The following is a 283,363-nucleotide window of genomic DNA, read 5'->3' on the forward strand; positions in this document are numbered from 1 at the left end:
GTTCATTAAAGAATTGGTATTTGGTGAAAAAGGAATTAATCTTTAAATATAAAGCTTGGAGACCTGCTTCCCATATTATATATATAGTATTTGAGGGAATAGACAGATGTGATTCTAGCCTAATATATATACCCTCTCTGAGGAAAGCAGAGTGGCCAACTTTTGGCTCCAACTTCCTGCTTCCCCTGGCAAGAAATATTCTCTCTTGGAAATGAGAGCTGAGGAAGAGATGAGAAGAATAAAGATGTTTTATTTTACCTCCTTTCAAACCACACAAGACCAGCTAGTTGGCACTCTCACTTCCTATAACTACCATTTCTCCCTAGCTCTTCTAAGTTCCACACCAACAGGATTATCGCTGCGAGAAGACTGAAAAGTTTCTTCCTTATCCAGTAATAGCACCTCACCCTTTTAGGTGTTTTACAGAGATAACATATAAAAACCCCATTTTGTAAGAAAAAATTACGAAGGAGAGAGAGGAAGTATATGATAAGAGATGAAAAAAAAAATTGTTTTTAATTGTGTAAAGGAGATGTTTGGGAATTTTCCTGGATGACGGGTTTCCTAAATAACAGGACCACAAAGTGTGAACGATTGTATTGTATTAGCTATTGGTTGAAGTTGACTGGCTGGGTTTCCATTTCACCCCTATAGCCTTTAAAGTGAAAGCAGACTAGCTCAGGAGATAGTCAAGAAGAAAGCTAATTATAAAAGTGGATTCTCCCTTTTTCTCTTATTATAAATCTTAAGATGCTTGTGATAATATAACACTTAACATTTTCTTCATCACTTTTATCTTTTCACTATAGTCTCCAACTGACACATTAGCTGGGACCATTCCCTTACACTAGGAGGTTTGCAGTGACCATAGTTGTAATTTAATAATCCTAGCTGACATTGATGTTGACTTTATAGAAACTGGAGTCCTTATCCCAGCTCCAACTCTAGGAAACAAGTTGGGTCTCTAAGCAAGACTATATCTCTTCCTTGGGGTTCTATTCTCCTGAAAGTTCATATTTTCCCTTCTTTGTCTATATAAGTAGATGATTCTCATAATAAAAAATTTTATTCAAATGAAAAAATAGGCATATAGGTCATTATCAATTGATATTCTCTTGGTTGCCTTATTTAGTAATTTTAGATCTTAAGCTCCTTGAGAGTAAGAACTGCCACTGGCATTTTTTTATATCCCCAGTGTTTAATACAATACCTGGCCTATAGTAAATGCTTAATATTTATTGGCTGACTAACAATTGACTCTAGCACAAATACCCAGTGTTTATTTCTCAATAATGACTGCCTATTATTAGTACCCCAGTTTCATTAACTTCAATTAGCTTTTACAAAGGGGTTATTTACTGAAAAAAAAAAAAAAAAATACAGCAAAGACTTACATATAAACATTATCTATTCCCAAGACCCAGAGAACACCCTCTCCCCGGGGAAAATGAGTTCAAACTTAAAAGTACTTTCTACAAAGCATTTTTCCACCATGCTTCTTTCCAAGTGTAGTGTAGAACTGATGGACAGTTCCCTCCCTCTTGTATTGAATATCTCATATTTTTAGAACAAAATCTATCCACCACTGGACTGGATCCCTGTCACTCCTCAGAATGTAGTGGCAGACTGCAAACTCTGAACTCCTGGATTTCAGGTGGCCCATTCTCCCAGCCTTTCAAGCTCACAGTATCATACCAGAACCTGACACTACTTTACCCAAGAGATGGAAAAAATAGAACAGAGTAGAAGCTGGCTTGTGTGTTCATAATGGCAATGGAAGAGAGGGCTCAAAGTCTCTCTTCCATACCTACTCAATTGTACCCCCAGAAAAAAGGAAAAAAGGCCAAATCATTCAGTTGGTGCTTTATTCAGGAAGCAGGACCCCAAGATTTATATCCAAAGATTGACTCCCTTCCCACCAAATACAAATTCCATAATTAAGATGCATATTAGATGGCAAATAGTAAAACAAAATCATTTATCCAAGGCATAGCAAAACAGAAGTCATAGCAAGTACACATAGGAAGAATATGCATATACTAAGCATATAGTATGTACCAATGTTGAATATAAACTTCCTACAACTTGCAGTCTTGAACAAAAGTCTAGAACACTGAGAAATTAAATGATTTTCCCTGAGTCACTCAACCAGTATATGTCACAGAAGAGGAGTCTTGAATCCATATTTTTCTGACTCAGATCATTTCTCTGTGAGACCATATGACCTATTGATAAAAGTATTTTACTACATACTTTACCTGAACTCTATAAGCAAGGAGCTTAATTTTGATTCCTGGAAAAATTCTAGAATATCTATTATTAAAAGGTTACTTTATAAATATGTAAAAAAAGGAAACATTGCTAAATCTGCATGGCATCATTATAAACAAGTCATGCCAAACTAACTTCATTTCCATTTCTAACAGTTATTTACACTGTTTATATTTTCTATGTATATAGCTATTTGCATGAATCTGTCCTTGAGGGCAGAGAATTTTTTTTTTTTTTTTTGTCTTTTTTGTGGTTCTAGTACTTGCTTTCAAAAAGTTTACATACTACTGGTAGGAGGAAGGCCTAGACTTGCTTAATGGATTTTAGAAATATAAGCTGCCATTCTTTGTTATTTTAAAGGAACAAGCAAATTAACTTCCTCCTGAATTCTACCGAGGAAAATCACATAGCCAAAAGTACCATATGTAAGATATAAAACCCCTTAAATTGTCAGGGAATAAAGGACTGAAAACTACAGCTATATGAAGAAAAAGAGCCACTCCACTCAAAAAAGGAACAGAATTAAAAACAAAAAATCAGTGATCTTGATAGAGACACTGAACCTTTCCCCATAAGATAAATTTAACTAAAATCAACCAGCAGTTATTAAGTGCCTACTATTTGAAAGTCATTGTACTTGGGGATGGGATCTAGGGAATAGGAATAGAGGAAGAGGATTGGATGAATAATAGTTAATGGGTCTCACTATCTATTGGGGAAATAAGACTTGTATGTAAATATCTAATACCATTATAAATATAGGCTTGAGGGAGAGAACCTCCCAAAATTCTCTCCTTATTTCCCCCTAAGAAAAGGTAACCCTTTAAAACAGGATTAAGGCACACACTGATCACTCTAGAAATCTTTAGCTCAAGCCAAATATGTCTATCATTTTTTTGTGGGGGGGAAGGAGTGGAAGAGTATCTTCAATACAAAAAAAAAAAAAAATGCTAACCAGAATGTACATAGAAAACACTAATCTAGAAAGAAAATGGAAGTAAATAAACTTTTCTAGAGCTCTACTAACACTTAAAAGTCCTCCATTCCAATAACCTTACCCAGGCAAAAGGATATAGTGGTGGTCTTTAAATAAGCCCTTAAATAGAAGTCCCAGACAGAGGGTTTAGGAGTAAGTAAAAGAGTCTAGATCTTTTGCCTATTTTTCAGCAAAGCTTTAATAAAAATTCTCATCTACACCTGATCATGGTCATGTCCAATTCTTTGTGGCCTCATTTGGGACTTTCTTGGCAGATTCTTGAGTGATTTGTCATTTTTTTCTCCAGTTCATTTTATAGATAAGGAAACTGGGACAAACAGGATTAAGTGATGTGCCCAGGGTCACATAGCTAATAAATGTCCGAGTCTAAATTTGAACTCAAGTCCTCCTGACTCCAGATCTTGCACTCTACCCACTTGGACCATCTAACTGACTTATAACATAGGTAGGTAATTTAAAAGTGCTTGAATGAGACCAGACCCAAAGAGACAATTCATCAATGTCAACTTGGAAGAAGGTTTCTAATGATATATATCTGGGGATCCATTCTTGGTCCTGACAAACAACAAACTTATTAAAAGTATCAGTAGTACATAGAAGGAATGACTAACTGTGAATGACAGACTCAGGCTCCCAAAGAACTCATCCTCCTCAAACACGAGTCCCAATCCAATAAAATTAAATGAAAGCAAGCTGGAGTGTAAAAATCCTATAATTGTATGTCAGAAAACACATTAGCTACTACAAGATAGGGGAGACACTCAGAGTTCTTCTGGAAAGGAACTGGGGTTTCAGTGGACTGCAGGCTTTATGTGGGTCAACTGTGTGGCATATTACCCAAATGAGTTGATGCTATCTTAGGGCACATTGAGGCAGTGTCCAGAACACAAGAGGTAAAAGTCCTTCTTTGTATGACCCTAGTCAGATTACGTATGAAGTATTATATTTTGTTTGGGTCATCACATTTGCAGAAGGACACTTAGAGAATAGGTTGAAGATAGTTCATAGGAACAGATTTATAGCTAGAAAGTACCTTGGAAGGTCATCAAATTCAACCCCCTCATTTTACAGATGGGGTGCTGCAGCTCAGGATTTGTTCAGGATCACACCACATGTGCCCATAACCACAATGGGGTGGGACCTCAAGACCAGCTGCACAAAAATGTTTAAAGGAACTTGGAAATTTAGCTTGAAGAAGAGAAGATTTAAGAGAGACATGAGAGTGTTCAAGCATTGGAAATGTCAAGCAGAGGAGGAAAGGGAGTACCAAATGAGTACCTATGCAATCTTTGAACACATTCAGATATCCTCTGCCTACTTCCAATCTACCTACAAGAAAATTTGGTAGACGGTACTGTGTGAAGACTGAAAGTATCTCATTGGCTGCTGTGTTTACAAAACTTGTGACCTACGCATCTCTTTCCTTAGTAGTATCCAAATGCTACTCTGAGGTGTTAAGTAAAAGAGAGGCAGCTGGCTGAATTTCCCCACTCTGCCAGTATATGGCAACCTCTTTCATTTATGTTTATTCTTTCTTGATCTTCAGTGAAGTACTCAAAGATCCAAGCAGTGATGTAGCAAGTTTTGCATAAATACATAGATCTCATCGGAGATGCTGTTAGTAGTGATGAGAGTTCATAGCAAAACCTACCACATGTAATAGTAATACAGGAGTTGGGAGATGGCTAAGCTGCAATCTTGAGATAAATGGACCTGTACTTTTTAACCCAGCAATATCACTACAAGACATATACTACAAAGAGAAAAGGACTGAAATGTATTCATTTGTATATAGCATTTCTTTTTTGAGATGGCAAAGTATTAGGAACTGAGGGAATATTCATCAGTTGGAGAATGACTGAACAAGTTGTGATATATGAATGTGACAATACTATTATTTCATAAGAAATAATGAAGGGATGGTTCTGGAAAAACCTGGGAAGGTTTATGTGAACTGATGCAAAGTGAGCAGAAGATAATTTAGATAATACAATATTATAAAGAAAACCAATTTTGAAAGACTCAGGAAATTATATCAATATAATAACCAATCACAGTTCCAAAGGACTCATGAAATATGCTATACACATCTAGAGAGAAAGCCAATGGACTCAAGAGTAGAGATTAAAGCATTTTTTCTTCTCTTTCTCTATTTTTCCTTTTAATTTTTTGGATATGGCTAATGTGATCATATTGCAAAATACTAGATGAGTTCAGGCAGCAACTTTGTGGGCATCTCAAGGATAGGAGAGGATTGCAGGAGGGCAGCTGATCAGCCTAGCCCGAAGCAATTAAACCCAGTGACAGCTGGTGTTTCTTCCCAACCTATGAGCAGTGGAGCAGCAAGGCCCAGAAGCAAATGATGTGACTATCAGAGAACACCTAAGGAAAACTTCATGGGAAATCTATCAAAGAATAAAAGGATTTCTAGTGTCCCCACATAGGAATGCACTACTTTGCTCCATGTACATACCTTATATATGGCACCCCTTTGGATTCTTTATTGGAATTTATATGTGGTCATTTCCAAATACATCCATATGTCATATGTTGAATGTGGAATAAATCACTTTTATTTGTAGTAACCTTTACCTGTGGCAGTCATTCAGGGTTACCTTGAGGGATATCCTCATAGAATGTTAGCTTTTTAGTAAGAGTATCTAATTGGATAAATAGTTCCAGAGAATGTTCTACAAATGAAAAAAAAAAAAAAAAAAGCTTCCTTAAAAATTGTATGCATCTATAAGGTATTGATTAATTAACTGACTTCAAATCACTCTACCATTATATAGAAGTACCCTAGTATATGCCTTAGTCAGAGAACCCCAAATACAGAGTTTAAAGCCAAATGTGAATATATTGATTCCCAGGCTGAATATTAATATAACTCTATCTGAGCTAACTAATCATACAGAGTATCAACTAGGGCTTTTTCTTTTCTAAACATTCCTTTCTGATCATATAGATACTGACTAAATAGTAATAAGATTTTTCATTTTTGATCTTTTAAGCAACTCATAAACAACCAAACCAACTCAAAATTTTTCTGAGGCAATTGAGGTTAATAATATCACTATTAACTTTATAAGGTGTTGATTTAATAATGACTCTGTCCTCTTGAATTACTTACTCACCCTCTCTCCCCTGACCCCATATACATACATCTACACACACATCCTGCCCTATTTAATTTTCTTTTGCATTTATTAAATCTATCAATATCATCAAGATTTACTAAACTACAATTACAAAGATTTTATTGGAAATTTTCTAAAAAGAAAAAAACCCAGTACCTGACCTTAAGGAGTTTTTATTCTATTTAAAGAAGAGTATTGAAATATAGAAAATATAAAAATAAGCATACCCCATATTAGAGTATGATGATGGACTAAGGAGAGATCCAGACAAAGTGTTCTAAGAACATTTTAGAAAAGGTTTTTTGGGGGGGAAGAGGAGGAAAAGGTGCATGAAAGTCTTTACAAAAGAAATGGTAATTGAGCTGAGCCTTAAAGGAAAATTTTGAAAAGTGGAAATGAGGAAGTGTACTCTGAACATAGGGGGAGGAGCCTGAATGTCTAGAGATAACAGGCTACATTCTCAGTTTGTCAGGAACCAACTAATAGTACAATGTGAATGTACTTCATTGTGTGTGTGAAATCATACTAAGAAGATATATTATGTAGGACCTTAATTGTCAAGGTAAGAAATTTGTATCCTAGAGTCAATAGGATGTCACTAGATTTTTTTTGAGAAGGGGAGTAACAAGGCTACACAAGGCTACTGTGACCAATATATACCCTAATACCTAATACTAAAACCAAGGTACCAAGATCCTCCAGAGAGCTAGTCCAGACACAACAATCCTAAATTTCCAATTTTTTGCCACCACAAAAAGAACTATTGTAAATATTTTTGTGCACGTAGATTCTTTTCCTTTATGATCTCTTTGGGATACAAACCTAGTAGTAGCCCACACAGGTCAATTTAAATCACTTTACAAATCTAATTTTCTAATATTACATTCAAAATACCTTTACTATACTTGTCAAAGATGCTTTTTTTTGGTAGGCTAAGAAAAAAAAAATCACATTCCAGAATGGCAAAAATTAGAAGAAGAGCTTAAAGCAAAAGTCTCCCAGTTTCTCTGACTTTTCCTATGGACTATGATGACTTTTAAATTACAAAACTATGGCATCTCAAAATGACATTATGACATATTATAAAGCAATTGACTTGTTAATTGTTTAAGGTAAAAATTGTAAAACTTTTAAGTTAAAAACAAATCCTTCTGTTAACTTCTTTTGATTTGGTACAAAAAGTGCTCTTAATGTAATAGCAAACATACACTCTTAGGTATCTGACCTTAGCACCCATGCATCATGAACCAAAACAATAATTTCCTCCTATGAGGAAACATTGCTTCATACTCTGTAGGTCGTTAATACTTCATACATCTTATTCTTTTGATGAGGAAAAAAAGAATTATTTCCTAGTTTAAAAGAAAAACAGTTGCTTCAGATGGACTTGGCTCTTTTCAACAATGAACTGATTCAAGTCAATTCCAGTATATGTGATAGAAAGAGCCATTCACATCCAGAGAGAAGACTATAAAGACTGAATGTGAATCACAGCCTAATATTCTCACCTTTTGTTGTTGTTATTATTTGTTTTCTTGGGTATTTTCCTCTCATTTTTTCCTCTTTTGATCTGTTGCACAGCTTGATAAGTGTAGAAATATGTGGAATGGGGGGGGGTGGCTTCAGAAAGCTTCCTTTCTAAAAGAATAGAAATTAACCATTTATCTCCTACTTATTTTTAGCACCTTAACCACTCTAATTTTTTTCTTCTGTGATTGGTTGGTTGGTTTGTTACCAATTTTCATGGTAAAATTGCCATGCTAATTTCATAGAGACTGCAGATGAAATATTAAGATTCTAAAGGTAAGTAGAAGAAACTTCGTAATATTAAAAGCAGGACTAGAAAAATAGAATTGTATTTTATTTGTCAGATATCTAGTAAGAGTATTATCCCCAACTACATTTCTATTTACTACATCTTGAAATAATATTCTCTAAACTTTCTGAAGCTTGGTAACTTACCCCTGTGCTGCTTCTCTTCCAGGCCAGGAATGTTCTTCTTCTCCTTTGCCTCCTATTTTCCATGGTTTTCTTTTAGTCTCTGCTCAAAGCCCAACCTCTCTGGGAGAACTTTTCCCTTCTTATCCAGGATTCATAAACAGGAGTCCATGATTTTATTTTTTTTCCCCCAAGGCAATTGAGGTTAAGTAAACTTGTCCAGTGTCACACAGTTAGGAAGTGTTAAGTGTCTGAGGTCAGACTTGAACTCAGGTCCTCCTGACTTCAAGACTGGTGTTCTATCCATGAACTTTTAAACAACATATTTATTTATATTCATATAAAAATCATTTTGAGAAGTGGAATCTAGGCTCCACCAAACTACCAAGAGAGTCCATGACCCACAAAGAAGAACCCTTACAAGATGCTAGTGTAAAGGACCTTTCCTTTGAGATGACTGCTTATGTATTTGTCTATAAGTTATTTATATTTCCTTTTTTTCATGCAGTCTCTCTAAGCTGGGGAGATTTTAGGTTCTCCTTTTAGAAGTCCTATTTCAATCTTAACTCTCTTAAGTTCTCCCTTTCTCCCCCTCCTTCCCTCCGTCTGTCTGTCTCTGTCTCTGTCTCTGTCTCTCAGTCTGTCTCTCTCTCTGTGTGTCTCTTTCTGAATCTCTCTATGTCTCTGTCTCAGTCTCTCTTCCCCAACTCTCACACCCATACATACATTAATTAGAGAAACAATATGCAAATGAACTTTGACTCAGGAAAAGGGAGGAATTGATGATCTGGAAACACCTTCCAAAAGTGAGATTTGAGCTGAATCCTGAAAGGAGACAGAAAAAGTAGAGAAGATGGAAAGAAAGAAGAAAAGTATTCCAGATATAAGTAACCCAGTCCAAAGACACAAAGTTGGGAGATTGAAATATTGTGTGAAAGGAACGCAAGTGGGCTGGATTGTAGTTATATTGTAAAGTCACAGGAAATAAAAAATATATATTTTTTAAAATCCTGGCATTGAAAAAAACAATTGAGTAATGGAACAAAACAGAAAACCAATATATTGAAAGCAATGCTTATTTTAAAAGATTAGTGTTTCATGTTGTGCCACAGTTCTCTTTTAATGTCCGGATCCACTTTCCCTAATTGTGCTATTCAGTTACTTTGCCTCAGGTTATAACCATTCCCTCTTAAAGTTTGTTAGGATAAAGGTCTTATATCTTAGACCTTAGGCTATACTTATTCCCTCTTAATGTTTGATGGGATTAAAGGTCTTTATCCATTTTAGACATCATTAGATTATCTGGAGCCTCTCCAGTACCTCTCATTATGTCATCCTAGGTGCCTCCCCCCATTAGGTCAGCCCCATCCAGGTACCTCCCCATTACTCTATAAAAGAATCTTGTGAATCTGATATGGGTGCTTGATTCTTTGAGACAATAGTTCAGCCCTCAGTTTCTCTGGCATTACTTTTGATAAGCCTACACTTTAAAAAGAGGGGATTAGAATCACTTGCTTATTTTTTTTTTTAAATAGTTAAAACAATTAGACAACTATGGCCTCACTCCCTACACCACAATAAATTATAATTGGATCAGTAATAGAATTTTTTTTAAATAACAAGAGAAAATGGAGATATAATGTATTTGGCTTAATGATTTGTTTACTTTTATTTATCCAACAAATAGAAGTAATCATTAGAACAGTTTGTGAATTAGATTATACAAAAATAAAAATATTTTGCAGAACAATAAATCAATGCTTCTAAAATTAAAAAAAAAAAAAAAAAAGAAGCAATACCAATAGCAAAAGGAAATATTCTATACGTCTAATAACTTTGGATAGATTGTGGCAAATTGGTGTAGTTTGTGATAATTTTAAAAAATCAAAATATACTCTGACCCAATCGTTTCTAATTTTTTATAATTCATTGCATATTTTCAACCTTTAGAAACACATTTATTCAAACTAAAATGGGAAACTTGATATGAGGATTTTAATGACTATATTAAACATGCATTTTTAATGGAGACCTCAATGTGGGGTAAAATCATTGGTGATTAGCATAACCTACCAAGGTATTTCATAAATCATCTAAAAAATATCGCAAACACTTTGCAAAGACTATATGAGTGAGGGTAATGGTTTTGCCTAGAATAATAATGTTTTACTAATTAATTCACAGAGTAAACAAGTTACTTAATTATTGTTTGTATCATTTGATTTTTGTATGCCTTTATAATATTGGTGAATATTATTAGGTCTAAGATCTGTTTCTAAATATGAAAAAAGTGCTTGAGGAACTTATAGTCAAAAGATTCATTAGCCCTGTTTTTTTTTTTTTGGTTTTTTTTTTTTTTTTTGTAAGTGCCCAAACTAGCCATTAATCTATTTTCAATTCTAGATTCTCAAAAAACATTGATTAGCTTCTGAACAAAGAGATATTTTGAAGTTTCTTTAGACTAGGAATGAGTTCTTTATTTAGGAGAATAATCTTTATTATGTGAATTCTCACATAATAGAGTTTGTAGCAATAATTTGATCAAAATCTAACATACATTGAATATGTATTTATTAATGGTTCTCATAGATCATTAGGTTCATCAGAATTCTAATTACATAGTGCCTACCTTGGGTGGTTCCAGATGGAAGGAACCTTTAAGGTCATTTTGTAAATGAGGTACTTGAGCCCCAGAGAAGTAAAAGGATTTGTCCAACATTGTATTGCTGACACTGAGTCAACAATCAGGCAAAGCCTGAATCCCTGAAATCCCCTAAATTATTTTAGCCCTTACTGGGATCATTTTCCTATTTCTTGCTCTCATTAAGGGTTGGCTGACATTTCTGTTCTAAAGATTAGGGTTCTATCAGATAACCATGAAAGGTTGTTTCATTAGGTCTTATATAAAAGTCTCCATATGTAAGTCTATTTGGTATATAGGATTGGATTCACACGAAGGATGTACTAGTAATGAATGTATTATGTGTAACCTGTCTCAGCTCAGCTCATAAAGCCTGGGCAGGTTAAGATTCTCACTTGTGAAGGTAACTTAGTAAAGATCATCCACTCAGGCAAAGTAAAATACAACTCTCAGATAAAAGCTGATTGGATTTGGGTGAAGTAATGAAGAAATGCAAATAAGATTAAAGACTTCAAAGGGAGAGTGAAGCTGGGGATAGAGCACCAGCCCTGAAGTCTGAAGGACCTGAATTCATATCCGATCTCGCTTAACACTTCTAACTGTGTGACCTTGGGCAAGTCACTTAACCCCAATTGCTCAGGGTGGGAAAAATATTTTGTTTTTTTTTTTTTAAGTTATTATTTTTTTTTAAATTCAAAGGGAACTCATAAGTATGGTATCTACATGGAACCAGATGGTAAATTCACACATAGAACACTTCCCTTTGTGATGGCCTTGTGAAAGTTTAGCTCTCTGCTGTACCCTGGGAGTGTCTGTTAAATTCAATCTAGACTTTTCTCTTCCCCAAGTACTGCTCCCTGCAGCTACCAGTCTTTCCATGGCCATCTTCAGGTACTTCTTCTGTCAGTCGTCACTTCTACTACGTGTCTTCATTGTGAGAAGTTTGGATATCTCAAACTCCCCAAGTCACCTGAATGCTTTGTCCTTGAAATACTCATTCATCTAAGATAGAAAAAGAATAAACGCAAAAGAAACAAAGGGACCATATGCGCATAAAAAACATGAAGGAATATGGCTGGTTTCTTCTCTCTCACTAGACAGCTCACTACAACTCTTCTCACTAGGACAAAGGCTAAAGAAGACAGATGGAGAGATGAGTGAGTCACACCTTTTGTATATATACATTCAATCCCAGCTTAGCCACTCCTGAATCATCAGTTCTTCTGTCTTCACAATCAATTGGAAGTCTTTTTTGTCTACAGTAAAAATCCTTGAATCATTATGTCCAGAGTCTGGCTCCCCAAAGTTTCCTTGTGATCTCTTGAGAAATACATGTTTGAACTGAAAATAGGTAGATTAATATACATAAATGATGCAACAACTGGGACCTTCATTTGGCCAGATCAATGCTATTACACCACAACACCAAGAGCTACTAAAATCAAAAGCTATCCCAGTGCTATTTCTTCCACTCCTGCTCCTTTGCAGCTCTCATAAGTTAAGAAAATATTAAGTATTTGCCAAGACTTTATACAGTTTCTTTACAAAGAGAGAGTTATGGAAATCAAAGAAAGAAAGAAAGAAAGAAAGAAAGAAAGAAGAAAGAAAGAAAGAAAGAAAGAAAGAAAGAAAGAAAGAAAGAAAGAAAGAAAGGAAGGAAGGAAGAAGGAAGAAGGAAGGAAGGAAGGAAGGAAGGAAGGAAGGAAAGAAAGAAAGAAAGAAAGAAAGAAAGAAAGATAGAAAGAAAGAAAGAAGAAAGAAAGAAAGAAAGAAAGGAAGGAAGGAAGAAGGAAGGAAGGAAGGAAGGAAGGAAGGAAGGAAGGAAGAGAAGAAAGAAAAAGAAGAAAGAAGAAAGAAAGAAAGAAGAAAGAAAGAAAGAAAGAAAGAAAGAAAGGAAATGAAGGAAGGAAGGAAGGAGAAGAAAGAAAGAAAGAAAGAAAGAAAAGAAAGAAAGAAAGAAAGAAGAAGAAGAAAGAAGAAAGAAAGAAAGAAAGAAAGAAAGAAAGAAAGAAAGAAAGAAAGAAAGAAAAGAAAGAAAGAAGAAAGAAAGAAAAAGAAAGAAAGAAAGAAAGAAAGAAAGAAAGAAAGAAGAAAGAAAAGAAAGAAAGAAAGAAAGAAGAAAGAAAGGAAGGAAGGAAGGAAGGAAGGAAGGAAGGAAGGAAGAAAGAAAGAAAGAAAGAAAAAGAAATTGAAGAAAGAAAGAAAGAAAGAAAGAAAGAAAGAAAGAAAGAAAGAAAGAAAGAAAAGAAAGAAAGAAAGAAAGAAAGAAAGGAAGGAAGGAAGGAAGGAAGGAAGGAAGGAAGGAAGGAAGGAAGGAAGGAAGGAAGGAAGGAAGGAAGGAAGGAAGGAAGAAAGAAAGAAAGAAAGGAAGGAAGAAGGAAGGAAGAAGGAAGGAAGGAAGGAAGGAAGGAAGAAAGAAAGAAAGAAAGAAAGAAAAAAAGAAATTGAAAGAAAGAAAGAAATTGAAAGATAAGACTGAGAATATTAATTTTCTCATTTGGCTCATTACTAGATTTCTTTTAGTCCTCAAGCAATAGGGCTAGTGCTTATTTTCATGCCTTTCTAATACTTGGGAAAGTACACCATAAATCAAAAATACATTAATATTAACTAAACAGTAATATTAAATTCATGACTAGATTTAGTCTTTTTCACAAAATGCTTCTTGAATTGAAAATAATAATTTTGCTTTAAAAGATTTTTCATTTTAATGTGGAATTTCTATGTGACATCCCTAATTCATATATAAAAACCAAAAACAAAAATCCTGCTTATCTAAATTCAGGGCTGAAGTATATAGCACTATTGTTTTAACATTTTCTACAAATTTGATTTTGACTACAGTGATTAATGATCCTGAAGAGTGACCCTGCACTAAATTTCTATCTTTATTAAATTTGTAAAGTTCCTTTACAAATCATTTATGCATTTGAAGACAAAGCACCATATCTATTCTCGAATCTGTTTTATAGAGGATACATTGGCTCAGACGACTAGGACAGAGGACCAATCTTTAGAACAAGTGTCTCCTAGAATTGAATTGTTCCCAAGCATCCAGCTGGACTTTTTGGCATAGTTTCATGAATAAATATTGTTGTTTCCTGAGGAAGTGTCCTCTACATCTGACTAAGTCAGTTTTTATTGCTGTCCCCACAAGACTGGGCTTTTGTTATGTCAGTATGTTAGATAGGACTGTCTTAATTTTTTTAGGAAACAGGAATATGAAAGTATAGTTTTGCATGAAGTAGCTTTTTATTGTAAGCATAGTGGATATTGTTATAGGGTTTAAGCCAATACCACAACTGGGAAGGGAAAAAGTAGCCCTTTAGAAATGTAATTCAGACAGTGGTATAGCTGAGTAAAATGGGTGGTGTGGCATATAGCCTCACTTTATATTGTGTTTTCAAAATCTCTTACGGTTGCCTTCGCTCTATAATCTTTCTGCTTGTTATCTTTTTAGTCTGGCCTTCCACTCTCAATATTACATTCATTATCAGAGTTCTTCCTCTTAAATCCATGAAGAGGAACATCTGAAATTTAATCCCTTGTTTTCCTGAGTCAAAAAGATGTGATGTAACACATAAGCTTCTTGAGAGCAGGAAGTATCTGGCACAGAGTAGACACTTAATGTATGTTTATTGATTGATGAATTAAAAAAAAAAAAGAAAAAATTGGTAAGCATCAACTTGTACTTTCAAGCCATGAGTTTGTACACTCACCAAATGAGTTTTTCCTTTTTTTTTTTTTAAATAATATTTTCCTAGAATCAGTCAATTTAGAATATAATTTTATGAATTAAATATTTACTCACAAAATTAAACTTTTCTGGAATGATTAACCAATAATGAAAGGTATGGACAAAATTGTGGGTGAGGTCTTGAAGGAAATATAAAGAAAAAACACCATTGTTGTGAATTATTATAATTATTGGTATTAATAGTAGTAATGACAGTATGTTTCATCATAATCTCAAAGGTGATAATAAAAGAATTAATGTATTATCTTGTTTTGTCTTCTCACTGTCCTTACCAAAAAAATGTCTGTTTTACCAGTGGAAAAACAAAGGTAGCTAATTAATTAAGGTTGTGCTACTTTTCCTTAAATTTTAGTATGAATTTCATACTCTATTTCATTGGATTCACCACAACTCTGGGAAGTAGATACTACAATAGGTGGTGTTGGTAGTAATAGCAGTAATAGTTATAGTAGATACTGCATTAGATACTATAGTAAATGATACCATTATCTCCATTTTATGTGTTAAAAAAAACTGAGTCCCAGAAATGTTAACTGGATTGCCCAAAGTCTCATAGTTAACAAGTACTGAAGCTGAGATTTGAACCCAGTTTTTCTGATTATGATATCACTTTTTATATCTAGATAATTTAGAGATTATCTTTATGTATGAGAACTGTTGTAGGTCTAGCTTCTGTCAAATTGTTGTCTCATTTTCTCCACAATTTTTGTCAAAAAGTGAGCCCTTCCCCCCAGTAAGTAAAATTTTTCAATTTATCAAATACTACAATACTATGAGCAGTGACTGTTGTTTTTGTTTATTTTCTGTTTTTTGCTTCTGTTTCTGGTGTAACTAATGTGTTCCACTCTTCCACCTCTCTTTTTTCAGCCAGCACTAAATCATTTTTATGATTATTGCTTTGTTGTAGTGTGAAATTTGAAACTGATAGACCTCTTTCCTTCACACTTTTCCTTTATTATCACTTTTGAGATTATTGACCTTTTGTTTCTTTATATGAATTTTATTTTTTCTAGGCCTAGAAAATATTATTTTGAGAGTTTGCTACAGCACTGAACAAATACATTATTTTAAGTAGTATATTTTGTCACCTTTTTATTATATTGGTTAAACTTACCCATAAGCAAAATTTTTCCAATTACTGCAAAGAATATTTTATGACTAGATCCATGTAGTTCCCAAGTAAAGCTTTTGTAATTATTTTTAAAGAATTTTCTCTTTCTAGTTCTTGCTGGATTTTATTGTTTACATATAAGAATGCTGATGATATATGTGGATTTATCTTATATCCTGCAACTTTGCTGAAATTATTAGTTATTTCAATTAATGTTAGCCAATTTTTAAGTTTTTCCAAGTAAACCATATTCTCTGCAAAAAAAAACAAAAAACAAAAAACAAAAACAAAAAAACCCCACAATCTTTTTGATTTCTCTTTGCTTATACTTATTCCTTCAATTTCTTTTTTCTTATCTCATTACTATATTTAACATTTCTGGCACTATGTTAAACGATAGAAGGTATGATAGACATCCTTACTTTACCTTTGATCTTATTGGGAGAGCTAACTTTTTTCCATTTGTTATAATGACTTCTCATTAATTTAGATAGATACTATTTCTTATATTAAGGAAAAATCCATTTCTAGAACTTTTAGTAGAAATCAGCTAAATTTTGTTAAAAACCTTTTTTCAGCATCTATTTATGTTTTACATATATTTATTATTTGCATAATTAACATGGCTTACTATATTTATAATTTTCTTATTGTTAAACCAACTGTATATTCTTGAATCTGAGTCTTCTGACATCAATACTTTTTTCTAGTACATCAGAATCACTGCTGCTGTGATTTAAAGACTATTGCCACTGAATATTATGTTCTAAAATAATACAAAAATACAAATTTAATAAACAATAAATAGATAATGTACATATTTGTGAATTTTATTCAGAATAATGAAATAGCTTAGCACATAATGAGCACTTAATAAAAGCTTTTCATTCATTCCTTCATTCATACTAAAATTTGTAAGGGAAAGTAGCACAACCTTAATTATTTAATTAGCTACCTTTGTTTTTCCATCTGTAAAAAAGACAATTTTTTTGTGAGGACAGTGAGAAGACAAAACAATATAATACATTAAGCATTTATTCTTGCTAGAAAAATGGAATATGTAAGTTTATAATATATCTGTAAAATCTCTTGGATGAGGAAGCAGGAAATTATGATGTTTTTAAAAAGAATAATATATAATATTTTTTGGGAAAAAACAATTTATTTCCTAACAATTTTATTTACTAATTAATACTACAAATAATTAATGTTTTTAGAAGTCTGCCAATCTACTGAAATCAATTCAGTACATTATCTCCAATGAATAAGTACTTGTGAAATTTAGTGCATGTGAGGAACACCCTGGTATTGCTAATGACCCTATAATTTCGTAGATATTTTATCCATATATTTAAGTGTTATTATGCTTTTTTATTTTTTTACTTCTGTTTTGTCTAATCCATATGGAAAAAAGAGGTAAAGAATATTAAATGACCTATCATGACAAAGATACTAGATAGCCTGAAATAGAGTATGATTCCCACGATTCCTAGGATATAAAACATTCCTGAAGTTCCCTCTTCCTTTATAATAATGAATCAAGATATCTCATTCACTTGTAATTTTAAAAAATATCTTCTCAAGTAAATAAAGCTATTTCATAATAAATTATTTATATCAGCTAGTCATCTTAATATCTAATAAGGTGTTTTATTATAAACTTAATTGTAAAAAACAAACTTTTCAAGATAAAATGAGTGTATGAAAACTAGTTCTAACAACACTGCTTTGTGTCCTCTCTTGAACCTTTTTCTTCTGTGTATTTTTAATGTTTTATTTATCATTTTTCCATATTTATTATTACCCACCAGCTTCCTTGCCTCCCTCCCTAGTAGAACTCTTCCTTTATAACAAATATGAGGAGCAAACAAATGAACACACTTGCTATGTTTAAGAACACATTTTTAATTTAATAACTTTGGTCCCTCTTCTCTATGCTTAGAAGTTGGAGATAGGCTTCATCATTTATTTTTCTCATGATTTATCTCTGTTTTGCTCAAACTTATAAGGTCTTTCAGTTATTTTTCCCTCATGTATTATTGGCATTATTACGGAAATTATTTTTCTGGTACTTCTCACTTCTTTCTGCATCAGTTCGCGAAAGTATTTCCTCATTCCTCTAAAGCTACCATATTTATAATTTCTCATGGCATAATAAAATTCAAAATCATTCATATATCAAATTTGTTAATATTTTGTTTCCAATTCTTTGTTACAACAAAAAGTGCTACTCTAACAAGAGTTACTCTGGGGTCTGTGAACTATTGGGGGAAGAGGAAGGAATCATATTTCTATTTCAACATAATTGATTTCCTTTATAATCCTTTGTATTTAATTTTATATATTTAAAAATATTAGTCTGAAAAGGGGTCAGTGAACCTTACTAGAGTGCCAAAGAATTCCATGACACATACACAAAAATTTAAGGACTCTTGAACTATAAATATTCTTGTACATATAGTCCCTTTCTCAGTCTTTGAACTCCTTAGTGCCTAAGCGTGTGTAATAGGTCAAAAGATATGTACAGTTTAGTGTCTTTGGGTCATAGTTCCAAACTGTTTTCCAAAATGGTTAAACCAATTCACAGCTCCATCAAAAATATACTACTGTGTCTGTCCTGATATGGTCCTTTCAACAATTGTTAGCTTCCCCTTCTGTCATCTTTACTGGTCTTCTGGATGTAGAGCAGAACCTCAAAGATGTTTAAATGCATATTTCTCTTATTAATATCAGAGAATTTTTTCATTAGATTCCTAATAGCTCACAGGTTTTTTTTTTTTTTATTTGAGAACTTCCTGTTCATATCTTTTGACTTATCTAATACATTTTAATTGAAGTATAACATCCTACTTTGGAATTTTCATCCTTTCTTAGTATGTTAAATATTTAACATAATGAAAATAATTTAGTTAGCAATTCTCTGCAATATGTAATGATTTTTCTTTATTATTGTCTTCAACAAGTCTATATTTCATGCCTAATATGTGTTAGTTTTTCTTTTTTTATTAAAGCTTTTTTTTCCCAAAACATAATATGGATAATTTTTCAACATTGACCTTTGCAAAACCTTGTGTTCCAAATTTTCTCCCCTTTCCTCCCCCCCATGACAAGTAATCCAGTATATGTTTAATGTGTTTAAAATTTATATGTTAAATCCAAATATCATGTTGCATGAAAAAAATCAGATCAAAAAGGAAAAAAAATGAGAGAAAAAAAAACAAAATACAAGTAACCAACAACAAAAAAGTGAAAATACTACATTCAGTTCCCAAAGTCCTCTCTCTGTAGGTGTAAATGGTGTAGATGGTGTAGATGTAAGTGTAGATGGATGTAGATGACTCTCTTCATCACAAAATCATTGGAACTGACCTGAATTATCTCATTGTTGAAGAGAGCCTCGTCCATCAGAATTGATCACTGTATAATCTTGTTGTTGCCGTTTGTAATGATCTCCTGGTTCTGCTCATTTCACCTAGCATCAATTCATATAAGTCTCTCCAGGTCTCTCTGAAATAGTTTCTCTTTTTAAAAGCAGATTTCTCTTTTTCTCAAAAAATCTTAGTGAATTTGATCTAAATCAAAGACCAAAAACAATTCTGGCTGATACATGTTGACAGAACTTAGAGCCTGATCTGTTAAATAAGACATGCTAGTAACAGGTGTCTCAGTGAGCAGGGAGCTAGGCCTGGAACTAAGTTCAATTACTGATTCTGGCACTTATTAGCTGGGTAACCCTTGGCAAGTTCTTAATTCTATTTGCCTCAGTTTCCTCATCTGTAAAATGAGCTGGAAAAGGAAAAGGCCAACCACTCCAGTATCTTTGCCAAGAAAATCCCAAATGAGGTCACAGAGAGTTCACAATTGAACACAGATGACAAAATTTTAAACAGCAATAACTGCAGGATTTCACAAAGTAAATAGCTCAAGTTTCACAGGCTTGGAACTAATCCTCCTCTGAGCTCCCTTAGCTGCTGCATCCCATTTCTGGATCTGACTCTAGCTCCTTCATCTGTTTCTACCATATGTTTGCTAATCAATGTTTATTCATAAAAAGTGTTGCCAACAATTTGGATTATTATACCAATTCAATGAAAATAAATCGCACATCATTCTTCCTTCTTCTACATGCTTCATGTCTGATTTAAATATTTTGAAACCTGTGAAGTTATGACCATGTTTTGCTCCTCTTTTTCCCCATATTGAATGAATAGTCTACATTGATACTTGATGAGACAGGGAGAAGAGAAAAGCAAAACAAAGAAAGATCTGGAGCATTTAAATTGTCTTAACTATCAAGACCCACTGACTTCTGATCAAAGTTTCTTCTGCATTCCCCACGTCTGCAGGTAGGCCTCAGGTTTTGATCACTCACTGAATATCTGATTTTTCTACTCTCTGGATAGTTTCCTGCCCATTTCCTTCTTTCATTTTTCCTACCTGGTTGCTACTCACTGCTATTCCTGCCTGTATTTATGTATGCCCCATGACATGATAGTCTGACCACACCACTTAAGCTAATTACTACTCCATTACTAGCCAGAGCCATAACTAGGGCAGGACAACCAAGACTTTGTTCCAGGGTGTGGAAATTTAGAGGGCACTGAGCATTTGTAGTCCTTCAGCAGCTTAAAAATGACTGGACTTAGCACCTAGATTTCTAGAATAATTATTTAAAATAGGAAGCTGTCAGATGGCTATCCCAATGTCATCGCCTTGGGTAAGATCTTCCTAGACCTTGGCCTTCTCATCTCTGTCTAGCCCCTCCCACCCTACATCATTCCTGAAACTGTGTCCCCAGCAACAGCCTCATTTTATTGTTGATTTATTGCTTCTCTGCTATATCCATGACAGAAATGAGGGCATATTTCATGTGACTTGCCTTAGGCATAAAAATTCCTAGTTATATCTCTGTTAATATCTTATAGCCCTTCTCAGAATACTAGTATACCTCTTCCTCTGATCTCTTCTGCATTTCTTCCAACTCTAACCACCTTCCTGGTATCTATAGTTGTTCAGCCTCTATGATCATGTAAAAATTATGCTTCTGTTATATAGCACATTATTGGGTTCCAATGATTTTTTTTTTCAATGGATGACAGTGTTTTCATCAATTTTGAAATAGCCTAATAGTATAATGGATGGTGCATTGGAATTAGGAAAATGACTTCAAATCCTGTCTCACCTAACTATTTGTATGAACCTAAGCAAGTCATTAAACTCTGTCAGCCTCAGTTTCCTCATTTGTAAGATAGAGAAAATAGTAATACCTAAATCTCAAGGACATTGTGATAATAAGATGAGATATGTATAAATTACTTTGCAATTCCCAAAGTACTATGTGAATGTTAGCTATTATTATTTTCTTCTCATTTTTTTAACTTATATTTCATTTTGTCCTAATAAGGTTATTATTATTATGCAAAGTATAAAGTACTTTGCAATTTTCAAAGTGTTAGCTGTTAGTATTTTCTTCTCATTTTTTAACTGATATATCATTTTGTCCTTCTAAGGTTATTATTATGAGTCTTTACACTTAAAATACAATCATGTCACTGAAGTCAGTGAATATCCTTTTATAATTAAAGCTTTTTATTTTCAAAACATATGCATGGATAATTTTTCATCATTGACCCTTGCAAAACCTTGTGTTCCAAATTTCTTCCCTTATGCCCACTTCCTCCCCTAGATGGCAAATGATCCAATATATGTTAAAAATGGTAAAAAAAAAAAAAAAGAAAAAGAAAAAAAATATATGTATATATATATATATATATGTTAAATCAAATATGTACAAACATATTTATACAATTCTCTTGTTGTATAAGAAAAATCAGATCAAAAAGGTGTTTTTTTTTTTTTTTTAAATGACGAAAACAAAATGCAAGCAAACAACAACAGAAAGAGTGAAAATGCTATCCATATTTCCCACAGTCCTCTCTCTGGGTGCAGATGACTCTCTTTATCATACAATCATTGGAACTGACCTGAAATTATCTCATTGTTGAAAAGAGCCATGTCCATCAGAACTGAGCATTGTATAATCTTCTTATTGCTATGTTCAATGATTTCCTAGTTCTGCTCACTTCACTTAGCATCTGTTCATGTAAGTCTCTCCAGGCCTTTCTGAAATCATCTTGTTGGTTGTTTCTTACAGAACAATAATATTCCATAACATTCATATACCATAACTTATTCAGCTATTCTCCAATTAGTAGATATCCACTCAGTAATGAATATCCTTTTATCAACATCTTACTGAATTATAGTATTAAAATATTTTCATAATGATTTTAGCCTTACAACTTTATGAAGCAGCAAGGCTAGCATTATCACCTCCATTTCATAGGTGGAAAAACTGAGGTATAATGAACTTAAACAAATTTCCTAAAGACAAAAGGAGCAGAACACTACCTACTTATCCTATTGGTCTTCATATTAGACTAATATGAAGTATAATTATATATAATTAGTCTAATATTTTTTCTCATCCTTATTCATCTCATAAGAACTCTTAATAAATGTTGGAAATGAATATAAAGAGATTTACTTAGTTTTAGTTCATTGAGCATTTCAGTGTGATGTCCTTATTTTTTCTATCAGATTTGATTATTGTATCACAGAATTCCCAATTTTCCTTTCATGGTTAAAGTCTCATTTAGTTTCATAGGGCTAAAAGATTTGTTCCAAGTTCACAAAAACTATGACAAACAATTTAATCATTAACAGATTAGCTTTTTACAAAAGAATATTTACTTTAAAAGTTATAATCACACATATACTACTTAACTCCCCCAAGGGGAGAGGTGTAATCCCCCTTCATCATCTTACCTCCCTAGGAACCATTTCAGTGTGTGAAAAGAGGACTGGGTCCATCGTTTATCTTGGTTCCAGTTCCAAATCCAGAATCCCTGGTGCTCAAGTCCCAGATACCCTGACTTCCCTGAGCCAGGTTGGCAGTATACATCATTCTGCTTTCAGTTCTGGCTCCAGCTTCTGGATCTGGCGGGATAACCTTCAGCGCCCCAAACTGAAAAGGATATTCAGCATAGAATAAACACAAACATTCCAGCTGAGGGAAAAGAGGGAGATGAGGGAAAAGAAATCCTTCCCCTCTTACTGGTTCAGTTCATGGTGTCTGACAGGTAGATGAAGGGGAATCTTCACCTTTTGCACCAGTTCAAGAAAGAGCCAGCAAACTCAATAGAAAGAGACAAACCATCTCAGTCTCTCCAGTTTTAAAGACACAGCTGGTTCTAGTTATACAATCAGTCAGGGAAGGTTATACCCACAGAAGAAGAGTACTTCCATCTTAAGAGATCTGGACACAGCTAGGTGGTCCTTCAGGACATCTCCAGGTTAGGTAACATGGATATACCCCAGAGGTTCTATTTTACTTTGACCTCTATGCAGTCTAGTTCTATCACCAGATCCAAAATTCAATGGCAGTTATCTACCAGTTACCATATTATTCTATCCTTTTTTTTTTTTTCCTGAAGCAGTTGGGGTTAAATGACTTGCCCAGGGTCATACAACTAGGAAGTGTTAAGTGTCTGAGGTCACATTTGAACTCAGGTCCTCCTGATTTCAGGGTTGGTACTCTATCTACTGTGCCACTTAGCTGCCCCTTATTCGCAAAAAAAGTTTAATATTTGTCTGACAGACTTTCTCAGTTCCTGACTACCCAATTCCCTGATCATCCCAATTCCCATAACCTACTTCTTCACTCCCACAGTAGATATGACCTTGATTACAATTCACCAACTGCTGATCTACTTCCTTGATCAGTTTTTTAAAATTGCCTTCTCTGACCATATTTTCCTATCACTCCGTGTTTCATCATATCAGTTTCTTCCTACATTTATTCTCTACCCTCTCTTTGACTTGCTTCACTCAGTATTTTATTAGGCCATGACCCAGCCTCTTGCTTCACCCTCCCCACTTCCTTATTTTGACCCAGTCATTAACCAGTTTCAACACTAATTTGTCCTCTATACCCAGATCTATTGTCTTGAATCACTCATACCTTTCCAAACTCCAATTTTGGATTATTTCCACCATCTGTCTTTTCTGTTCCTACTCATGTGCTATAGAACAATGCTAGAAAAAGTAAGGCAAAACAACTAACTAGGTCAAATGCAAATGATATAAGGATTACTATTCCCATTTTGCCAAGGAAAAAATTAAGTCTTAGAGCCTTAGAGAACTTAAACAACAAGTCCAGTCACTTCTCAGTCATCTTCAACTGTTTGTATCCCCCCATTGGGCTTTTCTTGACAGAGAAACTGGAATAGTTTTCCATTTCCTTCTCCAGCTCATTGAGAAAAAGAAACTGAGACAGAGTTGAGTGACTTTTTTAGGGTCACAGTTTATAAATGTCTGAGGCTAGATTTGAACTTAGGAAGATAGATCTTCCTGATTCCAGGTCTGGAACTCTATCCACTGTATGTAATAGTCAGCTATTAAATATCAGAGCCTGGACTAGAACCCATGAATTCCTCCCCTAATTGCAATATTCTCTAATACTGATGAAAATAATTCTAATTTTTAATAGCATTTGAAAGTTTGTAAAGCATTATACATACATTATTTTATTTAATTCACTGCCTGCTTCTGCCACTTACCAAAACTCATATTATTCAATTTTAATTTTTTTTTAAAAAAGGTTTTTCAACTTTGTATGCCCCTCTGAGGAGGTCTAGTGGAACATAGTTCATAGAGTATGAATGATCACTATTATTAGATACTCTAGACAGGGTTCATTGCTATAACTTTGAAATAAGCTACCTACCTAAACACCCACCTTTCTGGTTTTCTATGGCTTCCAATTTGATAATAATCATCATAGGCAACATTGCAATCACCGAATTGTGCTTCTTTTTTTTCCAAGTAGGACATGTGGAAAAATGTTCTGTTATAGGTAGACTCTAAAAAGGATAAATGATAGCAGCTGGTACTCAATTTATATAACTATATATCATGAAATGACAGTTCAAATGAGTCTGCACTGAATTTGATTATCATAAAGATTCATGACATATCTACCGATGCAAAATCAAATAGGAATCACTTGAAAGTAAGCATTTATATCCTTTGAGTTCATTTTAAGTCTATGAGAAAAGATTAAATTATTTAAAGAACTGAGCACAGGAAGGGGAATCATCTAAATTCTTTTACGCTAAATTGCACTAATATCTAGAGAGACTTTTCCTATTATAATTATTTAACTTTCTCACAGCATGACAACATACTTTCACCAATTGATGAGAAAAAGAATAATTTTTCAAAAACTTTCTTTTAGTCATTCTTCAAAGCCCAGAAGGCAGATAGCAAGACTAAGCTGCGTTTCTAAGCCAAGATTCATTAGCTAACTGGTTATTTCCTCCTGCATATCCCTAACATCTGTGAAGGTTATAGATCTGGCTGCAGGCCACTGACTTTGCAAATGATTCTCTCCTTCAAGCTGAGACCAGTACTAACTATGTACTCTTCCACACATGAGATGGAATAGAGCTTCTCTCTTTACTCTTCCAAATTTGCTGTTTTCCAAATAGCATGGCTCTGAATTCAGTGGAAGCTGCTTTCAAACTAGTGGAATCTCTGTGAACAGTCTCGTTCTGACATGTGGTGCTTCTGCAGGGCTTCTTGCTCTCTCATAACTGAGAGGAATTCAAAAGACAAAGATTAGAATGGATATACATTTTTGTTTAAAGAAGATAATCAAAGCACAGATCCTGGAAAGAGAACAGGACTCAGGAGAGGGCCTTAGGAGATAGATACCCATGGTTATAAAGATGAATAATGATCCAGCAAATGAGCTTAAGAAATGGTCTTACACTTGGAAGGCAGGAGACAGGAGAGAGAAGTGGGATGAAAGCTAAGGAAGGAGAAAATATTCACAAAGAAATAGTGGTTGGTCAATGAGCTCAATTGCTGGACCAATTTATTTATTTATTTGTTTGTTTTTACTGAGGCAATTGGGGTGAAGTGACTTGCCCAGGGTCAACAAATATTTCTTAAATATATATATGCCAGTCATAAAAATAGTCCCTGCCATCAAGAAGTTTACATTTTATTGGAGGAAATAACACATGCATACAAAATATGTATATAATAAATACAGAAATAAAAAAAAAAATTAGAGTGGAGGATGCTAGAAACTGGGGGGACCAGGAAAAGCTACATGTAAAAGGTGATGCTTAAGTTGAACTTAGTATGAAGCTAGGGATTCTAAGAGGCAAAGGTAGGAAGAGAAAACATTTCAATCAAGGAGTAAAGATAGAGATGGGAGATGAGATATGTTTTATAAGCACCAGTAAGAAAGCCAGCTGGCTAGACCACATAGTACACAAAGAGGAATAATGTATAATAAAGCTCAGAAAAGTTTTTGGAGCCAAGTTGTGAGGAGGTTTAGAAATTTTTGCATTTGAACTTAGAGGTAACAGATACCAACAGAGTTTATTGAAAAGTAGGATGACATGATCACACAAGTATTTAAGGAAAATCACTTCAATAGTTGTTCAAACAGTCAAAAATTGCAGAGAGATCAAAGGACTAAGAAAAGGCTATTGGGATTAATACTAGGAAATCATGGGCTTGAAATATCATGGATTATTAAACATCATGGAGATATATATCATGAAAATGACAGTTCAAATGAATCTACATTGGATTTGATTACCATAAAGATTCATGACATATCTTATATCCAACACTGCCTTCAGGTGAATCAATGTTGAGGTGGGATGGGGCAAAATAGGGAATTACAAGGATGCTAAAAGACAAAATAAAAACAAATTCACAACATAAAGGGGTTAAGGTGGGTGTAAAGATAGATAAGACAGACAGCTGGAGGAGGTGGTTTCCACTGGGACAAGCAGTAAACCACATTTATGGCAAGTACAAAACAAAGAAACTTCTAAACTCTGGCTGCCTATATGAAAGGCAGTACATCAGCATCCCCCGGCCTACCTTGTGTTGTAATCCTATCTGCTCTACAGTCTGAAGACTTCACCTTCGAAATTTTATCTACAGCCTAGGAACTTCCTTTGTGAAATTCTAGCTGCCAACTCGAACCTACTTCCTCCATCATACTATCTGCCATAGCCTACCATAATGACTTAAGATATTAATTGGATAAATCAATATGCAACCCACTTCTAGATTAATGAGTTAAGACACAAATGTTACTAGAGTCTCCAACTCTCTGAATAACTTGGAGAGACTGGAGTTTTCTCCAATTACCTTAAATTGCTGGAGTGGGCACAGAATACCAAGCCCGAAGCTTACTGTTAAACAGAATCAGGCTACTGGTCAATAGCACCCTCTTGTGAGTTAAATGTGAATTCCAAGTATATTCGCATTAATTTGTTTTATAGTCTTACTATCGTACCACTGAATTTAATATATGTTTGTGGAAAGAAGGGAGAATGAGAAGAAATAAAATTTAAGGATAATTCAGTACTATAAGCAGCCCTTTCTAGGGTGGGAAAAACACTGGATTGGACACAATTCTTTCACTAACTTGTGTGATGTATAGTAATCAACCATTTCTTGTCTCTAGACTTCAGTTTCCCCATTTACAAAATGAAAGGACTGAATGATCTTTAAAATTTAAAATCTGATGCTCTACAAGTACAAATTGGACTAAGGCTAACCCTAAGCTGTTAAAAACCTCATTTTTTCCTATTCTATTTATAACTCTCATACAGCAATAATAAAGTTGTAATTTTCAGACCAAAACTCATTGTTTAAGAAAATGAGAAGATTGGGGTGAGGGTTTGGGGCCCTTGTTATTGCATAATGACCTTAATCACATTACTCAAAAAATTTCTCCTCACTTTGCTTCCTTGGAAACAAAATTTAAAAGCTAATAGGCTTAATTAGTAAAGCTCTTTTTTAGTTTTCATTTCAATCCAACCCTGTTTCCCTGGATATTGAACACAAACTTCACTAACTTCCTTTAAAGCTCCAATTCTCACATCTTTAAAAAGAAAGACAATTATCTTCTGTTAAAACTTTTGCAAGTGATTTTTTTTTCACTCAATGTACTCTTCTTAAACCTTGAGAGGAAGATGATCATATTAATATATATACATGTATACATGTACATATGTGTATATAAACAAATTTATATATATACATAATAAAGTTTCAATTGTAACTTTTTCATCCAATATGTGTGTTTTAGTAGCCTAAATCTGAGCCCATTCTTGCCATGAATGTGGTATGGTCTTGGATGAGGCCTTCCCAAATTTGTGGGAAACCATCAAGTTAATGGGGGAAATGTTTTTATGCTTGCTATTTTTACTATTCCATCTTAGTAAATGTTTTTGATAACAGATAATAGTGTCTATTCCCTAATTGTCAAAGTTAAAATATACTGATGAGACTCACAACTAGTAGGAGTAGCCACCTCTAGGATTGATTACTTTCTATAACTTTAGGTATCAACCAAAACTCAGTCCTTTGACAAGATTGAGAGTTATTATGGATATGTTAATAATTTTATCTCAACCACTGGCATACTGAAGAGAGAAAGCAAAATATCCCATTGGGTCCAGGTCCCAGTGATCTCTGCTGGAGTTTCACTAGTCCTTCTGAGTGCCGGTCCTCTGGCTGGAAGCCAGATTTACCAAACTTCCAAGGGTCGAATCAATATTAGTAAGAACAAGTGGAATTCAAAGATGCATCCCTGCATTTATTTTTAGCACATCCTTCAAACCCAAAACACACAGTCAGTTACAGTAGTTAAAAATAATCAGAGCCGCAGCTCCAATTACCCAGCTATTAGCAGATTCCTTGTAGCCTAGCAGCTCAGAACAGTAACAGGCTCACTGGAAAGACTTTATGCATACACATTAAAAGGCTGAGAAAAACTAGTTATGACTGAGGAGGATGGCAGGAGTAAAGCACAGAGTAATTATTTAATAATGTTGTCAAATGAATGTATGAATGACAGTTAAGTCAGATAAAATTCATCTAAAGGACTCATTTCAGTGATTAATTTTCTAACATGGAAATTTTTGTTTTAAAAAAAATTCTTTTGTATTTTTGCAGTCCCCAAATATAGAAGGCATTCAATAAATCTCTATTAAATTGAGTTAAATACTTACATTTGTAAAATCAATTCCAAGAGAAATAAAAAGGAGCCACTCTTTCAAATGCCTCTTGTTAACCATCAGAACAACAAATAAATAAACAAACAAACAAACAAATAAATAACTAGATTATAAATAAATTTTTAAAAATAAATTTAAATCCTGCAACATAAAACTTACATGGCCTACTATACCTAATAACAATAATAGCAGCTAATATTTCTATAATGCCTACTCTGTGCCAGGCAGCATGCTAAGTGCTTTACAATTTTTATCTCCTATGATCTTAACAACAAACTTGGAAGGTTGGTACTATTATCATCCCCATTTTACAGATGAGGAAACTGAGACAAAACAAAGGTTAAATGACTTGCTAGTAAGTGTTTAAGGCCATATTTAAACTCAGGTCTTCTTGACTCCAGACTTGGAAATCTCTCTTTCTAGCACTATCTGCATGTTACATCTGAAGATTTGATTATATTTAGTTTGTTTTATGTTTTACAATTGCTTCCTATGTGTAATACAGTCATTCTTATTGCCCCAACAAAACAATAACCTTTCTCTAGCGCAAGGGCCAAGTCTGTCCCTTCTTTATATTCCTTTCAGGGCCTAGTCCAGTCTTGAATAATCCTGGAAGTCAGGAAGACAGGAATATTTCCTGAATTACAAGAACCTAACTCGTTTATGATTTCCTTTATTTAAAACAATTATTTATTTAACATTTTCCCCCAGTTACATTTAAAACAATTTTTTTACATTTGTTCTTAAAATGTTTGAGGTCCAATTTCTCTCCCTTATCCCCACCCCCTATTAAGATACTAGATGTGAAGGTTTCCTTTAGTTTTAAAATAATTTTTATTCATAGCTTTTGCTATTACATCAACGTTATTTCCCACTTCCCTACACAGAGATATATCCCATAAAACAAAGAATCTTTAAGCTAAAGAACAGGGGGGGGGGGAATTGAGTAAAACTGTTCTGCATTTGGGAAAAATATATATATCTTAAGTTATACATGATGTTCCACCACTGTGGGCCCCCAATCTTTGTATAGTCTTCTGCTTGTCTTGTTACTATTTGATTGGAAGTTCCTCAGTGAACATATCTTTATAGCTCAATTTTGCATAAAATTGTGGTTATACTTACCCAATTCTTCAAGTAGCAATAATTTTGAATCTATAGATGCAAGGACAGTTTTGAAAATACAGGTGCTCCTTGTACCATTAGGATTATGATGTTGTTTTGAATCACTGGACAGTTTTCAAATTATGTAATTTCTGAAAATTCATTTAATTGCAGATAATCTGAATTTAACTAAGATGGGCCGCAGGAAGAAGTCTTTAAAAGTCCAAGATTACTTTCACAATACTATGAAACGATAGAATAGTATTTTATAAATATTTGTCACTTAGTAAATATTTATTGAGCATTATAATGATGATGCAAATGGATATTTATTTGATTAAGGATAATGTAATGTCTAGACAATCCAGTGACTTAGCTTTCATTGTATTTGTTTATGGAATAAAATAAAGTTCATCTATTGGAAAACAATGGCAGAGAATTTAAGGGTTAGAAAATGAAGAGACAAGTTGTTCTTTTCTTTTTTAATTCTGAATCAAAACATTTAAAAATACATTTTCATATTCACAGTAGAACAGAAAAACAAGATTATGTACAAAACTGAATCTTTATCTCATTCCATTTGCTTTTTTAAAAGTATGCAATAAATTCCATACTTTACTTTCAAAACTGACCTGCTTATTTGTGTTTCCTTTTATTGTCTTCTTGGCAGAGAAATTTTTCTTCATTGTTGCTTTTTAGTAATAGCTTTTTATTTTCAAAATACATGCAAAGATAGTTTTCAACATTCATCATTGCAAAACCTTACATTCCATATTTTTCTTCCTTCCCTCTTCCTAACCCCCTTCTGTAGATAACAAATAATCTGATATAGGTTAAACATGTGTGTGGTTTTTAAAAACATTTCCACATTTATCATGCTTATGCATTTTTAAAAGTTTTAATGACCCATTTTTTTAGTTCCATTATTGCTAATGTCATCTTCCTCTCTTCTTCCCCACCCCATCAAATTCCTTTCCCTTATAAAAAACAGAGTGAGAAGGGAAGGAAGAAGAAAATTTGGAACTCAAATTTTTAAAAAAAGAAGTTAAAAATTGTTTTTACATGTAATAATAAAATTTAATTTTCAAAAAATATAGAGTGGAAGAAAACTTTTATAACAAATAAATATTGTTAAGCACAACAAATCCACATGATGACCACATCCAAAAATGTATCTCTTTTTCTGCACTTCTTTGTCACAAGTTACATACCATGCTTCATCAATGGTCTATTGGAGATGTAATTGGTCATTACTTTGATCAGAATTTGTATATCTTTTAAAATTATTTTCTTTATAATGTTCTTATCATAGGAATTGTTCTGCTAGTTATATGGCTTCATTGAGCATCAGTTCATACTTCCCAGGCTTCTCTGAAATTATCTCATTATTTCTTATAGCATAATAACATTCTATTATTTTCATAAATTGAAATTTATTTCTATTTTCTCTAAATGATAGTTATCTCCTTAGATGCTATTTCTTTGCCTTTTTATTTTCTTTTTCCTTTTGATCCTCACTTTAGCATCAAGACATTTGTTTTATTCCCAGCTATTTTCTCCCCAGTAGTATCCTTCTTTCTTTTTTTCCCTCTAAACACAGATTCTATATTTGTTTATTTATTTTTATTTTTTCCCCAATAGCATTTTTTCCAAATACATGCAAAGACAGTTTTCAACATTTACCTTTACAAAACCTTGTGTTTCAAATTTTTCTCCCTCCATTCTTCACCTCCTCCCTCCCCAAGACATCAAGCAATTTAATATAGATTAAATATGTACAATTCTTCTAAACAAGTTTCCATATTTGTCATGTTATACAAGATGAATCAAATCAAAAGGGAACCTTTTTTAAATTATAGCTTTTTATTGACAGAACATATGCATGGGTAATTTTTACAATATTGTCCCTTGCACTCACTTCTGTTCCGACTTTTTCCTTCCCTTCCTCCACCCCCTCCCAGAGATGGCAAGCAGTCTCATACATGTTAAACATGTTATAGTATATCCTAGATGCAATATATGTGTGCAGATCCATACAGTTCGCTTGTTGCACAAGAAAAATTGGATTCAGAAGGTAAAAATAACCTGGGAAGAAAAACAAAAATGCAAACAGTTTACACTCATTTGTTCCTTCTCTGCATGTAGCTGATTCTGTTCATCATTGATCAATTGGAACTGAACTGGATCTTCTCTTTGTCGAAGATATCCCACTTCCATCAGAATACATCCTCATACAGTATTTTTGTTGAAATGCATAATGATCTCCTGGTTCTGCTCATTTCACTCGGCATCAGTTCATGTAAGTCTTTCCAAGCCTCTCTGTATTCATCCTGCTGGTCATTTCTTACAGAACAATAATATTACATAACATTCGTATACCACAATTTACCCAACCATTCTCCACTTGATGGGCATCCATTCAATTTCCAGTTTCTTGCTCCTACAAAAAGGGCTGCCACAAACATTTTGGCACATACAGGTCCAAAATGGAACCTTTTTAAAAAATATTTTATTTTTTCCCAATTACATGTTAAAACAACTTTTATTGTTTTTTTTTTTTTTTTTAAATTTTAAGTTCCAAATTTCCTTCCTCCTCTTGCCCCTTCCCTGAAATGGTAAGAAATTTGGTATCGATTATACATGTACAATAATTAAAAATATACTTTCAGATTAGTCATGTTACAAAAGAAAACACAAAAAAATACAGTAAAAAATACTATGCTTTGATCTGCAGTCAGATTCCCATCAGTTCCTTCTCTGGAGACAGAAAGTACTTTTCATCATGAGTTTTTTGCAACTGTCTTGAGTATTATCCTTCTTAAATCTCCTTTCCCCATCCCACTTATTTGCCTGTAGTATTTGATATATTTCTATACTAACTAGTGAGTGAGTAAGTGAGAATATTCAAAATTCTTTTTTTAGTTCAGATAAAAGTGAGGTTCAACTGATCTTTCCTCATACCTTTTCTTCTATGCTTGTATACTTTCCTCACATTCCCTAATTATGAGAAATAGCAAATTCTATCTCCTTTCTTCCTTTCTACACTAGAATTATTTATCTTCCTTTTCTTTCCTTTCTTGAAGCCCACAGAATAAAATTATATTTCCTAGTTGACTCCTTCAATATTTTTTGAAGAATATTAAAGTTCTGAAAGGACATTTGCTTTTGCTCCTTTATGAGTATTTTAACACTATATCATCATACAACTCCTTTCAGTTACTAAACTAAATCGACTTTCTTACCTCTTCTCTTGACTTGTGCTTATATTATAAAGTTCCTGTTCCATTGTGTGACTCTTACTCTCATCAGAGTTGGCTCAAAGAGAAAATAATTGACATATTTGTTTTACAGAGAATTTTCTCTCACCTCATTAAAAAGGGGAAGAGAAAAAGGGAAAAGGAAAATACTAATAATGGAAGGGTAGAAGAAAAGGGAAGAGATTCAAAAGGGGAGGGAGGGATCCTAAAGAGGGTGAACAGCGTGACATAAGTGGAGCCCATAAGTTCAAAACTGGAAAAGAGGATTTGGGAGGCAAGAAAAAGAAAAGCATAATCTGGGGATAATATGATGGCAGGAAATACAGAATTAGTAATTTTAACCATAAATATGAATGGGATGAACTCTCCCATTAAGCAGAGGCAGATAGCAGACTGAATCAAAAGTCAGAACCCTACAATATGTTGTCTACAGTAAACACATTTAAAGCAGGGAGATACATAGTAGAGGTAAAAGGCTGGAGCAGAATCTATTATGCTTCTTCAGGTGAAGTAAAAAAAAAGCAGGGGTAGCCATCCTTAGATCAAGCAAAAGCAAAAATTGATCTAATTAAAAGAGATAAGGAAGGAAACTATATCTTGCTAAAGGGTAGCATAGACAATGAAGTAATATCAATACTAAACATATATGCACCAAGTGGTATAGCATCTAAATTCCTAAAGGAGAAGTTAAGAGAGTTGCAAGAAGAAATAGACAGCAAAACTATAATAGTGGGAGATCTCAACCTTGCACTCTCAGAATTAGACAAATCAAATCACAAAACAAATAAGAATGAAATTAAGGAGGTAAATAGAATATTAGAAAAAGTAGGTATGATAGATCTTTGGAGAAAACTGAATGGTGACAAAAAGGAGTATACTTTCTTCTCAGCAATTCATGGAACCTATAGAAAAATTGACCATATATTAGGACATAAAGACCTCAAAATTAAATGCAGAAAGGCAGAAATAGTAAATGCTTTCTTTTCAGATCACAATGCAATAAAAACTACATTCAACAAAAAGTAAGGGGTAAATAGATAGACCAAAAAGTAATTGGAAACTAAATAATCTCATCTTAAAGAATGATTGGATGAAACAGCAAGTTATAGACACAACTAATAATTTCACTCAAGATAATGACAATGATGAGACACCATACCAAAATTTGTGGGATACACTAAAGCGGTAATAAGGGTAAATTTTATATCTTTAGAGGCTTATTTGAAGAAAATAGAGAAAGAGAAGATCAACAAATTGAGCTTTCAACTTAAAAAGCTAGAAAAAGACCAAATTTAAAAACCCCAATTAAATACTAAACTTGAAATTCTAAAATTAAAAAGAGAAATTAATAATATTGAAAGTAAAAAAAAAAGTATTGAACTAATAAATAAAACTAGGAGTTGGTTTTATGAAAAAAAAAAACAATAAAATAGATAAACTTTTGGTAAATCTGATTATAAAAAAGAGAGAAGAAAATCAAATTATTAGTCTTAAAAATGAAAAGGGAGAACTTTCCACCAATGAAGAGGAAATTAGAGAAATACTAAGGAGTTACTTTGCCCAATTTTATGCCAATAAATTTGATAACCTAAGTAAAATAAGTCATCAGCATTCTTATATGTCACTAACAAAATCCAACAGTTAGAATTACAAAGAGAAATTCCAATTAAAGTAAGTACCTATAATATAAAATATTTAGGAATCTATCTGCCAAGGGAAAATCAGAAACTATATGAGCAAAACTACAAAACACTTTCCACACAAATTAAGTCTGTTCTAACCAATTGGAAAGACATTCAGTGCTCTTGGATAGAGTGAGCAAATATAATAAAGATGACAATACTACCTAAACTAATCTATTTATTTAGTGCTATACCAATCAGACTCCCAAAAAACTATTTTAATGAGCTAGAAAAAATAACAACAAAGTTCAAATGGAAAAATAAAAGGTCAAGAATTTCAAGGGAATTAATGAAAAAAAAAAAATCAAGTGAAGGTGGCCTAGTTGTACCAGATCTAAGATTATATTATAAAGCAGCAGTTACCAAACCATTTGGTATTGGCTAAGAAATAGACTAGTTGATCAGTGAAATAGGTTAGGTTCAAAGGACACAACAGTCAATAACTTTAATAATCTAGTGTTTGACAACCCCAAAGACCTCAGCTTTTGGGATAAGAACTCAATGTTTGACAAAAATTGCTGGGAAAATTGGAAATTAGTATGGCAGAAACCAGGCATTGACCCACACTTAACACCATACACCAAGATAAGGTCAAAATGGGGGTTCATGATCTAGGCATAAAGAATGATACTATAAATAAATTAGAGGAACATAGGATAGTTTACCTCTTAGACCTGTGAAGGAGGAATGAATTTATGACCAAAGAAGAACTAGAGATCATTATTGATCATAAAATAGAAATTTTTGATTATATCAAATTGAAAAGTTTTTTGTGCAAACAAAACTAATGCAGATAAGATTAGAAGGGAAGCAATAAATTGGGAAAACACTTTTACAATCAAAGGTTCTGATAAAGGCCTCATTTAAAAATATATAGGGAATTGACTCTAATTTATAAGAAATCAAGCCATTCTCCAATTGATAAATGGTCAAAGGATATGAACAGACAATTCTCAGACGAAGAAATTGAAACTATTTCTAGCCATAATGAAAAGATGCTCCAAGTCATTATTAATCAGAGAAATGCAAATTAAGACAACTCTGAGATACCACTACATACCTGTCAGATTGGCTAGAATGACAAGGAAAGATAATGTGCAATGTTGGAGGAGGATGTGGGAAAACAGGACACTGATACATTGTTGGAATTGTGAATACATACAGCCATTCTGGAGAATGATTTGCAACTATGCTCAAAAAGTTATCAAACTGTGCATACCCTTTGATCCAGCAGTGTTACTACTGGAGTTGTATCCCAAAGAGATTTTAAAGAAGGGAAAGAGACCTGTATGTGCATGAATATTTGTGGCAGCCCTCTTTGTAGTGGCCAGAAACCGGAAACTACGTGGATGCCCATCAATTAGAGAATGGCTGAATAAATTGTGGTATATGAATGTTATGGACTATTATTGCTCTGTAAGAAATGACCAACAAGATGAATACAGAGAGGCTTGGAGAGACTTACATGAACTGATGCTGAGTGAAATGAGCAAGACCAGGAGATCATTATATACTTCAATAGCAATACTATGTGATTATCAATTCTGATGGACATGTTCATCTTCAACGAGATGAACCAAATCAGTTCCAATAGAGCAGTAATGAACTGAAGCAGCTACACTCAGCGAAAGAACTTTGGCAGATGACTATGAACCACTACAGAGAACTCCCAATCTCTCTATTTTTGTCTGCCTGCATTTGTTATTTCCTTCACAGGCAAATTGTACACTATTTCAAAGTCCGATTCTTTTTGTACAGCAAAATAGCTGTTTGGACATGTATACATATATTGTATTTAATTTGTACTTTAACATATTTAACATGTATTGGTCAACTTCCCATCTAGGGGAGGGGGTGGGAGGAAAGAGGGGAAAAATTGGAACAAAAAGTTTGGCAATTGTCAATGCTGTAAAATTACCCATGCATATATCTGGTAAATAAAAAGCTATAATAAAAATAAAAAATAAAAATAAAAAAATAATAAAGTTCCTGTTCCATTCTGGTCTTTTCATCAGAAATGCTTGAGTCCTCTGTTCCATTAAAGATCAATTTTTTTCTCTTTAGGATTATGCTTTCAAGGGCAAATTATTCTTGGTTGCAAACTTCCAAATCTGCCTTTTGGAGTATTGTATCCCAAGATCTCTTATTTATAGTAAATATATATATATATATATATATATATATATATATATATATAATATTGATTATGACTCCTTGATACTTGAACTCCTTTCCAGATGCTCAAATATTTTCCCTCATATGGAAACTCTGGGTTTTGGCTATGATATTACTGGGACTTTTCCTTTTTTGAGTTTTGTTTTTCCAGAAAATGCTCAATGGATTCTGTGTATTTTTGCTCTATCTTCTGGTTCTAATATATCTGGTAGTTTTCATTTATGATTTCTTTAAAAATACTGTGGTTTTTTGAAGTATAGTTTTCAGGGAGTCTATTGGTAAATTATCTCTTCATGACTTGTTTTTCAAGTCAGTTCTTTTTTATATCAAATTTCTTATGTAAAATTCTATTTGCAATCTTTTTGTTGGTGGAAGATTTTTGCTTTGATGTTGATGGCTACTGACTGATTAAGGTGGTTGTTGCTGAAAGTTCATGTAGTTGTGGCAATTTCTTAAAATAAGGTAACAATGAAGTTTGCCCCATAGACTGACTGTTCCTTTCATGAAAGACTGTTGGAGTTAATCCTTTTAGTCCCTTCCATTGGAGGAACACCTATACAGACAAAGAAAGTGTAGAACAAAGTAAAATAAATTCAAACTGCAAATATTTTTATTGCTCATAAAAGAAAGAATATTTATCAGTGTTTAGTAAACAATTCTTTTTCCCCCCTTTTAGGAAACTGAGTTCTACAACGATCAGAAATATATTAGGTAAGGAAATAGATTTTCCTCATCTACAATGCTACCCTAAGTTGCATCTTCTAGGTAGAGAAGAGAATAATCATTTTGGGTGGAGGGAGGAAAAAAAATTATTTTCAACTATTTTTATTAACTTTGTAGATCAAAGTTTGGTAGCAGCTAAATTATATATGCTTAAATACTAGTTAATTAAGCCTCAAAGACTGAGTAAATTAACAATTAATCAATCTATCTATCATAAAATAACTCATGCAGACACTGATACCAGCTGATCTAGGGAGACATTTTAGGACACAGATAAGAAAATCCAGCATCAGGCAGGTGCTTCAGATTTGTCAAGGTCCTCTTTTAGTCAGGGGAGGAAGGAAAAAAGAAAACCTGAATATATTCTTTGGTGCATTCTCCTGTATCATTTTTTTCTCTTTTGTACATATATTTACTTTGTATTAACATCATCTATGTATTGCATGTTAATTGCAACAGTTTGTTCATTATATTTAAATGATTGTTAGCAAATTAATCTAGCTATTTTGCATAGACTACCGATAGTATTATTGCATGAATGTAGCAGTTATTTTGGCAAGGATTAGACTGGATGTTCTGCAAGGGATGAGGGGGTAGAGATGGACCTAAGTTACAAAAGACCCTGGGAGTTATGTTTTTTCCCAGGCCCTGAAGAAGAAGGTTATGTTGCAATTAGAGCAGAAGGGAAGAGAGCTTGGGTTGTTTTGTTTTATTGTTGTTGCTGGGAGTTATATGAAAGAATGGTAGCTACCAAGTTTTATTACAAACCATGCTACAGAGATCGTGTGATATAATGCACTGCAGAATAAATTTAATAAAGAATAGCACAGAATCTCCCCATATCACTGAAGAGCTCGATTTATACCATGAATCTAAGGGCAAAGTGCATAGGTCAAGCAAACTGAGATTTTTGGACTATGGACTTTGACAAACACATGCCAATGTATTTGTTGAGAATGATAAATATTAAAAGTGAGGGAAAGATTCTGAGAGTCTAGATATAAGAAGTTAGAACAAGAATGGCATTTCTACTCACCTTTGGGGAACAAAGGGGTTTAAGCTGTAACAGAGATGGGAGAGATACAGGAAAGTCATTAATTTCTAGGATCATCTCTGAGCAGACCACCCAGGCAGAGGGAAGACCTAAGCAAAGGTCAGTTCTTTCCCCAACTTCCCTTCCTGATATGTCTATCCATAGACACTAAATCTGCAATTTTGTTAACCAAATCTTTCCAATAAACTGAATTTTGTCTTAATTACAAAGATTCCAGGAGTCAACATGTATTAGAGAAATATATATTCTGCCTAAATTTGGGGAATTTTCCTAATTAGGGGCTCCAAACAGTTGTGACTAAACTCTAACTCTCTATCTAAAATAAGCCTCCTAAAATACTGTAGTCAAGTAACATTTTGCAATGTTCAATTGTGATAGATTTAGCTCTTCTCAGCAATGTAATGATCCAAGACAATTCCAAAAGACTCATGATGGAAAATGCTATTTACATCCAGAGAAAGAACTATGAAATCCAAATGCAGATTTAAGTATACTATTTTCACTTTTTTTTTTCATGGTTTTTCCCTTTTGTTCTGATTCTTCATCATCTACAACATGAGTAAAATGAAAAATATGCTTAATATAATTGTACATATATAGCCTAAAAAAGGATGCTAATTAAATACAAAATTCATTTGTGTTGGAAAGGAAAATAAAATAAAATAAACATCCTAAAGCTAAAAAAGGAGGACATCAAATGAATCTTAGGGTCCATTTTATTACCCCTTAAGCTTAAACTGTACTAAGTATTATAACAGAATTAACAAATAGTAAATCTGAACAATTTGGATATCACTTTCAAATGTTCATCACATTGAAAATAAAGTTTTGGGTGGGCATCATGGTACAGAGAGAATGAAACAGGAGTCAAAACATCTTTGTCTCTGCCACTTCCCAGATCTGCTATTAACCATTTCTATTACCTTGAGCTAACATCTTAGTTTTTTGAGACTTCCATGTTCTTATTTGTAAAGTGAGATTTGTAAGGTAGTTTCCTAGGTAGGTCAGAATCTTACTTATAGTGAGAAATAATCTTCATTTTCAGTTTGCAATATTAAACTTCTGCTAGGTATCTTAGGGCTAAAGAAAAAAGGCTACTCTTAAGGGCTTGTTCCAAATGGCATCTGGCCATTATTAGGAAGCAGCAGCAAACCCATAAAATTCTCAGCAGCCCAATCAAGGCTTTAAGCATATTCAAATTCAGAATAACTAGATTTAGACCATGAACCTCAGGGCTAAAGTGCATGAGTCCAATCTGGATAGCTGACTCAACATGAAAGACCTGGACATGTCCACTGTTAAATGAGCACAAAGATATTGATCAAAGGAGAGTTTTTGGTTGAAATAATTGTTATAGTTAAACAAAAGAGCTTTCTCTGTTAGAACTAAGTAGAGTGAGTCAGCATTTCCAACCTTGTTCTTATATTTGATCTTCATTTCCTAGTCAGAATTTCCTCAACAGAGAAATTATAAGAAATCAAATCTTCATTTGAAACAGTAGGTTACATTGGGACAAAAAAAAAAAAAAAAAAAAAAAAAGGAAGAGAATGGGAGAGAGGAGGAACCTTTTTTCTTTTTACTCTCAAACCTTCATTTTACACTTCCTTTTTTCCTTCTTCTCAATTAATGCCTCAGGCATAAGTTTCAACATCCTAGGATAAAAATGGTACAAATCCCTTACCCAGTCAAAAAATAGTTAAAGAAAATAGAAGAGACAATATAAATACAGTAGAGTAGTTACAGAGACACAGTGAGATTTTTTATAGTTCGAAAAACACTACCAAAACAGACATTAACAGTTATATGTGATAAAGTGAGGAATGCAAACCAGACGAGTAGAGGATAATGACATTGCTTTCTTTGTTTAGCTTCTGTTTCAGATCGAATGCATTGATGCCAAACTGAGAGCATCTTGGAAGTGGAAGTCTTACCCAAAGTCAAATAATTGCCCAGGACAAGGACTATAATTTATCATTAGATTGAATTTTAGGGCCTGCTACTGACTATTATATTGTTTTTAATATAAATATTTTACATATATATATATATGTATATGTGTGTATACATATATATATAAAAACAAGCTCTATAGGTCCTCCATTCAACTGAAAAGCATATCCTAGACCAGTGGTCTCCAAAATGAGGGTTGTGATATGATCTAAAGTGATGTATAATATATAATGAATCAGAGGGAAGATGAGTCATATCCTACTCTCTCCATGATTGCTAATTATGAGATTTGTCTCCAAAACAATTACTATTCCTATTCTCCAACACTTTCCTCTCCCTTCTCATGCAAGCTCCTTTCCTTACGAGCCTTACTGGATCCTCAAATCTAACCACTATTCACAGCAGTTGCCCAAGTGTCACTGAAATAATTCTCTTCCATCCATAGTGTGCCCATCCCAGGCCCCAAGTTCACTTAGTTCCTTGCCCTTTTCCTTTCGGTGTGGAACAAAATGAGTCATATGGGATGAGTAAGCACGTATAAACTGTGGTCTCTATTGTGGACTTTGTCATATTTTTCCCCCCATGCCTCTTAATATTGAGGCAACCACTATCCCTCTGTGTGGAATGGATCTTGACCCCCTTCCCCAAATTAACTAATCAGAAACATCTTCAGATACAAAGAGAAAGCATTTATCTAGTCCCTGCAGGGAGAGGCTCAGACACACCTGTGAAGCATCTCAGGTCCCAACATGTGCTGGACCTAACAAGCTGGAAATAAGAAAACTGGTTAAATAGCAAAAGACCTTTCATTAGATAGACTAAAAGGAAGTAACCATCACTGACAATGGTCACCAATGTTGTCTGCTTCCTATGGGTCACATCACTTCCTGTCACTGACCTAAGGTCTTGGCCTTTAGAGACTTCTAGCCCTTGAGATTATGTGACTTCCTGGCTACTTGGGCCCAAGACCTGATCTTCCAGCTCTGCAGACCTCTGGGAATAGGGATCACATGATTTAGGCCCAGCCTGATCTGATCCACTCCATCTCATAGACTTTTTTTTTTTTTTTGAGAAAGCTTCATCTAGTCCTGTTCATCTTCAATTACCCAGTTTATAATCTCAGGGAATAATTTCTTATTCTCCCAGATCCCTGAAACCCATCAAGGGACTCTCTTCAATCTTCCACTGCAAAGACTGTTGGCACACTTCTTACTCATCCCACAACAAATGGCATCCACGGACTCTTCCAAGAAGATAAAAGAGGAAAGGCTAGGAAGTTGAAAACATGCTGCCAACGGATTGTTGTTTTGTCCAGAATCCCTGTCAGTCTTCCCCCAGATTGGTTCTTTTATTTGTTTGTTTGGTCTAGGTAAAAAAGGGCATTCTTTGCCCCATTTCTTTCTCACCTAAATATGGCTTCAGTCAAACTGAGACTGTTAGCTGAAAAAGACCAAGATCTCCCCCTGCTTTCAGAGCCATCTCATGTGATACTGATGGTCACTAGATCCAGATGGCTCTGAGGGGGAAAATGAGGTTGGTGACCTTGCCGTTCCCTCCCTCTCACACCACACCTTCCTGATGGCACAACATCACCTCCCTGATGTCATGGCTCTCTTCAAGTATGAAGGACAAATGTCAACTCACTGGGACAAATTCTAGGTGACAGACCTTAAAGTTTCAAAGACTCTTCCCAAAACACCTTCACACTTTAATCCTGTACTATAAAAAATTGATAGACTGACTCAGCCCAGCTTTGAGAAGGAAAGGAAAATCAAGAGAAAAATTGGCAATGGTACCCAGCCAAGGTAACCTGAATACTTCAAAGAGAGATAGGTACTCTCTTAATGTCTTCTTATCTCCAGAATTAACTCCTAATTAATCATTTTTGTTCTGACTCTTCTAATTCAGAGATTATTCTTCTTTTAAGAATAAAATTATTTGAACCCCTGTGCCTTCTTTCCATCTTCCTTCCATCTTTTTTTTCAACATGTCATTCACCCCAATATTGTTTTTTGATACTACTCTTTTCCATATTATAGATTTTTAAAAATCCTTAGATTTCCTCAAAAGCCTTAATTCATTTTGAACTTGAGCAACTTTCATACAATATTCATATAATTCATACTGCATGACCTGCACCACCATCATTTATATGTGTCTTTTTCATATATGTTTGCTGGTGAATTTCCTGAATTTAGGCAACTTCCCTTTTTGTCCTCATTGGAACATTTTCTATTTGTTGTCTTCACAATTCATTATTGAAATAATTATTTTTGGCTAATTTTTGTATAGAAGCCTCCTTACCATTTTTCCTCATCTTTTGAAATCTGATCTGCCAAAAAACCGGGGTGCATGTCTAATCATGCCCAACTTTTCTGTTCTTTTCCTTCATAAATCCTAAAATGGATTAGCAATTTCATTGTTTGTATCCCAAAAAGAGTTTCTCCTTCTTGGTAAGGATACATAATAGAAATTACCAGGCTAGAAGTATGTAGCATATGTCCACGATGATGTTATTCATATTTCTAACTCCACTCTTACCCAAACGTTTTTTTACTATTTTTCCCAGTCCTACCATAAAAATTATTTCTGGATTTTTTTCTACATGGCTATATCTTCTTAATATACAATGTTACTCCCTTCCTTCCCTCCTAATATTTCCTGTTTTCTTCAAAACAAAACAATATCCTTCTAGGGTTATATTATAGTTATGGGTCAAATCCTGCAAAATCTTAATGATTTCTCTGAGCATATGCCAAATTTGCCTCTTTACTTTGGGGTCTATAGTTCATTTTTCTTATTACCTGTACTCTGAATATTTTATATAGATATCTGAAGCTATAGATGTTATTGCTAGCTTCTTCTACTTTGTTTCCTGTGAATTTAGGGTCATTCTGATTAGTATTCTTATGTTAAATTGCTCTCTGTGTTATTTAATCTGGAAGATATACTTGAGTAGTTTTTTCTTTCTTCTCTTCTCTTTTTTTTTTTCCAGATTAAAGTTCTTTTGTTTAGATTTGCAAAATACCAAGCAAACATATAATTTACTAGCCCTTCCTAGATTCATTCCATCTTTGTCCAGGAGTATGCTTTAAGAATTGGCCCAGAAATACCAGAAATTACCTTTCTAACCACCTCTTCACTTTTAAAATTTGTTATTTTGATCACAAGGCTCAATCGCTGCCTAGTAACAATGATGAAAATGCCATTTGTGTCTCTAAGGTAGTCAGATTATTGCTCAAGTTTTCATAAACCTTATCAATGATTTATAGATTCCATGTATTCTTGTCTACAAATGTGTCCATGCCATTTGTGTGCACAAAAATCCTCAGGAATGGGTAATGATTGTCAAGTCTGACAAGCCTTGGAAGGCTCTCCTCCCTGTCCTGGATACATGCTTCTTGAAGATAGCAGACTGCTCTTTTAGTATTGTCAGGTTGACAAAGAACTCTCAGAGCAGGGGATCGATCATTAACCATCACTATTGCTCTTTCTCTGATTCAGTTATGGTACTATATTACTATTCCTTAGATGACAAATAGCTGATTTCTTCTCACAGAGCTCTCTCTCTTCCTGTTTGGAAAGAATTGCATATGCTTTACTTAAATATAAGCCTTCTTCTCTTTCTCCTCCACATTCTTCTACTATCCAACCTCATGACTTAGGTCAGGACTTAGCTCTTCCTCTTCATTTCCTTTTTCTTTATTATTTTTAAAGTCCCTTTCTAAATTGTAGATATACTTCATTACACCCTGGAGAATGATAAACCTTCACATAGTTTATTTTTTTCAAGTTTGATCAACCTGCACTTTGAGCATTAATAACAATACATTAATAACAATACTTGAATAAGGCAGAAAGATTAACATTACACATTCTATGCAAGGTTAGCAAAATTTTCCCTCCTCTCCATATTTCCAGAAGCAAAATCCACAGAAATTTTGTGATTGTAACTTGAGCTTAGTACATGCAAGAAATGACTTTCAATTGTCAAATGTGGAGGTACAAGAATCTTTCTATAAACCTGTATATTTTAATTTTCTCTGGGAGTTAATCATGTTGAGAAGGCACTGTTATTTCACACATATTTTCCAAGGAAATGTCAGGTTACAGGAAAAATGATTAGTCATGATAGAAATCCCTTACTTCATTTAACAGAAAAGGATTTGTTCATCCATCATTGGTGACATCAGTTTAAGAATATTGCTGCTGCTATGTGTGATATTGCCAAGATAATATCATTTTTAAATGCTGCTACTTGTGTGTGAGTGTGTGTGTATGTGTGTGTGTGTGTGTGAGAGAGAGAGAGAGAGAGAGAGAGAGAGAGAGAGAGAGAGAGAGAGAGAGAGAGAGAGAGAGAGAGAGAGAGAGAGAGAGAGAGAGAGAGAGAGAGAGAGAGAGAGAGAGAGAGAGAGAGAGAGAGAGAGAGAGAGAGAGAGAGAGAGAGAGAGATTCAATGTAGTAAATGCCAAAGGAGAAGGAGAGTAAATATGAAGGTTAATGAGAACTAGCAACTAAAATGATAGAGAAATTTTAACAGTGAAATAAAAATTGATATCACATTAACTGGCCAATATAAAGAGACAATTAAGATCTGCCTACATCTAATAAAGCGAGAGAAATATAAAGAGGTTTGGGGTTTTGTTTTGGGGTTTTCTATCTTTTTTTAATGATTATCAGTTTTAGGGTGAAAGATCTGTGAAAGTTAACAAGGAATATGGTGAGAATATAATGGGCAGACCTGAAGGTTGTTTGTTGAGGCTTCATATGACAGATAAGAAAGGTGAAGTGAGACATCTCTGGGGCTGGGACAATAAGCGAAAGTTAAGTGTACCAGGGCAAGATGACATAACAACAAAGAATTTTCATGTGTAGAGATTACAATCTGCTTTTGCCTTTCTTTTCTAGTTCCCCACCATACCCTTATTCCTCTAACTTAAATTAAATAACTGAAACTCTGACTCTGACTGAAACTGAGGTGATTATTGAGTTCCCACAGTTCCTTTTCTCCACTTCTCAAAATTTCTCAGCATCTTCACCTATTTTTTTCCTTCTTTTGTCTTACCTCAGATTAAGAGATACAGGTATTCTTATTTTTTCTTAAAGTTAATTCTTCCACCTGAGGCCTTAATCTCATTCCTGTGCTCCACTGGCCTCATTCTGACCTTGATTCAACAGCCCGTTTTGTGCATCTTTCAATCTTTCATTCATTCTGTCATACCACTGCCTGACTATAAACTACCAATCTTCACCTTTTATGAGGTCTGTTTGTAAATCTGACTAAGATGAATTTCAAAAAAATCATCTCTCTACTCAAAATCCTTCAGTTAGTTGATGTTTTCAACTGTGTAAAGTTTAAACTCGGAGTAATATTCAAAACTGCCCATAATATGATTGCACCATTCTTTTCTATCTTTTTTTTTTTTTTTTTTAACACTATTCCTTTCTACATACAATATATTTCAGTTAAAAACCTATTCTCTCAACTTTCTGTACAGGGATATGCTGGTAAATGTCTAAAAACTGTCTCTCCAGGGAAACAAATGTAGACAAAGAACACTTTTATATTTAAGCAACATTTTTTCTTTAAAAATATTTTATTTTTCCCCAACTACATGTAAATTTTTAAAAATTCTTTTTTGTTGTTGTTGAAGCAATTGGTATTAAGCCTAAGAAATATTAAGTATTAACATTCTTTTCTTTTCTTTTCTTTTCTTTTTTTTTAATACAACCCATCTATATTTTTACCAATCACTTCTAGAATTGCACATGTTTAACTTAGATTGGGTTATTTGCTGTCTGGGTGAGGGGTGAAGTGGAAAGGGAATGAGAAAAATTTGAAAACCAGTTTTGCAAGAGTGAATGTTGAAAACTATCTGCATGTATTGTGAAAAATATTTTTTAAAAACTTTATTATCATATGAAGCGTCAATTTTATAATCTATCAAATTGTATTTAACTTTCTCTTTTTTATTAAAGCTTTTTATTTTCAAAATATATGTATGGATAATTCTTCAACATTTACACTTGCAAAACTTTGTGTTCCAAATTTTCCTCCCTTCCCCCACCCCTCTTCTAGAAGACAAGTAGTCCAATATATGTTAAACATGGCGGAAATATATGGTTAACACATTCTTTTAAAATTTTTTGAGTTTCCAGTTTTCCTCTATTATCCCCATCCTCTTCATCAAAAAGTCAGGCAATTTGATATGTTATGCACATATACAGTAATGTAAAGTCTACTTCCATATTAGTCATGGAGTAAAAGAAAGCATAAACCCAAAAAAAAAAAAAAAAACCCATAAAAAATAAAGTTTACAAAGGCATATTTTGATCTGCTTTCAGACTATCAGTTTTCTCTGAAGAATGGTTAAGTTTTTCATCATAAGTCCCTCAGAAATGCCTTGGACTCTTGTACTGCTGAGCATAAATAAGTCATTCACAATTGATCATCATATAATATTGTTCTTACTATGTACAATGTTCTGCTTCTGCATAAGTTTATGTAAGTCTTTCCAGGTTTTTCTGAGAGTAACCTACTTGTCATTTCTTATGGGGGCATAGTATTATATCACAATTATAGGCCACAACTTGTTTAGCTATTGTCCAATTGTTCGGCATTCCCCTCGATTTCCAATTCTTTACCATTACAAAAATGACCTTTTCTTTTCTTTTCTTTTCTTTTCTTTCTTTAAATATAGATCTAGTACTGGCATTGCTAGGTTAAAGGATATATATGGTTTTATAGTTCCTTCAGCACAGTTCCAGATTGCTCTTCAGAATGTTTGAATTAGTTCACAATTTTCCCAATTCTTTCCAACATTTGTAATTTCCGCTTTTCTGTCATATTAGTCAATCTGATAGTTGTGAGGTGATACTTCAGAGTTGTTTTAATTTACATTTCTCTAATCAATAGTGATTTAAGACATTTTCCATATGAGTATAGTTTTGTTTACTTCATCTGAAAATCATGTTCTTATCCTTTGACCATTTCTCAAATGAGGAATATTTCTTATTTATAAATTTCACTCAGTTCTCTATATACTTAAGAAATGAAGCCTTTGTTAGAGAAAATTGTCATAAATTTTTTTCCACTTATTATTACTGTGTATTTCCCTTCAGATTGTTTTATAGCCTATTTAACCTATTATCTCTTCTTTTATTTTGTCCATCTTCAAAAGTGTTTTGCTTCTGACTCCCACAATTTGCCCTCCCTTCTATCAGTCCTCCTCTTCTCTTTCCTGGAAGGTAAAATAGACTTCTATAACCAACTGTATGTATGTGTTATTCCCTCTTTGAGCCAGTACTGATGAGAGTAAGTTCAAATATTCCTATTCCATTATCCTCTCCACTTTAAAACCTTTTTTGTGCCTCTTTTATGTGAGATAATTTACCTTATTCCATCTCTCCCTTCTCCCTTCTCCTAGTTCATTCCTCTTTCTCACTCTTCAATTTTAATTTTTAGATATTGTGCCATTATAATCAACTCACATCTGTGCCCTCTATGGATAAATTACCCTAATAACAAGAAAGTAGGATTTAATTATTCTCTTCCCATGTAGGAATGTAAACAGTTTAAACTTATTAAGTCCCTTATGAGTTCCATTTTATACTCTTTTCCCTCTTTTATACTTCCCTTGAATCTTGTATTTGAAAGTCATATTTTCTATTCAGCTCTGTTTTTTTTTATGAAGAATGTTTGAAAATCCTTTATTTCATTAAATATCCATTTTTCCCCTTGAAGGATTATATTCAGTTTTGCTGAATAGGTGGTTCTTGGTTGTTTCCCAACTCCCTTACCTTCTGGAGCAGTGGTCCTCAAACTTTTAAAATAGGGGGCCAGTTCACTGTCCCTCAGACTGTTGGAGGGCCGAACTATAGTAAAAACAAAAGCTCACACTCTATCTCCGCCCCTCAGCCCATTTGCCATAACCCGGTGGGCCGCATAAATGTCCTCAGCGGGCCTGCAGGCAGTAGTTTGAGAACCCCTGCTCTGGAGTATAAATATTTCACAGCCTCCAATCCTTTAAGGTAGAAGTTGCTAAATCTCCTATTATCTTGCCTGTGGCTCCATGATAGTTGAATTGTTTCTTTCTGGATGCTTGTAATTGTTCTTCCTTGATCTGAGAGTTCTGAAATTTGGCTATAATATTGCTAGTAGCGTTCATTTATGGATGTCTTTCGGAAAGTGATTGTTGAATCCTTCAATTTCTATTTTACCCTTTGTTTCTAGAATATCAAAGACGGTTTCCTCAATAATTTCTTGAAAGATGATGATGTCTAGAGTCTTTCTTTGATTATAGCTTTCTGGCAATCTAATAATTCTTAAATAATCTCTCTTTGATTTATTTCCAATGTCAGTTTTTCTAATGAGATAGTTAACATTTCTATTTTTTCATTCTTTTGATTTTGTTTACTGTTTCTTGATGTCTTACAAAGTTATTAGTTCCTACTTGCCTAATTCTAGTTTTCTTCAGTAAGCTTTTGTACCTTCTTTCCCATTTGGACAATTCTACCTTTTCAGTAGTTATTCTCTTCAGTGGATTTTTGTGCCTTTTTTTCTTCTTTTTTATTATTTGGTCTATTCTGTATTTTTTAACAGTGTTTCTTTTTTTTACCTTCTTTACCAAATTGTTGAATCTTTTCTTCATAATTTTCTTGCTTCACTCATTTCTTTCCCCATTTTTTCCTCTTCCTCTTATTTGATTTTTAAAATCTTTTTTTTTAGCTTTTCTAGGATTTCTTTTTTGGGTATGTGTCCAATTCACATTTTTCTGTAAGGCCTTTGCATATAATTATTTTGATTCTGTGGTGTTTTTTTGAGTTTGTATTTTTATCTTTCCTGCCACCATTGCAACTTTCTGTGATGAGGCTATTGTTGTTTGTTCATTTTCCTAGCCTATTACTTGACTTTTAACTTTATCTTAGAGGTGTGTTTATTGCTCCCCTGACCTGTGCTCTGGTCTGTGAATGACCATAAATACTCTTTTTCCACCCGTAATTGTGACCAAGGTCCCCATTCCCCTGTGATTGCGAGCTCCAATGTGTTAGTTCTCCTCTTTACCCAGGACTTAGCCCCAGATCCAAGTATGGGGAATGTAACAGTGTGCCAGAAAAGGTGATCTCATTCTAAACTAGTTGTGTGATCTCCTTACCAGCTGTGAGCCCTGGAAGCCACTGCTGCCATTTCAGTTGTCTTCACTGCTGGCTTGCATTGGGCCTGGTTGGTGCCCACTACTAGCTTGCTCAGGCACAGCCTGCTTTGGGCTGCACTCTGCTCTCAACCCAGTACAAAAGATATTTCCTTCTAAGTTGTCTTGGGCTGGGAAATTTTTCATACTATCCTTTTATTGAGAATTCATTTTGAGATGTTATCTTAAAGTTGTTTAAAGGAGAATTTGGGAGAGCTCCAAGTCCTTGCCTTTCTCTGTCATCTTGTTGACTTTAATTTGCATTATTAACATTTTCTCTATCACTTCTTTAAGTCCAGATCATCAACAAAACAATAAACCAACCTCTGATTATAGTTTGCTTATTTCTAAGGGCTAAATGCTCACAATAAAAATCTGACAATTGCTTCTCTTGAGCAGGTTTAAACTGACCTCCAGCATACATATCCAATTATATATACCCTAAAGTTTCCCATCCTCTTATCTTTATTCATGATCTTCTTTATGTCTGAAATGTTCTTCCCAGGACCTTCCCTGTCTATTTAATTCCCACCTTTAAAGCTTAATACAAATATTATATTCTTTAGGAATCTTTCTCTGATTACCCCATTTGTTAATAACTTTTCTCTCTGTAGATCTTTAATAGAACTTTGTACTCCTCTTGTGCACTCATCATGAATTATACTTTGATACTTCATAGCACAAATTATGTCTGTTGGACTTTAATCCTGACATCAGGAGTTATGTCCCATCTAGATTTCATAAATCCTCTACAACTTAGCACTGCTATGCTTTGTATAAATTGTACTGACAACACTAATAACAGACTAAAAAAGATGTGAATAGTAATAATGAGTATATAAGTTATCTGAGTAAGTTAGCACTAATGAAATATCCTACTTATTTGATCTGTGCTCACTAATGAAGCTTTGAAAATAGAAATTCTATACCTACTGGTTACATGTTCTGATTTTCTCCTTTTCCTGCTCTTACATATCTACCTGCAGCCCATGCACATAGTCATAAATAATAAGTTAGTAAACTTAATAGATACTTTTTGAATTGAATGGATTAAATTGATTTTGGAAGCTCACTCTGACAAGTATAGCCAAGTGCTTCAAACTAACCAGAGTACTAAAAGATTACAACATTTGGTAATATTTAAAATATTTATTAGCATGAATCAGTGTATGTTAAAACAAAATACCAGGTACAGTTTTGTTGTTGGTTGTTGGGATTGGGGGATTTTGTGAGGAGAGGCTGGGAATGCTCTACTATTTAATGAAAGGAAGAAAAGTTGATATTGTAAAAGCATACCCCCTATGCAGGAACTGGGTCCAGCCCAGTCAAAGCTCTTTGCAAAAACACAAGAGAGAAAGCACACACTGCAAAACATAATGCTGATGTTAGAACACTGAGTTTGGTTTAAAAGATGGCTAAAATAGTAAACATATATCACTGATATACTTCATATGTCTGCATACATGTCAAAATTTTCCAGTCTATTTCTCAACTTGCTCCACTCCTAAGGGAGCAATGTAAAGTGAGAAATCTACCAATAAGTGCTTGTTTTCAGATATCACATGTTTTAGTGCTAAGTCCAGCACTTAGCACAGTCCAGGCACATAATAGGCACCTAATAAATGTTAGCTGACTAACACTTGAGCATATCCCCTGAAAGAAATGAAATTAATCTTCCTTGGAGTATAATTTCATTACTTCTAACTGTGGGAGAATGGCTAATTTGGGGCCCTCAAAATCTTGCAGCCTGAATGGAAAAATGCATGCTTAGTATCATTAATGTACTATTTTAAAGTATAAAAAAAATGGCAAGTCATCAAGGTATCTATATCAACCTTTTGCATGTCACTATTTTCTATCTTTGGCCTTTCTGTTCTTAAATGTGAAATGGGCACTATAAAAATTCATATTTACAATATACAATAGATATCTGTAAGTCAGACTCAGGCAAGGAAAGGCATAATATGTTAGCTTAAGAAATGTAAAATCATATTTATATATGTATATATGTACACTAAAAAAGATAGGGAATGGAGCAGGAAGAGAAAAATGGAAAAAAGAAAAGAGGGAAGGAAGGTAGGAGGGAAAGAAGGAAACAAAAAAGGAAGGAAATTGGGAGAGTGAAAGGAAGGGAGGGAGGAAGAGAGGGAAAGAAGAAGGAAAGGAGGAAAAGAGAAAGGAAAGATGAAGTAAGAAAGAGAGGGGAAAAAAGTGGGAATGATTGAAATAGTATTATGTAACCTCTAATGCTCTGTCCAGAGTTTGGAGGCACATTGTTTTATAAGGTCATCTTGTAATATACTCTGGTTACAATTCATGTGTTAACTCAGGTTACAAAGATTTTTTTTTAATGGCTCTCATGAAAAATCCTGACTCTTCAAAAGGGTCTAAGTACTTTCCTGAGAAGCTCAGTAGACATATAAATGTATTTACTCAACCAATGCTCTATCAGCCCTATCCTGATTTTTTAAATGATGATGAAAGCCCCCCCCCCAAAAAAAAACCCCAAACAAACAACGGGCTTCTTATAGAAAGAAACAGCATTAGAGAGATAAAGATAATTACCTTGAAATCTATTCCCTTCTGAAAAGATCCTTGGGTCCATTAATTTGGTGGTGATGATGGGGAGGGGGGGGGGAGAATATTCATGTTCTGTCATCAAAATTAGCCTCCTTTATGTTAGAATTTGTCCAGTGTAATTTCCTAGCTATGTAACACATGAATATGGTTCCTTACTTTCTCTACTCTATTCCCTGCTCAGTTCAGACTAACTCAGTTTCTGTGTATAAAGGGGAAAAGCTCAACATAAATCTGCACATTACCCAAAAAGAATTGACTTCAGTTTCTAATATCTAACTACTATTATTATTAACTATTTCTTTCCAGAAGGATGAACAGATTTGTAACAGACCTATAAGCAAATTCAGTGCAACTGTAGCCTGTGGACAATGGAGGAAATTTTATAAAATCTTTTCACAGATAGCTAGAATTTCTCTTTTTTAATTACTTGTGATGGATCTGCTTTTGTTTGAAATAACTTAGACTCAATACTTAACCAAGACATGTAGAATGGATGAAGGTCCTGAAAATTCAAGAACACACCAATTCTACCAATTTCAGAAATACAATTGGAGAATCAAACTGTTTATGTTCATGGTAAAGAAAAACAAAAACAAAAAAACTTTTTTATTTGTAAGCTGTCATTTGTAATCTTTTGATTATTTATAAATCTTTGTATTTTATTACTTTTAGATGTAATTTTTTTTTTTATTTCAAAAGATCTTTATTGTGAGCCTGGCTATATAAATCCCTTGATTGTTGTTCCACATACAACCTTTTTTAGCACAAAATAAGGAGGGCTGTGACCTCTATAATGGACCTTCAATAAATGCTTCTTTGGGCCATTGACACAACTCATTTCTTCAGTCCAGGAAAAAAAGGATCAGAGAGCAACAGGAACTAAACAATCATATGGTTTTTTTCCCTAAGACTTGAAAACTCCAGATGTTTAGCCAAGATTTAATTTCTCTCCCAGCTCTGATATGAACTAATTGCATAACCTAGGACAAACTGCTTACCCTTTCTGAGCCTTTGCTTCCTCCTTTCAATTCGTTCCTTCCATTCTCTAGTTCTATGAGTAATATTTCCTAGACCACAATTAAGGGGCACAGAAAAGATAAAAAATTGAGCCAAATTTCCCTTGATTCAATGGTTCCTGACTAAATATTTTGGAGAGAGTGGGACTTCTTCTCACAGGATGGTAAAAAGATAGCTAGATGTAGTATAAAAGGCTTAGGTTCAAAGTCCATCTCTCCTACTTACTCCATATGTGACTTACTTAATTTGATCTCATTTTCCTCATCAAAAAAAAAAAAAAAAAAAAAAAAAAAAAAAAAATCTTAATGATCTCTAAGGTCCCATCCATCTTAATCCCTTATTCCCTACCTGAATCTGAGAGGTACTAAAATTCCTGTCCCAATTTGAAGCTTGGTAAGAAGTATTCAATCCGAGATTGCTAAAAAAACGTTGGAATGTAAAAAGTATTTGGACTTAGGGAAAACTAGCTGTTTTCCTTATCCATCTCAGCCTTCAATTTTTCTCTTTCACTACATCCAAGTACTCTTTTCAAAATTGAACAGACAAAAAGGATATTCAAATCCCTTCTATGTCACAGAAGAAGGAAAAGAATCAGGGTCAGGAAGGCCATACCAAGGTCCTTCTTCTTTGTGCAGACATGATGGAGTGCTGCATTGATGAGAATGTGGAGGAGTCTGCAGGATATCTTTTTATTTTTTTAATGCTTTTTTTGGTCTAATAGTCTTAAAGTGTCTAAAAGCCTAAAACATCTGCCACTCACTCTGGCTAATTGCTTCAACAATCTAACTAACTACTCTTCCCTCATCAGAAATTTACCCAATGGTTTGGCCTGCAACTTTAATTCTCAACCTTGATTAAGAAACAGATTCTATTAGCAAGGAAATACTCTGTTTTGAGTTCCCTGTCCATCAAAACAACATGCAGTTGGTAGTACCTCTTTTTAAAATGTCTTTGTTCTTTTCTTACTCTCTGCTCATATGTATTCTTATATAGAAATACCTTGTTTAATTTGTTATTGTTGTTTTCAGAAAATAGGCCTGCTGAACCTCTAAGTCATTTGTAGCAGTTTTTTCAGTTTTGTCACTCTATATGTACCTGAAACTCAAAAATGTGTACAATGCTAAACACTGAGGGGGAAAAAAAGCAGGGATCTAAAAAACGATTTCTCTTCTTTCTTTCGTTTCTTCCATCTCCTTTACTTCTCTTTCTTTCTTTCAAATAAATCTTTCCTCTTCCTCTTTTTCAGTGAATTGTGCAAATCGTAGTTTGAGGGCTAGTTGGACAATACTCCTCTTGTTCTCTATAGAAAATGTGGGAAGTATGGACTAAATTCTATTTTTTCTTTAAAAGAAATTTTTTAGTACAAATCTAAAATTTAAATTAAAAGAAAAAACAGGCTCACTTCTAAAACCATTTACAAAGTTATATCCTCACTAGCTAACTTTTACAAGTGCCTGATTAGGTCATCCACAAAGGCAGTGATACTGAAAAAAACTCTAGCAGTGAGACCAGGCCAACTGGGAAGTCAGAGAAGAATGATCTACCCCAGAATCCCCCACACAAACTGAGCCAACAAAAATACATCCTCTTTCTTATAAAACTTGAGTATTGGGAGGGTTTAACAGAGAACTCATTATATAACTTGTCATCCACCCACTCCCTTCCTTCACCCACTCAGTGAAAACCACTGTTTTAAGAAGAATGAGAGAAAAAGGGAGGAGAAGAGGACAAGATGAATTTGGTATAATCCAATCCATCAATATAAATTTCTGCTAAATCCTTTCTGGCTGGGATGCCTGCATATTTCTCATAATGCAGAACTGGGATTTTTTTTTTAAGCAAGGCACCAAGTCACCAAAAGTGGGAAGTCCTTCAGTCAGTGCACAAGAAAATGGGATTTGAGTTCTTCAAGTACATCAGATGATATCCCATGGGGTCAGCAACATCGCCTGCTTGTTTGTGGTGTTTGCTTGCCAAGCTTGATTGCTCCATTGTTCCCATTTTCATGGGGATCCAAGGGTGGGATCTGACGACCTAGAACATAAAAGAAAGTCAAGGCTAAGTTTTTGAGTTTTTCACCTGCCAGCATGCCTTCACACAAATTTTTATTTAAAAAAAAAAAAAAAAAAAAGATTCTCTAGTAACCCAAGTAGAGTGTTTATAAACACATTCAAAAGGAAGAGGGGCTAACAGAAGTCCCTTCTTTTTTCTCTCTTCTTTATCTCTGCTGGATATAGAAATCTCAGAGCTATAGAGAGACAGAGAAAAAAGTACTTCGTTGTTAATGCTGAAAGTGCATTTTTATTATTTTATTCTGTTCATTTTTATTCTTTCCCTAGTTCTTTCCACCCCCAGACTCAGCCCAAAAAATAGTCGAAAGATTCAAATATGCTATGATCATTATTAGAAACTTTCAGAAATGTTCCTAATTGTTTTTTTCTTTCAAAAAAACCCAATCAATTGGAAATCTATAGCATAGCAATAACATTTATTAACATTTAGTCCACCATTCCTTGAATGGCTATCAAAACATAGAAATAATTTATTGCAAACCATATAAGAAGACTCTTCAAATTCAATTATATTGGCATTCCAAATGAAAGTAAAATTCTTTGTTTGCTTCATGATTTGTTTTTAAAAATAATAGCTATTCCAGGGGATACTTTTTTGTGGGAATATAAATATTAACAAGAATGAAGTAAAATTCTAGAAAAAGCCAAATGTGTGCCTAGCACAGTAATCACTATATAAATGTTATCTGGAGTTTCAGTTCAATCATCCATTAAGATTTTACTATACTGCTATGCTAAGTGCTGAGAATACAAAGAAAGGAAAAAAAATTCTACCCTCGAGAAGTATATATTCTAGTGGGAAAGATAACATGTAGATAACTAAGCAAGTATATAATATATAGAGAGGAGGGGTACTTGAACCAAGTCTTAAAAGAAAGTAGGAAAACCAAAAGGAGGAAGTAATGGACAAAATAGTTTCAGAATGGGATGGCTAGTGTGAAGATATGGAGATGGGAGATTGTATATTATATTTGAAAATTTTCAAGTAGGCTTCTAGAGCTAAATCAGAGAGTAAGTGAATAGGAATAAAGTATTAGAAAACTGGAAAGGGATTAAGGGACCAAGCTATGAAGAACTTTAAATGCCAAACATCGTCGTGGCAGCCCTCTTTGTAGTGTCAGGAAACTGGGAACTAAGTAGATGCTCATCAATTGGAGAATGGGCAAATAAATTATGATATATGAATGCTATGGAATATTATTGTTCTGTAATAAATGACCAGCAGGATGATTTCAGAGAGGCCTGAAGAGACTTACATGAGCTGATGCTGAGTGACATGAGAAGGATCAGGAGGTCATTAAATACTTCAACAACAATACTATATTATGATCAATTCTGATGGACGTGGCTCTCTTCAACACTGAGATGATTCAAACCAGTTCCACTTGTGTAGTGATGAAGAGAGCCATCTACACCCAGAGAGAGAACCATAGGAACAGAGTGTGGACCACAACATAGTATTCTCACTCTCTCTGTGGTTATTTGCTTGTATTTTGGTTTTTTTCTCAATTTTTCTTTTTCTTCCTTCTTGACCCGATTTTTCTTGCACAACAAGATAACTGTATAAATATGTATACATACATTGAATCTAGCATGTATTTCAACATATTTAACATGTATTGGACTATCTGCCAGCTAGGGGAGGAATTGGAGGAAGGAAGGAAAAATTTGCAACAAAAGATTATGCAGGGATCAATGTTGGAAAAATTACTCATGCATATGCTTTGTAAATAAAAAGCTTTAATTAATAAAAAATTTTAAAATGCCAAACATTGGATTTTATAGTTGATCCCAGAGGTAATAGGGAGTTGCTAGAGCTCACTGGGAAGGTGGTCAAATCTCTGCTTCAGAGAAAGCAACTTGCATAAAACCTGGGAAGACTTCTCTGAATTGATGCAAAGTGAAAGGAACAGAAACATTATTGTGCACGATAATAGGAACATTGTAATTATGATAAACTTTTAAACAGTTTTGTATTTTTGAGAGATTGCTTTGTTAGCATGTTACAACTTAATGTAAACAAACATGATTTAAATTTTTTTTTTTTTAAATAAGTGAGATATTATAGAACAAAAAGAGAAGACCCAAAACACAGACTTAGGGAATGTTCTTGGTTTGTAGGTACAATACAAATAACTAAAGAAAATATAACTAAATAAAAAACTAGAAAATGAGATTTAAAAGGAACAATTAAAGAGGAGAGAGCAATGCCACAAAAACCAAGAGAAGAGAAGAGAAAATGCTCTGGAGGAGAAGGTGATCATTTGTGTCAAATACTGTGAAGAGAGGCTCATAACTTGGAAGTCAGTTTCCTCACTATCTCTCATATCTAATCAAAATCTGCAATTTCACCTTTGCAATATGTCTTTAATAGTCTTTCTTCTCTCCTTTGACATTGCCACCTGTCTAATGCAAACCCTGCTGGTAAATCTGCTTCCCTCAAGTCTCTCCTCACTCCAATCCATCCTCCATTCAGCCAACAACATGATTTTCCTAAAAGGAAGAACTAATCATGTAACATACCTCATCCACCCACCTAACTGCCAATAAACTTCAGTCACTCCCTATTGCTACAGGATGAAATACAAAATGTTCTGTTTGTCATTCAAAGACCTTTAAAACCTATCCTTCTCCTACCTTCTCAGATTTCTTACACTTTACTCCCTGATACATATTTTTTGATTAAGTGATACTGGTCTGGTTTCTTCCCAGCAAAATACATTCCATATTAAGGCTTAGGCATTTTCTCCTGCTGTCCCTGATGCTCGGAATATTTCTCCTCCTCTAAGTCCAAACTGAAATCCCATCTTTTACTGAAAGCCTTCCCCAACCCCTTTTAATTCTGGTGCCTTTCCTCTATTATTTTCTTTCTTTTTTCCCCCATAGCTTTTTATTTTTCCCAATACATGCAAAGATAGTTTTCAACACTCTTTTCTGCAAAACCTTGTGTTTCAAATTTTTCTCCCTCCCTCCCTTCATCTCCTTCCCCTAGACAGCAAGCAATCCAATAGAGGCTAAACATGTGCAGTTCTTCTAAAAATATTTCCATATTTGTCATGCTGTACAAGAAAAAAATCAGATCAAAAGAAGGGAAAACATGAGAAAGAAAAAAAAAATCAAGCAAACATTCAACAACAATTAAAAAAAAAAAAAAAAAAAGGTGAAAATATGATGCTTTGATCCACATTCAGTTTTCATAGTTCTGGATGCAGAAGGCTCTTTCCATCACAAGTCTATTGGAATTGTCTTGAATCTCCTCATTGTTGAAAAGAACCAAGTCCATCACAGTTGATCATCACATAATCATCTTGTTCCTGTGTCCAATATTCTCTTAGTTCTGCTCACTTCAATCAGCATCAGTTCCTGTAAGTCTTTCCAGGCTTTTCTAAAATCATCCTGCTGATCATTTCTTATAGAACAATGATATTCACTAAATTCATATATTATAACTTATTCAACCATTCCCCAACTGATGGGCATCCACTAAATCTCCAATTACTTGCCACTATGAAAAGGACTGCTACAGATATTTTTGTTCATGTGGGTCCTTTCCCCATTTTTGGAATCTCTGAGATACACTCAGATCCTTTATTATTTTTCGTGTGCCCTGTATGAATTTGTAAGCATGTTGTCTCCTCCACTAGACTTTAAGTTCCTTGAGGGTAAGGATTATTTTTTGTCTCTTTTTGTATCTACAATACTTAGCACAGTCAATGGCATAAAGTAGGTATTTAATAAATGTTGACTGACTGACTAATAGTGCTCTAGCCTTAACTTGAAGAACTTCAGTAACTATTTCCAGAGGCAGCACAGTTAACTTTTGGGCAGTATAAATTGTTAGAGAGGGTATTCTTTTAAGAAACCTAAATCTGCCTTATTTCAGCATCTAGTTCCTATTTCTACCAAATAGAAAATTCAAACAGAAGTCCATTGCCTATAACTTGAGAGTCTTCAGATACTTAAAAATAACTCTAACCAACTTTATTTTACAATGTTGCTGCAAAATATTCATCATATAGTTATACACACATATAGTTCATTCATAGTTGTCTGGTTCAGTCTTTCTCTCCACCACAGCTCTTGCCTTCATACTTGGAGACTTCAATACCCATACCGATGTCCCAGCAAATAACCTAAGTTCTCACGTACTCCTCTACTCCACCTAGGCTCCACACAGAGATGGGTCATACCCCAGATTTTGCCATTACCTATGTTTTATGCTCTCATGTTCATGAAATTTGTAATGGTCAAAATTCTTAATTTTGGTCAAAAATGGTCAAAATATCTTAATATTCCAGCTTTTCCTATGTATTACAACCTCTCATCTTATTAATAATTCATGATCTCCAATTCTTCCACCTTTTAGTACTTTTACAAGCCATCATCCCTGTATGCTATACATTTCTCTTTTCCCTCTTTTCCCCGTTTTGACTCCTTTGTGAATTAGTTCAACACTACAGTATTTTCTACATTGGACCTTGTCCTATTGTGGATCATGTTTTGCCAAGCCCCATCTTGAATTATTCCCACCATCCACCTCCTTCATTTCTATTCATGAGTTGCTGAATGAAGTTGAAGGAAATCATGCTGAATCCACTACAAATTTATGTTACATAATTTCAAGTGGGTCCTCAGCAAAGGCAGTCCTTTTACATCTCTTTAATCAATTCACTATGTTACTCACCATAGCAACTGTTCTAAATATTCATGTCTCTTTTCAAGTCTCTCATAGCACCTCATTCACCAACCCTTTCAACTGAGTACTTCACCTCACACTCCACCAAAAATGTTCAAGAATCTGCTGAGAGTTCTCTCTTGTTCTTTCCTCAATTCATATCACTCAAACATCTTCCTCCCACTCTCTTCCTCTTGCCCTGTTTCACATAAGAGATAGTCTTTCTCTTTGCTAACACATTAGTATGGACCATTGATTCTGTCTTGTCCAGCAAATTAACTCCTCTTTTATTCTTATCCTTTCTCTAATCTTCAATATCACCCTATCTACTTCCTCCTTTCCTATTGCATACAAACACAACCATGTTCTCCCATTCTTAAAAAAAAAAAAAATCCTCACTTGATTTTGTCATCTTTGCTAAATTCTCCATATTTTCCTCTCCTCAGCTAAATTTTTTGAGAAATTCAACTTTCTCATGTACATGCACCCTCTGCAATCTGTCTTCTGACTTTACCATTCAACTAAAATTTCCTTTTCCAAAGTTAGCAATGACCTCTTAAAGGCCAAATCAAATAACTTTTTCTCAGCTCTCATCCTTACTGACTCATTTGCAACATATAACACTGTGGACCATAATTCCCATTTGGATATTCAGGTTGCCATGATACTCTGTTCCCCTCATTCTCCTTCTATCAGATTGACCACACTCTTTCACAGATTTCTTTGATGGATTTTCATCAAAAGCATACCCATTAATTATAGATATTCCCAGGTAGTCCCTGTGTATTTTTCTCTATATATACTATCTTTCTTGTAAGCATATCAGTTCCCATGGTTGTGACTGTCATCACTATGCAGATGATTTCCAGATCCATCTATCTATCTATCCATCTATTTATATTCCTAGTCTTTCTCCCAGTCTGCACTCCAACTGCCTTTGGGATATCTCTAATGTATGTTCTATAAACACCTCAAACTCAACAAGTCCAAAATAGAAATTATTATCTCTCTCCCACCACCAATTCTGTGTTATTTGTGTTTTCTTAAATTCAAATAAAGGTTAAATCACAGATCTTTGTTTAATTAATGTTAGCTGAGCTATGCAAATGTTTGGTGAACCAATAAATCTAACAAAGAGAATATAAAATGAGTCGCTTGAGAATGCCTCTAATAACTATAAATGTATTTCAATGCAGTGATTCAAAATAATTCCAACAGACGTAGGACAGAAAATGTCAAATGCATTCAGAGAGAGAACTATGGAGACCGAATATGGATCAAAGCATAGTATTTTCACCTTTTTTTTTTTTTTCTTTCTCATGGGTTTTTTTTTTTTCCTTTCCCTTTTTGTCTGATTTTTCTTACATATCATGACAAATATGGAAATATCTTTAAAAGGATGGCACACATTTAATCTACATCAAATTGCTTGCAATTTGGGGGACAGAGGAAGTAAGAAAGGGAGAGAGAAAAATTTAGAATGCAAAGTTTTACAAAAATGAATACTGAAAAGTATCTTTACATGTATTTAGAAGAATGAAATACTATTTAAAAAAGAATTTTTCTATTTAAAATGGAGAAGCCTATTTAAGAGGGAGAAGAATTTTGTTATTTAAGATGAGAACTCTCATCAGAGAGTAGGTAGATGATAGGTACAGAATAAGATAAAAATTTTCAAATGTAGCCAATGTGTTGGTTTGTTTAGTTTAGTTATACTTATTTATTAAAAAGGAAACTGCTAAGAGTAAAAGATGGATGGAGAAAACAAGGAAGAGAGAGAAAGATCAGCAAGTGAAAGTTAGACCTCCAAAAGGAAATTATGTGATGATTTTGATCCCAAAGACCAAAAGTATACCTCAGAATGGATGTATCTATTGAACTAATCCCCCAGCACATGTCAGAGAACTATGTAAATGTAATAGAATTTTTTTTTCAGATGCCCAGAACAGATTTTACTATATTACTTTCAGCTGTAATGGGTAAAGTATTTAGGTTATTAGAACTCCTAATGTTTATCAGACACAAGTAAGATTTTTCAGATTTTATTTTCTTCAGCAAAGAGGAAAAAACAAATTCCCTTCTAGAAATAAATCTCATCTTTGCTTTTGTCCCAGTTTGACCTCACCAAACACAGTAGAACATAGATAAAAGCACCACAAATATGCTATTTCTATGAATTCCAATTGTGCCCGGAAAGCCAGCAGTGCAAAGGCCTTTCATGTCAACTGTTGCCATGAAATCCCCATGAGTCAGAAAACTGTTTTTCTCCTCAAAATGTGTTATCGTAAATGCTAAGAATCCTATCTTGTAGTTACAACTCCTAAATTATACTAGGCCTTCAGAGAGCAAGCTGTTTGATGGCAGTTTGCCAAAGAGAAAATTATGTGGAGAAAAAAATTATATTTCCTTTTCAAAAGGAGAAGGAAGAGAAAGGAGAGGAAGTAGAAGGGAATGTGAGCAAAGGAAGAAAAATGCCATAAGTACGGCATTATACTTTAACTTTCCATCAGGGATCTCTTATTAGTCCTGATAGACAAAGATCTATCAAAAGAATCCTTTTTATTTTCATGATGGGCTGTACACCACATTATTGTGTCAAAAATATTTTTGTCATTGGTCTGGTTACAATTACTTTAGATAAGTAATGAATATTCACGAATTTGCTAATCATAGGTGATTCTTGTTGTTTTTTAATAATAATAATGAACAAAAATTCCCTTTCTCTTAAACTATTACCATATAGTTGAAAGTAACAGAATCATCAATCCAGAGTTTGAAGAGCCTTCAGGGATAATGTAGTCCAATGCTTTCACCTTACTGAAAGACATGAAGTACCACGAGGAGGTTCTAACAAAGCGGGGATTCCAATCCAAGTCCTCTGATTCCAAATCAGAGGCAGCCAGAGGGCCCAAGGGATAGTGTTCTGGACTTGAAGTCACAGAGACCTGAATTCAAATTCATTCAACCAGCTGTCTACCTCAATTTCCTCAACTACAAAATGAGAATAATACCACCTTATTTCCCTGGATAGTTATGAAGACAAAAGAAGATAATATTTGTAAAGTGTTTAGTACAGTACAGTACTCAGTAAAGACAAATCTCCTTCCAAAATGAGTGTTCTTTCTACTGCAACATATTGCTTCACAATGGTAATTCTTTCAAAATGTCCTGCTATTCATGTCCAAAGATATCTGCAGTGAGGTCTAGGATCTGAGGCAATGTTTCTCCCCATCCTCTCCTTTCAATTCTTCTAAAACCAGTTTTATGTTAGCAAAATCTTGTGATGAACCTCAAAGATAACCCTGGTCAACAAAACTGAGAGGATAGGCATTAGGTATAGCAAGAATACTACAAGTATTTCAATGGAAATTTAAAAAAAAAAAAAAAAAGGAACTAATGGAAAATACTGCAAAAGGAAACATATAGCCTGGGGTGGGAGAATTATTGCTAGGCAAGCAGAATCAGTTGATGACTCAGTAATGACGAAAGCAGATTGTATGTTGGGAAGGGTGGAGAAGGAGAAAGTAGCTATTAGTAGATCGAATATGTATCTTGAACTTTTTAAAGCACAATTTGAAGGTGTCATTTCCTTCACCTCCCTTAGTCACTATCGAATTCCAGCTGCTAGGTCTCATAACAGGGTGTGTTCTTCCTCAAAATATGTGGATTGGGGTTATATAGATATGATTCATTATTATGTCCCATAGAAGAATCCAGGTTTTCCTGAGTCTGGGCCAGGATTCCATGAACTATACAATCTTGTTTTTGAACATGCTTGAGCTTCAAGCAAACAGCCTTTGCTTGAAGATATCTCCTAAGGGATAACTAATTCCATCCTGAGGCAGCCTGTCCCAACTTCCTATTTTTTTTTTTTTCTTTTAACAGCACCGATTGTTAGGAAATTTTCCTTTTCATTAATACATCTGCCTTTTTTCAGCTTTTTCCCACTGCTCCTAAGTTTGCTTTCTGGGGCCAAACAGAATAAATCTAATTCCTCCTAAGAAATATCTCTGTTAGTAGTTAAAAAAAAAAAAAAATTAGCAAGAACATAAACTGGCAAACTGAAATCTGTGCAATTAAAATAACCAGGTTTGTCCCCTTGAAAAAGAAGAAGAAAGTGTACCTCTTTCCTCTTCTTCTTTAAACAGATAGGAGACTATGGGTATGGCACATTACATACATTAATATATTTATATTTAAATATATAAATATATTTTGTTAATTTCACTGAACTGTTCTCTTGTTTATTTTTTGTTTCAATAGATGACTTTGTGGACTATGGGTGTGTGGGTATGTTTGTGTGTGTGATATGTTTAAAAATGAAGATCATGTGAATACAAAGGGTATCAATATATTTAAAGACTAATATTCCTTGATAGCAGTAACAGGAGGCACAGAAAATCAAAAGACCACCAAGCAAAAGTGTGGAACTAGGAGACAACTTAAAAGGAGATAAGAGAAAGGAAGCAATCCCCAGAAAAGAAAGAAAAATGGAAAAGACATAAAGGGAATTAAAAAAAAAAAAAAAACCAGAGAGGAGAATAAGAAACTAAATTGTCTTTTTAAAAAGTTTTGGAATGAAATATGTGTTAAATTGGACTATTCTGATTTTTTTTTTTTTAAGGTGATGAAATCATTATTTTACCTGTTTGTATTTTTTAGTTTTTTTCCTCAGTAACACAGAGGGCACATATTCGCTAAGTGGCCCTGGAAACTTTCTAAGACTCTAAATTGAAGAGTTCATCTGAACTCATTTGAAATGGTAGGAGAAATTATTTACAGGAATCACCAACCTGTTGAAACAAAGTCCCATTAAAAAAAGAAGAAGAAGAAGAAAAAGAAGAAGCTGAGGTGGAAATTAACAAAGGAAGAATACAAATGTGAACATTGGAACCTCAAAGCCTACCATCCTTCCAGCTTCAAATTTACAATTTCTTGACCAAGCAATCAGGAGACTTATAAGGATGAATGAGTGAACATAATCTAGAGCTGCTCTGTAAATGTAAATGCTGTTGTTCAGCATGAGGTATCCTAGGATGAAAAAGTGTTCTTTTGGTGGGGGAACCGGGAAAAAGTCAGAGTGGAGAGATCATGGGGATATACTAAGTCCAAGTACTTGAGGAGAGTATAATCACCAAAATTTAAGTATAACCCAATCTGGGACTTGGTAGTTTTCACTGTTAATTACATTATCTTAATATTGAGCATTGGCAAAGAACACTGGATTGGACATCAGGAGAATTAGCTTAAGTCTTGGCTCAGTCATTTAAAAGTTCTGTAACCCTGGATAAGTTACTTAATTTTTAAAGTTCAGTTTTTATCTCTAAAATGCAAATTCCAATAGCTATACTACCTGTCTCACAGGAAAGCACATTGTAAGTGGTAAAATACTTCATAAATGTGAACTGTTACTATTTCTAATTTTTGAAAATTCTCTTTTTCCCTGCTGAATAAATACAAATACATACATGCATTTTTGTGGTCTAGCACATAACAAAGTCTCATATATATATATATATATATATACACATTGTTATGCATTTGTACATATATACACATTTTCACATATATATTTAATTTGCTTGTTATTTTCCTCAAGTTGTAAGCTTCTTGAGGGCAGAGACTATTTTTTGCTTCCTTTAGTTTCTCTAATATTTAGCACAATGCTGACACATAATAGGAGCTTAAATGTTTATTGATTGCCTGAGACTATATTTTTAACATTACCTTGACCTTAAAATAAATATGGGGAAGAAGCAAGAGATAAAATGAAGAAAAAGAAAGAAGGAAAGTTGGCAAGGATATAGGATAGAGACTTGTATCATGACTATTTAATCATTTTTAATTGTGGTCCTAAATAATCATCCCCAAAATTACTGAGAGTTAATTGCACTATCCTATATGATAAACAATCATATAATAAAATACTATTAAACCTCTAATTTCTTATCATATTTGGAAGGTTATGACTTTGCTTTAGTCCTGTCATTAACCTATCCCTTTGTACTCTAGGTTTGCTATTCTGCACAATGGCTGCAGCTATCTGCAAGTGAATAATGGTGCCTAATTTGACTTCATGGACCCACCAGGCATGGAAAACAACAAAGAATACAGGCAACAACAAATGACCCAGTCTTAAAATCACAGAACCATGGAGAAGAAAAGGGATCTTCGTAATTTGTCAGCTCAACATGCCCAAAGTCATAGTATGAACTAATGATAATAAATCACACATTTCTTATTAAAAACAATATCTTTGGTGAAATAAATGACACAAATATGAACTAATTACTCAAGGTTAATCACATTACCCACAACTTAGTGCAATAGTTAAAAGAAAGATACAAACTTATAATTTGGTAACTTCCTTCCAAAAGCTGAACTTTAAACAATAATCATGTTATCTAATCCCAGGTAATTACTCAGACTTCAGCAGAAAAATCTATTTGAATCTTCTTTTAGAATTGTCTTCCCAGGGCACAAGCATGCATTTAACTCTAGTAAAAACACCTTTTGAGGACTAAGCCCAGGTTTTATTTACCTTTCTGTCCTACACAGGGTTTGCACATAGTGGGCACTCAATATTTATCAAATAAATTAATGCTTTAATTTGCTTCTTTAGTATGTCATTTATCATTCTGAGCACTCCTTTTATTTGTCAGAGTTCTTCTCTCCACCTTTTCACAAAGAAAGAAAATTGACTTTCTGTTCCATGTGTTCTGATTAAAATGCCCCTTCAGCTTTTCCTACATATTAAATAGAAGACGCAAGATTGCAAGATTGATTAAATATATTCACTAACCCTTTCTGTGTAATCGCTGTAGATTTCTAACTTTTTTTAGAATTTGGCTGCTTAAAAAGTATTAAGATTATTAAGCATTTATCAGATATTAGAATTTAAAGACATAAATTTTAAAAAAGTGAGATGGTAACTGCTATTATCTTACATTCTAATAGGGAAATACATCACATATAAAAAAATAATGCCCAAATAATCAACACTTGGTCCAGACCAATGGTTCTTAACCTGATGTCTGTGAACTTTTAAAAATATATATTTAATAACTATTTCAACATAATTGTTTTTCTTTGTAATTCTTTATATTACATTTTATGCATTTAAAATATTATTCTGAGAATTATTCTAAAAATCTTAAAAGCACAGAAATAGAAAGAAAAGGAGGTTTGAGATGATTAACCAGTTTCACTTGTTCAGTGATGAAAAGAGCCATCTACATCCAGAGAGAGAACCATAGGAACAGAGTGTGGCCCACAACATAGCATTCTCACTCTCTCTGTTATTATTTGCTTGCATTTTGTTTTCTTTCTCAGTTTTTCTTTTTCTTCCTTCTTGATCTGATTTTTCTTATATAGCAAGATAACTGTATAAATATGTCTACATATAATTGATTTAACATATATTTTAACATATTTAACATGTATTGGATACCTGCCAGGCAGGGGAGGGGGTGGGGGGGAAGGAGGGGAAAATTTGGAACAGAAGGTTTTGCAAGGGTCAATGCTGAAAAATTACTCATGCCTATGTTTTGTAAATAAAAAGTTTTAATTAAAAAAAAAAAAAAGTTCAGTTTGCCAATTTTGCTTTTAAAATGTGTTGTCCAGAATTCAACATACCACCCCATAATCTGACTTTCACAGAGTATAACAGGATTATCACCTTCACTTCCCAGATACCATAATTCTATTAACACAGCTTAAGAAGCATTAGTTTTTGGTCAGACATGTGATACTGCTGACTCATACTAAGCCAGCTGCTTGAAGTTAATTCAAACCTTTGTGGGTTGTTGTTTTCCACAGCAACTGCTATTAAGCTGATATTTCCTCTATCCTGTGCTTGTGTGGATTTTTTCAGCACAAGACTTTACATTTATTCTTGTTAGAATTATCTAGTCCTTTTTTGAATCTTGATTCTTAACTATCCCTCCCAGCTTTGTGCCATCCAATATTTAATAACCATGACTTCTTTGTTCTCCCTTCACAACTGATAAAATGTTGGATTAAACAAAAATAAGAAGAGAGATTACCATCAAGAAAACAAACTCAGTCCAAGCTGAAAATCCTCCATTAAGCATTACTTTTCTTGGTTTCTCACATATGTTAAGTGTTTAATTAATGCTTATTGTTTGACTGATTTGAATATGCTCATTCAACTAATCATCTCAATATATTTCTATGAACCTCATCAATGTATTCCTTCCAAAGATGCTGATTATAATCCCACTATATGCTTGCCCTGTCTAGTGTGACTTCTTGTCCATCTCTTCCCATAAATCTTCCATAGATGGTCCATCCAATTAATTAACAATCCTAGTTGTACTATCTTCCAGGTCACAGTTTTTCAATTTGTCCATAAGGATATTCTGTTAAAAGTTCAATTGAAATTCATGAAAACAGGGTCTCCAATATTGCCTTGCTCTACTGGACCAGTGATTCTGATTTTGTTGTTTTGTTGGTTTTTTTTTTTAATCAACATATGACTTGAAAACATACAAACATCAAATACCATAAAAAAGGGGGAAAAGGTTTTCCCTTCAGAGTACAAAAGGAGGAAAATGAACAAATAAAAGTAGAGTTGCACTTTTAAAAAGAGAATATAAATAGCTGGGGAGGAGGGGGGAGGAGCTAGGACTTCTATCCCATGGTCAAAGACATTGCAAATCATTCCAAGGTCAAGTATCCCAGTCACCAAAGAACGGAATCTGGCAAATGGCCATACATAGTGTTCTGCACCAAGGTGATCACCATGGAAGTGTTAAATCAATATTGTTTACATGTGGGAAGGGCAGGCCAAGAGTCTAAAAAGGTTCAGAACATAATTTGTATGTTTCTATTCTTAAAAAATGCCTTGTAAAGAACTTAATAATGAGTCGTATTTGTGAAAAAGTCCTATTGTATTTTTAAAAATGAGATTCGGATTGGGTAAAATTCTGTCTATCTGGGAAAAATTAAATGCTTTTAAAAGTTCAAGTTTCTTGGAAGTTAATAGGCTCAAAAACACTCAAGCCTTTAATGGTTTCTTTAGAAATTTAATGCATCTATTGTATTTCTACACAGGTTACTTATACCTTCGGAATTCAATTCTTACTGGGCAATAAGAAATTTGGTTTTACACACATATATTGTATTAAGGTTATACTGTAACATATTTAATATGTATGGGATTGCCTGTCATCTAGGGGAAGGAGTAGAGGGAGGGAGGGGAAAATTTGGAAAAGTGAATACAAGGGATAATCTTTAAAAAAAAAAAATTACTCATGCATATGTACTGTCAAAAAAAATTATAATTATAAAATTAATTTAAAAAAAAAAAAAAGAAATTTAATGCATGAAAATAAGATCTAAGCCGTGGAATCTCAGTACAACCATGACCTGGGTGGCTCCAACATGATTAGACTGAATAAAAATTAAGCAGCATTTTTATTTGCAACTAGATTTTTGTCATGTATGGTGGAATAGAAGCCATTTCCTTTTCCTTTTCATGTTTTGCCTTGTTCCAATTTTTCCATTTGTACTCTTCACTTCCATGGTCTTTGGGGGGCAGCTCTCTCATTTGCATAGTTGACACATCTCCTTTGTCATATTAACCATTCTTTCTTCCTTTTCTTTATTTCATTCACTCATGGGGTCATGAATCTCTAATTGTCCTAATCTGTCTTGCCATGGGACCCAGATAGCTCAGGAGGAGAGAATAAGGTTAATGACTTTACATAGCCCTCCCTCAGTTAAATCTAATTCATTTGCAAGTCAAGATATCTCCTTCATGAAGTCATGTTCCTCTTTGAGGACAAAGGACAAACAATAATCTGTGATTAGTAATAATTGCCCCACTGGGGACCCAACTGACTAGTTCCATTTGGGCAATGAAGCTTTCCCCTCTCTCCCTCCCTCCCTCCCTCCCTCCCTCCCTCCCTCCCTCCCTCCCTCCCTCCCTCCCTCCCTCCCTCCCTCCCTCCCTCCCTCCCTCCCTCCCTCCCTCCCTCCCTCCCTCCCTCCCTCCCTTCCTTCCTTCCTTCCTTCCTTCCTTCCTTCCTTCCTTCCTTCCTTCCTTCCTTCCTTCCTTCCTTCCTTCCTTCCTTCCTTCCTTCCTTCCTTCCTTCCTTCCTTCCTTCCTTCCTTCCTTCCTTCCTTCCTTCCTTCCTTCCTTCCTTCCTTCCTTCCTTCCTTCCTTCCTTCCCGTTTCTCATTTCCTTCTTCTCCTTTTTCCTTTGTTAACATAAGGAATCATACCCTTAGCTATGAATGTCCTAACTAAAGGAATATAAATTTTGATTGCTGAAATCTAGAAAGATATTTTGGGGTTTACAGGCTAGATTTTTTTCTTTTGTGGAGCATGCCTTAAACGTGGCTGTCACTGATTACCCAACAACAGGTTCTATTCCACACCTTCCTTGGTCATTGTTTGATGCTGATGGCTCAGAATGAATGTAAATAGCAATAGTTTCTGTTTTTGCCAGAAACTCTGAGGATTTTCTCCTTCCCAAACTGATTTTATTGTTGTAATTAATTAAAAGAGAATATTCTTTGCCTCATTTTTACTTAGTTTTTTTTTAAAGCTTTTTATTTTCAAAACATAAGCATGGAATAATTTTTCAACATTGACCTTTACAATATTTTGTGTTCCGAATATTCCCCTCCTTCCCTCCACCCACCCTAAATGGCAAGTAATACAATATATTTTACCTAGCCTTAAACACTGGATGGGCTAACTGAAACGGGGAAAGAACTTAGCTTTAAAAGATCAAAGCCTCTCATTGCACCCAAGGCCACCTCTAGCTATCCTATTCTATATCTTATTACTGGACCCAGATGACTCCAGGGGAGAAAGTGAGGTTGGTGATTTTGCACAGCAATCCAATTCACTTGCTTGTCATGGCGTCACTTCCCTGATGTCATAGTCTTCTAGAGAGAGAGAGAGAGAGAGAGAGAGAGAGAGAGAGAGAGAGAGAGAGAGAGAGAGAGAGAGAGAGAGAGAGGGAGAGGGAGAGAAGGACAAACAAGAACAATTTCACTCATGATTTGAGAAAGCTTTTGTAGTACCTATACTTTTCCATAGTTAATTCTATCTACCTGTTTATTTTAAAGACCAAGGTTGGTTTTTCTGGTTCCCATTTTCTCCTCTGATTTGAGTCTCTTATGCTTATTAAATCAACTTTTATGACTGAGCAATATTTTATTCTTCAAAAATAGGGGCTGACTACATAAGCTTATAGTCTATGTAGAATAAAGGGATAACTTCTTCAGAAATAAAGAAAATAAGAACTCAGTACGACATTGGAAATAAATATAAGGCTTCATCTGTACTTCTCTAACACAGGCCATTGTTGCTACCTTGGTGAATGCAAGCAGAGAGCAGTGGAGAAACTGGAGTAATTATTCTCAAGGGATTAAATTAACCAATCACGCTAAAAGGGCAGGCCCCAGGCCTTCAAAATAATCTAATGGTGAATCAGCTTTGACATTTTTCTACATGGCAATTAAGAAATTATTCTTGCTCCTGCTATTTTTGTGTATGGGTTAATTTCCTCCAAAGAGAATGGACATTATAGGAGTAAGGATTCCTGGGTGAAGTCTGATATGGCCAGCAAAGAAGACACAAGAACAAATCTAAAATTAAACCAAAAAAGAATAGGAACTCCATACTTGCATGTGTGAGGCTAGCATTTAGGACAGATACAGTCTAACAGGGATATCTACAGAAGTGCACATTTAGAAGAATTTTTATTTCATTGTAAAATCAAACAAACTGTGTTATGTGGTCCTGTCTCCAGCTGAGGGAGGTTTTGTCATTTAACAATCAGGATTATTATTTGGTCTCATATTAACACTGAAGAACAGGACTTGATTGAAAAAGAATTTCAAGGTTGTTCAAGTCTTATAAAGTGGACTTATGACTATACAAACCATTAAGATTTTCCTTTTTCTCTTTAAAGAGAAATATGAGTGGATCTCTCCTTTATGTGTTGCTTACTTTCTTTCACTGCCATCAAGTACCTATTTCAAGCACCATCTCTCTTACTCCTCTCTCTCTTATCTCCATCTCAGTTTCTCTGCCCTCTCTTCTCCTTTACAGAGTCTATCCACATACCCAAAAGCAGTGACTATGTACTACCGGGGGAAAAAAAAAAAAAAAAAGAAAAAAAAAGAAAGGTCATTTTTTAAGCTAATGGTTATTAGCTTAAATTAGCTTGACTTCACTATGTCTTAAATTAGCTTGTCTTCATTATGGACAAACCTACAACAATGCATACTGATGTACAATTTATAATGATTCATCTTTGCCAAGTTGCTATTCATTACCTGGATACACAGAAAGTCATTGAAAACTCTTACAAAATGGTACTAGATGATTGTTTGTAACCCATTTTAACTCTGGTGATCATTAGTCAGTCATAAAACATTTATTAAGGGCCTACTATGTTCCAGGCAACATACTAAGTACCGGGGACACAAAAAGAGAAGTAGTCTGACTCTGTTTTTGCACATAATGGTGCTTAATAAATGCCTCTTGAACTTAATTGAATTAAATTAAACATTTATAAGAATAGTAGTACTGGCTAGATAACATCTGTCAAAGTAATGTCTACCCAGACTCAACAAGTCTTGAGAAGAAAGGAAAGAAGAGAAGGAGAAGGAAGGAATTGGGGAGAGGATTACAGGGGAAGAAAACAGGGGAGAGGAAGAGAAAGAAAGTGAGGAAGGTAGAGAGGAAAAGAGAGGAGAGGAAGGAAGGGAAAGGTTAAGGCATGGACAGAAGAGAAAGCTCCCTAAATTCACCTCCATCTACCAAGTAATCCAAATTCTGAGTACTTACAAGATGAGGACATTCAGATTTTTCTATCATTAGGTTTCTTCTATTCAATTTGCACATATTCCCCCTATATATTAATATATTATTCATAGGACATCTTTTATATCTATATTTGCTTTCTAAAGTTAAATTTCTGATTGTTACTGGAGAAATGGAAATGGGCGGATTTTAGCTATCCAGCCTGCACTTTGTTGCCTGCACAAGTTTTAGAGGTATTGCTTGAGCAAAAGTATTCCTACTGAATGTGAAAAATTGGAACACTAATGCATTGCTGGTTGAGTTGCAGGTCGATCCATCCATTCTGGAGAGCAATTTGGAAATATAACCAAAGGCTATAAAACTGTGCATATGTGTTGACCCAGCAATACATCTGCTATTCATGCTATGCAATACATCTGTATTCCAAAGAGATCATAAAAAATGGAAAAGGTCTCACGTGTACAAAAATGTATTTAGCAGCTATTCGTGGTGACAAAGAATTGGAAATTGAGGAGAGATGCCCATCAATTGGGAAATAGCTAAACAAACTGTGGTGTACGAATGTGGAATACTATTGTCCCTATTTTTTAAAATAAGAAGGTTCATTTTAGAAAAACCTGAAAAGATTCACATGAATTTTGATGCTGAACAAAGTGAGCAGAAATAGGGGAACACTGTAGCATTGTACAGATGATACTTTCATAGATTCGTTCTTCTCAGCAATACAATGATCTAAGACAATTCCAAGAAACATGTGATGGAAAATGCTAAACACATCCAGAGAAAGAAATATGGAGTCTGAATACAGAGGCATACTATTTTCACTTTCTTTGTCATTTTTCTTTCTTGTGTTATTTTTCCTTTTATTGATTCTTCTTTCACAACATGACTAATGTATAAATGTTTAATATGATTGTACATTCATAATCTACATCAAATTGCTTGTCATCTTGGGGAGAGAGAGGTAAGTGGAGAGAAGGAGAATGAAAATCAAAGTCTGATAAAGTAAATGTCAAAAATTAATAAATAAAAATTTTAAAAGGCATTTATTTTACCCCTCAATAATATCTTATTTTCCCAAATACATGTAAAGATAGTTTTCAATATTCATTTTTGTAAGACTTTGTGTTCCAAATTTTTCCCCTCCTTCCTTTACTTCCACCCTCCCTAAGACAACAAATAATCTGATATAGGTTAAATATGTGCAATTCTTTAAAACATATTTCCATATTTGTCATGTTGTACAAGAAATATCAGACCAAAAGGGGAAAACACAAGAAAGAAAAAACAAACAAACAATAAGGTGAAAATTCTATATTTTGATCCATATTCAGTCTCCAAAGTTCTCTCTCTGGATGCAAGTGGTAATATCCATCCCAACTCTATTGGAATTGTCTTGGATCATTGTATTGCTGAGAAGAAGCAAGTCTACAATAGTTGAGCATCACATTATCTTGTTATTACAGTGTACAGTGTTCTGGTTCTGCTCACTTCATTTAGCATCAGTTCACATGAATCTTCCAAAGCTTTTCTGAAATCAGTAATATTACATTACTTTCATATATCATAACTTATTCAGCCATTCCCCAACTGACGAGCAACTCAATTTCCATTTCCTTGCCAATTCAAAAAGAGCTACTACAAACATTTTTGCACATGGAGGTGCTTTTCCCTCTTTTATGATTTCTTTGGGATACAGACCCAATAGTGACACTGTTGGATCAAAGGGTATGCACAGTTTTACAGCCCTTTGGGCATAGTTGCTTTCTGGAATGATTGGATCATTTCACAGCTCTACTAATGCATTAGTGTCCCAGTTTTCTCACAGAACTTTTAACATTTATCTTTATCTTTTCCTGGCATCTTTGCCAATTTAAGAGATATGAAGTAGTACCTCAGAATTGTCTTAATTGCAGTTCTTTAATCAATAGTGATTTAAAACATTTTAAAAAATACTTCTAATGTTAGAAGGCAGGGATCTCTGATCCAAGAACAGCTGAGAGAATATGGAAGGGCTTAGATGGTATCCTCAAGGACATAGCTATAGCTATCACTGATCTTGTGACAAAGAGTCAACATTAACAGCCCTAAATGATTTCTGTGCCCAAGACTTAGTTTACAATCAACAAAAATTTCAGCTAAGTTATTAAAGTCAACAAAATTTCAGCAGACACAAGGACAGCACAAGATAATACATATACAAATACATTGAGAAAACCACCCAGAAAACCTAAGTTCCAGAATATATGATTTGGAAAAGCCACCAATAATCCCAATAAGTGTTCATTCAGCCTCTGCCTGAAATCTTCAAATGCTTTAGGTGTGGATGGTACTGATTGTTAAAAACCGTTCTGTAACTCCAAGAAGATATCAGTCTTCTTATAATTTAAACTTATTTCTCCTGATTTTGCCCTCTGGAACCCTGTAGTTTAAATCTAACCCCTTTTCAGTATGTTAACATTTCAAATAATTGATGATAGCTAAAATAACCACAGCTTACCCCTAGCTTCTCTTGCTTAAATACTCCCCTTTCTTTCCAATGATCCTTAAATAGCATGATTTGGAATCTCATCAACATTCCTTCTGCCTTCCTCTAGACTCCCCAGTTTAGCAATGTTCTTCTTAACCAAACCCCTACACCAACCTACCACATAGAAGTCTTAGCTGCTTTCCTTGCTCTCCTTCTTTTCAGTCCATACTATCCAGTCACTGCAAAAAAACAAACCAGTCCTCCAAACCAGACAAGATGTTCAAGCTTTCTCTGAATTTGCATAATGCTTGCAATCACCTCGCAGACTGGAATAAAAGTTGGTGGCCTGATTCTGGCTATTAGTAACAGCTGCCTTCTCTTCACACAGATCATCTCCCCCTATCTCCACAATTGTGACAGCATAAATAATACAAAATTCTAGGCATGCAAATTAGGCCCTTAATATTAATAGTTACAGTGTCCTGAATAATATTATGAGAAATTCCCATTTGCAAATAATTCCTGTCTTCATTTTATAAAAACCTCTGTCTCAACCTCCCTCTAGGCAGATTCCCTCGGATGACAAGGGCTCCAGAAAAATATGAACTCTGTTTGATTAATTAAAGGTATAATTAGGGTCTAGTGCATGCACAGACTCCATCAACTTGCTTGGCTGATGCAATTTCTCTGTGTAGAGGGCACTGGGGAAATGGCTTCTGGTAAAATCAAGATAACATATAAAGGAAGTAACCTGGAAAAAATGTGGAATATGTAGGGACATGTTTTAACTAATTTCAATTGATAACCACATGGTTGGAAGGGTTGGTTGGTTTTGTTTTATTGACTGCATAGTCAATACTATTGGTGTCTTTCAAAAGACTTTAATCAGCTTTAGCTATTTCTTTGCTGAATTCCCATCTGAAAGAGTTTAATGGCATCCAGTAAGACTTATGTAGTGACATTAGGAGCTCCTGTTAAAATCTCATTCCATATAGTCCCTGAGAAATGTACCTTTATCCTTGATCTTTTTGTTTATTTTTCCATTCTAGATGCAGAGAGTAGATTCTTTAACCATAAGAGAGTGAATCTCAGAAATCCAGGAGTCTGAATCTAGGTTGGGTGTTTTAACCAGCCCATTACTTATGTCTAGAAGAATAGGGAGCAAGTTTCAGTAGAGAACTTCTAGAAGTAAGATAGTAAAACCTGAAATGAGGACTTATTCAGCACTGATGCAACTTTTAGACATGAATTTGGTGGGACTAATGTGAAGTGAGTCAAGTACTATATCTGCTCCCCCTGAAATCAAGGGGGAATAAAGGAGAGTATGTCCCAGAGGTATTAAGGAAAATGCATATGTTTGCTCTTGCTACATCTGTAGTGTCAATCAACAAGCCTTTATTAAGCATTTACTATGAGCCCAGGTACTATGCAAGATCCAAAAGATTTGTAGAAAAGCAAAAAAAAGTGATTCCTGCTCTCAAGGAGTTTATAGTTTAATGCAGAAGATAATATGCAGGGGGGGAAGTACATATAAGATATATGCAGAAAAGATGGAAAGTAATCTCAGAGGGTAGACTCTAATAATAGTGGGAGTGATCAGGAAAGACTTCATGTAGAATGTGAGACTTGACTAAGTCTTGAAGGAAGTCAGTGCAGTCACAAGGTAGAGAGAGAAGGAAGAATATTCTGGGCAAAGTTAAGTCAAGAGATGGAGTATCTTGTACAAGGAACAATAAGGCTAGTATCTACTGGGATGCGAGGGGAATTATAAAGACTAGAAAGATGGCAAGAATCCAAGTTGTAAAGGACTTTATAAACCATATTCTTTGTTATATCTGAGAGAGCTCCCTGGGAGTGGAGAATAGAGAAGGAGGAAGACCACAGAGGGAAAATTTAGATGATGTAATAAACAAAATATATCCATAAAAAAATTATTTTCTTAAAAAAGGGCCAAACAGGACTTTACAGGGAGTCATAGGAGCTTACTGGCAGGGTGGTGATACCCTCAATAGACATAGGAAAGTTTGAAAGAAGGATCAATTTTAGGAGAAATGAGTTTCATTTTGAGTATGTAAGTTTGAGATTGGGACCTGTGGGACATTCAGAGATAGACATCTAAGAAACAATTGATAATCCAACTGCTTAGGAAAAGGATTAGGGCTGCCTCTCTAGATTTAGAAGTCATCAGCATCAAGAAGACAATAGATTTCATATAGAAATAATGAGATTACCAAGAATACCAAAGGAGAGATCAGAGGGACCAGCATAAGGCTTGGGGGAAGAGGGAGGAGCATTTGAAGAAACAGCTGGAGGGTAACCAAAAAAGAGAAAGGTCATAGAAAAAAAAAGAAAGAAAAAGTGATCAAGAAGACAAGATGGTGTTCTTTGTCTTTCTGGATGAAAATGACATTTACTCAAGAAAAAGAAAGATGGAGTTGAGATCCCTATCCTGGGCTAGCAGCTGTTGGGTAGTTTGAGGGAAATTACTCAGATGATGAGCAATTCACTGAGTTGACATTCCTGAAAATGATCTAATAAGAAAACACTATAGTTTTAAAAATTATGGATTAGGTTGGTTGTTGCTGTCAGTCAGTCATTAAACATCCAAGGTTCATAACTACCCAGTCAGAGACCTGGAGAATTAAAGTGAAACCCAGCCTTTCCACCTTCATTCCTGAAATTTCTGGAGCCCAAATCTACAAGCAGACAGTGGTCTGGCTCCTCTCTCTTTAGGATAAGGGATAAGAATCTGCTAAAGATGTTTATATTTCCTGTGGCCTGGGATGGTTTAGCTTTTTTTTTTGGCAGGAAAAATCAAGAGCACCAGATGCCTATGTCCCATCCAGTATTTGCTAGGAGGTAAGATAAAGAGTGAACCAATTAGGAAAATTTCCATATTTAAAATCAATTGCTCACTGAAATGCTTTTTTTTTTAAAATTCTTTTACTTGAGTATAAAATAATATAAAATGACTAATATGGAAATGTTTTACATGATTGCACATGTATAACCTGTATCTGATTGCTTACCCATCTCAGAGAAGGGGAAAGGGAGGGAGGGAGAGATAGAATTTGGAAATCAAAAATTTTTAAAAAATGCTAAAAATTGTTTTAACATGTAATTGGGGGGCAGATAGATAGCACAGTAGAAGAAGTATTGGTCCTGAAGTCAGGAGGATCTGAGTTCAAATCCGACCTTAGACACTTAACACTTAATAACTGTGCTAGCCTGGTTAAATCACTTAATCTCAATTGCCTTGGGAAAAAAATAAAACAAAACATGTAATTGGGAAGAAAATTATATATATACATACATACATATAAAATCAGAACCAAACATACATGTATGTGTGTGTGTGTGTGTGTGTGTGTGTGTGTGTGTGTGTGTGTATGTGTATATATATATATATATATAAAGTCAGAACTTAGGTCTTCTTACTGTTGACTCAGTGCTCTACCCACTGGTGAGCAAAAAGTTCAGACTCTGCTTCAAGGAACTTACATTCTAATGGGGAAAGACCTACAAAAGGAAAGTTAAAAAGAAGGAAGGAAGGGCAAAGCACGTGGGGAAGCAAGAGGGGAAAGAACATTCAAGTTCAGAGAGTCAGAAGCAAAATAAGAAGAGGAATTAAAAATTGTTGTTTGTTGTTGTTCAGTCATTTAAACTGTCTTGACTCTTTATGACCCCAAAGCAAAGATACTAAAGTGGTTTGCCATTTCTTTCTCCAACTCATTTTACAGATAAGGAAACTGAGACAAGGACTTGCCCAGGATCACACAACTAGTAAGTGTCTGAGGCCAGATTTTAACTTGGGTCTTCCTGACTCCAAGGCCAGTGCTCCATCCACTGTGCCACCTAGATGAATGAAGAATGATCTTTTCCAAAAGGGAAGCCCCACAAGAAAACCTGGGAAAAGGAGGCTAATCAGCTACAGGGGTATTCCAAAGTAAGAATGCAGATGAGGCATTTAGAAATACTCTAGATGTAGCTATAATATAAATTTGAATCATGACCATAGCTTACACATTTGCAAGCTAGTCCCACCTTTGAAATTTATTGTGTGTTGCCATGAGATTTGTATGTTAATAGGGACTGAGCTATGAATGCTTCATTTGGAGTGTACTGCTAGTAGTAAAAGCTAAGCTGAATAGAGAGGAGTGGAGACTTTAGTTGCCTGGATATCAAGCCCAACTCGCATTGGAAAAGAAATCTGGAAATAAAAAAAATATAATGTCTTTGGAGGGTTGACAGTTTGGCATCTGCTGCCCTAGTCTCTTCAATTATATCACATGAGAACCAAGTACACAACAAAGTATGAAAGAACCATATGGGTCTTGAATCACTCTATCAATGTCAGACACAGTAACTGTTTTGTAATTTCCTTCCTTAAATAAAACACATTTTGTACCTTAAGAGGTGCATAAGGATATTTTTTCAAGTGAGAAACATTTATCCAACTTCCTTTTTTTTTTTTTTTTCTTTTTCTGAGGCTGGGGTTAAGTGACTTGCCCAAGGTCACACGTCTAGGAAGTGTTAAGTGTCTGAGACCAGATTTGAACTCAGGTCCTCCTGAATTCAAGGCTGATACTCTATCCACTGTGCCACCTAGCTGTCCCTTTATCCAACTTCCTAATAGCTAAGAAGACAAGTTTGTCTTTTCATTTTTGTTGCTGGACCATCTTCTTCCCCAGTTACTTCGATGCAAAATCCTGATTTTGTTTTTTTTCTCAATCCTCATAGTCAATTTCCACAATACATTTCTCTTTTTTGTAGCCTCCGCATTTAGCACAATGTTTGACACATAACAGACATTCAAAAATTCCGTGTTCATTGATTGACATCTTGCTTTTATACTGATCACATTCAGCCTTCTAACAAACTTGATTATATATTTTATTTCCCCTTATTAGATTCTAAGAATGCCCAACATAGGGCCTGTGTGCTATGTCATCGTTTTTTGTTTTCAAATCTCCAGCAACTAGCATAATTCCTTCCTTTCACATAGTAGATAGATACTTAATGTTTACTTAATGGATGTAAATAACAATATACTTCTATAATGCTAAATATAAAACCTGTATGGTAATTTTATTTTTGGAAACCATTTGGAAACCATACCTAGTCTCAGCATCTCTGTGAGGTATCTGGTAGTTATGAGGGATTTTTTGAGGGTTATTTTTTTTTCAAGGCAATTGGGATTAAGTGACTTGTCCAGGATCACACAACTAGGAAATATGGATTTGAGACTGGATTTGAACTCTGGTCCTCCTGACTCTGGTGTTAGTGCTCTATCCACTGAGCTGTCGAGCTATCCAGGTATCTACTATTTACAATAGATAAGGAGAATGAGGATTTCAGAAGTTGAGCATCTTGCCTGAAGTCACAAAGCTTAAAAATAGAAAGACAAAACCCAAATCCAAATGTTGTGAGAACTTATTTCACTACCATGTTGCTAGTCTTCATGCCATCAATGACCACAGAAACTCAATAGAATATTTAATGCAAGATTTATTTATATCTCCTATAAATTCCCATTTTAGTCTATCCTTTCTAAGCTAATATTTCCCAACCCTAGAAATTCTCTAGGAGTCTTACAATCTCCCATGACGCAGGGAGAGATTTCTTTTCTGCCAGTTGGTTATTGGGAACAAGCTCAGTGAAAAGCGGAGAAATAGGGCATTAGCAGCTCATTGTTATATTGGCCACACTGTGCCCTAATTGTGTGCATCTCTGAGCCTAATAATGGCTACTTTTTTCACTCTGTATTTTCCACTTATTAGGTCCTTTGGAATATTTTTGTAAAGGCCACAAGTGTTTGTTGAGCATCTACTATGTCAAGCACCCAGAGGCTCAGAGTTATGGGAATTACAAGAGAAGTATATGACCTTTTGAATGAAGGTACCCGAAATTTCTCTGAGAAACAAGACAGACACAGGAAACAACTGCAATGAGTTGAATTCCCATTGCTTAGAAAATTACTAAAACAAATTTCAGGATTATACAACTCAAGAGAATCTTAATTAGTTCTTCAAACCTAAGATATCAAATCCATAGGAAACAATTAGACAGCAACATAAAACAATATAATTAAGTATCCCAATGATGGATACTGATAATGGGAAGGATATGGCTATGCAGGGGGAGATTACTGTGGTCCAGAGTAGCAAAGGAAGGCAGACATACAGTCAGAATTGAGGCCTGATTTGGGCATAGGTAGTAGTTTTATATGCACAAAGGAAGAAGTAAGGCATTCCTGACTGGAGGAAAAGCAGGAACAAAAACAGAAAAGTGGGAATAAGAATGGCATCTCCTATTATATAAACATTGAAACCATGTATTTAAATCCTTTTATGCAAGCAGGTGATATGTTGGAAAAGAGAAGCAATTTTAATCACATCTAGGAAGATTTTCAAGGAATTTAAAAGGCTTTATGTAACAAGCTAGCAAAAAATGAAATAGGAGGTTCTTTGTCCTCCCATATGATTCAACATGCTGCTGGATCTGTGATTCTATCCGTGTGTTTGTTCACTAAACTAGGTAGAGGACAACCACAATTTCTCACTCTCTGTAAGTTGTGCCTTTCCATAATCCTTACAGTAGGTCTATTCAAAGAGCTGGAGGCCATTCCCCAAGTCTCTTGACCTTATGTGAAAACCAAAGGAGCATGAAGGCTGTTCATTTATCCCTCTCTCTTATATGACTAATCTACCTCCTTTTCTGGACCTAGAGCTCCTTGGTGAAATCTTTTAATTTATTTCTCCAATGCAATTCTTTATATTAGTGGAATGTTGCAATGTCCTCCCACTGATCACGCATCCCTCCACTGTCCTTCAGGCAACCCTCAACTCTCATTCATCAGAAGCCGTGGTATTCCATGACTCACAGACACATGTCATCTGCAGCCCACATTCTCAGTTACCAGACCAAAAAGGAAAAATGTTCAGCTAGGGTTGATTTCTAAACCAAAAATTTGTTTCTTTTTTAATCTAAAGGGATAACACACATACATTCCTTAACACCCAAATCAAGGGCATAAAAAATTCCTAGGGCTTGCCAAGGTTAATGTCAAGAAGAAAAACAAACTAACCCAGATTTAAGAATACATTGAAGAAAACAAATTATATGCACTGGGAGAGAAGGACAAGAAAAAAGAAATGATTTTGAAATCTGTCTTGGAGAAAAGCCTCTATTCCAGGATGCCTGGCAACCTTACCAGTAAGGGCCCAAGCAGGCCCACAGATTCCAAGGACAATAATAGATTATGTAAGTCAAATACATAGAGTATTAAATACCTTTACTGGAATCTGACACTAGAATAATCAAGCAGTTTTTCAAGTCGTTGTTATGTACTTGTAGCCTGAGACTTTTTAAAAATATATCCTGCTGAGCTGTTTTCAGTTAGCAAATAGATTATCTCATCTTTAGAACAGACAGTGGCCTCATTTCTGGTTTACAAATACTTTTGAAATGTAATAGAGAGACATTTGTTTCTTCACCTCAATCAATAAGAATTTATTTTTAACACATCACACTTTCAGAAAATGTAGTGGATTTTTTTCTTTCTAGTCATTCTTAATTGCTTTTTTTAACCTTTTCTTTCAAGCATTTTTCTCTTTGGGACATTGCTTCGGGGAACATAGGTGTCAGCTGTGTCTAGTTCTATTTTAAGACCAAAGGTGGAACATATGTAATGAAAGCAAGAGAATGCCAGTTACCTTAAACTTAAACATACCTGTGTCTGTTGTTCAAAGTATCTATAAAATTAGGATTCATTCTGTGGAAATTCAGATTGGGGAAGGAACAAAAAAAAAAGAGAGAGTGAGAGGGTGTGTGTGTGTGTGTGTGTGTGTGTGTGTGTGTGTGTGTGTGTGTGTGTGTGTGTATACACAAATTACATTAAAGGATATATATCTCAAAATTATATTTTAATATTTATGCAATAAATGCAAGGCAAAGGAATAAATTTTTTTAAATGTTGCTTAATTGAGACAAAAGAGAAGGAAATCATTTATCTACTGTGAAAAAGCATAATTAATTACTCAAGCAGAATACACAAAAGTCTATTTTCCTTTAGTACATAGCTATTTAAAGGAAAAAACAAGGTTGAGAGATTTTGTTTTTCATTTATTCAAAGGTTGTTTTTTTTTTTTTTTTTTTTTTTTTTTTACAGCTTATCCTTCACTTTGTCCTGTGGAGGCCCAACCCCAGTGGACTTAATGCTTTATTACCTAACGACATGCCTATCAGATTCCTAAAGTCCAACTCAAATATTGCCTCCTTTGTGAAGCTTTTCTTGATTGCCAACAATGTTACCACAACATAACACTTTGTTCTGTGCCTTTTTAATGCATGTGACATGTAATATCTCCAATTATAGTTATTTACTTATTATAAGTGGCACATCCACCTACTACTGGAATGTAAGCACTACCAGCCAGGAACTTTGTCTTACTAACACTCCCCAACACCTATCACAGAGCTAGGTACATAGTGGGGACTTATATTTTTTGGATGAATAAATGAATATAATAATAAACTTTTAAAGTTGGTTATCTAGATTATGCTAAAGTAAGCAAATGAAAAATAATTTTATCTTTGTAATATAGTAAATAAAGCACTATATTTGGAGGCCAGAAGAACTGGGCTAGAATTCCACACCAGACATTAAACAAGTTACTTAACCTGCCATTCTTCAATTTACTCTTATTAAGTACCTACTGGGTGCCAGACACTGTGTTAAGTGCAAGAGATACAAAAAGAAGCAAAAACATGTTTAATCTATATTGTATATATAACTTGCTTCTAGGGGTGGAGGGAGGTGAGGAAGAAGGGAGAAAAATTTGGAACAAAAGGTTTTGCAAGGGTGAATGTTGAACACTATCTTTGCATGTATTTTGAAAAATAAAAGGCTACTACTAAAAATATATGTAAGTATGTATGTATGTGTGTATGTATATATATGAATCACAGTTTCGCAGAAAAAAAAAGAGGCAAAAAAATTGTCCCTATACTTAGGGTAAAGATAGCTAACTGGCACAGCAGACTAGGTGTGGAATCAGGAAGACCTGAGTTCAAATGTGGCCTCAGACACTCAGTAGCTTTGTGACTGAGCAATTCGCTTAATTTCTGTTTGACAGTAGAGAAGGAAATGACAAACTACTCTAGTTTCTTTGCCAAGAAAACCCCAAATGAGATCATGGAGAATTGGACAGGACAGAAATGGTTAAGCAACCACAAAAGCTCTCTGGTGCTTATAATCTAATGGGAGAGTCAGCATGCAAACGAATATATATACAGGACAAATAAGGGAAAAGAAGTGGAATTGAGAGGTAGAAGACAAGATTTTAGTTGAGACTTAAAAGAAGCTGGGAAGGTTACTAGTTAGAAGAGAAGAGGGACAATGTTCTAAGTGTAGGGAACAAATGGAGAAAATGCCTAGAGCCAAGAAATAGAGTACCTTACTTGTGAAACAACAAAGTAGTCAATGTCCCTGGACTGAAGAGTGTGTGTTGGGAAGAACGAATACCAGGAAATATGAATGGCTCTGAGTGCCAAATAGAGCCTTCTACAGTGATATGGAAAGCAAGGGTGGCAGGGAGAGTTTTAAGGGGAAAGATAATAGGCTCTTTTTTAGGACATATGATTTTAGAATGCCTACTAGAAACCCAGTATGAGATGTCTGAAAGGCATCTGGAGCTGCAAAATTAGAGTCAAGCAAAGAGAATGGGGCAAGAAAGGGAGATTTCAGAATCAGCAGCATAGACGTAAATAGTAACCATTTCTGCTTTGGCCAGAAACACTGAGAATCTTCCCCTCTCAGGTTTATTTATTTAGATTTTTTTTTTTTTTCACTAGGTGAAAATTGCCTCAATTGCTACCCAATCTTAATCACTGAATGGAAGCAGCTTTATTCAAACTGAGACCTATTGAAGACCTTAGTTTAAAAAGGCCAAGGCCTCCCACTGAATCCAGGACCATATCCAGTCATCCTGATCTACATCTGGTTACTGGACCCAAATGGCTCTGGAGGTGACTTTGCACAGTCTTCTGACATTCAAATCCAATTCACTTGCCTGTCATAGCATTGTCCCTCTGACTTCATGGTGCTCTTCAAGAAAAAAGGACAGACAACAGCTTAGAGATGGTAACTGAATCTGTGGGAGCTATTATCAGGTCACTAAGGTAAGTAGTTGGAGGTCAGCAAACAGATCAAGCTAAGAAAGGCAGATTTGAGGATCAGCATTTTGTGGTTATTTTTCAAACATGTCTGACTCTTTGTGACCTCATTTGGGGTTTTCTTGGTTTATTGTGCATGTTTGCTATTTCCTTCTGCAATGGCAAAGAGAGCTAAATGACTTGCCAGAATCACAAAGTTAGTTAGTGTATGAGGCCACTTGTGAACAATGGTCTTCCTAACTCTAGTGCTAGCACTCCAATGTGCCACCTAGTTGCCTAATCAGCAAAGAGATAATAATTAAATTCATGGAAACTGATGAAATCAATAAATTACAGGCTTACAGAGGGAGAAGAGATGGGATAAACCCTGAGGGACATGTCGGGTCAGAAGATATGATCTGAAGGAGGATTCAACAAAGCAGACAGAGGAGGAGAAGTCAGATAGGTAAGAGGAAAGTCAGGCAGAATAATGTCCTGAAAATCCAGAAAGAAGGAAGTATCAAGGAGAAAAGAGTAAGCAGTAATCAAAGGCTGCAGAGAGGACAAGATGAGGATTGAGAAAAGGCTACTGGATTAGGCAATTAAAGGATTAGTAATTTTGGAAAGGGCATTTGGAAAGAGGAATGATAAAGCTGGAAGTCAGATTGTAAAATGATTAAGAAGGGAGAGAGGGGGAAAAATGGAGACACCTACAACAGACCACCTTTTTGAATTTAGCTCCAAAGGGCAAAAGAGATATAAAATGGAGAGTTAGCAGGGATCAAAGGATCATGTGAGTTTTTTCAAGGACAGAGGAATGTTTGTAGGGAATAGAAAATGAGCCAGTAGAGAGGGAGAAATCCAAAATAAGGGAAAGGATGGAGATGACAGATGGGGCACTATGTTGATGGGATAGAATGGGATCATTTGAAAAAGTAGAGGGATTAGCCTTGGTAAGGAGTAGGATGACTTTATTATATGAAACAGGGTGAGGGAGAAAATATTAGAAGGCACTCAAGTGAGAAGAAATGAATAAGAGAGAAGAGGTCATTAGTAACGAATGGCCTTATAAAGAATGAAATTATAAATAAATTAGAGGAACATAGGATAGTTTACCTCTCAGACTTGTGGAGGAGGAAGGAATTGTGACCAAAGGAGAACTAGAGATCATTATTGATCACAAAATAGAAAATTTTGATTACACCAAATTAAAAAGTTTCTGCACAAACAAAACTAATGCAAACAAGATTAGAAGGGAAGTAACAAATTAGGAAAACTTTTTTACAGTTAAAGGTTCTGATAAAGGCCTCATCTCCAAAATGTATAGAGAATTGACTCTATAAGAAATCAAGCCATTCTCCAATTGATAAATGGTCAAAGGATATGAACAGACAATTTTCAGATGATGAAATTAAAACTATTTCTACTCATATGAAAGAGTGTTCCAAATCTCTATTGATCAGAGAAATGCAAATTAAGACAACTCTGAGATACCACTACAGACCTGTCAGATTGGCTAAGATGACAGGAACAAATAATGATAAATGTTGGAGGGGATGTGGGAAAACTGGGACACTAATACATTGTTGGTGGAGTTGTGAAAGAATCCAGCCATTCTGGAGAGCAATCTGGAATTATGCCCAAAAAGTTATCAAACTGTGCATACCCTTTGATCCAGTAGTGCTACTACTGGGCTTATATCCCAAGGAAATACTAAAGAAGGGAAAGGGACCTGTATGTGCCAAAATGTTTGTGGCAACTCTTTTTGTTGTAGCTAGAAACTGAAAAATGAATGGATGTCCATCAATTGGAGAATGGTTGGGTAAATTATGGTATATGAAGGTTATGGAATATTATTGCTCTGTAAGAAATGACCAGCAGGAGGAATACAGAGAGGCTTGGAGAGACTTACATGAACTGTTGCTGAGTGAAATGAGCAGAACCAGGAGATCATTATACACTTCAACAATGATACTGTATGAGGATGTATTCTGATGGAAGTGGAAATCTTCAACATAGAGAAGAGCTAATCCAATTCAAATTGATTAATGATGGACAGAATCAGCTACACCCAGAGAAAGAACACTGGGAAATGAGTGTAAACTTTAGCATTTTTTGTTTGTTTGTTTGTTTTTTTGTTTTTCTTCCCAGATTATTTTTACCTTCCGAATACAATTCTTCCTTTTCAACAACAACAACAACAACAAAATTCGGTTCTGCACATATATATTGTACCTAGGATATACTATAAGATATTTAATATGTATGGGAATGCCTGCCATCTAGGGGAGGGGGTGGAGGGAAAGAGGGGAAAAAATTGGAACAGAAGGGAGTACAAGGGATAATGTTGTAAAAAAAAAAAATTACCTATGCATATGTTATAATTATAAAAATTAATAAAAAAAAAAAAAAGAAAAAAAAGTAACGAATGGCCTTAATTTTTTTCTATAAAATATAAAGTGAGATTCTCAGCTGAGAGAGTGGGTGAGGAAAGCCTTAGGAAGTGTGAGGAGGGGTGAAGAGATCTGGAAGAGCTGTTGGGGAGAATGGCATAGTGAGCTGAAAAGAGATGTGTAGTAGAATTGCCTAGCAGCAGTGACAGCCCAGCTGTGTTGTAATTTTGTGGTGGATGCAGTCAGAATGGTCAGGTGATTTTCTTCACCTTTGTTCAGCAGCAGGTGTATAGGCAGAAAGGTGACAAATGATGGAAGTGATCTGAAGCTGAAACTTGGTTGAGTGTAGTCAGAGATATAATAAGAGCTCTAGAGAGTCAAGAAAGGAGAACAGTATATAGTTGACTGTTTCACCTCGCAGTTAAGCTGGGGAGAAGATGAGAGAGTTACTAGTGCAGGGAAGATGGCCTGGGAAAGAATTGAAGGGTCAAGGGATTGGAAGTAATAGTGAGGATGAAAAGTAGGGCTATGCAAGAGAAAGCAGAGGGAGTGGTGAAAAGCTAATTATGGTAGGATGAGGAGATTTTGGAATTCTTGAACACGAAGGTAGTACATATGTGGGTGATGAAAAGATCGATGGTATTTCTTTATTATGGCTGAGATGGAAGAACTGAGTGACGAGGGTATTTGAGAAAGAATCAATATGTATATGGAAATCTCACTATAAAAGCAGGATTGGGAAGGAGAGAAAAATTTTAAGCCAGGTATAAAATTCATTGAGGAAGAAAGGGGAGTGATATCAGGGTTTGTAGACAATAGCTACCAGGATTTTTATTGGATGGAATTTATGAATAACATGAAACTCAAAGGAAGAGAGACTGCAGAGTGAAAGAGCAAGAGGGAGAGCCTGGAAGTGGCAGTATGGAAAATATTGCAATTCCTTTGCTTGACCAAGAAGCAGACCAGAATGTGTGAAGGTGCAGCCTATACTATCTAGGGTGGCCAGGGAGACTGTGCCATCAAAGGAAAGGCGGGTTTCAGCAGGTGGAAAGAGTGGGAGAGGAAGAGATTTAAGATGAAGGGAAGTTTGTTGCCTATCAGACATTCCAGAGGATACAACGGAAGGTCTGGGTGGAATTTAGGATGAAATCTCTCTGATTCTAAGTTTCATCATCTATAAAATGGATGGATAATAATAGTACCTACCACAAAAAAAAATGTTGTGAGAATTAATAAGATAATATATGCAAAGTATTTTGCAAGCCATAAAATGGTACATAAATATAAATTAACACTCCATTAGAATGTAAGTTCATTCTAACCAAGGATGGTGTCCCTTTTAAATCTGTATGGCCTGGCCTAATGTAATCACCTAATGAACCACCTAATGTTTTCCAAGAAATTCAGAGGACCTGGGCCTGGGAGGAACATCATTCATCTCTGTTGAGGTCCTTATTGCATTACTTATTTTAATGATAGGTATTTCCCAACTTAGTCTCTCAGATCTGATGGAGGAATCTCACAAAAAATATTTAGATATACTTAGAGCACTTAATATATACAAATCCATTACAATAATTTGGAGGTAATAATAATAATAATAACAATAATAACTACAACAAACATTTATCTAGTAAAACTTAAGCTTTTAGTACTTTACATGAAAGATATAAAGTGATCCTTGCATCTCTTTTATGGCTATTAGTCACCTGCATAAAACTACCCACAATGAATGAAATCATTAAGTATCTGCACAAGTGGCCTAAGGCCCCACTCACCAAGAATATAAATTAGTACTTAGGGACCAGGAGGTTTACTGTTACAAGTTCAACTGGCAGTTGTTTAAATGATAACAAAAACAGGCTACAATTATACAACTGAAGAGGATCTTAATTAATTCTTGAAACCTAGACATCAAATCCATAGTCTTTTACTGGAAAAGGAACAGTGCTGTGAGAATTGGGGGCTTTTCCAATAACTCATCATTCTGGAATTCATCAGCCAAAGTCAACAAGTCCTGAAAAATTCCTTTACGATGGAGAGTATAAAGTGAGAAGAGGAGAGAAATTCTTTCATAGAATTATTTATACTATTTTGGTTTTGAGCAACTAATGTTGAAGGAAAAAGTAGAACAGACTACAAGGAAATAAAGAACACAAGGGGATAGAGAGGTCTTAGCAACATTCCTCTTTAACTCTCATTATAGCATATTTTAGGTCATAGTTTAGGTCTCCAGCAAGTTCTTGTTAAGACCAAAACAAACAAACAAAAGACTCCCTTTTGTGGGTCCTGTTCTTGGAGTTTAAAGAAATGAAGAAAAAACTCATTCAATGGAAACTCAATCTGTTCTGGGAAATAACTGCCTCCTGTGCTTTTCTGGGGAAGGCCAACAATGATCTCAGGCGCAAACATCAAATCAAAAAACCTCCCGCCTGGGGTTGTCAGGTTCCAGTCAATTTAAAAACAACTGCTCACTAAGTTTTGAACCTTCCCCTGAGAAAGTTACCCAATTATCTTCAGGACCAAGACTCACCCAGCCATTCTACTTTCAGAAATATCCTTGGGTAAGTCAGTTTTTTAGAACTCCTTTGAATAAGGACCCATGATAAAAAGTGTTCTCCACTTCCAGAGAGAGAACTGATAAACTCTGAGTAGAGATTGAAGCATATTTTCATTAATTTTTTTTATACTTTCCTTATTTTTCTCATTTGTGTATATGTATGTTTTCTTTTGCAACATGGCTAATATTGAAATGTTTTATATGACTTTACATATATAGTTGATATTTGGGAAGACTGGAGGAAGGAAGGGAATTTGAAACTCAAAATTTTAAAAATTTTAATTGAGAAATATTTAAAATATATGTGTATGTGCATATATACACATATTTTAGATATATACATGTATATGTGTTAAATACAAATAAATATATTTAAAATATACACATATATACATATATGTATGTATACATATTTATAAATCTGAGTGTGTGTGTGTGTGTGTGTGTGTGTGTGTGTGTGTGTGTGTGTGTGTTTTCAGAACTCTTTGGAGAGGTTCCAAGAGCTGTTGCTCAAAAACAACTTTCCATCATAAAGGTCAGAAAGGAAAACCTTTATGGGTGGAGTTAGTCAAGGTAATAACTAAGTATTTCAGGAGAGCTGGCTTGCTACAAAATGCAGGTATAAGGTTATCCACCCCAGAGCTTTACCCTTTGACATATACCATTAATGGTGAAACAAAAACATTAAAAGACACACACACACACACACACACACACACACACACACACACACACACACAACTAAAAGGAAAAGAAGAAGCTATTTAGTAAAGATAGGTCTTTTATGAATGGCTGTTCCAATTAGTTTCCAAGTTGTTTTGTGGAGAAAACAAGATTTTCTGTCATTGTTCAGCCAGGTAATAGTAGTTACTAGAGGTTTGGGGTATTATTGCTTTGTTTATTTACCTCATCATGGCTGATTCTTGGCATCTGCCTCTTAACCTTCCCATCAAGAGCTAATAACAAATGGCCCTTGAGTTCCCCAAATATAGCAAGTTCTGTATGGTATATACTTTAGAAATTTAGAGTAATTTTTAAAAGTATTTTAAGCAAATAAAAATTATTTTATTTGGGGATTTTTTTTTAATTTTATGATATCTTGAGATAATGAGATTTACTTATTCCTTTAAAGTTCACAACTTTGCTCACAACTCTTAGGGAACATTTTAATTGAGCCCACTCTTCTCTCTCTAGTCTCTTTACTACTTATCTTCTCCTCCCCACATACTCTTTAACCTAATGATACTGCCTCCTCACTATTCCATGAACAAGACACTCCATCCTTCTGCTCTAGGCCCTTTCTCTGGCTATATCTCATGTCTAGAATGTTCTTCCTCCTTCTCTCTATCTTGGTTTCCCTAGCAATCTATCTTACCCATCTATAGAAAGCTTTCCCTGATCTCTTCTGATTCTAGTTATTTCCCTCTATTATCTATTTCCTACTTATTATGTATATAGCTTATTAATAGATATGGGTTTGCTTTTATATATAATATTAGATTGTAAGCTCCGTGAGGGCAGGAATATCTTTTGCCTTTCTTTGTATCCTCAGTGCTTCGCACAGTGCCTATGACATAGTTAGTATTTAATAAGTGACTATTAACACACTGAGTTTAAAGATAAATAACATTTTCAAAGTGGCTATTATTACCATCATTTTGCAGATAAAGAAGTAGATAGAGGCTGAATGAGATTAAGTGACTTGCCCTACATCATAACTAGACGTCCAAATACAAGTTTCTCCGAACTCCAAATTCAGTTTTCTTTTTACTTGGTTCCCTTCCTATGATGAAGTAAAAGGATCACAGAATCTCTGAGTTGGGAGAAACCTCATTGGTCATTTCCTTTAACCTGAACTGGAATTCTCTCTACAATATTCCTTATACATGTTCATTTAAGTTGAATGAAATCCCATTCTACTCTTAGCTCCAGTTATTTACCTTTAATCTAAAGATTGCTGTTCCATCATTTCAGTCATGTCTGACTCTGTGATCTCATTTGGGGTTTTCTTGGCAAAGATACTGGAGTGGATTGTCATTTCCTTCTCCAGATCATTTTTCAGATGAGGAAACTAAGGCAAACAGAGTTACATTACTAGCTTAGGGGTCAGCTAGTGCCAGAGACTGGATTTGAACTCATGTAGATGAGTCTTCCTTACTCCAAGCTCAGCATCCTGCCTACTCTACTAAATCTGCCACTCCCCTTTCATTCATTCTTACTGAGAACTATGAAATCCTTACTAAGTTTTCCTTCTCAAGTTAAATATCCTTAGTTCCTTTGATTAATTTTCATATTGCCATGTCTCCAGTCCCCTCACTGTGCTGTAGTTGAGTAAAGCCCTGCCTACAGTTTAGCAGCCAGAGACCAAGGCAATACTCCAGAGTCATACAGAGGGATAACTACTACTTTCATCTTGGAAAGATGGCTATTAAGGCAGCCTAAGCTCACACTAACTTTTCTTCTTTTTCCTTTCCTTTTCTTTCTTTTTTTTTCTTGCTACTATCTTACATTGTCTAGATATATAGATCAATGGGTGAGAATGTAGAAACACAGTTGCTGGAGTCATCTTAAAAATCATAAAGCTGCAGATTTGAGCTCTTTAACAGCCAGAGCACAGGTTCCATTTGATAGCTACATATCTGATCTAAGACAGCTTTGAAAATATACACACAGGAGAAAACAAGTTCAAGTACTTACTGATTCCTTGAAAGAGTTCCTCAATATTAATAGCACATTTTGCACTGGTTTCGACTACAACTGCACCTATGGATTCAGCATATTCTTTAGCATCCTTCATAGGAACCTCCCTGGAAAAGAGGTAAAACACAGACAGAAATAATTTGTAAAAAGCTTAAGACTTAGGAAAACAACTCTCATCCCATCCAATCTCAATGTGATAGAAGGAGCCAGCAATTGCTGAGATGGATAAAAAGGAGATCAAAGACCTGGTCCCTGACCTGCACAAGATTTTAATTGAATCTAGTTCCTACCACTTTGTCTAGTACATAGGAGGCACATAAAATGCTTATTGATTGATTGAAAGAAAAAGATAAATATATGAAATTATGCTATTTCTTTACTTCCTCTGGAAGATGGCATTCCAAAGCAAACTAGAGCATATCTTATGCAAACAGTGTGTTTGTTGTTGTTATTCAGTCATGTTCAGTTGTTTCCAATTCTTTGTGATCTTATTTTGGGTTTTCTTAGCAAAGATACTACAGTAGTTTGCAGGGTTACAAAGAATAAGATATGATTAAAAAGCAACACAAATTGTGGGAAATTAAAGGGAGGAAATATGTGAAAAGAATTATCTGGTCACAGTCCTCTGAGTGAGGTTTTGACAATTCCCTTCCTAAAATGTTACACTCAGAAAAGAATACAATGAATGACCAACCATTTATTAAGCACTTTCTACTTTCCACACACTGTGCTAGGCACTGATGATAAGAAAAAAAAATGGGAAACAGTCTCTACCCTCAAAGAAAATATCTTCCATTTGGGGAATATTGGGAAACACTTATATATATAAAAAATTATAAATCAAACAAATAGAAAACAACTTGGGGAACTAGTGCTGCAGAAACATCAGAAAAGTTTTCTTGCAGAAAGCAGTTGTCAGCTGAATTTTAAGTGAAATAGGAGATTCTAAGAGATGTGGGCAAAGAAGGAGAGCATTCCAGAGCAGGGAAACTACTAATGAAAGGCACAGAAACAGGAGCGCAAGCATTATGTGAGAGAAGCAATAAGGAGGCAGCATGGTTGTATTGCAAGAATTCAGAAAGGGAAGTAATGTATAAAAGAGATTAGGTTGGAATATGTTGGAAAGGCCAAAGAGAGGAGTATGGCTTCACAAAATCTCACATAATTATTAAGGAAACTGGGAACTTTTGAATAATTTGTATTAGCTAAAAATGGAATAAAGGGTCTTCTGAGGTGTTGAGTGCTGAGGTTGCCAAGATGAATGTGAGACATTTTGACCTCAAAATGTTTATGTTCTAATAGGGGAAAAGCCATGAATGCAAAAAAATTTTGCAATGTGAAAGAAAATATGGCAACTGTGAAGAAAAAAGTTCTAGGCACAGTACTAAGGAATTCAAGACAGAGTGATAAATTTCCACTGGTAATGGGGAAGGACTCATGGAGGAGGTAGGACCAGACTTGGATCTTGAAGATATGAAGAGGTTCCGGATGGAGTTATAGAAGAGAATGTGGTAAAGAAATGAAGAAGAGAAGAAAAAAATAAATGGGAGAATCATAAGCAAAGGAGTAGATTTAGAAAAGAAAAAGAATGAGAGAACCAAGTGAGGATGAAACAAAGCACATGAAGGAAATTAATAAGATATGACTAAAAAAATAAATTAGAATCAGATTATAAAAAAATCTTAAATGTCAAGATTAGGAATTTATATTTAATAATAATAGCCAATATTTATATAGCACCCACTCTGTTGCCAGGCTACTATGTTCTAAGTGTTTTATATATATTATTTCATTTGTTCCTCACAACAACCATGGGAGGGAGGTGCTATTATAGTCCCCATTTTATAGTTAAGAAAACTGAGTATCTAGCAGGCAGCTGGAAGTTTAAAAAAAAAAAAAACCAGCTAACTCTAGAGAGGGAATTCTTCATCTACTGCATGTATCATAGACCCCATATAAGAATAATATATTTAAAAGCTTAAATTAAGGCACAGAAGACAAAAGGAAACCAATTCCATAGAAATAAAGTTATCAATAAATCTATAAACTCAAGTTCACAGACATCAAGTCAAGAATTTCTGCTCTAACAGAAGGCATTTTTCTACCTCCTGTTTAACAGCATTTGTAGTAGGGTAAAAAGAAAATAAAATTTAGTCAGGAAATCTGGGTTTGAATAATAGCTCTATTATTCTGTTAAGAGAACTCAACATGCTTTTAGTTAAATCAAATAAACTCTTCAGGTTTCAATTTCCTTCTCTAAAATGAGAGTTGGATGGGCGTTAGAGCCTTCTAAAACTGGCTGCTATTCAGGTGCTGCCATTCTGATAAATAACTGACTCATTCAGTCCTGATGTTTACACACTCCAATGAATCTGCAATCTCTTCAAGTGAATCTTCCAACAATGTGGACCCCAATCTATCTATTCTTGCCTATTTTCAACAATTCAAGACTCAATTCAAATCTCATCCTGTGGAGGAGGGCTTTTCTGCTCCTACCAACTGGGAGTGACTCCCTCCAAGATTACCTTCTATCTTCTCCGTAACTGCATATAGTTGTTTGCATGTTATGTTCCCTTATTAGAATGTGAGCTTCTTGAGGGTAGGGACCATGTTTTTGCATTTCTTTGTATTCCGAGCACTTGGCACTGGGCCTGGTCCATCATTGGAGCTTTAAAACAAAACGACTCCAGAGATCCTCTGAGTTTTCCCTAATTAATAACACGGGCCATATTGTTCTTAAAATTCAGGTTAAAAAGTGGGGAGCTAAATATCATTATATTTACAATCACAGAATGATTCCAAAAATGAAACCTAGAAAATACTTGATTATTATCCACATCTAGGCCCCTTATGGGAAGTCCACCAAACTTCCTGCAGGCCTTCTTCACTTTCTCTTGTCATTGTGAGGGGACAACTTTGGTTGTCATTGCTTATCCTTGCCATGTGATGAACTCATCCTTACAAATTTAAAACTATAATTGATCCTCTATTCAACTCCTGGGTTTGTTTGTTACTTACTCTCCCTGTGATCTTAGATATCTTATTTTCCTTTAGAACCCAGTTTCCTCACCTGTAAAATGCAAGAGAAATATTAGAAAGTTAACATAACATAGTGGTGAGTACTGAGCTTCCATCCTGCCTCTGACACTTATTAATTATGTGACCACAGGCAAATCACTTAACCTCTCTCACTTCACCTCCTCATCTGTAAAATAAGAAAAAGAATGGCACTTAACTCAAAGATTTATAAGGATTAAATATGATGTATTTAGTGTTTTGCAAGCTTTAAAGTGCTATATAAATATCAGCTGTTATCTTTATTAGATTATCTCTAAACTCCTTCAAGTGTTAAAATGAGCCAAAAATACCTGCAGTACTTTCCTAACAAAGCTGTTTTCAGGAACTAATGAGATAATGTATGTAAAGTACTTTGCATGCTTTAAAACACCATGTAAATGTAGGTTAATATTAAATCCTATAGTCTTGTGAGAATGGGAATTTTGACGACTAAGGTACCCTTTTCAAAGGGAGATTACATCCCCAGCTTAACCATTAAAACAGAACTAATCCAGACATCCTCTGAGACTCTCTTAATTAGTAACACAGGTCATATATCTCTTCAAATTCAGGTTAAAAAGTGGGGAGTTAAATATTATTACAATAGAATCACAGAATGATCCTGATAATGAAACTGGGATATCAGAGGTCACCTAGGCCCTCTTTATGCCCTCTTTATAATTTTACTCTTATGAAGTAATATCATAGAATGGTCTGCTACATCTACTTCAAGATGAAATAAATATACCTCAGGGGGAATTTTTGCAGTAACAAAGTCCATATGATCTTCTGATTTCCTCCCCCACAAAACACAAGAAGATACATTTTTTTTGCACATACATTACATTAAACATATTTTGTTTCTAAAATCCCTTAGTATATAAAATAATTCAGAAATTTCAAAATTGGCCAAACTTGGGAAGCTAATATTTACCATTAAAAAAAAAACAAAAAAACACTTTTCTACCTATTTACCCTCTTCCTACCATCATGGCCCCTATCCAAGGTCAAGTTTAAAATGGCAACTAAGCTGGCAGTATTGTAACATGGCAACAGTGAATAGTAGATGATAGTTAAATGTCTGGTAGAATAGTTTTTGTCACCACCATCCCACGTGTTTAAAGTATCTGGGCCAAAAATGATGGGAAATATTCACAACACTCCATCAAAATCCTGCAGAGGCAAGCTGTGGGAAGTATACGAAGGCTGTTGTGTGTGATGAAGCAGATTCTTATAGCTTTTCCTGATACCAAGGACAGTCAGTGAAGTGAATAATTAGAGCTTGTTATGCTCCCATTATCTCTCATATTTTCTCTAAATATCCAAGATATTTGTGTAACACAGATGAAGCAACTCTTAATGATAGTTCTGAAGCAGTACTGTGTACATTTAAAAATAAATTTTTACTGATGCTAGATACAATTTACCTGTGAAGAACAAAGACCAGAAAGACCGTTTTCAGCTAGTAAATAATTACTTCATTTATACCAAAAGATCCAATCATACTTAGCCTATATATAGAAAGGTATAGGTAATCCACTCAACATCCCTATCATGGGAGTGAGAAACTGTTCCCATGGGACCCTGCCTGCTTAATCATGTGTATCCAGAGCTACTATTTACCTGCAGCCAAAGCCCCAGTGTCAGGTTTAAGCAAGCAGTGTCAAGTTCACACTATAGACTTAGATTCAGTGTTTTCTCATGGAAAAACACTCCAGGTCTGAAAACAGAGCCTTGTTACCCCCCCCCCAAAAATTTTTTTTTCTTCAATTCAACAAATAGTTATTATCTACAAAGAATAAAGCTTTACTCTAGGCTTGGGAATACAAAGAGCAAAACAATACCTTCCCCCAAGGAGTTGACATAAAGAAAAGTTCTTAAGAAACAAAGTCTTTGAACATTGCTTTTGATAATAGGATTCATACCCTATCCCTAGGAGAAAATTAAGGTAACCAAAGAAGATCCTGTGAAGAAAAGATAGCAAAATATGCCTAATCCCACAGAACGGTGAGGGATTACTAAGGCAAAAGATTTTATGCGTTGTCCAATTAGGGTTTTTTACCAGATATTTTTTGCTTAATTTTTCTTTAGCAAGGATTTGATCTTAGAGGGGGAAGGGTAGATGGCTGTGATATAAAAACAAAAGGCATCAATAAAAGTGGGGTTTTAAAAAATTCTTTTTATTGGAAAATGTGAAGGTAACAGCTAGGAATGTGGGAGGGACAGTGGTTTAGGAGGAATTACTCAGGAATTGACAGTTGTACCTTTTCTCCCTCACTATTTGGGGCTCATCCCTTGTAGACCTTTTTTAGAGCTTGTCCCCCTATTTCAGCCCAGTCTCTGAAGGCTAAACTGTGAACTAAGAGTCCAAACATCAGGAAAAATGCGTTGCTTGAAGATGATCCCTGGGATATCTGGAATTTGTCACAGAAACTCCAGGGAAATTTAGGAGTTTCTGGGCAGCATGCAGATAAAAAGGAAAAATGAATACTTGTTCTTCTGGCAAAAATTCCTCTTTTCTAAAGTTGACCTTTGTAATAACATATTAACTGACACTTTGAAAACCACATTCTGGCTGCTGTAGGATTGAATATAGTGTTGGCTTTACCTGAATTAAAATACTGCCTTGCCAGCTCTTTTTGTAGTGGCTAGAAACTGGAAAACGAATGGATGTCCATCAATTGGAGAATGGTTGGGTAAATTATGGTATATGAAGGTTATGGAATATTATTGCTCTGTAAGAAATGACCAGCAGGAGGAATACAGAGAGGCCTGGAGAGACTTATATCAATTGATGCTGAGTGAAATGAGCAGAACTAGGAGATCATTATACATTTCAACAATGATACTGTATGAGGACGTATTCTGATGGAAGTGGATATCTTCAACATAGAGAAGATCCAACTCACTTCCAGTTGATCAATGATGGACAGAAACAACTACACCCAGAGAAGGAACACTGGGAAATGAATGTAAAATATTAGCACTACTGTCTATCTACCCAGGTTACTTATACCTTTGGAATCTAATACTTAACGTGCAACAAGAAAATTGGATTTACACACATATATTGTATCTAGGTTATACTGTAACACATGTAAAATGTATGGGATTGCCTGTTATCTAGGGGAGGGAGTAGAAGGAGGGAGGGGAAAATTTGGAAAAACGAACACAAGGGATAATGTTATAAAAAAAAAATTACTCATGCATATATACTGTCAAAAAATTTTATAATTATAAAAATTAATGAAAAAAAATTGCTGGAGAAACAAAAAAATTAAAATAATAAAATAAAATTTAAAAAAATACTGCCTTGCCACTTAACTACATGTGTGACTGAACAAATCACAATCTCTGTGAATTTCTTCATTTTCCTCATCTTTGCAGTAAGAGATTTGGGCCAGATGATCTCTCAAATCTCTTCCAAAACTGAAAGCCTGTGACCTAATGATCTGCCATCTGTGGGGCCTGGCTGAGGAAGAGATTCTGTCCTCTTAAGTTCTCTTCATGTGCATGAATGTATATGTGCATATATGTGAGTGATATAGATGTTTATGTATATAGGCATATGTATACATATATGCATATATATATATCTGCATTTAATTGTAAATTGCTTGGGGGGAAGAGGAGGGAAAGAGTGAAGTAAAAAGTACATAGCAGAGAATAAAAGAAAACCTACAAAGAAGCAAAGAATAGGAAAAGTTCTGAATGCATGGTGTATTATTTATTATTGTATTGCATTATTATTGAAACTAAAATTTATTATTTCATATTTTGTATTCTCTCATATTCTGCTGTGCAGGTGACAATGTTTTTTTTTTTTTTTTTCCTATTTTGTTCTTTATTTTTGTAATTGTTTTAAATAATTAATTACTTTTTTAAGAGTACAATCTATGAATGGGATCTAGAGTTCACTCTATGAATGGAGACTGTGGTATTCACAAAATAGGACCTTAGGAAAATTCAATATTTGATTCAGATATTTCAATCATTTGATATTTCAAAAAATAAAAATAAAAAAATATTTCAATAAAAATGTTATTGCTTTTGATGGTCTTAGCAATTTTTTTATGCTTAAGAATTTTAAAATATTTGATCTGAATTCATCTTGGGTTTTTACCATCTTACATCTCCAATTCTGAAAGTTTGAAGGACATCAAAAAGTGTTAATGTTCCTAAGGATCACTTTTGAGATTGGTTTGAATGTAGAATACTCTATGTTCACAATCATTGCAGAATAATTAGCTACTGAATAGATGCCATTCCATTTTCCAAAGTCTGTCTAGAAATTATAGATTTAATGAGCTACCTGGTAATCTTAATTATAGTCTTCATCTGTTGCAAGAATTAAGCAACAAGAATTTATTAGGCGTCTATAATATTCCAGGAACTATGTTCTGTGTTGAGAATACAAAAAATAAAAAATAAATCAAATGACTTTAAGAAACAATACTTTTATATATAAAACACAAAATATAATAAGTAAATACAAATAGAAAAGTTTTAATCAAAGTTAAAAATAATAAGTAAATATAAATTAAGTTCTGGTGAATTCTAGCAGCTAAGAGATTAGAGTAAGATTCATTTAAGAAGAACTTGAACTGAGGTCAGAAGAGAACGAGGAATTCTAAAAGGCAGCAGGGAGGAAGAACAAGTGCATTCAAGGCATAGGGGATGGCAGTCTCAACAAAGGCCCAAAGAGGAAAAATGGCATGCTGTACCTGAAGAAAAGCCAACTAAATAGGCTAGCTAAAATACAGATTGCACTAAGGAGAGCAGCACCTAAATAACCTGAAAAGTTGACCAGAAGCTAGATTGTGAAGAGCTTTCAGTACCAAACAGAGCTTATATTTCATCCTAGAGGCACCAAGGAACTATTGGATTGGAAATAATGTTTGGACTGCAAATTCCCAAAACTTGACAACTTTCCTCTTCCCTTCTCTAGGTCCCATGGCCAAATTGAACAGGAAAATTTTAACATCTAGAGGGATTTTAATTTTATTTTAACTATCCTTTATACAATGTTTTAAGATTTATAATGTGATTTACAAGTATCTGGGATATTTGTAAAGCACTTAGCATAATACCTGGCCCATGGTAGAAGTTATGTAAACAATAGCTATCAGATAATATCAGATTCTCAAAATAACACTGAAAAGTGGGTGCTATTATTATCCCCATTTTGCAATTGAGGAAATTGAGGCAGACAGAGATCAAATGACTTGCAGAAGGTCACATTGCTAGGAAATGTCTGAGGCTGGATTTGAACTCTAGCACTTTTTATCCATTGTATTAACTAGCTGCTTCTTTTCATACCTATTTCATAGGGATGTAGTGAATATAAATGATATTAGATTCATGATAGTATGAGTAAATGAAAATTACATAGTTGTTGTGTTTCAATTTTCTCCTGACTTGTCAGGTTACGGTAGTACAAGCTAAATCACAATAAATATTTGTTATTTGCTGAATTTTAATCTAAAGTTTATTTAAATTTTACTTTAGATTTAAATCTAAATTTAATCTAAAGTTATTGCTTCTACTGTCTCTTCAATCTGATCCCTTCTATTTACCACTTCCATTTCTGACTTTCCTGCTCAAAAATTTTAAATATCTCCCTAACCTACAAAACTTCAAGTTCTTCTACCTGTCTTTCAACCTATTTGTCCCAACCCTACCTTTTCTACCTGGGAGGTCACATTTTAACCTATATTATTTGATATGTCACAACACAAACCCTTAGATAGATTAGCCCCCACACATATGCTCATTCAAACCAGTATCTTTTTGTATTCTCCCTAAACCCAGTCTCTGAGCTGCCTACACTCTGGCAATTAACTCAGCCCTCTGCTCATAAATACCATATTCTATGAGTTACTAACACAAGAATGATATTAGCTCTTTTAAAGGGCCAGCTCTACTGCTATTCATTTCTTTAACTTAAGACCCATCACTGCAATGGCAGGCTGATTTCCACAAAAGTTTAGATAATCCCTGCCCCCAAATTCCAGTAAACAGGAAACTTCACAGTATCTGAAGCACGTCAACTTTTAAAGATTTTACTCCTTTAAAACTATTAGGTGATCCCAAAGAAAATAAAAGAAACTACCCAAAGAATTGTAGATGGGCCATTTGGTTTTGAATTGTAGTAAATATGGAAGTGCTCTGAATGGAAGATCTGGCTAAGACCCAGGGCTATATAAGCTATTACATGGTATCTCTAGTTATTATTAAAAAACCAACACGCTACGATTTGACATGAGGCTTTTGAAATCCCAAAGAAACAGAGCAATTTGTCAGATGGTGTTAAGCATGTGTGAGAGGCCTATTTCTTCAGTGTTTATTTAATTTTGGTTTAATCATACATGGATTAGCAAAACCTGGAGCACTGTGTACTGTCTATCGTGGTATTTAGGGGAATTGGCTTCCAACATTCCTGAAAGCCAAAATAACCAAGGGAATAGAGGCGATGCAAATTCATTATTTGCTTCTTTATTACATATTTATTTAGTAAGGCAGCCAGCCTATGAGACTGGATAAAGGCATCCTCAACCCTCCATTCCAACTAAGCCCTTATAAACCCCTCTCCAGAGGAAGATTGTTTCATTGTTTCAGGGATAAGCCATGCACACATTTTTGACAGTATATGCATCATATCTCACTCTTAAGAGATGATCTAAGCCTAACTCTAATATTGAATTACAGGCTGGAGATTTACTTCACTCGGAATGTTTTAGCTAAATAAGTATGTCATGTAAAGCATGAAGAATTTATCTTGTCCAACCAAAGGATTTACCTAGTATTCATTGAGGTGAATACTAATCACCTCAATTAAGTATTGTGGCAGAAATAAGGACTACAATGATAATAAGTCAATTAAATACAAGGTAGTGCTTTTGCTAGTCTCAAATACTCGTATATCTAGAAATTTATCTTTTAAGACCCAAGCAGAATTTAAGCTTCTAGAAAGAAAGGACTGGTTGGTTCTGGTGGGGTTTTTCTATCATTGTATCCTTTAGTGCCTAGAACAATATTGGCATACATAATTAATACATTCTTGTTGGATTGATTAAATTGAGCAGCACTCTGTCATAAGTAAAAGAAAAATCCAATTTTAAAAGGCATTATTCCATAGTCAGATAAGTCTGTAATTCACCCGCCCTTCCTGCAAAGAAGGATGTTGATGTTAATTCCTTTTCTGCTGAATGAACACTATGCAGATAGAGATCTCTGTGTCACAAAGGTGACATGTGATAGATTTTCATGAATCTCTAAGTGACAAGACTGAAGGCTACCATATCAAGGGATGTACTAAAGTCACATTACATTTAGGAGGGTCATAACTGACAGTTCTGTGTAATGACAAATTTCCAAGAACTCTGTCCACAACCACATCAGGAAAAAAAAATTATATATCAAAATAAAACACATTTTCATATGCAGTGATAGAAAAAGGAAAGAAATAATTCTGGAAGATATTAACCCCATATGTAAAGGCAAAATTATCTGCATGAGGCTTAATTATAAACCTTATCCTACTTAGGATTCTGGGAATAACAAGTGAAAATTTAATAAGAGCCTTATTCTATTTTGGAAAATGATATTTCCATAACTTAGGACCAATCTTCCGACAAACAAACAAACAAAGAAACAAGCCCATCCTTTATGCTTTCCCCAACTCTGTCTTTCCAGCTCTCTGGATGTCTTCCCCAACCTTTATCTCTGCTTGTGGAAATTCTACACATACTTCAAGGTTCCCTTCAAACACCATCTCTTTATGAAGCTTTGTTAATCTCTCTAACAAAAATCTCCCTCTCCCTTCTTTGTACAGTCAAAGCACTTTTGTTTGTGCCTGTCTTGTGATACTTATCACAACCCACCTTCTGATATAGTTATCTGTGTCCACGTCTTATCTCCCCTATAATACTGGAAGCTGTATGAGGATGGGACCATGTCTAATTCATCCTTATTCCCTCTATAAAGCCAAATTCAGTACCATATGCAATAATATTTATATTAATGAACTAATTTAATTTATTAAGCAATACTATGCATAGAACTAAGAACTAGAAAATCTATAGAGGTAATAAAAAAAAAAATGGAAAAGAGAGTTCATGGAGCTTACATCTAGAAATGGACATTTAACTAAACTTCAAAAACAGCAGTTGAACTCAAACCACTCAGCAGACAAATCAATTATTTAGGGAAAGTTAAAAGGATCCAAACCTTCACAAATTTAATGAGGAAATAACTGTATTCCCTAGGTTACTTCTGACAATTGAATGAAAGTCAATTATGAAAGACCATTAACTATATGGATAGTAAGTGGTATGGTAGACAGAGTGCTGAACATGGTGTTATGGAGACAAGCTCAAAAATTTGGTGCTCATGTGAGCCTGGGCAAGTAATTTAATCTCTTCCACTACTGTTTCCTAATCTGTAAAATGAGAATAATAATGGTACCTAAATCCCAGGTTTGTTGTGAGGCTCAAATGAGATAATATTTGTAAAATATTTAGCAAACTTTAAAAACTATGTAAATATTATCATTATATGTATGTATGTATCATTATATGTATGTATATATCAACAATGATATTATAGACATCGTAGTTCAAGGAACTAATAATTACAATGGATCATAGACATGTAAACATAATTCTAGTTCATCAATTTACTAATTGCCTAGCCTACTTATAGATTACGGTTTCTTCTTTTTCCCAAGGTTAAGTTTAAAGGTTTTATCACCAATCTCGCCTCAAAGTAATGAATTTTTCCACCTCAACAACTTTTAGATTCTACTCATTTATAAAGGGTTTATAATCTCAGTCAAGGGAGAAAACTCCTATAACAGTACTGACTGAGAATTTAAGAGCTTAGGATGCTTCAGAGTTAGGGGTTTTATATATATATGTATATTTCATACATACAATTCTGAGGGACATGTCAAGTTAAAAAAAAAATAAGAAAACCAAGATTACATAGTTTTGTGTAAATTTAAAGATTTTAAATATACTAAGAAAGTGCTATTTAAAAAAAATCTCATTACAAATCCTAGATTTAATGTTGGAAGGGGCCATAAGAGATTCATTTGTTCAATCCTCTCATTTCTAAGAAACTAAAGTCCAGAATGGATAGCAAAAAGCAGAGCAGAAACTAGAATTTGGGGTATTTGTCTCCCCATCTCATGTTCATTCTACTATATTATAATGCATCTCTAACCTTTTTATAAGGCAAAGAGACTCTTCTAATTATTTTATATGAATCTGAATTTGTCCATTGTATTTATCCTTAAAAATGAGGCATTAGCATTGTGTTACTATTCAAATTTAATAAAAAAATAACCTTTGCCACTTACTTTTTCTACTCTACATGCATACATATATATATATGTGTGTGTGTGTGTATGTCTGTGTATAAATATATGTATACATACATATAAATACATACCTTCTTTTTTTTTTTTATTAAAGATTTATCACATTTTATACCTTTCACAATACCTCTCACAATTTACATTCCTTGTTTGATTATTTTGCTTCCAGATGTATGACTCTAGATGGATTTAATCACCTAACCTCAGGGATATAACAAAGCTGGAAAGCCCTTCCTGTTTCTTGATCTTTGAAGAAAATAGAAAAAAAAAAATCAAGCCTGAGGTTTGATGATGACCCTGATACCCTGAAGGAACTTTCGTTCCACTATCAAATACTGAGTCTTTGAAAGGCAGAAAGAGAGGAGATGAAGGTCATGGAGAGATACACAGAGCTGTTAACCATTGATAAACCTTATCTCTTTATTGAATTTTCACTAATTGCCTCCTTTGGGCCAAGCACTTTGCTATTTTCTGGGGATACAAAGAAAAAAAATAATAAAATAGCCCATAACCTCAAGAAATTTATATTCTGTGGAATGCAGGAAGAGTAGGAATAATGTATATGGAAAATATACAAGATAATTTCTTATGAGAAGGCACTAGTAACTGGAATAAATCCAGATAGTCTTCCTAGAGGAAATGGCACTTGAGCAGAGTTTGAAAGAAGCAAGGTATTCTAATAAGTGGAAAAAATAAAGGAGTATATTTCAGACAGCCTGAGCAAATATATGGAGAAAAGATAAACTATCATCTTATGTGGAATAAACCACAGCCCAACTTGGCTGGAATATAAAGTTTGTGAAGGAGAGTAATATGTAATAAGCCTGGAAAAATTAGATTGGAAACAGACTATAAAGGCTTTTAAAAGCCAAACAGAGGCATTTTCATGTTATCCTAGATGCAAGAAGGAAACAGTAGGGTTTTTTTAGACGAATAAACTGGTCAAAACTATGCTTTGGGAAGATGATTGAAAGCTATGTGGAGGATGAATTAAAGAGGGGAAAGATAGAGACAGAGAGACCAATTAGTGGTTACTATTGAAATAAGAGATGATGAAGATTTGATTGAAGATGGGAGCTATGTGATGGCAAAGACAAAAACAGAAATAAAAACAAAGACAGAGAGAGAGAGACAGAGAAAGGGAGACAGAGACAACATTACAAATATTATCTCATTTAATCTTTACAATCTTGAGATTTAAGTACTGTTATTATCCTCATTTGGCAGTCGAGGAAAGTGAAACAAACAGCAGTTAAATAATTTGCTCAGAGTAACACAGATAGTTCTGTCCAAAGATTTGAAGTAGGACCTATTTCCTAGTTTCTAGATTGACCCCAGGACCTAGCACTCTATCCACAATACCACCTGGTTGCCCCTGATGCATATGAGAATGTGAGTAATTAGAGAAAAGAAGTTTTGAGGTTTTTTTGAAGTTTTAAACTAAAATAATTATGATCTCAATGGAAATAGAGAAAAGAGGAAGGATTTGGAGGAAGGGAAATGAATTGTTTTGGGCATAGTGAATTTGAGATCCTATGTGGGGACTGAATGTGGATCACAACATAGCATTTTCACTTTCTTTTGTTATTGTTTGCTCGCCTTTTATTTTCTTTCTCATTATTTTTCTTTTTGATCTGATTTTTCTTGTACAGCATGATAACTGTGGAAATATGTACAGAAGAATTGCACACATTTAAAATATATTGGATTACTTGCTATTTAAGAGAGGGAGTAGGAGAAGGGAAGGAGGAAAATATTTGGAACAAGGTTTTGGAAGGATCAATGTTGAAAACTATGCATTTATTTTGAAAACTAAAAACTAAAAAAAAAAAAAAAACTAAAAAGAGAAACTATGTGATACCCCTACATGACTTATTTCTAGGAATGTCATAATGAAAGGGAAGAATATTATAAGACATACTTAAATAAAGTACATTTATTGTTTGTAGAATATTATTTAGAAATTGTTTCAGCATGATATTTTTTGTTATTGTTCACTAATATTTATAAAATACACAAAGACACAAAGTATATTTGTTTCTAGGTTTATGTATATACCTTTCATCCCAGGATTCCTGAAGGGCAGAGTATAACAATTATACCTGGGATTAACACTTTATTAGTTCAATGGGTAAAGGAGCAATTTCATGGACAGTCTGTTGTTTGAGACTGCTCAGCCTCAACAGCTTTGCTTAATGAGGTTCACTGCCTTGCTTCTATTCAATGAAACTGGCACCCCAGTCAGATGTATCTTAGCTTGAAGCTGTGGTATTCATAGTGTGACCTTTTTCTATACATCCTTCCTGGCCCCTTCCAATTCATCTAGAGTACTTTCATCTGATACCTACATACTCCGGCTGCTGGTGTTCATTTCATTTGGAGACCTAAAAACCCACATTACAAATGTCTGAAGCTGTTTGTGAGGAAGCTGTGGGGCACCTTGATGAGGGGAAAGGCAGAAACAGAATGAACAGAATACTCATGGAAATATTCTTCACTCTTCAAAGAATCTGTCTCTTACTTTCAGGTATGGAACTACATATTAGATAGCTAAGGTTGATTAACTTACTGCCAAGTATGTTTGGAAATCTGAAGTTGCTCTAAGTCTAACTGCCAAATAACCGAATCACTATTGTATGACATAATTAATATGGACCAATATTTAGCAGATTTGATTTCTCTATTGATCAGCTCATTCTCAAATTTATAGTTGTTTATTCAAGGAAGATTAATAGAAGAAAGACTTCTGGTCTAAGGGTGAAAACTTAGGTCCTCTTATGAAGTAGTCATATGGCCTTAGACACAAAATCTTGAACCTAAATCATTGGTTCAGGTCAACATTGGTTGTCAACAATAGGTCCCAGACCAAGCCCACTGTTTGGGCCCTGATTGACTCAAAGTGAATATAAATAGCAATTGGCCAGAAACTCTGAGGGCCTTCCCCTCCCAGATTTGTATGTAAATATGTGTGTATGTATATATGTACACATGTGTGTATGTGTGTGTGTGTTTGACTAGATAAAAGAGAAAATTCTTTACCTCAATTGCTACCTAGCTTTAATCACTAAACGAGTGTGACCTCAGTCAAACTGAGACCTATTGAAGACCTTAGCTTAAAAAGGTCTAAGTCTCCTATTGCATTCAGAGCCATTTCCAGCTGTCCTGATCTATATCCGGCCACAGGGCCCAGGTAGCTCTGGAGGGGAAAATGAGGCAGGTGACCTTGCACAGCGTTCCTCACTTAAATCCAACTCACTTGTATGTCACAGCATCTCCTCCCTCTTCAATTATGAAGAACAACAACTTGATGTTTATAGAACTTGTATGTCTTAATATTTAAAATAAAGAACCTGAACTAGAGGATCCAGAATGAAAAGATCAAACACCAGTTAAATAACTGATTAGATTAATAAATACACCACTGGCATAATCTTCTCAATTTATACATAAGTATTAATGTAATAATCTGTAATTGCACCTACAAAATTAACCGTGTATATGTGTATATTACCTAATATCTGAGAGATCACATTTGTTTCCAGCGATGGCCATTACAATGTTTTCTGGGCCATGTTCTTTTAATTCTTTCACCCATTTCTTCAAGGTATTAAAAGAATCCTAAATCAAAAGAACAAGGAAATTATTCAGAAAGTTTCTTGGAATCTTTTAAACATCCAACATTTTCTTGCCATTACAAGTGTACTACAGTTTGATGAAGAAAGAATTTTCATTTGGTTCTTTTGAATAATGTGACTAATGTTACTCTCTGTATTGTGTAAATATAAAACTATCATTGAAAATATAATTCACACAATCTGAAACATTTCAATGCACTTCTCTTCACAAAAAGGATTGTGGTGCAAAATATTATCAAATATAATTATTGTATTGGTCAGTTTTGGGTTAGTGGGATTCTGTTGCTTTTGTTGTTATGAGACAGGGTTTTATGTTAGGTGAGGGGTGAAGGCAATTGAGAAATGAGTGTGATAATAAAAAAACAATAACTTTTGATAATACTTTAAAAATATAAAACTCACTCATGGAATAAAATTAAACATTTGATAAAAGTGAAACGCTTTTCTACTAACACTTTTCTCCATAACAAATAATAGGACTGATGTTATTCTGTCAGGGATAAAGGGCTTCTTTCGTGTTTGGTTCAATAGGAAGAATAGTTTTTGTGCTCTGAAGTTTTCTTTTCCATTTTGCCCTTCATTCACACCCTCCCTCCAGTCCTTGAGCCAAAGAATACAGAATACAGAAGCAAAGTGATACAAATTCATAAATGGTAGCAGTGATTGGTCATTAAACTAATGCCTTAGTGCTCTGAGTCAGCCTTTCAAAACTAAAAGTAAATAATTCAATTTGTAGGAGATAAATAAAATGTCAGCAGACTTCTGCAAGGTTCCATTAATGCACATCCTATAACCTCATTTTGTCAGATTTACACAACTCTCTCTCTCTCTCTCTCTCTCTCTCTCTCTCTCTCTCTCTCTCTCTCTCTCTCTCTCTCTCTCTTTCTTTCTTTCTCTCTGAATTTTAAGATCATAAATTTCCTGTAGTAAGGCCACAGGAACATTGTCAGAAAACAAGAATCTTATAACAGTGTACAAAATTCTGCAAATTCTTTTCTGTCCTCAAAAGTAAAAAAATTTGGTCAAGACAACTTTCAAAGTTCTACCTACAAATAAACAGAGTAAAATATTTTCTTAGAGTTAATAAACATCTGCTCTCTAAGAAGTATGGTTAGCTCATTTATTTCAGAATAGGCTGTACATCTACATGCATTGAAGCCCTTGGGAAATAAAAGCAATATGGAAAAGCCCACTTTAGCTCCTGAGGATCATTATTTCCTGGTGATGCAAGGCTGCATACTAAAAAACTCTGCAGTGTATTTGAGAGACCCAAGCAAAGGAATGAGCTGTTGCCTTCCTATGCTAAGTTAGGAGAAATATGATATTATTTCTCAGTTTGGCCCATCTTACCTGTTTAGTGATATCATACACTATAACAGCTGCTGCAGATCCCCGATAGTACATGGGTGCCAATGAATGGAACTGTTTAAGGAAAAATAAATGCAATTAGAACAAAATAAATACACTTAATGTAATTTCAGAACAAATGCAAGATTCTAGTCCCAAATCTGTCTAAGATAGTGGTTTCCACTGGTATTTCCCCAAAAATTATATTAAATAACTTAAAAAATCATTTTCACTGAATATTTCCTAGTGTTCTGCATATACCTACAAAACTCTATGACCTCTTCTTTGAAAACTGCCAAACTTCAATTTTATTTTAAATTTTGTCTAAGAGATTTTCCTTTTTTTTTTTCTATTACTCTTCATTCAGTTGATTTTCTTTTCTATGTCACTGACAAAGAGAATTCTATAATAGCAAGGGAAAAGATATAGGATAGGATGGCAGAAGAATGACAATTGTCATCATCAACACTTAGCAAGTGATTGCTGGAGATTAAACACCTTAAAATATTTCTATATCAGTCTAACTCCACACAACATTGGATTATTTTAAGAACCCTAATAAAGCACACAATAGAAGGTATTCCATTCAAAAGCTTTATAAAAACAATATCATTGGTGCTAAGATTCTTATTAGGAAGGAAAGAAAGAAGAAAGGAAGAAAAGGGAGGAAGAAGGGAAGGAAAGGAAAAAAAAAGAAACAAGGGAAAGGGAAAAGGAAGAGAGAGGAGAACCAGGCAAGATAGAGAAGGGAAGTTAGGCAGTTCAGAAATTTTTATTATAAGGACATCATCCCATCATCCTGAGGACTTAGTAGTAAGCCGAGAACCTGATGAATATTCAACATATCTGTCTATTGATTAAATGACTGTAACCTTCCACTTATTTTCTTTGAATTACTAGATCTCTCTCCAATTGAGGAAATTCATTCTACCTTTACCTATGAAGATCTCTGAATCTACTTTCCTTCCCTACAATTTAAAATATCAAATGTCTATGAAGCAAGAAGGATTTCACTTAAATATTATAAGAATACAGATAGAGTCTTCATATACAGTCATATTTTTTTAACAGAATTGTATACAAAGTCTCAGTTCAGAAAGAATTGTTGAACCCACCTTGGAAAGCAAAGAGTTATAAATTCATCAAAATAAATCATTAAACACAATATAAGGCCCAATTTTGCAGCTCTCAATGAAACAAAATTCCTATAAAGGTTGTAGAGGTTGAGCCTCATTTAAAAACTCCAGAAAAGGTATTTCATTTGCAAAATTGTTACATTATCATATGGTGGCTATTTAAAGACATCAGTGATCAATCTGGAAAAGAAGGAGGTGGTTCCTTTTGATTATGATGATGACAACAATAGGGACAACTAGCATTTATATAGTGATTTAAAGTTTGCAAAACACTGTTAGGTTCATACTAAGTGCTAATGAGATAATGAGATATTAGGTTCTTGACCTAATCGTCAAGTACTTGATAATTCTCTAGTTCCAGCCTTTCCAGGGGAAGAGCTTGCATGCTTAGGAGGAGCAAGTTCATTGGTTGAAGTAATTCTTCCCAGAAGCCCTTGCATTATCCCACACCCATTCTCTGGGAGGATACTAGAGAATTGTCAAGTACCGACTTAGCACTTAGTAAGAACCTAATATCTCATTATCTCATTAGCACTTAGTAAGAACCTAACAAAACACTTTAGAAATTTTAGTTCATTTTAACCTCACAACAACCCTAAGAGATAGGTGCTATTATACCTATTTTACAGCTGAGGAAACAAGCAGAATTTAAGTGACTTGTTTAGCATCACATAGCTAATATATTTCCGAGGTAGAATTTGCACACGGATCTTCCTGTCTCCAGGTCCAGCTTTTTATCTAGTGCTCCACCTAGAAATACCAGTACAGAAATGATTGTAGAATAAAGGCAAAAAGCACATAGATATAGATATAGATTATTTAAAATAGCAGCAGTTCCATGTTGTGTTTTGTAGCTACAAGAAGTAAAACATGGTATTAAATTCCGACTTTTTAATAGAGTGATTATTAGAACACTGGTTCAAATGTTTTTCCTTTAGGAAACAATATGTGAATATCTTTCTTTTTTAATGTGAATATTTTTATATTTTTTCAAGTTCAACTTTTGTTTTTCAATTTTTCTTTCTTTCTTTTTTTTTTTTTTTTTTTTGCTGAGGCAATTGGGGTTCAGTGACTTGCCCAGGGTCACACAGCTAGGAGGTATTAAGTGTCTGAGATGAGATTTGAATTTAGGTCCTCCTGACTTTAGGGCTGGTGCTCTATCCACTGAACCACATTTCAAAATTTTGAGTTACAAATTCTCTCCTTTTCTTCTCTCCACTCCCTTAGATGGCAAGCAATTAGATACAAATTATATATGTATTGTCATGCAAAACATATTTCCATATCAGCCACATTATGAAAGAAAACAGACAAAAAGGAAAATAAAGTTTCTAAAAAGCATACTTTGATATGCATTCAGACTCTTATCATTTCTTTCTCTGGAGATGGATACAATTTTTTATCATTCAAACTGGCCATAAAAACTGAACAGCTAAAGAAGAATGCACATAGCTAGGATCTTAAAATTTTCTCTATATAAAAAATTCCTACATTTCAATAGGAGGTCACTATGCTCCATGAGAATCAATCAGTTAGCAAGCATTTATTAAATACCTACTATGTGGGAGACACTAGGATTACCAAGACAACAATGATGTATACTTCCTGCTAACAAGTTTTGATGTTCCCCATAGTATAGTTTCAGTCCCCTATATAGATAAAAATATTATTTATAGATTATAATCCCCTAAATGAAGCCTCTGTTTTGACAATTTTTTTTCCAGCCCAATTCAGAACAATTATTTTAACAAGGGCTCTAAAGGGTGCATGTGGTGGGGGAAGATTGGGGATGGTGTCAAAGTCAGAAAGAGGAATTCGATGAAAAGCAAACAGCCCAAAGTCAGTCCAGGGTCAAAGAACAGTGCCACCAGTCAGCAGAAGAAAGTTTAATCAAAGGAATCAACTAAGCTGCTGATTCAAGAGTACATGCTCTTGAGGCAAGGGTACAAAAAGCTCTATAAAACAGGAAACATTTAAAATTTACTTCCTTCTTCTACTCCTCACAGGATCAAGATAGGTCAAAAATTATATCCCTTGTTTTACAGAGTAAGAAATAGAAAGATTAAGTAATTTGTCCAAGTTATACAGGAGAGCCATTACAGAGTTAGTGATGGAATTGAATAATTTCTGATAGATTTTGATTTCCTCATGGAAAGAAACTTTCTATTCTATACATATAAAATATATACACAAACGCACACACATACACATATGTTATAGTGAAATATTTTAATGTCATATACATTGTAGAGAAAGAAAAAAGGGGAGACAGAGGGGAGAAAAGGAGAGAAAGAAAGGGGGAGGGGAGAAAGGAGGAATGAGGAGGGAGGAAGGGAATGAGAAAGAGAGAGAGGGAGAGGGAGAAATGAGGAAAAGGAAGAGAGTTGATTTTGTTAATCATCATTTTATAAGCCAGAAATTTCACAATTCTAGTTGCTGATATTTGTCTAAAGTCCTGAGAAAGATTCAAGGTCTATCATAGTTTTTCTTCTTTGCAGGATAAAGAAAAATGTTCTGGAGTTTAACAACACACACCTGCTTGTGCATTCTAATTTGATTTGTTTGCATGTTTGATGATCTGCAGACAAAAAAGCTGAAATAAATCTCTTAGGAACAATCAGTGTTGCAATATTTAAGGAATTAACTCTTTGCTTTAAAGTATCCTAGTCAATCAGTTTGGAAAATAATATACACTGAAGACTTAGAAAATTCTTATGATTTTGAAAAATCTGTTTCCTGAAGGGTCAAAAATCAAACATTTTCTATCTTTGGTTTCAAAAGAAAGATGAAGGCAGCTGATTAAAAAAAAAAAAAAAAAAGTTTCTTTTCAAGATCCCAAAAGTCATGTTGCAGCCATCATGGAAAACTATAAGTTATATAAATTCAATCATAAAGGAAACATTATTGACTTTTTCCAGTGATCTGTTTCTTAAAGCAAGAGGCCACAGTATCCAAGGTCAGAGTACTCAAAACACCATGAGAAAACGCCACAGGGTGCATTCCAAAGACCAGACCAGACCAGATTAGTTAAATCCTAGATCATGACTGGTGTCACAGAATTACAGAAATCTGAGGAATCAGAAGAGACTCCAGATTAGCCTATACCTAAAAGGTATATCTAAAAGACCTTTCTATGACCTAGAGGTTGATAAGTAAGGGAAATTACTGGCTCTTAAGGCAGCCCATTCCCCTTTCAGCTAGCTCCAGTAATTAAGAAGTTTTATGGAACTCAAACCTAATTTGTTTAACTTTCAATTAACTTTTTGCAAATGCTGGTTGCTCTTAGCCTTGCCCAATGGAGTCAAGAAGAATACATAAATTATTTCCAAAGGACAGTTCATCAAATATTTGAAACTGCTATTATGTACTTTCACTTTTCATCTCCATCTCCTTCAACTGATCCTCATAAAGCATGAACTGCAACCCCTTCCTCATTCTGGTTGCCCTCTCTCAAGATACTTTCCATCTGATCAACATATTTCTTAAAAGGTTTTACCTAGAACTGAATATAATGAGTGACTTGACCCAAGCATATTCATTTAAGATGTCTCTGACCTAATCCAGTCACTTTTCTGTGAGATCAGAGAACCACTTAGAAGGTCTTAGTTTAGTTTCAGGATCAATCCATGTACTGAAAACCTTCCTCTTTTGACAATGAAGAATAACATGACAATTTGTCATGCCTCTCTCATTCTACACAATTAATTTTTCTAAATCATACTTTTCCTGAAAAGGAAAATCCCTTTTACTATTTTGCAAGCAGAACTCTTCAGATCTCTATTTATCATTTGCATTCATCATGTGAGTTTCCATTATTTTCTGGGTTATTAGTCACTCAGATTTTGTTTTACTCCAAGATTCACATCCATAGACCATTAACAGGAAAACATTTATGTGGAAAAGATGGGTTTTTACACCAAAAGCCACTTGAGATCATTAAAAGGTTTGGGCAATTTTCTCCCATTTAATTCTGAGTCTTACTCATTGTCCATCTGTGTCAGGTATCCTAGATGTATGTATGTAGTGAATGTGTTATATGTATTCAATGGATTAGTTACTGAACTGTATGGTACAGTTACTTAAAGGGTCTCTTTTCATGCCCTTTTTTCTACATGAATTATTCATCTCCCTTGATTTTTGGATTACACTAAAGATCTCATCTTGTAATACTGAAGCAAAGGGGAAGGAAGGAGATGAACTTTATACAATCGGCACATACACAAGCAATGAACCGCCTGGAGAATCTCACCATCTAGAAGGACTCCCTCTTCCTTGTTAACCTTCCCCAAGACATCTTTCCTGACACAGATGAATGAATACTTTCTCATTATGTTTTATGCTTTACTTGAAGTTAACAATGAGATAATTGTGGAACAGTTTTCTCTGTGATGACATTTGCCAAAGAATATTGTATATGCATGAAATACTATATCATGCATGAGGAAGCATCCTCCATGTTGAAGGAGAGTATACAAGCTTCTATTTTACCCTAGAAAATTTAAGAGAGGGGTATAATCAATAAATAATAAGTACTACTAGATCTCATGTTCTCAGCTCTTTTTAGTTAATGAAATGACTACAAAGATATAGTCTGCCATAACAACCAGTTGTAAGTTTATAGCTCAGAGGCATCTAGATCACTTGAGTAGGTCCCTTACCAGCCTCAGTTTTCTCATCAGTAAAATGAAGGAGAAGGGATTTAGATTCAGTGACCTCAATGGTCCCTTCCAGATCAAAATCTATAATCCCACAACTCTATGAAAAGATTGTTGCTTTGTCCTTGAAAAGGACCATGACATTAGGAAGGTTTTGCCATGACATGCAAGTGAACTGGATTTAAGTGAGGTGGGCTGTGCAAGGTCATCTGTCTCATTTAGTTTTCCTCAAGTATTTTAAGAGTCTATGACCTGGAAGAGGCCTGTTTAGCATACTATTCTTTGTCCTTTCCTTATTCTCAGTTCTCTGCACTGTAAGGAATATGTTAGGTGCTCAATAAACTTGAATTTGTTGAATAAGTGAGTATAACAATATTAATTCTATTATGTGTTAGGCACTTTACAATTATTTCATCTGATCTTTATTTTATTTGATTTTATTTTTTCCTTTTTCTGAGGCTGGGGTTAAGTGACTTGCCCAGGGTCACACAGCTAGGAAGTGTTAAGTGTCTGAGGCCAGATTTGAACTCTGGTTCTCCTGAATTCAGGGCTGGTTCTCTATCCACTGCACCACCTAGCTGCCCATCATCTGATCTTTATTTAAGGCACGTAACTTGTAAGCGAACTAAGTGAGGTCACATTTGAACTCAGTTCTTTCTTTTTTTTTACACTATGGGCCCAGCATTCTATCCACTGAACCATCATCCCTGGGTATGTCTCTTAGGCCAGTTTATTCCTTTCATGGATAGATAGGTAGATAGATAGAAAGAAAGAACTAAAGTATTTTTGTGGTCTCTGCCCTCAAGGAATTTATGTTCTATTGCAAGGATAGGGGGAGAAGAAAAAAGAATAGTAAACAGGTAAAAAAATATTAAGTCTATATAGAGTAAATACATATGTCAGAATATGTTAATAATGATGATATTGTTAATAATTAGTGTTTGGTGATCTGAAAGGAAAATTAGAAGAGCTGTTTTTTAAACTGGGAAAATCAAGCCATTTCTATGCAACACATTTCTCATTAAACTCAGTACAGAAGATTCATATGAAACAACCTGACTGAGCTAATGTAATACAGGTCTATTTTTTAAAAGCAGCCACCCAGAGCAATATTCTATCCAAGCACCCATAGCAAAACAGACTTTATGAAAGAGACTTTGTGAGGAGATACCATGATAGAAGCTCAAACAGAAAGAACAGCAAAGGATAGATATTTTTTTAAAGAGAGTGTTTATTTTAAATAATTAAGACATAAACTGACCATTAAATGATCACTGTTAGGTCTGTCTCATGAATTATTGAAGAGAGTGTTTTGTTTATAATGCATTGCTCTCCAGCTCTTTCCTGGAAATGGAATCATTTTAAAATAAATCTGCTGGGCAGTTTTTTTCCCCAAATTCTTCTTTTCTGGGGACTTATACTATTAATGAGTCAAAATTTAAATAGGTCAGCCACCAAAACCCTCAGCTGTGACCAAAGGATAATTTTTATGTAGGTTGGAAAGATTAATCACTTCTGACCTAATACAAATATTAAATTTAAAAAGTGACATAATGTATTTAGGGAAAGAGAGGAGTGACAGCAATCAAATTAAAAAGCCATTTGGAAGTAAAACATAATCATGAAGAGAATGTAAAAAACCTGTCCTTGAAAGGTTGAATATCTCAGGACTAGCACAAAAGATGCCAATTTGCAGTTTTTCTTCACCAGCTATACAACAGAATAGCCTAAAAGTCTAGTAAACTGTCCATCCAGATAATTTTCAGATACCTCTGAATCATTCAAAAGAAACTCCACAGGGAATCTTGAAATGCTAACCTTTTACTCAAAAACAAGTATTTTGGATTCTCTACTTCATAAAAAAGGAATACATGCCCAGCTTGTTTATCATTACTCACTTCCTCCCAGTCACAGCATCATAGAAATGGAATAAGAATTTGAAAATCATTGTCTAGACAAGAGATGTTAGACTTAGGGTGCAGGTATAGATGTCTATTTTTTGAGATGGCCAATGTATGAATTTGTTTTGCTTAATTAAGTATATTTGTTTTGCCTTATTATAAGTCTTGGAAGAAATTGACATTGCCAATAAATTAGAGTGGGGGTACTAAAGTTTTGCCCCTCCCTCTATTCTAACTCATCCCACTCTATCCCTCCTTGGCACCAGGCTCACTTGTTCCAGCCCTCTGACCTACCACAGCAGAATGAGGTGGCAGGTTGTAAATAAAATGAGCCCTAAAACAATAGTCAGAAAATCTGGTTATTCATCCAGTCCTGGCACTTTGCTGTCTCTGCATCCTCTCTGGTTACCTCTCAGCTTCTTCTCCTGTAAGATTAAATGATTAAATGATTTCTCAAGTTTCCAGGCCTATAATTCCACGACTTGTTCTGAGATCACAAGACTTTCACACAAAAAAGGAGTTAATACCGGTGGGAATTCTCTTTTACCTAGTACTCCATTCCCTTCTTCTAGCTAGTTGTCACTCATTACACCATAATTTCCACTTTCTATTTCCAGTCTCTACATTAGAAATTCTTAATTTTTTTTTTCCTGTTCTGAACCCCTTTGGGAGTCTGGTAAAATCCATGGACTTTTTCTCAGAATAATGTGGCTCTGGGAGAGAGGTTTGTTTGTTGGAATTTTTTTTAGGGTTTTTAAAAATTCATAACCAAAATAAATGCCAAATTTAAGTTGCAATTAGGGAAAACAAACTTGTAATATTTTTTCCTATAGAAGTTCACGAACTCCCTGCAAACTATCCTCTTTGGCTATCCATTAATACCTCTTGCTCTACATCCAGCAAAATGATGGAAACTCCTAGAGGGAAGAACTTTTTTTTTTTTTTTTTTGGTCCTTGTTTTCCAAAGCAAGACTCTCTTTTACCCTTTTTCTGCCTTCTTTTCTCATGACTGCAGCTAACACATAGTAGGGTCTAAATAAATGTTTATTGACAGACCCTAGCACCATGCCTGGCAGGCAGTAAACTCCAAATAAATGAAGTGCAATGACATCCTTTACAAACCCAAGCTTGGCTCCTGCCTGAGTTTACATATGTTGGGGGGAGGAGGAAGACCTAACAGTATCCAGTATCCCAAGCAAATTCATTCAGACCACCCAAAGAGCCTCAGGAAAATTCCTTAAATGCAGATTTGTGGTATCATAAATTCTATGAGAGCAAAATTCCACATATTGACATTCCATGTAAAAAATGAGCAGTTGTGGAAAATAAATGATAGCCTAGAGCATCTGGCTCCAGCTGGGCTGTACCTTTACAATTGAGAAAGAATCAAGCTAGAATTTTCTGGCAATGTACTCTGGAATTTAGCTATGTGTTTCACTTTTCAGAGAATAGTCTGTCCCTGGAGACCTACTTACACTGGGGCTAAAATCTTGCCTTCTAAGATTTCTTGGCTTGGACAGGTCTCTACGGTCCACTCTCAGGGCTGCCTCCTATCCTGTGAACTTAATCAGAAACCCTGCAACAACCCTCAAACCTTAGGCTAAGAAAAAGAGGCAAGAACAGAAAATCAAAACAAGGCCAGGATACTATTGGGTTTCTGAGAAAGGGGGAAGTGGTAAAAAAGAAAATTCTTGACATTCCCAACATTCTCATCTGGCAGGGTGTGAATGGAAAATTTTATGTCTTAGGATTCTTTCAGTTCCATTCAGCAAATGTTTTGCAAGTTTTATTTGGACTCACTCTCTAGGCAAAGGAACTGTAGAAATCCAACTCTGAACAAAAACCATGATAAACAGATTGCACAAAGGTATATTTAAACCCAGCAGAAACCAACCTCAAGGATCATTTGTTTATTCAGGGTTCAAAAATACATGGGGTTTAAGAATCTTACTAGAAAGTCTCCTTGATTTAGAAGCATCCCTCCTCCTTCTTACTCATTTGGCAAGGTATGATACAAATCATTTAGCCCAGGTAGCCCTTTATAAAAAAGGGTCCAGATACTCTCTGTATCAGCATCTAATCAAAACTGTAGCTCACAAGTCCCAATGTAATTTTCTTTTTTGATTAGATCAAACTAGAGGATACAAAATAACAGGGGAAAGAACAAAGAAGATACAATCAAAGATAGTGACTCCTACAAATTTCATATCACTGATGAGAAAGAGAATATTCATAATCCGAACAAACTCATCCTTCTAAGACTGCATCCCATTTTAAACACCTCTCTGCCCCTTGAAGCTGTCCCTAGCTGCTTCCTCACAGAATTAATGATGTCATCTACTGTGTTGCTTTCTCTATTGAGCTGCCATCTGCTGCTTCTCCACTGAGTTTACTGCCATCTGCTCTTTCTTGATGAATTTGCTATTAGTCTGCTTCACCATTGAAATGTTATTGCCATCTGCTGCTTTCCTACTGAACTGTATCTTCTAGGTGGTTTATTCCTGGGAGAGTAGTATTATGAGCCAACTCACTGCAAGCCTGAGAACGACTTTGTCTCTTTTGTGAGTCAAACCCATAGTCACATCTAGTCAGCAACACAGTCTTTGAATTATGAATACTGTACTTCCCCCTTAATAAAAATGTTCCTTCCTGAAGCCTGATTGATGGGATGAGTAAATTCCTTATAACTCCCAACTTGCCCCTGAATAATTGCACCATAGTCATGAATACTCTTTTAGGGCTTCAATTAGCAATATTGGCGGGGCAAGATAGAGCTGACAATCTTTGACTCTGAAGCTACATCCAAACTTCTGCTTTTATAGAAAGAAATGGTCTAATATAAATACAGAAACTTTCTCCAAAATATACATACATACATACTATGCATATATATATATACACATACACACACATACTATATACACACAAAAAATATTTTAGGGTTTACTCACAATTATCTGAGTTACATAATACACTTATTATCTCCATTTTTACAAATGAGGAAAATTAATCTAAGAAAGGTTACATTGTGCTCACAATTAAAATACTAGTAATTGTCAACCAATCAAAAACCATGTCTTCAGCTCCAAGTTCAGTGTTCCATCTGGAATACCATGCCATGTATAAATTGTGAACTTTTTTTTATTCAATTAAACTTAAATGTTCAAAACCAGAATTATGGACAATAATCAACACCTTGAAGTGCTATAGTAATGCCAACATATTCAACTCATAGAAAATTGAAGTTGAAGGGGACTCTTTTGATTTAATCCTCTCAATTTACAAATGAGAAAAAAAAAAAATGAGACCACTGACTTCATGGAGACAGTGAATTGTGCTCTATCTTGTTGCATCTCTAAGTTACCATACAAATGGAAGTTATTTAAACTTAAAATCCATGTACACAGAGACTTTAGTTATCTTCTTTTCCCATCAGATATGATCATAGTTCTTCACATTTGCAGGTAATCTTAAGGGAGGAAAAAAAATCCATCACAGTCTACACTGTTATATTCATATTTATCTATTTGCTCCTTTTCTCATTTTCCATATTCACATTAAACTTTTTCCAAAACAAATATCATAATTAAGAAAGTTATCAAGTACTGCTAATCTAAGGAATAAAAAAATAACAGGGATAAATGAAATGTGGTGTACCTTAAAATAGAAAATATAGACCAGGAGGTAAAGAATTTGCTCCCATTTTCTCTCATATTTTGTGGGAATCTAAGTAATAAGGTATATAGGTGGTATTCTCTCAAAGACTTTTCTATGCTTTGCCACAAGCTGCAATAAGCTGTATTTGATTCAATTCAGCCAATAATTAGTAAGTAACTACTATATACAAGATCCTGTGCTAGATTCTAGATACACAACAAAAAAGATAAAACAGTCCCTGCCTTCACAGAAAGAAGAATTCAACTAGCAGATACATAAGCATGAGAAAATCTGAAGAGGAAAAACCCACAAACAATTGGAAGGAAGAAAAGTAATCTGAGTTCCCTGGAGAAAGTTATACTTTTAATCAAAAGGGAAATTTGGAAAAGAGGTATGCTTAGTATAGAAGATGTTACATAAAAGACATCAAGATAGTTAGAAGTGTTAAATAGGCACTTAATAACACATTCAAAATAGTTAACCCTTACTATCCATATAGAAAAAACAATAGATAAAGGATGTCATTTGCCAGAATAAGAGATGCACTTGTATGAATGTATGTCTACCTTAGATAAAGTAAATAGACAGCAAACTTTCCTCACAATTAAAAAGGAGCAAAAGAACAGGTTTGAATTCATTTGGTTTGCAATGCTGAATTGCAATGTCTACAGTATTTCCAACTACCCCATCCTTCTCCCTGAAATAAAAAAAAAAAAAAACCCACATCTTTTTTAGCTCCAGTATTGTTCTAGTTATGCCTAGTTTAAGAATTTGGAAATACTACAATGTCCAAGACATCAAATTTTTGAGTCTCTTCCTCCCCTACCTCCAAAAAAAGAGATATGTGGTGAGTCAATCAATCATTAGTGGTATCTATTATGTGTCAGGCACTGTGCTAAGTACTGGGGAATATAAAAAGAAGCAAAAAAGAAAAGATCTTGCCCTCAAAGAGATAACATCAAATAAATATCTACAAAACAAGCTACATAAATAGAAAAAAAAATAACAGAGGGGAGGTACTAGCATTAAGAAGGGCTGGGAAAAGCTTTCTATAAAAGATGGGATTTAGTTGTTTAATTGGGGGATATATATGCTTATTGCCAATGAAAAATTACATGCAAGATAATTGTATAAATATGTATGTCTATATTGGATTTACATATATTTTACCATGTTTAATATATATTGGATTACTTGCCATCTAAGAGAGGGGGTGAGGGGAAGGGGGAGAAATTAGAACACAAAGTTTTGCAAGGGTCAATGGTAAATATATATATATATATATATATATATATATATATATATATATATATATGTCTTTTCATATGTTTTGAAAATAAAAAGCTTCAATAAAAGAAGAAAAGAAAAATTACATACAAAAAGTAGCACAAAATATATCAATAAAGAGACATCTGACCAAAATGGAAGTATCTTTCTCAGATAACAGAAATGAAGGATAACATACAGATAAATCAACATACTGCTTCCATATCCATATCCATAATGATTTCAAGAGACAGAGAAGCTTCCCAATGTATTGGTTAGTCTCCATGACAAGAAGTTATGGGAGGATATAAACAAGATGCTTAATATGAAAATACATCCATAGGCTATGATCTGTACCACTAGAGGAAGTATTCATATTGGCAAAAACAAAGATTGAATCAAGTAGCAAAGAAAAATCCTAATATAACAGAATTTAAGATTTAGAAGGATTTCAGAAGCCAACTATTCCAACTGATACCTGAATAAGAATTCTCTCTATGACATTCTCAGAAAATGGTCATTTAACCATTGCTGAAGTCCTCCAGCGAGAAAGAAATTATCTCATTTTATTAAAAATCAGCCTCATCTATCAAGGCCCTTTTAAAACCTAACTCATATCATCTGTTATGTCAGATATCCTTTTCAACTTTGTACTGTCTGTAAATTTGATAAGGATGCCATCCTCTAATTTTTTCTAGTTGACTAATAAAAATGTTAAATGGCAGTAAGAGAACCAGGTCTCTAGAGCTCTCTTTCCTACTTGGTATTGGGTGAATAATGGCTCATCTTTGGATGCTGCCATTGAACTATGTTCAATGTATGTGTTCTGTTGTTTAGCTCACTTTTATCTTTCTTATCCAGAAAAATAACATAAGTGACCTAATTGAGTGTTTTTTTAAAATCTAGGTAAATTATATCTATAGCACTATTCCACTCTAATCACCCTATTAAAAAGAAAAAAAGAAATGAAAAGTCTAGTAACCCTATTTTTAAAAATTTATATATGCCGGGGCAGCTAGGTGGCACAGTGGATAGAGCACCAGCCTTGAATTCAGGAGGACCTGAGTTCAAATCTGGTCTCAGACACTTAATACTTCCTACCTGTGTGACTCTGGGCAAGTTACTTAACCCCAGCCTCAAAAAAAAAAAAAAAAAAAAAATTATATATGTCAGGTAAATAATATATAATTAACATTTGTTACATACAATCAATAAGCAATTATTAAGCACTTAATATCTCTGTTCTAGTCAATAGGAATACAAAAAAGAAACTTTGCCTACCCTCAAGAAGCTTATGCTCTATCACTGAGTGGGTAGAAAAATCCATATCTATATCACTCATGAGGCAATAGTCAATAAATTTCCAGTCTATATTAAAACTACCAGGAACTATCCTCAGCATCTACACTTTCAAAATTGGCATAGGTCAACATTTGAAAACATTCTTAAGCCAAATATGCATAGAGGAATTACACATGTTTAACATATATTGGATCACTTGCCTACTAGAGAAGGGGGTAGGTAGAAGGGAGGGAAAAAAGTTAGAACACAGGGTTTTGTAGGAGTGAATGTCAAAAATTATCCATTTATATATTTTGAAAATAAAAAGCTTTAATTAAAAAATTAAAATAAATTTAAAAAAAAATACTAACCAAGAGAAGACAAGGGCTATCCATCAGCAAAAGTGTGGCTCTGCAAACAGAATACTCATAAAATATGAAAGGAGTCATTTCCCAATGATTAAATCTGTCAGTCTTCCTTTAGGTCCCTCTAAGTCATTAAGCTTGAACACCAGAACAGAATCTTGATGGCCTAAAAGCAATTCTGTTCACTCAAATTCTAATATGAGTGAGATTTCCAGATCCCAGCACAGATTTTCAATGAGATTCTGCCCTTCTATCTGCATTTTAGTCTGCTCTATAGAGTTGATTATCCTCATAAAAATTTGAAAAATTCTTTTTTCCAGTGTCATAACAAAAAATGAAAATAAGCCATACAAATTCTTTGGTCTTGAAGGCTGTTCTCAGGCTTCTGCTGTTGCCTCTCAACTTGGTCACAATATTCTCCAAGGTGGCAAAATGGAAAACTGGCAGCAGCGCAAGAAACACAGTCAAAGCCTTAATTAGAAGCTACTTATGGAATCCTGGAAAAAACATACACTTATAAAATGTTATTAGTCCTCTTGTGAAGAAGCTTTACTGAGAGCCTCCCCTCCAATATCCTTCCCCAGGATACAGGAATAGGCAGGCAAACTGGCCTGCTGGAATTAGGGGATGGAGGAATAGGAACAATCAAGAGATAAGATTGCTTATCATCCCTACTATTCTCTGAAAAGAAAAGTGGCCTGGTTTGACAGGGAGGTAATATAAGAGAGCCAGAGGGTTGAGATCAGTTACTAAATATGACAATGTACCACCACAGTCTTATAAAGAACTCTGATCACTTTCTCTCCTATTCCTCGTCTGTCTCCCTATCTATTATCACTACTACCTCTACGCTATCTCTTTCCATTTCATTAAGGGTTTCCCTTAGGATTTCTGACTTTCACTACAGTATATAGAGCGTGTCCATCTCTCTCTACTCCATCAGTTTCTTCCTTCCATCCAATCATTACATTCTTCATTTAGCAAAATGCTAGCCATTATCATGTAACAAAATGCCTTCCCCTTCTGTCTCCCTCACGATCACCCTAGGATGTACTAATACCACATTCACTTTTTTGGCCCTTTAGAAAAAGTTTTGTATATTCTATATCCAATTTCAAGAATGTTTAAAATTTTTCTTTTCAGGTTCTCATTTACTAGTTTCATATTTTCCCACTGTCTCATAGTTTATTGTCCTTGGTAATAGAGATTAAGTTTCGATCTCTATTAATGCTTATAGCTTATGGTGTCTTCTATCATAAATGTTTTTTAATGAAGGAAAACTTCTATCTGGGAAATTATTTAGCTTTAGGGCAGATTCAGCATTTTAAAAAAATGTCTATCTTGAGCAGTATACAAAAGGACAACTGAAATAACAGAGGGACATAATCTAAAGACAGTTTCCTAAAAATGATGATGCTAAATAATTTGAGTAGATTTAGCCTTTACTCAGTAGTAATACTAGGAACAACAACAATAATAATACTATTAGTTAAAGTGCTTCATCAATTCCATAATAATAATAATAATAATAATAATAATATAATAACTCATATTTATTAAGCAATATTATTGTGTCAGGTACTTTGCTAAGCATATTATAAATGTTATCTCCTTTTAAAGGCAAAACAAGCCTGGGGAGTAGGTACTATTATTATCCCCATTTTACAGTTAGGGAAATTGTGGTAAACAGAGGTTAAATGACTTGCCGGACCTCACACAGCTAGTAAGCATCTGAGGGTCATCTTTGAACTCAGATATTTCTGACTTTGGGCATCGAACTCTACGCACTTTACCATCTAACTGCCTGGTTTTGTCAAGATATTAGTTTGATTAAATATCAATTAACATTTCTCAGCTGCATCACCATCACTCTCCCCCAGTCCAGATTCTATTGTATATTCTATATCCAATTTCAAGAATGTTTAAAATTTTTCTTTTCAGGTTCTCATTTACTAGTTTCATATTTTCCCACTGTCTCATAGTTTATTGTCCTTGGTAAAAAGAAAAAAACATAACTTGATGAATTTCCCTCTATTCTCCTCCTCACCTCGCCTCATAGATTTTACCTCTTTCAAGGATAGGCTTTGAAATTCTTATCAAAACAGCTTTTATGCTATTCATCTTGAAACTGGTAGGCCAAGGCATTAGGGCAAAAATGGGTGGAGTAGTTCTTTTCTGGCAGAAACCTAGGATAGAATGAGTAGCATGCCAATGTTTTGTTTGTTCCAAGTGAAATCAACCATCCTTGTTCCACTCACTAGTTAATGGCTGCAGAACAGACATAGAGAAAGGAAAAATTAATTCATTTAAGAACCTAATAATAACTTCTAAGTTTTCTCATGCAGCTTTTGTAAAAGCCCCTTGTTGTACCTGATTAATTCCAAATTTCCCCTGCCTTTGGATGTGTCTGTGAAGAGTGAAGGACTGGACCACAGACAACATTCTAATTATTAAGGAGAAAGGACAACAAAAAGACCAACCCTGCTTTATTTTCTGAACTCCTTTTGATGTTCCCAAAGCCTGAACTTTACTTCAGATATTGGCTGACTTATGTGTAATTATTTAGAATACAAATCTTTGGCTTCCCTTTGGTTCTAAAAGGACTCATTCAGTCACAGCATCACACCAGACACCATATAACAGTTTTGCCAAATGGGACTTCTATAGCACACAATTCCTTCAATTAATCCAACTTTTGGAGACTCCTAGAAATTGGTTTCTATCAAAATGAGCCCTAAAATAGACAACAAGCAGATTCATCAAAAAGTATTAGGTACTTAAGGTTCATAAAATGCAAATTTCGTAGCTCTTGATGGATTTGCTACAGAAAATATTTCAGGGGATTTTAAAAACAAATCAAAGTTTCCAATTAAGTAAAGGAGGAAGATGTTGGCATAATTTTTGGAGGACTAAAATAAGATATATGAAAGGCAAAAAAAGATAGTGAAGAATTCCTGATCCATTTCAATGAATTATTTTTATGTATGCTTTAAAAAAAAACTAGAGAATCAATTAATTCATTCTTATTATGCTTTATTCATCGAAATCAAGAAAGACTGAAACAAGTTAACAAAGCAGCCCTGTTTTATGGTATAAACATCATTCCATACACAGACTCTACCATCCCTATCCCCACCTTCTAGCCAAGAAAAGGAAAATAGTTTGTTTGTTGTGTTGTTTTTTTTTTTTTGGGGGGGGGGTTAAGTGACTTACCCAGGGTCACACAACTAGGAAGTGTTAAGTGTCTGAGACCAGATTTGAACTCAGGTCCCCCTGAATTCAAGGCTGGTGCTCTATCCACTGCGCCATCTAGCTGCCCCAGGAAAATGGTTTTTCTCCTCTTTTCTGGGGGACTAAAATAAGTCACTGAAATTAATCTGGTAGCATTTTTATGTTTTTCTTTTCTTTTACCCCAATGCTGTCATGCAAAAATTTAGCTTGATAGACTTAGAAGTACCTTACTGAATTTCTGGATATAAGAATTTCATCAATCAATCAATCAATAAGAAATTATTAAGCATCTACAATGTTCTAGATATTACATTAAGAGCTGGGGATTCAAAGAAAAAATAGAAAAAGTCTCTGCTTTCTAGGAACTTACATTCTAACATCAGAAGACAATCTTCATATATATAATTATATATAGGATGGATTCAAGGTAATTTGAAGGGAAGAGGAGAAGCTGGAGAAATGGAAAAGATTTCACATAAAAGATGGTGCCCCATGGAATTCTAAAGAAGAAAGAGGAGAAACTGAGAATTCTAAGTTGATGACTGAGTGTGTTTTAAAGTAAACAGACTATTATACAGTTAGTACTATGCATGAGAAGCATCAAGAAAGTAATTTTGGTTGGATTGTAGAATGTGGAAAGGGAAATAAGATATAATAAGAATGAAAAAGTAGATTGGGGCCAGATTATGAAGGATTTTAAATGACAAACAAATGAACATTATTTGATTCTAGAGATAATAGGGAGTAGGGTAGTATAACAAACGATGACTTAGATCAGGGAGAAATTTGAGGCAGGAAAAACAATTAGGGAGGCTACTGCAATAGCCTGGCATATCATCCTATCTTTATCTTTAATTACTATTTTTTTAGTCCATCAACAGCTACATCAAGTCAGAAAATATTGCTGAAATAATCATTGTACAATGAATAACTGTGGATGACTTAGATATTGCCAGCAATACAATGATCCAAAAGAATTCCAAAGAATTAATGATGAAACATACAATCTTCCACCAGAGAAAGAATTGATAGTGATTGGATACAGAGTGAAGCATGCTATTTTTTCCACTTTCCTTTTTTTCCTTTTATTGAAGTCTTCTTGTACAAAATGCAAAATAACTAATATGGAAATATTTTATAAACAGAGTGTAACCTATATCTGATTGCTTAGTATCTTATGGAGGTGGGTAGGAAAGGAGAGAGGGAGGCATAGAATTTGGAACTCAAATCTTCAAATAAAATGTTAAAAATTGAGGAAAAATGAGATGTTTGGGTTTTTGGGGGAGGAAGATGGGACACAACTCTGGGCTCAAAGCTGCATTTCTCATCCACCAATAAATCTCAGGAAGATGAAATACAACTAACTGGCACTATGTAATCCAGACTCCAGAGGTTAGAGGTAAGTACTTAGTATTCTCCATGATGATAGTGAATGAGGAACAAGTGCTGATGACAGCATTTATAGTAAATGCAATTATTAACCACAGAGGCTCAGAAAGCTCCAGGATGGATTATCCAGGAAGGTTAAAAGTCAGTACTAACCTCACTTGTGTTTATCGGGAAAAGAATACTCAAGAAACCAAAGCTTTAAGGTTCTAGGATGAATGAGGAAGAGGGGAAAGAAATATTCCTGTCAGAGTAGGTATAGATAGAACTACACAACCACAACCACTTAATTTATCCGGTTTCCAACCCACTGGCAGGATGCATCTTATCCCTCCAGGAGAACTGAAAACAAATGAAAAGCTTTGCAAAGTCAATCGTACCTCTTACTAAAACTGCTTCTCTAACTGACCCTGGGTACTTGGGGAAATTTTAAACAAGGATCATTCCTGAATTTCTGCTCAGAAACAGTTCCATTCTGTTCAAGACAATCAGATTGTCCTTTTAAATATTTCTTTCATTGTCAAATAGTACACCTCATAAAAAAGGAAAAGATTAGATACTAAGAGATCATATATAGAAATTGCTTCACCCCTGGCTTTCCTATTAGATGTCATTTTTATTCCTGGATTGACATCACATTTCCTGCTGGATATTCTGGTGTGGGGCAGACATCCTGAAAAACCGTAATGGAATGCTTCTGATAGCTTCAGGGAATTTCAGGATGACTGAAAGTCTTTTATACTGGATATTAAAAGGTTGTCATCAACTGCCCTGTGTGGAAAATATATCTGTTCATTTCAAACCAAGGCTGGAAAGTAAAGCTGGAGCCATACTAATAATACTTAGGGTGGAGCCAGCTGTTTTAAACATTACTGAAATAGTTCAGTCTGGTTTTATCATTTCCAGTGAAAAAGCCAGAGCTTATACAGTTCAAGGAGGAGGGGTGAAAAGCATAAAGAACATATTGACTTTGGAGTCAGAGGACCCTTGTTCAAATTTTAGTTCTATCACTAACTGGGCTTTGTGACTTTGGTTTATGTGATATTTTGGCTCTTTGGGGCTCATGTTTCTCATCTATAAAATGAAAGGGTTGGAAAATATAATCTCTAAGGGGATTTGAAAAATTTGAACAAGATATGATTTTACTGAATACTCACACACACATTTTTGCTGTTGCATTTATGTTGTTTCTTGGTTTTTTATTGTGTGAGGAGTGTGTGTGTGTGTGTGTGTGTGTGTGTGTGTGTGTGTGTGAGGAGACAGGTAATGTGGCAGATAAATATTCAAACCTAAAATCAGAAAATCTCATCGTGGTGAATTCAAATCTGATCTAAGACACTTACTAGTTATGTGACCCTAGCAAGTCACTTAACCCTGTTTCCCTCAGTTTCTTCATCTGTAAAATGAACTGGAGAAGAAAAAATCAAACTACTACCATGTACACATACACAATCACACACATTTCTGAGGATGGTGATAAAGAAAACCCATGACCAATTCTTATAATTACAAGGTGGAACTAAGGCTTTTCTACAAAGTATGGAAATGTAAATCAAAGATAACAGAGAATTATTCTAGTAATTATAGGATAATAACCACACTAAGATTAACAGTAGATTAATCAAAATGATCCACTTGTTATATCGAAGAGAGCAGTAGTTGAAGATAGAAAACCTGTATTTGAATCTCTGCTCTCCTGTGTGACCTTAAATGATTTAAGTAACCTCTCTGAAACCCAGTTTTCTAATCTGTAAAATGAGAGGGCTGGATTAAGTGATTTCTAAAGTTCCTTCCAATGCTATGATTCTAAGAAACACTCAGTGTTATTAATGACCTTCTATGTGCAATGAACTAGGTCAAGAATTGTCACTCTTTTGTTTACAAAAGAATGAAATTTACATCTATACTTTTAAAAACATTTTTATAGCTTTTTATTTACAAGATATATGCATGGGTAATTTTTCAGCATTGACATTGCAAGACCTTTTGTTCCAACTTTTCCCCTCCTTTCCTCTACCCCTTCCCCCAGATATCAGGTTGACCAATACATGTTAAATATGTTAAAGTATAACATACTTTTTTTTAAAAAAACATTAGCACAAATCATAATGTACAGCCTCCAACCATGAGAAAGAATGGCAAATGTTTATAGACATAAAAGAATAGGAAAACAAACTAGGATCTTTCATTAATTCATGAGAATGCAATGGGCATAGGCTACAGCAGGAAATTTATTTTTAGATTAAGCTTCAGGCCACTTCATTACAAGCACAATTAAAGCAGTCAACAAGCTGCCAAAAAGATTGAGGAATTTTCATTGCTGGAGAGACTTGAAACTAAAGCAAGACAAACCCTCTGCCCAGCTTAATGATAATTAAATCATAACTGTGGAGGAATTAGAAAGATCAGAGGAATCATAAAAGCTGAATAAATACTTCTCAAACAGCATCTAATTCTAAAAATTTAATACTCCACAATACACCAGAATATTCTCCCACCCAAAAATATATAGTTTGAGTGTAAATCATAATACTGTTTTCCTTAAGTACAGGATATATACTTTTCTTTATTTCATAGTCACAACTTTTAAACATTTGTAATTGAATGAGCTTAAAAAGAAAAAAAAACTTTTCTCAATGCAATCGTGTCTTTCTGACTTCTCAACACTTATTTTAGTGGAAACCTATTAAAACTCGTTGCAAATATGCCTCATTTAGAAACTTTGATTAGTCGCTATTTTGTTTCAAGATGATGAATTCAACTGCAAATTCATAACAGGGTACCAATTTTTGTCAGTTTAGTGACAGATTTCATCAAAATAAATCAACTATTTCAAAACTTGTCATGGAAACAAATAGGCAGACATGAAATACCCAGCAGTTAAGTTCAAAAAAAGATTTCACTTTTTTGAAAAATTAACATTCTTTTTTCCTTTGCAAGGCAGACACCTATACTTTGAAATATCTGTCCTATATTTGGAATAAAAAGATTTGGGTTGAAATTCTAGCTTTAAAATTTGTCAGCTCTGTTACCTTGGTCAAAAAAAATAATAACCTTTTGAAGTTTTGGTTCCCTCATCTGGCAAAATGGAGACGAAAATAATACTTAAGCTAAGTATCTCATGGGATTTATGAGAAAATTGCAAGTTGAAAAGTTTTATACACATGTGAGCAATTAGGTGGAATTATGTCCTAAAAGCCACTAACCTGTTCCTTGAGCCAGGTATACCACTATTAAACTAAAATACTAAAGAAATTAAAGAAAATAGAAGAGGCTATATATGAACAAAAATATTTACAGCAACTCTTTTCATAACAGCAAAAAACAAAAACAAAAATTGGAAAATAGAAGAGGTGTCCACTTATTGAAAACTGTCTGAATAACATGAAGGCAATAGAATATTATAGAACTACAATGATGAAATGAGCAGCTTCAGAATAAACTAGGAGCATCTCTATTAACTGATACAGAGTAAAGTAAGTAGACCTAAGAGAACAATCTGTACTATGACATTTTAAAGAAAAACAGTTTTCAGAGACTTCCAAAATCTTACCACTAGAATGACAAATCATGATTCCAAAGCACTAATATTAATACATGTACCTCCAGCTATTATTATAAGAGAGCTGTGTAAGAGGTGTGGAATAAGGCATAAGGCATATTTTTGAATGTGAAATCATTTGTTTTTCAGGACAATTCATATTTAGTCATGAAGGTTTTCTTTATTATTGTTATTGTAGTTGTTCAATGGCAGAAAAAAATTAGAAGGGAAATAATGTTTGTTAATATTTAAAATAAAATCAATTTGGCTTTTAAAATGTATGATATTATTTAAGTTTAATTGGCATTGCTATTAAAGTTCATAATAAATATATATTTTGAAATAATAATAATATATTTTGCCAGATATGAAGCACACCTACAATCTTGCTCTTCAAGAAGACTAAAACTTCAAGAAGGTAAACTGATTACATTAGGTGTTTTTGAGCTGCAGTAGTCCTAAAGCCAATTGGGTGTCTGTACAATGTTTATCACCAATATGCCTACAAAAAAGCAAATCAGACTAGGCTGGACAAAGATCATATTAGAGCTTTTACTAAGCCTTCGGCTCAGGACTGTGAGTAGCTTTCACCCTTCCAGTCTAAGTGAGATGGGAAACTTTTGTCTTTAAAAAAAGAAAAAGCATAACCAGAAGAAAAGGGAAAAAAATAAAGTAGTCTCAGAAAGCAGCTATGTGTGCCCAGAGTTTCAGGAAATTAGCATTAAGTATAACAACAAAAATTTAATAGAAAGAAACAATCCACATTAACACAGCACTTTTAAGATTTATAAAACATTTTCCTCACAACTACCTTTTGAAGTACATAGTGAAAATATTATTATCCCCATTTCATAAATGAGGAAGGTTAAGTAACTTAACCAGAATCACATAGGTAATGAAAATGAGAACTAGGATTTGCTGGGTTGTACCAGAATTTGTTGATTCCCAGTCTTTTTCCATATGTATATTAGCATTTGTAGGATGGAAAGCAGATCTAATAATTTTTAAAGAAAGAAGAATTTTTTTCTTAAAATATCTTAACATTATAAAACTTAGGAAATTTAGTCAGAAATAGACTTTACCCAAAATTAAAATTACAGAAATCAACATAATTATTCAATTACTGGTTGTCCAATTTATGAATTTGCCATTCCTCTTCCTTCTTGTACTCTTTATCACTGATCCCTTTATTATTGCTAATTTTAGTACCAACAATGTGAAACTTGGACAAGAGAATGGAAAGGTCGATTTTCCTATTATAATGAAAACCACTCCACTAATGGAGTGTCTGGGTGTGAAGGTGACACTGTTTTCTCAAACATGTCAGTGGAATATAAGCTCTAAGAGGTTCTAACAATCTAGAAACTATTTGAATATGGATCTGGTGAAGGACTGTCATTACAATCAAGGATTGATCTAAATTTAGAAAGATTTATCATCCCATTAGCCTTAGAGTGAGGAACTGTTGACTATAGCAATTCTTAAGGACTATCTACAAAGATATAAAGAGCCAGAGAGCTCTATTGGTGGAAGAATAATCATCAGGTCAAACCTCACAGATCCTTGAATATTTAAGAAAAAAAAAATTTAATCCTATACATGGTTTACACTATAAATTCCTTGAGGACAGGGCTTTTCTCTTGCTTCTTTTTTAATCCCTAGTGTCTGGCACAGAGTACGTACCAAAAAAAAAAAAAAAAAGTTATTGACTGCCTTACTCACTTATAAAACATTTCATAATAACAAAGAATTTCATGAAAAAAAGCTTATGATTATTTTCTTCCCTTTATAAGTAAAATTGAAATTCAGAAAGATTAACAGATACAGCCAAGGTAACCTTTTTATGTTGCAGGCAATTCAAATCCTGAACTTGCTTCATGACATCAAATGCTATTCTGCAGTGTAAGATCCATTTTAGTAAGATAAAGCTAAAATTTTCCCCTTTAGTTCACATGAGGTTTATTTTCATCTATGTGTATTTCATTTATCCAGATTATTCCTGTCCACTTCTAGCAAGGATAATTATGTCTCAATAATAAATACATAAAGAGATATACATAGCATATGGTGTTTTTTATTCTTCACATTTTCCTACCATGATGATGAGCTCCTTAAATGACATTATTCTCTAAAAATGTCTTTGAAAAACAAAAACAGTGACTAAAAAACTTATAGGAATTGGTACTTACACGTTCCTGACCAGCTGTATCCCAGATGAGGAACTTATGAAGTTCATTTCCACAAGGCACAGTTTTAGTCATGAATGAAGCACTGTAATTAAGAATCAACACTAGGTTAATCACTGTAAATCACTATGCTTCAAACAAGCCCACTTTACTCTTTAGTAGGACTTGGTCTCTTGTGAGAAGAAAAAAGGTAAGTTGGGGTTCCCATGTTACTTTTAAAAAATTTTAAAAATTTTGGCTCAAGGCCAGCTAGGTGGCACAGTCCCTGAAGTCAGGAGGACCTGAGCTCAAATTTAGCCTCAGACACTAAACAGTTACTAGCTGTGTGACCCTGAGCAAGTCACTTAACTGCAATTGTCTCAGCAAAAAATAAAAAATAAAATAAAATAAATTTTGGCCCTTCCACACCAATGTAATGTTCTGTTTTTAAAACCGCAAAGTTTTTATTTTGATGAATTGTGTTTCTGGCAGTTCTATTGCTGTGTGCATAATATTTTTCAACTCTTGAAAAAGAATAAACCATGGATGTTGTAAAAAGAAAAAAAAAATCCAATACCACAGCAAGTTTGGTTCACAAATCAGTTGACATACTGATACCATTACAGTTTTGTCATGGCAACAGTAGAAAGGCAAAAATGGCTTATATAATGTGCTGCATTGTGAGCAAACCCAAAGCTTAATAGCATCTGCAAAAATGCTGTTATCTCTATTCCCCAGCCCTTGAATAATACTTCCATACCCATTGAATTATTGATAAAACTAATATTATAACAAATATTCCTACTTCCTGCACAATAATAAACATGGAGGATCCTCAAGAAATGATGACATGAGTCACCGAGCATTTTCTTTCTTCCTCATTTTTTCCTGGATAGTTTCCATACCGGCCACCTGCTCTTTTTTGTTTCATATAAAAATTTCTTTATTTTGATGTATAACCCTGGGTTCTTGAATACAAGACCAAGGGAAAACCAGATGTCTAAATATTCATAGATGTTGCTGAAGGTTTAGCCAAGCTGAAGTTTTTGAGTACAGGTCCAATGACAGACTGTATCTATCATTCATGGACTAGATAAATTTAGGGAGGTTCATAGCAAGGTAATGAATTTGGGGGCAATTCACTAAAGTACTTAAAGACATCTCCTTGCTTCTCCTTCAGTTCCTTTTTTGAATCTTATTTCTTAAATATTAGAATTTCAAGTGTTCACTGGAAATCCTACCTCTTTGGTTCAATGATCATTACTTACAGAACCATACCTCAATGTCAGGAGCTGCCTAGTTATCAGGAAGGTTACTTAAAACCAGGGCAGAAATGAGAAGGCATCTCCCTACCTTTTTGAAAAGGTAAAATGGTTAAATATATAAAATACTAAATACAATGTCAGACTTTTTCAATGTGTTGATTAGTTTTGATGAATTTTTCCTTCTTTGTTACAAGGGATTGCTCTCAGGCAGGGAAAGGGAAAGAATAAACCGAGATGTATAGGGAATTAAAAAAAAAAACACAAGATAAATTAATAAAATTTATTTCCAGAATATTTCAAACAAAAACATTAGGTTAGAAGAATGATACCTTTAGTCCTGTGATCAATAGTAATACCTAAGTAGTTCTATTTTATGAATCTACCTGCTTATTCAAGATTTTGAGATGCTGTTCCCAGGTCTCCTAATTCAGATCCCATTGCCCATGTGTTTCTTTATATATTGTTTGAATTGGAATCCTATTAATCTATGTCTGTATACTGTGTTGTTGCTTCCTACAGGACCTCTCCCCTAAATTCTAACTCTGACCTGCTTTCTTAGACTCCAAAGCTTGCTGGCACATGCAGTTTGGTCCCCTCCGGCATGATTTATAATTATTTTGTCCATGCAGCCTGGCTTAGCTCCTGCTCATGACTCCAAATGGCATGCCCTGGCAATGAATTATCTTTCTGCTCCTTCTCTCATTACCTCACCACCTCCTTAAGATTTCCCTACATTAAGGGTTACTTTCTCCTCCATTCTCCCAATTAAAATTCAAAAAGAAAAACCATCTACCTGTATTCTTCAGGTCTTGCATAAACTTCATAATGGAGTAGCTAAGTAAAAAACAAAACAAAACAAAACAAAAAAAACAGAGAGCAGGATCTGGAGTCAGGGAAGACTTTGAATTCTTCCTGAGTTCAAATCTGGCCTCAGACACTTACTAGCTGTGTGAACCTTAGCAAATTACTTAATCCCATTTGCCTCAATTTTCTCATCTGTAAGATGATAGAGTATCTCTAGTGTCTTTGCTAAGAAAACCCCAAATGAGATCAGAAAGAGTCAGATCTGGCTGAAAATAACTGAACAACAAAGCACGGAATATCTCATAAATAAACAGAAGCATAATAATCAATGCAGAAAATTATTGTTTCATTGTAATTGACAACAGAAGTGGAAGTATACTTCCATCTTTCCAGCTTATGAATTTCACTGGACATGATTACATGGTACATTATAAATGCTCAGAATATTTATCTCTTTTTAATGAGTAATTTGATGTACACATAGACACACATGTAAAGGCTTTCCCCCAAAAAGAATTGTGTTTTACAAAGGGAACTCTGGACAACTGATCACTCAATCAACAGGTATTTTAAAATGTTTTATAAATCTTAAAATGCTATTATTATTAACTGATAGTTTCAGGTGCAATGCCTTCGGTTAAACTGTTTTAAAGATTTCCCTGTTTTTTTGTGCAGGAAAATTTAAATAATGACCATCTCACTTACAATGACCAAAAACACATACACACAAATAAAAAATTGCAGCTGGGAAAGTATATCACAGGGACTCCCATCTATCCTCCTGCTACTGCCAAAATTATCTTCTTAACATCACTCTGCTTAAACCACTGGTGACTCTATTGCTGCTAAGAGGGGCCTGACATTTAAGGCCCTTCAATCATCTGGTTTCCACCTAACTACTGCAGGGTTATTCACATTACTTTACTCTGTGCACTTCACATTCTAGCCAAACTGGACTATTAGCTGTTCATCCCATCAGACATGCTGCTTTCTAACTTTGAACTTTCAGGTAGGCTGCCCCACTGTGGGCAATGTCATCTCCTTCCTTGAAAGCTCATCATCTTAACTGATCTTTCCAATTGAAAATCTTCTTTCCCTCCTTAAATTTTCATAGAGCATTTTGTCTGGAATACTCCTTTGCCCCCATCTCACTTTACTGGTATATCATCTTACCTGGGTTCATGTTACATTCTCCCCACCCCCAAGAATGTAAATTCTATGAAAGAAGGAAGTAGAAGTATGCCATTTTTACTCTTTGTATACTGAGGGCCTTGTGTAGAGTAGGCCCTTAGTAAATTTTTATTGAATTTGAATGAATTTTACAAATAATGGTCAAAAGACACCCCCCACCAGTAGCCTATTTCAGGGTTTCTTTAACTTTTTCCACTCAAACAAGAAAATTTTATATAACTCTAGGCATAAAAGTACATAAAATAGAAGGACAAATCAAACATTTACTGATAATAAATCATAATTTTGCAATCCTACATTCTTATAAGATCCCATATGAGGTCAAGAACTGTCTTTCAGAAGTTTTGACCTATTCAATAACTATAATATTTGGACTAAACTTAGATTATCTGGGGAATTTCACATTCTGACAGCACTTAGCATAATGCCTAGTATCTAGCAGATGTTTATTCATGAATTATTATCAATTATTAATGTTTGTTGAATTGAAATGAATCAAGTGTTGTCACCAATTTTCTGTATGTGGCTCACAAACAAATTTATTTACAGGTCAATGAAAACAAACCTGGCTCCCTTTAAGATTAGTGCCTTCCCTCAGAGAGTATCTTCAGCTTCATTTGATTGCATCTTGTTTATACCTACATGTGTGCATGTTTTCTCCACCACTGGAGTGTGAGGGCAGATTTTTGTTACTTGATCTTTAGTCAGAAATGTATTGGTAAATTTTTAACAACTATATGTACAAACAACATATTTTGAGATTTAATTTGCATTAATAACACTTTCTCCATTACTTCTGAATTCTAGACATCAACAAAACAATAAATGAATTCCTAACCTGTAGTGTTTGCTCACTTCTAAAGTATAAATTCTCACACTGAAATTTTAACAAACTAGTTAGAGCTAACTCCAGCACACCCCTCTATTTTGTCCTCAGCCCCATGCAGATAATTCTGTTTATTAAATACCATGTTTGTTTCCCTCCGTCTTTCAGCATTGTTCTTCCTATGGATGCCAGTGGATGGATTATGATGTCTTTTCCAAAAGGTTTATGATGGCAGAATTCCAGCCAGAGGCCAATGCTATAGTTATTCAGAGGTCTTTTACAGTCACTCCTTTTCTTGGTCTCTTAGCATCCCAGTTTTGAATGCCAAATGATGTACCTCACAGAATTTATATCTAATATTACAGTTCTACCCATCTCTAGCCTTACATAGAAGCAAGCCTTGTTGATAACTCTGACTCCATCTGTGATCAATATTATGTTTTGTCAGTTATATTCCTTTATCAGATTGTCCCTTCCACTCTGACCCTCCCCAAATTTCTCTGGAGTCAAAAATATAGGATCATTCAAACCCCAAGGGACTGTTTCTTTCCTCAACTCTAGTTTAGGGGACAGGACTGTTTGGGATGTATCCAGTCATTCATGGAGCCAAGTAGTCACCCAATGGCATTGAAAAAAAAAAAAAAAACACATTGAAGTCCTATCCACAAGAGGAAGGGTAAGAATAGAGAGGGCCTCTACTATACATGAAAGAAATCTGATTGGAAACAGAGCTCTTGGCTTAAATGTCAGCTGTGATACGAATTACTTGTGTGACCATGAGGGAGTTACAATCCCACTGAGCTTCAGTTCCTTATAAAATGAGAATATTTGGATCTGTACTAATTGATTTACAAAGGAATGCTCTTTTTGAACATTAAATTTCTTAGTAGAAAAAGCATTATATTGAAAGTTAGACCTATGTTCTAGACATATAATTAATTTATTGTGTGACTTTTACCACAACTTTCTGGACTTCAGTTTATTCAGCTATAAAATTTTATAATGTTAAGTGCATCATCTTGTTACAGATCAAACAGCATTGAATTCTATACCATGACTTAATGCCATGATAAAATTATACTATCTTGTGGGATGCAAACAAATTATCATTTGTGAAATTCAAACAATTCACTAAACATTTGTGATATGCTTACAATATACAAAGCCCCAAGAATATAAATATAAAAAATGACATTTGTCCTTTCTTCAGAAAACTTACATGGAATGGGGAAGAGGGTAGAGAAAGTCAAGACATAAATTCAAATGAATAAAATACAGCTAAGATGTTAAGCATCAAAGAGATCCAGACCAAGGGCTCTAGAAAATTTGAATATGAAGAAAAGACCTTAAGCTGGAGAGATAAGGGAAGATCTTGGGAATGAAGTAGCACTTCTATTGAGCCTTCAGGGAAAACATTCCCCAGTGAGAAACAGCCAGTACAACTCTTTAAAGACAGAAAATATTCACATATGATTTAGGAATTACTAGTAATCTTAATTCCAGTGCTTTCCTTTTTTTAATATTCCATCTATAGTTTTCTTTGTATATATTTGTTGCATATCATCTCCCCTTTCAATTCTAAGTTCTTTGAAGGCAGAAAATATCTTTTTTTTAAATCTCCAGCACTAAGTACCCTAACACACAGTAGGTACTTAATATATGTTTGTTTAATTGAATCAAATAGTTCCAGTGCAATGTAAAGTGCACAAGTCAGGAAGATGAGCCAGAGAAATAAGAAATTTCTCAAAGTATACATGGATCCTTCATATCAAATAAGTACCTCTGACACACAAAGGTTATAACAACATTTGCAATAAGTACTATGAACTTAGGTCATTTGGAGCAAAGCCTGAGTTTTATCTTAATGTTCTTAGACTTCTTTTTCCTGGTTGAAGTACACTGCAAAGAGGTGAAAGGAGTAGGTAGGTGAGTGGGAGGACTAGGGATTTAGATTTTGCATTATAGCTCATCATGATTCCATTTTCTTGCAGAAGCCAAAATCTGGCAGGCAAGTGACAGAACCTCCTTGCTACAGTTGAGAGAGATATGTACACACATATATGCAAAAATGTCAAAGCAATCTTCTTCATTAGCACAGCTAAGATTTTTTTACTTTAATTATAGTTGAAGAGGTGGCATTAACCCTGTTAAAACTTACTAGTCCATAGGATGGTGTATTTCCTATGACAGTTGATGACAAATTGCAGAAAGTCCCAGCTTTACACTTTTGAATTTATTTCTTATATCTTTCTTTTAAGCTACTGACATTGGAAAACAAAACAAAAATACCGGCCAGAAGCAACAGGGAGAGAATCTTTTCTTTAGAAGATTTTAAAATTTGACAGTTAGGCTATATTAAGAAATGAAACATTCAGATTGTGTTCATTTGTTTCAGTCATTTGGGATTTTCTTTAAAACGAAAAAGATTATCTGTTTTACTTTGCCATTTCTTTCTCCAGCTCATTTTACAGATGAGGAAACTGAGGCAAACAGAGTTAAGTGACTTGTCCATAATCACACAGCTATTGTCTAAAGCCAGATTAGAACTCAAGAAGAAAATTCTTCCTGATCCCAGTCACTCCATTCACTGCAGCACTTAGCTGCCTATAACTTATAGTTGTAAGACCTCAATTCAAATTCTATCTCAAACACTTTCTTGTTGTGTGACTTGGAGCAAATCACTTTTCTGAAAGTCACACAGTAAAGTATGTTGTCATCTGTCAAAAGGGAATAATAATACCTGCCACAAGGTTGTCGTGCAGATCACATGAGATCACATATTAAAGTATTTTGAATATAAAAAGATATTTAAACATTAATACATTAATAAAAGCATTTTGTGAACCATAACAATAATAGCTAATGTTTATGTAGAGTAGTTTGTGTAAAAAAAAAAAAAAAATTGGCTGGACTAAGGTACGTAGACATTGACCATTAACAATTTAACAGCAAAGGTAAAGGTGGCAAAAGTGTTTACCCCAAAAATACTTGTGGTTTTGTTTTGTTTAGTCATTTTCAGTCATGTCTAAGTCTTTGTGACTCCACTGAATAGTTTTCTTGCCAAGGATACTGGAGTGATTTTCCATTTTCTTCTCCAGCTCATTTTATAGATGAGGAACAAATTGAGTTAAGGACTTGCCCAGTATCACACATGTCTCTGGTACTATAATTGAACTCAGGTCTTCTAGACTCTAGACCCAGTGCTCAATCCATTCTGCTCTCATAATTACTCAATAAATAACAGTTAAGTGAAACTAGAAGGCAGTCTAGATGTGGGAGGAGCCTAATAGTATAAATATCAAAAAGAATTTTTATTTGGGTATGTAGGTGTATATTTCTGTGTATGTTGGGGAAACAGCAGAGAATAATAATCTATTTCTTTAAGGTGAAGGAAAATAGTAATTTTTAAATATCCCAAATGAATATAAATGACTAATATGCCTCAATTTCTTTAAGGTTAAGGAAAAGAGGAATTTTAAAATATCCCAAATGAATATAAATGACTAATATACATGATTAACCAAAAGCATTCATTTGGTTCCAATTCTTAGACTGAATATCTCTCCAATATTAATTTTGAGAACTGATAAAAAAAAATTTCATTTATAAAAATTCCTGGTATCCTTCCAGTCTTGCCTCTTAAGGGCTCTTTTCTCCTGTTCCAATCTCCCTCATCTACTCTGCCTAGACCAGAGTGACTCTTGAAGCATTTTATGTTTTAGCATTATGTTTACTTTGTATTTCCTTCAGTACCCAAAGGGACCTTTATAGAGAAGTACTCAATAAATATTTCCTGAATTGAATTTATTGAAACTCTCAGTGAAGACAAAAAGTACCTTCTGGAAGGAAAAGTGAAGGGATAGATAGAGAGATAATAACAATAGCTGCAAAGTAAAAGGCTTCAAGGTTTAGAAAGCATTTTATTCATATATATATACATATACATATATATATACACACATATACATATATGTGTATGTATATATGTATATGTTTGTAATATATATACACATCATACAAATACATACATATATATACACATATACCTATATATTTACACATACATATATATGTATATATCATCATACGTGAGTCTTACAAGCCTGTTTTGCAGCCATTAAAGGTATATCATTCACATTTTGTTTAAAAAAAAAAAAAAAGTTCAGAGATGTTAAGCTACTTGCCCACTGTCACTCTGCTAATAAATGTCAGAAGAAGAATCAATTTAAATCTCTACTGACTTGAGGGCTAGGAACTATTCCAATTTATCTTTGGATCTCCATAATACTTCTATTAGCACAGTGCCTAGGACATAGAATTCAAAAAATGTTTGATGTTTGATTGATTCCAAGTCTAGAACCCTTTCTGCTCCACTACAATTAAAAGCTTCCTTCAGTCCTTTAAACAAAGGCCTACCTAAGGCACTGAATCAGAGAAAGCAGAGCAATCCAGGAAGCAGATCCATAGAAGAGCTTATCATAATACTGACTTCAAAGTACAAGTGATAAAAGAACCATAGCACCATACTAATTATCATATAACCTAGTTTCTATTTCTAAGACTTCCATTATTCTCCCTGACTTTTTACCATTTCCAGAATCATTTGTGGCCAGGAGAGATGAGTTTGTCTTTATGAATTGTTTAAAGTGCTTCACTAATATGATTTTTGAGATAATGGCAAGACTTCTTTAGCAGTTATTTCTTTATTATCTGTACAATCTGTCTCTGTGAGGTATCCAGTGATTAGTTAAGAATGTGAATGAAACAATCAGAAATTTGCCAGACAAATGAAGAGTTTTCCTGATTGGTTCATTTTTAGCCTAGGATTATAGAACTGCCAAATTAATTCAGTACAGAGCAATTAGATAAGCAAATTTGGCATCAGGTATTTTGAGAATGGAGAAAGCAGCTATGTTGTTCTGGGCTTGGAGTCATGAAGACTTGAATTCAAATTCAGCCTCATAGCTATGTGATCCTAAGCAAGTTATTTAAACTCTCTTTGAGTTTCCTTGAATATAAAATTGGGATAAAACAACCAATTTCCTAGAATTGTTTTGAAGACTAAATCAGATAATATTGGTAAGGTGCTTAGCATAATGCCTGGAACATAATAACTTGTATAAAAGCTTATTCCCTTTCCTCTGAAGGAAATCTGATTTCCAATTTACTAACAAAAAAGAAACAGAATGTAGACTAAGTGGGAACATTTTTATTTAAATTAGTTTAGAAAGTCTGATTGGTCAACAACCTAATTTTAACTAAACTTTAATTTCAACCTTTTTCTGTCAGAGTAGGTAAAAATAGCAAAACTTGAGTTTTATCTCTTTTTGCCTTCTTATGTTAAAATAACAGAGACAGTGAAAGAGATTAGTGGGGGAAAAAAATAATTACACCTCAAGAGTTTTGAAATACTTGATTCCTAGTCACACCTGACACTAAAATGGCTTTTGTGTCCATTTAAGAGTAATAATCTAAGGCATAGGAGGGAGGCAGAGAGAGAAGGAATGGATGAAAGAAGAATAAAATAAAAAAACAAAGCAATTTAAAAGTCATGATAATAAAGTTTTATGGTCTCTTTCCAAAGAAAACTATTATCAGAGCATCACCCTGGAACTCAAAACAGTAAAATACATAGTTATAAAAGAAACTATCGATTAGATAGCAATGTGGGGAAAAAGTTTCCATTACACATATTAGGGAGAAAATTTAAGTCAATTGAAATCAACAAAAACAAGCTAGATAGCACAGTAAGTAGAATGCTGGGCCTCAAATTAGAAAGAATTAATCTTTCCGAGTTCATATTTTGCTTGAGACACTTATAAGCTCTGTAATGCTGAATAAGTCATTTAACTATATTTCTCCCAGTTTCCTCATCTATAAATCAAGTTGGAAAAGGAAATGGCAAACCACTCCAATACTTCTGCAAAAAAAACCCCAAATGGGATCACTAAAACTCATTAATGACTGAATAACAACAAATTCAACATGTATGTATTAAGCATTTACTATGTATAACCATTGTTGTAAGCATTTCCCCCTTATCTTGTGTATTTATGTATATACATATAATATGTACATATATATGCACAGTGTATATGAAATATATGTGTGTTATATTTGTATTAGGTATATTATATATACATATTTTATATGTGTATGCATAAAATTTTCTGTTTTAGTTGCCTAAGAACATGCTGAAAAGAAAGTCAGCATAATGGGGGCAAATCTCTGCAGGGTCATATAGGAAAGAAAATAAGATCACCCTGAATTCAAAAAATAGTAGTATCTTGGAGGTTAAAATAAACCTATCACCACCCTTCCGTATATGAGCACACCCAAATATTAGGAGAGAAGAATTGCTGGCATAGGATTAATCCAAAAAGGGAGAGGAAATGGTTGAGTCAGTCTGCTCCACAGGATATCCAAAGAAATCTGAAGCATGCATGGATAAGTTTACCTACATTTGCTTGTAATACAGAACTTGTTAAGGGATTAGTTTGTTGTTTTTTTTCTGGGTACAAAGTACTACTTGGAAAAAACAAGGGTGTGCTATATGGAGCTATGCACCTGTAAATAAGGAAATGATCTTAAACTAGCACATGAGGGATGCAGACTAGACAGAAAGATATTTGGGACAGGGAAAATATTTAGGCCCTAAAATATTTCTAGGAAATTTTTCTCAGCCATCCTACACATAGAATTGATTCTCATCTGGTTCATTCTCTATCTTGAAGGTTTCATTTTCTTGCACTCTAACCTCCAATCTAAAGCTCAAACAACACTCCAGGACCTGAAGCTTCTGGTTGGTCAGCATTCATTCTATCTAGTCCACACACAGTCCCATCACACTATTTCCTATCCATCTTTGTCTCAAATGTGTGCATTTTGCTCTCCTTCGCATTTCTTCTAACTCTGAGAATATAATAAAACCAATACTAGCATTCCTGAATAGGATATGTCAATCAGTTCAGACCATTTCTGGGACTTCCCTGGATAATTCAACTTTATGTATAATCTTTCCCTATCAAACTGTAAATTCCTTAAGGAAAGGAACTGGCTTCCCTTATCATTTTTATCATCCCAGAATTCAGCACAATGCTTGACACAGTAAGAGATGCATTTAATAAAAAGCACTTAATAAGTATGTTTTCATTCATTGACTCATTTTACAACTCATGGTCAACTGAGAAAAAAATGAGCAAGGAATTATTTTTTAAGGACCTATGGGCTAGGCTTGTGCCTTAGAAATATGATTACAAAATGAGAAAATCCCAGTCCTCAAAAAAAAAAAAAAAAAAACTTAGGAGGATACAAAATGTTCACAGATAAGTAAATACAGGATATTTATAAAATAAATGCACAATGTTTTAAAGGGAAATTATAGTGTAGTGTGGGAGCACTAAGAACTGGGAGAATCTTAAATCAAGGAATTGAATAAGATGAGTCATCAATACTCCTTATTCTAGGAAAAGAAAAAATGGAAAGGAGACTAATATCCTAGAATACTTACCCAATTGTAGGACTGATGTTGTGGTCAAAATGATCCTGCACAAATCGGCAAACGATGCTTGACTTTCCGACCCCAGTATCCTAGAAATTAATGAGAGCACAAGTTCAAAGACTGCTGAACTTCATTCAGCAAGGGCTAAAAAATGTTAAATTCAGATGATCATAGTAAATATGCTTTTAGAAAGGATTAAAAAGGAAAGAAGCATCTATTAAGTGCCTATTAGCACAGAAATTGTACTAAAGGCTTTACAAATATTATGTTATTTGATCCTCACAACAACCCAAAAATGTAGATCCGATTATAAGATGCATTTTATTGTCAAAGAAAGGAAGGCAAAGAGAAATTAAGTAGCTTACTCAGCCCCACAAAGCTAGTTATCCTCTGAGGCAAGATTTGAACTTAGATCTTCACAAAAAGAAAATAATCTCAAACTAGCAATTATTCCAAGAATCACTTTGAGATTTGGAGCACATCACTTCAAACTTCTGCATTTCTAACTTCTAATGACTGCCCAATTACATCTCAGTTCTGTTTAATTACAAAGTTTCATATCAGATAAGTTTCTTTATTTTTTAACTCTACTGGGCAATCACTTCAAAACTAAAGATTATAAGAAATCCAGGGGCAGCTAGGTGGGACATGGACTTTCATGAATTTCAAAGTCTTAGACATTTAATTAGCTATGTGACTTTAAGCAAGTCACTTTACTCAGAGAAAAAAAAAATTATAAGATTATAAGAAGTCTCTTCATGTATCTTTCTTTAGGGTGACTGTTGATAGCCAGTATCCACACAGAGTTGGAAAAGACTTCAAGTGATACGTAGACTGCCCCATAACTAAAATAAGTTATTTCTGGACTATACCGAACAAATGATCATCTAGCTTTAACTTTTAATTTTAATTTAGGAATAACTCTAATGTGATTTGTTCACATAATTTCCAAGTATTTGTAGCACTGTCTTCAGCAACAAGATAAATAAAAAGATATTAACCACCTGAAATAGATAATTTTATAGTCCTATTTAAAGAATATTGTTCATCACAATTGGATTTTATTTTGTTTTGAAATAGGTTAAATGTGATATATACTTCCCTCAGTCTTACTCTCCCCAGTACAAAACATTCCATCTCCCAACTTGAAATATTTTCACTAGCTGCCCCATGATACCTAGAATTATCTCCCTCTTCATGTCTACCTCCTGGCTTTCTTAACTTACTTCAAATTCTGGATACAATTCTACCTTCTTCAGGAAACCTTTCATAATCCCCTTTCATTCCAAACCTTCCCTGTGTTCATTATCCTTCATTTATATATAGCTGTATATAACTTGCTTGCATATAATTATTTGAATGTTGTCTCCCCCCATTAGTATGTGAACTCCTAGAGTAAAAGGGACTATCTTTTGTTGTTTTCTTTCTTTGTATCTCTAATGCTTAGTCCAATGCTTAATAAATGTTTACTGACTGATTGATTAATGGAAAAAATACTGAGAAAAAAAAAAGCAGACCTGGATTTTTATCTAAGCTTTGACATTATCTGTGTAACTCTGAGAAAGTCACTTAATGTGGTGCTGATAAGATTCAAGAAATCAAGAATGTACAGTGATCTGTAATAAATTCACAGACTCAAACCCCTCTTCCACTCAAAGGGAATAGCTTTATTATTACATCAAAAGGCAGGAATATATTTACAAGTAACAAGAGGAAAGGAGGAACCTTTTATAGGAAAGAACTCAAAGTAAAAATAAGCTAACCCTTCTAGGAGTTTGCTTCAGAAAGTTATGCAAAATAGCCTCAATGGTTGATGTTTCTGTATAGCTTGGTTCCTTAATTGTATGGATACAGTAATTGGGGGGTGAAGATAATCCTATCAATGCCCTTCCCTATCACCCCCATAGACCCTGGGCTGTTAGCAGGGAAATGGGCTTTTGCTGGAGTCTTATTCACCCCATAAATACAATGGAAAGAATAATAACATGGGATCTTTAGTTAGAAGACCTGTTTTCAAATCTCTACTCTTGTAATTACTAGCTCTGTGATTACTGGCAAATTATTTACCTTCCCTGATCCTCAGTTTTTTCATCTATAAATGAGGAATTTGGATTAGATGGTGTCTGTGAACTATGATAACTTTATGACCATCCCACCCTCAGTTTCCTCTTTTGCAAAATGGGGCTAACAATGCTCATGCTACCTACCTCAAAGGTTTGTTGTAAAGGTAAAACTCAGGAAAACTTCATATGCTATATCAATGCAAATTATTATTACTATTTACTATCTGTGTTGGGCAAATCAGAGTATGCTGCCAACAAACCAAGACCAGTAGGTAATGAAAGAAGGGAAGGGAAAATTATTTCACATCAGTTATTAGTTCTTCTCAGGAAGAAAGGTAGATGGAGACCCTGAAGGGAAGAACGAAAGACATCAAAAGGAACATAATGGTAGCTAAACATTGAATGTGGTTGTGTTGATCCATGGACTAGTTATCAACTAGTTATCAGGAACCATCATGACCATCAACTAGTTATCAGGAAAAATAAGGAAAGCAAAAGATAGAACAGGCTTATTCCAAGGTCCAAAAGAGTCACAACCAAAAGTTTTCCATTTGATATATAATGGAGTATTGTAGGATTTTTCATCTAAAAGAAATATAAAGGAAGGATCTTTACAGTTTGCAGAACTCTTACTTCCTTTAGGAATGGAAAATCTAGATGTATTAGTTTTATAGGGAAATCTGGGAGTGCCTCTTTTTTAAAAATTATACTTGTAATTATATTTGTAGAAGAATTACAGAGAGATTTACCAGATATTCTCCCTAACTGCTTTTATCTAACATAAATCTTCAAATCCAAATCAGAATTTCCTTTCCTCTAGCTCAGGAGTACAAATAAAAGCACATTAAAAAAAAAAAAAAAAAGCCATTTATCTGCAGTGTACAAAATCAATGCAGAACTCAGAGGGGTGACAACAGTTTTTACAAACAGCTTGGAAGGTCCCAGATCAATGCTGCAGCTATTTCTGAACTCAGGCCAGATTCCAGCTAATATCATTGTACAATATCCTATACATGGCTCAGTTTTGTTTTTTTTTTTCCCTCTCCTTGGTGACTGTTTTTAAAGTCATTTGTGGGCACACATCTCCTTACTATAGTTTCTTCTAAACCACTCCAAAGAAACTGAAAACTGACTTTGTTCAGGTCAGAAGAATCAAGTTACCTCCCCTCTGTGAAACTGGCCCTTTCCTCCCATGGCTGGTTCCAAATGAGTCGTGACACCAGTGATATAATGTCACCCTGAACACCATACACATTAGTTTCCATCAGCCCTTGCCCATCTATCCCTAGCTACCAACAAAGGCAAAAAGGTGCCAGCTGGCAACAGGGCCAATTAGAGGGATCACAGGATTTAAAGCTACAAGTCAGCTTCAAGATTATTATGTCCACCTACAGTAAGGAAACGAAGACTTAGAAAATATAAATGACTATACTAGGACCACATTGTCTGTAAGAAAAGAAAACTAGATTTCAAACCCAGATCCTTTAACTCTGCATCCAGAGTTCTTTCTACTTTATTATACAAAGGGCAAGGAAGCTATTTGACCTGGCCCTCAAGTACAATGGAGACCTCAAATGTAAACAGGTCAAGAGCTATTACCATTCAATGTGGGCAGCTAGGTGATGCAGTGCCAGGTCTGGAGTCAAATTTGGACTCAGATACTTACTAACTCTGTGATCCTGGGCAAATCACTTCACCTTATTTGCCTCAATCCCTTCATCAGTAAAATAACTTGGAGAAGAAATGGCAAAGCACTTTGTCAAGAAATCTCCAAATGGCGTCACAAAGAGTTGGACACAACTAAACTACAATAAATGTATTTAGATGGGTCTTACCCTGCCTCAACATTCTACAAAAAAATAGATTCCTCTCAAAGTATATCTCAGGGTGGAACTAAATTATTTTGAGTTGTGTTGTTGGTTTTTTGTTTTGTTTTTTAAATTAGGGCTGGAAGCCTCAAAAGCTAAAAAGTGATTTAAGCCTCTTGGAAACTTTGAGAATCCATTAGATATTATCTCTCCTTCCAAAGTAGAAGAAGTAGTTTTTGGCTTAATTACTATTTTAAAAGTGGATAGTTCTGTTTGGTTTGGGGGAAGAAAGAAGGAAAGCATTTATTAAACAATTAATATATGTAAAGTATAGCTAATATGACTAAGTGCTTGAGATACAAACGTAAGCCAAAAAAGAAGTTAATCTCTGCTCCTCAGGGTTCACATTCTAATGGGGAAAGCATCTCACAAAAAAGTTTAAAAGATGAGAGACTGAGGATGTAGAAAGAAGAGAAGTAAGATATTCGAGGTTGAAGGTTAGTTTTAAAGTCTAGAAAGTCAAGAACAAGTCCAGAGGAGAATGAAAATTGACAACCTGGACCCTTCCATAAAATGGAAACTCCAACGGGAACTGACCCATAGAAAAAGGGGGCAGACCTTGAGGAATAGCCAGTCTCAGGGATGGCAGGCAGTTGTTAAACCCCAGGTGTTTAAGAAAGTTTCTGGACAAGCTAATAGTAGAAAAGAAGGGTTTTTAAATATCAAAAATCAGGGATAGGGCAAGAAAGAGAATGAAAGGAGGTAGGGCAAGTTGTCACCAGGGCAACCTCCTCAAAGATGTCTTTACAAATCTTTACTTTACGGGGATGAAGACTAGGAGCTTTTGGAAGCTACTTTTCCCTAGCTCTACTTAATTATTTCCACTTCCCTCCTAGATCTCTCTCCCTTAATTGTATTCTTCTTTTGTTGTCAGCTGTGAACTGTCTTTTAGAGCCCTAGGATGCTGCTATTTAGGAATAATATATAAATAGCTTTTTCAGGAAGCCCAAGCCTATCTCCCAATTTTACAATCCTTCTTTTCTTTTTCTGGCTCCCAAATCAAGAAATAAAAACAAAAAGGTAGAGAGAAAAATAAAGTTCTCTTAAGTACATGTAACCCTAGGGAAAGACCAATTTTCAGGATGATCCATGGTGTTTTTGTTTTTTAAAGGTGTTTTGTTTTTCCTTTGGCTGTTTCTTTGCATTTGTATCTGTAACATAATTTTTAAAAGAGTAATCAGAAAGTGATACTTTGTGAGATCAAAGAAAAGGGAAAAGGATCTATTAGTACAAAAATATTTAAAGTAGTTCTGGTAATGAATTAAAAATTGAAAAGCTCCTAATCAACTGAAGAATGATTAAACAAGTTGTAGTATTTGATTGTGAAAGAATGCTATTGTGCTAAAAGAAATGAAGAACAGGATGGTTTCAGAAAAACCTGGGAAGATTTATATGAACTGATATAAAGTGAAGTTAGCAAAACCAGGATGACATTGTACATAATAATAGCAATATTGTAAGGATGTTTTTGACTTTTAATTACAATTACAATTAATTACAAAGGAACTGTGATTTAAAAAAAAAAAGCTATCCACTTTCAGATAAAGAATTGATGACTTCTTAGATTGAAGCAAAGCGTTTTGTTGTTTTTTTCTCCTATGTTTTCTTTCACAAGATGGATAATATAGAAATGTTTTGCATGAATTTAGATGCAGAATCAATATCAAATTGTCTTCTCAAAGTGGGGGAAGGGGAAATGAAAGAGAAATAGAGCATTTGAAAGTCAAATTTTTAAAAAATGAATGTTAAAATTTTTTTCTCATGTATTTGGGAAATATTAATGAAATAAAAATATATTTAAATAATACTTTGCCCATGAAAGCCTTGTTGGTTGCCAGTTTAATATTTTTTAAATTCCATAACAACCCTGAAAGGAAGTAATTTTAATGGTTACATAGTCTGGAGGAGACTATTTTAGACCTGATTTCTCAAACAGAAATGCCTACCTTCACCCCCTAAACTTTAACACTTGGAATCTCTTATCTATCCTTAAATCATTGTTTTTCCTTAAACATGTATTATGTTCTTTTTTTCATTGCAATTATGTGCATATGTCATCCCTCCTTAGGGATTGCAAATTCCTGACAATATACTCCAGAAAGCACTGTAGGAATTTTTAAAATATCTGTTTACATGAATGAATGAATGAAATGTCCTCTACCCTCACTTCTGCCTACCTAAATCTTACTAATATGAAACCTACCTCAAATTTTATCCCCTCTCCCAATTTTTCCAGTTGGTAATTATTTCTCCCTTATTTCTCAGTATATATTTTTTGCATTTTCTTATGTATTTATCATATTCTCATTTGTGTTACAATTACTTGTGTATATGTCTCCTCAATCCTGATTGCCTGTAGGCTCCTTGAGGAATCCTATCTAATTTAACTTTGTATTACAAAGCAACTAGATGGCCCAGTATATAAGGTTCTGAACTTGGAACCAAAAGAACTGAGTTCAAATTCCCCATCAGATACTTCCTTAGTCATAAAATTTCAGGTAAGTCACTTGTTCCATCTCAGACTCAGTTGCCCACCTATAGAGTGGGGATAATAATAACACCTCTATGGTATTTGTGAGAATAGAAAGGAAACTTTATGTATGTGTGTGAGTAAACCTAAAGCATTATTATATGTGCTATATATTATTATAATTATATCATTATCTCAGAGTCCAGCTTAAGTTCCATCTCTGTCTATCTAAAATTATAATGATTTCCTTTCCTTTCACACCAATAGACTCCTGTACAATTTAGTGTCTCTATTGCCTATTTAGTACTTATCAATATAGTGTGGAATATCATTAGCTAACTTTAGCAGGCATAATATTTTAGCATACAAACTACTTTGTAAACTTTTTAGGGGGGCAGACTTGCCAACTCATGCTCATATCTATTTTATACTAACCCATCCATAATGCTGTATCCCCCTGCAGAGCTTACCATGGTGCCTTCCACATAGAATATACTCAATAAATATTGTTAAATTAACTTCCTGAGTACCTCCAACCTATCTCCTGGTCACAAAGCTGCTATCGATGGATGCAACTTATCTTGTTCCTTTTCTCCAGCTTTCTAACTACTACTCCCTCCCACCATCTCTTGATCAACAATTAAGCTACTATTTATGTCACTGTATACAGATGGTGAGATGGCCGGAAGAACTTAATGCATCATGAAGAAAGGGCAAAGATAGGGCAAAGCTGCTTCTTCCATAAGTTATCACCTCCTTTTGATATCCATTAACCCAACAAGGCAAAAGGCAAAATACTGAGTTAATACAAATCTGTAATCAAATTATCCAAATTCAAAACTTTAAATTTCTCCCTTCCCAAGCATGACAACTAAACACAAACTGAAATTTAGGTGTTTTGGGTTTTTGTTTTTTGTTTTTTTCTCTACAGGCTCATGTCAGATCATAGATAAAACAGATTTTGAAGAATTATCAAAGTTAAACTATGAAGATATTTTAGCCCTAATACCATTTTGGAGAAGCAGCCACAGAAATTGAAAAATTATTCCCAGTTAACCATTGAATAGTAATAATATCAGCATTTATACCAGTATTTAAGGTTTATAAAGCATTGTGTCTGATTTGATGCTCACAATAACCTTGTAAGATAAATGTTGTTATTGTTATTAGTAAAAAAAAAAAAAAAAAACTGATTGTACAACATCATAAGGCAGGATTCAAATTCATGGTCTTCCAGATTACAAGTCCAGGGCTCTATCTGAAGAGCTGAAGAAACACATTTTCCAGTGACAAAGCGGGTAAAGAAATTAAATTCCCTTAAAAGAAAAATTAAGCGCTTGAATCACCAAGCTCTGGATGAGCTGGGTAGTTATATGGGTAAAAGATTCTCCCCTAAAGCAGTCTAGGTAAAATGTAGAGAGTTTGAATTTCATTCCCACAAATGGGTGACTTGAGCAATTCTCTCTCCCTGAGACTCAGTTTCCTCATCTATAAAATCAGAGTGGTGGAATAATCTCTGATTTTTATTATCTACCTAAACCTTTTAAGTAAGATATTATTTTAACAACTTTATCTATAATAAATAAAAGCTTTGTCTGGGAGGCAGTCAGATCAATTTGCTTTATCTAAGGGCTTAACTGAAAATCACACATCAAATCCCAAAAGCTGTATGATACACACTGCAAGATCAATCCATAGAATATCATTTAACATGTGTTGAAGAGGTAGAAAAGAATTTGTGTTAAAGGAGGAAATGGAAAATCAATTAAGACATACGGTCTTTTTCCTTCTACTCTCCATTCCCCAAACTCATACTCAAGGTATTATTATTATTAATATCATGCCTGAATATGGATTTAACAAGTTAACTGCCAGTCCAAATAAACCATAGCTTGCTTTCTCTCACAATTTAACTTTTAGTATTTGTATCTCATATTTTTCACATGAAACAAAACACTTAAAAGGGACCTTTCAGTCATTTAATTTTGATGTTTATTTGAAAATATTCCAGAGAAAGAAAAGGTTCCACAATAGATCTGCACCAAATCTCCTCCTCCACCCCTCACCTTCGCTTACTGTTTTGAAACATCACCAGGAATCACAGACAGTTAACTGATTCCATCATCAGTCTCAATTTATCTAAAAGAACTGTTGTCCTTTTCCTAGACACCAGGGAAAGGAAGACTATACAAGATCTGCTGGACTGTGGGTCCCCTTGCCATCATTTTTCAAATTCTAGTGGCCCCACCTCCCATTGCAGTCTATCTGAGAGACTTCAAATAAATACAAAAGGAAAACTCCTGGGTGACTCATTCATGAGTCTAATATGCAAAAAAAAGAAAAGGTTAAAGCAAGAAGAGTCACAGAATCTAGTAGGTGGAAGAGAAATTTATTATTTTTTATAAAATGGGAAAGGAGAGTTTCCTGATCAGTTTTTTACTGAAACCCACTCAATCTTTGATGATCTCATCACTTATTTAAGAACTTCCTTCTTCTCCCTTCCTGATTTCATATAAACATAGAACATTGAAAGGCAGGTTCAAGTGGGGAATAAAGGATGGGCCTAAGAGTCAGAAAAACCTTGGGTGCAGCAGGCTCAGACTGACACTCACTAGCTGTGTGACCTTGGACAAACCAACTAAAAGATGATGTTATGATGCATTTTAGCAGTGCTGTGTGAAAATGTGAAGCCTAAAGAAAATACAGATTTATCCCTTTTGCACACTGAAAGATTTGCACTGGGTTTTCACTACATTCAAAGAGAAATTTATTCTATCAGAGAATCCAATTTATGCACAAGTTCAAAATGACAGAGCTAACTGAACCTCTAAACTGGGAATGAGGAAATTTGACACAGAGAAGTCTCAAAACATAAATTGAAGAACAATTGCTTCCCTGAATTGGTAATAGCATGTGTGTGTGTGGTTGTGTGTGTTTTGGACAACACTTTAGGGTTTATAAAGCACTTTACAAACTTTATTTCATTTTTATCCTCATGATGACCTGAAGGTAGGTGATATTATTATTAGGTGAGGAAACTGAAGCAGAGGATGAATAAATGACTTGATTAGGATCACACGCCAGTAAGCATCCTATAGAGGATTTGAGGTTAGTTTTCCCAGACTTCAGGTCCAGGGGTCTAACCATTTAACTGGGAATTCCACCATACTATTGTAATCCCTGGTCTAGATAAAACAAAACTATGGTAAGACTGAAAGAAACTTAAGAGATCTAGTTCTGCCTCCCTTCTCTTTTACTGTAAGAATCTGAGATTACACAATGGCAGAATCAGAACTAGAAACTAAGTCTCCTGAATCCCACTTTAGAAGGACTATTAGCTGAGTCAGCCTGAACTTACACATAAATTGGATTCTCTGCTAGATTAAATTTCTCTCCAAATAGAGTGAAAACTCAATGTAAATCTTTCAGTGTGCAAAAGGGTTATAAATCTGCACTTTTTGGCTTCACATTTTCACATAGCATTGTCTAAAATGAACCATAGCATCAGCAATCCGCAAATTTTATCCAAGTTGAAAAGGACTTCAGAAATAATGTAATAATCAAAGACCTCTTATTTTACAGATCAGGACACTGGGGCATGAATAAAGGGAGTGACTTGTCCAGTATTAAAAAGTCAGTAGATGTAGATGGGGACTAAAACCCAGGGTATTTTTCAATGTGCCACAGTATTGTATCCCAATCATGATAAATTGTGGTTGTTCTAATTTTAACATACATAACAGGGAGCCATTGATTGAAACAAGATAATAATTGGTGACTGACTTTTAGTTTGAGTTCTGGAATTCTGAAATTGATTATATAATTCAGTGTGTGGTTTTTTTAAATTGTGAAATAGTAAATTTTTTCTTCTTTGTTTGCACAGCTAATAGTTATGCCCTGAGTTCTAGTTAACTGAATCCTTCTAATTATGAAAATAGATTACTATTCAATAATCTTCCCAGTAGAGCAATTTGGAACTATGCTCAAAGGGCTATAAAACTGTGTATACGCTTTGATCCAGCTGTGTTACTACTGGGGTCTACATCCCAAGGAAATCATAAAGGAGGGAAAAGGACCCACATCTGCAAAAATATTTATAGCAGCTCTTTTTGTGGTGGCAAAGAATTAGAAAGTGAATAGATATCCATCAATCAGGGGATGGCTGAATAAGTTATGGTATATGACAGTAATGGAATATTACTGTTCTACAAAAAATTATGGACAAACTGGTTTTAGAAAGACCTGGAAAGATTTATGTGAACTGATGTTGAGCAAAACAAGTAGAACCAGGAATACATTGTACACAGTAACAGCTAGATTGTGCTGTGATCAACTATGAATATTATTGTTCTATAAAAAATGACCAGCAGGATGAATTCAGAAAGGCCTGGAGAGAATTACACAAACTGATGCTAAGTGAAATGAGCAGAACCAGATCATTGTACGTGGCAACAACAAAATTATACAATGATCAATTCTGATGGGCATGGCTCTTTTTAACAATGAGATGATTTAGCCAGTTCCCATAGACTTGTGATAGAGAGAGATATCTACACCCAGAGAGAGAGCTATCAGAACTGAGGGTGGATCACAACATACCATTTTCACTCTTTTTGTTATGATTTGCTTGAACTTTGTTTTCTTTCTCAATTTTTTTTTTTTACTTTTTGATATGATTTTTCTTGTACAGCAAGATAATTGTATAAATATGTATGCGTATATTAGATTTAACATATATTTTTACCATGTATAACATATATTGTTACATATTGAATTATATACCATCTAGGGGAAAGGGAAGAAAAATTGGAACACAAGATTTTTTCAAGGGTCAGTATTGAATTATCCTTGGATATATTTTGAAAAAAGAAAGAAAGAAAGAAAGAAAATGCCATCTGCATCCAGAGAGATGTATGAAGAATGAATGAAAATTAACACATGTTATATTCACTTCTTTCTTTTTCTTCTCTCATGATTTTTCCCTTTTGTTCTGATTTTTCTCTCCCATCATGACTCATAAAGAAATGTATATTTAAAAAATTAATGTATATATATATAACCATAAAAATAAAGAAAACAATTAAAAATAATCTTCCTAGTATAAGTAATCGTTCTTCACTGCAAAACTAATTTGTGACCAATGAAATATAGAGGTTTGAAAGACTCTGCTTTCTTATCTTTTCTTTTTCTTTGCATTTATTCAGAAAATATAAGTCTGCCACTATAGAATCCTAAATCAAAAATTCAATGAATGCTGAGGAGCTTAATGCAGGTAAAATAAAATAAATGAGACAATAATTCTTTGGTTGGGTTTTTTCATGGTTAAACAGTCCCAAAAAAAGTAAACAATTAACATATATAAGAGTGAGTACCATTCCCCAAAAGACAAGTGGTTAAAGTATATGAACAAACACTTCTCAGAGGAAATGCAAACTATTAACAACATATGAAGAAATGCTATATATATATATATATATATATATATATATATATATATATATATATAAAATGTTCACTAAAAAAAAATACAAATCAAAACAAAAACACTTCTCAGAGGAAATGCAAACTATTAACAACATATGTAGAAATGCTCTAAATCACTATATATATATATATATATATATATATATATAAATCAAAAAAACAAATCATCTCCCACCCAGCAAATTCATAAAGATGACAAGAGATGTATATATAGCCTTTGGAAACAGGTACACTAATGTTGTTGGTGGATTTATGAATAAGTCCAACTATTCTTGAAGGCAATTTTGAATTATTTTTAAAAAGTGAATAAAATCTCCAAACCCTTTTATCTAGAATACTACTACTAGGTCCTAAAGAGATTGGTGATAGAAAGAAAAATTCAAATACTTATAGCAATACTTTTTGTGGTAGCAAAGAACTGAAAAAAAAAAGGAAAAAAAAAAAAAGTAGATGTCCATTGACTGGGAAATAGCTAATCAAATTGTCATACATTTATGTACTAATATTAATACATTATAATAAATACACATAACCAAATTCAGAGTCATGGAAAAACACATAAAAAGATACAAAGTGAAATGTATAGAATCAGAAAAACAATATTTTTAAAACTACAAAAATGTAAATGGAAAGAACCACAAAACAACTGAAATTTATGATTGTGAAATTTTTTTTCTTTTTTTTTTTGAGAAGCAATTAGGCTTAAAAATGACTTGCCCAGAATCACATAGTTAGTAAATGTTAAGTGTCTGAGGCTACATTTGAATTCAAGCCCTCCTGATTCTAAGACCAGTGCTCTATGCACTGCACAATCTAGCTGTCCCAGAGTGAAAATTAAAATAACCAAGCTTGGCCACAGAAAAGAAATATAAGAAGATGCCTCCTCCCTTCCTTTTTTCCAGAAGTAGGACATCACTTTTTACATCTCCCTCAATAAACTGTGAACAACTTGAGAGCAGAAACAAGTGTTTTTACCTCTTTTTGTATCTTTAGCATTTAGCAAAGAACTTGGCACAGAGCAGGAGCATAATAAATGTTTATTGGTTGACAACTAAACGCAATATATAACATTAATTTTTTATGTATGAGTTAGTTTTATGGAACATTTTTCTTCTTTTTTTATAAAGGTTAGCTTAAGAAGGGTAGGAAAAAGGATAAAATGTAAAAATTAAATGACAAAAAACAAAAAATGTCAATAAAAATTATTTTTAAAATTTTACAAAAGGGCATCAGCCTAATATTTAGATAAAGAGAACAAGGGACACACTTTGGTCAAGTAGTAACTGGGGCCCAAGTCTTTTTATAGCATCTATTAGGGCCACCTCTATTCATACCAACCTTTGTCTTTCTAGGTCAGTGCCTAGTTACCTTATCCCAAAGGATTCCCTCAAATTTCAAAACAGCACCAATTTGCAAAAAATTACAGAACTACTTGACTCATATTATTGTCATAGCCTTCTCACTATTTGGGTTGTCTCCCCTTATTGCTTCACTCTCTCCTCTAACCCCACCTTGAACTTAGACTAGCATCTCTGAGGACCCCAGATGTAAAAGGAGGTGCTCCTGGATCTAAAAATAGACACTTTACGGTTTCTAAACCATAAAATATAGATTCTTAAGAAATGTTATAGAGGGGATGTAGTCCTAAAATTTTCTGGAATTTACATCAATCTACTTTGCCATTTTAACATTCACATAAATTGGAAACCTAAAATTCTATGAGCATGCTCCTTATTTCATTAAGAGCTTAAACATCAAAGAATACAGAAGCTGCCCACAGAATATGAGCTACAGAAGTAATCCATTCAGGGCTATTTTACAAGTAGCACTGAATGAAACATTTGTTCTATCAGACAACAGGGTATGAGAAATTTGGAGACAATGAGAACTACATTCTTCACAGCTAGAAACTTCAGGGGAATAGCATACATATGACAGAAATATCACTAGTTCTCGCATAAGTTACCCAATTTTCAAGAGATCAGAAACTCCAGTTCTAATTTCAGCTTTAAAGTCACTATAATTGTGGAAGATGGAGGCAAATGACTGACATTTCTGGTCTTATCCCTTTTTATCATATTTGTCACTTGGGACTTCTCTCTGTTAATTATTTCCCTACTGATCCTGTACATAGCTCATTTTGTATTTATTTGCTTGTATGCTGCCTCCCCCATTAGATTGTAAGCTCCTTGAGGCTCTGCCTACTGTCTTTTGCCCCTTTTTGTAACCCTCGTGCTTAGCATGGTTCTGGCATATAATGGGTGCTTAATAATGTTTGATTATGATTATTGGATATGGTATTGGAAATTAGGAGTCATTTGATTCTTAATCTAGTGCTCTTTACTCATTTTGTATAACATTTCTATAAAAATGTTCAAGGCAGATGAGCAGTATGGTTTTCCTCTAAGGACATTACCCCTAGAAAAATAGCCCCAGGACAGGTATCTTTTCAAGAGTCAAGGTGATCCCAGCATCACTAAATGCCTCTGCAGAAGTTTTTAACCCTAGAGTCCATGAATTTGTTTCTTTAAATATTTTGGTAAGTGAAATTTCATTATAATGGGTTTCTTTTATGATCTTAAATATTTTATTTTATTCATTTAAGAATATTAATCTAAGAAGGAATCTTAGGCTTTACCAAATTGCCAAAGGAATTCATAACAATAAGAATAAGAACTCTTGATCTAAACCCTAAATGCCACAATGGGGTGTGTGCATGGCATGGGAGGTCTATCACAGGAGGCTCCACAAAGTTTCAGCTCTAATATGGGCTAGGAAATTGCACGATTCATATACCTTTTCCTTTTCCTCCCACTGTAGAGACTCAAAGGGATACTGTTGACATAATTCTAGGATGAAAAGGCCCCATTCTAGGCAACTTTTTTCTGAAGTGAAAAGTGATCCCTCTACTGAATTCTCCCTTTCAGTCATTTGTTCCTCTCTCCTTTGACTGAATTTATAACAAAGCCACCACTAGGGAGCCTCAGTTGTACACATAAGAATCTAAATGAGATCAGAAGGAGCAAGGTTCCTATCATATAATTAATCCTGAATAGTACTTTGGACTGGGAATCTAGAAAACTGGATAATATTCCTAGCACTGCCAGTGAAACTCCTTAAGAAACTAAATCTAGTCAGTCACTTTCCTCTTTAATGTCCCTTTCCTCTGCCAGAGAATGAAACTACTATAAATTGTCTTCAGGTAACATATGCTACAGGTCACCAACCCTTCCTCTCAGGCCTGGTGACCACTGGGACTTCTCCCTTCCCTGCTATCAGGAAGTACTTCTCCCTATAGTTCTTAATTCCTGAAGCTGCCAGCCCCAACTTGCCCCACTTCTCAGCTGTTTCAGGGCTGGTCCAGGGTGTAGTCTGAACTGGCAAGGGAGGAGAAGAGATAATAGCGAGAAAGATAAACTCCCAGAAAGTCCCATTCCCATGCCTCCCTTCCCCCTCCAGTTCAGTATCCCTTTTTCTCCCTCAAAGCCTTGGGCTTTTCCTGCCTAACTCTACAGCCCTCAGTCCCTTCCCAGGAAGGAAAAACTCAGTACAGAATCTTTGCTTTTCCTTTGAAATGTAACCAAAACATTATTTCACACTATTAGTACTCAGATGAAATGTTCCCTACAGGGTTGAAGTTGGGAAAAATTACAGAGGAGTGGAAAAGGAGGCAGACATGGAAAGAACTCTTTAAATTGTCTACTTCTCATAATTACGATAGAGAAAAACAAATAAAAATCATTTTTAAAAATACCTACAAAGAGATCTGTGCTTTTTTGCCTGGGGACAAAGGACAAGGAAAAACACTGTGACACTGCACCCTGCTCCACTATGGGCTGTGTGCCTGTCTGCGGTTAAGTTACATTTCCAACAATGGCCAAGAGAGGAGAAGCCCTGCTTAAAAACAACAGATGATAGCAATGGGAAAGGAAGCAGACCAGTCAGTCCCTGAGATCCAGGGAAATAAATAAAGGGGCTGATTGGACAGTCAACACCAAACTGCAATGTATGTTTTACCTTCTGTCTGTCCTGAATATCCCCTTCCTCCCCATCTTCCCAGTCTCTGTCCCACTGCCTGGTATTACAGAAGAGAAATGAAAGAAAAGAGGCAAGATCCCTCTAGCAGTTGAAGAGTTGTATTTCTGACATTCCAGGTTCCAACTCTGAATACATTTTGTGAACATTAATATACATAATGGGTTGGGTTCCTTAGTACTATTCATATAACCAAGCTTTAACTTTTATATTTAAAGGATCTGTGGGTATTTCTTCCTAAACATTGATTTTCTCTACACCCGAGTGACACAGTCTTCTGGAAGTTTTATGGCTGATCTCCCCCTTAGCCAACCTGATGATAAGGCTTTGATTTAGCTTGGCCTAGATCTGTGAATGACTGTTTGACCCTACAGATTGAAAGGACCTGGCAAAAGTTTCCAGTGCACTCATAATGCCTTCAGAAACTCAGTGTCACCATCATACATGAAAAGGCATAATAGTAAACTTTACTACAATACACATTAAGTATGAATAACTGTGGGCTAACCTAGGACCTAACCACCATGGATAACATTTTTTAATGTTTTGAGTTATTATATACATTCGTATAATTATGTTAAATTTTTATGTGTATCTATAGAGAAGAGGTCGGTCATTCCCACCAACTGCCACAAACCAGCCTACATGAAGCAGCAAGGCATCCTGAATTTCAATTTCTACCTCACCTCAGATCCAGGTGGAGATGGCCTATAATCCTTGAGTCCAAGAGCCCTAGGAATAGCAGAGTGGTTCTTCCCCTTTTTTACTCAGTGAAAAAAAGTCCTGCATTACCACCTGCTTTCCAATGGTACCCAAAGGACCACCAAACCTTTCCATATGACTTGAAGCTAAAATCTCCTATTTGTGTTGTTTCCCTTTATCAGAATGTGAGAGACTGACTTTGTTTACTATTTGTGTCCCCAGCATTTAAGACAGTGCTTTGTACAAAGTAAATACTTAGTAAGCCTTTCTTCATTCATTCTTTCATTCACAAATATATCTATCTATCTAGAGGAGAGTAAAAGAAACTGAGAGAGTCAGGAGGGCCAGGAGGGTCAGAGTTCAAATCCTACTTTAGGCTCCTACTACCTGTGTGACCCTAAGCAAGTGACTTAAATTCCCAAAGACTTAGACAAATCTCTAAATTGCAGAACAGTTACTGATTTGTATGACTTTCCTCATTAGAAATTCCCTATCAGAGGTTCAGACAAAAATATATACCATCTATAAATATGTAAACTACTATTTATTATATGGCCTACAGCCATATAAACATCAATGATCTCAAAAGCATAAAAAATTAAAAGGGGTTTTATCTAAGCCCATGAATCATAGGCCTCCTGTCAGCTTCCTCCATAATGAAGGAGAGTTGGGGCCCCAACCCTGCAATTGATCCTGAGCCCAGTGTAGTGAGCATTCATTCATCTTATCTTGCCCAGCCTCAGGTACATTATGCTACTTCCAAGCCAAAGCCACTCTCCTCCTACTCTAGAATTTCCAATTCCAGCTGTGAGAACATCTATCAAACCAACACTACCATTCCTGGAAAGAATATATCAATTATTTGGCTCCAATTCCCTTTTCCAAAGTGCTCCTTCATGCCCAGCATCTCCTATCTGTTCCATCTCAAGCTCTTTGATGATAGCAACTATCTTGTTTAATTATATCCATATCCCTATATAGTTATGAGTATATTTATATGTAGATATAAATATTTTAGCAGAGATAATTTTAAGAGGAAATGTTGAATTATAGTGCTTTCAAAATAAAATATTTAGTATTTCTATAATAAAAAAAAATTATATCCATATCCCCGTTGCTTAGCACAGTGCCTTGCATACAATAAGCACAATAAATTTTTTGTGCTTTTATTGACATTCTAGACTACAAATTATCAAGAATATGTAATGGCTACTTTCTTTTTGTCTTCAACCAAATTGTATTCATTCATTAGTTCATACAACAAATTCACTTGGAATGTGCTTACTAGTACTTGGCACTATGCTAAACTTGGTAAGAGGCTCAAAGAAGATACACAGAAGTCCCAGGTCCCTGACTTCAAGCTTAACTGGGAGATGAAACACACATGTATGAAAAATTAAATACTAGATTAAATTCTTCAGAATATAAGTTATTTGAAACTATTTCTGCTAGAAGTAGGGATAAGAACTGGACCTATGATTTCAGTGGAATAGGGAATTCTCAGGTGAAAGGATTTCTCCTTCCAAAGTAAGTTCATCTTCTCTAAAATTTATAAACTTATAAAACTGCTTAGAACCCAAAGGGTTGCTAGGAGTAAACAACCAATAAGAAGGGAAGTGAACTCAGGTCTCCCCATAACCATACTATCCTGCTTCTGATAGAAATCAAATGCTATAGGTTTTAACACTGAAACTTTCATCCTCAATAAAATATCAATATCATGTGAAATTTTTTCATACAGATTAAGTTCCAGTTCCTCTGATTAGTACTAGTGTTCTCCCTCTGCTGGGATCAGAACCATATGTTTCTATATAATCTTATCTTTTTCATAACTATTTATTTGACTATTCATAACTGACTATTTATTGCCTGACTATTCAGATCTCTCATCTTATCCTACCCCAATCCACCCTCCAAGGCAAACAGCAAAAGGCAGTGAGCAGGATAATACTAGATTGCCCATTAGAATTCTTCTCCCAAATCCCATCTCCCCATTCTGCCTTAAAAAGGCCTGCTCTGATCCACTCTAATTTCTCCTACCAGCAGGTTTCCATCCTCAAGGTATACTGCTTTCTAAATAAAGACTGTGTTTCCTTAAATGATGCCTTTTGCAAGAGGTAGGTGTCTATATGTTCTTGAGTAATAAGATTATTTTAAAATAAATTTTTCTTGATAGATTTTATTTTTACATCCTCCTATCTCTACCCCTACTTCCTTCTTGAGAGCCATATCTTATAATAAATAATTTTTAAAAAGAAAGAAAACAAAAGTTTTATAAAACTAACCAGTATATCAAAAATTTGATGTTATATATAATACTCCATCCTCATGGTTTTCCACATCTACAAAGAAACAGAAAGAAGTATCTTCTCATATTTCTTCTGTAGGATCAATTATAATTTCACAACATTTAGTTTCAACTGTTTGTTATTGTTTATATTGCTAAAACCCTGGACTTAGAATCAGGAAAAGTTGAGTTCAAATGCAGCCTTAAATGCTTTTAAAAATAATAATGCAAAGATAGTTTTCAACATTCATTCTTGCAAAACTTTGCATTCCAAATTTTTCTCCTTCCCTCTCCTCCTTTCCCCTCCCCTAGACAGCAAGTAATCCAATATAGGTTAAACGTGTGCAATTCTTGTAAACATATTTACATATTTATCATGATGTACAAAAAAAAAAAAAAAAAAAATTAGATCAAAAGGGAAAAATAAGAGAGAAAAACAAGAAGAACAAAGGTGAAAATGTAATCCACATTCAGTCCCCATAGTCCTCTCTCTGGATGCAGATGATTCTCTCCATCACAAGTCTATTGGAATCACCCTCAAACTTTTTTTTTTTTTTTTTTTTTTAGGCTGGGGCTAAGTGTCTTGCCCAGGGTCACACAGCTAGGAAGTGTTAAGTGTCTGAGATCAGATTTGAACTCAGGTCCTCCTGAATTCAAGGCTGGTGCTCTATCCACTGCTCCACCTAGCTGCCCCTTCACCCTCAAACTCTTATAAGCTATGTACCCTAGACAAATCACTAAATTATCTACCTCAGTTTCTTCATATGTAAAATAGGGATAATAGCATCTACCTAGTAGGGATGTTGTGAGAATCATATAACATATTATTTGTAGAGGGTATAGCATAGTATCTGGCACATAGTAAGAATTTAATAAATGCTTGTTTAAATTTTTTTTTTCCTGGTCTTGCTTACTTCACATTTTATCCATTTATGTCTTTGCATAAATGCATTTACATACAAAATACTCATTATTTCATAAAATACAGTCACATACCCTATTTGTTTAGCCATTTCCCAAACAAGAGACATAAACTTTGTTTCAAGTTCTTTGTCATACCCAAAAAATGCAGGTATAACTATTTTGGTCTATATGACCTCTGTGGGGCTTATGTCTATCAGGGGAATCTCTAGTCCACAGGAATGGATATTTTATCCATTTCTTAAAATAAAATTTCAAAATAATTGGACCAATACATAGGTCCACCAACTATGTATTAGGGTGCCATCTTTTCTCCCAGATAAGCAGGTTCTTGAGACAGCATGTAGTCAGTAAGTATTCTAACTCAGAAAGTTTCAAGATAACCTGAACCCTGGCCAGTGACAAAGGAAGAGTAGGCAGAACACGGATATGAGATTTAATAGTCATTAAGTAAATAGGCATAAGGCCTTACAGTGTCCTACAGAAAGATGAATGTATTAATAAACTGAGAATATAAGTGGTGGATCAACCGTGCCCTTTACAGCAATGAATCCTAAGGAAAAAAAACTTCATTGTCTTTCAGGATCCTAGTTGAACATTGTCTTTGTGTCATTCACCTCTATTCCTCCCTTTCCACTTTAGTACTGAAACCAAAGAATAAAGGGGGAAAATATATATATATTTTTTTTAAAGAGGAAGAAAAGTTCCAGAACTTCTCGTCTTTTCTTATTATAAACCCTTGACATTTTTAAGAGAACAAGTTGCCCCAAAGTACAAACTCTCTGTGGTTAAGCAGACTGTTTAGTTTATTTAATGGCTTTTGGAAGTTCTGCCCCCTGTCCAAATATGAGCACAGTTTTTTACTTAAGAAATACTTCCTGTCAGAGGAAACAATGTTCCTCTAGTTTATTTCTTCACATGCAACATATATGCAAACTAATTTGTTAGGCAACTAGGGCAGGGCACTCAAACCATTAAGACACAGGATACTGAATCTCTGAAAGAAAAATTTGCTTACTATATTAAAAAAAAAATGGAGCTACTGGGCAGCGTTATACATTTTCCATCCTCTACCAGAACTGATGCTCCTGAATGATGCAGAAATTGTAAAATGAATTTTGAAAATATGCTCATTCCTTTCTTCCTCAAAACACTAGGAAAATCAAGAGAATGCAACTAAAATTCCTGGAGTCTCCTCTCTTCAACTATTTAAGAAAAAAATGAATCCCAAAATTAATCTTTGACCCCATTCAATTCTAGTCTTGGAGTGAAAGCATTATAAAAACATAATTGAATATTCTGCTTTAGAGGAATGAGTGGATAAACTTGAAAGTGATGGTTAGAGTGGAATTTAATTGCTAAGGTAAGGTGGGAGACACAAAGACAACACCCAAGATTATGAAAGACATAGTGCCCTTTAAATCCACAAAGAACATTCAGGACTTTGTCTGTGAAAAATAAAGCTCTGTTTTAAATACACTGTTTTAATTGAAGAATACTTATTTTAATAGTTGGAGCTTCTTAAGAAACTGGGAGTTAAAAACAAAAATAAAAACAATGATTCCCAGAAAAAAATGAAGATAGCCACCAGCACCTAAAATCATATCCAGCACAAGAAAGAGAATATTAGAACTTGCTTCCTGGATCTTACTTCACAATATTTCACATATCTGAGAAGCTATTAGCTTTCCATCATGTCATTTTATCAAAAGTCTTTTGATGTTCAATTATAGCTTTCTGTCATTAGATAGCATCACCATATTAGTCCATATAAAGGCTGACTCAGTGGTATAAGAAAGAAGATATATAAACACAGAGACTTTCAACTCCAGGCACCCCCTACACACAATTCACTATTCACTCTTACAATCAAATACTCAATATGCATCATCTTAGCCAATACTCCCTTTATAAATGAAAAAATACATGCAAAGTATTACAAAGTATTTATTTACTCAAGTACAGATTGAACACATCAGATCTCTATCTCATTCCTCCCCCTAGAATATAAGATTCCCTAGGGCAGGGATTGTTTCTTTTTTTAATCTTTGTAACTCCAATACCCAGCACAGTGCTTTGAACACTTTAAATAAATGTTTCTGGAATTGAACAAATCCTTTGAAGTTAGTAGTACAAATATTATTTTACAGATGAGGAACCTGAGAGGCAAATGATCTTGCTCAAAGGCAACTAGCTAGTTGACTTTGTGGTTAAAGTGATAGATCTAGAATCAGGAAGATCTGAATTCAAATTTGACCTCACTTACAAGCTCTGTGTTTTAGGTAAATCTTTACTTCTGGCTGTCTCAGCTTTCCCAGGTTTAAAATGGAGATCCTAGTAGAATTACCTTACAGATTATATGGATCAAGTGAGATACTATTTGTAAAGTGCTTGGCACTTAATATTATCTATAAAGCTAAGAACTTAATAAATGCTTATTCCAATCCAAAGTTTCACAAGTTGAAAGCCATAGAACCAACAACTTAAAATTTAAGTCCTATAATACCAATCACTCAATCAACAACTTATTCCTAATTGATCTCTATAATCTTTAGAAAATCACTTAACCTCTCCTATGACAAGCTAACCAGTTAGATGAATAACTGGTTTATCCATCCTAATACCAGCAAAATGATAACAAATATTCCAAGTTGAAGTATATTTCACCTAGAAAAACATACCAAAACATTTTTTTAAAAATAAAGATTTTTATTTAAAGTTTTGAGTTCCAAATTCTATCCCTTCCTCAATCCCTCTCGCCCCATCGCAAAGACTGTAAGCAATCAGAAAATGATTTTACAAGTCCAATTATGTATAATATTTTGATATTAATCATTTTGTATAATATTTAAAGAAAGAAAGAAAGTGAAAATAGCATGCTTCAATCTGTATTCAGTCAATATCAGTTCTTTCTCTGGAAGCAGACAGTATACTTCATTAGTCCTTTGGGATTGTCTTAGATCATTTTATTGCTGAGAATAGCTAGACCGCTCACAGTTCTTCGTCATACAATATTGCTGTTAGCATGTACAACATTTTTCTGATTCGGTTCACTTTCATATGCAGTTAATTTAAGACTTTCCAGGTTTTTATGAAATATGAAATCTACTTGTCATTTATTACAACACAATAATATTACATTATAATCATATATCCCGGGGCAGCTAGGTGGCGCAGTGGTTAGAGCACCAGCCTTGAATTCAGGAGGACCGTAGTTCAAAACTGGTCTCAGACACTTAACACTTCCTAGCTATGTGACCCTGGGCAAGTCACTTAACCCCAGCCTCAGGAAAAAAAAAAAAATCATATATCCCATAATTTATTTAGCCATTCCCCAATTTCCTTTAATTTCTAATTCTTAGTTGCCACAAAAGAGCTGCCATAAATATTTTTGTTCTCTCTCTCTCTCTCTCTCTCTCTCTCTCTCAATTTCTCTTTCTCCTTCTCATCTTTCTCTGTCTAATCTTTGAGATGTAGACCTGAAAATGGTATTGCTGGATCAAGGTTATGCACAATTTTACAATCCTTTAGGCATAGTTCTAAGTTGCTCTCCAGAATGACTGACTCAGTTCACAACTCCAACAGTACATTAGTGTGCCAGTTTTCTCACATTTCCTCCAACATCTAATAAAATCTCAGAAATGTTTTAATTGGCATTTCTCTAATCAATAGTTAAGAGTATTATTTTTCATATGACTATAAATAGCTTTGACTGTCTGAAAACTGTAATTTTTGAGTATTTATTAGTTGGGAATGACTTGTATTTTTAAAAATTTGACAGTTCATATTTGAGAAATGAGGTCTTATCAAAGACACTTATTGCAAAATTTCCCCCTAGTTTCTGTTTTCCTTATAAATTTGGTAGCATTAGTTTTGTTTGTGCAAGAACTTTTTAATTTTATATAATCAAAATTATCCATTTAATATTTTTAATGTGCTCTATATCTTCTTTGGGCCTAAATTCTTCCCTTCCATATATCTGACAGTTAAATTATTCCATGCTCTCTTGGTTTGCTTATGGTACTATACTTTATGTGTAAATCATATATTCATTTTGATAGATTCAGATTCAAAACCCCAATGCTGATGAGAATGCCCTAAGGATTTTCAGAACAAAAATTAAGATGATTCATTATCTTAATTAATTAATTAATTAAGATGATTAATCATCTTTATTCTACCTGAGTAAGCATGAAAAAAAAAATTATGATGGTTCAGGGAAAGGAAAGAGAAAAAAAAGTAGAAGAAAGTTGAGCCCTTACCTTAGTATACGGTTTGAGATACTGATAGATAACCTAGTTTCTGCCACACTGTTTTTCAGTTTTTTCCAGTTTGTCAATTAATGAGTTTTGTCTCAAAAGCTTGGATCTTTGGGTTTATCATACTAGATTACTATAGCTATTTATTGAACATAATTAATACCTAATTTATTCCATTGATCTACCACTCTATTTCTTAGCCAGTATCAGATAGCTTTGATAATTATTGACTTGCAATACAGTTTGAATTCTGATATAAATTCTGATTTAAATTTAAATGAATTCTGATATATTTTTTTTACATTTTCTCATTGAGTCCCTTGATATTCTAATTGACCTTAAAGTAATAAAGTTCTTAAAAATTACAAAGATTATCTTCTTACCTAGAATTGTAAACAGTTGAACCTTATTGAATTTCTTATATTTTCTTTCTTATTTTCTTTTTTACTTTTTTATATTTCTCTTGAACCTTATTTAGAGATGAGTTTTTTAATGCAGCTCTGGTGTTTTAATTAGGAATGCTTAAAGATCCTCTACCTAATTAAATGTTCACTTTCCCCTGAAAGATTATAATCAATTTTGCTGGGTAGGTGATTCTTGGTTGTAATGCCTAGCTTCTCTGTCTTCTGGTATATCATAACAAATCCTTTGGTTTCTTTAATGTGGAAGCTGCCAAATCCTGGGTAATTCTGACTACAAACTTGTTTATTTTGGCTTTGCAGTACTTTTTCCTTGAATTATGAGCAATGTAATTTGGCTATGATGTTTCTAGGAGTTTTCATTTTAGGATTTCTTTCAGGTAGTGATTGGTGAAATCTTTCAATTTCCATTTTGCCCTCTGGTTCCAGAGCATCAGAGCAACTTTCCTTGATAATTTCTTGAAAGATTTCCAGGCTTTCTTTTTATTATGGCTTTCTGAAATTGCTTCCTTGAATGTGAAAGATTCAGGGATTGATCTGGTCCCTTTAAGTCAGTTAGACCCTAGGACACAAGGGTTTCTTTACTTACCCCAATACTCTGACTAAATAAAAATATTTATTAAAAGACAGGTCAGCAGAATAAGAGTATAGACATTATGACTAAGTTTTTTTCCAAAAAAGGAATACTTTGTTAAATACAAAAATGGATTTAAGAGTAAGCTCCAAACTTACTTATGTTGGTGAGAATGGTATGGTAACCATCATAACAACTGCTAATCATTATTCCTAAGGATTTCCAGAGCAAAAATTGAGATGATTCATTATAAAACCTTTATTCTACCTGAGCAAACATGTAAAAAACCAAACCAAACCAAACCAAAAAAACTATAATAGTTCAGAGGAAGAAGTGAAGAGAAAAAGAAGCAGAAGATATTTAGCAGAATTGGTCAAAGAATAGTACCTCTCTCCCAAACATCAACTCAATTCCCAGAAATAGATTTTCCTATCCTCATTTGTTCTCATCTAACTTAAAATGAAGATTAAAAGAGGGTGGGGTGAAGTCTTTTTAGAAATTCCCTTGACACTTTAAGTTATAGATCTCAAGCTGGAAGGAATTTCAGCAGCTATATGGTCCAGCCTTAAGAACAAGAAACTGAAGGCCAGGAAGATTAAATAATTTATCCAAGGTCAAACAAGTATAATCAAAGGTAATATTTGAACCAAGGTCCTCTAACATCAGATCCAGTGACAATTTCACTGTATTACACTGCCACATTCTAAATGTTAAGAAGTAAATGGCATCATTAATCCTAAAATACAAACCCAGCCTATATTTTTTTAAAATCTTATTTAAAAGATCACATCAAATTCAAGACAATTCCAATAGAATTGTGATGGAAAATGTCTTATGCATCGAGAGAACTACAGAGATTGAATGTGTATCAAAACAGTATTTTCACCTTTTTTTATTGTTGTTGTTTCATTTGTTTGTTTGCTTTTTCTTTCTCATCATTTTTCCCCTTTTAGTCTGATTTTTCTCACACATTGACAAATACATAAATATGTTTTAAAGTACTATACATGCATAACATATATTAGATTGCTTCCTGTCTTGGGGAGAGAGGAAGTAAAAATGAAAGTTGGAGGAAGAGAATATTTGGAACACAAAATCTTACCAAAACAAATGTTGATTTGTTTTTTATTATCCTTTTCTTTCTTTTTCTTATTTTGTATTTAATTTTAAATAAACAACAACAAAAAAACCCCTATATTTTCATTTAAAAAATGAATGCTGAAAACTATTTTTACAATTGGGAAAATAAAATAGTATTGAGAAAAAAAGATTACATCAAAACAGGAAGTTCCAACTATTTAAGGTCAAGATCAATTAGATAAGTAGCCTTGACATATGCAGTGACTAGAACAAGCCAACAGAGAGCTGACACCAGAATACAACTACTCAAAAATTCCCTAGACAACAACAAATTTGAGTATTTCAGAGAACTATGGGAAAATTTGTATTATACTGTTACAGGCTCAAAACAATACGCATGGCTACAATAATGCAAATAAAAACAATATTAAAAAGCAGCTTGATTCAGTTTAATTTCAATGACCAGTTATGATTTGAGGACAAAAATAAAAACATGCATTTTCCCCTTCTTTGTGTAAAAGGGAGCAAAGATTATGTTATATGGGTCATCTGTTAAATAATGGCTATGCTACTTAACTTTGTTCATGGTGGTGAAGAAATCCCCTGGGAAATAACTAATATACAAAAGATATTTTTAAAAAACCCTTTCTTTAAAAAAAAATTAAATCTTTTTATTTTCAAAAGATATGCATGGGTAATTTTTCAACATTAACCTTGGTAAAAATTTTCATTCCAATTTTTCTCCCCCTTCCCCTAACCCCTTCTTTAGAGCAAGTAATCCAATACATGTTAAACATAGTAAAAATATATGTTAAATCCAATATATGCATACATATTTATACCAACAAGAAAGAAAAAATGCAAGCAAATAACAGCAAAAAGAGTGAAAATGCTATGTTGTGATCCACACTCAGTTTCCATAGTCTTCTCTCTGGGTGTAGACAAAAAAAAAAACAAAAAACAAACAAACAAACAAAGAACACAACACCTCTTTTAAAAAAACATACATACTCTGTTAAAAAAGGAAAAACTTTTAAAAAGGGAGTTGGAGCCCTACCACAGCATATACTATGTAGCTATCACCTTTAAAGAATTTCTTATTTCTGAATTATCATTATCATAGAATAGGGCATGTATTATTTCTATGGCACTCTAATGTTAGAAATAATACAAGCAAATAAAACAATCTCTTCAGGGTTTTCCCAAGTGGACAAAGGGTTCAGAATGATTGAATTCCACTGAACATCATCTCGACTAACATGCTAGTCTATTAATTTTTAATAGGAAGTTCCCTGGAGTTTTACTTAAGGTTATCCAAAAAAGGAATACTCTCTCCATGCTTCTAAAAACCATATTGCCACAGGAAGAATGATAGAATTAACTATTAACAACTTTATTTTATACCTAAGGGTAAATTCAATAAAGTAATTAGTTTGTGATTTTTTTGCTTCTCCAAGATAAAAGATATCTAAATACTTCCTTGAACTCATTCACACCCAACAAATATTACATTTCTAAATTAATCTTTCTGATCAAATGTCATTTATTCAGCCTATCAACAGAGATTTAAGTGCTCATTTTGTACAAAGCAACTTCTTAAGGGCACAGAGACAAGAACATAAATAGTACAGAGGGAAATGACAAATATAAATCAATAGCTGCCTATTGTAGTTTGATTTTTGTAAAAAAAGAATTACAGTAAAATCTTTCTATCTGGTCTGCTTCCAAAATACAGATTGATCATGGTGAGACTGTGCAAGAGTATCACTATATCATTTTATCTCAGAAAAAAATTAACAAAGGAATAGTTCTTTACCTTCCCTTAACAATTTTCAAGTCTTTTAAGATTTTTTTTTTTTTTTTTGCTGAGGCAATTGGGGTTAAGTGCCTTCCCCAGGGTGACACAGCAAGGAAGTGTTGAGTAGCTGAGATCAGATTTGAACTCAGATCTTCCTGACTTCAGGGCTGGTGCTCTATCCATTGCACCACTTAGCTACCCCTTTTCAAAATCTTTTTAACACGTATTATTCCATCTGATCTTCAAAAGAACCCAGAAAAGTAGCCAGAACAGATATTATCCCCATTGTATAGCTGTGAATATTGAGGCTTAGTGAGAGACATTAAAATAATCACCCACAGTCAAATTCTTAATAACTACTAAAGAAAAACTAGAACTCAGATAATGAGACTTGTAGTCCAATTGCTTGCTACCCATGTCCTACAAGCCCTTGGAATCAATGATGGAGACTTTCTTCTGTCTTACATTAAATCAATTTTATCTATCTTGTTAATTTATACAAAGCTGTTTTGGATTTTGTCTCTCCCATTAGACTGTGAACTCTTTGAGAGAAGGAATTGTTTTGAGACTTGGGTTTTTAGCCTAGGAGCTTTCTTTCTCCAGTGTTTCATGTGGTGCTTAATAAATGCTTGTTGGAACATAAAAAGTGCTAAATAAATACTTGTTGACTTGACACGCTACTTTTCCCTTCTCTAATATAGTTTCAAATTCACTCCTCAAGGTTAGAGTCCTAGGAAAAAAAACATTCTAACCCCAGAGACATAAAGAGGATTATCTATAGAAAAAAGACAAGAGCTGATTTAAAAAAAAAAAAAAAAAAAAAAAAAAGAGGATGAAAGAAGTGTAAGGAAGGAGAGGGGCTCTATTCTTTAAAATAAAGTTGGATGCTTTAGTATTTAACTATTCAATTAGTGATCATATAAATATATGATTTTATGCAAAATAATGCTGGCTATTTTTATTCCACAGCACTTTCTCTTTAACAAGCAGATATCTGGGCTTAGCATAAATCTATCTTTTATTGTTACTACCTTTACTGTAAGATATAATAAAAAATACAGTTCAAAAAAATGTTTCTTTTGCAACAAGTTTATTTCTGTAAAAAAAAAAAAAAACAGAACTCCCTACTTTTCCCCCCAATTAATAAGATGGCTACATATTACCTATTAGTTAACTGCTCAAAGAGAACCACTAATTAGAGCAGAAGTTTATAATCTGTTTTGTGTCTGGTAAAACAAATTTGACAATCTGATTAAGAATATACATCTCAGATTCATGGTTTTAAGGAACCCAATTATACAGAAAATTAACAACATCCTAATAAATAAAATTTTTTTAAAGTTCATGGATTCCAGGTTTTAAACCTTTGATTTAAAGTAAATAAGTAATATAATTTGCAATATGGAAAAAAAAATTTTTTTAGGTTATCCATTACAAAATAATATGAAAATACTTAAGTCTTAAGTCCTTAGTTTCACTTGAATGAGAAGTTAATCAAGCATTCTTTAAGTATCAATTCTCAAAGTCTTTCAATAAGAATGATGTTTAAAGATGTCATTGAAGGACCATTTGAGGACTTTAAACATCATTCTTACTGAAGGCCTGTCCAGCCCAGAGAGATCTCCTGAAGTGATCATAGCAATAATCAAACTCTCTTGAAGTCACCTTTGACCAGGCAAACAGAAGAATCCTCGGCAGAGGGAGCTAAAAGAGGATTCATTTGTTTTAGGACAATTTTGCTGAAGGGTAAGCTCAAAGTCAGGTGACATGTTCTATTCAATGAATTAAAATCTTAACTGAGGTTTTTGAGCTCTGTAACTACTATAGAAACATTTACACTGTATTTTGGGAATGCTGTCTTTGGGAATACAACTGGGAATGACTGGGATGAGAGATTTTCAAAGATTTTCTTGGAGGATTTTTTTCTCTTTAGAATTAGAATAATTTAACTAGTAAAATTATTCCTGGAAAACCTGTGTCCAAAATACAAAGAATGAAAAGATATGCAGTTTTATAGCCCTTTGGGCAGAGTTGCCCAATTGAATCATTTCACAGCTTCACCAATACATTGTGTTCCAGTTTTTCCATATTCCCTGCAACATTCATCATTATGTTCTACTGTCATCTCAGCCAATCTGAGAGGTATGAGCTGGTACTCAGAATTGTTTCAATTTGCATTTCTCTAATCAATAGTAATTTAGAACATTTTTTTCATATGATTATAGATGATTTTAATTTCTTCATTTGAAAATTGTTTCTTTATATATTCTTTGACAATTTATCAATTGAGGAATGATTTATATTCTTATAAATATTTTAGAAATGAGACATTTATCAGAAACACTGGCTGTAAAAACTTTTCCCCAGCTTTCTACTTCTGTTCTAATCTTTTAATTTAATATAATCAAAATTATCCATTTTACATTTAATAATGTTCTCTTGTTCTTCTTTGGCCTTAAACTCCTCCCTTCTCCAAAGATCTTACAGGTAAACTATCCCTTGCTCTCCTAATTTGCCTATAGTATCTCCCTTTATGTCTAAATCATGAACTCATTGTGACCCTATCTTGATATGGGTGTAAGATGTTGTTTTATACCATATTATTTTCCAGTTTTCCCAGTAATTTTTATCAAATAGTGAGTTCTCATCCCAGAAGCTTGAATCTTTGGGATCATCAAACACTTGATTACTTAGCCATTGGATTAGCCATTGCCTATTGTCGTGTGTACCTAACCTATTCCATTGATACACTACTTTGTTTCTAAGCCAGTACCCAAATGGTTTTGCTGATTGCTGCTTTATAATATAGTTTTAGGTTTGCTTTGGCTAGGCCATCTTCCTTTGCATTAATTTTTTTCATTAAGTCCCTTGATATTCTTCCAGATTCATTCTGCTATTATTTTTTCTAGTTCTATAAAATTATTTTTGGCAGTTTGATTGGTCTAGCACTGAATAAATAGATCAATTTAGGTAGAACTAAGCCTATTATATATTATACATTAACTAAGCAATTGATACCTTTCCAGTTGTTAGGTCTGGCTTTATTTGTGTGAAATGTTTTGTAACCAGATAGCCAAAACCCTTGACCAACAGAGTGGTGAGCTGGCAACAATAAGGTGTCACTCTCAACTCAACAGAGCAGGGGTGGGGAACCTTTTTTCTGCCAAGTGGCCCATACAAATTTATCAATTTACAGAACTCAAGCAATGGGAGGTTGTCACCTGTGGTTGCCTTGGCTGGGCCAGACCAAATGATTTCTCTGGCCTTATATGGCCATGGGCTGGACATTCCCCACCCTTTCTATAGATGCAGAACAAGGGGGACTCTGATGCATGATGCATAGCAGATACAAGCAGGGCATAGAATAACAGTCAGAAATTATCTCTGAGCCTTTCTGGATGGTTTGGAGGCAGACATGTTCCAGTTGGACCATGCCTTCTCAACAGTTTACTCCACATCTAAGTTCCTACTACCCATCATCTATGGCTTTGCCTGCCTTCCAGACTCTTTATTTTAAGGATAACCATGTCTCTAATCATTTCTGGGCTGCACACTAAAGACTCATTTTCACAGGACTTTGTCTATCATGGCTTACCTGGATACCTTCATCTTCCCTTCCTCTCTACCTACCAAAGTCCCTTTTATGTGGTGTCTGTCTATTAAAATGTAAGCTCCTTGAAGATAAGGACTATCTTGCCTTTTTTATATTCCCAGTGCTTAATATAGTAGATAGAATACAGTAAATATTTAGTAAATTTTTTTATTAAATCACCTCCCCCCCCAAAAAAAAAGTGTTCTTAAAGTTTCTGGGTTTGTCTTGCTTGGTAGATCCCAAAATATTTTATATTATCTACAATTATTTTAGATGGAATTTCTCTTTTTATCTCTTGCTATTGAGCTTTGTTAGTAATATATAGAAATGCTGATGATATATGTGAGCTAATTTTCTGTCCTGCAAATTTGCTAAAGTTGTTCATTGTTTCAAGGAGTTTTTTAAGTTGATTCTCTAGAATTCTCTAATTATATCATTATATCATCTGCAAAAAGTGATAGTTTTGTTTCCTATTATCCATTTGAATTCCTTCAATTACTTTTTCTTTTATTATTGAAAACTAATATTTCTAATACAATATTGAAAAGTTTTGGTGATAGTAGGCAACCTTGTTTGACCCTTACTCTTCCAGGGAATATTACACCATTCTAACAACATGACATCATTTATCAGACTTTTTTCATTCACTTGTGGTGTTGATCCTGCAGTCAGAAAGACCTGAGTTCAAACGTGGCCTCATTTTTCTCATCTATAAAATGGTGATAATAATAACACCTTCTTCTAAGGATTGTTATAAAGATCAAGTGATTGAATAATTATAATATACTTAACATATAGTATTGGGGGTTTTTTTGTTGTTTTTTTTTTCAGTTGCTCAGTATCCAACTTTTGATAATCCCATTTGGGGTTTTCTTGGCAAAGACCCAAGAAATGGTTCATCATTTCTATTTCCAGTTCATTTTACAGAAACTGAACAGGAAAACTGAAATAAGCAGGACTAAGTGATTTGCCCAGTCACATAGCTAGTAAGTGGCTGAGACCAGATTTGAACTCAGAAAATCTCCTAATTCCAGGCCCAACACTATCTACTGCCCCACTTAGCTTGTCCTGGTATAAAGTAAGTTAGTTGTTAGTTGTTAACTTCTTTTTATTCCTGTGTGCATGGTTAAATCAAACTCTTCTGAAGGATAACTGATTCCATGGCTTGATGTCACCAGCACAATGTCACCAACTAAAGACCTAAACAACTACAACATCCATAGGGAATCCCTCTTTTAATTTGGACTCCTCACTGGATCTCTTCCATGACAGTAACAAACATCTTTGGTGAGCATACATTGCCTTGTTTTATTCCTTGCTTGATATTAATGATTAAAGGACTGTCAAACAACATTGTCTCTAGTGTATTTTTCAAAGAATATTGCACATTTTGATATATATATGGCAGATAACTTGAGGAAAGAGAGAATTTAAGGAGATATTTTGCTGTGCTGGATTTAAAAAAGACACTGCAAATGAACATTAAATTGATTCTAGAATTAACAGGAGAAAAAAAAAAACAAGCTAAATATTTATTATGTGTCAGACAATGTACTTAGCAAATATTATCTCATTTAATCCTTACCAGAAGTTTGGGAGGTAAATCCATAGCATTTACATTTTATAAATGAAGAAACTCAGATTGACAAAAGTTAAATGACATGCCCAGGATTCACCTTGGAGGGTGGATTTGAACTCAGGTTTTACTGACATCAGGCCCAGCACTCTTTCCACTATACTACCAGCTGCTTTTAGATGGAGAAGAGTGAGCAAGATTATCTTTGGGAAATTAAAAGCTCCTTTAATTATCTCAAACTCTATTCTAAAACAAAGGAATCTTTTTAATAGCAATATTAAACTGGCATTGATGTATGGTTGGTTATGTGCCATGAACACTACAGTCTCTTAATAATTAACCATGAATATCACTCAGAGGGTGATGGACAGGTGTGAGCAGGCTACAACCAAAATAAATAAGGAACTGTGGAGAAAAATTAGGACAAAAGAATAATCACATAAGGAGAATAAGGGATAATTAATTGATAGACCAACCTATATACTCAGTGGTTATCCTTAAAACAGCAAGAAAAAGTGAGTCTTCAGCAATTTGGTAGACCCCCTTCGGTGAACTTATGAGAAGCTGTGTTTAAAAGTCAATTGGAAAATACTGTCTTAAAAAGAAAAAGAAAAGGGAAAAGAAAAGGAGAAGAAAAATTTGGAACTCAAAAATTTTTAAATGAATGTTAAAAAAAATTATCCTTACATATAATTGTAAAAAATAAAATAATATTTTGAACATTAAAAATAAAATGGAAAAAAATTTAAAAATCACATAGGATGGTGAGACACAGATAGATTAGGATCTCCCATGTAGAATAATCACATCCATGAAAATACAGTATGTTATGCAGATGCTGTTAGAGAAATTATCTGTAATTAAAAATTACAAAATGTTGCAGCTAAAATAGACTTCAGCAGTCATCTAATGCAATCTATACTTAGAAAATGAATCCCTAGTATAAAATGCCTAGCTTCTGCTTAAAACTCCCTCTAATTAGGAAGAATCCAGTATCTCCCAAAGCAGCTTTTTCCTACTTTCAGAGAGCTCTGTTAGGAAGTTTTTTACTTTCATCAAACCTAAATTTGCTTCTTTGTAACTTCAACCCATTGTTCATTATCCTTGTCTTTATGGACAAATCTAGTGTCATTTTCATATGGCTTTCTTTAAGATATTCACAAGGCAACTATCATGTCCTCCCCACTGCACCCTCTACCTGAAGTCTTTCCTTACGCAGACTAAATAGCCCTCATTCTTAAAACCAATCCATATGTGATGTCTTGGAGTCCTTCGATACTATCATGATTGCCATCTTCTGGATGCTCAGAGTGAAAATACAATATTCACATATAAAGGTCAGCTTCCTTTCTCAACAGGAAAGACCAAAAAAAAAAGCTATGGTCCTTTTCTGTGAAGCACTTTTCCATAAAGATAGTCTGCCTGACTACGGCAAAAACTCAAGTGTATCTAATCTGCACAATGAGCTACAGTCAATATATAACAGAATTCATAAATTCACTAAAATTTTTAAAAAGCAAAAGAAATTAGTTCCCACATAGATTCTGTTCACACTAAAGTTTTTTTTTTAACTCTTCAGTGTTATACTCTAACCTCTGAAAAATAAAATTAATTTTGTCCCTACATGGATTTTGTGTCATTATATGTGTTTTTTAATATACAATATAATTTATTCCATGAATGAAATCATCCTTCTGGTTTCAATTTGGATCCATTCCCTTAATTGTATTTTGACTCTGGGGAGCAGTACTCTGTTCCCCAGAAGCAGAAAGTAGGCTTTGGGGTTGCTGCAAACAAACCAGAAGTTTGCAGATAATCATTTAGTCAGATGCACATAAAGGAAACATGTTTCCTCACTTAGGGGTTTGCACAAACTCAGAGCACATGTAACCCAAATCCACCTTCATTAAGAAACATAACTCAACTGTTTGTTAAACCACTACTTTTCACTATCATGAAATTAAGTTCTTCTATGACTGTGCTCTATAATAAGAATAGGTTTGGGGTTTATTTTTGTTTTTGTTTTTTTGCTGAGGCAATTGGGGTTAAGTGATTTGCCCAGGATCACACAGCCAGGAAGTGTTAAGTGTCTGAGACTAGATTTGAATTCTGGTCCTCCTGAATTCAGGGCTGGTGCTCTATCCACTGCGCCACCTGGCTGCCCCTATAGATGATATTTTAAAGAGTGTAAAATGCTTTACACATATTTTTTGATTTGGGCTTCACAAAATTCCATAAAGGTAGGTACCACAATTGTTATTATCTCTATATAATCTCCATTTTAAGAGGTATAGAACACTAAATTAAATGATTTGTCTTTAACCAATAGCTAATATTGGCTACTGAATCCAAATTTAGATCTTTCAGACAGTAGATTTTCCATTATATCACATTCTTTTTTCTATGACCTTCAATGCCAATTCCAAGCATTGGTTTCTAACTCATAAATCTGGCCCCCCACTAGAAGTTGTAAAAGTATCATTTCCAAAATTCCTTTATTGGGGGAATTTCCAGAGTTGATGATGAGCATGGATTGTTTTTTGTCCAATCATTTCAAATTCAAATTCTTCATGACCCCATTCAGGCTTTTTTATTTTTTTCTTTTTTTCTCTTTTCTTTTTTTTTTTTTTTTTTTTTTTTTTTAAAGATACTGGAATGGTTTGCCATTTTCTTCTCCAACTCATTTGAAGAAGCTGAGGTAAACAGGGTTAAGTGATTTGTCCAGAGTCATGCAGCTACTAAAATGTATGAGTTAACATTCAAACTTAGGTCTTCTTAACTCAAGATTCATTATTCTATCAACTGTACCACCTAACTGTCTATGCATGAATACATAGTACAGTGAAAGAAGTAACAAATAAAACAAAACTTGTATTCTTGCCATAAAACTGTGAAATAAGCTCTTTGTGTATATCCTGAGATTCTCGGAGTCTTTTTGTGCAGCTGTTTGGACAAAGAAAAAGGGGAAAGGAGGCTGAAGTACATTAAAGTATATTTAGCAAAGATATTCTTGGAGTCCCTGCACTTGCCAAACCTGAATTTGGACTACGAGGCAAAATGCTTCTGCATAAGAACACTACTTTTCCATTAAATCAATCTAAGTAGCAAAACGAACAGGCAAAAGTCCAGGAATATGAAGGTCAACAAGAATGTGGAATTAGCATCAGCAGTATCCTGTCACAGTGCTGACCAAAAGAAAAATCTTTGGAGCAGGGCTGGAATAATTAATAAAATAATAATAATAGAAATAATAATAAGTAGCATTTATATTTTGTTTTATGGTTTGCAAAGGGCTTTACAAATAATGTTTCATTTTATCCTGGCAACAATTTTGAGTTAGGTGTTTGTATCATTTTACAAATCAGGAAACCCAGGCAAAGAAAGGTTAAATAACAATAACAATTATACCTAACATTCACATAGGATTTACCATATGCTGGCACAAAGTAATAAGGACACTACAATTATTATCTTATTTGATTCTCATAACAACCCTGAAAGGTAAATGCTATTTATTATCACCATTTTATAGATGAGGAAATTCAAACAAACAAAAGCTAAATAACATATCAAACAGGATTTGAACTCAGGTCTTCCTGACTCCGGGTCTAAAGCTCTATCTACTACACTACTAGCTGCTTCCTGGAAAACTATTTGACATTAATATCAAATCATTCTAATCCTAGACAAGCCAGATTTATTTTCCAAAAGTAGCAAATTTCCACTGCACCTATATTCTTCTTTATTTTGCACTTTGTTTATAATGATCAGAACACAAATTCCAAATATATTGTTCCCTGGGAAATGCTCTCAAAAAAACCTGGAAAGTCCTCCATGAATTCAAACAAAATGAAATATACTATGTACAAAGTAATACCAATGTTCTAGGATGATCAGCTGTGAATAACTTTGCTGTTCTCAGCAACACAATGATCCAAGACTTCTCTGAATGACTTATGATGAAAGATCCTGTCCAAATCCAGAAAAAGAACTGATTGAAGCATATTATCTATTTGTAGGTCTCTCTCTCTCCCTGAGAGTAGTTTTTTTTTTTTTCCCCCCTTAGGAGTGGATATCTAAGTTTTCTTTCACAACATGACTTTTATAGAAATGTTTTGCATAATTTCATATATGCTTTCTTAATGGGGGCTGGGGTGGGGATAAAGGAGAGAATCTAAAACTCAAATTTAAAAAACAAATGTAAAAAAGTTAATTTAAATGTAACTGGGGAAGAACAAAAATATTAAATAAATTTTTTAAAATATATACAAGCTTTTAAAAATGCATTGGAGTTGCTAATGAGCCTTGAAATTCATAGAATGGCTAGCACCTTGACACCACACCCTTGGACGATGGAACAGTAATATGAAAACTCCCAAGAATATTATAGCCAAATTCCAAAGTTCCAGATCAAGGAGAAAATACTGCAAGCAGCCAAAGAAAACAAAAAACAAAAAACCAATTTAAGCATTGTGGAACAACAGACAGGATAACACTAGATTTAACAGCTTCTACAATAAAGAATCAAAAGACTTAGAATATGATATTCCAGAGAGCAAAAGAGCTATGATTACAAATAAGAATCACCCACCAAGCAAAACTGATTATAATCCTTCAGGGGGAAAATGGATATTCAATGAAATAAAGGGCTTCAATTATCCTGTTAGAAAAAGAACAGAACTGAAAAATTTGACTCTAATTTGTTCTAATATTTCTTGATTGATGGAGTCAGTGATTTCAGCTATTTCAGGTTTCAGAAAATTCAAAACTTGGATTAAGTTTTGCCACTTTCTGTTCCAAGCTGTTTATTCTTCTTTTAATTCTTTTGTCTAGAACTTTTTTTTTTGAGTCTTTTACAATTCAGATATTTATGCAGTCCTCATGAAAATTTCATTTTTTTCTTTTAGTTTCTGAAGTTTTGGGATTAGCATCTTCTTCTAGATTGAATTTTCAGAGATCTTTACGTCATAATTAATCTTCATAGTAATCAGTATTTTCATTTGTTTATGCATATCTCACCTGAATTGAGGCTATGTGCTAGAATCAGAGTTTTGCATTTGTTTTACAAGTAGGCTGGCCTAACTTGGTTTCAATTTAGGTCACTTAAGTTTCTGTGGCCCAATGGATAGAGGGAATCTGGAAGAAATGTATTAAAATTCATTCTTAGACACATTCTAGTAGTATAAACTTAGTCAAACCACTTAACTTTTTTCTGCTCATTTCTTTAATTGTAAAATGGGGGTAATATGCCCAAGATTGTTGTGGGAATAAATGAAAATAAATGAGATTATTATCTCATTTGTAAAGTATTGTATCCCAGTAGCTGGTATATAATGGCCACTTAAAGTTTATTCCCTTATCTTCTCCTTTACTGATTTCTACCTTCCAAGAAATGTCTATGTTAAAAGCACTGGGAAGTTTTAAGCCCTTCTGTATCCAGAGAGATGTATCTTAAGAGTTCTCTATGGAATTGCAGAGCCAAGTTCTATGTACCTTGGAGCTCTTGAGTCTGCAGTGCCCTAGTCTAAGTTCTGATACAATTTATCAGTCTAAAGTTACTTTTGGGTCCATGTGGGAGATAGACTGCTTGCCCCATAAAAGAGCAGTGAGACATTTCAATAGATCTTTAAGAGAAGCTCGGCCACATGCGGCCTGCTGAGGATGTTTATGAGGCGCTGGGTTATGTCAAATGGGCTGAGGGGCGGAGACAGAGTGTGAGGTTTTGTTTTTACTATAGTCCGGCTCTCCTACAGTCTGAGGGACAGTGAATTGGCCCCTATTTTAAAAGTTTGAGGACCACTGTCTAGTGTCTTCCAATCTCAAAATGAAATCTCAAAATTGGAAACAAAAGTAGATGGCTATAGACTGGGGAATAGCTAAATAAACTTTGATATCTGTGCCATATTATTGTGCCATAAAAAAGGATTAATATAAAGAATTCAGAGAATATGGGAAGACAGAAATATAGAAAGAACTGATACTGAATGAAACATGGAGAACAATATATACAATGTTTTCAACTATTTAAGTGGAAAGAAAAACAAAAACAAAACTACATTGAATACCATATAATTATGATGCCCAAGTTTGACCCAGTAAAAGAGTTTTGTGTTTTTTTAAAGGTGTTTTGTTCCCTTCTTTGTAGAAATAGAGGACTATGATGATGAAACGTTGCCTATCCTGTCAGATTCAGCCAAGATCTTGTTAAGTTTTGCTGATCTGCTCTACTTTTCCTTGTTATTTTTAATTCTTTATTATTTGGGCGGAGTCACTGATAAAATGATGACTGAAAATGTGTTTGGAAATGAATGTGACCCAACATTTTATAATATCAATAAAATGGTCTTAAAAATTAAATTCCTATTTATATATATTAAAACCTAAGTTTTATATATAAAGCAAAAACAAACAACAATTCTATAAAAGGTGAAATAAAAAGTGAAAATAGCAAGCCATTTAATGACTATATAATGTTCATGACTAAGAAACAAGGAACAGTATTATAACTATATTCAAGGATATGAACCTTATGCCAATAAAAGAGATCATAAATCCAACTTCTGCTTATCTACAAAAAATGTAATATAATTCATTGTGAAATGGGCCTGCTGACCCTCCCCATGAGCTCTGAATGACACCATCAGAGACCTGTTCCACCAAATCCGTGGGATGCTAACTCAGGGATAACACTAAAACACAGCTAGACAAAAAAGACAAAAAAGAAGCAAGAGAGAGGAATGTCAGTGACCACAAGCAGGACAGTGAGGAAGTCTGGAGAACAAGAAAAACAAAATTTGCTACTACCCAGCAGTTGGCGCTGCTGTCAGAACCACTGCCAAAGCTTCCTCTGCTGTTGCTCAAACTTGAAATGTGTCAGAGAATGAGTCACAATGCTGGTGTTGCATGTGGGCTGAGTAAGCAGTTTTTCTCAAAGACCAATAACTGTGAAGGGGAAGAGACTTCTAGGTCCAGTGGCTTCCCACACCCACTCAGCTATACCATAATCTTTTTATCTACCTCCCAACTCAGTGTGAATAGGTAAGAGAGGAGAGTAACAACCTGCAGTCTTCTAATTCATCTGGGTATAGAAAGTCCCTTTCCTATTATTTAATTCATCATTTCTCAACTCAACTAATGCCTCAGTTGGAGATTTAGGAAATCATAAGGCTTTGAACTAGTTAAGAGATATATAAAAACTTGATATTGGTTTACAGGGAAAAGAATCTTTTAATCTTATATCAAAGTGAGTGGAACATATGATAGAGACATTGACTATCATTTTGATTATTTCTAATAAAACTTGTTATCATGTAACTCTTAACTATAATAAAATTGTAGTGTGTTCATAAAGTAACTTTACTTTTTTAGATTATGTGATTATATCTATATTAGAAAGTAAAGAACTAAAACATATTCACAAAATTCAAGAAAATATTTTAATTTCAATCAACCAGATATATAAGTGTAAATGGACTTAGGGTTAAATATCCAAAAGAAACCCAATTATTTCTGTTCTCCATTGAAGTGTTACAGAATACACATGTAAAAACACACTGTTCTTAAGACTTTCATATCTTCCTTTTTTTCTATGACTTTTTGAAGAACTGCATAAAAACGTTCATAGAGTCCCAGGATTATAAATTTAGATTAAGGAGGACTCTAAAGAATATCTCATGCAACCTCTTCATTTTATAAGTGCATGTGGGAGATAGACTGTCTGCCTCTATTCAAGTACAAGACCAACAGGATTTTAAGAAAAACTCCTAATATCTTCCAAACCTTAAAATGAAATTCATTCTATCAAAGAACTGGAAACAAAGGTAGTTGGTCAAGAACCAAGAAATAGCTAAGTAAATCGTGATAAACGTATATACTAGAATCTTACTGTGCCATAAGAAAAGATTAATTAATACAAAGTATTCAGAGAATACAGCAAGACCAAAAAAAAAAAAAAAAAAAAAAAAAAAAAAGGGAAGAACTGATACAGGATGAAATAAGCAGAACTGGCAAAGCAATATATATGATGTCTACAAAATAAATGGAAAGAATAACAATAACAAAACTAAATTGAATACTATGTAATTATAATGCCCAAACTCGTCCCTAGAAAAGAGTTAAGATAAGGTATCTTGTTCCCTTCTTTGTAGGAACAGAAGAGCTTAAATGACTTGCCTTATATCACAACTAGTAAGATAAATTGTCTGAATTTAACACAATATATTCCAAAAACAAAAACAATATGACAAGAATCATTTCATGAAGCCCTCGTGATAAGCATTAACAAATATATATGTATATATACATAAATAAGCTGAAAGAAAGAGACAACAGAGGGAGGATGAAGTTTAAGAAGACAAAAAGATTCAGATAAAAAAGTAGGAGTACTTGTATGAAAATTATGTAGAATGAAGTGAGAAAAACCAGATGAAAAAATTACACAATGACCACAACAGTGTAAAAACAAACAACTTTGAAAGACATAGAAAGCCTGATCAATGCAATGATTTTTGGGGAGGAGAGAGAACAAATTTGTAGGGAAAGTAGGGGTACTGATAGTGGGTGTAGGGTGAAGATAGGAGCATAATGAAAAATTAAAAATGCACAGAAGAGAACAGAAGAAGATTCAGAGAGAAATTCAGTCAATACATCTAAATAATGTGCTAAATAATGTATGGCAAGCTTTAAAAAAAAACAAATTATATACAATTGAGATTTATGGCTTCATGTAAAAGCTTCTTTTCTGTTATTTGTATAAGAAATAAGAAAATATTCATGTTTTAATATTTGTCATATTCAGAAAGCAACAAAAAAGCTCAACTTACTTAATTAAGATAGCCTAAATGCCAATATCTGTTGAAAAATGTGAAGAAATAAATTTATTTTATTAAGAACTCAAGACTCCTCTTTCCCTCCCAATTGAATGAATATAAGTATGTGTGTGCATGTGTGTGTGTGTGTGTGTGTGTGTGTGTGTGTGTGTGTGTGTGTGTGTATACATATAGACTGATGTAGATCTCGCTTATTTCTTAGGAAACAAATCAATTGATGTTTCTTCCTCAGATCATTAAGAATGCAAGGAAAAAAGACTTCAATAAGGAAGAAACTTTTATTTGATTTGAGTTTTATGAAGCACCTACTCATGGTACTACTTTGGTGGGTTGGGGATACAAAAGGCAAAGTACTTGTAAACACTTGTAAAATACTTGTAAAACAGTCAGCTTGATGTCATGCACAAATGTCAAACATATATCCTGCATTATTAACCAGATAAAGATATAATTGGGAAATACCTGATAAAATTAAAAACAAAAATAAACAAAAAACACAGATATGTCACATTTTAAAATTAAGCCAATATCAAAGAACAGAAAATTGAGTGGATGTCCATCATCTGAGAAATAGCTGAATAAGTTAAGATATATAAATGTAATGGAATATTACTGTTCTATAAGAAATGACAAGCAGGCTGATTTCAGAAAAGTCAGTTACATAAACTGATGCTGAGTGAAATGAGAAAAACCAGGATCATAGTAATAACAAGATTATATGGTGAGCAACTGTGATAGACTTGCTCTTCTCAATATGAAGGAATAGCTAAGTGGTGCAGTAGAGAAAGCACCAGCCCTTAAGTCAGGAGGACCCAAGTTCAAATCTGATCTCTGTCTCAGACACTTAACATTTCCCAGCTGTGTGACTCTGAGCAAATCACTTAACCCCAATTGCTTCAGTCAAAAAAAAAAAAACAACAACAACAACAAAAATCAACAATGTGGAGATTCAAGGCAATTCCAATAGACTTGGGATCAAAAATGCCATTCATACCCAAAGAGGGAACTATAGAGACTGAATATAGATCAAAGCATAGTACTTTCACCTTTTTGTTGTGTTTCTTTTTTTCTCATGGATTTTTTTCCCCAATCTCTGTTTATCCTGAGAATCAAATTTGTTCTGTTTGTTGGAGAGACCTGGAGAGCTTGAAATTTACTAGCCTACTCTGTCACCTTTCCAGAATCCTTCTTCCCATATGCATGTGTATGTGTAAATATATATATATATATAAAACTTAACTACAGGCTGAGAAAGGGGTGATGAAAGGGGAAAAAGAATAAAGTGAAAAAAGTGCACAGCAGAGAACAAAAAAAAATAATCTACAAGGAAGTAAAAAAAAGATGGATACTCATGTATAAAATTTCTTCTAGTATATATCATTTCTTGAACTTGTAATTTATTGTTATATATTTTGAATCTAGCACTTGACAAAGTTCTATGCTGTTTTGTTTTTCTTTTCTGTTTTTCTTTTTTCTATTCTTTTTTTAAAAACAAAAAAGAAATTAACATGCCTATTACATGTTAATATACAATAGAGCTGTATAAAATAGAGATTTGCTGTTTCATATGCAATCTTCTGTATTTCTTTTATATGAAAATGTTCGTGTTTGTTGGGTGTTTAACAAATTCAGAAAAACAAAAATTTCAAAATTACAAAAAAAATTCATAGAAATAGAAACTAACAATAGAAAAAACTAGGGAAAACTAGCCCTTTGAAAGGCAGCCTAATTAGTTGAAATTCAGTAGGAATAAAATCTAATGCTCTAGATCTGAGTTCAAAAAATCAGCTTTACAATTATATAGGAAAGGCTATACTATAATATGTGTGCAATACACTAGAAAGCTTTTACCATATTACAAATGCGAGACACCCATATAACTTGGCAGTCAAAATTTCAATCTTAGGATCCTCGACAGCATTAATAGAAAAATAATGTCAGATCTGGTCAGGTGAAAAACCTTACTGTGTTTCATTCATAAGAGATGTCCTTAAGCAATTTGAAACTATGCCAAAAGGATATAAAATTGGGCATATCCTTTGACCCAGAAATTCCTCTACTGGGTCTATATTCCAAAAAGATTATAAAAAATAGAAAAAGGACCCACATGTACAGGACCCAGCTCTTGTTTTGGTGACAAATTAGAAATTAAGGCCCATCAATTGGGGAATGACTAAACAAATTGTGGTATATGAATATAATAGAATACTGTTGTTCTACAGCCATCATACAGGAGGATGATGCAAATAGTGTCTTTTCTTCATTGCTCTTGGTAATTATAATAATGCCTTATATTTGGATCAACCTCCTAAAGTAGAGAATGCGCAAGAAAATGGGTAGACCTAAGGAAGGAGGACTTTATCAAACTATATGGTGGCTGAACTTTTTTATGCAAAACATATCCTTGTTCTTTCCTGAGCACGAATTCCTTTCTCCTCTCAGTGCATTTAACCTATTACAGAAGGAATATATATGGCTTAAGAAATTGCCTGCCATGTTTCAGAGTCTAGAAGTGAGAAATTTCACACTATATTTACTTTTTATAGATGATTCTAAAACCCCTAGTGAAAAATGTCACACTGCAATGTATAATTACATACCAAGATCCTGATTTAAAGACCTATTTCTTAGACTTTTTTCTTAGTAAAAGATCTACCAGACAACATAAATATTTCACAAATTCACACAATTTTAGAGTTGGAAAATACTTCAATAGGCATCTGGTCCAATCCATAGTGGAAAAATAAATCCCTTTAAGCTTTTGCTTGAAAGCTATGGTAGAAGGAACCCACAAGTTTCTAGGACAGCCCATTCCACTTTTGGAAAGTTTTTTCCCTCACCCCATGTCAGAAAACAGAAAAAAATTTAAGAATCTCTGTTAGGATTCTTACAAGGTGCTAAGTCACTGGAATGGATAGCATGGTACTTAACATGCTAATTCAGTAATGTATTTACTAGAATTCCATGAGATTCATACCTTTAAAAGAGCATGCTTTTAAGGAGCTCTCACAAGCCCACTCTCAGAGGTAGAGTCTGATTCCCCAATTGATAAATGTTCAAAGGATATGAATAGACAATTTTCAGCTGAAGAAATTCAAATTATTTCTAGTCACATGAAAAGGTATTCTAAATAATTATTGATTAGAAAAATGCAAAGTAAGATAATTCTGATTTCACACTTCTCAGATTGGCTAAATTGACAGGAAAAGATGACAAACATTGGACAGGATGTGGGAAAATTGGAACACTAATGCATTGTTGGTGGAGTTGTAAAGTGATTCAACCATTCTGGCAAACAATTTGGAACTATGCCCAAAGGGCTATCAAACTGTGCAAATTCTTTGATCCAGCAGTGTCTCTACTGGGTTTGTATTCCAAAGAGATCATTAAAAAGGGAAAAGAGCCCACATGTGCAAAAATGTGTGTAACAGCCCTTTTTGTAATGGCAAGGAACTAGAAATTCAGTGCATACTCATCAATAAGTTATAGTATATGAATGTAATGGAATATTATTGTTCCATAAAAAATGATAAACAGACTGACTTCCGAAAAGCCTGGAAAGAATTAGATGAACTGATGCTGAATGAAGTGAGTAGAACCAAAAGAACACTGAAAACAGAACAACAAAATTATGTGATGATCAATTTGGCTCTTTATTATTATTATTAAAGCTTTTTATTTACAAAGCATATGCATAATTTTTCCAACATTGACCCTTGCATAACCTTTTGTTCCAAATTTTCCCTTCTTTCCCCCCACCCCACCCCCTAGCTGGCAGGTAGTATAATACATGTTAAATATGTTGAAATACATGTTAGATCCAATATATGTACATACATTTATACAGTTATCTGGTTGCACAAGAAAAATCAGATCAAGAAAGAAGAGAAAGAAAAACTGAGAAAGAAAACAAAATATAAGCAAATAACAACAGAGAGAGTTAGAATGCTATGTTGTATTCCACACTCTGTTCCCATGGTTATCTCTCTGGGTATAGATAGCACAAATGGAGCTGGTTTGAATCATTTCAAATATTGAAGAGAGCCACGGACATCAGAATGAAATCATCCTGCCAGTCATTTCTTACAGAACAATAATATTTTAACATTCGTATACTATAACTTATTCAGTCATTCCCTAGCTGATGGGCAGCTACTCAGTTTCCAGTTTCTTGTCACTACAAAGAGGGCTGCCATAAACTTTCTTGCATATACCGGTCCCTTTCCTTTCTTTAATATCTCTTTGGGATATAAGCCCAGTAGAAACCCTGCTGCTGGATCAAAGGGTATGCACAGTTTGATAACTTTTTGAGCATAGTTCCAAATCGCTCTCCAGAATAGTTGGATCCATTCATAGTCCCACCAGCAATGTATCAGTGTACCAGTTTTCCCACATCCCCTCCAACATTGTCATTCTCTTTTCCTCAACTTGGCTCTTTTCAACAATGAGATGATTCAAGGCAATTCCAATAGACTTGTGACAGAAAAAGCCATCCGCATCTAGAGAGAAAATTATGGAGATTGAATGTGGATCAAAGTATAGTATTTTCACTTGGTGGTTGTTGTGTTTGTTTGCTTTTTTTTTTCCTTTTACCTTTTGATCTGATTTTTCTTGTTCAGCACGAACAATATAAAGATATGTTTAGAAGAATTGCACATATTTAACCTATACTGGATTGCTTGCTATTAATGGGAGAGGGTAAAGGAAGGGAGGGAGAAAAATTGGAACACAAGGTTTTGAAAGGTAAATTTTGAAAACTATTTGCATGTATTTGGAAAGAAAAAGTTATTTAAAAAAAAAAGAATCTCTACTTTGTGACCCTTTCCTTTAGTCTTTGGACAATGTGATCCAAAAGAAGCTGCTTCATAACAATATCAGTCTTCTGCTAGTCAAGCTACTCTGAAAAAAAAAGTATTGTGTACTTGGGGAATGATTAGAAATTTACTGCAAGATAGTGTCATGGTGGTATAACAATACAAATGAAGCATCATTTATCTGAAATCACCCAACTTGAAAGGAAGTAAGAACTCAAAAAGTCCCTAGGCACTAACATGTAAACTGAGAAATGTACCAACAATATCAATGTAAAGATATATCCAAAAAACTGGAACACTAATACATTGTTGGTGAAATTGTGAACTGATTCAAACATTCTGTAGAGCAATTTGGAACTATGCCCAAAGAGCTATCAAACTGTGCATAACTTTAATCCAGCAATGTCTTTATTGAGCTTGTGTCCTAAAGAAATCATAAAGGAGGTAAAAGGATCCACATGTGGAAAAATGTTTGTGGCAGCCCTTTTTAGAGTGGCAAGAAACTGATAACTGAGTGATGCCCATCAGCTGGGGAATAAGTTATAGTATATGAATGTTAAAATATTATTGTTCTGTAAGAAACAATCAGCAGGATTATTTCCTGGAGAGATCGACATGAACTGATGCTGAGTGAAGTGAGTATAACCAGGAGATCATTGTACTCAGCAACAACAAGATTATAGGATGATCAATTCTGATGGACTTGGCTCTTGTTAACAATGAGGTGATTCAGACCAGTTCCAATGGTCTTGTGATAAAGAAAGCCATCTGCACTCAGAGGACAGTAGGAACTGAATGTGGATCATAACATAGCATTTTCACTGTTTTTGTTATTGTTTGCTTGCATTTTGTTTTCTTTCTCATTTTTTTCCCTTTTAGATCCGATTTTTCTTGTGCAGCATGATATTTGTGGAAATATATAGAGAGGAATTGCAGGTGTTTAACATATATTCATTGAATCATTTGCTAACTGGTGGAGGGTATCACTGGAGATAGACAATTGCTGGAAAGATACTATAGAAAATGTCTTTCATCAGCCAAGAGCTTTAAGCAAAAGGAATTTGAGCCAAGGCTTTATGATATTGTCTCATTTCCATTATGATTACACATGTGAGAACAATAGTTCCCAAAGTCAACCTACCATATAGACAAAAGTTGTCCAAGTTGTGATTTATAGCACCAAAAGATAATTCCAAGATACTTCCCTAAAAGAGGATCACCCAATGGTGATTAAATTTACAAAATCTAGATATGGCTTTTGCTTATGATATTTATTCACTGTGTGATCTTGTGAAAATTACAAAATCAAAGAATTTAAATTTAAAATGGCCTTCAGGGATGATCTAAAATTCAAGCTGTACCAGAAAGGAAATCATACTATAACATGCCAAGAAGGAGATATCCAACCTCTCCTTGATGACCTTCAAGGAGAGATATATAGTTCCAGTCCTCAAGGAGCTTATATTTTATAGAGGGAGATAACATGAATGAATCTAAACGAGTATATACAAGATACATAATAAATAAAGTACTTGCAAGAAAACCTTAAAGAGGAAGGTTATATATAGTAACTGTGGAGACCATAAAGTCTTCATATAGAAGCCAGAATTTTTGATAAGGCTTAAAAAACACTAAGGAGAGATGATAAAAAGTATCCCAGGCATGAAGGAGCTGCCAAATGATTTTCACATGTCTGAATATATTATCCCTTACTCAATAACCCTCTGTGCCTTCCTATTGCCTCTAGAATCAAACATAACTCCTTTTGACATTCTGAGAAAGCACATAAGTGACAAATATTCCCAAATATTTGTAGGAAGAAATAAAATCTGTTTCCACAAGCTGATACAGAGAAGGAAAGAGAAAAATAATTTAAGGAGATTATTAAGAGGAAAGATAAAAATCACAGTATATTAATCTGAATATGACAGAAATAAAACTTAAAAGCCTAAAGATATCTCACTTTATGGCCTGGCTGAAATCTAGGGCTCTTATTCAGCTTTCAAAAGGCATACTAACCAGAGAATTGAAAAAAGCCCTCTTGTCCAATTTAGGCATCATTCCCATAGTCCCAGCTGCAATTTAAAAAAATATGGAGTATGTTCTGTGTTCCTCAGATTACATTGAGGCAGAGATAGGAATAAAAGAGATTTGAAACACAACCTCAAAGGAAGATGAACATGCAGATTGAACAAAGGTCAAAAATAATAGCAGGGCATTTCAGCAAAGTTTTTTACATGGTTCCCTAAAATCTTATAGATTTTATAGAAGTCTCATTATCCATGCAGGAATACCAGAGAGAGGAGATAATAGCAGTGAACTATTCAGAAGCACCAAACTTCATATCCACCTCAAATCATCTATAATTTTCTGCTTAACAGAAATAAGCAGAATGCACCATGGGATACAATCAGTGCATCTGACCTTACAGGAGTCTGATAAATAGTTACTGAAATACAGGCACACCTCATTTTATTATACTTTGCTTTATTATGCTTTGCAGATACTGAATTTTTTTTTTTTTTACAAATTGAAGGTCTGTGGCAACCCTACATCAAGTTAATCTATCAGTGCATTTTTTCCAAGAGTATGTGTTTGTAACATGTCTCTGTGTCACATTTTGTAATTTTCACATTATTTTAAACTTTTTCACTATTATCATGTGTGTTACAGTGATCTGTGATCTTTGATGTTAGTGTTGTAATAGAATTAGAATGCTATAAACCATGTCCATAGATGACAAAGTTAATTGATAAGTGCTATGTGTATTCTTACAACTCCACCAACTGGTGGTTGCTACCTCCCCTACACCTCCCCTCTTTTCTTTCCTCCCTCTCCCTCTCCCTCTCCCTCTCCCTCTCCCTCTCCCTCTCCCTCTCCCTCTCCCTCTCCCTCTCCCTCTCCCTCTCCCTCTCCCTCTCCCTCTCCCTCTCTCTCTCTTCCTCCCCTCAGGTTCCCCATTCCCTGAGGCACTAAAATACTAAAATTTAGGCCAATTAACAACCCTACAATGGCCTCTAAGAGAGTTCAGATGAAAGGAAGAGTTTAAAAATGAGGCAACTTCATTGTTGTCTTATTTTTGGAAATTGCCACAGCCACTTCAGCTTTCAGCAACCACCATCCTGATCAGTCAGCAGCCATCAACACTGAGGCAAAAGCCTCTACCAGCAAAAAGATTAACTCACTGAAAACACAGAAGATGTTGAGCATTTTTTTTTAGCAATAAAGTTTTTTTTAATGAAAATATTTTTAACATATGTTTAACATATATTGGCTTGCTTAGAGAGAAGGGATGAAGAAAGAATTTGGAACACAAGGTTTTACAAGGGTGAATGTTAAAAACTGCATATATTTTGAAAATAAAAAGCTAAAATTTTTTAAAATAATTTTTAGCATTTATATATATATATATATATGTGTGTGTGTGTGTGTGTGTGTGTGTGTGTGTGTGTGTGTGTGTGTGTGTGTGTGACAATGTACTATGTTAAGTGCTTTATGCAAATATGTGAGGATCTCATTTGATTCTCACAACAATCCTGGAAAGTAAGATTATTATCCCCATTTTATACATAAGGAAACTGGGGCAAAGAGGATAAGTGGCTTGTCTAAAATCACATAGCTGGTAAGTTTCTGGGGCTGATTTATGCTCCGATCTTCCTAGTTGTAGCCCAGCCTTCTGTGCATAGTGCCAATAAATTTAAGGCAGCACCTCAAACAAAACAGCATCATAGTTTGTATGTAAATGACTGTTTCTAAAAGGTTTGAAAACAGTAGATTATCTACACAGGAGGAAAAAAATTCATTTTACAATCTTGCTAATACCATTCATTTGCTCAGCAAACCCTCTTTGAAGGATCAAACAGGGGTCAATCTTAGCCTAGCCTCAATCTAAATTAGCATAAATTCTGAACAAGTGAAATTCAAATTCATGAGTTATATTTTCAGAGTCTTGCTGATGCTCCTCAATTTCTTCAACTCCCATTCTCTCAACATGTTTATTTGAAAAGAACTCCGCCATTTTGGGACTCCATCCTGGGCTGGTCCATCTACCAGTTTCCCCAGCAATCCAAAGCTTCACTTACATCATTTGAACTCATGCTTTGTTGTATTGTTCCTGCCTCCATCCTATTTGCAACTGTCCTATTTTTGATGGACAAAAAGCAGCTGTTTAGATGTCCTGGTGTCCCCCATTCTTCACTTATGGAAAGTCCCATAGAGCTGCCTTAGTAGCAAGTACTTAAATGCTGGTGGACTGGCTACCTGCCAGGACCTAGCTGTTGGCAATCCTGTCTTATTTAGAGTATTCAGGAAGACAAAAGACTATTTATAACCATTCAATTACACAGAAAAAAAAAAAAAAAGAAAAACTAGATCTCCTGAGTTCCTCTGACCTATTTAGTGATCCTTACTTGTTATGTAGTATTTTCAACTACTCACAGGAAAAACAATAAGCATCCCTGAAAACTGAGTAATAGCTATAGAACAACATTTTTTGCTGCCAAATTGCCACTGATAGAATAGTCATTTCCTGTGACACCTGGTAGTGTCTCATGACCAGAATGACAAAGTAGACACCTCTCCTGATTGACTACATTTTGGTAGAAGTGCCAGAGGGTGACTTGCTTAGGAAGTTACAACATGATTCAACACAGCCTACCTCAGACCAAAATGGATGTCAGATGGCAAATTGTTTCCCAAAGAGAAATCAGTATTATACCATATCTATGGATTTGAGAATACAATTTCTGTCTCACCCATTTAGCCTACTCCTTGTCTTCCCAATCCTCCCCCCAAAACAAGCCACAAATTATCATCTGTGTTGCCTGTAGGAAAAAAGGGTGTTTGGGTGTTTTGGTTTTTTTAATATCAGTTATAAAGGGATGATTGGAATGAATCTTAAATTGAAACAGATGGAGTCAGCAGCTATGCTGGCAAAAAGCATTTGTATGATTAAATTGACATATGGAACTGCACTTTTCACAGGATTGTGTTTGAATTTTAATGTTCTTGACCTTGCTACATTCCATAATCTATCATCAGTGGAAAGTCATAATAAGTGTCACCTTGAATTGCTATTTAAAACTAATTGACTGAATTATATTCTGGACATGTAAACCCATCCATCAATTCTTAAATTCTTTATGTGAAATAGACAAATCCACATGTTCATTTCTACACATATCATATACGTTAAACATGAGAAGAAGTGTAACATAACTCATTAAAAAGCTGTCCTTGGAGACTGGAAGACTTTAAACCTTACCTCTAATATATTCTGGTTGGGTAACCCTGGGCAAGGTATTTAACATCTCATTGTCCCAGACAACTTTCTGTGACCATAAATTGCATAGTGCTATGGGAGTGCCTTCATCTTAGAGTTCCATATATCAACGAAATCACAAGTCCAGTCCCTATCCCTTCATATACATTACATAGATATAGATAGATAGAAAGATAGTAGTAGATAAATAGATGGATGGAGGGAGGGATGACAGAACATATATCCATAATGTATGGATATATAGCTACACATAAACATATATTAAGCAAGCAAAAGTTCAGGTGACTCAATATATAAATGCATGGTAGGGATGAGACAATTCCAACCATGACTACTAGATGACCTCCTGGGGAAAGCACCTTCTTCCACTTTACCTTCCTGAGTCAGTAACCCAGAGTCTAGTTCTTCCCTACCCCTTCCCAAACTGAGGACAACCTTCTCGCCAAATGTAAAAATCCTTTGTTATAGCATTGTCTACTACTACTACTACTACTACTACACATCCCTCCATCCCTCACATGATTGCATCAAATAACACCTTTCATGTCTGATCATCCTAGCACTTCCTAATCCACCTAATTGTATAGCTATTCAGTCCAATTTTCTTCATCTTTTCCACAAAGATATTATTTAAAACTTTGTAAAATGTTTTGTGAAAATTCAGATATATTATGCCTGAAGCATTCTACTGATCTACTGACCCCATCAAACAGAAAATGCTGCTAATTTGGCATAATTTGTTCTTAATGAACCTATGGTGGCTCCTAGTGATCCTCACACTTTCCTTTGTAAAAACTTCCTGAAACATTGTTACCAAAGGAATTTCAGATGTTACAAGAAAAATCAGTAATTTTCTATATGAAAGAAACAAATGGCCAACACTTTCTTGAAATAAAACTTTTTTTTTTTTTTTTTTTTTTTTTTTTTTTCAGGAAAAGTTACCACTACACTTGGAGAGAAATATAGGAATTTAATGAAGAGAATATCGTCACTCTCACTCTTATGCCTCTCAAAACTCATCAATTAATAAACAATAACATTAATCAACATGATTAAGCAGGCTCTCAGATATGGTATTGGTGCAATTAATAAATATTAATTAAGTTCCTCTTAGGTAAGTAATACTACATTAGCAGCTCTGTAGTTGTTCAGTCATATCTGACTTCATGACCTCATTTGGGATTTTCTTCACAAAGATACTGGAGTCATTTGCCATTTCCTTCTGCAGTTTATTTATTTATAGATGAGGAAAATAAGGCAAATGAGATTAAGTGACTTGAAAAAGTGAGAAGCATGGGGGCAGCTAGGTGGCACAGTGGATAGAGCACCAGCCTTGAATTCAGGAGGACCCGAGTTCAAATGTGGTCTCAGACACTTAACACTTCCTAGCTGTGTGACCCTGGGCAAGTCACTTAACCCCAGCCTCATTAAAAAAAAAAAAAAGAAGCAGCACTGTCCAAAGGAATAGGGTTTCTTTTTATCTCTCTACTTCCTGGATTTCCAAGTATCAGCTAAAAACCCACTTTTGTGGGTCCCACTTCCTTAATATTAATTCCTTACCATTGAGATTACTTCTAATTTAGTCTATATATACCTCATATATACCTAATTTTCTCTCCTTCATTAGAATATAAGCTTCTTTAGGACAGAGAGTATTTTTCCCTTTCCTTGCATTCCCAGCTTTAGTACAGGACCTGGCACATAAGAAGTATTTAATGAATTATTTCATCCTCAATATTCCAAGATCTTTATATCATAACCCAAACCTGGAAACCCATATAGAACAGGAATTAGCTGACCACACACTAAGCACTGTCAGTGTTTCCAAGTCTCTAGGCCACATGTGCTCAGGAAACTAGTTTGTTCAGTAGATGGAATGCTAGACTTAGAATCTGGAAGACCTAACATTGAATCTTGTCCCAGACACTTAATAGCTATTTCTCATGCTTGAACAAATCACTTAACATCTGTCTACCTCAGTTTCCTCATTTGTAAAATGGGAATTACAGTAACTATACCTCATAGAGTTGTGAGGATATGAGAATATTTGTAAAGCACTTAGCACACTGCTATATGGATATTGCAATTATTATTGAGGGGTCAGAGACACAAAGAAATGGGTGGGGCAAAATCCATGCTTTTGATTTTTATGCTTTTCATGGTACTCAAATCATCCTGCAGAGCCAATCTGCTAGATGAATGAGGGAAAAGGATGGCAACAACTCTCAAATAATAATAGCTAATCCAGAGTCAGAGGCTAATGTGTTAAACAACCCTTCACTCCATAAGTATTTCTCACTGTAAATTGATGGTCAAGATGATCACTGAAGTGATCACTATTCTCTCCCCACCACATACCCCTTCATCTCTTCTCATTCCCTATTTAACCTCTCTGAAGAAACTAAAGATTGTAGAATTAGTGCTGGAAGAGACCTTAAAATCCAAAATCTACAGTTTTATCAATCCTTTTGAAATAGTATTTTTTTCTTTTTTTTTTACTAAGGAAAAGTTCACTGAATTTTATGAGTTTGATCTCATCTTTGCTTTCAGTTGGAAAGTCTTTCTGGTACAAGAGATCCCATGAAGTTCATTAGAAAGGAGACCCTGAAATTCTTTTCCCTTTGTTAAGAGCCTGCTAAATAGTAGTGAATGAGATGAGGTGAGATCTTTCAAGACAGTTGTGAAAATCGAGTAAGGCTTCATCTACTTCAGAGATTGAGTAGGCCTGAAGAACTCTAAACATCGAGTCAAGGGCATAATTGTGTTCCCCTCCCATGACATCGTCTCCCTATTTCAGCCAAATATGGGCAACTATGTACTTATTGGTCAAGTTCAATTTCATGGGCAGATCTCAAGTTTAGAATGTAAGACTCTCAGCCAATGAGGATGAGGGTCAGTGGTGGGAGGGGGCGTTTTTCGTTAGGAATTAAAGGTGCTGTCCTGCCCACAGGAGGCGCTTCCTCTCTTCGATTGTCTGCTCGAAGGGTGGGACGCCCTTCTCTCAAGAATGTACAATAAACTTTGCTTTTCTCTAGAGCTCTCTCCAGTTTTTTTATTAAATGGTGACCCCTCACCATTTCCGTACCACACAGTAGGTAGGCTAATCTGTAAACCAGGCTCTAAAAAAAGGTGAAAATTCTCCTAAGTGAAGCCAGGTATAAAAAGTCATTTTTCTTCTTTTCCTATGGCTATTAATCAATCCTGTAGAAAATCAACCCTTCAAAGGAGGTAGTATTTTCTCCAGTCTCTTCAGGTTCACCTCCAGTATTCCTAATAGGTTTGGCCATATGACTCTGCCCTTATATTCCATTTGTTTTGTATTACTTTACATCTTTATCTCCATATTTCCCATACCAGTCTTTTAACTAGCCCTTGTATCTATCTGCAGCTTTGGTTAGAAGGCTTAATTTTGGCTTTTTTGACCCTGACTTGTTCTCTGACTTCAATTATTCCAGATACAATGGCTGACCAGGAAGTGATGAAGACTGGATTCCCTTTAGCTGACCAGAAGGGCTTTCTCTTGTTAACAAGGCTGTGGTTTGAGCTGATAACTTCACTATTTAAGCCTTCTTTAAGACTTCTGTAGCTTAATAAGTAGACAATATTTACATACCATCTGGAGGGAGATTTGTCAATTTAAAAGGAAGTAAATGTAATTCAAATATATGCAGACTACAGAGCTTTAAAACTGAAAAGCAGCCAAAGTGAATGAGATTTGTATTTCCAGTTTAAAAGCAAATATTAATAAAAAAAAAAAAAATCTTCCAAGAAATTTATTTTGGAAATGCAAAAAAAACCCCAACAGTTTAATAGACTATTATTCCTTTCCCAAATTTTTTATATAAGGACAGTTCTGTCAGAAAGTAATTATCTCATTTAATTAAAGAATTCCACCTGAAATTTCTGAGAAAAAAAGTAAAAATGGAAAAGGATTGGAAACAGTTCAAGAAAGCACTAAAATTAAGACTGAACGAAAATTCTCAAGCCAAATCCCTGATTCCACCATTTCCTGGCCTCACAGGTTCATTGTTTAAATTAATTTTGGGGCCAACTATTTTTCCATCCACATCTCAGAATTTGCTACATAGTGTGTTCCTCATGGCTTTTGGGAACAAACCTTTTCAAAAAGATTAACCAGATTTCAAGACATAATGACATTTATTTTAATTATTTTAAGCTCTCAGGTATTTACATAGGTACTGTATTTTCTCAAGTTGTTATCCCTAATGCTTATTCTATCATTGTCTAGTCATTTAGCTCCTCTATGAGGTTAAAAATGATGGAGAAGAAGTAATTCTCTTTTCCCCTTGGAACTGGGAAGGTTACTACCTGCTCTGCTTGAGAAACATGTTTCAGCCCTCAGCTAAGGATGCCCTGCCCTCTGCTTTCCCCACCCCTCTGGCAAAAAAAGCTTGCCAGGGCAAAAACATGAAATACCAGGGAAATTAACTCATTAGTTCCTCCCTTGCCTTTATTCCAGCCTCACCCCTACTTCCACTTTTAAGATTAAGTAGCCCAAGTAAAGAGCTACCTTAAGGATTCTGCCTGGTGTGGGGTGGAGGAGGACGGGGGGGGGAGCAGAGGAGAAAATATATTCTTTCTCTTTGCTCCTTCTATAGCTTTCCAACAGTCATTTCCCTAACCACAACAAATCTCCAAAGTCAGAATCTGTACATAGCCCACTGTGCTTTATTGCCTCCCAACTTTACATTAAGTAATGGACAACATTAAGAAAAGTAGCAAACCTAAAATTAGAATCTTATGTAACAAACTTTTTTAACTGCTATCTTATCTTCATCCACTTAAAACATCATCTGCCTCATTCTCTCTTTTTTTTAAAATCTCTATTTTAAAAAAAATCATTTTTAATTTATGGAATAAATTAAGCTTTTCCATAACAAAGGATAATAAAAAAGGTACATCAAACTGCAAATCTATTATATACAACTAGCTATTCCTTTTAAATACATAATAAAATTATTATGTAAATTTCTTTTTTTTCTTCCCTTCTCCCACCCTAGAAATTAGACACATTAGATCACACCAGATCTGATACTATCAGACAGACAAGACACACACACACACACACACACACACACACACACACACACACACACACACACATTCTACACATACTTCTGCTTATCGGTTCTTTCTCTGGATACAGATAGTTTCTTCTTCATATGTCCTTTATAGTTAATTTTCTTCTAATTCTAATTCTCTTCCCTGTTCTTCATTTCTTACCTAAATCATTCCATGAGGGTTAATTCAAATCTCAACTTCACTATACATCTCTTCTCAGCCTCTACATAAAGCCCCCTGTCTCATACCTGATAGCCAGTTATTGTATGTTTTCTCATATTTAATCATATATTCTTTTTCCCCCCCTGAGGCTGGGGTTAAGTGACTTGCCCAGGGTCACACAGCTGGGAAGTGTTAAGTGTCTGAGACCACATTTGAACTCGGGTCCTCCTGAATTCAAGGCTGGTGTTCTATCCACTGCGCCACCTAGCTGCCCCCAATCATATATTCTTACATTTAACTCTTTCAGACATATTTTGTCTCCCTGGTAGATTCAAGATTCTTAAGAGCAGGAATCATGCCCTGCACTATCTTTAAATGGCATGTAGTCTCTAACTATCTCTGACAGAAAAAGAAAAAAAAAAAACCCTAAATCAATGCACAACTACCACAACTTGTTTTAAAATTTTTGCAGTGAATTTTCCATTTTTCAGGTGTTTCTACATGAAACACGTTGCCACCCCTAACAGAAATGTTTATATTTTCTCACCCAGGTTCATTGTTTTTTTGATTCACTGTAATGTCCAGGCATAAGCCTCAGATATTTCAAGACCACTCTATAACATGAATCATACATTCAAGTATCAGATCTTCTTAATTGCTGAAGTGGAAAATGAGTTTTTAAGAAGACTAGCTATATCCAGGGCTCAGTTCATCTGTCACTTTTATACTCTCCCTAATTTATAATTTTCTGAGTGGAATCCAAAGTAAGTGATCACATTCTCATAAAAGTGAAAATATGAAGATTTACAACATGGAAAATATACAAGTGCTATAAATGTTGGAAAAGTGGTTTTTTATCATTTGGTTATTTTTCTAGCAGTTGATACAAATTCATAAACCTATCAAAACTTAGAGCCTAGATGTCAGGGAGGTCTCTCTCCAGTCATAGCTCAGTTCATCTAACCTTACCTTCTTTTCTGTTCAATCTCTTATACCTCATGGCTTTACGAGCTATTCATTCCTAACTTTCACATCACTTGGTTGCTCCCACACAATGCTCCCTACACAGAATTTGTCATGTGCAAAGTATCATGAACTGAGTCAAGGTGAAATACTATACTAAGTACAGGTAAACAATCATAATTTTGGTTAAGGCAGACTACTCCTTACAAAAATTAGCCCAACAAATGGACTTTTCTTAACAGACTGTTAATAGACATGTTGGAAGATGTAGATGATATAGTAGATAGAGTACTGGGCTTGGAATCAGAAAGATCTAAGTTTAAATCGATGGACAGAAAGTCCATGAAGTCACATAGAATTGAACAGAACTAAACAACAACATTTGATACATCAAATCAATCAGCACATTCTTACAATTTCAATTGTTAGTCTTTTCAGATTCCTGTCAAAGCTAGTATTATATTTCTTAAGTATTAAGTAGCTGTTCACTGTTTTGAAGCTCTAAAGTTATATTTGCTTTCCTTCAAGACCCAAACCCTAACTGGATGACTTACCAAATTGCCTCCATTACTTTTTTTTTTTTTTTTTTTTTTTAATGACAGATTGGAATATCTATTTATTTATTTATTTTTATTTTATTTTATAATTATTACTTTTTTTTTTGACAGTACATATGCATAGGTAATTTTTTATAACATTATCCCTTGCACTTACTTCTGTTCAGATTTTTTCCCTTCCTCCCCCAACCCCCTCCCCCAGATGGCAGGCAGTCTTATACATGTTAAATATATTACAATATATTCTAGATACAATATATGTGTGTAGAACCTAATTTCTTGTTGCACAGGAAGAATTGGATTCAGAAAGTAAAAATAACAGTTTACACTCATTTCCCAGTGTTCCTTTTCTGGATGTAGCTGATTCTGTCCATCATATTTCAATTGGAATTGGATTAGCTCTTCTCTGTGTTGAAGAAATCCACTTCCATCAGCATACATCCTCGTACAGTATCATTGTTGAAGTGTATAATGATCTTCTGGTTCTGCTCGTTTCACTCAGCATCAGTTGATGTAAGTCTCTCCAAGCCTTTCTGTATTTCTCCTGTTGGTCATTTCTTATAGAACAATAATATTCCATAACATTCATATACCATAGTTTACCCAACAATTCTCCAATTGATGGACATCCATTCATTTTCCAGTTTCTAGCCACTATGAAAAGGGCTGCCACAAACATTTTGGCATATACAGGTCCCTTTCCCTTCTTTAGTAGTTCCTTGGGGTATAAGCCCAGTAGTAGTATGGCTGGGTCAAAGGGTATGCACATTTTGATAACTTTTTGGGCATAATTCCAGATTGCTCTCCAGAATGGTTGGATTCTTTCACAACTCCACCAACAATGCATCAGTGTCCCAGTTTTCCCACAGCCCCTCCAACATTCATCGTTATTTGTTCCTGTCATCTTAGCCAATCTGACAGGTGTGTAATGATATCTCAGAGTTGTCTTAATTTGCATTTCTCTGATCAATAGTGATTTGCCTCCATTACTTCTTTATCAAGATATTCTAGCCAGAATTCTAATAGATTTGTAATAGAAAGAGTCATCCGCATATAGAGAGAACTATGGAGACTGAATATGAATCAAAAGCATAGTATTTTCATCTTTTTTGTTGCTGTTTGTTTCCTTGGGTTTTTTTTTCTCATTTTTCCCCTTTTGATCTGATTTTTCTTATGGAAACAAGTTCAAAAGAATTGTACATGTTTAACCTTTATAGGATTGTTTGCTGTCTTGGGAATAAGTAGAAGATGGAGAAAAATCTGGAATACAAGGATTTGCAAAGGTGAATGTTGAAAACTCTCTTTGCATATATTTTGAAAAATAAAATACTATTAAAAAAAAAAAAGAGGAGAGAAAGCTCAAAAAAAAAAAATTCTAGCCTGAGATTTTTTTTTTTTCCTACCTAGACCAATTCTACTAGTGGCTTCTCCCTAATTTCAAGACTTTTTAAATCTGCCTTTGGGTTGTTACTATATTTTTTTCTCTTACTTAAGAGAATGTTCACATTAGTTCACCAGATCACAGATTTGGTGGATAAGGAAATGCTGACTGGTTGTGACTTTGGCCCAGAATACATAGATAGTAGCAAAGTTGGAATTTGAACTCAGGTCCTCTGATTCCAAAGCCAATATTCTTTCTACCATACCACACTGCTTCTTCCTGATAGATGTATGCTACAAGTAGCAAGGCACTATGTTAGGAAACTAAGAGACAAAAGGCAAAAAAGAAACAGTCCCTATGCTGAAGGTATACATTCTACTCTTTGAAGGTGATATAAGTTTATATCTGCCAATGAAACCACTGGCATCATCATTCAGTGCCAGCATTAACACATTAAATGTTTATGGTTACATCTTATAACTCTATCTACAGGAAAATTATTATTTTTTTTTAATTTTATAATTATAACATTTTTTGACAGTACATATGCATGGGTAATTTTTTACAACATTATCCCTTGCACTTACTTCTATTCAGATTTTTTCCCTTCCTCCCCCAACCCCCTCCCCCAGATGGCAAGCAGTCTTATATATGTTAAATATATTACAGTATAATTTAGATACAATATATGTGTATAGAACTGAATTTTTTGTTGCACAGGAAGAATTGGATTCAGAAGGTAAAAATAACAGTTTACATTCATTTCCCAAGGAAAATTATTATTACCACATACTATACACATTTTGGGAAGAAATTTTTCATCACCAAACACATACAATCTATGATAGCTTGTTATTTTTTGGATCACCACACAAGTGACAGTTTGTACATTTCCATCAAATAGGATGGATTCTAAATTGTTTATTAATTATTAAAACTAGTGGATGGATGAAAAAATGGATGAATAAAATCCCAAAATCCCAATTTATAGTTTACAAAAATAATGACATGTAGCAAAAGTGGCTGAGTTGGATATCCCTATCTTCTGTTATCATCTCATTTGGCCTTCCATTTTCCCCTTCCTCCCATCTCCCCTAACTAGTGGACAAATAAATGAGCCTTGCAGTGACTGGAAAGTCAAAAATAGCAAAAGAAAAAGAACTGAAAAAGTTGGAGTCATGGACAATCCCTATGACATGACTGGCCCCTGAGTAGAGGTAGCATGTAATACAAAGAATAGGATATGATGGCAAAGGACCATTAAAATTCTAAAATTCTATTAATCTAAAAGAACTATAACATTTAGAGCTGAAAAGTTCCTGGATGATAGGAAGAAGCTCTGAAAAATTTAAGAACTCTAATCAATTCAGTGACTAATTATGACTTCAGCAGATTGATGATAAAGCCTCTCTGACAAAGAGTCAGTAGACTATAGGTGCAAAATGAAATATAGGGTGTTATTGTTGTTGTTAAGTCCAGGCTGACTTTTTCTGATTCATTTGGGATTTTCTTGGCAAAGAGACTGGAGCAGAATATCATTTCCTTCTCTAGCTTGTTTTACAGATGAAAAACTGAGATAAACAGTGTTTAGTGACATGCCCAGGTTCACACAGCTAATAAGTCTAATAAGATTTGACAGCAGGAAGATGAGTTAGAGGGGATGAGTGGTGAATTAGTAGAGTAAGAAAGGGGAAGCAAGGAAGAAAAAGAAAGGAAGGAAGGAAGGAAAGAAAATAAGAAAGAGAAAGAAAAAGAAGGAAGAAAAGAAAAAGGAAAACATTTTATAAATACACACAAAAAAAAAGACAAATGGAATAAACATTTATGTTTACAGAGGGTCTTTATGTGTCAGGAACTGTCATAAGTGCTTTTTTTCCCCTTAAGTGCTTTTTACAATTATCATATCATTTGATTCTCACTACCCTGAGAGGTATGTGCTATTATTATTATTTATGTTTTACAATTGAGGAAACTGAGTCAAACCCTGGATCACATACTGGTAGGTGTCTAAGGCTTTTGTAGCCCACATAAGTCTAGAAACAATCCCAACCCTTTGTTAGATATGGAATTCTTGGGGTAATGGTTTCATCCCTCCGAGACTTGATTTCCCCATCTATATTTAAGAAGAAGAAAATAAATTTATACACTACTTACCTCACAAAACTGATACGAGAATTAAATTAGGTAAGACATTAAAGCCCTTTGTAACTACAAAATACTAAATAAATGTAAGTTATTATTATTATTTTTTAATCATTCAATACAAATTAGATTTAGGTTTCCCTGATATTGGCCAATTGTTCAGTAACCTGTAAAACCTAAGTTTCATATACTTTATCAGCAGTGGTTTGCCACATTGGGAAACTGCCAGGAACCATGGAGGCATGATTTATATATTTTATAAAGGTATTTTAAACTTTATGTAAATCATTTAATAACTGTTTTGAGATTGAGTTTCTACTGTTTAAACAAATTATACCTTTTCTCTATTCCAAAAATAAATAAATAAATAAATAATCCTCAAATTTGAGAAGGACTGAAGAATTGTCATCTTGTTATTACAGGCAGATCTTCTGCAGAAAATAAATACACCTCTGAACATACCTTTGTAATCCACCTGGTGGTGCCAGGGACTGACTCACCTTTGGAATGCAGGCACTAGATATGAAGTCAGGGGACATGGCTAGAATTTCTGCTTTATTATTTACTGTATATGTAATCTTGGGCAAATCACTTCACCCCTCAAGGCTTAAATTTCATCATTTACAAAACGAGGTGTTGGTATTATAGAATCTTTAAAATTACTTTCTAGCATGAAGTCCTATTATCCTAAAAATATCTACAGTCAGTAGATTATAAAAAGAAGATTCAGTATTTAATTGTATTGATCTGTAGTGAGCAATTTGGACCACTATTAGCACCACTTCCTAAGTATGAGCCGGTCAAAATAGTTTATTTACAGCCCCCGTTATCTACCTTCCTCAAATTTTACACTTTCATGGATGCCCTTCATTTTCTTATCTACTATTTGAAGCCTAACAATCTTTCAAGGTCTATTTCAAATTCCTTCTGTTCAATGAAAAGAAGCTAGCTCCCTTCCTTGAAATCCTATGCTACTTATTATCACCTTTCCTACTCCAAGGCTAAACAGATTTGTGGCTAAAAAGGCCTACTACAACTCAGAATGCCAAATTTCAAGCAATCTACCACCAGTCTCAGCCTCCTTTAGTAGCAAGGATTACAAATTGGTGGGCCAGACTAGGGAAAGATTTTAATCAGAAAAGGACATTGCAATAGTCTAGACATAAGATGTTGATAGTGGTGCCGCTGTCAGAGGAAAGAATGGTGAGTATACAAGAGATACTACAAAGGTAGAATCACCGGGCTTAACAAATAATGGATCAAAATACTATCCACTTCCAGAGTGAGAGAACTGGTGAACTCCAAGTACAGATTGAAGAATATTTTTTAAATTTATTTTTCTTGGGTGGATTTTGCTTGTGTTTTCTTTTGCAACATGGTTCATATGGAAATATATTTTTTCATGACTTCACATGTATAATCATTATCAAATCGCTTGTCTTCGAAGAAGAAAGATGTTTACAGTCAGTGTTTCTGATTAAAAACTCATTTTTAAAATATAGAGAGAGCTGAGTTAAACTATAAGAATTCCCCAATTAATAAATGGTCAAAGGATATGAACAGGAAATTTTCAGATGAAGAAATTAAAGCTATTTGTAGTCATATGAAAAAATGCTCTAAATTATTACCGATTAGAGAAATGCAAATTACAAAATACAAACAATTCTGAGATACTACCTCACACATATCAGATTGGCTAAAGTGACAAAAAAAGAAAATGATAAATGTTGAAGCACATATGGGAAAATTGGGACATCAATGCACTCTGTTGGTGGAGTTATGAACTGATCCAACCATTCTGGAGGACGATTTGGAATTATGTCCAAAGGGCTATAAAACTGTGCATACCTTTTGATCCATCAATATCACTACTAGGTCTATATCCCAACAAGAAAATAAAAAAAAAGGAAAAGAACCCACATGTACAAAAATATTTGTAGCAGTTCTTTTTGTGGTGACAAAGAATTGGAAATTAAGGGAAGATGCCCATCAGTTGGGGGATGGCTGAGCAAGCTGTAGTATATTAATGTCATGGAATAATATTGTTTTATAACAAATGATAAGTAAGAAGAGTTCAGAAAAACCTGGAAAGACTTATGTGAACTGAGGGTGAGTGAAGTGAGCAGAACCAGAACATTATACATAATAACAGCAACATTGTGTGATGATCAACTTTCATAGACTCAGCTCGTCTCAGCAATTTCAAGGGATTTGTAATGGAAAATACCATTCACATCCAGAAAGAGAACAAGAAAGACAATGCAGATCAAGGCATACTACTTTCACTTTTTTTGTTGTTTTTTTTTTCCCTTTTGTTCTCATTTTTCTTTCACAACATGATAAATATGGGTATGTTTTTAACAGGGGAAAAAAAAAATTGCTTGCCTTCTAAAAAAAGCAGGGAGGATTGGGAAAGATGTTCAGAATTTGGAAGTCAATTTTAAAATGATTGTTGAAATGTTTTTACACGCAATTGGGGAATATTTAATGAAATAAAAATATATTTTAAAAACAATTTATTGGTTATAGATGGAGAGCCAAAGAGGGTGAGGAGTCTACTAGAATGACAATTATGTTGCAAGCCTGGATAACTAGGAGGATGATGGAATCATAAATAGGAATCAGGAACTTAGAAAAAAGATAAGAGTTGGGGGAGGGCATGATTAGGACAAAGATCCAGCTAAGAAACTGAGAAAGACTAGTTAGACTGTACCATAAGCCTAAAATTCCCCCTTCCTTAATTCCCCTCTTGGAATGCCTGATGGGCTTCAATGGTCAAGTCCCATATTCTGCATCAGATCTCCCCTGGTTTCCCAGCTGCTAGGGTCTTCCCTTCAAGGTGACTTTGTATCTGTTTTACATGTGTTTTGTATATATCTATACATGTACAAAGTTACCCTTGCCCATTAAAATATAAACTCTTTAAGGGCAAGGACTATTTTTCTTTTTTTGATTTGTCTACCAGGTCTATAACAGTGGTTAGCACTTAGTTGGTGCTAAATAAATGCTTGCTAAATGATTAAAAGTGGGCAGATGATATTATCCATGTTATAGATAAGGAATAAAGATTTAAACTGGTTAAGTGTCAACTAGAATATGAACTTGTATCTCTTAAATCCAAAACCAACATTCATTAGATGATACAGAAGGCAGGGCACTGGACCCGGAATTAGGAAAACTTGATTTCAAATCTACTCTCACACACATAATAACTGTGTAACATTGGGCAAGTCATTTAACCTGTCTGCTTCAGTTTACTCATCTATAAAATGGGAATAATAGTAGCATCTACCTTCTAGGGCTGTTGTGAAGCTCGTATGAAATATTTGTAAAAGCACTTAGCATAGTGGCTGGCACACAGTAGGCACTATATAAGTACTAGTTATTATTATTGTTGTTATGTATGTCTTGCTACTGGACTTGAATGGCTCTGGAAGACAGAATGCAGCTGATGATTTTTGAACCAATGCTTCACTTAAATCCAAGCACTGGCAAGTCAAGATATCACCCTGATGATGTCATTGGCCCTCTTTGAGAATGAAGAGAGGAGCAACAAGAAAAGAGCAAATACAGTTCCCACAATTAGCACTATCTCATATTCCCTTCTTTTCCCATATATTGATTCCCTAAAACTGGTAAGATTAACTGGATTTCGATAAAGAACAAACTTAAGCCCACTGAGTGATATATGAGATGATACTTCTTCACTCCTTTGCAGAAGTAGGAGCCTGTGAATGTAGAACACTGTATATAAGACTGTTTTCAATGTGTTGAATTTGTTGATTTTTTTCTCATTTACCTCTTTTTTTCTAAATTATCTGTTATAAGGAACAGCCCTCTGGAAGAAGGGAGGGGCATGAATACAGGGAAAACTAGGTTTGTAAAAATAATAACCTATTTTTTAAATATCCTGGATTTCCATTATTTTATTTTGCCAGTTTTCATCAGGAATGGTGACTAGGATTAACTAAGTCTTTTTCCCCCCTTGAGGCAATTGGGATTAAGTGACTTTTCCGGGTCACACAGCTAGGAAGTATTAAGTGTCTGAGATTGAATTTGAACTCAGCTCCTGACTTCAGGGCCAACATTCTATACACTGCTCCATCTAGTTGCTCCAACAACAAATTTAAACAAGTTAGTCAGAGCTTTAAACTGGTTTGGTTGTAGGGGAGCATCATGATATTATGGAAAGGATGCTAGATCTGGGTTCAGATACTGCCCTGCTCCTTATTATGTTTAGGCAATTCACTTGACTTCTCTGTATCTCATCTGTTTAAAAAAAAAAAAAAAAAAAAAGGATTGGAATTTATGGGTTTATCTTGAAATTTTTTTTATTAATAATTTATTAATAATTATGGTTCAGTTGTTTTAATCATGTTTGACTCTTCATGGTCCCATTTGGAGTTTTCATGGCAAAGGATTATGAAATGAAAAGTGCTACAACTCATAAGTAGCAATAATGTTACCAGGCTTTCCAAATTAGTCTCTTAAAGCTAAATATAGCTTTCATTCTTCCCGCCTCACTATTTGACAAAAGCCAGGAAAACTGGAAAGCATTTTAGCAGATGAGCCCCAAATGGATAAATGACTTAAGTATAAAAGGTCATATCATAAACAAAGACGAAGGTCCAAGGAATAATTATGGCTAGGAAAAGTATGAATGAGCAAACAAGAAATACAGAAAATCAATAGACAATTTTGATTGAATAAAATTAAAGTTTTTTTCACAAACAGAATCGATTCCATTAAATTAGGCGGGAAGATAGATAACTGGAAAAACCTTTGCAGCAGTTTCTCTGAAAAATGTCTCATATGCAAAATATATAAAAAACTGATTCAAACAGATAAGAACAAAAGCCATTCTCCAATAGTTAAAGACCAAAAGACATATAGATAGTTAGCAAAGGAAGAAATTCAACTTATCAATAGCCATGTTAAAAATGTTAAAGAAATATTTCAAATCACTATTAGAGAAATTAAATTTTATTAAATGATGTTCTACTTTATACTCATCATTGATGTTGATGAAAAACTGAAGTTGAATATTTTCAACAGGTAATTTAAATAAACCTAAATAATATTCTTGAGTGCCTGGGTTTTCAAGATCACTGAGCTAGGATAGTTACATAGTTACATGGCCATTAATGGTTCCATACTAATCCTATTCCAATGGTCAATGTACAATACCTGGTACTCAAACAATCCAACTCACAGCAAAATCCTGCAAACACAAGGAAATCAAGAGCCTAGAGGTACTTCAAAGGATGTTAATATGCCTCATTACCACTTCAGGCAATAATATGTGTCACCAATTTCAGAAATAAAGGCCTCTCAGTGGATAGTCCTAAAGAGAGAGGTGCTTGTAAATGTTTAACATGCAGCCTTTTTTTTTTTTTTTTTTTTCAAAAAATGTACTTGAGGCACACCTTTAAGTTTAATCTACATAATCAGTATTTTCCATATCACTTTCTTAAGCCTAAACAATCAATCAACGAGGCAATCAATCAAGTCCTAATTTATAACATTTGCTGACTTCTGAGATATAAATGCTCACACTGGTAATTTAATTGGTTACAGCTGGCTCCAGTACACCCTTGCTACTAAGAGAAGGAATATCCTTATAAACAGGAAGCTAAGAATAACTGCCTAGGTTTCTTATGTCTTTAGTTATAGTCTTAAAAACATGCTCTGACTCTTTACTAAATCAAGTGAACACTTGACCAGTTGTGATGCTGCCAATTCTTTAATAGAGTCACATGAGTTGATATTTCCAAGGTTAATTTAGCTCTTTCTGCTTTTCTTATTTTTAGCATCATTAGACCTACTGGAGAATCTGAGTATTAGGAAACAACTCAGAAGTTTACAGCATTTGGTTATACTTTGTAACTTGTTTTGAGGAATAAAATAGCCCAGTGGAAACAGTTTATAGTTCTATTGAAAAAGGCCATTCAGAAGAGAGATGTTGGTTAGAGAGCATCAGTTAAAGATTATTGACACAAAGACTAAATAAAAGGTAAGATTACCAAAAATTGCATGAAAAGTATACTGGATTTGAAGTCAAAGGACTTGGATTTGAATCCTGACTTTCACTTATTACCAATGTGACTCTGTGCAAGTTCTCTGAGTTAACTGGGTTAACTTCTGAGTTTCTCTTTCTCTGTTTAAAAAAAAAAAAAAAAAAAAAAAAAAGGAAAAAGAAGAAGAAAAGAAAAGAAAGAAAAGAGCAAGTATTGGATTTCAATATGGAATGATGCAAAGAAAGGGATTAAAATTAAAAATAGTTATCTGAATGGGAGGTAGACTATCCAGCTCTCAAATACTTACTCCAACAAAACTCTGAAGTGTGCACCAGACAGAATAATGATCAAGAAACCCAATGAGAAACTAGTGACTTCTGATGAAAGAGATCAGCCAGAAGACCAAAGGCAACAGTCAATAAACAGGGCAGGATAATCTTCTAGTTCAATCAAAGACAGCCACAGACAAAAGTTTGCAAAAGTCTGTGTCTTGAGGCAAAAAGAAGGAAAGAAAGAAGCAACCATTTGTTGTGTCTAGTTTTTTCCAAGAATTATGAATAAAAGAAGGGAAATAAACATTTTACATTGTGCCTACTAATGTCAGGTACCCAACTAAGCCCTTTACAAATATTATCTCATTTGACCCTTCAGTCAACCCTAGGAAGTGGTTATATTAATCCCTATTTTGTATTTGAGGTAACTGAGACAAATGTTAAATAATTTGCACATGGTGATTGCCCATAGCTAAGTAAGGATGGAGGTCAACTTTGAACTCAGATCTTTCTGGATCCAGGTCTAGCATTCCATCTACCTACCATCTCACTGAAGAATAACAAGAGTAAAGATCTCCCTTTAAAAAATCCAAGGGTGGTCAGAAAGTCTTAGGTGTGAAAACCTTGAAAGTGCCAGCAAGTAGCATAACCAGCAGTAAAGACCATAACATAGTAGTATGGTTCAAACCAGGCCACCCAAAGCCCAAGAATGCTGAAGTCCTATATACTCAGTCCTGAGAATCCAGAAAGGACCCTGAAGGTATAAAATTTTGAACCTCAAAAATATAGCCAGGACTAATGTTAGGATGGAGGTTGGTAGAGGAACCAAGATGACTGAAGGTGAAACCAAATAAGGTTGCATTCTCCTAGCTAACACCAATATTAACATCAAAAGTGCAGCAGATTAAGCATGACTCTGACACAAAACCTTGATTCAGGAATTAAAGCTGGAAAGACAAGTAAAGAAAACACCAATTAATATAAAAAATGGTTATAAATCTAAAGATCTCCAATAAGAGATCGTAACTCCATAACTACAAAGAACTACAAAAAATCAAAGGGAGAATAAAAAACCATATGAATACCAAGAAAAAATGAAGAGCTAAAAAATGAAATAAAAGCTCTTAAGAAATTAATTAAAAAGAGAATAAGTAACTTAGAAGAGAATAATTTTTAGTCAGGAAATGGCATCCCAGAAAACCAGAATACTCCAAACAGAAATCATGTTTCATGACTCTATGAAATAGCAAGAAATATTAGAACAAAATCAAAAGATTGAAAAAATACATGAAAATGTAAGATACTGGATATCAAAAACCCAGAAATAGATCCAAAAAAAAAAATCACTGATATTCCACCAAAAAATATGATTTTTTAAAAACCTGGGTATTATTTTATTTCAGGAAATCATCAGCTGTAATTGATTAGATTTGTTAGAACCAGAGGGCAAAATAAAGATAGGTAGAATCCATCAATAATCTTCTGAAAAGGGCCTCAAAAGAAAAGCACCAGAAACATCATAGCCAAAATCAAGAGTATTCATATCAAATAAAAAATACATTCAGTAATTAGATGGAATCAGTTCAAGTATTTAGAGACTACAGTATCACACATGCTCTAGATGCTTCTATCATAAATAATAGAAGATTACAAAAAACAAAAAAATATGGACTTACAATCAAAATAATTTGCCCTACAAGATTGAGCAAAATATATAAAGAATTGACTCTAAATTTATAAATCAAGCCAATCTCCAATTGACAAATGGTCAAAGGATATGAACAATTATCAGATGAAGAAATTGAAACTATTTCTAGCCATATGAAAAGATGATAGATATGCAAATTAAGACAACTCTGAGGCACCACTACACACCTCTCAGATTGGCTAGGATGACAGAAAAAGATAATGATGAATGTTGGAGGGGATGTGGGAAAACTGGGACACTGATACATTGTTGATTGAATTGTGAATGAATCCAACCATTCTGGAGAGCAATTTAGAACTATGCTCAAAAAGTTATCAAACTTGTGCATACCCTTTGACCCAGCAGTGTTACTACCAGGCTTATATCCCAAAGAGATTTTAAAGAAGAGATGTGCAAGAATGTTTGTGGCAGCCCTCTTTGTAGTGGCTAGAAACTAGAAAATGAATGGATGCCCATCAATTGGAGAATGGCTGAATAAATTATGGTACATGAATGTTATGGAATATTATTGTTCTATAAGAAATGACCAGCAGGATGATTTCAGAAAGGTCTGGAGAGACTTAAATGAACTCATGCTGAGTGAAATGAGAACTACCAGGAGATCATTATATACTTCAACAATACTATATGAAGTGGCTCTCTTCAAAAATGAGATAAACCAAATCAGTTCCAATTGCTCAGAGAGAACCAGCTACACACCCAGCAAAAGAATTATGGGAAATTAGTGTGGACCACAACATAGCATTTCCACTCCTTCTGTTATTGTCTGCTTGCATTTTTGTTTTCCTTTTCAGCTTATTTTTACCTTATTTCTAAATCCAATTTTTCTTGTGCAGCAAGATAACTGTATGGATATATATATATACATATATATATATATATATATATATATTGTATTTAGCATATACTTTAACATATTTAACATATTTGCTAAATACAATATATATAGATATTGCCATCTGGGGAGGGGGGAGAGGGAAGGAGGGGAAAAATTAGAACAGAAGGTTTTGCAAGGGTCAATGCTGAAAAATTACCCATGAATATGTCTTGTAAATAAAAAGCTAAAAGAAAAAAAGAAAAGACTTGGATAATAATTATTAAATGCAAACAAACACAAGAAGACAGAAAAATTCTAAAAAGATAAATTTATTTGAGAAATTGAAAGGAGCTGCCAGGTCATCTAGAGTTCTAATATAGGAGTAAAAAAACTAAAGTTCTTTGAGAACCAATTTAATATGAATAAAAACCAAGAGGTTCTGGATGAGAAATGTTTCCATTTTGAGGATCTGAAGAGGGAAATTTAGAAGATTTAAAAGAAGTCTATAGGAAGAGACTGAAAAGGAGAAATAGGAGGACTCTACCATTATTAAAAAGGAAGAAGAGAGTAGAACTTACTCTTTTTTTCATAACTAAAAAGGGTGAGAATAATATTCAAATATGGGAGAAGGGGTGGCAGGAAAGGATATTTAGGAGAACCTCATTTTTATCTAAAATAGACAAAGTGAATTGAACTAATGAACACAAAGAATTTATAGAAAAACATCAAACTCAACAGGGAAAAAAGTAAAGAAAGGATAAGCAGATGTCAGGATGAGGGAAGAGAATACCAATGAGGGAAAAAACTTTCTGAAGAGCTGAGGAGTTAGATTCAGGAAAATGTCTCAAATAGACTCAGACAATTGAGACATGGCTGAACAAACTGTGACAAACAAATGTAATTAAACATTATCACTGTTAACAAATGATAAAAGATGATTTCATAGAATCCTCAGAGATAATGAAGGAACAGAACCAGGAGGACAATTTATACAAGAACAGCAACATTGATTTTTTTTTTTAATTATTTTAAAAGCTTTAAGAAATCCAATCAATGCAGTGACTATTTGGAGTATGTGTAAAGAAGCATGTTATTCCAAGCAGCTAGGTAGCACAGTGGATAAAGCACCAGCCCAGAAGTCAGGAGGACCTGAGTTCAAATTTGATCTTAGATACTTAACATTCCCTAGCTGTATGTGACCTTAGGCAAGTCACTTAACCCTAGTTTTCTCAGCTAAAAACAAACAAACTCTAAAAAGCATGTTATTTCCCTCCTGAAAAATGTAAAAGACACAAGATACAGAAAATATTATTTTTGCACACGGTCACATTATACATTCATTTTGCTTGACTATGTATATTTGTTGTAAAGAATTTTCTTTTAGGCAATAAATTTGCAATACTAATGCTAAAAAAAATAAAGGGAGCCACTGAAACAATCTTTAAAATGTACAAAAGAGAATTGAAGGAATTTCAGAAGGAAACTCAGACAAGGACTACTTCTGAAAATAATGTGTAGAATGTGTATATCACATGGCATAAAATGGGGACTCAGAGTAACCTTTAATTTTCCGGTATGTAAGCACTTTGTTCATCTTAAGGCACTAAAAAAGTGATTATGCTATCCATATTCTTTGACCAGCAATCTCATTTTTTAGCATATATAGTAAGAAAGTCTAATCAATTGATCAGCAAGCATTTATTAAGTGCATACTGTGTGTCAGGCTAAATCAAAGAAACAAATGTCCAGGAAATAACAAAATTGTCTATGGTAGCATTCTTTAGGACAGCAAAAGTCTATAAACAAAGTGAGTAATCACTGATTAGGAAATCGCTTTTTAAAAAAACCAAACCAAAAATCCACCAAGATAAATGAATGAAACATATTATTAGTGTATAGTAAGCAATGAAGAATGAGAAATTTAGAGAAACTTCAGATGTATGTGAACTTACACAGAGAAAAATAAGCAGAACCAAGAAAAATATACACAATATATGAATTAAAATATCACTTAAAAAGTAGATGAAGTATGAATAATGAAAAAGCCACTGAAAGTTCCAAAGATAAGATAATGAAACATTATCTCCTTTCTCAAGGCAGAGAGGTAGGTAGGACAGATAGGAAAAGTAAAAAGTAAAGGTTTTTTGCTGGAATGCTTTTACTTAATTATTCATGATTTGTTTTTTGTAATAAATTATTGAATTTCAAGTAATGATTTTATCTGGGGAGATAACAGGAAATGACTAATGTAAAGACAAAAAAGTCAAGAAAAATGCACTAAAAAGTATAAAATAAAAAGTTGGACTAAATGGTCTTTCATTTTTAAACCTTTGAACCTCAGACTGTGTGTCTATAAAGAAGCTTCAAGAATATAAGACTATAGAATGGTGTTCAATAAATAATACTGTGTTAATATCTGTGCTCAGTCTAAATAAGATACAAAGGCATAAAAACATTTAAGTCCAGCCTAGAGAAGGAGGAATATGTTGCCACCCAAGGTAGATGTTTGAAAGGGTGTTATAAGGCTCTACTTGGCAAAAAATAACTTGGACATTGCCTTTCACCCCCTACCTGAACTCTCTCCACTAGAGACCCTCCTATGAGCTAGATAACAAAAATAAACTATGGTCTCCAGAAGGCCACAAAATACGCGTTACTTGGAAGAAAAAGAAGAAATCTGGGAATGTCCTTTAATTCTCTTCCATTCTTCACTATTCCAATGGATTTATGATCTCATTTAATGTGGATAATTTTAATAGAAGAAATTGCAATCCATCCATAAATCCTACAAGTGGCTTTACCTTCCATTCAGGGGCACTTCCTCTTAAGAATGTATCAATGAAGCACAATGTCTATCCAGCATTCTACTCTCTTGCCACATGACTTCTTCTTTTCCAGTATTTATGATTTCTTTTACATTTCTTTCTATACATAATTCATAGAGATGCAGTTTAGAGACAGCATGGTACTACTGTACCATTCTTTATATTTTAAAAATGCTGAATGTGAGGTCAGGGAAAAACTGTTCATATTCTGTACTTGCCACAATGTGTCAATAGGCAGGTCATTTATCCTTCTAAACCCAAGTTTCCTCATCTGCAAAATGGTAATAAAAACACATAATATATACCTTTTGAGGTTATTTATTACAAAAATGCTTTGCAAGTCTTTTTTAAAAGTTTTATCAATATGTTTTGTTTTAAATTACAAACATTTACACATTTCCCTCCCCAAGATAGCTCTCTTTTAATAAATTAAAAGAACGGAGAAAAACTAACAATAGTGACCTCATATGAAAGTCACATCATTTAATGGTGAATAGTCCCTGACAAAGTTTATCCCTTTATCTGTTTTTCATTTTTCATCAATAAAAGCTTACTTAAATAACAGTTTAGGGCTGTTTTAACTATGACATCTTTGTTCTAACAAGTACATGATATAAAAGCAAATTTAGAAAAACTGCCAAGCCAGTCTATTAAGACATAAATCATTTTTTAATTCTTTGCACTATTATTTTGTACTTATCATGTCCAATGATTTCTGACTGCCTTCTCTAAGAAAGTATTCAAAGAAATAGATGTGATCTAAAGAGCTTTTCTTTAATTTCCTGATATGAAAGAATATATTCAATATATTTTTCACTTTTCTTCCCTTGTCCACTTTTGGATTGAAATCACCAAAGTGTTTAATGATTTATTTTGGTAGTCTTATAAAACTCTTGATCAAATTTTGATAATACCTCCTCATCCTTTGCAACAAAATTTGGCATATAATCTGCAATTATTTTCATCTTAATCTTTTTACTGATATTTATCAGGAACACAGAGATGGGAGCTGACAAAATGTATCATGAAACGATTGTTGACTGTGAGAATACAACAAAACATACTCCTTTATTTTCCTCTATAAAGAGACCTATGAGCCACTCATACATTTGGCTGCAACTTCCTTATGTCTTCTAGTTTCATTTATAGGAAAAAAATATATATCAATATTGCTACAACTCAGTTTCTTCAGTAGCCTATTGACTTAGATTTTAGGGCAAGGACCTCAAATTTAAATGATCAACAATTAAGGTTTAGAAAAAGGCTGTAAATTATGTAATCCATGATACTAGCTATTCCATATTACACTGTCATTTGACCATAGAAGCTGATGAAGGAACTAAGAATTAATAGAGTTCCAATTTCCGCTTTTCTTTTGCTTCTTGGGTTGACATGACCAAAGAATCAATCACCTAATGAATGGCCAGCAAACTGGCAATGAGCCTCTCAATCCTCTCAATCCTGGGAAAGCAAACTCAATTGAAATAGAAGCCAACCTTTTCAGTATAGTTAAATTCACTGAAGTTTACGCTTCATATCTTTCAAAAACCCAGGATTATTTCAACATCCTGATGAAACATCAAAGAACTCCCATCATACAAATTAATTTCTCAGATTAACTAAAAATCATCTTAGAATCATAGGTTTGCAAGTGATAAAATTATGGATTGTAATCCTAGAAAGGATCTCTAAAGATTACTTAGTCCAACTCTACAAGTAAGGTATTATTATCCCTATTTATAGATAAGCAACAATATCATACAACAGGAGATGAATAGTACCCAAGCCTTCTAATTAACAAAAGAGAATGAGGTCCTTTGGGAGATAAAAAGCTATAAACCCCAACAGGATCTATAATTCTGTGAGTACTGTATGCATAATTCTAGGCATCATACTTCAAGGGAACTATTATCTAACTAGAACGGGAATTATTCACTTTTTTGTGAGACAGAGACAACTTTAGCAGTTGGTGAAACTTATAAACTCCTCAAATTAATGAAATTTTTAAATTCCTAATTAAAGAAATGCAGTTAAAGTTAAAATTCAAGGTTTTAATTGAACTCAAATTCCAAGATATTTTCTTCTATCCAAGTTCATTGATAACATTCCTGAAATCTATCCACACAACTTTTGGGAATCTGTATAATTAAATTAAGAACCCTTGAACCATAGAGTATCTATAAAAGAAGGCAAATGAGGGCAGAGGGGGCAGGTAGGTGGCACAGTGGATAAAGCTCAGGGCCTGAATCGTCTTCTGGTGTTCAAATCTGACCTTTGATACTTACTAGTTGTATGACCACAAGCAAGTCACTTAATCCTGTTGACCTCAGTTTCCTTCTCTGTCTAGGAGAAGGAAACAGCAAACCAGGATTTTTGCCAAAACAATGCTAAATGGGATTATTTGAAAAGGGCTTTGGAAAGCAAGTCATATGAGGAACAATTGAGATAGGAGAATAAGACTGAATAGGAACTGAATAGGATATAAAATACTTGAATAGCTTTTATGTGAAGGAGCATAGATTTATTTTAGGTTTCCTTTAGAGGGCTGCGCTAACTAGTATATTGGGAAAAGCATTAGATTTAAATCAGAAAACCTGGATTCAAATCTAGGCTGACATTATCCATTTGTTTGATTTCAGACAAGTAATTTTTATCTCTTGAGATCTCAGTTTCCCTATCTGTAAAATGAAAGGTTTGGATTAAATTTTATTTAAGATATTTTCCTGTTCTAAAATCATACAATCCTCTGTCAGAGAGTCACAAAACAGAGTTGTGAAAACTTGGCCTCCTTTATAGCTTTCCCTAAGACCTAGTAATACAATTTAAGTATGTTTCCAATACTTTCAACTACTGAAAGCACCACATTCCTTTTAAGTCCTTGATGGCTTTTCTGAAACTGAAATGATCTCTCAAAAGGAGACATGAAATTCTTGGAATTTATGTCTGGACAATATTAGAATCTCTGGCTAAGAATGAGGAAAAAAAGAACTTACCAATATGCATTTTAATAAGTCACTAGAAATAGACTAGCATGCAAACATAACTTTGCATACCTGAGTGAAAAAGATTGAGGGAGGTCTTTGTTGAGGATGTGGCAAAGGTGACAGAAGAAGAGACTAAACTAAGCGGTACTATCCAGCCTGAGATTCCAGAATTCTCCTCAAAACAGACCAGAGGGCACTACAGTTTTGTAAACACGAGTTTATCTTAATCTTCCTACAAAAGCTACAGGGTGCATAGAGACTTAAAAAGATCATTTCCTCTTATTCACTTCTTGGAAATCTACTGACAGCTCATAGTTAACATTTCTTGGAGGCTAACAAAAATGTGTGTTCCTTTTTGCTTCTTTTGTTGGTGGAGGAAGGCAGTTTTCTCGGAGACATGACAGATCCAGCTAGCAGGAGTCCACAGATGTCAAAAGCTGCTGCATCTTTGCAATAAAGTGTGTGTTGTGGGGGAGGGGGGAAATAGGAAGGAGGGGAAGGGTGGTGCCCAGAATACTGATCTTTTTAAATAACTGGTTTTGAGGTGAGGGGAGTGTTCCGCTAGTGGGAAGAGATCAAGTGGAAAAGCCCCTAGAACTAAACACTCCGGGCGAAGGTCCCGTAGAAACTTTCAGAGTGGGCCCTCCTTGTGAATGACACAGGCCAGCCACTGCGCTGGCTTTTCCATCATTGGCAGCTTAAACAGAGTTCTTCTTTATGCTAAGAAAGAAGAGATTTGAAAAGAAGGGGAAATAGTAGTTGTAGGGGGAAAGGGGGGGGGGGGAGACGAAGACTTTCTCTAGCCTGCAGTTTTATCCACGACACAAAAGACTTCCAGACTAACCTACATACTTTCTTTATTCACCCTCCCCAAACACTGCCGCACTCTTGAGTTTAAAAACATTTAATGGCTATCTTAAGCTTAGGTTGTTGGGGATTTTAAGCAAATAAATAAATAAACGAAATCATTCCCACGGGGATGAAAGAGAATTTCAGGCTACTCAGAAAACTAATTTACTTTCAGCCGGAAGGAAATTATCAAAGGCAATGGAGAAAGCCCCTCCAAGGAGGCTAGGAATAAGGGGGTTGGAGGGAAAATCACTCCAAAAGATGGAAACGGGACTCCCCGGTACCCTCGCCTACATATGGAGGGAGATTCCGGGGGCACTCTCCGCCGGAGGGACCCTCTGGACCCAGGACAGCCCAGCTACAGGAAGCCGGTCCAGGGAAAGTGGCCAAAAGAGGCGGGCAACGCGCCAGGACAGCCCCTGGGCCCTCCTCGTCCCGGGACCCCAGCTGGGACAAGGAGGTGACGAAAGCCAGAAGGGATCTAGGCCCCCAGGCTTACGGGGGACTAGGTGGACGCTGGCGGAGGCATCCCCCCCTCGAAGACAAGGGCGGGGGTCCCCAGGCCACGGCCGCCCCCTCTCGGCTGGAAAAAGCCGGTCCCCTTCGTTCGTTTCCCCTGGCAAGAGCCCCTGGCGCCAGGACTCACCCCGAGAAGACACACTTTCAGCTCCCGTATCGCCATCATCTGCTTGGGGCTGGGACCGGGCAGGGGGCTTGCATTCTCCGGGAGGAATCCCGGGTGTCCCGCGCAGCCTACGCCGCCGCCGCCGCCGGCTCCTCTCTACTGATTGGGCTTTCTCTCTTTCTCTCTTTCTCTCTCTCTCTGTCTCTGTCTTTCTCTCTTAGCCAACCAGGGAGCGGAAACCAGCTGCTGCTATTTCTGGGCAGCCCCAGCCCCAGCCCCAGCGCCGCCACCGCCACTACCACAGCTACCACAGCGGCTGCCGCGGACGATCACATGGCTACAATGCTAATTTTCTCTCCGAGGCTTCGGCAGCACAACTTCTCGGACCCTAAACTCTCATGAGCTCACTAGTCCAGAAACCAGCTAGAAGTCGGTGCTTCTCGCAGGAACGCCCTCCGGGGGTCCACTGGGCACCCCAAATAGAGACCCCCTCAGCTCCTGCACGCGATGCCCTAACTCCCAAAACAGGGCTGCAAGCCTCCGTCTTCCCCCTAGCCCCAAATCTCCACAACTTAACCCCAAGGAGACGCCACTGTGTGTTGTCTACGCAGTCGGAGCCAGCCGAGTGTCAGGTTGGATCCGGTCATTGGGTGAAGATCGGAGCACCTCATTCCGCCACCCGGCCTTCCTTACCTTCCTTGTCTCCCACCCCCACCTCGAAGTCCTCAGTACTAAGCAACTGGGAACTTGTCTTGGGTCCCCCCATCTCTATGAGAGTAGCTAGAGTTTTCACAATCGATCATCGTTGCCATATTGCTTGCTATTTCGTACAATGTTCTCCTGGTTCAGCCGACTTCACTTTGCATCAGTTTACATCAAACTTCCCGAGTTTTTCTGAAATTATCCTGCTTGTCATTTCTCATAGCACAATAGTATTCCATACTTGTTCAGATATTCCCCAATTAATGGGTATCCCCTCAATGTCCGATCCCTTGTCACCACACACACACACACACACACACACACACACACACACACAAAGTCGCTATAAAGTCCGCCATTTAAGTGGACTTTAAAATCCACTTTGGAATCCAAGGAAATACTTCTCCAATGTGGGAGCCCAAAAAATAAAACAATAGGCATCTTGGAGGGTTCGGAGACAGGGAAAATATCCTTGGTCTCAAAGAAAATCCCACAGTCCGAAGTTTCCCAGCTAGTAATTTTGGACTCCAAAGCAGTTATTTTCAGAAAGTATCCTTATCTTTTGTTAACAATAGTTAAAAAAAAAAAAATACCCTTGAAGAAATACTGCTTCCTCTTCTATCTACATGTTGTCTGGGAAGTCTCACAAACTTCTATTAACTGTTTGTAAGAGCGAAGAAATCTGGCAGGAGGAAATGAAGTTACCTAGTTACTAGACATAAAGTAGATGTCATGTAGTCACCACCCACCATCACAACTATGTTTCCACATATTATTCCAGATGAGCCAACTCACTTAAATTTTCTTTTTTTTCTCCTGAGGCTGGGGTTAAGTGACTTGCCCAGGGTCACACAGCTGGGAAGTGTTAAGTGTCTGAGACCAGATTTGAACTCAGGTCCTCCTGAATTCAAGACTGGTGCTCTATCCACTGTGCCACCTAGCTGCCCCCTTCCCTTAAATTTTCTAGCTTGAAAACAAAACGAAATGAACAAAAACAACAACAAATGGCACTGTTCCCCCTAAGGTGTTTGTGGCTCTACCAAAATGATTTTGACATAATGGGTGTTCAGTGCAGAAGATTGGATCTTTTACTGTATAGAGAGTTCTCCTGTGATCACTTTTTCAATCATTTCAGTTGTATCTGTCTCTTTGTAAGTCTATTTGAGGTATTCTTGGCATAGATGCTTTTGGCATTTCCTTCTTCAACTCATTTTTACAGATGAGGAAACTGAGACAAACAGAGAAAAGTGGTTTTGCATATGGCCATATAGTGTATGATGCCCCTTCTATCCACTGTGCCACTTATCTTCCCATCTAATCCACTCCAAGAGCTAATTTGATATTAGGAAAGCAGTCTCTGTTGTTGGTTCATCTGTTATTGAGGAGAAAGGGAGCAAGAAGCTAAACTACTTGCTAAGCATGAGGGGAGTTAGGATAGCTCCCTTAAGAATTTTCTAAAAAATTAATTTAGCTGATCTGAACTGCTTAGCACAATTTAAATTTTCCAAATACAAATATTGGGAAGAAAGAGGAAGTATCCAGGCCTGATCTTGAGGTGACTTTCCTCATTTCAATCCATTGACAATGGGCATTTGTTTAGGTGATTATCAAATGTTCCAAAGTCTGGGCTCTACAAAGAACCCCCTTATCAACCCTTTCTACAAGTTAACTAATATCTGCAAATTTAAATAACCATTTGTAACTAGGTTTGGAAATGACCAGACAATGAAGTACCCATAGGAAAAGTCAGGGACTTCTTAAAGACAATATTCTATTTCCCCATCTTTTGAGTGAGAATTGCCTCTTTATTTCCATTGGCTGTGTAACCAGAACTGACTGCATCTTTTAAAACTACTGGATTAGTATAATTAGGATAAGCATGCTTCTTATAAATTAATTAATAAAGAAGCACTTATTAATGCTTATTATGTAGCAAGTACTATGTTTTAAAAATACAAATAGAAAAAAAAAAAATCCAAAGATAGTCCTTGCCCTGGAGAAGCTTACATTTTAATATTGTCTGTTGACAATAACAGAGTGATGGTTAGGCAGGAGATTTTAGTTTGAAAAGTTACATAGGGGCAACTAGGAGGCGAAGTGGATAGAGCACCAGCCCTGAATTCAGGAGGACCAGAGTTCAAATCTGGTCTCAGACACTTCCTAGCTGTGTGACCCTGGGCAAGTCACTTAACCCCAGCCTAAAAAAAAAAAAAGAAAGAAAAAGAAAAGAAAAGTTACATGAATGGTGAGCGGGGTTATAGGATGGTAGATTAGCACACCCTTACCAGGAAAAATGATAGTTTATCTTATCACAATTTCAGAACTAGAGAGGGATGTGAAGAAAAGGAAGATAAGGGTCTCTTTGAAATAGTGGACCAAGTGAAGCATCAAGACAGTTTCAGTCCAAAGCAGAATCTCCTAAGATGAAAGAAATAAAATCTTCAGGAATTATTTATGATCCAGGAAGCAAGGTTTTCAAGAACATAGTCAGGGAATAGAAAGTTGAGTAAAGCATGGCTGGCATCTTCCAGAAATAGTAGACCAGGTAAAACAGGTAAAGCAATAATATTTACATAATATAAATTGTTCAGTCCATCTCCAATATATCAGTTCCAATTTGCTTCTAATTCTTTATTATCACAAAAAAAGTGATATTATGAATACTTTGGTATATATGTAATCTTTCTCTCTCAGTCCTAAACCTACTCAAGATTTCTGTATTGAAGAGGGTTCCTTAGATTAAAAAAGGGAATTAACAGTTTCATGACTTCTTAAAGAATTCCACATCCTTTTAAATTTAAAACTCTACCTATAAAAAATAAAAATAAAAAATATTTTAAGAAAACTCTACCTATAATGTATTAGTGTGTATTTCATCTCATAGGACCTTCAAAAGTAACTGTCTCTATATGAATGAATAAATAAATGAATAAAGCATTTATTAAGCACTTAGTACATATACTAATCACTGGAGATAGAGAAAATAGAGGAGACAATACATATGGGAGATTTCAGTGAAAAGTCATTTGGAAAATTACCACTTATAGTTTGGTAGCAAACCAATTGCTTCTTCTTTGACATCATTTTCATTGATAAAATCATATCAGTTTATGATGTTGAATCATTTGGGCTCTTTTCTTTTTGGGCCTTCCTCTTTTCTCCCTCTATATCATTATGCTTGATGATCTCATCAACTCCTGTGGATTCAATTATCATCTCTATGCTAATGACTCCCAAATTTACTTATGCAACCATAAATTCCCTACTGACTTCCAGTCTTACATACTGCCTATTGAACAACTCAAACATGATGTCTTTAGATGTTCTTACACTTCCTTCAAAACTCTTCCTCCTTCCAGACTTCCCTATTATTAGTCACCCTCCTCCTAGTCACCCAGGCTCACAACCTGAGTATCATATTCAACTTCTCATGATCTCTCTCACTTCCTATTATTTAATCTGTTTTCAAAACTTGTCAAGTTTAGATTCACAACATGTCTCATATAGGTCCCTTCTCCCTTTTGACATTGCTACCACCCTGGTGCAAGCTCTCATTATACCATGCCTGGATTATCACGATGGTAATGATTAGTCTTCCTGAAACAAGTCCCTTTCTACTTTAGTCTATTCTCCATTCACTTGACAGTGATTTTTCCTAAAGCATAGGTCTGATCATATTGTCTCATCCTCCCTTTCATTAAACTTTAAGAGCCAGAACTTGAAACAAGGTCCTAAGTCAGCGGAATTGATAGAGACAATGGTTATCTAGTTTAACATGGTGCTTAACAGTTCTCTAGTTCAGTACATGTACTTAGTACTTACTATAGTTCTACAAGATTCACACTTTGGATAAGAGACCATATAAGCTGTGACTAGTTCAGCCAGAATCAGAACTGGAAGACAGAGACTGTGATGGTGGTCCTCCTGCCTCCCCCACGGAAACCAAGACAGATTCAGGAGGACCTCAGGAAGCTGGCAGAGGCAGAGAACACAAAGGACTGGAATCAGGAGCTTAAGCTCTCAGAACCAAGGAGAGAGATAGGCCTCTAAGAAAGCTAACTGGGCCACAGGAAAGGAGACAAGACTTGGAAAGAGACAATAAAGGATTTGGGCTTTAACCCCTGGCTGTACTTGTAGTGATTACTAAACTGACATGAAGACTGCTCTCAGAGACCCCAAGAAAACCTCACAAGAGAACATTACATTTAAGAGAGAAAATTACATTAAACCACAATGGCTTTCTATTACCTCTAGAATCAAATATAATATCCTTTAGTATTCATAGCCCTACAGAACCCTCCTTACATCCTTAAATTTTACATCCCATTTTCTTGGATCCAGTAACACTGGATAGCTAACATTCCATCTCTCTATTCTCTTCATTTTTACTAGCCATCCCTTGTATTTGGAATGCTCTTCTTATCTTTGCCTCCTGGACTCCCAGGCTTTTTAAAAATTTCACTTTTTACAGGAAGCCTTTCCCAATTCTTAATTCTAGTGCCTCCCTCTCTTGATTTCCAGTTTATCCCATAGATATTTAAATATTGTCTTCTCCATTTGAACATGAACTCTTAAAAAACAAGGATTCTTTTACCTTTCTTTGTATTTCTTGGACTTGGCACCTAATAGATAAGAGATTCTTAATAAATGTTTATTGATTAATTGGCTGATTTGGCAGTGTCAGAGACTTTGAAGAGAAGAACTTTCTTTTCTGGGTCTTTAGCATCCACTGCTAATAATTGACCATCAGTCATCAGTTGTTGGTGGTGGTGGTGAGGAAGGTTGGACACCTTTTCCATAAAGATTTCTTCCCTCAATAATAGCTTTAGTAACTAGACTAGCAGCAGGTCTGATACTTTGGAGGATACTGCTATTCCCAAAGCTTTTGAGTGCAGGGTCCTTGTCTGTTTTCATCAGGATATGAGACGAAATGGTGGTCAAGATAGTAGTGGTTCATACTGTCTCTTCTCTTCTCGTTCTCTCTGTCTCGCTGTCTCTCGGTCTCCCCTCTCCTCTCCTTTTTTTCTGTCTTCCTCTATTTCTCTGTCTGTTTCTATCTCTCTATGCCTTTGCTGTTTCAAATAAACTGGCTTCCCTCCCTTCACATTCATAGTCATCTCTCATGTTCTGCAGATATGACAGACACTGGCTGCAGCTACAATTGCACTGCTGGTGATCACCCTCTACCTCAATCTCTATCTTCTTTACTTCTTATTTTCCAAATGGTGGTTATGCTCTGTGATCATCTTTACCAAAATAAGTGTGAAATGATACCTCTGAGTGTTTTGGGCCATTTGTCTTCCTATGGTTATTGATAGTAGGCACTTATTCATTTGAAAATTGTTTATATTTTCTGACCACATCTATAGGGAAATGGCTTATAATCGTATCTCTGTCAATTTCCTATGTGTCTCTTAAAATAGATTTTTAATTCTTACTTTTTCTTTGTACACCACCTAGATTTCTCCCTATTATTCCTTCCCATAATTTTCCTATTGAACTATCTCTTATAACAATGTTTTTTAGAAAAGGAAGTAAAGGGTAGGGAGGAGAATTTAAGCACCAATCCATATATCACAAAAAAAAGTCTGCCATATTCAATGATTCACATCTATGGACTTCCCCCTACTCACCCACCCTATCTCTGCAAAGGAGTGAGTAGAAGTGTCTTCTAGCTCTTCTTTGGACCAAGTTTGTTCTTTTTACATTTTTGGAATATTCATTTTTTATTGTTTCATAGTTATTTTTTTTTCAACTTATATCTTTATAGTATATCTTTTCTCAATATCACAGGCCTGTTTGTTATTGAACTTATCAACATAATGTATGAAAAGAAAATGACAAGCTTGGTTTCTTCAAGTTTATGTCTGCTAAGTCCCAATTAACCTTCCTGACTTAACAAAACAAAGGACCTGAGGTAACGAAAGAGTTATAGCAACATAGCCTGTCGCTTTGCCTGTTTAAGTCAACCTGTTGTGACAAATACTTGGTCATAATGCTTGCTTCACTCCAACCCTAGCTTGTATCCTTCCACCTTTTCCCCTGTGATCTAAACTAAGTCTCCCTTGAGACAAATACTTTTGTTGAATGAGAATGTTTAGGTTAGGACAAGCCTAACATTGAACTTAACAAGGTCCAACATTCTGCACCACAATTCACCTTCATCACTCACATCTTGCCTCTCTTCTCTTTATGATGACTTAATGTATTAGATACCTGTGCTTGCTTCAAGGGTGCATCCATGACATTTTGTTGCATTTAGGTAAATAGAAGACAGCCTTGGTGATGAGAAGGCACAAGTAGAAAGTGACCATTGTAGTTACTGTTTGTGACCCCTTACCTTACTTCTATTCAAGCTATATCTTCTCAGTAAATTTCTCTTTGTAAAAGCTAATTAACATCAATTGGTTAAACGAAACTGGAAATCATTGAAGAAATGTGAGAGATAATAATCAATTTCAAAGGACCCATGGAAAAAAAATGCTATTTATCTCTAAAGGTAAAACAAATGAATTCTTAATGCAGTTTGAAGTTTGTCTTTTTAAAAAAACTTATTTTTCTTTGTTTTCTTTCATAATGGCTAATAAAGAAATATGTTTTACATGATTTCACATGAATAATCAATAGTATATTGTTTTCTCAAGGGCTGGAGAAGGGAGAAGGAGGGGAGAGAGTTTGGAACTCCAAATTTTTTAAAAATGGATGTTAAAAAAACTTTAATATTTAACATTTTTAATTGGCAAATGATGAAATAGATACAAATATATTTTAAATTTGTTAAAAGATATCTTTATAACCCCTCAGGAGTACTCATAGAATCCTAAGGGGCAAGGAGGATATAGCCTTGCTCGGGGGTCCAACTCTTTTCTAAGAGAAGATGAGATAAAGATAATTGATATAAAGACTTTATTGGGAGAATAATACTTTTAAAATTTGTAATATATATTACAGAGTTGTTATGAGGGAAATTCCATTCCAGAACAGATATTGTCCTTAAATATATTCCCCAGGACCCTCTCATTCCCTAAAAACAAACAGAACTCGAGTTTCTTCAGCACAATTGTTAGGCAATCCTAAAATTATAAACATCTACCTAAGTTGCATTGTCTCACAGTTAGAGAGAGGGAGAGCAATGCAGAGAAGACCAAAGACAAAAGTCAGACCCTGAAGGAGCCATATAAGAAGAGATTGGTTATCTCTTGGGAGGATCAACTCTGACTCTTTTCAAAAGGAAAGAGAGTGGAAAAAATGAGTAATGGCCAAACAAATTTGCCTTCCATAAAAGTTACCTGCTAGTTATTTTGAAAAGAAAGCATCACTGTTAAAGAATTAAGGCTAACATAGTAAAGTATAATTACTTAGTAAATTTAGCAGTACTTCTTTAACCCTTCAGAGTCCAAAGCCTTCAATAGAATCTTAATAACAGGCAAACAGAGGGAAGGAGTTTTAGCTTTTTAAAAGTAAACCTTCCTTTATATGGGAACTGAAAACTCCACATTTATAGAGAAGTTAGAGGGAACTGATCTCCTTATCCTCCCACTCTTTCTTGAGAAGAAACTGGCTATTATATATCTGTAGTGTTATGTAGTTTTCTGGGAGTGGTCTGATCTGAGCAGTTTAGGTTTAGTATTGGAACAAAAGGAGACACTTTTAGGCTATTCAACAGTTAACAAAATAGAGGTTTACTTGGTCATGGTAGGAGGATATTCAAACAAGAATAATCAGTGAGAACATCTCAAGTTGATCCAGCTAAACAGGACTCCCTGATAGAACACACTCCCCCAGGTTCACACTGGTGCTTTGTACTCATGTAAAGTCAATAGTCTGAGTCCTTGGTTCCTGAGCCAGCCAAATCTGGAGAAATATCTCAATAAAGTTTAAGCAAAAAAAAAAAAGCCAAAACTACATGACTGAAGGTGGAGTTGGGGGTGGGGGTTGTTTAATATTTTGCTCCTACTATACTGTGATGTCAAAGCTTTGCAGTTCAGAGTGGATCTCTCAATGTTAAAAGGTAACTAACCATTTAGCAGAAGCAATAACAGGAACATCAATGACACTTCCTTCCTAATTACTGATTCTCATCATAGGTCATGGGGAATTGCCCTATAAGGTAATCCAGGTAAAATGCAAAATTTTTGCCCCATGAAAGGCCTTTGAAGAACTTTGCTGTTGGCTGCTTAAACACTTTCACCTCTCCCTTGTTGCCATAAGTCAAGTTCACTCCCAATAATACCATCCCTTTATCTTCTAAGCCTTCTCTAGGGAGGAGGTATATCATAATCACCAGGTGTTATACTGGCAACAACATAAAATGGCTATTTAGTTTTACTTTACAATAATCAAAGAACTATAATCGGGCTTCCTTTTGTCATTGCTCATGCCAGTGCCCATTCTTTTGCCACTGAGCTGCTGCTGCTGCTGCTGCTGCTGTGAGGGTCCATGTCTCTTGATGCTGTTCACTGCTGCTGCTGTCTGCATCTCTGCCCTTGAGCCAGAAGCTGAAGACCACACTGCTGACAGTACTGACTGTGGATCTACAACAGCCACCACTAAGGTGATTCTGCCCTAAGTTCTTCCATGTGGCTATGTTGGAACAAAGTGTTAACTGAGCACTTCTAGCCTGCCTCCACTCTATGGCAAGTTTGACTATAGAATTTATAAAGAAGGTGGCGAGGGGTCTGAGCTGCCACTGCCCTCCTGTGTTCATACTTCTCTAGGCCAGTACATCTGCTCCATTTCCCACACATAAGCAGTATCCTTTTCTATTAAGATAAAGGGGAAGTGTTTTGGCCCCTCAGTAGAGAGTTACAATTCACACAAAATTTAGATTTATGCAACAAACTACTTGATGTCAGTTAACTAAATGGGGGTGTAATTGGTACATTTGATTATATCCCTAATTTAATAAATGTCTCTGAGCTCTTGGGAGAAATTTAGCATTGTCTTTTAAAGCACTTTCCTAATGGCTGGCACTAAAAAATCAGAACAAAATCCTTGTGGAAAAATTATGGTTGGTCTCTCAAATTTCAAATTTAAGAAACAAACAGAATTCAGTTTCTTCAGCACAGTTGTTAAACATCTTACAATTCCACAGATCTGCTTTAGTTTGCATTGTCTCACAGTTGGAGTCCCTTATGCTACGTTTTAATGTTAGTTATGTCCATATGTAATTATAGGACTGAGAATGGTTGTCATTTCCAAAAAAAATCCAAAACCAAATATTTTACATAAGCATAACTCCATCTAATGTGACTCAAATGATGGTCAAATGAGATAATAAAAGAGCTTGTTTGCAGTCTAGTAGGAGATTAGTAAAAGCTTGCTCTCTTTTACTCCCTTTCCTTAAGGCTAGGAGGGATCTTTTTTCAAAGAGGACTCCCTAGAGACAGTTAGATGATAAAATTAACAACAAAAAAGCACCCATTTTCTGCAAGGACTGAGCAGGAGTTATGAGTTTGTCCTTGTCTAATTATAGACCTCATTCTTCATCTTCCCAAATTCAGTATTTCTAGGCTGCTACAGAAGGCAAACTGCATTCTGAAAAGATCACTTAGGAAAATTGGGAAGAAGCTTAAATTTCTAAGCTGCAGGCCGAACAAAAATAGAGGGCCTAGAATACAATAATCTCTTCAAAGTATAGTTTTTTAAGGGCACAGTATGTTCTCTTCTTGACAAAAGAATGCAGGCAAATTTACTCTCATCTCACAGGAATGGGGATACTTCATAGTAAGGAATCACCATTTTTATAGGCATCTCCAAAAATTGCAGCCAGAAGCCACAAAGCCAATTTCCTTTCTTTGCACTGCCCAGCCCCTCTCTTCAAGAAGCTCATTATGTTCCAAGACTAAACCAAGGGTTCAGGGCTGAACCTTTTTTTCAGGCTAATGTCTGGAAGTTTTAGTCACAAGAAGGAGGATATTCAATAAGAAACTGCATAGAAGACATGTCAACTTGATTCAACTGAGCCAGACTCCAATTACTCATTGTAATACTCCAGCCAAACCTCAAAGCACCAAGGACCCCCCAAGTCTTAGTTCGCGTTTTTGTCCTCAGAGAATAAGGAAGTCAATAACCTGAGGACTTAGTCCCCAGAGAAAACTGTTAGGTGTAAGAGAGGTCAGGTTTCTAAAGATACCAAAAAAGGATGAAGAAACAGGTGAAGTATCTTGTTAAACTATCTTCAACAAATCATTGTGTAAGTCAAGGAACTGGTTAAACAACAAAGTTACTGAAAAAGAGACCCAGGCTTAAATCAGCCCAAACGGGCTAGGGTCGATGATAGGACACAAGACTTAAAACACACGGAATAAAAAGGATTATAAATCAATCAATTGTAACTCTTATTGTAAATAGGACCTAATTGTAATTCAGATTATAAATTCGACCAATTGTAACTAACTCTGTAAATCTGACCATTCTGAACCTCAAAGGGAAGGATAAGAAATTGGAGAATTGAGTAAAGGATTTTTCTGGTTCTAACACTACTAGCCTGCAACCAGGGAAGCAGTGGTCAGTGGCAGCTCTTTCTAACTTACTCCCAATCCTCCAAAGTTCCACAGAGTCTTTTGATTAAAACTAAGTCTGGGAGGAATTTCTCAAAAATCTTTTAAGATAAAACTAACCTAACCTACATGGGGGAAGGGGTTCAGATATTGCTTCTATCACATATGGATTGTAGAAAGCTAAACCAAAGAGGAAAAATAATGAAATAATAATTATTAATTATTATTATTTAAGAATAGTAATTATGATGATGATGATGACATAATAATTTGCAAAGACCCAAACATAATGAAAGTAATAATACAATCATAAGCTAATAATAGTCAAATATCCAGGTAGGACAAGACATTTCTTTTTTTCCCCCCAAATCAAGTAAAAGCATTTATTACCATTGAGAACCAGGTACTCAGAGCAGGACTATGATCCATTTAGGAATTTAGCAGTAGTTAACAATCCAACAAAGCAAGACAAACATATTTATGGAATCTGATTACATCACAATCTATCTAGATTTTGAGATTACAGGAGAAGTTTGCTAATATGGGGAGGTCCTAAAGTCTTGCTGGAACTGTGCATGTGATTACCCAGAATGCTACAGAAAAAAAAACTACTTGAGGGAGCATTTTTTTAAATTAAAGTTTTTCTTTTCAAAATATATATATGGATAATTTTTGACATTCATCCCACAAAACTCTGTGTTTTGATTTTTCCCTTTCATTCCTCCCACCCCCTCCCCAAGTTAGCAAATGATTCAATATGTTAAACATGTGAAATTCCTCTATATATATTTCTACAAATACCATGTTGATAAGGCCTAGATTGTAGTCTCCCCTGGATTCCTGGCCAGGGAACCAAATGATGAGATTAGACTAATTTAGGGAACCAAAATGATGAGATTAGGGTTCCTGGTGGTCAGGGAGTTAAATGATGAGGTTAGTGGCAGGTTCAGGGTTCAGGGAACCAAATGAAGAGGTTTGGCTCCCCTAATTCCCCTTGGAATTTGGGCATGGGTAGGGAGTTTGGGGAACCCCCTTCTGGCGGTGCAGAGGTCCTTCGTAAAGGAAGTTATGAACCCAAAAAGCTAGACTGATAAAAAAAAAAAAGTTTATTATAGGCCTTGGGAAATCAGCCTTTGTTATGCATGAATAGAAAGACTGAATTCCTTAGTGGCAAGGTCCCAGCAGAGAGATATAGTTTTTAGTAGAGAAATCCTGACAGAGAGATATAAAGTCTTGTTAGGGAAATAGGTGAGAGAGTTAAGAAAGGGTAAGGCTGAAAAAGAATATTATTTCAGTGAACAGAGGTTGCTGCTATGCATGGCATGGCATGTTAAGTCCTCTGTAAGGACTGAGCCTCAAGTTGCTCTGAGACAAGGACTGAGACAGAAGTTTCAATCGAATGAGATTCCCTCAGTGCTATCACTACCCCCAGACCTAGATGAGACCACTTACTGGGAGTGGTTTTGAGCCAACAATAGGGGTAGGAAATCTTGGAATTGAATACTTCAACTAAAACACTTTATCATGGTTCCTTGGGATGGGTCTCACAGAGGAGGATTCAAGGACAATTTCTCCTTGAAGGAGTTTTCAGAGAGTTTCGGGGTCCCTTCATCAATGCTACTATACAAGAAAAATCAGATCAAAAAGGAAAAAAAAATGAGAAGGAAAACAAAATGCAAACAAACAACAAAAAAAGAGTGAAAATACTATGTTCAGTTCCCACTATCCTCTCTCTGAGTGCAGATGACTTTCTTCATCACAAGATCATTGCAATTGGTTTGAATGACCTCATTGTTGACAAGAACCAAGTCCATCAGAAATGATCATCACATAATCTTGCTGTTGCCGAGTACAATGATCTCCTGGTTCTGCTCATTGCATTTAGCATTATTAGTTCATGTAAGTCTCTCCACGTCTCTCTGAAATCATCCTGTTGGTCATTTCTTACAGAACAATAATATTCCATAGCATTCATATAACCACAATTTAGCCATTCTCTAATTGATGGGCATCCACTCTGTTTCCAGTTTTTTGCCACTACAAAGAGGGCTGCCACGAACATTTTTGCACATGCAGGTCCTTTTCTCTCTTTTAAGATCTATTTAGGATATAAGCCCAGTAGAAACAGTGCTGGGTAAAAGGTATGCACAGTTTAATAGTCCTTTGGACTTAGTTCCAAATTGCTCTCCAGAATGGTTGGAACAGTTACAACTCCACCAACCATGTATCAGTGTCCCAGTTTTCTCACATCCCCTCCAACATTTGTCATTATTTTTTCCTGTCATTTTAGCCAATCTGACAGGTGTGCAGTGGTACCTCAGAGTTGTCTTTGCATTTCTGTGATCAATAGTGATTTGGAGCACCTTTTCATATAACTAGAAATGGTTTTAATTTCTTCATCTGAAAATTGTCTGTTCATATCCTTTGATATAAAAATGTCTTGAATTCTTATAAATTTGAGTAAATTCTCTATATATTTTAGAAATGAGGCCTTTATCAGAACTGAATGAGACAAAATGAAGTTTTCTCAAAAAATCTGAGATGAAGTAGGCTTAAGTCCCATGTTCCTTATTCCCAGTGATCTGCAGGGCAGGAAGGTCGGGCCTTGGGCTTTGGTTGCAGGAAGGCCTAGGTTTTCTAGGGCAAGAAAGGTCAGAACCTAGGTCTAAGCTTCAGGAAGTAACAGGAAATGACATGACCCACAGGAAGAAAACAACATTGGTGACCATTGGTCAATAATGGTTATTTCCTTTTTAGTCCATCCAATGAAAAGACTTGGATCTTTTGCTATTTAACCAGCTTTACTATTTCCGGCTTGCCAGGTCAAGCACATGTTGGGAGCTGAGATGCCTCCCAGGTGTGCTTGGGCATCTCCCTTCAGAGACTAAATAAATGCTTTCTCTTTGTATCTGAAGATGTCTCTGATTAGTTAATTTGGGTCAAGGGTCAAAATTTTTTTCCCAGTTTATTGCCTCCCTTCTAACTTTGTCTGCATTGGTTTTGTTTGTACAAAGCTTTTTAACTTAATATAATCAAAATTATCCATTTTGTATCTAATAATTTACTCAATTCTTTGGCCACAAATTTCTTTGTTCTCCACAGATCTGAAAGGTAAACTATCCTTGGTTCTTCTAATTTCTTTAATGGAAGACTATCATGATGTTATTTTCAGATCATTCTTTCCAAGTCTATGTCATAAGAGGAATGACTGTTTTGGCTAGGTATTATCTTAGATCTAAAGCACTGGTTCTTGATGAGGTCCTGGATATCAAGGTAGAATTATCTGGGAAACTCAGAAGCACAGATAGAATTATGATGCTCCCAGAGGCAAGCAGGAAGGTCATTGCCTATTAAATAAGCTTTTTGTTCAAATGGACTTTCCATTACAGTCCCACCCTACATGGAAATCTTTAGAAACTATATCCAATCAGAAAGCCAATTTATGAAATCAAACCCCTGAGGTCATATTTGCTAAATCTCTTTTAGGGTTAGCCCACCATGGTGACAATTCTCATGGTAATCATTCTTACCACCACTCTCCCCCATAGCCTCATAGTATTTTTCTCCTTGTTAACTCCCTTTTAGAGTTAGCCCACAGGTAAATCGTATAATAACTTTTCCTTATTAACCCCCTTTTGGGTTTAGTCTGCTACAATTCTCTATGGATTAAGCCTGACAGTCAATAGCATACTCCCACCTCTTAGGTTATTCCCTTTGATGACACTTTTCTTCTGGTTAATTGTGACTTCCACTAGGGAATTTGTCTTTCCCCTTGTTAACTATTAACTGGTTCCTTGCTAACTCCTTTGTGTTCACTCACATAATAAATAATAAACTTTGTTCCTATGATAGATGTCTCATCATGATTGTATCATGTCATGAATTAAATCTTTATTATGCTACTTTTATATAATATATATTTTTACAATCAATTGCTCTCCTCATACTATTTCATATTTACCACCCCTGGTATCTATATTATCTACCTCATTATAAATGGCAATTTTACCTCCTCCTTTCTCAAAATTTTCTCAGCATTTTGATACTGTTAAAAATTATTGAGAATCTGTCCAAAGAATTTTTGTTTATGTGGGTTGTGTTTGTAATATTTACCAGATTAGAAATGAAAACTAATTTTGAATTTGTAGATCCTCTGAAAGGGTTTCAGATACTCCAAGGATTCACTGGACTTATACTTTGAGAACCACTTGTCTAGTGGACGTAAGCCTCAGGATTTAGTTTGGAGTTTATGTTTTAGTTCATATAACATTTGAATAAAAGGGTGAAATTTCTTAGCTAACTTCCTTTACTTATTCCAGGGGTAGGAAAGTTGTATCCTTGACCTATTAGATTTAAAAAAAAATTTTTTTTTTTAGATTTCTTTTAATTTTTTAAAAAAAATTTTGATCTTGGGTTCCCCCCCCCCCCCCCCCCCCGGCTGGGGTTAAGTGACTTGCCCAGGGTCACACAGCTAGGAAGTGTTAAGTGTCTGAGATCGTATATGAACTCCGGTCCTCCTGAATTCAAGGCTGGTGCTCTATCCACTGCGCCACCTAGCTGCCCAGATCTTGGTTTTTGTGTTACTAATATTTCTCATTATGTTCCTCTTCCTATCCCCTTCTCAGAAAACAATTTATTAGGGAGAAACAGTTCACCAAAAGTAACCATCTAAAAAATCCAAAATACAGTTTTGAAGGATAATATGTCTAATTTCACAATATTCCATTTTAATTATTTTGTTATTCTTTCTATTCACATTGCTATAGTAATTTTGTAGTTTCCCTTATTGTACCACAGTTCCCTTTTAATGTCCTGGCCCAGTTTCCCTAATTATCCTACCTCAGTTACTCTGCCCCAAGACCTCAGGCTATAATCATTCCCTCTTAATGTTTGATAGGATAAAGGTCTTTAGCCATTTTAGACATCATTAGAATGTCAGGAGCCTCTCCAGTATCATCATACAGTATACAGTGTCATCCTAGGTGCCTCCCCCTCATTAGGTCATCCCCATCCAGGTGCTCCTCCATTATGTCATTGTTCTTGTTACCCTGTAAAAGAATCTTGTATCCCACATTTGATGCTGGATTCTTGGAGATGATAATCTCATTCAGCCCTGGGACCAAACCATGGATCCATTTGATCCCAGTAAATCTCTCCCTCTCAAATAAAATATCAAATTGCTCTCTAATTTCTATCCTGCCTCAATTTCTCTGGCATTACACCCCCAACCTGTTTTATTTCACTTTGCATCAATTTATTTCTTCTCAATTGCAAGGGAACTAATGAAAAAAAAGTCAGAGGAAGGTGGTCTAAGTGTACCTGATTTAAAGCTATATTATAAAGCAACAGTCACCCAAACCATTTGGTATTGGCTAAGAAATAGACTAGTTGATCAGTGGCATAGGTTAGGTTCACAGGGCAAGATAGTGAATAAAAATAGCAATCTAATCTTTGACAAACCCAAAGATCCCAAATTTTGGGATAAGAATTCATTATTTGACAAAAACTGCTGGGAAAACTGGAAATTAGTATGGCAGAAACTAGGCATGGACCCACATTTAACACCACATACTAAGATTAGATCAAAATGGGTCCAAGATTTAGGCATAAAGAACGAAATCATAAATAAATTGGAGGAACATGGGATGGTTTACCTCTCAGACTTGTGGAGGAGGAAGGAGTTTGTGTCCAAGGGAGAACTAGAGACCATTATTGATCACAAAATAGAACATTTTGATTACACCAAATTAAAAAGTTTCTGCACAAACAAAACTAATGCAAACAAGATTAGAAGGGAAGTAACAAATTGGGAAAAAATTTTTACAGTTAAAGGTTCTGATAAAGGCCTCATCTCCAAAATATACAGAGAATTGACTTTAATTTATAAGAAATCAAGCCATTCTCCAATTGATAAATGGTCAAAGGATATGAACAGACAATTTTCAGATGATGAAATTAAAACTATTTCCACTCATATGAAAGAGTGTTCCAAATCACTATTGATCAGAGAAATGCAAATTAAGACAACTCTGAGGTATCATTACACACCTGTCAGATTGGCTAAGATGACAGGAACAAATAACGATGAATGTTGGAGGGGCTGTGGGAAAACTGGGACACTGATGCATTGTTGGTGGAGTTGTGAAAGAATCCAACCATTCTGGAGAGCAATCTGGAATTATGCCCAAAAAGTTATCAAAATGTGCATACCCTTTGACCCAGCCATACTACTACTGGGCTTATACCCCAAGGAACTACTAGAGAAGGGAAAGGGTCCTGTATGTGCCAAAATGTTTGTGGCAGCCCTTTTCATAGTGGCTAGAAGCTGGAAGATGAATGGATGTCTATCAATTGGAGAATGGTTGGGTAAACTATGGTATATGAATGTTATGGAATATTATTGTTCTATAAGAAATGACCAACAGGAGAAATACAGAGAGGCTTGGAGAGACTTACATCAACTGATGCTGAGTGAAACAAGAAGAACCAGAAGATCATTATACACTTCAACAATGATACTGTACAAGGATGTATGCTGATGGAAGTGGATTTCTTCAACATAGAGAAGAGCTAATCCAATTCCAATTGATTAATCATGGACAGAACCAGCTACATCCAGAAAAGAAACACTGGGAAATGAATGTAAACTGTTATTTTTACCTTCTGAATCCAATTCTTCCTGTGCAACAAAAAATTCGGTTCTACACACATATTGTATCTAGAATATACTGTAATATATTTAACATATATAAGACTGCTTGCCATCTGGGGGAGGGGGTTAGGGGAGGAAGGGAAAAAATCTGAATAGAAGTAAGTGCAAGGGATAATGTTGTAAAAAATTACCCATGCATATGTACTGTCAAAAAAATGTTATAATTATAAAATAAAATAAAAATTTAAAAAAAATAAAAATAAATAAATAAATAAATTTATTTCTTCTCAGGACACTGATACATTATTGGCAGAATTATAATACAACCAGCCATTCTGGAGAGCAATTTGGAACTATGCCCAAAAAGTTATCAAATTGTGCATACCCTTTGATCCAGCAGTGCTACTACTGGGCTTATATCCCAAAGAGATGTTAAAGAAAGGACAGGAACATATTTAACATGTATTGGTCAACCTGCCATCTTGGGGGGGAGGGGGAGGAGGGGAAGAATGGGAAAATTTAGAACAAAAGGTTTGGCAATTGTCAATGTTGTAAAATTACCCATGCATATATCTGGCAAATAAGAACTATTAAAATAAAAAATAAAAATAAAAGTTAAAAAAAAAAAAAGAAAGGAAAGGGACATGTATGTGCTAAAATGTTTGGCAGCCCTTTTTATAGAGGCTAGAAACTGGAAACTGAGTGGATGCCCATCAATTGGAAAATGGCTGAATAAATTGTGGTATATGAATGTTATGGAATATTATTATTCTGTAAAAAATGAGCAGCAGGATGATTTCAGAAAGGCATAGAGAGAGCTGATGCTGAGTGAAATGAGCAGGACCAGGAGATCATTATATATTTCAACAATACTATATGATGATCAATTCTGATGGATGTGGCTCTCTCCAACAATGAGATGAACCAAATCAGTTCCAATAGAGCAGTAATGAATTGAACCAGCTACACCCAGGGAAAGAATTCTGGGAAATGATTGTGAACCACTACATGGAATTCCCAATCCCTCTCATTTGCCCTCCTGCATTTTTTATTTCCTTCACAGATTAATTGTATATTATTTCAAAGTCCGATTCTTTTTGTGTAGCAAAATAACTGTATGAACATGTATGTATGTGTGTGTGTGTGTATATATATATATATAGTATTTAACATATTTAACATGTATTGGTCAACCTGCCATCTGAGGGAGAGGATGAGGGGAAGGAGGGGAAAAATGGGAACAAAAGGTTTGGCAATTGTCAATGCTGAAAAATTATTCATGGAAATATCTTGTAAATAAAAAGCTATAATAAAAAAAATTTTATTTCTTCTCATGCTATCATGATCATATCAGAAATATATGATCTTCATGTTGTTTTATACATAGTAATAATATTCCATTACACTCATATAATATGACCTGCTTAACCATCTTCCAGCCTATGTATCTTTTGTTTATATTCTTTGCATTTCAAAAAATGCGTCTATAAATAGCATAGTTGTGTATAGTGTCGTTTCTCTTTTTTAATCATTTATTTCTTTGGAGCATAAGTCAATCCATGTTTCCTTTGGGTAAAAGAATATGGATACTTTAATTACTTCTATAGCATAATTCCAAATTGTTTTTCAGAATGATTAGACCAAATTATAATATCATCAGTACTGTATTAGTATGCCTGCCTTTCCACAACCCCTTAAACATTGATAATTTTTATCTTTTGTGGTCTCTACCAATTTGCCAAGCTCTGAGCATATCCAGATCCCTTAAAATAAGGGGACCAGCTGTTGGGAGAAGACATTCTTAATTTTCCCCCTATGTGGATAGTATGTAATATTCTTCTCTAAAATGTAATCATCTCTGGAAGCAGGTTTCTTGGGGGGCTTCTGGGAGCAACCTTAGTTTCAGTTCAGTAATTACCCCAAATGCAGCCAGGTATTAAAGTCCAAATCCTTTATTGTCTCTTTCCAACTCTTGTCTCCTTTCTTGGGACCTGTTCTGCTTCCTTGTGTTCCAATTCCCCCCCTTCCCCCACCCCTTCCCTTAAATGGGAAGTAGTCCAATATATGTTAAAAATGGTAGAAATATGTTAAATCCAATATATACATACATGTTTATACAATTATCTTGCCACAGGTAGCAATGTTGTTGTTTTTTTTAATAAAAAAAATTAAAGGAAATGTGTGGTACAGAAATGGTGAGAGGTCACCATTTAATAAAAAAAGCTGGAGAGAACTCTAGAGAAAAGCAAAGTTTATTGTACATTCTCTCCCACCCTTCCAGCAGACAATGGAAGAGAGGAATCGCCTCCTGTGGGCAGGACAGCCCCTTTAATCCCTAACGCAAAACACCCCCTCCCACCACTGACCCTCATCCTCATTGGCTGAGAGTCTTACATTCTAAACTCGAGATCTGCCCATGAAATTGAACTTGACCAATAAGTACATAGTTGCCCATATTTGGCTGAAATAGGGAGATGATATCAAGGGAGGGGAACGCAATTATGCCCTTGACTCGATGTTTAGAGTTCTTCAGGCCTACTCAAACTCTGAAGTAGATGAAGCCTTACTCAATTTTCACAACTGTCTTGAAAGATCGCACCTCATCTCATTCAGAAATATGCTTTAATCTGAACTCTGAATACATCAATTCTCTTTTTAGAGGTGGACAGCATGAAATCATGATGAATCATTGGAATTCTGGTTGGTCTTTTGTGTTGCTTAGAGTTACCAAGTTGTTCAAAGTCAATTATTTTTATAAAACTGCTGCTACTAGATAAATTATTTTCCTGGTTCTGCTCCCTTCATTTTACATTCATTCATATAAATTTTCCTAGGTTTTTCTGAAACCATCCTCTTCATCATGAAGGAGTATAGTGTCTAGGGAAATATGAGAGTGATTTTTTCGGAGTGGGGTAGAGTGGGGGTGGGGTGGAGGATGAGGGGGCTTCCATTCTGGCATTCTGATTCCAAAGTCCTCTGGGTTTGCCCCTCCCTCCAGACCCCCAACCTAGGAATGCTATTATTCTGATAATCTATCTGATTCTAAATAGACCACTTCTCAGTCTGATAGCTTCAGTCAGGATAGTCCCACAGATTAAACTCCTGAGACAACAGTGAATAGACCACTCCTCAGTTCATTGCTGACTGTCAAATGGATAATGTTGGTCAGTGATAACCAAATTCCAGAGACCACTCCTCTGAGCCATAGAATTAGCATGTCAGTGATAGAAAAGCTGGATAAATGTATCTCCTTGCTAATTTCTTTTGAAATTCAGTCCTGGTAATAGCATTACAATTACAATAAACTTTGCCCCTTGACTTGGAAGGGGTTCAAGCCTGCAAATTCTTTTGAGACACTTTGTGATACCAAACTTTTGGGATCAACCTTAACAATCATTTCTTATAGAACAATAGTATTCCATTGAATTCATATATCATAACTTTTTCAGCCATTCCTGCCCATTGATGGGTATCCAGTTTCTAATTCTCTGCTACCACAAAAATTACTAATTGAGATATTACACACACACACACACACACACACACACACATATATATACAAGCCCTTTCTCCTTTCTTTGATCTCTGGGGGATGGGCCTACTATCAATACTTTTGGGTCAAAGGATATAAATAGTTCCAAATTGCTTTTCAGAACGGTTTCAGTGATTCACTGTTCTACCAATAATTCATTAGTGTATCTGATTTCCCATGGTAATTCTAGCATTTGTCATTTCATTTATCATTTTAGCCAATCTCACAGTAGTCAGAGTTGCTCTAACTTCCAATTCTCTAATTATTAATGATTTAAAGCATTTTTCCTATAGATATTTATAAGTTTGATTTCTTTTTTTTTTTTAACTGTCTAATAGAAAATAAAATAAAATAAAAACCTGCCTAATCATATCCTTTGACCATTATCAATTAAGAAATAGCTTTTATTCTTGTAAATTTGACTCAGTTCTGTCTCACTTAAATCCAATCCAGTGGCAAGTCAAGATCATCATCTGCATGTCATTGATCCTCTTCAAGAATGAAAGATGAACAAAAGCTGCACTGGCTTCATTTTCGCAAAAAAAAAATTGTAAGTTATCAAAATTATCCATTTTAAATTCTCTAAACTTCTTTTTTATTTGGTTGTGAACTTTTCCCTAATCCATAGATCTGAAAGATAATTTCCTCCACCATCCACTAATTTTCTTATTGTATCACCCTTTATGTCTAAATCAAGTACCCATTTTATGCTTTTCTTAATATGTGGTGGGAATGCTGGCTTCAGACTAGTTTCCTATGCTATGCCACAGTTCTCTTTTATTGTCCTGACTCAGTTCTGCATTGTTCTACTTCAGTTTATAATCCTCTGCTCAATCCTGCAAAACCTGCCCACCCTCTTTATCAGAATATTTGATAAAGACAAAACAGCTTATGTTTTAGAATAGCAGAATGCCTCTCCCCATCCCAAGCTATCAGAATGTCAGATACCTTCTTATCAAGATGCCTCTCTCCATCTCCAGAGTTCCTCCCCCCATTAGGTCATTCCATCTCCTATGTCATCCCATCTCACCCCACCCTGTCAGAGTCCCATTCCTGCTCTCAGCACCCTGACTCTGCCCCTGCCTCACTTTACCCCCAGAATCTGAGCCACGTATATATGTCATTGAGAATTCACATTGTTTGCTGGATTCTTGGAATAGTCTCATTCAGCCCTGGGACCAAACCATGGATCCATTTGGTCCCAGTAAATCTCTCCCTTTTAAATAAATTATTAAATACTCTCTAATCTCTATCTTGCCTCAATTTCTCTGGCTTTACACCTAGTTCTAAGGTTTCTTTCTAGTTTTCCCAACAGTTTTTACCAAATAGCGATTTCTTGTCCTTGTAGTTATCAAAAATAGTGTAATAGTGTAGCAGTAGGTTTTCTATCAACCGCTTAAAAAACTTCTAACTCTTTAAAAACTTTTCTCTATACTGCAACATCCAAAGAGGGTGAAAGTCATATTCACCCATTGCATGTTACGATAAACTGACTGCATAGAAGAGCTATCTTGCCCTTTTCTCTATTCTATGACTCCCCAAACAGCAACAATAACAATACAGGCTTGAGATTTTGTTTGATTTGTCTTTTGATTTTGTCTTTTTCAATTCTAAGTGCCAGTGATAAAATCCTCTTGAGTATAGGAGCTTATTATAGCAACTTTGGAGGCAGCTGCTACTAGTGAAGCCCCAAGGAGCCAGAGTATCTGAGATTTGAGCCCAGCAAGAGCTTTGGACTTAGAACTTGGGAGAACACTATATAGGAATCGAGCCATACTATAAACCTAATCCTTTTCCCTTCTCCAGAATATGAGGTAGTGGATGAGAATTGTGTCCAAAGTGTTAAGGGAATGTTGTATGTTTATTTTTGCTATACCTTTGAAGTAAATATTCCTTTATTAAAAACTAATTTGGATGTTAAATAATTAAATGGAAGTAGGGCTCAGGGCACTTCCTAAAATTTGGAGAACATTATGACTTGGGGCTAAAGACAATAGCAGAGGCCCTAGATATCCTCAGTGCCCCTAAATGATATCAGAAAAACCCAGGAAAAATGATGAAATATAATACACCTGGCTTTGAAGCAGTGGGAGTCAGAGAAATTGCTATTATACCAGTAAGAACCTTCATAAAGATGACCATTAGAAGGTACACTGTACAAATGGTTTGATTTTATTCAAGCTATCAAGATATACCACTCTTCACTGTTAACATGGAAAATGCTGTCCTTTGTATATGAAAATGACAGTACAGTATGCCTTCAGAGTTGTTTTTCTAATAGTGGCAATGGATTTTTCTTAAATATCTGTTGATTTAAAAGTAAACAACAAATTATAAAGAAAGAAAAAGATAAGAATCATATAGAATAATAATTCTTGTCTCATGTTTCAAAATAAATTGTGCTCTCCAAAAAATGAGAAATGTTTGACAAAGACAATGACTTTGACTATCACCATTTCTTAGAGAAGTATAAACAGGACAAAACATTTCCCTTGCCAAAAGAAACCAGAAACTGCCTGACCAGTAAATATTGTCTCCTAGACAAAGTTGCCTAGACATGGCAACTGAAGCCAACAGCTGTTTAGGGCTTATGTTCAAAATATCATTGAAGAGGATAGTAGGAGGTTAAAAGAGAGAGACATATCAAAACCTTCTACCTGACCTGACTCTCTGGGTCTGTCACCCACTTATTCAGTGGTGATTTTCAATGACACCCTAGACTCTTTTACTAAAGAGAACTTTTTGTTCCTAGCATTTTGTCTCCTACTTTTCCCACAGCAGCTACTTTTCTTTGATTGCCATTCTATACCCCTGCCAACAATTAGCTCCTTAACTACCTTCAGCTGGGGAGCTCTGTGGGCTGTGGGGGAATTCCATATTGTTAGGTGGGCTATCAGCATTTTTAAAGGCTGCTCACAGATGGGACCTGATGCATTTTTCTTCAAAAAGGCCCCATTCCAAAAGGTCCTCATTTCAACCCTGGATGACACCCCACTTTTAATCTGCTCCTGAGATCTGTTTTCTCTAGGCTTCCAGCTTCAGATTTTCAACTGCCCTTCAGCCTGGAGAACATGGGATGATTAACTGGAACAAACACCTCTTAGATGCCCTGCTGCTGTTTTTGGACCTCACACCTCCCCTCCTGGCATGAATCCCGAATGATCTCTACAACCTTTTCCAGCTCGAAGCAATTACAGAACAGACCTTTGCCCTTTATCCCAAATGAATTTTGGGGTGACTGCTTGAGGGGAGAATGACAAGGGGAGCACTTGAGAAGCTCCTTGAAGGAGAGATTCTCCTTGAACCTTGCCTCTGTAAGACCTGCCCCAAGGAATCAAGATAAAGTGGTTTATTTTGGTAGGACTAGTTGAAATAATCTTAGTTAGCTGGAGATCTAGATTTCTACTGACCCCTATTGTTGGCTCAAAACCACTCCCAGTAAGTGGTCTCACCTAGGCCTGGGGACTGTGACAGCATTGAAACTTCTGTCTCAGATTTCCTTATAAAAATGGCAATTTTAAGCTCAATCCTTGCAGAGGACCTAACATGCCAAGGTCCTCTCCCTGGCCTAGCAGCAAATCTTTGCCCGCTGAAATGATATTCTCTTTCACCGTTACCCTCTCTTTATATTCCTCACTTATTTCCTTAACAAGACTGTATTCCTCTCTGTCAGGATTTCTCTACTGGAAACTACTTCTCTATCAGACCTTGCCACCAAGGAATACAGTCTTCATACATTCATACATAGAGCAAAGGCTGATTTCCCAATGCCAATAATAAACTTCTTTTTACCAGTCTAGCTTTTCAGCTTCGTGAATTCCTTTATGAAAGACCTCTGTGCCACCAGAAGGGGGTTCCCACAACTCCCTGCCCTGCTCCAAATCCTTGGGGGAAACTAGGGGAGCCAAATCTTTTCATTTGGTTCCCTGAATCCAGAACCTGCCACCAACCTCATCAGACATAGTTTAGAGATGGGCACTCCAAAAAAGTGAGCTGATTGCCATTGAAGGGCACTGCTACCCAAGATGGACGATAGGTTGGGACCTTTGATTGCTTAAGGAGTACTTTGCCTAAAAAAATTTGTAATTGCTTGAATGTGTCTGCATTGAGTGGCTTTTGGAATCTACTGAATTTATATACTCTGTATTTCCTGCATCCTTCCTCTTCCTCCTTTTGCAAAGCTAAGAGTTGAGGGACATCTTCACCTTCCTTTTTCCTGCATCTCTATCCTCACTACTCAATTTAGGAAAAATAAAACAAATTTTTAAAAAATGACCCAGAAACAACACTATCTTTTGTTCTATTTCTACTGTACGTAGTAAGCTATTGTGATTCCATTTTCATTAATGAGTTTAGGCTTCTCACTAGTAAGCAATATTATAAATACTTTGTCTATATCTATTATTGCTCATTACTTGAAATGTTATTTATATGAGGGAATTGCCCTGAGGCCAAACTCCCTGAGGGGTTTTATATTTCACAAGATATCTTAATCAATAAATAAAAATGTATTAAATACCTGCCTATAGCAGGCCCTGTGCTGAGCCCTGAAGATGCAGAAAAAAGCAAAAGCCAGTATCAGTACTCAAAGAGCTCACAAGCCAATGGAGGAAATAACATACAAAGAAATATAATACAAACAAGCTATAAACACAATAAGGAGGAAAGGCACTAGAATTAAGGGGCAGCTAGGTGGTACAGTAAATAAAAGTTCAGGGTCCAGAGTCAGAAAGACTCATCCTTCTGAATTGAAATCTGGCTTCAGACACTAGCTGTGTGACCCTAGGAAAGTCATTTAATCCTGTTTGTCTCAGTTTCCTCATCTATAAAATGAGCTGGAGAAATGGCAAACCATTCCAGTATCTGCCAAGAAATGAAGGGCCAGCCATAAATGAAATGACTAAAGAACAAAACTAGATTTAAAGTGGGGGGTGGGGTGAGTGTTGTGAATGGTACTGATTGGATGAAGTATTTCTCGGTATTGAGACTAAGTCACATGATCCCTATATCCAGAGCTGGGAGATGAGACCTTGGACTCTGGGTCCAAGAAAGACCCTGGGAAGTCACACGATCTCTAAAAGGTCAGACCAGGAATGACATGGCTTTTGGGAAGCAGACAACATTGATGACCATTAGTCAAGGATGGTTATATCCTTTTAACCTATCCAATGAAAAAGCTTGTGGTGTTCTACTTCTTCACCAGCACATCAGGAGCTGGGATGACTCCCAGGTGTGCTGGGCCTCTCCCTGCAGGGACTAAATAAATGCTTTCTCTTTATACCTGATGATGTCTCTGATTAGTTAACTTGAGTAAAGGAGTCAAGCACCCATTCCACATAGTTGAGAAAGACTTGCAGTAAAAGTTGAGATTTTAATTGGGACTTAAAAAAAAAAGCCAGAGAGATTATCAGTTGAAGTGAAAAAAGAGGAACACTCCAATCATGGGGGATAGACAGAGAAAATGCTCAGAACCAAGAGATGAAGTGTCTTGTGTCTGAAAGAGCAAGCAGACCAGTGTCACTGCACATGTTGGGAAAAGACTGAAAACCCTAAAATCTAGGTTATGAAGGGCTTTGAATGCCAAACAATGTTATGTATTTGATCCTGGAGGTGTAATGCTGGAGAAACTGAGCAAGACAGAGATTAGAGAGTATTCAATACAGAGTTTATTAAATGGAGAGATTTACTGGGACCAAATGGATCCATGGTTGGTTCCAAGGCTGAACAAGACTATCATCTCAAAGAATCCAGCCCTGAATATCGGACACAGGATTTTTATAGAGTAACAAAAACAATAATATAATGGGGGAGGTACCTAGAGGAGGATAACCTAATTTGGGGAGACACCTAGGACAACATGATGGAGGGAGGTACTGGAGAGGCTCCTGATATTCTAATGATGTCTAAAGTGGATAAAGACCTTTATCTCATCAAACATTAAGAGGGAATGATTATAGCCTAAGATCCTCAAACTTTTTAAATAGGGGCCAGTTCACTGTCCCTCAGACTGGGAGGGTCGGACTATAATAAAAACAAAACCTAGGGGGCAGCTAGGTGGCGCAGTGGATAGAGCACCAGCCTTGAATTCAGGAGGAACCTAGTGCATGTACGGTCTCAGACACTTAATACTTCCTAGCTGTGTGACCCTGGGCAAGTCACTTAACCCCAGCCTCAAAAAAACCCCCAAAACACCTCACTCTCGGTCTCTGCCCCTCAGCCCTTTTGCACCCTGCGGCTGCATGGCCCTCAGGCTGAAGTTTGAGAACCCCTGGTCTAAGATATAAGAACTTTATCCCATCAAACATTAGGAGGGAATGGTTATAGCCTGAGGCAGAGTAACTGAATAGGACAATTAGGGAAACTGGGTCAGGACATTAAAGGGAACTGGCACAAGAGGCAATGGGAACCCTTGGAGTTTACTTTCTCTACTACTCAGTAAAGCTGGTTAAGAAAATCTGTTTAGTGTCTGAATGGATTGGAGTAGGGAGAGATTTGAGGCAGGCAGACTAAATCTAAAACGTCACTAAAGCATAAGGTGATAAGAGTCTGCACTTGAGTGGTGGCAGTGTCAGAGGAAAGAAGGAAATATATTTGAAATACTTTGTCCTTGCTAGGTCTGTATTCCAAAGAAATCATTTAAAATGGGAAAGGACCCACATATACAAAAATGTTAGTAAGCAGCTCTTTTTGTGGTGGCAAGGAATTAGAAACTGAGGCGATACCCATCAGCTGGGGAATGGCTGAACAACTGTATACTAATGTGATAGAATGCTATTGTTCTCTAAGAAATGATGAGCAAGCAGATTTCAGAAAAACATAGAAAGACTTACATGAACTGATGCTGAGTGAAGTGAGCAGAATCAGAAAAACACTGTACACAGCAACAAGAAGTTGTGATGATCAAATTTGATAGACTTTGCTCTTAGTAATGTGTGGGACAAAGGCCACTGGCTCAAATAAACCAAGGAGAATTCTCAAGGCAAAAGCAGACAGGAGTTTTATTACAACCTCCGGAGAAAGGGCGTCTCCCTCCCTACAAGCAATCAGACAAGGAGAGGCGAGGCCCAATTAACAGACAGAAATATATAGGGGCCTGAGCTAACACGCCCCATAGACTGGATCTTTGCCCTGATTAGTCAGGATAAATGGCCTCACATTCTAAGTCATAAATGAGGAAAAACTTTCGACCCAACCACGTCTTTAGGATTACTAAATTACCTTTAATGGGAGTTTCAATGCCAAGGTGGCCCAACTTAGTCTCACAAAGAAAAGGTCCCACTCCTTGTAAATCACGTGATTTCTGGAGAAAGAAACCTGCCCCTGGGGCACAGCTGACCTTCACTCAATTTTTACAACACTATCTCCATCTTGTGAGATAGCTTTCACAGTTCACTTCATTCAGTAAAACCATAATTTAAGACAATTCCGAAAGACTCGTGATAGAAAATGCTATCTACATCTAGAGAAAGAACTATGGAGTTTGAATACAGATCAAAGCATACTACTTTCACTTTTTGTTTTTGTTTTTTTCTATCTCATGATTTTCCCCTTTTGTGCTAATTCTTCCTTCACAACACGACTAATGCAAAAATGTTTAATATTTAATATGATTGTACATGTATAACCTATATCATATTGCTTGTCATCTTGTGGAGAGTAGGGAAGAGAGAAAAAATTTGGAACTCAAAATCTTATAAAAGTGAATATTATATATGTGTTCTTTACATATCTTTATGGCAGAAATGTAGTTCTCAAGATTTCTTTTTACCTTTTTAGAAATCTCTTGATTCTGTATTTGAAGATCAAACATTTTGTGTAGGTCTGGTTTTTTCATCAAGAATAGATGGAATTCATTTATTTTGATAATAAAAGTGAATATTGAAAACTATCTTTACATGTAATTGAAAAAAAAAAACTATTTAGTGGAGGCCTGGGGAGGGAAAAAGTGAACTTGACAGGTTTTGGCAGTTGATTGGTTATGGGGGGAGTGTGATGGGGAGAGGAGGATGATTCGTAGGCTGGGAGCCTCAGAGACTGTGAGGATAGTATTTATAAATTAATAGATAAAGCAGAAGTGGGGGGGAGAAACAGGACACTGGGTTGGGAAAGGGGAGGGTTTAAGGGCAAAGACAATTGAGTTTGGTTTTGGATGTATTAAATTTAAAGTGCCTATTGGACATTCAGTTTGAAATGTCTAAAGACATTTGAAATTGTCAGATTGGAGGTCAGCAGAAAGCCTGGGGCAAGATAGGCAATTTGAATATATTCTGCATATAGATGATAATTAAATTCATGGAAGCTGATGAAATTATCAAGTGAAGAAATATTGAGGGAGTAAAGAAGAGGGCCCAGGATAGAACTTGTGAGACATCTAAGGTTAATGATCTAGAGGTAGGAGAATCAAGAGAAAGTAGTACCCAAAAAACATAGAAAGAATATCAAGAAGGAAAGAATGATCAACAGTGTCAGGTTGTAGAGAGATTTAAGAGAATGAGGATTTAGAAAAAGCAAACTATGCTGAGTCCCTAAAATTCTGGCCTGAAGTTAAAACTTATCTCTAGAGACTGTGACAATTTATATATATATAATTTTCCCAAGAATAACTTGAACTCAGAGCTCACTTTTTGTTCATTCATATTTGACTCTTTGTGATCCTATTTAGGATTTCTTAGTAAAGATACTAGCATGGTTTGCCATGGTATAGTTTATACAAGAGGAAACTGGGGCAAATAGAGTCAAGTGATTTGCTTAGGATTACACAGCTAGTGAATGTTTGAGGCTGGATTTGAAGTCAGAACATCCTGACTCCAGATCTGAAGTGCTATTCAGAGGATAGCTAATTGCCTCTCAGAGGATGCTTAGATTTCTGCTAAAAGAATAAACTGACTGGAGCTATGATGCTTTATAATAGCAGCAAGCACTGGTCCAGGAGGAAAAAATTAACCTCTTCACCAGAAAGAGACTTAGAAAAGATTGGAGGAGAAAGTGTCATTTCCTTGCTTGCCCAGCCAAGGTATGGTCTGTGAGGATTTCAACTGCACACCTTTCTGATGAGGAAGAAAATGCAGATGCTCTTCCCCTCCCCAGGGTTATAAATCAAAAGCAGATAAGAAGTAAAGGAGCCTGAAAAGAGCTTTGCATGAGATCCAATAAAGCAGATTATTCTGGGAATATCTGTAGATGAAACTAGCAAACATATATGAAATAAAATAGATTTGCTAGCATTCTGCAATAATCTGTTCTTATCAACAATAAAACTACCTCCTCTATGCCTTAAGTTTTAGTGAAGATATAATAATGACACTTATCATATATTGTTTGCCTTCTTAGTAAGTAGAGAAGAGACTGGAGGAAGGGAGAGAATTTGGAATGGAACAGTTTTTTAAGTGAACATTAAAAATGAATAAATAATGGCATTGAGAAGAGTAATAAGACCTAAACAAATACACAGGGGAAAAAAAAATCCATGCCAAAGGAAAAAATAAAGTGAAGGCGCTCAAGAATGACACCCCCTTTTTTTCCCCCCCCTGTGGCTGGGGTTAAGTGACTTGCCCAGGGTCACACAGCTAAGAAGTGTTAAGTGTCTGAGATCACATTTGAACTCCGGTCGAGCCACCTAGCTGCCCCGAATGATACCTTTTAATATCTCAAAAGGGAGGAAAGCTCTTAAGAGAATGGAAAAGATCATAGATAGGTTTTTATCCCACAAAATGTGAAAAGAAAGATCTCTATAAATTCTTATTAGAATAGTTTAAGCATATATTGATAGCACAGGTAGATTATCATTGTATTTATTTTAAGAAAGTATCTGATTTAATAGAATAAAAGATAGCTTTGAAGGCTCCACTCAAGGAGTTTGGACATATAAAACTGTGCTATATGAAATGATTAGTTCAATGTTCTTAGAAAAGCAGAACAGTAATAGCAATATTGTTTTAAGAATGATTTGGAGCCAAAAAAAATTGAAATTGAAATTTATTTTTTTTAAATCACACCTTTGATATGTCCAAAGTCTGGCATTGTCAAAAGGTACAACATCAGAAATGGATGTGATTTTATCGGTGGAAATGACACAAAAGAAGAAATGTTGCCATCTGTTTTACCACTGTACCCTCAGGACCATATTTGATTTACAGTTGAAACCTTTTATATGTTTTGTTTTCCTCATTAGAATGTGAGCTTCTTGAGATTAGATTTTCAGTTTCAATTTGCCAGATTAGAGTTTCAGTTTCATCCTTAAGGCTTATCACAGAGCTTCAAATATATAGCATTTTTTTTTTCCTGAGGCTGGGGTTAAGTGACTTGCCCAGGGTCACACAGCAGGAAGTGTTAAGTGTCTGAGACCAGATTTGAACTTGGGTCCTCCTGAATTCAATGCTGGTACTCTATCCACTGATCCACCTAGCTGCCCCCAAATATATAGCATTTAATAAATGCTTTACTCATTTGTTCAAGGAAAAAAAAAAAAGAGGAATGATTTGGAGCAGGGCAGCTAGGTGATGCAGTAGATAGAGCACCAGCCCTGAAGTCAGGAGAACTTGAGTTCAAATATGACTTCAGACACTTAACAATTCCTGGGCAAGTCACTTGACCCCAAATACCTTAACAAAAAAAAAATTTTTTTAAAAGAATGATTTGGAGTAAATAAGTCATTTTGATTATTATAAATAAGAAAGAATATTTGAAGAAAGATACTATCTGCATCCAGAGAAAGAACTGATAAATAGAAGTATATATAGAATAATTTTACATATATATATATATATATATATATGTCCATATATAAGTACATATTTGTATCTAATAGTTGGCACCTCTAGTGCAGGAGCAGGGAAGAAAAAAAAAGAAATTTACATGATAACTGTATTATATACTTAAAAGGAATAACAAGTTATACATAATAAATTTGTAATTTCACTTATAATTATCTTATTTTTATTACACTGTTATGGAAATGCTTGTTTTACCCCATAAATTTAATTTTTTTTAAACTACAAGTTTCAATAACAAATGAAACTATGTAAGTTTTTACTCTATAATCCACTATTATATTTTGGCAACATGGACAACAGAAAACAGAAAAACATATGAGCATCCAAAGTGTTCAACAATGTCACAGAATAGTCTGCATATGGTTCAAGCATATTGGTCAAATTATCCAAATTAGTCCTGTCTAACTAGCAAGCATACTTTGTTTTCAGTTCTTTGCTACCATAAATCTTTTTGCATACATAACATTTTTCTCTCTTTCTTTGATCTCCTTGAAGCAGATGTTTAGTAGTAGTATAGTAGGTGAAAAAGACATCTGACAGGCTCTTTACCAGAACTAAGCTTTTCAAAGTTACCAATGATTGGCAGGTCTAAGGGGTCTCTCTTCCATCCTGATCCTTTTTTGATCTCTCTGTAGCACTGTTAACCACTTTATCTCCTTTATGGATTTTCATGACATTGCTCTCTTTTGGCTCTTCTTTTTCTGTATGACCACCGTCAGTCTCCTTTGCTGGACCTTTATCCATATCATGTCCACTGTCTGTGGGGTGAGCCCCAAGCAGTGGTGTTTTGGAACTCATATCAACATTGTTAAATTTCCAGTGTGAGGATTTACATTTTAGAAATTTATAGGGGGCAGCTAGATGGTGCAGTGGATAGAGCACCAGCTCTGAATTCTGGAAGACCAGAGTTCAAATGTGGTCTCAGACACTTAACACTTCCTAGCTGTGTGACCCTGGGCAAGTCACTTAACCCCAGCCTCAGAAAAAGAAAAAAAAGAGAAATTTACAAAAGCTACAGAGCTTGATTTATTGTTTTACTCATTTTCTAAACTTTAAAGAGTGATAAAGGACATATTAATAATGCAAGTGAAATTTTGAAGTATGTCATGTGTAAATTTTATTTTTCTGGAGATCCTGTTATTAAACATTAATCAGCATACTTCTGTTCCACAAGACTCTTCTCTGGAGTCCCTTCTCTTTTATCTATATACTCCCTCAACTTGATGACCTCTTTTTAGATAACTCCCAAATCTCATTATTACCCCTTAATTTTGATTATACCATAAACTGGTAATTGAATGAACCATCTCAAACTCAGTATGTCCAAAGCAGATCTCATCATTTCCATAACACCCTCCTCTTCCCCCCCTCCCCCCTCCCTGTCACTTTTCTATCTTCAATTGTGCTATTAAGGATACCATCATCCTTCTAGTAAGTTTAATTCACATTCATAACCTTGGTATCATTCTCAAATTCTTATTTTCCTTCATCCCACATATGCATTTAGTTGTCAAATCTTGTCATTTTGACCTACACAATATCATTCAGTTGTATCTCATCTGGAGTACTGAAATGGTCCTTTTAACGGTCTCCCTATCTCAACTCTCTCCCTACTACAAACCATCTTTCTTATATTTAGCTGAGATTTTTCTAAAATTCAAATCTGACTAATAAATGCCAAGAGCTCCCTCTAGGATCAAAAATATATTTTTCTGTCTAGCATTTAAAGCTCTTTATAACCTGTCCCTTTCTGCCTTTCCAGTCTTCTTCCACATATTTGCACACACAAAGTGCAACCATATTGGCCTGCTTGCAGTTCCTCATATGAATGATATGCCATTTTCCATCCCCAAACATTTACACTGGCAGTCTCCCATGCCTGTAATGTTCTTCCTTACCTCCACATGACAGAAACCTTAGCTTTCTTTAAGATTCCTTTTATTTATATATATATATTTTTTTTCACTGCTCAAAAACCTATATATTTCTTTTCATTATGTAGTCATTGATGGCTCTGCAAAATATCTTCCCTCTCTCTTTACACAATTCATTCATACAGAAACAAAATATTTTGTATCCACTTAAATATAATAAAAAACTTAAAAATTCAAAAATGAAAATTTTTTTCTAGGATACATTAACAATTTTAAACCACAATGTAATACACTTGATGCCATTTCTTTTGAAAATTTTCTTATCAGATTCTGCTTTATAATAAGGATATATGATATTTTCTTTTATTTTTCTTATATATCCTTATTTTTATTTTTAAAGCTTTTTTTATTTTTTTTCAGAGGTTAAGTGACTTGCCCAGGGTCACACAGCTAGTAAGTGTTAAGTGTGTGAGACCAGATTTGAACTTGGGTCCTCCTGAATTCAGGGCTGGTGCTCTATCCACTGCACCATCTAGCTGCCCCAAAGCTTTTTTTATTTTCAAAACATGCATAGTTTTCAATATTCACCCTTGCAAAATCTTGTTTTCCAAATTTTTTTCTCCCTCCCTTTACCCCCTCCCCTAAACATCAAGTAATTCAATATATGTCAAATGTGCAATACTTCTATACATATTTTCACAATTATCATGCTGCACAAGAAAAATTACATATATGATATTTTCTGAAGAAAAGATTAAGATTTTCCTGATGCTAGTATCTTCTCATTTATACTTATATATGTAGGTGGTATTTCCCAGCTTGTATTATAAATTCCTTGAGCTTTATATCCACAATACTCAGCACAGTCTAGGTGCTTGTTAAATACTTATCAATTAGTTGAACGATTACAGATAGACAATGAACTAGTCTGAAACTGAAGAGGAGATTGAGATAGATTGTATTTGTGAAGTATAGAGATTTCAGTAATTTGAATCATCTCAAGTTGTTTATTGTTGCAAAAGCCCTTTTCTCAAAGCCAGTATTCTTCTGATCATAGATATGAATAATGAAAAAAAAAAAAAAAAAGACCTGTTGTAAAATGGGTTTGAAAACTGATTGGTACTTTGGGATTTGTAAATTTAGAGTCACAAGCATTCCCTTCTCAGTGCTGAAAATAATTTGAATCATCTCAACCTTTGAGCTGTGAAGACTTCAGTCACTCACATAAGTTTTAAAAGAGACGTGGACAGCCTTAGAGAGGGTGACTGAAAATGAGAATTTTAGAAGGTGGTATCTTCAACCTATCCTGGGTCTTACCAGATGAAATTGAAAGACACTGACAGTCAGAGGCCTGGAAATAGGAATGAAAAACTAAAATGAAGACAGAGATGGGTCATCCTGCCTCTGTAGGCATCTTGAAACAGCAGACTTAGGCAGAGGCTGTCTTTTCTATTCACTTCTTCAAGGACTAAGTTTCCCCTCAAAAAGTAAGCTCTGTTCTCAACTTCTTTCTATATTTGTTTAGTAACAGATACTGTAATATATTTTGCTTGTTTCTTTTATCTACATGTTTTCTGATTCCTGACCATTCCTCAAAAAATTTAGAGGCCATGGTTAGTTAGAGATATACAAAGATTTAAATTAGGACAGAGAGTCTAACTTCTATATATTTACAACTTCTTTCTCCTTTTAGATTCTAAGTTTCTTGAGGGCAATGAATGTCTTGCTTTTTTTTTTTTTTTTTTAAATCTTCATCTCATAGGGAATGTTGTTATTGTTCAGTCTCCTTATGATCTCAGTTGGTTTGGAGTCTGTTTGTTCTTCTGGAAAGGTACTGAAGTGGTTTGACGTTTTTTTCTCCAGCTAATTTTACGGATGAGGAACTAAGGCAGAAGGTTAAGTGACTTGCCCATAGTCATACAGCAAGTAAGTGTCTTAAGTCAATATTCAAACTCGATTCTAGTACTCTATTCTATCTACAATTCAGTGATTTTTGTCGTGGTCTTCCATATTGCTTTCTGAAATGGTTGGACAGATTCATAGCTCCAACAACAGAGCATCAAAATATCTTGCTTTTCCTAATTCCACCAACATTTATTGTTTTTTGTCATCTTTGTCCATCTCATGGGTATGTGGTGAAACTTCAGAGGTGTTTTAATTTCATTTTGTTTCTTAATAAATATTCTTTCATTCAGTTAGATATAGTTTGCAGACTTTTTGAAGTTGCTTCTTTGTATCCTTTCACCTCTATCTTCTGGGGCTGGACTGTAATCCTAAAAGGAAGGAAGGCTATAGGCTAGGAGGAGGGTATGAATCTTAATAATTTTCTTGATTTTACTCTGGTTTGACTTCCCACTTGGTCCTGGTGATCTTTGATAATTACTACCTTAGGAACCTGGCTCCTATGAACTACACTTTTTCCTTAGACAACACAACGTCATACTTATCACTCTCTGTAGAGGTCAATTCTTTAAAAAGTTTTATGGAGAAAACTGGAAACTATATGATGGTCCATTATGACAATTTTGCTAAAATGATTCTTTACAAGTTTACCATGAAGCATAAACTTTTAGTTGTAGCTTAAAAATAAATTATATGCTACATTATCATGTTCATACCACTGATTTGAATAACTGTATAAACTGCTAAATCTACTGTCAGTTTTATACATTTTCATAGGAATCTCTTCCTCAAAATCTGTGCTTATCTGTATCTATAATAAGTAGTTGTTTGGTTATTTTAGTCCAGTCTGAATCTTCATGACTCCATTTGGGGTATTTTTGGCAAAGATAAAAACTAACCAAATGTTTGTCATTTCTGAACAGATCAGCCATTCTGGAGAGCAGTTTGGAACTATGCTCAAAAAATTATCAAACTGTGCATACCCTTTGATCCTGCAGTGTTTCTACTGGGCTGGGCTTTTTTTTTTTTTTTTTTTTTTTTTTTTTTTGAGATTTTAAAGGAGGGAAAAGGAACCTTGTGTGCAAAAATGTTTGTGGCAGCCCTTTTCGTAGTGGCAAGAAATTGGAAATTGAGTGGATGCTCATCTTGATCTGTTCTGCAGATCTGTGATTTTTCTTAAAAGATGTTTCACATTCTGTTCTATTTTCTCATTCTTTATAATGTATTTTGTTATTTCTTGGTCTCTCATAGCTTCATTGGCTTCCCCTTGCCTGATTCTATTTTCAAAGCATTATTTGCATCTTTGATTCCCTGTACCTCTTCTAGTTGGTTAACTTTTTTTCATACCAGGATCCCCAAACCAAGAGGTCCACCCTCCTGCAAGTGCCCAGTCAGCAGCATCCCTACCCCTCTGTTTCTGCATTCACTGGGTGCTGGTTCTTTCTCACCCAGGGCTGTATCTCAGTAACACAATTGGGTCTGACATTCCAAATCAATTAAGATTTACTCAATCCTCATGGACTCAGACCCCAACTTGACCAACTGGGGGGTGAAAGTCTCTGTTGTTCTTGTAGAGGCTCCAGTCTCACCTAGCTACAAAGATCCCCACTTGATATTTATGTGGAGCTAGACTGGAGGTGTTTGCATTTCAGACAGGTTAATTCCAAACCTGGAGTCTTTCTTCATTTAGATCTTCTCAGGTTGTTATCAGGAGGATCCCTGTTCTGCCCTAAATCTTGATTTTTCACCAGTCTATGTTTGTCCTGAGGAGCAAATTTGTTCTGTTTGTGGAAGAAATCAGGAGAGCTATTTACCAACCTACTCCACCATCTTCCTAGAATCCCCCCTCTCATTTCTGACTTCTATCCCCCAAATCTTATGTTGTTTATTTTTTTCATAACCTCTACCTCTTGGAACCCTCACCTCTCTTCAAGGGTTGGCTCAAGTAGCACTTCCTATAAGATGTCAGGCTTCAGGTAAAAGGGATATGGAGAGAGGAGGGAAAGTCCAAAAGATTAGAGGATAGAATAGAATGTGTTTCTTTGGTAAGTAGACATTTATCTCTCACTGGAGAACTTTAAAGAGAGGCCAGATGATCATCAAGGTTGTAGATGGGCTTCTTTTCTTGGTCAAGTATGAGTTGACCTAAATGGCCCCTTCCAGCTGTTAGACACCCTGAAGGGAATCTCGGGCTAATCATGAGAACATAATAGTACTACCAAAAAAAAAAAAAAAAGCAGAAATTTAAACCACTCAAGAGTCAAAGACAAAGGACAAATCAACCTAAAGCTTACTCTGTAAGTGCTGTTCTCAACCTTTTCTTTTCCAGGAACTGACATAAACTCTGTTTTTCTGCCTGCAAACATCACAGTGGTTAGAAAAACATATTTTGAGAATTTGTAATGTTTTAGTATTTTCTCAATGTCTAATAGAAACAGAAAGAAGTTTAATGCTAAAATGTTTTTGTAATGGCTATATAGACATTTATTTTTTAAGTCCAGAACATTTGAAATACTGAATGTTTTGTTCTTATTTTTATCTGTTATTTTATTTGGGAGCTAATCTCTTAAGTAAATAATCTAGATTTTCAAAGGCACCAATAATTAACCTCAAAAACACTGGCACCTTTCCTTCTTTCTTTTTAATATTAAAGACAAACACTGAGCCTCAAGGAGGACACAGACTCTTGTAGCAAAGGAAAAAGAAAATATAAGGCAATGATCCCCTTTTCTATCTAAATGTTATTGATCACCATTTATGAAACACTTACTGTGTGCTAAACTTTAATCATATGAAGAAAAAGCAAAAACATTCTCTAAATTCCTCTACTTGGTTTGGTTGTGCAGATTTTGCCAGAGAGGCCAACCTACTGAGAATTTACTGGTTGATATAATCTGAGAATGAATAGCCTAAAATAGTAATAGTTTACATCTATGTAGTGAACCAAGGTTTGCAAGGTGAGTTATAAAAAAAATTAGTGTATATTTTAGATTTTATCTCTCCCAACACTCACTTACATTGGGAGATTGGATTACTGGAGCACATCTTTCCTTGGGGTTCTAGGTTGCTTTGAAGTGTTCAAGGGCTTCTTTACACTTAACCCCATTATATGTAATCAAGCTCTTATCAGTGTGCAGAAATTCCCCAAATGACTCTCAATTCATGGATATGAATCTATTAGTCACCCAGACTTTAGCTTTTAGAAAGAGATATTTATCATGGTTATAAAGTAAGAATACTCTATACAAAGCATTCCCTTTACCCCCCAATCAAAGTCTATATTATGACACACTTTCCTACCTCTAGGAAAAATGGACTCAAGTTCAAGGTTGGAGAGCACATTTGGCAAAGGGGTAAGTCATAGTTCTTAGGTATTGGAAGTTCTTTTCCCCCCTTCATTGGATATTCATGAATTTGTTTGTTTTTGTTTGTTATTGGCTTCCAAGCAGATATTGATTCATTTGTTGAATCAATCAATTAATTTATCCAAGGTCATAGTTAGGACTAATATGCTAATGGGAAGCTCCCAGGAGAAAATAATAAGATTCAAATAAGATTAAAGACATATGAAATCCTATGACTTTCCAAAGTTCACAAGGTCTTTTTCTAGTAAAGGTGAAGAAGGGAAGGGAAAGACAGAAGGACTACACTAAAAAATAGATTAACTTTCAGGAATAAGGAAGTATACCTGGTCATCCCACATTTAGATACTGTGTTCATTTTGGGGAACTACATTTTTAAAAGAACACTGACAAAGTATTGCATCCTGTAATGTTCTGATGGTCTCTCAATTATAATCCTTCTCTGGGAGGAGGATTCTTTTCTCTGTGAATCTTTTCCTCTGTTAGCAGGTTTCTTGGGAGGCTTCTGGAACCTTCCCCTCCAAAAGTGTGAGATTGCTGGACTTGTGAATCCACGGGACATTTTCTCTTTGACTCAATCCAGACTGCTGTCCCAACTCAATATCCCAGTCTAGACTGCTCTTCAGACTCAATGTTGCCTTCTTTTATCCTCAAAGAGAATGGGCTTGTGAGAACTCAGGGGCTTGTGGGAAATACTTCAACCAATGAACTTGCTCCTTTTAAAGGTTGTGTAAACTCCTTTTCAGAAGACTAAATGTGTAAGCTCCTTTTAAAGGTGTGAACTAAAGGTGTGAACTCTGAGCTAGAGAATTGTTTAGACAACCTGAGTTAGCACCTTGTAAACCTAACAGCATCCAGAGAAGAACAACAAGAACAATGAAGGCCCTTAAGTCCATCATGTACAAAGATCAATTGAAAAACTGAGAATATTTAGTTAGAAGAAACTAGTAGAATGGTTGAAGAGGACATGATAGCTGACCATAATTATCTAAAAGTCTGTCATGTATAGGAAAAATTAAACTTCTTTATTTTGGCCCTAAAATAAAGAATTAGGGAATAATGGGTAGGAATTATAGAAAAGCAGAATTAGGCTTGTAGTAAGAAAAAAACTTCCTAATTTTATTTTCAATAGTCATGCATTTATTTTTTCTTTTACCTATTCCCTACCCCACTAGAAAAGGGGAAAAAAGAGAAAAAACCCTCATAATAGCTATGCATAGGCAAGCAAAACAAATTCCTATATTGACTATGTTCAAAACTATGCCTCATTTTATATTTTTTAATTCATTAACTCTGTCATGAGGTTATTTTTCATCTTTGATCCTCAGGAATAATGATTAATCACTGAACTGATAAGAATTTTAAAATTTTTCAAAGTAAATTTTTTTTTACAATGATGTTGTTATAGTAAAAATTGTTCTTCTGGGGGCAGCTAGGTGGTGCAGGAGGACCTGAGTTCAAATGTGACATCAGACACTTAACACTTCCTAGCTGTGTGACCCTGAGCAAATCACTTAATCCCAATTGCCTCAGCAAAAAACAAAAACAAAAACCGAAAAAAAACATTGTTCTTCTGGTTATATTCCTTTGCTTAGCATTAGTTTATACAAGTTTTCCCTGGTTTCTCTCAAATCATCTCATTCATAATTTCTTATAAAACAATTACTATGGTTATAAAGCAAAATCAGGATAAAGAAAAAAATGATAGTTTAAAAAAGAAACATGAAGTTTTTTAAAGCTTTACTGCACTTTGACTTTTGAGATATCTTGAATAATAGTATCTGTTATCATACAGGTAAAGGAAAGAGAAGTTGGAGAAAAGAGCAAACTTTCTGAACTTCAGTCAGTCCTTGGAAATTATAGCTGTAATCTAATTCAAGTTCTTTGTTTCAAAATCCTTTAAGGAAGTAGTGATCCATCACCTCTGTCTGTTTCTCTCTCTACCCCTGATTACCTTTTTCGTTGCTTCTCTCCACCTTAACTCATTAAGTTCCAGGTTGGGGCTGAGGATGCTCCTTCCACCACAGCTGCTGTTAATGCTTAGGTCCCATAGTCTCAGATATTTCTTCTCAATCTGTCTCTTCAGGCCTGTGTGTCCTTTTCACAAAACTTCCAGGTATAATTCAACATTACATCTTCACTCAAAGATCACAAATATCTCCTGGAAACTTGTCCCTCAACTGTAAATCCCAGAATTTCAGTCAATTATCAACCCCTATTTTATTAACAATGTGTTTCCCTTCCCTAATCCTTAGTGAATTTTTTTAAAAAGTCTATTTTGTCCATCAAGATTAATTGGATTGAATAAAATCCAATTAGCTTTGTAAAAAAAGTAAGATTAGAAAAATTGAAAACAGAGAAGGCTTAGAAGGGAAGGAATATGCACCTATCAGATTTTATACAAAGAAGTAAATTTTTGTTTTATTGAGTATTATATTTGTGTATATAATACATATGTTATATTTTATATTCTTTGATCTAGCAATATCACTGATGATTATACCTGAAAAAGACCACGATACACATAAACATAAACACACACACATACACACTCACAAATATATATATATTTATTTATTTAATATGTTAAGTTCTGAGTTATAAAAAAACCAAAAAAGCACATTTTCTTAATGCCTTTTTTTATAATCAAAATTATTTGATAGCTAATGCCCTCCACAATGAATTCTCCCTCTCATGACAAAGAAAAATAATTGAGCAAATAAAATTCTATTACAGAAACCTTGCTTGCCAAAGTATGCAATTTTGTGAGGGAGGAAGGAGTTATTTCTCTCCAATATGGATTTGTTCTTATCTTTGCCAGTTTGCATGCAGTTATAAAACTTGTATAAATTTTAATAAAACAAAATTAATGTATAATTTAAAATTTAATTTTAATAACATAAATATTAATTTCAATTTCTCTTTTTTATTTATTTATTTTTTTATTAATAATTTTTTATTATATATATGTTTTTTTATAATATTATCCCTTGTATTCATTTTTCCAAATTATCCCCCCCTCCCTCTATTCCCTCCCCCCGATGACAGGCAATCCCATACATTTTACATGTGTTACAATATAGTCTAGATACAATACATGTGTGTGAATATCATTTTCTTGTTGCACAATAAACATTAGATTCCGAAGGTACATGTAACCTGGGCAGACAGATATTAGTGCTAACAATTTACATTCACTTCCCAGTGTTTCTTCTCTGGGTGTAGCTACCTCTGTCCATCATTGATCAACTGGAAGTGAGTTGGATCTTCTTTATGTTGAAGATTTCCACTTCCATCAGAATACATCCTCATACAGTATTGTTGTTGAAGTGTACAGTGATCTTCTGGTTCTGCTCATTTCACTCAGCAACAGTTGATGTAAGTCTCTCCAAGCCTCTCTGTATTCCTCCTGCTGGTCATTTCTTACAGAGCAATAATATTCCATAACCTTCATATACCATCATTTACCCAACCATTCTCCAACTGATGGACATCCATTCATCTTCCAATTTCTAGCTACTACAAAAAGAGCTGCCACAAACATTTTGGCACATATATGTCTCTTTCCACTCTTTAGTATTTCTTTGGGATATAAGCCCAGTAGTAGCGCTGCTGGGTCAAAGGGTATGCACAGTTTGATAACTTTTTGGGCATAATTCCAGATTGCTCTCCAGAATAGCTGGATTCTTTCACAACTCCACCAGCAATGTATTAGTGTCCCAGTTTCCCCACATCCCCTCCAACATTCATCATTATTTGTTCCTGTCATCTTAGCCAATCTGACAGGTGTGTAGTGGTATCTCAGAGTTGTCTTAATTTGCATTTCTCTGATCAATAGTGATTTGGAACACTCTTTCATGTGAGTGGATATAGTTTCAATTTCTTCCTCTGAGAATTGTCTGTTCATATCCTTTGACCATTTATCAATTGGAGAATGGTTCGGTTTCTTATAAATTAGGGTCAGTTCTCTATATATTTTGGAAATGAGACCTTTGTCAGAACCTTTGTTTTTAAAAATATTTTCCCAATTTGTTACTTCCCTTCTAATCTTGTTTGCATTAGTATTATTTGTACAGAAACTTTTTAGTTTGATGTAATCAAAATCTTCTATTTAATTTCAATTTCTCTTGTTAGTGAACTTGGAGCATGTTTCCATGAGGCCACTTCTGGGTTATACATCTTCAGAAAACTGCTCATGGGAAGATTTACAACTACTGATATAAAGTGAAGTAATAGAAAACCCCAGAGATTCTAATAAAAAGTTATTAGAAATAATTCACAACTTTAGCAAAGTTGCTGGATACAAAATAAATCCACATAAATCCTCAGCATTTTTATACATCACCAACAAAACGCAACAGCAAGAGATACAAAGAGAAATTCCATTCCAAACAAATGTTGAGAGTATAAAGTATTTGGGAATCCATCTACCAAAGAAAAGTCAGGAATTATATGAGCAAAATTATGAAACACTTGCCACAAAAATAAAGTCAGATTTAAATAATTGGAAAGACATTCAGTGCTCTTGGATAGGCCGAGCGAATATAATAAAGATGACAATACTCCCCAAACTAATCTATTTATTTAGTGCTATACCAATCAGACTCCCAAGAAACTATTTTAATGACCTAGAAAAAATAACAACAAAATTCATATGGAAGAATAAAAGGTCGAGAATTGCAAGGGAAGTAATGAAAAAAAAGTCAGAGGAAGGTGGTCTAAGTGTACCTGATCTAAAGCTATATTATATAGCAGCAGTCACCAAAACCATTTGGTATTGGCTAAGAAATAGAACGGTAGATCAGTGGAACAGATTAGATACAAAGGACAAAAAAGGGTACATCTATAGCAATCTAATCTTTGACAAACCCAAAGATACCAACATTAGGGACAAAAATTCATTATTCGGAAGATACTGTTGGGAAAACTGGAATGGTGTATGGCAGAAATTAGATATGGATCCACACTTAACACCATATACCAAGATAAGATCAAAATGGGTCCATGATTTAGGCATAAAGAATGAGATCATAAATAGATTAGAGGAACAGAGAATAGTCTACCTCTCAGACCTGTGGAGGAGATCATTATTGATCACAAAATAGAAGATTTTGATTACATCAAACTAAAAAGTTTCTGTACAAACAATACTAATGCAAACAAGATTAGAAGGGAAGTAACAAATTGGGAAAATATTTTTACAGTTAAAGGTTCTGATAAAGGTCTCATTTCCAAAATATATAGAGAACTGACCCTAATTTATAAGAAATCAAACCATTCTCCAATTGATAAATGGTCAAAGGATATGAACAGACAATTTTCAGAGGATGAAATTGAAACTATATCCACTCATATGAAAGAGTGTTCCAAATCACTACTGATCAGAGAAATGCAAATTAAGACAACTCTGAGATACCACTACACACCTGTCAGATTGGCTAAGATGACAGGAACAAATAACGATGAATGTTGGAGGGGATGTGGGAAAACTGGGACACTGATGCATTGTTGGTGTAGTTGCGAAAGAATCCAACCATTCTGGAGAGCAATCTGGAATTATGCCCAAAAAGTTATCAAACTGTGCATACCCTTTGAACCAGCAGTGCTACTACTGGGCTTATATTCCAAAGAAATACTAAAGAGCGGAAAGGGACCTGTATGAGCCAAAATGTTTGTGGCAGCCCTTTTTGTAGTGGCTAGAAACTGGAAGATGAATGGATGTTCATCAATTGGAGAATGGTTGGGTAAATTATGGTATATGAAAGTTATGGAATATTATTGCTCTGTAAGAAATGACCAGCAGGAGGAATACAGAGAGGCTTGGAGAGACTTACATGAACTCAACAACAATGCTGTATGAATATGTATTCTGATGGAAGTGGAAATCTTCAACATAAAGAAGATCCAACTCACTTCCAGTTGATCAATGATGGACAGAAACAACTACACCCAGAATGGAACACTGGGAAGCGAATGTAAACTGTTAGCACTACTGTCTATCTACCCAGGTTATTTATACCTTCAGAATCTAATATTTAACATGCAACAAGAAAATTGGATTTACACACATATATTATATCTAGGTTATACTGTAACACATGTAATATGTATGGGATTGCCTGTCATCTAGGGGAGGGAGTAGAAGGAGGGAGAGGAAAATTTGGAAAAATGAATACAAGGGATAATGTTATAAAAAAAAATTACTCATGCATATATACTGTCATAAAAATTTATAATTATAAAATTTAAAAAAATTTAAATAAATATTTAAAAAAATAAAGTGAAGTAAGCAGAACCAGAGAAATAATATACACAATGACTATAACAATGTAAATGGAAAAAAACTGAATATTGTGTCACCACAGTGACCAAACTGGACTGCAGAGAAAAGTTGAGAAAAAGTACATAATTCTTTCCTTTCTGCCCAGAGGTAAGGAAACAATTGCATATACTTTCAGATAGAGGCCTCCCAATCTAACCCACTGTACAGATGAGGAAGCTGAGACAGAGAGAGGGGGAAATCTTGGAAGTGGTGATAGGGAGCATGGAGCATTTCAACTTCCCCATCTCAACCAGTGAGCAGAGGAGAATTAGGACTGAAAAAGGGGCCATCAGGGGGAAGTCAGGTTTGGGTGACTAGATAATAGATGGAAGCAGGTATAGTTATCATGCTCTGGATAAGCCTCTTGCCTGGGTAAACTTGCCCAGATCCTTCAATCAATACTTGCTCCTGAAGTGAGAAAGACCTCAGACTGTGAGTGTGCTACACCTTGAGGTTTCCATTTCCTGCAGGGTGCAACAGGTTCCCCAAGGAAAGGCTCCTAGGGACCAGACTGGGTATTTTCCATCTGCCTCAGAGCAACCACTTCCATCTGTATCAGCATAAAGAATTTTTAAATTCCTGCTGCTATTTCAATTTCCCAACTGGAATGTAGAGAGCCTCTAGTGTAAAGAAGAGTAGCTCTTCTTTCAACTTCAGGGCTCCCATTTCCTGCTGTACCTGTCCTTTGAGGATACAGGAGTGGTGCTCTCCATTCAGCGATGAACATTCTCACATCTAGTCATACTCTTCACATCCTAGTGACTCTGAATTCCTGTAGAACATAATCCAAACCCCATTTTCTTCATCCCCATTACTTGATTCCTCGTTCCCACTCCTTTCAATCCTTTCACCCCAAAGTTTTATCCTACCTTCATTCAGCCTTTCCACTGTGCCTTCTGGAATGTCTACTCCATAGATAACAAACTTCCCTTCATCTTAAATTTATTTCTCTCCCATTCCTTCCACACAGTTTCTGAGGTAGAATTTGAAAACAAGTCTCCAGGTGCAACAGTCTATCCATTCCAATGCCTTTAGTTACCCTTGGGGTAGATAAAGGAGGAAAGATATATTTGTAAATTAATGATGTTTAAAAAATAAAAGTCATCAACAAAAAAGGAGGAAAATGAAAATAAAACTATTACTCAGTGTAAAAATATACATACATATATGTGTGGATATACATGTGTGTGTGTATATATATATATAAAAGCATAATGTGTGTTTCTAGGGCACACTAGACTCAGAGCATGCTCTAGCATATTGAAACTGCATAAATTGGCTATGAGTACACTTGGAAACAGTTTCAGACACTATCAACAATTTCCTTCCCAGGGATGGGATTTTGAAGTATATTCATTTGCCAAGGTCAGTGTAGACTTTTGGCAAAATGACAGAAGAATAATTTGCCTCTTTCTCTCTCTGTTCCCCTGGAGGATGGCTCTACACAAATCCTGTTTTAAGTAAAACTACTGCCAGAGCCCTGGACCTCATTAGCTTTCTAGTAGGAAATAGCCCACACATTTATGAATTGTTAACTTTGCACCTAATACCAAAAGGGAGCTTTATATTCACTACAGATGCCCTTGTTTATTCCCATTTGCAAAGACAACAATCATTCTCCTTAATTCAGTGGAAGTCTGAGAAAGGAGCCTTAAATGAAGGTTGGGGTTTTACTGTCCAGGAAGTCCACTTCTTTTGTGTACATTGCCAAGTAAGGATAGCATGTCCTTTTTATGCGTAGCCAATATATGTGTATTGCCAAGCAGGAATGAGGCTCATTTCAAAAACACCCAGTGTACTTGGTGCCAACCAAGTAGAGGTTTTGATTCTGATCTGTCTGGAAAGACCCAGCTGGTGGATGTGGGTTAGGGTTGTTTTTTTTTTTTTTTTTGGGGGGGGGTGGTATGGTTTCTCCTCACAAGTGCTTATGCTTGAGAAACCTATTTATAATCACTCTGCAAAATAGGACTAACAGACACATTTCAAGCAGAATAGAATAAGAACACAATGATTTCATTCTAATTCCTACCAAACACTAATCACATGTTGAAGTCAAAACCACCACTGAAAGCCAAATGTGGGATTATAAATTTTAGTCTTCCTGGTTTACATGAGACAGTGCTGAGCCTTTAAGAGATGAAAAATATGGTTCCAGGTGTATGGCCTTACTGGTGCTTGAGTTGGGGTGAACCAAATTGTCTGAGTTTCATAATCCTGACTCTTAGCACTTAGATGGTAAACTATCCCCTAAATGGTGTAACCCTCAAAGAAGCTGAGTATCATGTAAGGTCATGTATGCAGAGTGAGTGTGGTAAGTGTGGAAAGGGGAGGGATGGGAATTCACTAGTATTGTCAACATAAGTTGTAATCAATGGTTCTTTTAGTATTTGTTTGGTTTTCTCAATAGTTAACTATTTATAATGCCAAAATTGGCAAATGATTGCTATGAATCTTTTTTTTTTCCAACTTAGTGCAGTGGATAGAGTGTCAACAAAATCTGGGTTCAGATCTTGTCTCTGACTCTCATTGTTTTTTTGGTGCAAGTCACTTTGTATCTATGGGACACAAACTATTACTTAACTTGTATCTACATGATGAGACCCTCACTCCAGAATTAAAGATCTTTTTTTCATGTAAAAATGTGGAATACAGGGTTGAGAACAAAAATTCCAAATAATATGAGTGGGGATAGGCCTCAGCTCTGTCAACTATGGATAGCAAGGGTGTTCTGACTGAGGAACTTTCAGGCCCAGCTGCTTCCTGTGAAGCTTGTGCTTTGGCATCTTGATAAAGGGCACATGCAATCAGAGGTCTCTGTCTAGTCTCTAGTTGATCCCCATGTACTGACTCTTCCTCCTGCCTAGGGGTGGCAGGAAAGTTCCAGTTGGGGATGTATGAAGTAGGATTACTCCTGAACTACAAGAACTATCCACTCAGTGAAATTTAAAGGTAGAGACATCTTCTGCTCTTGCTCTCTTCTGGACATCTATCTGGCTTGGGTTTGCGCAATTTTTACTTTCTACCTTCTGGAAGTTATAACCTATAGCAATAACATATGCTTATTTAAGCAAGACAGCAGCTATATTTTAAACTCCTATATACCTCTTCTGCTTTTTTTGTTTCTCTTCCTAAGCACAAGTGAGAGGACTGAGATTTAGAGATCCAGATAATCCTGGATGTCTCCTTATGAGTTAGAAAGGTCAACAACTCCTGGGCTTAGATGTTGGGTTTCTTTTTTTAGGGAGAAATGCTTCCTGTAGTTAATATAATGCTTCTTAGAGGAGGAGAAGATGACTACTTGCAGGAATATAAACTATCTCCTCACTCAACAGAAGATATGTTACTTCCACAGACAGTAGAGAACCATGGTAAAGATAAAAGATTTGTTCAGCAGTATCACAAAGTGCTTCATATTTTACTGTTTTAATTATCAACCTCTCAAGAAAATATAGTGGGTAATGAGTTATAGCATCATGCTTTAAGTATTTGTCAAAGTGTGCTTATAAGTCTTTTATATTTTAAATATTGCTTTTGTAGTGAAGGAAACAATAACTGTCCTATAGTAGATACACTTTTTGCATTGAGTACTCTGATAATCTCTTTGGAGAGACCTTAGACATAGACCAAAACTAAGTTACTTAAATGATTGTCCCAAGAGTTGTGTGCTGCAATGAATTAGAGAAGAAAATGAAATTATAAATTAACTCAGTCTCTATGAACCCAGGGCTAGGCTTCCTTTAGTAATAGATAGTGTTGGACTTGTTATTTCATCAGAACTTGAAATTCCTCCCTGGTATAGAACTCAATGGTTTGTGATTTAAGGGATAAGTATAGGGAGTTGTCTGGGATACATAAAGCAATATAGATTTGCCTAGGGAAGAAATCCCAGATCCAGCACAAAAGCATTTAGGAAGATACAGGAATTGGTGCCAACTGGCAGGTCTGTCACTAACCAGTTCCAGTTCCCAAGGATATGTAAGTGATGTTCCAGTCCAGGGTAAGGTGTATCATGAGCCCTAGTCTGTCTACTGAATAAGGAGCAAATTCAAAAGCAAGCAGCACTTCCGTGACTTAGATGCCAGAAGCAGAATAGTCTCAGTTTCAGATCCAGTCTAGTCAGAAGGCTTCAGAAGAATAACTGTGGCAGAAATCTCAGACCAAAGGGAAGCTTATAGTTTTGACACTCTGAACCAACAAATTTTCTGTTTGTGTGAGTGCAGCAGCAGTATACTGAAACTCCAAATGGGGCAAGTCTGCAGCCTGTTATTCAACCCCAAACTCAAGTAAGGAGTTCAGATTTAGATGGGGGGAGGGGAGAAATGCTATAGGGTGTGTTTGCCCTCTATTAGACTTTTTTTGAGAGTACTGAAAGCTTGAAGATTTCCATCCTGAACTGTGTAATAAAAATTTTAATAGCCCAAGAAAGCAGCAGAAGAGCCCAGACATTCCCCTCAGAAGTATGCAGAGCCCAACCTTAACATAAAATCCTGAAGCAGAAAGGGAAGTGTAAGAATAAACAAAAAAATAATTCAACCATAAAAAGCAACAGGGATACTGAAGATATAAACTCAGAAAAAGAGAATGACTAAAACATCTACAAGAAAAATCTCAGAGAAAAACACAGCTTGGGTGCAAATTCAACTAGAATTCCTAGAAAATATGAAGCAATTTTTTAAAGAGTTAAAATTTTTTAAAAATAACTTAAATGAGATCACTTAAAAAAACAATTGTAAAAAAAATTACAGAAGAAAGAATTAGAAAGGGAATTAACAGTTTAACACTATTAAGTATAAAACTTTGTTCAAGCAACAAATTCCCTGAAATTTAGAAATGGACCAAACAGAAGCCAATGACTCTGAAACAATAAGAAATACTAAAACAAAGATAAATGATTTTTAAAACAGAAGAAATAAGATATCTCATAGCAGAAACAACTAAACTTGGAAATAGATTAAGAAATGGAGAACTAAGAATATCATGATGGACTCCATTGAACTATCTAAATGCTACAACAACAACAACAACAAAAAAGCTTACATGTCATATATTTTTTTAAATTTTATTTAGAATTTTTTTCCCACAGTATATATGCATGAGTAATTTTTTAAATAATATTATCCCTTGTATTCATTTTTCCAAATTATCCCCCCCTCCCTCCATGCCCTCCCCCCGATGACAGGCAATCCCATACATTTTACATATTACATGTCATATTTTAAGAAATTTAAAAAATAAAATTGTCCAGGATCTCTTAAAACCAGAAGACAAAGCAGAAATAGAACAAATATCTTAGGCACCTTCTGAAAGAAACTCCAAAATGAAAATTCCATAAACATCATAGCCAAAATCCAAGCAACCAGAAAGAATTCAAGTACTAAGGAAGCATAATCAGAATCATACATGATTTAGCAGATACCATTATAGAGGAATTATAAAGGAATGGAGAACTTAGAATATGCTATTCCTGAAGGCAATGGATTCAACTACCCAGCAAACTGAATATAATACTACAGAGGGAAAAATGAACTTCTAATAAAATGGAGGACCTTCCAAGAATTTCTGATGAGAAAACCAGAGCCGCAGAAAAACTAAAATTCAAATACAAGAGTTAAGAGAAAAGAGCAGGAATTAACAATTATAAGGTACTAAATAAGAATAAACTACTTAAATTCAATTATGGGGAAAGGATACATGTATCCCTTTTGAATTCCATCATCTAGGGTAATAGAGATAATCTTATTAGACAAGGTCTGGGAGTAGTTTTTTTTTTTTTTTTTTTTTTTTTTTTTTTATGTCTTGTTGATTTTAAGACTGGAAAGAGGAGAAAAACAATGTATTGGGGGGAAATGAAAGCAAAGTTAAAGAAAATTATTTCACATAATCAGAGTATAAGTAAACACTGATATAGACAAGGAGATACAACAAGGAGTTGGAATGAAAGAGTTGAGACTTAAGTCTCTCATCTGAAATGGTCAAAGGAAAGAAGAATACACATACACAAACACACACACACACATAGTTAGATTCAGAAATACATTTTCTTCAACAGGGAATTAGGAGGGAAAGGGGAGGACAGAGGGAAAATTAGGGGACAATAGATTAAGGGAGAGATGATTCCTAAATAAACTATAACTAAGGAGGTACAAAAATATTTATAGTTCTTTTTGAGGTAGCAAAGAATGGAAATTTGTGGGGATGCCTATGCATAGGAGAATGTCTAAAAAAGTTATGGCATATAAACATGATGGAAAATTATTATCCTGTAAGAAATGATGAAGATGATTTTAAAGAGACATGAGAAGATTTATATGAATTGATGCAGAGTAAAATGAAGAGAACCAGGAGAATAATTTTACCCAAAAAAACCCTTATAATAAAAACAAACAACTTTGAAAGAATTAGTCATTCTAATCAATGTAATGGACAACTGTGATTCCAGAAAATTTATGAGAAAATATGCTGCCCACAACCTGATAAAGAGGTAAATAACTCAGAGTGAAGAATGAGACTTTTTTTTGGATTTGGCTAATGTAGAAATTTGTTTTGCTTGACTGCACATGTGTTTGTAACAGACTATTCTGGCCTCCATTGAATGAAAACCAGGTATTTCCCCATGGTTCTCTGTATCCTTAAGGGAACTTGGGGAGTGTCTAGGATCTCTGCAAATGGCTCCAGGCCTTACTGATATTCCTTCAGTTGTAGGAGTGTGGCCCCTGCAACCTAGTTTCATTTAGCCACTAACAATTGGATTCATTTTTATAAAGAAATATTTACTCAAAAGTATCATCATAAAATACAAACTTATTGCCTCAACAATTGGGAAGTATTCCTTTCTTCCTCTGTGCTACCTCATTCTTTGGGTAGGAATGGGGACTGGGTTCAAAGCTTAGGTAAGTTCCTACAAAGAAGTTCCTATTTCAAGTCCAAAACCTCCATCTTCTCAAGCCTTTCATGCCAGGCTGGCTGGCTATACTCCCCAATCTGTATTCCGGCTTCAGGGTCACCACAACTCAAACTTCCAGCCCATATGGTTTATCTCCTGTATTTGGGAAGAACAAACAATACAGAACAGAAACAAATCTTTCTGGCCTATTTCTTACCGAAGTAAAAAGAAGAGAGCAGGGCAAGGAAATCCTTGCCCTAATACAGGTCCAATTCATGGCCCTCATGCTGTGGATAAATTGTGATTTTCACCCTCTAAATTCAGAAGATAAAAATGGTCAAAAAAGAAAAAAGAAAGACAAATAGAAAAGTGTAGCAGAAAAAAAAAAACAACAGCCAGTTCCATCTCACTACTATTAAAGACATAGAAAGCCAGTTTTGATTGAGGCAATATCCACAGAAGCAGGAGGGGACACAGAGGCCTCCATGTTAGGCATAATGTTCATGTCTGGGTTACATTTTTAATTGTTTTTGCTTTGATTTTGTTCTCAAATGGCTTGAGGTAGGAGGGTAAAAAAGTAGATTTTTGATGACTGGAAGATTTTATTTTTTTAAAAAGGAAGAAAAAAATAAATTTTTTCTTATTACCATTTCACAATATCCCCATCCACCCACCCAAATTTGTGCTTCCACAGCTACCTGCAAAATTCTGTAGAACTTCCTGTTAGAGTTAGGTTAAAAAGTGTTAACTTCTATGATTATGGTTTTATTTACCTGTCTCAAAACATCTGATCAAGAACCATGAGAAGGAATAGTTGTATAGGCAATATACAGGAATATGATAATTAACAGTTTTTGACAGTGCTAAATAGAGCCTTGATACTTATGGAATAAATGAGTAAAGGTAACAAAAAAAAGGAGAATTGGTAAAGAAAAGGTCTATTCTATATCTATCATCTAGATCATGAGTTTTGTTAACATAATTTCATTTTTGAGCAATCCATTATTTTTGGACTTCTTAAAGAAAGAAGGAAGGAAAGAAGGGAGGGAGGGAGGGTGGGAAGAAGGAAAGAAGGGAGGGAGGGAGGGAAGAAGGAGAGGAGGGAGGGAGGGAAGGGAGGAAGGAAGGAAGGAGAAAGGGAAAGGAGGAAGGAAGGAAGGAGAGAGGGAAAGGAGGAAGGAAGGAAGGAGGGAAAGAGGGAGGGAGGAAGGAAGGAAGGAAGGAAGGAGAGAGGGAAGGGAGGAAGAAAGGAGGGAAGAGAGGAAGGAAGGAAGGAGGGAGGGAAGGGAGGAAAGAAGGAAGGGAAGGAGGGAGAGGGGGGGAGAAGGAAGGAGGGAAGGGAGAAAGGGAGGAAGGAGGGAGGCAAGGGAGGAAGAAAGGAGGGAACAGATGAAGAAAGGAAGGAGGGAGGGAAGGAAAGAAGGAAGGAGGGAAGAGAGGAAGAAAGGAAGGAGGGAGGGAAGGAAGGAAGGAGGGAAGAGAGGAAGAAAGGAAGGAGGGAAGAGAGGAAGAAAGGAAGGAAGGAAGGAAGAAAGGAGGGAAGAGAGGAAGGGAGGAAGGAAGGAGGGAGAGAAGGGAGGAAAGAGGGGAGGAAGGAAGGAAGGAGAGAAGGAAGGAAGGAGGGAGGGAAGAAAGGAGAAAAGGAAGGAGGGAGGGAGGGAGAGAAGAAGGGAGGGATGAAAGGAAAGAAAAAAAGGGGAAAAATCATCTATATTGCATCATCTTCTAGCCATTGTCAAAAGATATTTTATATATTTTAATTTTAAAAATAAATTATTGTCCATCAGTTCATCCAATAAAGAATTAAAACAAATTATCTGAATTTTTTTCATCTATTGAGTTAATATTTTATTATTTCCAATCAAACCAGGTCACTTTGAGACATCTGATGAAGCAGAGGGTCAAAGGAAAATATTTGATAATCAAACTTCCAGTTCCTGATGTGAAAAGAGAGTCAGCCAAATTGTAGGAAGAATATTACATCTAGAATCAGAGGACCCTGGTTGTGCCATTTACTAGCTGTAAATTGACAAGCACTTATTAAGAACATATTATATGTCAAGAATTGTGCTAGTCCCTGAGACTATAAAGACAAAAATTAGAAAGTCAAACTTACAATCTCTTACATACAACATATTTACAAATAAGTCAACATGAGACATAGAAAGAGTAATTTGGGACTTACTAATTGAGGATGGGGAATGGGATCAGGAAAGGCCTCTTGAAGGAGATAGTATGAGCTCAGCCTTGAAGGGAGTGAGGAATTTCAAAAAATGAGGATACGTATATATCATATAGATATACATAGCCTATGAAAGGATGAAGATAAGAGTTAAAATGTTGTATATGAGGAAAGGCAAGTGAGGCAGTTTGTTTGGCACATAAAGCAGGTGAATATAAATATCTTGTAATAAGTCTGAAGAGAGCAATAGTTCTTCAAGAGTGTTCTGGGGTTCTGGAAGTTCCTAAAAACTTTTTGGGGAGTGAATGGGTCTGTGAGTTCCAAACTATTTATATAATAATATGAAGATATATTAATCTCTAATATGATAAATAGCTATATACACATACATATATGTATTATATGTGTATATATAGACATATATACAATTACATGTGTATATATAGCTATTCACACATACACACACATATATGTACCCACACATAAACACATACACACACACCCCAAAGGAACAAAAATTGTTTGTGGGGTCCTAAATGATGTTAAAGACTACAAAGATGTACTGATAAAGGGAGAGTCAAAAATGAAGGAAAGCTCTAATGATATGAACAAATGGTTTTCCAAAAATTTGCATACTGTAAATGACCACATACACATATGTTCCATATCGCTAATTGTAAAAAAAAAAAAAAAAAAAAAAAAGCAAAATAAAACAACTTTTAAAATTTTACCTTATTTCATGCAAATTGACAAATATGGGAATAGTTAGAAGGAGGGGTTATAAGAAGACAAACACACTGCTATATTGTTGAAGGTGTGAAGTGAACTAACCATTCTGGAAAACAATGTAGCCAAATTCTCAAAAAGTCATGAACCTCTCAGCAATCTTGCTACTATTAATATATGGTACTCCAAAGCTATAAAAAGTAGAAACAAAAAATCTCATATACTAATATATTCAGAGCAGCAATCTTTGTTGTAGCAAACAACTGGCAACAAAGTGGATGTTCATCCACTGGGAAATGACTAATATAACTAGTCTAATGCAATGAATGTTTAATGGGTAAGTTAGCTGCTCTTGCTTGTATATTTAGCTTACTACTTGGCTTTCTTGTTATCCCCCAACCTCTATAATAATTCAGGGGTAAGCTTGGATAATTTGTTTTTTATTAATACAATTTAATATCTCCCTCATTATTTAATTAATTCATTGGATCAAATCTTTAGTTTATTGAATATTGCTTACTTATTAAATAACTTAATAACAATTATTCTGGTTTTTCAAGATAGTAAAGAAGAGATAGCATGGAGTAGTGAATAGAGAGCTAGCCATAGGAAGGAAATAAAAATTTATTTATTTATTTTACTTTTTACTTTTTTTTTATTATAGTTTTTTTATTTACAAGATATATGCATGGATAATTTTTCAGCATTGACAATTGCCAAGCCTTTTGTTCTACTTTTTCCCCTCCTTCCCGTCCCCAGATGGCAGGTTGACCAATACATGTTACATATGTTAAAGTATAAATTAAATACAATATATGTATATATGTCCATACAGTTATATTGCTGTACAAAAAGAGTAGGACTTTGAAATAATGCACAATTAGCCTGTGAAGGAAATAAAAAATGCAGGTAGACAAAAATAGAGGGATTGGAAATTCTGTGTAGTGGTTCATAATTATCTCCTAGAGTTCTTTTGCTGGGTGTAGCTGGTTCGGTTCATTACTGCTCTATTGGAACTGATTTGGTTCATCTCATTGTTGAAGAGGGCCACGTCCATCAGAACTGATCATCATATAGTATTGTTGTTGAAGTATATAATGATCTCCTGGATCTACTCAAGAAATAAAAAATTTATTAAGCACTTACCATATATGTGCCAGGCATTGTGCCAAATGTTTTATGATTGGTATCTCATATGATCTTCACAATAACTTTTGGAGTTAGGTGTTATTATTATTATTATTACCCTTTTCTAGTTAAGGAAACTGCATTAAGTGACTTGCCTAGCACCACACAGCTAGCAAGCATCTGAGTCCAGAGCTGAACTTTAGCTTTCCTGATTCCAGGCCATGGTCTCTATAATCACCTAGCTGCCTCTGTGCCAGGAAAACCTAGATTCAAGTTCCATCTTTGACAAACACTGGCTTTAGACCCTGAGCAAGTCATTTAAATCTCTTAAGGGCTCTAGGCTTAAAACTGGATAGAAAGAAGCATGAGTTTGAATTCTGTTGATTATACAAATTAAAGTGTAGTTGAGATACAATATGGGCAATTATACTCCAAACTGAATTGTTTCCCCTTGGGATAGCTAGGAAGAAGGGAAGTCTCTGTTTTCCTTCCTATATCTCATTATCTCAACATCTTTTTCCACATTCTAGTGCTAAAAAACAAAAACAAAAAGTATTGATTGAAGTGGGAGAGTTTGAAGACTTCTTGCTGCTCAATGACACTGGCAATCTCATTCTCTACCAACATCATTCAGCAACTTTTCCTTAAGATTCACTCAGTTCATAACTACTATCCAATCAACATTCTGGTAGCTTTTGTCTAATGACTCCAGGAATCCCTTTCTGTCTTCAATGATTTCAGTGCCTGGTTTATTATAATCTTTCCTTTCTCTCCAACTCCTGACCTCAGGAGTCCTTTTTGTAGTTGTTCAGGCATTTTTCTGTTATTTCTGACACTTTTGTGACCCCATTTGGAATTTTCTTGGCAAAGATACAAGAATGGTTTGCCATTTCCTTCTCCAGCTTATTTTATAATTGAGGAACTAAGGCAAACACAGTTAAGCTATTGCTCATGGTTATATAGCTAATAAATGTCTGAGGCCAGATTTGAACTCCAGAAGAGGAATCTTCCTGACTCTAGGCTTGGCACTCTAACCACTGCACCACATGGATGACCCCTAAAGTCCCTTAAGAGATTTCAAAATACATATACATACATATTGGCACTATCACAAATAGCCTAACCTCCCAATTCTTCATTTAACTCATTCCCCATAACTTACCTTCAACGCAACTCTGTGGTCATATTGTTTGGGACAAAAAGACCTACCCAAATTGACTACTCAGAGATCACTCATAGAAAGCAGAATTATTTATTAGAATCT

The 283,363-nt window shown here is 34.9% G+C and overlaps 1 protein-coding gene across 2 annotated transcripts; it reads right to left on the bottom strand.

The window, feature by feature from the left end:
* Window positions 1-54,653: 54,653 nt before the first annotated feature.
* On the bottom strand, window positions 54,654-225,904 carry RAB31 (RAB31, member RAS oncogene family). 2 transcript variants are annotated; one of them, XM_074274945.1, is made up of 7 exons: window positions 225,582-225,904; window positions 147,135-147,214; window positions 135,563-135,644; window positions 110,958-111,029; window positions 109,484-109,590; window positions 93,534-93,643; window positions 54,654-55,737 (listed from the first exon to the last, which is right to left on the bottom strand). In XM_074274945.1, the coding sequence occupies exons 1-7, from the start codon at window positions 225,618-225,620 to the stop codon at window positions 55,640-55,642; spliced, it is 588 nt and encodes a 195-aa protein (XP_074131046.1). In that variant the 5' UTR covers window positions 225,621-225,904; the 3' UTR covers window positions 54,654-55,639. The 2 variants fall into 2 exon arrangements, with proteins under 2 accessions (XP_074131046.1, XP_074131053.1); XM_074274952.1 differs by lacking the exon at window positions 54,654-55,737 and adding an exon at window positions 71,210-71,370.
* Between the last annotated feature and the right edge of the window lie 57,459 nt (window positions 225,905-283,363).

The sequence above is a fragment of the Sminthopsis crassicaudata genome, chromosome 1 (assembly GCF_048593235.1).
Source record: "Sminthopsis crassicaudata isolate SCR6 chromosome 1, ASM4859323v1, whole genome shotgun sequence".
In the NCBI taxonomy this organism is placed as follows: domain Eukaryota; kingdom Metazoa; phylum Chordata; class Mammalia; order Dasyuromorphia; family Dasyuridae; genus Sminthopsis; species Sminthopsis crassicaudata.

Coding starts and splice junctions, on each gene's coding strand:
- RAB31 (XM_074274945.1), bottom strand. CDS start 225,620: ATGATGGCGATACGGGAGCTGAAAGTGTGTCTTCTCGGG. Junction 109,591..110,957: donor TGTATGATATCACTAAACAG/GTAAGATGGGCC, acceptor CTTTTGATTTAG/GATTCTTTTAATACCTTGAA. Junction 55,738..93,533: donor GGAACTCTTTCAAGGAATCA/GTAAGTACTTGA, acceptor TTTATGTTCTAG/GTCGTCAGATCCCACCCTTG.